General features: G+C 34.4%; 19 protein-coding genes and 2 long non-coding RNA genes across 29 annotated transcripts in view; 10 read left to right on the top strand and 11 right to left on the bottom strand.

The window, feature by feature from the left end:
• Nucleotides 1-5,864, bottom strand: part of LOC130634164 (SH2 domain-containing adapter protein B-like) — a 9,016-nt gene extending 3,152 nt beyond the window's left edge. Inside the window, exons 1-2 of the mRNA XM_057444600.1 lie at nucleotides 5,503-5,864; nucleotides 1-516 (exon numbers count right to left, since the gene is read on the bottom strand). The exon at nucleotides 1-516 is cut by the window's left edge and continues 26 nt beyond it. Coding sequence (XP_057300583.1) covers nucleotides 1-516; nucleotides 5,503-5,721 — 735 coding nt within the window. The 5' untranslated portion in view covers nucleotides 5,722-5,864. The remainder of the gene's footprint in view (nucleotides 517-5,502) is intronic.
• A 3,161-nt stretch (nucleotides 5,865-9,025) lies between these two features.
• Nucleotides 9,026-10,556, bottom strand: LOC130634196 (3-galactosyl-N-acetylglucosaminide 4-alpha-L-fucosyltransferase FUT3-like). Its single transcript, XM_057444603.1, has one exon. The coding sequence runs from the start codon at nucleotides 10,274-10,276 to the stop codon at nucleotides 9,116-9,118; it is 1,161 nt and encodes a 386-aa protein (XP_057300586.1). The 5' UTR covers nucleotides 10,277-10,556; the 3' UTR covers nucleotides 9,026-9,115.
• Nucleotides 10,557-11,343: 787 nt separating this feature from the next.
• LOC130634132 (hemicentin-1-like) lies at nucleotides 11,344-45,989 on the bottom strand. The gene is made up of 36 exons (XM_057444598.1): nucleotides 45,506-45,989; nucleotides 42,799-42,886; nucleotides 42,191-42,245; nucleotides 39,156-39,488; nucleotides 36,824-37,147; nucleotides 35,851-36,024; nucleotides 35,345-35,509; nucleotides 29,627-29,953; nucleotides 29,205-29,534; nucleotides 28,054-28,380; nucleotides 27,517-27,846; nucleotides 27,081-27,413; nucleotides 26,618-26,944; nucleotides 26,043-26,366; nucleotides 25,552-25,860; nucleotides 24,784-25,110; nucleotides 24,479-24,612; nucleotides 23,875-24,103; nucleotides 22,599-22,740; nucleotides 21,925-22,133; nucleotides 21,157-21,489; nucleotides 20,308-20,643; nucleotides 19,790-19,944; nucleotides 19,437-19,602; nucleotides 18,843-18,989; nucleotides 18,034-18,228; nucleotides 17,218-17,541; nucleotides 16,599-16,904; nucleotides 16,016-16,206; nucleotides 14,996-15,116; nucleotides 14,378-14,473; nucleotides 13,677-13,826; nucleotides 12,980-13,195; nucleotides 12,420-12,634; nucleotides 11,814-11,964; nucleotides 11,344-11,521 (listed from the first exon to the last, which is right to left on the bottom strand). Coding segments are annotated over exons 1-36 (8,004 nt in total). The 5' UTR covers nucleotides 45,508-45,989; the 3' UTR covers nucleotides 11,344-11,408.
• Nucleotides 45,990-46,877: 888 nt separating this feature from the next.
• On the bottom strand, nucleotides 46,878-49,422 carry LOC130634073 (pygopus homolog 1-like). Its single transcript, XM_057444595.1, has 3 exons — nucleotides 49,299-49,422; nucleotides 48,895-49,205; nucleotides 46,878-47,607 (listed from the first exon to the last, which is right to left on the bottom strand). Exons 1-3 carry the CDS (start codon nucleotides 49,330-49,332, stop codon nucleotides 47,341-47,343), a joined length of 612 nt encoding a protein of 203 aa, XP_057300578.1. The 5' UTR covers nucleotides 49,333-49,422; the 3' UTR covers nucleotides 46,878-47,340.
• Nucleotides 49,423-56,576: 7,154 nt separating this feature from the next.
• On the top strand, nucleotides 56,577-61,143 carry LOC130634121 (uncharacterized). Its single transcript, XR_008982140.1, has 2 exons — nucleotides 56,577-56,693; nucleotides 60,702-61,143. It is a non-coding gene; the product is annotated as an uncharacterized LOC130634121 (long non-coding RNA).
• Nucleotides 61,144-62,821: 1,678 nt separating this feature from the next.
• LOC130634041 (uncharacterized) lies at nucleotides 62,822-68,160 on the top strand. Its single transcript, XM_057444593.1, has 13 exons — nucleotides 62,822-63,111; nucleotides 63,293-63,545; nucleotides 63,697-63,753; nucleotides 63,828-63,887; nucleotides 63,963-64,097; nucleotides 64,279-64,430; nucleotides 64,504-64,916; nucleotides 64,989-65,118; nucleotides 65,201-65,286; nucleotides 65,368-65,682; nucleotides 65,836-66,064; nucleotides 66,206-66,394; nucleotides 67,183-68,160. The coding sequence occupies exons 1-12, from the start codon at nucleotides 62,865-62,867 to the stop codon at nucleotides 66,379-66,381; spliced, it is 2,253 nt and encodes a 750-aa protein (XP_057300576.1). The 5' UTR covers nucleotides 62,822-62,864; the 3' UTR covers nucleotides 66,382-66,394; nucleotides 67,183-68,160.
• LOC130634089 (uncharacterized) lies at nucleotides 65,278-68,548 on the bottom strand. The gene is made up of 5 exons (XM_057444596.1): nucleotides 68,101-68,548; nucleotides 67,649-67,871; nucleotides 67,429-67,506; nucleotides 67,028-67,345; nucleotides 65,278-66,938 (listed from the first exon to the last, which is right to left on the bottom strand). The coding sequence occupies exons 1-4, from the start codon at nucleotides 68,202-68,204 to the stop codon at nucleotides 67,154-67,156; spliced, it is 597 nt and encodes a 198-aa protein (XP_057300579.1). The 5' UTR covers nucleotides 68,205-68,548; the 3' UTR covers nucleotides 65,278-66,938; nucleotides 67,028-67,153.
• Nucleotides 66,441-67,142, bottom strand: LOC130644246 (P2X purinoceptor 7-like). The gene is made up of 2 exons (XM_057449815.1): nucleotides 67,125-67,142; nucleotides 66,441-66,938 (listed from the first exon to the last, which is right to left on the bottom strand). The coding sequence occupies exons 1-2, from the start codon at nucleotides 67,140-67,142 to the stop codon at nucleotides 66,441-66,443; spliced, it is 516 nt and encodes a 171-aa protein (XP_057305798.1).
• A 2,381-nt stretch (nucleotides 68,549-70,929) lies between the features above and the next one.
• On the top strand, nucleotides 70,930-72,982 carry LOC130634105 (uncharacterized). The gene is made up of 2 exons (XM_057444597.1): nucleotides 70,930-71,747; nucleotides 71,826-72,982. The coding sequence occupies exons 1-2, from the start codon at nucleotides 71,452-71,454 to the stop codon at nucleotides 71,938-71,940; spliced, it is 411 nt and encodes a 136-aa protein (XP_057300580.1). The 5' UTR covers nucleotides 70,930-71,451; the 3' UTR covers nucleotides 71,941-72,982.
• A 435-nt stretch (nucleotides 72,983-73,417) lies between these two features.
• Nucleotides 73,418-86,119, bottom strand: LOC130634057 (sorting nexin-2-like). Its single transcript, XM_057444594.1, has 15 exons — nucleotides 85,836-86,119; nucleotides 81,128-81,200; nucleotides 80,243-80,286; nucleotides 80,015-80,156; nucleotides 79,278-79,356; nucleotides 78,197-78,272; nucleotides 77,992-78,105; nucleotides 76,834-76,927; nucleotides 76,612-76,659; nucleotides 76,424-76,512; nucleotides 75,724-75,792; nucleotides 75,406-75,549; nucleotides 74,709-74,789; nucleotides 74,354-74,425; nucleotides 73,418-73,994 (listed from the first exon to the last, which is right to left on the bottom strand). The coding sequence occupies exons 1-15, from the start codon at nucleotides 86,064-86,066 to the stop codon at nucleotides 73,944-73,946; spliced, it is 1,407 nt and encodes a 468-aa protein (XP_057300577.1). The 5' UTR covers nucleotides 86,067-86,119; the 3' UTR covers nucleotides 73,418-73,943.
• A 1,008-nt stretch (nucleotides 86,120-87,127) lies between these two features.
• LOC130634005 (osteoclast-stimulating factor 1-like) lies at nucleotides 87,128-100,404 on the top strand. 3 transcript variants are annotated; one of them, XM_057444592.1, is made up of 12 exons: nucleotides 87,128-87,173; nucleotides 94,068-94,122; nucleotides 94,617-94,663; nucleotides 94,941-94,991; nucleotides 95,289-95,355; nucleotides 95,687-95,740; nucleotides 96,033-96,070; nucleotides 96,476-96,545; nucleotides 97,042-97,091; nucleotides 97,314-97,392; nucleotides 97,706-97,798; nucleotides 99,203-100,404. In XM_057444592.1, exons 2-12 carry the CDS (start codon nucleotides 94,077-94,079, stop codon nucleotides 99,250-99,252), a joined length of 645 nt encoding a protein of 214 aa, XP_057300575.1. In that variant the 5' UTR covers nucleotides 87,128-87,173; nucleotides 94,068-94,076; the 3' UTR covers nucleotides 99,253-100,404. The 3 variants fall into 3 exon arrangements, with proteins under 3 accessions (XP_057300575.1, XP_057300573.1, XP_057300574.1); XM_057444590.1 differs by lacking the exon at nucleotides 87,128-87,173 and adding an exon at nucleotides 87,417-87,449; XM_057444591.1 differs by lacking the exon at nucleotides 87,128-87,173 and adding an exon at nucleotides 87,555-87,890.
• A 7,373-nt stretch (nucleotides 100,405-107,777) lies between these two features.
• On the top strand, nucleotides 107,778-124,476 carry LOC130633989 (proline-serine-threonine phosphatase-interacting protein 1-like). The gene is made up of 15 exons (XM_057444589.1): nucleotides 107,778-107,879; nucleotides 108,256-108,356; nucleotides 115,575-115,649; nucleotides 115,988-116,022; nucleotides 116,814-116,920; nucleotides 117,302-117,364; nucleotides 118,281-118,376; nucleotides 119,077-119,122; nucleotides 119,262-119,341; nucleotides 119,816-119,914; nucleotides 120,549-120,645; nucleotides 121,162-121,323; nucleotides 121,889-122,025; nucleotides 122,910-123,005; nucleotides 123,724-124,476. Exons 1-14 carry the CDS (start codon nucleotides 107,850-107,852, stop codon nucleotides 123,003-123,005), a joined length of 1,224 nt encoding a protein of 407 aa, XP_057300572.1. The 5' UTR covers nucleotides 107,778-107,849; the 3' UTR covers nucleotides 123,724-124,476.
• Nucleotides 124,477-126,097: 1,621 nt separating this feature from the next.
• On the top strand, nucleotides 126,098-126,967 carry LOC130633962 (actophorin-like). The gene has a single exon (XM_057444588.1). The coding sequence runs from the start codon at nucleotides 126,223-126,225 to the stop codon at nucleotides 126,640-126,642; it is 420 nt and encodes a 139-aa protein (XP_057300571.1). The 5' UTR covers nucleotides 126,098-126,222; the 3' UTR covers nucleotides 126,643-126,967.
• Nucleotides 126,968-132,680: 5,713 nt separating this feature from the next.
• On the top strand, nucleotides 132,681-137,723 carry LOC130633936 (uncharacterized). 2 transcript variants are annotated; one of them, XM_057444587.1, is made up of 2 exons: nucleotides 132,681-133,144; nucleotides 134,744-137,723. In XM_057444587.1, the coding sequence occupies exon 2, from the start codon at nucleotides 136,383-136,385 to the stop codon at nucleotides 137,316-137,318; it is 936 nt and encodes a 311-aa protein (XP_057300570.1). In that variant the 5' UTR covers nucleotides 132,681-133,144; nucleotides 134,744-136,382; the 3' UTR covers nucleotides 137,319-137,723. The 2 variants fall into 2 exon arrangements, with proteins under 2 accessions (XP_057300570.1, XP_057300569.1); XM_057444586.1 differs by having other exon boundaries at nucleotides 132,684-133,191.
• A 16,850-nt stretch (nucleotides 137,724-154,573) lies between these two features.
• LOC130644162 (uncharacterized) lies at nucleotides 154,574-166,885 on the top strand. Its single transcript, XM_057449696.1, has 12 exons — nucleotides 154,574-154,623; nucleotides 154,677-154,809; nucleotides 159,478-159,554; nucleotides 161,774-161,982; nucleotides 162,121-162,185; nucleotides 162,577-162,651; nucleotides 163,475-163,547; nucleotides 163,901-164,085; nucleotides 164,469-164,516; nucleotides 165,750-165,855; nucleotides 166,321-166,368; nucleotides 166,751-166,885. Exons 1-12 carry the CDS (start codon nucleotides 154,574-154,576, stop codon nucleotides 166,831-166,833), a joined length of 1,152 nt encoding a protein of 383 aa, XP_057305679.1. The 3' UTR covers nucleotides 166,834-166,885.
• LOC130633978 (uncharacterized) lies at nucleotides 156,500-158,678 on the bottom strand. Its single transcript, XR_008982137.1, has 2 exons — nucleotides 158,193-158,678; nucleotides 156,500-156,631 (listed from the first exon to the last, which is right to left on the bottom strand). It is a non-coding gene; the product is annotated as an uncharacterized LOC130633978 (long non-coding RNA).
• A 19,748-nt stretch (nucleotides 166,886-186,633) lies between the features above and the next one.
• On the bottom strand, nucleotides 186,634-188,532 carry LOC130633919 (60S ribosomal protein L36-like). Its single transcript, XM_057444585.1, has 4 exons — nucleotides 188,463-188,532; nucleotides 187,497-187,587; nucleotides 187,160-187,294; nucleotides 186,634-186,739 (listed from the first exon to the last, which is right to left on the bottom strand). Exons 2-4 carry the CDS (start codon nucleotides 187,581-187,583, stop codon nucleotides 186,656-186,658), a joined length of 306 nt encoding a protein of 101 aa, XP_057300568.1. The 5' UTR covers nucleotides 187,584-187,587; nucleotides 188,463-188,532; the 3' UTR covers nucleotides 186,634-186,655.
• A 178-nt stretch (nucleotides 188,533-188,710) lies between these two features.
• Nucleotides 188,711-203,539, top strand: LOC130633839 (poly(A) RNA polymerase GLD2-like). The gene is made up of 16 exons (XM_057444580.1): nucleotides 188,711-188,836; nucleotides 194,762-194,991; nucleotides 195,580-195,738; nucleotides 196,068-196,182; nucleotides 196,263-196,357; nucleotides 196,666-196,729; nucleotides 196,872-196,938; nucleotides 197,994-198,030; nucleotides 198,276-198,315; nucleotides 199,093-199,221; nucleotides 199,632-199,678; nucleotides 200,183-200,256; nucleotides 201,012-201,080; nucleotides 202,221-202,312; nucleotides 202,718-202,797; nucleotides 203,141-203,539. The coding sequence occupies exons 2-16, from the start codon at nucleotides 194,785-194,787 to the stop codon at nucleotides 203,186-203,188; spliced, it is 1,323 nt and encodes a 440-aa protein (XP_057300563.1). The 5' UTR covers nucleotides 188,711-188,836; nucleotides 194,762-194,784; the 3' UTR covers nucleotides 203,189-203,539.
• Nucleotides 192,302-251,888, top strand: LOC130633887 (uncharacterized). The gene is made up of 2 exons (XM_057444583.1): nucleotides 192,302-193,420; nucleotides 250,746-251,888. The coding sequence occupies exon 1, from the start codon at nucleotides 192,437-192,439 to the stop codon at nucleotides 193,049-193,051; it is 615 nt and encodes a 204-aa protein (XP_057300566.1). The 5' UTR covers nucleotides 192,302-192,436; the 3' UTR covers nucleotides 193,052-193,420; nucleotides 250,746-251,888.
• LOC130633755 (uncharacterized) lies at nucleotides 204,615-235,509 on the bottom strand. Of its 2 annotated transcripts, none has more exons than XM_057444573.1 (34): nucleotides 234,999-235,509; nucleotides 233,957-234,260; nucleotides 233,322-233,440; nucleotides 232,300-232,488; nucleotides 230,741-230,878; nucleotides 229,452-229,481; nucleotides 228,708-228,929; nucleotides 227,409-227,537; nucleotides 223,001-223,042; nucleotides 222,820-222,867; nucleotides 221,846-221,893; nucleotides 219,864-220,187; nucleotides 219,344-219,595; nucleotides 219,077-219,124; nucleotides 218,511-218,774; nucleotides 218,220-218,387; nucleotides 217,786-217,995; nucleotides 216,771-217,004; nucleotides 216,282-216,440; nucleotides 215,391-215,561; nucleotides 214,624-214,794; nucleotides 214,142-214,248; nucleotides 213,118-213,182; nucleotides 212,688-212,839; nucleotides 211,923-212,219; nucleotides 210,803-211,090; nucleotides 209,377-209,664; nucleotides 208,294-208,763; nucleotides 207,814-207,923; nucleotides 207,061-207,217; nucleotides 206,786-206,852; nucleotides 206,208-206,479; nucleotides 205,744-205,912; nucleotides 204,615-205,519 (listed from the first exon to the last, which is right to left on the bottom strand). In XM_057444573.1, the coding sequence occupies exons 1-34, from the start codon at nucleotides 235,369-235,371 to the stop codon at nucleotides 205,167-205,169; spliced, it is 6,438 nt and encodes a 2,145-aa protein (XP_057300556.1). In that variant the 5' UTR covers nucleotides 235,372-235,509; the 3' UTR covers nucleotides 204,615-205,166. The 2 variants fall into 2 exon arrangements, with proteins under 2 accessions (XP_057300556.1, XP_057300557.1); XM_057444574.1 differs by lacking the exon at nucleotides 234,999-235,509 and adding an exon at nucleotides 234,731-234,966.
• Nucleotides 235,283-286,471, bottom strand: LOC130633709 (uncharacterized). 5 transcript variants are annotated; one of them, XR_008982134.1, is made up of 36 exons: nucleotides 286,338-286,471; nucleotides 278,754-279,092; nucleotides 277,676-277,988; nucleotides 277,256-277,374; nucleotides 273,197-273,391; nucleotides 272,205-272,342; nucleotides 271,857-271,886; nucleotides 265,947-266,156; nucleotides 265,397-265,537; nucleotides 264,583-264,819; nucleotides 261,073-261,207; nucleotides 260,937-260,987; nucleotides 258,673-259,002; nucleotides 257,536-258,069; nucleotides 256,311-256,574; nucleotides 253,964-254,131; nucleotides 253,412-253,615; nucleotides 252,950-253,183; nucleotides 252,623-252,781; nucleotides 249,977-250,147; nucleotides 249,105-249,275; nucleotides 248,870-248,976; nucleotides 248,720-248,784; nucleotides 248,468-248,619; nucleotides 247,758-248,054; nucleotides 246,882-247,169; nucleotides 245,222-245,515; nucleotides 244,388-244,860; nucleotides 244,181-244,287; nucleotides 242,158-242,314; nucleotides 241,440-241,506; nucleotides 240,997-241,268; nucleotides 240,609-240,777; nucleotides 239,727-240,352; nucleotides 235,434-235,509; nucleotides 235,283-235,346 (listed from the first exon to the last, which is right to left on the bottom strand). XR_008982134.1 is itself a non-coding variant. In XM_057444570.1 (34 exons), exons 1-34 carry the CDS (start codon nucleotides 286,432-286,434, stop codon nucleotides 239,742-239,744), a joined length of 7,299 nt encoding a protein of 2,432 aa, XP_057300553.1. In that variant the 5' UTR covers nucleotides 286,435-286,471; the 3' UTR covers nucleotides 238,648-239,741. The 5 variants fall into 5 exon arrangements, 3 of the variants coding, with proteins under 3 accessions (XP_057300553.1, XP_057300555.1, XP_057300554.1); XR_008982135.1 differs by lacking the exon at nucleotides 235,283-235,346 and adding an exon at nucleotides 236,283-236,343 and having other exon boundaries at nucleotides 235,439-235,509; XM_057444570.1 differs by lacking the exons at nucleotides 235,283-235,346; nucleotides 235,434-235,509 and having other exon boundaries at nucleotides 238,648-240,352.
• Nucleotides 286,472-288,358: the final 1,887 nt, after the last annotated feature.

Below are 288,358 nucleotides of genomic sequence, written 5' to 3'. Positions count from 1 at the left end.
AGCAATTTCTTGTTCAGGCACATCATACAAATCGTCATCATCATCGTCATTCTTATTTTTATTTGTTGTTGTCTTTGTTTTTTTGTCATACGGGTCAGCATATGTGTCATCATATTCCATAGTATTCTTCGTCGGACTTTCTACTGTACTTTTTTTTAACTTCGAATCCCATGGGTCACTATAGTCATCACGTGGTCCTGCCTTTTTTACAGGTGCAGTAGGCAGGCTGGGCTTGCTGCTGGCTGTTTTATTCAAACTGTTTGTATTTACAGCATTTTTGCGCGTGTCCCATGGATCATCATACGTATCAGTCGGTTTCTTATTATTAACATTTCTATTCACTGGTTCGTAAGGCTCAGAATATTCTTCATCTTCTATTGATTCTTGTTTTTTCTGTTGACCAGTAAATCTTGCATCAAAAGGGTCTTCATATTCAGTTTGAACATTTTTTTGACTTGTATCATTTTTCTTGAAACTTTTCGAATCCCATGGGTCCTGGTAGTCATCACGCTTTACCTAAAAAAAATTTGTTGAGTGAAATGAAGAAAACAAACCAAGAGAAAGTAAAAGTTATTTTTTAACCTTATATAGCGGGTAATAAATGACGTATCAAATTACACTATAGTCATCACATAATAAATGACGTATCAAATTTATTACCTTGTCTGAATACATAAACATATTGCACTATTATTATTATTATTATTATTACAATTATTTACTCAGGATAGCTTCTTCAGTTTTTATTATGTCATCAATGAGGGTCCTGTGAAGGGGGTTTTTAGTGCATTTAAATCTCCCATTTAAGCTACGGAAGGCATGCAAGCACAACAGTGGCTCAACTAGACACCTGTCTATGATATCAATCCTATTCTCATGCTGAACACTTTATAGTCTCTCGCATGACTTAACCAGGGTTTGAACCCAAGACCTTCCACACTGGAGGCGAATGCTCTACAAGACTACCACTCACACGGACCACACTGAATATCTGGTGCATACGTTATGGTCTTTGTGTGAACCTTACTGAATTTAGTCCTTACGGCCATGACCTTTATTTTTTTAAACAAGCAATAATTTTGCTCTGTTTGAGTTATGCAAGCTTAAAGAGAACCTGAGGTATAAAATGATATATTACTTACATTATAGAGGTCAAAAAGTTAGTTAATAAGTTTTTTTTAAAAATTTTAAAAAGCTTTTTTTGTTTTAATACATCCACATTTAAAAAATTTCAGATTAATTATGCTGCATAAATTACGATGCCATACTTAAGTAAACAGAATTTTTGACATTTATGGGACTGAATAGGGTTAACAGTGCTATTTTGACATAAACGACAAGTTTATTTAAAAAGTTACATCTCACGAGGTTACAGCTTGTTGGCAGCTTCCTTTCTTTTATTATATCACTTCATGGTGTGGTAAAAATTTTTTGGTAGAAAGGGGAAAGGGGTTTTTGCCAGTACCTCTAAAAACGTTTTGGGGATAAATTAAATGTTATTTTTACATACTTTAGAAACCTAATATTGAAGAAAAAATAAGTAAAAAATACTTTACACTGTGTTGTGAAATTGTGTTGGTTGCTAACATTTTTCTTTCCTTATATTTCTAGATCTTTATAGTTGTGTTTTTAAGTTTAGTAAAACCATCATACTGGTCAACTTCTCTCTCCAATTTTATATCAATTTATTGAACTTAATTATGAGCAAGGCACTGAGGTCTTAGAGATTAAATGTGGATCCAAATTCGCCAAAAGCAGCAAAGGATTGGAAACATGGGAAAGAGATTTATGATAATTTCATTGGTAAGTGTGGTGCAAAAGCACCCGATAAGTTTAGATCAATTGTCAATGTTATATCATCAGATATTTTTTTAGTATAGAGTGTAAGTAATACTTATGATGAAGTAATTGATACTTGAATAAACTGTACGTAAAAACGCCCAATATATACTAGCTAGTTACTAATTAGCAACTTACAAAAAAAATATAGGAGAATCGCTTGATGAACACTTGGAAGGATTGTAGAAGCTTGGTAAACTTTGTGAATTAGTTGCCGTTTCTGCAGAAATGTACTGCTGTGAAATCATTAGAGACTCTTTTAACAATGAAATAACATCTACAACTGTTCAGCACGAATGTTGAATTCAGTCTTTTCACGTTGGCAACACAAAGAAGTAACTAAAGGTCAGTTTTCTATATATAAACAGTGTGGAAAATGGTATTAAATTATAGCTTAATATTCAATCTTCGTTTTGACATATTATTTTACATCTGGAAAAAAATGTTATAGATATTTCCAAGAAATTTGAAGTGTTTTGTTTTGTTTTTTGTGTTGTTCTTTTTTGGTGCTTTGTTATTTCTTAGAAATGGCTGAAAATGACAAAGCAGATCCTAGGAAAAGGTTTGTATTATATTTTGATACTTATTTTTTAAACTACTAAAGCAATTTAGTAACAACATGTGTTGGACAAAATAACATGACATCCTGTTCTTGCAAGAGTTATTGGTTGCTAACTCGTTTACCAACAAGCCAGGTTTAAGAGAACAAGGTAGTAACTGGGACTTGATTTTCTGGAATTTTAAACTCCATTGAACAACCAATATTTAAAATGAAAGATGAAAGGTCCCTATGTGCTCGCTTAAAAAAACTATTGAAGGATTATGCCAGAAAGAGATTGATGGAGGAAAAAGCATCTGGCATTGCTCCTGATGTGACTGAGCTGGATACGCTACTTGAAGGAGTGACAACTTTGAAAAATGACAGTGAGCTACAAGCAAAACAAATAGTTGCCGCACAAAAGAAAACTGTAGAGAAAGACTTGAAGTCTGCTCAAGAAACTTGCCAAAAATTTATGGAACATTGGAGTGAGACCAGGAAGCGTTCCCCTGAGACCAGTCCAGATGAAACACCTGAAAGAAAGCAGAATAGTGGATCAGAAACAGTTACTCATTTGAGAGAAAAATCTGCAGCCGAGATACGAAAATATGAAATTAGGTTGAGGCAGGAGGAACTTCAGTGGCAAAGGGAAAGAGAGTGTAGTAATGATATATAGAAATGAACAGTTTATGCTGCAAAGTCAACAGCAAAATTAGGCAATTATTAATGCTTATTGCAAAAAATGCTGAGAAACTTTCATGAGCATTATATATTTCAAAATAGTAGATTTTTACAGTTTTACAGTTGTCAGTATATAACAATGCAATCAATCTCTGTAGAATTTACCAATAGGATTGAGTCCAACCATTTTTTTTTTAAATGTTAAATTTGAATTGATTCAAAACATCTCCAAAACCCACTCCACACACACTCTACTTATACTTATGTTGTATACTCTTTCTTGTGCTGTTAGATTTGCTGTGTTAAAAGGAGTCTGTAAATGCCTACAGAGAGGATATGTAGGGTCTCCATAGCAGTACATTTCAGTTTTAATAAAAAAAAATATTGGTTGGGCTAATTTATAAGGCCAGAGAGAGCTAACATTGCACTGTCGTGCCCTCTACCTTTCGATTAGCCCATACAAGTGTGCTATCATCCCATTAGGTGTGGATACTGATTGGTATTTCAAAGCATTGGTATTTCAACCAAAACAAAGAGCTCTCTGGTATCGTCCAGGCCAACAGCAAGCTTTTAAAGTGTCATCTATGAATCCCCATACACAATTTAACGCTGCCCCTGTTTCTAAACAGCATCTGCATTGGCTCGCAGGTTGTAAGGTCTTAGCCAAACTTGGTTTAATGTATCAAGTAAGTATCGTTCACATGATCAACACATAATTGAAAATCATACACAACTGGGGAACCGGTCTTCCAAATCTTGGTATTAAGTCTGCCAACCTACTTGGATAACACCAACGATGCAGGAGAATACACAGTGCTTCAGTTCTATTAGAATGATATCGTTATAGTTGTGGCAAGTTATTTTGTCTGGAATTTGCAAGACATTTTTCAAACAGATTAAGTCTCTTTTTCGAAATCGGAATTCTGTATAGCATTCTGTATCTGGAAAACTGTCGAGATCGAATAAGTTGTAGTCATAATGTCTGTTATCTGGGTTAACTGAACGATTTACAGTGTATAGAAGCAAAAATTCTTCTTCGGATACAATGCAGTTATCAAAAGCCAAAAGCAGTAGATCTCTAACTTTTCTAAAGCCAGACATTTTGATCAAGTACTTTCATTTTCTATTTTGCTTATTTTTTATCCCCCATTATGTTTTGTCTTCGCGAGTAACTTCAATAAATGGAAGTCATGGTTTAAGACAATGCGTCAAAAAAATTTGGTTGTGTTGTCTTCGTGGTGGCTGTGTTGTCTTAGCGTAAACTCCCGTAAATTTTCCTTAGTAAGCCCTTCTGGCTCTAACAAATGCGTGGCAGACAGAAAGGTCTAAAGCCTGCTAAAAAATGGTCTTTTTTAGCCCATTTCTTTCTACGGAAACATTGTGAGGCTTAAAACGATTATCTAGTGTGTAGATGGACATTTTCTGATTGACATATATTCATATCAAAGTTAAAGGCAAAAGAATTTAGAAGTCTGTAACTTAAAAACATTGTGGCAATAGTATTATTTAGTAATAAGTGACCAACAATTTTAATAAAATAACAATATATTTCGACTTTTAAAATCATCATTAGGTTAAATCTAAAATAGTAGTAAAATCATTTAATGTTTGCAAAACTAATAAACGCTTATTCTATAGCTAGCTAGCTAGACCTTTTTGTTTACATTTTTCGCAGTAAGTTCTTATGAAATAATAGTAAAATCAGGTAATACAGATTAAAACAAAAGTATCTGCTTTTAAAAGTGGTGTGGTCTATGAAATTTGTCATCCGCGATGTAATTCGCGCTATGTTGGTCAATCAAGTCGGCATCTTATCACCCGCATAAAGGAGCATTCAAGAGTTTTGAGTCTGCTGGGATTACATTTTAATAGCTGCGAACGATACTATCAATGGAAACAGTTAAAATTTTATCAACCTCGAAGTCTCAACAACACTTACTGATTGTGAATTTTTTTAAATGGCAATAAACCACCGTTGAATACAAAAGACGAGTTTAAAAGTCACACTCTTTTGATAAAATTTTAATATCTTTTAAATATTTCCTTAGTTTAGAGACTGTATGATGTAGATACTTTTGTTTTAATCTGTATTACCTGATTTTACTATTATTTCGAAAGAACGTACCGCTAAAAATGTAAACAAAAAGGTCTAGCTAACTAGCTGTAGAATAAGCGTTTATTAATTTTGCAGCACTGCATTTTTTATTGGGTTATAAAAGAATGGGTAAAACTTAATTTTTAGATATATAGAGAATTCCTGGTTACATAGCCGCCAGCTAGCATAACTAAGTTGACATATGATTACATGCATTTAGTCAGTTACGGAATCTATGGGAAGATTTTCTATGGCCAGTGAGATGAGTAAGGCCCCTGAAAAGTCTTTCTCTCTTTATATTTTATCATTTAAAAGTGAGAAATAAAAATAGCTAGCTAGTTACACTTACAGCAGCATGTGGTAGTTTTGTTCCAATTTTCGGAGAGTTTGGTCTAGGAGGTGGGTAGTTTGGCATTATTCCTCTGGCTACACCAGGAGGCTCAGTTGGGCAAGCCACTGAGGGATCTTGATACCCATCTGAGTCGTCCGAATCATCCTCTTGAGTTTGTACCTTTGGTGTTTTCTTCTTAGCTTTTAACCCGAAAAATTTGCCAAAGTTAGCGGCCATGTTGTTTGTTTTCTTCCGTAAATGACCGGCCTGTTTTATGTTCTGTAAAATATGTCATGTTGAAAGCTCGTACGTTCATGACGCAGAGGAGCGGCACCCACACAAGTCTTATGACTATCGCACAAATTCTTTGAGTAATCCTGCTAGCAAGAGCATAAAAATAAAAAATAAAAACTAAACTATATTTTAATTCTTAGTCATAACCACTGTATTTTGTTTTGCGTTCTTTTTATTGTCAATATTTATAAAAAAATATCTAAAAATATCATAGTCATAAAAAAACTATATGACTATGAAAAAATCTAACAAGTTAGCTGCAGATTGAGATTTATTGGGTGTTTATCCAACGCGAACTGACCTGGTTAATAAGGCTGGATCGGCTAACCGAGATCTCACTCTAATAAATCTTTAATAAAATAATAAATATTTATGAAAAGCAAGCCAGTCAGATCTCGGTTCAATTTGACGGAATCCCGCTCAGAGCGAGCCCGCCTACACGGGGTTTTTTTATTCTCACATGATCAATTCTGCGTTAGTGTTTTCATTTTTAAGAGTCAGCCCGCCCAACAAGCCAAGCCGGCTAGCAAGTGGGCCGGCTTGATTTAGTTATCCCGCTCCACACAGTAGAATCCCTCTAACTCGGATCCTCTTTTGAGAGTGACAGGAAATCCGTCCGACTTTTAACGAATGACCGAGATTCTGAAGTCTCGATAACTCGGACTTTTTTAAAGAGCACGACTTATCAGAAAATCTTTTTCAAAGATTTAAAGAGAAAAAGGTGAAAATAGTCCGTCTTTCAGTTTGAGTGCACAAAGAAAGATGCTAATTAATCAATTTCTTTATTATCTAGTAAACGTGAAATAGAAAACACATAATACAACTTTAATAACTTTCAATATTTTGTATTTTTCCACGATCGCACCTGATTGTAATTTTCGTTTCTCTCCGCTCACCATGTTCGATGTTTTAATGTGAATTTTCAAGTAAAATTAGTAAGAATTCTATTTCAAATTCGATTTTTTTTCAGTACGTTTAGAAAGTCCGAGTTACATTAGTTTTTTGCTGTAGAGACCGGAGAAAATGATTCGACTTAGGCGGATGTTATCCAGGGTACCAGTAACGCGGAGTATGCTTTCACGATTCAGATGGTAAACCCGAAGGATAGATGCAAGAAGTTTAACCGACTAAACAAATGTCCAAGTTATCTAGGGTCCACCAAGTTAGAGGGATTCTGCAACCTCGTCCCTAGGGTCTTGTGTCCCCTGAGCCGTAATAACGGCGTGGCCAACAACTTTTCGCCGCTATCAACTTCATCAACAAGGCAAAATGCCCTGGGAACGAGCGAGGTTGAGGGATTCTACTGTAACCAACTTCTCGACGCTATCCCCATCGCTGTTTAGTACTTAAAATCCTTGAAGAAAAAAGATACTAATTAAAACCTAATAATTGGGAGCGAAGTTGAAAGATTTCTAACAAACCTTGTTCCCAGGCTCTGTTGCTGCGTTCATTATTTAGTAACAAGGTACTGATGCTGCAAATGTAGGTAGCGCCAAAAACATTCAGCATAATCATTACACGGTTTACTGACTTTATGCAACCTCGTCTCCTTCTTTTTCTCTCTACATGCATGACTTGAAAATCAAAAAAGACTGGGCAGGATTTTGTTATTCTAATCTTGTTTTGGGTTACAAAAAGAAGACAGTAAAAATTTATAAGATATGATAACGCAAATAATATTATGTGTCTTACTGATGATGTCATTCAGTGAACAAGGTAGAAAGTTATGCTTTTTTCTTCTAAGCCATTATTGTACTTGCAATTTTGAAAAAAAATATAAAGCAAGGGGAATCCCTTATGTTCCTATTTTGTTCCTTCTGAAAGCTTAACAACGTTCGCCAGTTAATATCAAACGGTGGTCATGCTTTCCGCGCCTTCTCGCTGGTCGCAACCCTATTTTTTCAGACATAACATATTGCGACTTTAATTTTCAATAAATAATCTGGTATAAATATAACCAAACTCTGAAGAAAAGTAAATGCTGGCGCCCAGTCCTTAGCTTAAGTTCGAAATTCGTGAAATACTACCTTATTTTCGGCAGTTTATTCTTGCCTAAGGGTCTCTTGGCCCCCGAGTCGCTATTGCGTATCCAAAGAAGCAAAACGCCCTGTGAATAAAGTTGCTACTCCATTGTTTTTATCAATAATGCCAAAAGCAATGCATAAATTTGGTTTTTATCGTTGAAGTGTTCTTCCTACAGGCCTCTTCCTCTGTGGCATCAAGTTACACTTGCCAGTAATAACACCCGAAGTATAATCCGATACGTGATGATACTTCTCCGTGTTAACAAAGTATAATTCACTGGCCTGGCATGAAGTCAACTTTTTTCTGTACTTTTTCTTTCTCACTCATCACTTCCGCCTTTTAATCTCAGGAAGGCGAAAAGCCTTGGGAACGACGTTTGTCAATAGCACCAAACGGATCGGAATCATTTGGATTTTAGGCAGCCGACTGAATAAACCAGCTTTACGACATTATAGCCTTGCCTCGTTTTTGATAGAAAGTTCTGCCTCTTTTCTACTTAAAAAACGCCTTGTTTCTGCTTAAGAACTTGCAGTTAGAAAGAATATGGACCTTAAGTTTCTGTTTTTTAGTCCCAGTTGGTAAAGAAAAGATAAAAGAGTACGGAATCTACATGCATGGTTCACATAATCCATTTGCTCCTGGAGGTGCGTTGTATTTGTTTATTTAGAATAATAATTCAAATTGTATGTGGCTAACCTCACTAAGAGATATAATCTGTCAATAACCACTCAGGCCATTCTACAGTGATTAAAGCTTTCACTTGAGCTAAAGAACGTAGTGTTTGAATTTTCTACTTAATTAGGCAACGATGGAATTGAACCCACGATATTTTGGACATGAGTCAAGCAATCGGCGAACTGAACTAGCGATTACCTATAAGAATACTACCTCATTTACCATTTCATGTCTGTCTTAAATAAATTCTAAATAAAACAAGGGGGAGTGACTGTAGTTATTATCATAAGATACTGTCCAGGTACTGTCCAGGTACTGTCCAGGTACTGTCCAGATATCTTCAATGATCATGCACATCAACTGGAAGTGCTTATCTGTCAAAATTACTGCGTAATTGTAAATTTGTATAATTCTTGTTTTTTTGTTTCAGCTCCTGGACTTGGTCCAGTTGCGCAGTATCGTCATGGCGGATTTCATAGAAAAATTAACAAAAGAATATAACAGACAATTTTATAGAATTTTTTTACTTTTAATACAAGTGGTAAATACTTCACATGCATGGAATGCAATTATATGCTTCTTGGAAGGGTAGATTTGCTCCTTTGCTATCCTTATAAATGCTTCCGACTCAAAAAGTTCATCTTTGCAGCCATTTTTTAAAAAACATCTCGTTGCCATAACAATCGCTTGGCTGAAACACTGATGATAAAGAATTACTTTTTGTTGGAATCGCTTTTTGTTGTATTTTTTGACATAGATTGCAGACGAAATAATTGCAGCCTTGCTGAAATTTTAAAACCTCCCAGTGTTCTTTCCATCTGAAATATTCATTGTATTTCTTATCGTCTGAGTTAACCTTTAAAATATACGCCGCCAACTCCCTGACATTGTTAAATCTCATCGCATCTATGTAGGAACCAGGTATAGCTAAATCAGGGTTAGAATAGTTAGCCCCTCCTAAAACTATAGGCACCAGGTTTCTACGCAAACTGTTTTCCCAATACTTTTCAGTGATATAGTCTTTACAAAGGTTGTTTTCAGCAGCGAAATAAAATTTGTATTTATTCAATTCTCCCGTGCAGTTCCCGGAGATGCAATTTAACCGGTTACGAAAATGTTTTTTGCATATTCCACCAACTGCGACGTGTATACCATATAAAGCGAGTTTACGCACCAAATCGTCACGTAATTTATTGCAGTTGCTAACCATCCACGCGACCAGTTTTGTTTTACCAATAGCGTAGTTAATTTTAGTTGTATTTCCAACTTTTCTAAAATTTATACGTCTGTGATAACGATAGGGCATGTGGATTTCTGATTTAAGCTTGTATGATATCGAAAGATTGAAAAAGTCATCTAGAGGTTTCACGGAGGGCGTAAGAAGCGGGTTCTCCAAATTAAAATACGCCCATAATTGACCATGTTTTCTTTGACTATGCAATTTTACTAAAGTTTTCACGCAAGGCATATTTCTTCCATGAAAAATAACAACATCACTCACTGGATACATATTTTGTTCATATGTTATTTTACATCCTCTGAAATAGCAGCCACAAGATTCAGTGTAATTGGAAAACTCCCACGCAAAAATCCATGGCTTTTTACCAAAAAATGAGGTGTAGAACAATATTAGTTTTTCGGAGTGGTTAGTTTGCGCATGCGTAAAAGTTGTCTGAAAATGTTCTGTTCTTGAACAAGATGGACGAATGAAATAGTGGTACAGAGAACGTCGATTAAAAATGACATAAAACACTGCAACTAATATCACAAAATATGCCATCTTTTTTCTGGTCTGCATTTTGTACTATAATTGGTCCCGCGGATTTATACTGAGCGATATCCAGTAAATTGTTAAGAACCGCTGATAATAAATAGTTTTGCGTCCAGGCTAAATGCTCACAAATATTGCAAATTTTTAGCATTGTCGGTATTACATATATACAGCGTAATTAAAATATGTAATAAATAAATAAATAAATGTTCCAGCACAGGATTTGACTGCGTTACAATTCTTAACGTTTCAAATAATATCTATATCGATGTTTTGAAAATACCAAACCATCAATTTAAGGTAACTTAACTTTTTTATTTGAATTTATTATAAATGTATACTTATACATATGTATATATTAATATATACATGTATAAATTAAATGCTTATAAATAATAATTAGCCAGCGCATACATGCTCTTCACCGTTCATGTTTTTAAGAAAAATCGGTATTCATTGGTTTAAATGTATGCTCTTACTCGGCAACCTCGTCCCCAGGGTTACTTACGTTCTTGCATTACACGAGAGCCGTTGCATTCACTTAGTCAATAGTTCGCGAAACAATTCATTATGGTGTGTATATTTTGCGAATTGGCATTCTCATAGACTAAAGTTGTAGCACAAATTTTTGCTCTTTCTTGTCAAATTAAGAAAAAAAGATCTACAATCACTTTAACCTTCATCTGGCCATGTCATATTGCAGTTTCAGGGGTAGTGGGAAAGGGGGAGTTCAACAGGTTGTAAGGACAGGGTGTGGTCCAGCGTACGTTTAAAGGGAAGGTTGCGAGGTATTTTTATGTCAATAAAATGATATTTCTGTTACATTTCATGATCTCACACTTTCCTTAACGCTAAACGCTATAACAGATGAGACAACCTTTGTCTCTAGGGTTCTTCCTGTCATGAACCACGAGACAAAAAAAAGTCTCGGAAATATGACAACAGTGTGAAGATCTGAAACGACTAAATTAAAATTGAGGAGCTGTAAAATGAATAATCAACCTCTTTCCCAGAGCGTTTAAACTTTGACGTTAACGTGGTAACGGCTTTTTCCAAAAAGGTCCGGGGACAAGGGTGAAAGAGAAAAAATAGTATAAAGTAAGAAAATTTCTGCTAATAAAATTATATGTACATTTGACATGTATAATACAGAATGTTATCATGGTTGATATTCAACACAGCTAGAGCAACACAATGTCTTATATGTTTCCATTCTGCAAAACCCAAGTTTCTTCATAAGCGGACAATACTGGAACCTGTTAGAACATTCGTCTGAAAAATAAAATGTGTAAAAAGAGACTTCAAAATATATTGATGCTTGTCTGTTTATAGATGATTGTATTAGTTCATTCGTTTTTCCCTTTCAATGAAACAAAAAGGCGGTTTTTCGTCTACCGGTTTATTTAAAAATCCAAAATGGCGATTTTAAAGCGGGATACAATACTATGAAAGTTACCTGGGGCGAGTATCTTGCTTTCTCCTCCAACTTTTATCACAAAAACTGAAATGGTGAACTGTCAAGCAAAAATCGGTGCGATAAAAGATTGTTAAGAAGGTTTCTTACCTTTACTGCATGGGTACACGTTGCATTTTCGCATAGCCGTTGGTTTATTTTTCACCGGACAATTTTTAGGATCGACCATCACTCTTGAGTTGGAGTAAACACAAAATGGCGTTCTTTCTTGCATACCATCCTTTCCACAAGTTTGCGAACACTAAATGGAACCAGGTTTATTGTGCGAAAATAAATCTTAGCTGTATCAGTTTTAAATCTAAGAAATAATTTTATAAGCTTTGAAGGGCCTAGGCGAACTTAAAAAAATAGTTGGGCTTTCTTTTGGATTTTGTCCGAACAGCACGAAAAAGTGTTTTTGTCAGCCGGTTCAGGGTGTGCGGCTCGAATACAACTGAACCGAAATTAAATTTCTATAAGTTCAATTCAGTTTAAAACAGTCCCGTTAAACATAACCTCCATTTTTCATGCAGTGCCATTCCAAACTTAAAGGAAAAAGTTTAATATTTTTTCATCAAGCTTCAAATAGCAAATATATACATCACTCATTTGTGTTGCAAACTTTATAAAAACACGATCTGTGAGTGAAATAGAAATAAATTAAACATGTACAACGCCATATCAGTATTAATACTTTAAACAATAAATAAATCAAACCTTTGACCAATCTCCTACGCTCCACGATGTTCTGCATTTCGGCGTAAAACATTTTTTACTCAAGGGTGGTTTCAAAGCATGATCACAATTTGTTTTGTTTACTTCTTTGCCATTAAAGGAAATACATAAAACCGAACGTGTTTGTGTTCCATAGTTCGAACCAACACAGGGTTTATCACACGCATTGTACGCTATCACTTTCCACACTCCAGTATCTAAGACGATGATCAAATTCCACAAAATATCTTATTTATGCTGATTCTCACATGTGCGTAGATATTCATGTAATAATTCCTTGCAAGAGGCAGGAGCTGAGATTGTACCCAAAGAGACAATTAAAATCCGCGTCAAGAAATGTCAAAAACGCCTCCCACCCTTGAGTTCTCTAGATTGCCGGGTTCCGGTCTACTTTAAACAGAAAAGAAGGTAAAGGACATGAGCTTGCATTTAAGCTCATGTATCAGATAATGTTTCCTGTAAAAGCGAAAACTTTGAAGTCCTCGTAGCTTGTTGAAGTTCCTCTTGTCACATTCAGAAAACTAAAATTTTTAAAAACTTACACGGCGCTTCGGGAAACGGGTAAACATACAGCTCCACCACGGCATGGTCTTGTCCAACAGTGTTCCCCACTTTACAAGTGTATTTTCCACTATGTCTCAGCTTGATGCTTTTGACAAAAATTTCAGCGACGCGAACACGCCCTCCTGTTTTTGTATTTCGTTTCGCGCTTGTCGTTTGTGAAAATTCCGTTGGAAGATTCTCAGATGCATCAAGACCTTTGAAATATACATACATTTAAATAAAATATAAACAAACAAGCGAAGGTTTGTTTTACGCTAACTTCCCGTACTGGCTTTGCAACTGTGGTGATGAATGACCCGATCCATGTAGAAACGCTTCAGCACTCAAGAGAACGGACTATTATCATTACCAAAGTGATAAGTTCAAACTTACCACCTTGTGTAGATAAACTTCTGTTAATTTTTCTCTTGGAAAGAGAAGTAAATATTATTTCCTCATAAAATAATAAAAACCTAACCGACGCAAATGGAATGGGATAAGGTCAGTTAAAAACATCCAGTATTATGTCAATTATCCCAAATTGTCTGCTGAAAATGCTGAGAAAGTTTGCATACAAACGCTGAGACGAAAAAAAATTCTAGCGCACAAGTCCAAATAATAACTGGCGCGAACTGCAGGTAGATAAGTGCTTAATGAAAGCCTGCTTTAACGGAGTCCAAGCTAAATTTTTTTTACCTTTTTGCGTTAGGTTGGATACTGTGTCTACATTATCAGCCAGTTCGAGATTATGCAGAAACTGATTCGAAAGACGAGTTGATAATCGCTGAAATGAGATATTCGGCAATGGGTGACCAGCACCGTAACAAATGAGATGAAGCCTTTGTCCTGCAATAAAGTGGTTTAATATTAGAATTCACCATGCATACATTTTTATCCAACAATTTTACGCAACCTGAAGAAGCTGACCAAAAAACTAACAGATGTAATGTAGAGGGTATTTAAGTGGATAAAACGTCCGGACAAAAAGAAAGTCATATATACTTTTAAAGTTTTATGTTATCTAAAGTGAAGTGTCCAGGAATGTCACTTTTTGAATACTGTGAACTCTCATTCAAAACTTGTCAACACCGTTTAAAGTCTTAAACCTCTTAATTTTAGTGCATGATTGCTATTTTTCATTGCGTTCCCGCAAAAACAATTCGAGATAAAATACATCTAAAATATAACTACGCGAGCGTTCATTAGATTCTCTTTCATAATTTTGAGTATTATTTTGGCAAAACGAGAATATTCTTAGTGTTTACATAAGCCTCAAAATAGTATGTGGTGCGCTTAATTCCTTGGTGTGCTTTAACTGGAAGAAAAGGGCCTAACAAAAATATGGGTCACGTCTTGTCTAACTTTGATTATATCACGTGACTACAACACTAACATACCTTCGATGACATGAATTTGCATCGCTCCATTTTTCTCGTTCACGACGAAATCACCTTTTCTCCGTTTCGGTATGTCAGTCACAATTTTGGCACCCTCTAAATATTAAAAATTAGTAGACATAAAACTCACTCATGCGCTAATTCGAAAGTTGTGAGTTCGAACATCCGATATTCAAAAAAACTTCTCAAAAAGGGCTTCCTACCGTAAATACTTGATAATTCCCACAGGGGCTCATATTTTCGATATTCAAAAATTACCCAAACAGAAAACGTTTCTTAACATGAAAAAAATTGGACGGAATGGTTGTAAATGACCATTACCGATTGCATGAGACAGTTACTTGCATAAAAAATGTCAGCGTTACCTTAGAAAAAGTTTTCTTAGAACAAGTATTGCACTAAACTGACGTTAACCCCCTTGGGCTCTTATTCCTAGCAGGGGTGGGGAGGAGGTGGGTGGAGCATATTTCAAAAAAAATATTTTTTTTTAGGTCGAGGACTCCTTTAAAGAAGGGAGTTATGTAAAGGAAAAGCTTAATCAAGTATTTCTGTACATATTCTCTCTACCTACTTAACTTGTATTTGTACAAACAGAAACCTTATGTGTGTAGACCGTACCAATGACAGACACATTTGTACTTGCTACATCTTCTCCTAACATATTCTTCGCACGACAAATATATCTTCCCGCCATGTTTTTGGTGAAGTTTCGAAGTATGAGGACGTTGCTTGATCCAGCCTAAAAGATAGTTTGATGTATTTATAAATAAAGATGAGTATTTGGGATTAAAGGAAAATTTCTGACGTTGTGAAAAACTTTTTTTGGTTTCTACGAAATAAAAAACATGTGTCGAATTTAAACTTTTGAATGTAAGCACTCTTTTGGGTATTAAGACAAAACAGTTATCTTGAATCCTTTCCCGTAACGAGATTGTATCAAAAAATATACACAAACAATTACTATCTGGTTTGTTCAAAGTTTGCAGCGAAATATTTAGCCGCTAAAGGTAGGCACTATTCTACAATTCGGCTAAGGGAATTTTTCGAGCGAAATTAAAACAGATACATTTTGCTGGCTAATTCGCCGTCCAATTCGCTGCGCGGAAATCCGCTCTAATGCTGACAAGCGCGTGAAATTACGATATGTTGACTAAACTCCATTGCTGGTACTAACTCACACTTTTTAAGGCAGCGCTGTCTTTTTTTGCATTATATAGGCAACATCCAGTTTGAAGTTTGGTTGGTGACGTTAGCTTAAGATGACACTTCCGAAAGTTGTTTAAATACTTAAAATCCTTGAAACACAAAGAACGAAAATCAAACATTAATTGCTCTAGTATGCGGAAGTAAATCTGTTGAATAAAGACACTGGTATAAGGATTAGGATAACATCATCGGCGCATAAATGAGTTCTGAAATGAGCGAACAGAAGTTCGAAGGGAACTCCATTGATGGTACTAATTCACATTTTGCAAGGCAGCGCTGTCTTTTTTGCAAAATATAGGGAATCTCCAGTTTAAATTTGTTTTCAGTCAAAGCAACTTACCTTAAGATGCCACTTCAAAAGTTGTTTAAATACTTAACGATGCAGAATTAATCAATTTAAACCAAGTTAGCAAGCAATCCTAACTAACCTACCTTTACTGCCACAAGTTGTGTGTCATCATATTTACTCCAGAACAGTTCAGGTTTCGGATTACCACTCGCGTTGCATGATATTCGTAAAGTTGAACCGACATGAAGTGTGATAGATGAACCAACACGTATCTTGATGACGTCACTCTTGTCACTGTTTATTGTGGAGTTACCTTCCATTAGGTTGGGAGGAACTGCGAAAAAAGTGGTACATAGCTCAGTAAATCCTGTTTTATGATAGTAACATACCTATTTTGCTCCGTCTTGTCCTTTCGACTACTTGTTGACAAGTATACTAATTTATTTACCATTTTTTATTTTTTATTGTCCCTTCTGGCTTGCTCCCAAAAAATCGAACATATTCGTCGAAAATGAAGTTAAACAAAGTTTAGAAGCAGTGAAAGTTTAAAATATATAAAAAATAGTTTTCTTTTCAGTAAAAAGTGTATTGTTATAAGAGAAATGTCTACATCCCATATTCTTCTAATATATTGAATATTTACTTGCTATAGGAGTAGTTCCACTGTGTTTACGAAGCATGTTATACGTGAAAGATAAGGTATTCTGAAACAACATCATCACTTACCTCCGATAGTGACTTCCATTAGAGCGGTAGTTGCACCCAAAACGTTGTCAGCCATACACACATAGGTTCCCGCATCTTGATACGTAACAAATTCAACCTCTAACACATTTCTGTTGATCGCTGTTCTCACTAAATCGTGGTCTTTCAACCACGTAATTTTTGGAGTTGGTGAGCCAGTTACATGACACAGTAATCTGATGTGAGATTTTAATGGGACGATAAGCTTTCCGTCGCCATTGGATACGGCGTGTGTTTTGCCAGTTTCGCTGGATCGAAAATGCGGAAATATGGCAGCCGTGGGCTTTTCTACAATGATATTATTCAAGCTTTTATTTTTAGTATTACTTCCAGTTTCATTTTTTCACAAAATATTTTTTTTACAAAAATTTAACGTTTATTGTAAAAATAAAAGTCTCAATTTAATTACATTTAAAAGATTTCAAAATACGCAAAAAAATGGCGAAGAAATTCATGTCCATAAACATACGAGATATAGCTGGCAAATATCGTAACAAACTCTCCTAATGCAGATCATAAATAAACAATGAAGTTTGTTTTTCAACCAACATTTCTATATACGAATGACAGCATTCTGTAAACAATGAAATATTTAACCTACCTGCCACAAGTAAGTATGTTGATCTATTCATCTCGCCTACTTTGTTCGTAGCCGTGCATGTGTAACGTCCTGAATCCGAAATCCGGACATTGTTCATCCGGAAATGGCTATCGAACGTGACGTAAATTCGCGGGTCAATAACAAACGAGCTATTCGCTTTCGACCATTTCAAAACTGGATCAGGCGCGCCCGCTACAGGACAAGTGATGATGATTGACATTCCCTTGACAGTTATGATGCTTCCACCGACAGTTGCGTATAAAATTTGTTTCGAGTATTTCGTACGAGTGATATTTTCATTCCTCGACAGGATTCGAGGTGGTACTAGTAAGAATCAAATAAGAAAAGCAAATCGGTTATTTTTTTTTTATTTATTATTTTTTTTTGTACAATCAAGTATGACTAATAAAATTCGAGATGAAAAGCCATTTTATTCAATGTGTGTGCAAAAAGATGAATCTCAATCTTGCTCTGAATAGTCGTTCATAAAAATCCAAAAAGTTCTCACTGGTTATCATAGCGAAGTTTGATTCGCACAGAATGATGAAACCTATTAGGACGACAATGTTTGCACAGAGATCCGTTTTGAGAACCCTTGCGCTATCCAACATTGTTTTTTTGCAAGAAACACAACTTCAACTCTTGAGATATACATCATATTCTAATAAATATTGGTGTTGATATTACACAGATATTTAATAAAATGCAGCCGTTCTAATCCATGTTTTAAACATAATAAATTTTCCTTGTTAACATAAAAAATTTTTATCCCATATTATTTTAAAAAAACAAAAGAAAAAAATCATCCAAACATACCCATTACACTTAAAGTTGTTTTTGCGACAGCTTCCCCAAAGATATTCCTTGCTTGACACGAATATATCCCAGCATCACTTGCCACAACTCTCTTCACATACAATAACGATGAGATAAGTGAGTCATATTTGTCTTTGTTTTCCAGATCAATGGGGAAATCGTTGAAATACCAACTAATGTTCGGATGAGGGTGACCTAGAGAAAAACAAAGTAAACAGTCTGTGCAAAATCATACGAAGAAATTTGCAGCGTGGTAGGTATCAAACAGATATTCACGAGGTTTACGAAGTTCAATGGTTATCTTACGTCAAATCTCACTGGAGTTTTTTTCTTACATAAAAATGCGAACAATTTGAAGTACTATGTGATTTTTAAAATTGGATATCACATATTTATGGGTTTTATTGACGTACTACGAGTCGATTTCTTGTAAAACAAGGCTGTATGAGCCATCTTAATTTTAAGAAAGAAGGAATAGCTCCATAACAAATAACCATATATCAAGCGCACCACCAGGCTGGTTTTTTTGGGCCCGAAATAAAACCCTCATTCTAAAAAACATAGAGTAAAAATCGACTGCAATATTCAAAAACATATTCGTACCAAGATTAAGATTTTCACCTTTTTGAGTATTCTCTCACGATCAAAGTTTTTAAGGACGTAAAAATGTGCATTTAAGTTTTGTCCTTAAACTTTTCCATTAGTACACTTAAAAAAAGCGTTTAATATCTCTAGCCTATCCATCGTTCACCCTAATTCTTTAATTTTTCATTTCTAATAAGTGTGTCTAATCCTTGAGTTTTTCTTACCTTGTATTTTACATTGAAAAACAGCTGTACTTTTAATACGTAAGAGAGACTTCTTCACACCAACCGGAATCACTAATTCTGAATCAGCTCGAACTGATATCAAAGGTGATAAATTTCGACTAACTGCTTTTATGGTTGGTGCATAACCTAAGAAAAAGAAAGATTCTTAGACATTTGAACAGATAAATTAATATTCTTTTCATTTCAAAATACCGTTTCCATTTTCTATATACAAGGAAATGCACTCAAAGCGTAACGTAACGCATGCTCAGAGATTTTTTTAGTTATTTTTAGTCCAGATGTGCTTTTGGTTATGCTTTTTTTAAAAACATATTTTATAATAATTCCTTTTTTCGATTTTGAAACTTTTGAAGCCCTAAAAGTCAGCGATATGTAACATTCAAATCAAGAAGAATTGAGAGATGCTTGTAATGTTAATTTCATTGATGCGAAGACATTCCCACATGACATATATACAATTGTAAATGGAGACTCACGTGTCGGCGCACATTTAAGTCAAACATTCTTGAGGTCCCGCACTCATAACTTACAATCACAAAACTGTATTTAAAATAAGAACAGCATTGTACATACCCACATATAACATGGTGTCTTCTTTTAAAGTTTTTGCAAACGTTTCTGCGGCACATGTATACCTCCCTTCTGCTGTCAATTTCACATTATTAAGCGTTAAAATATGAGTCAATGGATCATAGTCGATATTTCTACGTAACGGTGAGCCATCTTTAAGCCATGTCACCTATGTTAGAACCATGTATTTTAAAAAACAGTAGTTTTAAATTAAAGGGCGATTAAAAAAAGTACTTGATATTTTTATGAAAGAAAGAAGTATGAATTTAAGAACACAATTTCACTTAGTTGTGTTCTTCTTGAAAATGCCAGCTTTTTAATGTAGCAACAACATCTGTTTACTGCTAGACATTTACCTTTGGTGGTGGAAATCCAGACACAGGACAATCCAGTAAGACTCGTGTATTTCGCAGAACGTGCAGTTCACTTCCAACGATAGCAACTATTTCTCTTGCATGCTTCTTCACAATATATTTCTGATCAGAGACAATTAGTGTTGGGGGTGTATGATCTAAATAAATAAGTGTTTTTATCTGTGCTGTCAGAAACAAGATGCGGCCACCATTCTTCTGTTATTGTGACCACACCTTGATGTTGAAATAATATAATGAATTTCTTAACTCGCATTAAACTTAAAGGTCAACAAAATTTAAAATCTTAAATTTTATAGCAATTGCCAACTACGTATTCAAAAAGATCATATATTATCCATTGAACAATAAGAAGAAAAAAATATTAATGTGTACATCTTTCTGCTTCCATGATGTGAAAAGATCAAAACATTCTTACCATGAGTTTACAACTTTCGTAAAATCATTCACTAATATTGTAAAAGACACATGGACAGATTCATTAAAACTACATATAAACCTACCTATCACAGATATGTATGATAACTGTGTGTCTGCACCAAAAACATTGGTTGCGTTACATCTATATCCACCTTCAAATTCCTTTGATATATTGGATACAATGATATGATGTCCGTCAAGAGCAAAATGGACATTTGGATGCTCTTCCAGCCATGTACCTGCTATTCTATCATGTGACCAAACTATGGTTGGTTTTGGTGAACCCACAGACGGACAAGTGATTGTTAATCTTGAGCCTGATAATATGTTGGCGATGTTACCGATAGTAATGTTCGCAGACATTACCTTTGCAGTCACTACTTCAAACTTTTGTACCAAAATCTTGGGCGGTAATGGTTCTGAAAGGTGATGTGTTAACTTTTAAGGGAAAACAAAAAACATGGTATTTTTTTAACCCTTTTTGTTGCCTTTATAATCACAAAATGGGGGTTGATACTTCTATACAGTCATATTTCGATATCTTAAATTTTTAAAAATGTAGAGAAAAGAGATTAAAATACGGAATATACGTCTTCGTTTGTGTAAAACAATGTTTAAGAAACAAATATTTTAAGATATTAATAATTTACCCTTTTTCATAATAATTAATTTTATCTCTGATGTTGTTAGGGTTGAAAACATGGTAAGTGTAAATAATCAATACTTGTTTGAAATTATTTCCAATTAAAAAATGTAAAACTTTATTCACAAAATATTGAATTAGAAAACTTTTTAGCATTATGAATACCTTATCTAATTGAGGAGCAATTTCTATTCCGAATAGTAAAAGCACTATTAACTCTTGTTTGCGAAAAGAAGCTCAAGATGTCAATTACAGCATATATTAAGAGTTGATTGATATGTACAATTACCTTCGACTGTTATAACAGTATCAGCTTGTTGACTACCAGCCATATTTGTTGCGGTACAGCGAAACAAACTACTCTGATGTATTTCATATATCAATGTTGTTGCATTGTTTTTCAGTACTGCAATACCACTGTTAGCTAGGACTTCATCATCTTTTTCCCAAATAACAACAGGAAATGGAAAACCCGAAACAGGACACTTTATATAAGCAAGAGTATTTGGGTATGTTATCACAGACTGTCCACTAGTTATTTGTAGAACGCCTTTGCCAGTAACACTGTTGAAACTGTATTTTGGTTTGTCTGTTGCTGGAAGAAATGCTGGCTTCACAGGATCTATAAACAGCAATCACGGTTTTCAATAACCTATTTCCAATTTGTGCAAGAAACAAATTGGAAAGGCTTAGCTGTTAATGTGGTTATCGTGAAAATGTGGTTTACACATAATGCTGTCCCCACCCTACCAGTTTTTTGGGTTCAGATTGCTGACAATAAAAATGTCTTTGCTTCAGGATTGAAATTAATTTTGGGAAGGAACACCTATTTTTAGTATATTTTTTATCTTTAATTTATATTTTAGATCATTATTTAGAATATGACGAGGAAGATGTACATGTTAAATTTTTGCTGTATTCCATGATGCACATTATTATCCATGGTGAAGATTGCAAGTGCCATTTGGAGGAAAGCTACATAAGAAGTAAAATTTTATACAAAGCAAGAAAAGATTTGTAGTATGAATATGCAGAAGTTATGGAAATTTCTTCTCACCATATAATATTAATGTTGTGTTTAGCTCATCAAACCCAGCTTCATTTTCTGCATGACAAGTGTAAACACCTCCGCACGATTCTACTTTGCTTGCTGAAGTAATAATCAATGATCCAAGATCATCTATTGCATATTTATTGTTCAGTTCTACAGGAATTCCATCTTTTCGAAATGAAATTTTCGGGCGAGGAATACCAATTGCTGGACATCTAAAAGTTACAAAATGAAATTAACTTGGCAATTAGGTATTGTACTTTTTTTTTGGAGCAATGAAACAGCATTTGTCTTTATGCAGGAGACATTGTTATGTTTGACCAATGATACAAAACAAATATTTTAGCTAGTTTTTCTTCTTTTAGACTTCTTCCCTCTAAATTCCCTCAAAATGCCAGTTTGGAAAGTAAATTAAGCCTACTTGTGAACAATCTTTAAGATATTACGATGTTTTGTGTTTACAGAAAGCTTTCAAAAACAACTGCTAAGAATTAAAGAAATATTATATCAGCAGTCTCTTCTTTACTCAATTTTATCAAATTATCATTTAACAAAATGAGACTTTTAAATGCTCTAAGTTGTAGTCTTCTTCTCTCTGCTTATTTTAAAAACTTTAAATGAAATAAAGACACAAATAAAAATTAAGCTTAGTTTGAAATTTAACGAACAAAAAGTTATACCTTATGCAAACTATGGTACCGCTGATTGTTTTTAAATCATCACCAATAAATACTTCGACTTTAGTGGAACCATCCATGTGGGATAAGAATTCTGTTTTATTTCCTCTCACTAAATCCCTCTGTATTACAGGCTTGCTTGGAACTAAGTAGAAACAAAACACAAATTTACAAGCAATGTAGCTACAATATGTAAAATATGTATATAAACTATGCAGAAAGATGACTAAAACTATTACAATGTTGCAGAATGGGTGTTTAATAAATTCAAATGAAAAAGTGAACAAGTAGGCATTCATTTGGCACTCATTAAAAAAGCTGAATTTTATTATGTTACGAAAGGTAGATTTCCATACGAATGCATTTTCGGCTCGAGTGTAGAAAGCTTGGGAGCATTTTTCTCTTGAGCTTGAACTTAATGGATATCAATTTCCCGCTTGAGAGAAAAGATGTTCAGAATAAAATGGCTATCGTAAACAGAAAAAACCTTTTAAAAATAATAACAAAATTGTTTATATGGCAGCAAATTAAAAGAAGACTGAACAGGAAACAACAACTAAGAAAGATGAGAGAAATTTTTCATGAAAAAGGGGAAAGTTATAATTTATTGTTAGTTTATGAATTTAACTACCAATGCCCCCCAAAAAGCAGCTGATTTTTGTGGTTGTTAGGAAGATTTGAAAAGAATTTATGAACCCATAACTTTTGTTCACAAATTCAATACTAACAGGTGTCTCTGCTCTACTTAATACCAAACACTTTCCTGAAAGGTTTGTTATTTTGTGAATAAAGAAGTGCAGAAGAAATTGTTGTTTTTTCTAATATTCTTCTTGAATAAAATGAATTGTGCAATTGTTTACATTTCCTTGAATTTCATTGGTTAAAAAGCTCGAGAGGAAAACATGTGCTGAAAAAGTTGAATGAGTTCAACTTTTTTAGAAAAGCTCGGGAGAATCTTTTTACGTGGAGTCAGCTGTCATTCTACTTTATTGCGCATGCTTGAGGGAAAAGCTCTTGAGCTTTTTCTGCTTGAGCGAAAAATGCAGTCGTATGGAAACCTACCTTAAAATAATTGTACAGCACCTGTATAAAAAGGTAAAGCTTAATAAAGTTAAGTTAGGAAATAGGCAGTACATCAACTCTTGAAAATTTGGGAGAAAACACAATAAACAGCAGAAATAATTTCGAATATCTACACCAAACAAAAAACTGTTAGCTGTTAATATTGCATTTCAATAAAAACAAAATAAAAACAAAAAATACAAGCGAAAAATCTTACGAATAATGTTAATTAATGAACTTTCCGTTACGGTTCCAAATCTGTTACTAGCAGCACAAACGTACATCCCATTAGACCTGATATCGGTAGTGTCAACAACAAGAGAATGGTGTGTATTTATAAGTTCAACACCATCTTTTTTCCACTTCATTGTTGGTTTTGGTACCCCGTCTGCAATGCAAAGAAGCTTTAGTTTTGCTCCAGATAATATTTTATAGTCATTACCAACCTAGATGTGTTAAATATTGGTATAAACTTAACAGAGTCATACACATTTTCACCTAATATTTAGGTTGTCTATGTCAAATTCCACTACAAAATTAAAAAATCTCCAACCACTTTGTATTTCCACAAATCAGACTAATGTGCAGGATTGTGGAAAATACTGAACTTAGAGCTAAAAATGCAATATATGCAAAAGTTGCAATGTCCGCAACAGAAGAAGTAGTAATAGAAAACTGTAATGAAACGAAAAATCCTAAATGAGGTTACGGTTGCTTGATTGAATTTTTATGCTATCTGGCGTTTCTTGTTTCACAGACTCAAAACATTACTATGCTGTTTCTAAAGTTTAAACTAATAATACCACAAATACCACAAATACCTCTGCTGAAATGGCTTCATCCTGCACATTTTTTGTTGTTCGATTTCTGTATATAATAACTTCAGTTGGTCGTCCAAGCATCCCAGCTTGTGTTGCGCCTTGTTTGGAAGACACAATTACAGGTTTCTTTGGCACTAAAGATAAGTTATTTATAAAATCTTTATTTTTCTAATTATTATATCTCAATCTTGATAAAACAACTGGATAGCATATAGATTTTAATTTTACAAAAAAATCTTGTTTCAGATTTTCCAAGTTCGTTCTGCCAGAAGAAAATAAGAAACAAAATTGAAGAAGTATTTCACCGTAAACCCCCAGTTTTAATGTTGCAAAATATTCCTTTCCATCAGTGTTCACAACACCACATTTATATATTCCAGAATTTATCCATGATACAACCTGAATAGTTAATGTATGTTTGCGTCTTTTAAAGTATAAATTTTGGCTTTTTCTCAATGGTACTCCATTATGGCTCCATTGTACCTCTGGTAGTGGGGAGCCTGAGACTAGGCAATTAAGGTCAACACTACTTCCTTGCAGCACATGAACACTTCCTCCAACATCAAATTCAGATTTTGATGCTGTTGACATAATGTTTTGTGTAGGATTCTTCACTTGAATTTTCCTTTCAGCTAAAAAAATAAAACTGGTATCAACTGAATACAATAACTGATTACTTTATATTGTGTTACCTAATATCCACCACAGCAGTTTTATAGAAAATGTAGATAGCTAACCAGCTATCTGAAAGAAACCTGTCATCATAGAATATTTTGACTGAATCTAAAAGTTGCTTTTATAGTAAACTTAACCTTTTTGCAGTGTCATTTGAATCAATCTTTGTACTGTCAGGATTAAATAACACTTTAAAATTTGTTTTTCATGATTGTTGACATTTTAGCGAAAAAAGCAATATTGGTCTACACTGTTGTCATTGTTAAGAGCACTAATCCAATTGTTAAGAGCACTACCCATATTTTCACAAAAATATCATCAGCAAGGAATCACTGTTTCTGACAGTAAAGTATAATTGGATCTTATTGTTGGGTCAATATATACTTTTAATGGTTTACCTTGTATTTGAATGAAGGAGGTGATTTCTGTTTTCCCCATTTCTCCTGTAACTTGACAAGTTACATTATGCATTCCAATTTTAAGGTTTTCTTTAATAATAAAGTACTTGTCACCATTTGTAATGATTCGTCCATTTTGTAACCAATCAATCCTAATTACCCCTTCCCTGATTGGACATTTAAATTTTATTTTATTTCCATGCAATGTTGTCAGTTTTGTCCCAACGGTAACTTCAATTTCTTTTGGTTCATTTGTTAAAATTTGAATGTCTTGTCCTACAGATTTTTCCAACAACTCTTCAACTGGTACTACAAATAAAGATAATAAACATATATAAAGTAAAAAGTAAATAAATTCCACATTGTGTTATGCAAAATTTGTTCTACCGAAAAATGATATTTGTTGTTGATGTACGATTTTAAAATATAAATTGCCAAATAAACAGTAAAAGGCCTAACAAAATATGCTAAAAATATACAATATAACATACTTAATACACTGATATGAAGAGAGCCAAATTTCCATTTTCTGGTATCATCACTAAAACATGTATATGATCCAGAATCCTTTACCTTCAATGACGAAATAAATACAGTTCCATTAGTGTAATATCTTGTCCCTTGGAAGAACAATCCTCCTTTCTCCCATATTATATCAACTTTCCCATATTTGCCAACTGGACATATCAGGAGTATTGAATTTCCTGCGACTGTTGTAATGTTGGTTCCTACTTCTACGCTAATCGTTCTTTGTTTTGCCTTGATGATTTTTATGTTCTTTATGACGGGTTTATAACCAATCGGAAGATACTTCCCTAAACAGAATTTTAGAGACAAAGGTATTCATGCACATTAATAGCATTTTGGGATATTTTTCTTTGGCAATTCAAGCAAACCAACTTAATGCTTTTTGTTTCTTAACTGTGATAATGGAGAAGAAGCACATAATATGTTCTTCTACATTAAAATTGATAAATCAAGCAGGTTACAGCCTGTAATTGATTTATGAAAACATTCTGGTTAATAGAGGCAAAAAGATATGCCAAAAAATGTTTCCTTTCCTTACCAACAACATCAATGTTACTTATCGCAGAATCTACACCAATGCTGTTCACAGAAAAACATTTAAATTTTCCACTGTGCCACCAGTTTGCAAGTTTAATAGCAATACTTCCATTTTTGAAATTCTTCACGCCACTGACTAGTGACAAATCCTTCTCGTTAAATTTCCAGGTGACGTGAGGCTTTGGTACGCCATTGACAAAACAGTCAATTTGTATAGATTTACCCAAATTAACCGTAAGAATATCACCAACATGAGCATGTAACATAGCAGACGTTGGAAGAGTATGAAGTTCACGCTGTGATTTTCTGATCACTGGACTTTTCATTTCTAACAAAGAATTTCAATTTTTTTAAATTAAAAAAAGGGAAATTGTGTTTAAAAACTAAAATACAAGGGAAAAAAACTAACCAAGCCAAGCCAAGCCAAATCTATGAAAGCAAAAGAACAAAATTAAATAAATTACCAATGAACTGTAAATGGGAACTAGCTTCAGTAATCTGACCATTTTGCTCTCCATGACATGTATACATTCCTGTATATTTTTCACTCATCTTTTGAATAAGTAAAGCATCTGTTCCTTTTTCTTGTACAAAACTGCCATCATTTTTTTCAATCTCCTTTGAATTGACAAGCCATGAGATCTTTGCAGGTGGCACAGCAATATGTGGACATTTTATCTTTATAGTCACACCTTTTATTGCACGGGCGTTGTTACCAATTGTAATTACTGCAACAGTTGTAGGATCAACAGCTTCAACAGATCCAGAGACACTGTGAATTTGTAATTTCTGAAATTCTATAGAAAAAATATTATTTTTGATAGTCCTTATAAAAAATCAAAATTAAAATCAAAATATGCTTCATATGATTAAAAAATTGCTGTATTAGGTAAAACATACTTATCACTTCGATATTTGTTACAAGTCGTGAAATTCCTAATTGGGTCTGCATAACACATGTGTACTGCCCTCTTGATGATAAATCCACATTACTAAGATATAACTTTTCACCTTTTGGTACCAAAACACGACTTGGAATTATGGGCTGGTTATCTTTCAACCAAGTAAGTTGAGGCCGCAAACTCCCTCGTGCAGGGCATCTTATTTCAACTGATTGGCCAGAAATGACTTTTATATCCTGACCGCTAGTTACATGAAACTCATCACCAGTTATTCCTTCTGTTCCAATGTTTCCATGCTGCTGTGATTTACCACCTTTTGTATGACCAGCTAAATAAGACTGACATTTCAAAACAAAACAATTTCAAATAACGTTTTCTAATGCGAAAGAAACTTGTTTCATTTATTCTTAACAAGTGTGTACTACAAAAAAGCAACATAAATTGATATTTAAATGATAGACATGGAGAGAAAGACACTTTCATTCTGGCCCATAAATATAACTGAAATTTAAAACAAATAAAAGTTTCAAATTACCTATTATTTTTATTTGTGATATCATTTTATCATATCCATATTGACTATATGCCCGACAGCCATAAATCCCTTCATCAAAGAACTGTAGACCATTAATAATCAACTCATACCCATTATTTAAGTTGATACGAGTGTCGTAGTGAAGCTGCTTGCCATTGACAGTCCATTCATAATATGATTGTTCTGTTCCTTCAGCAGGACAGAGGATACGTAATGTTTTGCCAAGTGTTGTTGTCAGGTTTGTTCCTATCTCTATGTCCACCAGTGGGGAAGCGTCAAGAGACTTTTCCACTTTTTGTTTGCTTGTAATTAGAGGAGCTCCCTTAGCTGGTGATAAAACGAACAAAATATAAAAGCTAAACAACAGCAATTACTTTTAAGGTAAATGTAAATTAGTGTTAATAAAATGATTAACCTGAAAAGAAAGTCTACATCAGTTTGAACACAAGATCTTAATCATTTTAAACATGGTCATAACAATCTGCTGTTGGAAATAAATTTTGTGATTAATCACAAACTACAAGCTTACCTACAAAATTTCATTGCAAACCCATATGCAGATGTTACAGAGACCTGAAGCCAGCAAATGAGTCATATGTTATGAATTCACTTTTATAATATCTATGTATTAATAAAGGCCCAATATTAACGACAAATAGTATTTTTGGTTCCTGTGTCAATTTTTGCTAAAAACGTTATTTTTAATTTTGGACCAGTTTAGAAAATTAATATTCAACAATTTGATTAAACTGAATATGCATTCTTTATCCAAGAAGCCATTTTACATTTAAGAAAACATTAGTTCACGTCCATCATCTTTGCAGCACTCGGGAAGATAATGTGTAGGGTTATTTATATTAACATAGTATTATATTATTAGTTTTGGGCAAAAATATTATGCATGTAAAAAGAACATAATTATGTTGTCACCATTGTGTGCAACATTGACATATAGTGTGTATTACCAGTCACATCTTTCTGTATACTAGTATCAGATTTAGGTCTGCGTTAATACACAATACTTTTATGAGGAATGCTTACACCAAACAAACAGTCCTGTAATTATGTCAATTAATCAAACAAGCTGAATCTAATAAAAGTTCAATTTTTTTATCAGTTCTCAAATTTACATATTATAATAAAAAACTTACGCAAAATCTTTATCTCTGATGAACTCATTACCACACCAGCTCCATTAGTTGCAAAACATGAGTACATACCAGAGCTCCACTCATCAGCGTTTTTTAATGTTAGTGTCCTTTTCTCATTGTTTTGAATTATTTTTTCAGTGTCTGTTACCATATTTTTACCATGCTTCCACAACAACTTTGCAATGGGGTAACCAGTAGTTGGACAAGTAATCACAATGTCTCGTCCACCTGTCGTTTTTAGTTTATCACCAATTGTAATATCAACTAGAGTTCCCTTCTCAGCAATCTTTAAAAACGACTTTCCAACTTCAATTGATGGAGCACTTGGAACTGTAATATAAAATATAGTACCAGTCAAAGACTTAAATATCTAGACTTTAAAACTCAAAAAAAGAGGGTATGTTTTGTATTCACATACGTACCAATCATTCTCACATCTGACCATGCTCTCGCCTCCCCAACTACATTATTAGCTTTGCATTTATAATCACCAACATGCTTTCTCTGAAAATGTAGTATCAAAAGAGTATTTCCAGTTTGAATAATAGAGTCATCCGAGACTGGTTTTCGATTAAGTTCCCAGGATATCTCAGGTTTTGGTAAGCCAGAGGTACTGCATATTAACTTCAATGGTGCACCTTCAATAATTTGAACAGTTTCCCCTATTCTAATAGAAACCAACCCAGCTGTAGAAATTATTTTTGTAGTTCTGCTACGTCTACCAGCTGAAATTCTTGGTGAGCGTGATCCTAAAATATAAGATTGACTGCACAACATGATACTTTTCCCTTTAGACGAGATATTAACTAATTAAAGTAATAACAAATCATAGCTGTGGAGGAGCTTGAGTTATACCAGTGATATTGTTTAATGGTTACATTGGAGAACATTGTTAATTGTTAATCGTCGTGTTAATGATATTAATAGTGGTGTTATTGAGAGTTAATTAATTGTTTGTTTTCACTTGGATTATTTGACTGGAGAAATTGTTTTCTGTTCAAGGTAACTAACATTTAGTACTAATTTTCATGGTAGCAGAGAAAAATGGCAACGTCGGTGTCATACAATAAAGCTCCTCCTCTGCTATCCCAAAGTAAGAACTATGAGGATTGGAAGAAATTAATTGGAATTTGGACGGAGCTTACAACACTAGATAAAAAGAAACAAGGACCGTCCCTTGTACTTACTCTTGATGGGAAATCACAGGAAGCTGCATTGGAACTTCCATCTGAACAAATATCATCTGAAGACGGAGTTAAGAATATCTTAAAGAGGCTCGATAAGATATATGCAAAGGATAAACTGACAGAAAAATTTGATGCAATTGAAAAATTTGAGACTTATAAACGAACAAAAGAGAAGAAGATTCGAGATTTCTTAACAGAGTTTGAAAAGAGGTACTATAAGATAAAGGCTTACATCAATTACCCAGATGACCTGCTAGCCTATAGATTATTAAAGGCTGCTAATCTTGACAGTTCTCATGAAAGACTCATAAAAGCAACAATAACAAACTTAGTTTATGATGATGTGAGACAGAAATTGATAAAAGTATTTGCCGAAGAATCAATTGATGGTGACTTAGACAGTAGTATGTCCTCCATCAAAATCAAAGCAGAACCATCGTTTTATGCTAATGAAGCATACCCAGACGAGTGTCAACAATCATCATCAGATGAAGAAGGGATATATTACACCAAACGTAATCTAAATCAAAGATTTGCATCATCATCAAGATACAACAAAAAAGGGAATACATGGCGCCAAGATAAACATGCTTCTCGACCCAAAGCAGATGGCACAAGAAAACCTACTAAAAACCCACTTGACAGGAATGGTCGTGTATCTCGATGTGCGATATGCGAAAGTGTTTTTCATTGGCAACAAGACTGTCCGGAAAAGCAAAATGATACATACATGGTTCATGAAATCGTCCTTCTCAACGAAAGCGATAAACCAGGTCAACTCAAACATCTAGTATCAGAAACATGGAATTGTGGCCTACTCGATTGCGGTGCCAGTAAAACCGTTTGTGGGGATGTTTGGTTAGATCAATACATAAGCTCTCTATCTGATGAAGAAAAGAGGGAAGTAAAACATCACCATAGCAAAAGTTTATATCGCTTCGGAGACGGTGAACAAGTCCAAGCTTGTGGAAGAGCATCTATTCCTGCTATCATTGGCAACACAAAGGTAAAAATAAATACAGATGTGATACCAAAAGTCCTACCCCTGTTACTATCAAAATCGTTTATGAAAAGGGCCGATATGATTCTTGACTTCCAGAGTGACACTGCAAAAGCATTGGGAGAAACTGTTCACTTGGCCACAACCTCAAGTGGACATTATACCATTCCTTTGACTCGACCGCGTCAAGTAATTGCATCAATCGACAAACCTTATGAATGCAATTTTGTTTTTATCTCAAGGGAAGACAACAACATGACTGTAATCGCTGAAAAACTTCACCGACAGTTTGCTCACCCATCTCTCAATCAACTCATGTCATTGATCAATAAGGCAGGACCACCATGGAACAACAATAAAGAATTGATATCAGAAGTAAAAAGAATTGATAAAGAATGTAAAACATGCCAAATCTACCGACGACCACCACCTCGCCCTGTAGTAGGATTACCCATGGGATCTAAGTTCCTTGAAACCGTTGCGATGGATCTAAAATTCTACGACAAGAAAATCATCCTTCACCTAATCGATCTCTGTACTCGCCTATCTGCTGCAACAATAATAAAGGACAAAAACCCGACCACTGTTATTGAAGCAATACTAAAGACATGGATATCTGTTTATGGCTCGTGTGATAAATTTTTAGTCGACAATGGCGGTGAATTTGCTAACGAAGAGCTCATCAATCTAGCAGAACAATTTGGCATCACAATTAAGACAACTGCCGCGGAATCCCCTTGGTCAAATGGTATTGTTGAGAGACACAACCAAACACTATCCAACATGCTAGACAAGGTGCTCAATGATACAAGTTGCAGCTTGAATATTGCTCTTTATTGGTGTGTAAATGCAAAGAATTCACTACATAATGCACACGGTTTTACACCATATCAGTTAGCAATTGGAACGAATCCACGTCTACCATCACTAATGGATGACAAACCACCAGCCTTGTCAGGAAAACCAGCAACGCAGTTAATGAGAGAGAATCTGGAAGCCCTTCACAAGGCTCGAGAAGCATTTATTGCAAGTGAGCACTCAGAAAGAATCAGAAGGGCACTATCTCACAACATTAGATCTTCAGGAGAAACCAAATATCTTACAGGTGATAATGTTTACTATAAACGGAACGATAGCAACGAATGGAAAGGTCCTGGCACTGTGCTTGGTCAGGACGGCCAACAAATTTTGATCAAACATGGAAGCTATTACGTTCGGGTCCATCCTTGTCGTGTAAAATTGGTACATGACGGCGGCTGTGGTTCATCAGAAAAAACAACAGAGGCAGGGGACAACACCTTCACTGAGGAACAACCACCTAGATTCCAAGAATCAGAATCAGAATCAGGATCTGGCAATGAAAATGAAGATCATTCGTCTGAAAAATCAGAAAATGAAGATCAATCGTCTGAAAAATCAGAGCCTTTAAACAATGATGCACCAGCTCATCAGACACAGCCAATTTCTGCTGAAGCACATAGCATGCTGCCGAGGGAGAAGCCGAGATTAAGACCGAATCTTTGTCTAAAGTATAAGGACAAAGGTGGGGAATGGAAAAAGGCTAAAATCATATCAAGAGCAGGGAAAGTTGGAGGCAAGCATGATGGCTGGTTTAATGTAGAAACAGAAACTGGTATGAAGAGAGCGGTAAACTTTGCAAACATCAAGGATATTGAAATCAATGATGACCCTTCAGAAGTCACTCTGATCACCAACAGCAGTGAAGTACTGTCAGCAAAGTCAAAAGAACTACAGTCATGGATTAACAATTCAGTCTACATCGAGATACCTAATGAAGGACAAGAAACTATGAGTCTACGATGGGTTGTAACACCAAAGATTATTGATGGCCAACCTTCAGTTAAGGCACGACTTGTGGCACGTGGTTTTGAAGAAGTCCAAAATTTTAAAACAGATAGTCCAACGTGCTCTAAGGAAGGATTGAGATTAGCATTGACGATAATTTCATCCAAAAATTGGATGTTGAATTCTCTGGACATCAAAACAGCATTCCTTCAAGGAAAGAAGATTGACAGAGAAGTCATTGTTCTGCCGCCGAAGGAGGCTAATACCAAAAACCTTTGGAAGTTGTCAAAAACGGTGTATGGTCTTGCTGACGCAAGTCGTAGCTGGTACCTAAAACTGCGAAGTGAATTAATTCAACTCGGTGGAAAGCCTATTGAACTAGATCAAGGAATATTCATCTGGTCTTCAAATACATTGATTTTCGGAATATTGGTATGTTTCGTTGATGACGTGATTTGGGCAGGAAGTTCTACCTTCGTTAATGTGGTATCAAAGTTGAAGAGTATCTTCAAGACCAGTAGTGAACATATGCGACACTTCAAATATATTGGTATTGACCTCGATCAAAATGAAGATGGAACAATCACCATCAAACAAGCCGATTATATCAATGAGCTAGAGCCAATCACTCTCAGTATGGAGAGAATAAAATGCTCTAAGGATGAACCAATCAATGAAGTTGAAAGATCTAAAATGAGACAATCAATTGGGAAGCTCAATTGGTTGGCATGTATGTCAAGACCAGAAATTAGCTTCACCGTAAGCGATGTGTCATCAAGAGTAACAACAGCTACTCTAGCTGATATTAAACTCATCAATAAGACGATAAAGTTCTTGAAATCTCAAGATTGCCACATTACTGTGCCAAAACTTACCTTGAATAACCTAAGCATCAAGGTTTTCACTGATGCCAGCTTCAACAATCTCGAAGGAGGTCAAAGTCAAGGTGGTCATATCGCCTTCTTAACTGATGGTTCAGGAAAATCATCACCAATTTCCTGGAGCTCAAATAAAGTTCGTCGTGTAGTACGTTCAACTCTTTCAGCGGAGTCACTAGCTTCCGTAGATGGAGCTGACACAGCATTCTTCTTGGCTAAAATGATTGAAGAGTCTTTAGCCGAAAAACCTGAAGTTGTATGTTTAACTGATAGTAGATCACTCTTCGAATGTGCTGGTTCAACCAAGACAGTATCAGACAAACGACTCCGAGTGGAAATAAATGCCTTAAGGCAGATGATCAACAACGATGAAGTCACCCTACGATGGATCGATGGAAAACATCAAATAGCCGATGTGCTGACAAAGAAAGGGGCATCTCCTTTTTCCCTGATGGAAGTTCTCAAGTCAGGGGATTTAACATCGGTCATTGATGGTGAAAAATAGACATTTCACCATTGTTTGTGTTAAAAAAAAAAAAAAAAAAAAAAAAAAAAAAAAAAAAAAAAAAAAAAAAAAAAAAAAAAAAAAAAATTGCAAATTTGTGTTATAATTGCTCATAGAAATTTGTTATTGAAAAGACGTTGATTTTCGTTGATAGACATCTCGTTGATAGATTGTTGTAAAAGGGACATTGAGATTGACATTCATTTTCGGGAGATAGCTAACCATGAGACTATGGCCTGATACTGTGAATGCAATTGATACGAATTTACAATCAACGAAAAGAAGAAAAGAAGGGAGATTGATACTTTTCCCTTTAGACGAGATATTAACTAATTAAAGTAATAACAAATCATAGCTGTGGAGGAGCTTGAGTTATACCAGTGATATTGTTTAATGGTTACATTGGAGAACATTGTTAATTGTTAATCGTCGTGTTAATGATATTAATAGTGGTGTTATTGAGAGTTAATTAATTGTTTGTTTTCACTTGGATTATTTGACTGGAGAAATTGTTTTCTGTTCAAGGTAACTAACATTTAGTACTAATTTTCACAACATTCTGTTATGTTTTTGCTTTTAAGATGGTTAAGAATGTCCAGAAAATCAACCGAGCTATGTAACCATTTTTACGAGAGTTCACAAGTAGGATTTACAGGGAAAAAAGAGATATACATATTTTGATTTCACTAATTAAGTATTTTGTATCAACTACTATTCTTTTTGAAAAAGAAAAAGTAAAGTTAAAAAATAATAATGATAATAACCTCTAGGTATCACTTTAATTTTTGATGAAGCACTTGCACTTCCAATAGTATTTTCAACTGTACATGTGAAAATATCAGAGTGTTGTACTTCTATATTCTTAATTACCAGTTGGTTTCGATATTTCTCTACATGGATGTTACTTGATGGTAATGCCAGCGTCATACCTTAATAAACAACATTATACACATCTTTGATAAATCTTTGATCTGTTTCTATGTTAGTTTATACAATTTGAACTTGTCAAAGTTCACACATCAATGTTTACGGCAGACTTAGAACTTAGGACATTAGGTTATTTGGTTGATTCAAAATTTTTAGGCTGTGCTAATTGTTGTTAATGTCAGCATGACTTAACGCCGCTTAGCACACATATGTATATGGAAGCAGAGTATTGGCAAGTTGATGCTCTTTGCCAACTTCAAAAAATGACCAAAAATTTATGTTTTGTCAAATATCTTGTCACCAATTATGAAATAAAGTCTAAAATTCCAGAATAAATGCATACCATTTCGTTGCCAGGCTGATTTCCCAGGTGGCATCGCAGTGTAAGGGCAAGCAATTTTAACCATTAATCCTGCTTTGATGACAGCAAACTCTCCAATTTGTACATGTGCAACTGAATTACCACGTATGTATCGAACAGAGTCATTTCTAGAGTCAATGACAGGTGAACGTTTACCTAAAAAATTTTGAGTTTCAATATGTTTGCATAGATATTTACATTTGCAAGCGCTGATTAAAAAAATCATTGGCATTTTATAACATTAATAAAACTTTCTCTGCATTTCTTATTATATTTTTACTCCTAATGCTATGTTAGCAATATTAAAATTTTGAACATTGTTTTAAAAAAAAAATATTACTTAAAAATACTGCTAATTTTAATTTAAATAAAAGAGGAAAAATAGAATAAAAACTAGCTAAAATGACTTTTACATCCTCCTTTATTATACCAGTGTATTGTTGCTGCCACTTATTAGTATTTTTAGGCTGACATACATAAAGTGCATGAACACAACACGAAAACAAACCTAAGAAGTATCAACAAGGCATCAAGTATTTATAAAGAAGATTTAATAAAAAAATTATAAAACTAAAAAAATTTAATGTGTTTTGATTGTGAATACTCTTTTAGCTTACATGCCATTTTGAGGCAAATATAGATGCAAGCATATACTTTTTCTGCTTTTATTATTAAAAAATTTTATTTGCTTAATAACAATTTTTGTGGTAAAGAGAAAAACCTTGAACAAGCTGGTTACTTTCATGTTTTCATTAAAGGAACCATATCACTGAATTTTTTAATTTATATGTTACAAGGGATAAAAAGTTACAAAATTCGGTCTTTTGAAATTAAAAAAACTTTTTCGTTCCATCAAACTTTTTATATTACATAATAATTCGCTTTTATTATTTACATAATCACGTTAGTTGCAATCAATAAAGATATACAATTATTAACAAACAGGAAAGCTTACCTAATATTGTCAATACTGTTTGTTGTTGGTCACCTTTTTCTATTCCACCATTCACAACACAAGTATAAGATCCAGCATCATCAATAGAGACTGTACCAAGCTTTAAAACTGTTGTATCTCTTACAAGTGTTTGAAATTTTTCAGATGACAAATCAGATTTCCATTCAATCTGAATTTTCTTCTTTGATTTAACATTACAATAAATAAAGACTTCTGTTCCTTCGTAGAGTGTTGCATCTACCCCTACACTGATGTTAGCAAGGGTTTCTGATATTTTGAAGATTTTTTTCAGTCTTTCTGAAAAAATTGTTGGTTGCCAAGCCTCTAAACAAAAACAAACTTTATTAAAATTATTTAAGTTAAGGATATTTGGTTCTTCGTTAAATCCAAAGTCTAAAGCAGCAACAGCCATGTTATTCCTGAATAGTTTTGCTGTACAGTTTTAATCTTTCATCAGTTGGCTATACCAAAAAAATAAACTAGGGAATTTTTTTGCCCAGCCAGATGGTCAGCTTACACCACCAGAACTGCCCCCTTTAACCCAGTCTTAAGGACTTCATGAGCCTTTATGCAGAACGCAGCTGGTACATTTTATTCGGTCTGCACATTGTTCATTCACTGTAGTAAGTTTTGAGTAAAGTTTACAGTTTTTGAGAAATTTTAGACTTGTGGAAGAAAGGGAAAACTTCAATGATAATCCCACATGCAATTTATTAAACTTTTCACAATTCACTTTTCAATATTCACATCAGATTTAGGATGCATCTACAAAAGTATTGTGAACAGTATATTATGCGGTTAATGCTGTCCTGGTTTACAATTAAAAGGTTTGTCCAATATGGACAAACTTTAGACAAATAATTTGTTATTATTTTCAAAATTTCGAATGTATAAAAACTTCACAAAAAGAAATTCATTTTGTTAAGACCTGAGTAAAAATAGGGTTTTTTTAAGACTAGGACACACGTAGCAAAAACATAAAGTGCTTTTTCAGGTGCTGCATTGGCTAACATTCTAGGGTTTTCAGATGTTCACCATTGATAGTACTCTTAAATCATTTTGTATGTGAGTACACAAGCTATTAAAAGCATATCTTTAATTCTATTGACTCATTTCAATATTATGAACAAAATGGAGCTAAACACAGTTTACCTCATGTTAATTGCAGTTCCCAATACTTAATAGTTGCTATGCAGATGCATCATTAAGGGTACACAAGGTTGTCTTGCTCACCCAAGGCATCTTTGTCTCAACAAACCAAATCAAAGCTATGTGTCATAACTTGAAGCAACTTTCTTGTTGTTGATACTTTAGAGTAGGGGACTAAAGGTTTGGGTATAGTCTGTCCATATTAGGAGGTTCTAAGTTAGCCAATCAACAATCCAGGGGCCCCATAAATAGGAGGGAGTTCCTCTGATTTAGCTTCTCGCCAGTAGTAGCAATAACTTGCTTAACTGAAATAACTTTCCCACCCACCCACCCATATGTTTGGTTAATTTTATTTTATTTTTCTATTTATGTGAGACACCTGCATCATCGCCACACTATGTTGGAACGATAACGGATTATCTAAAATCGAACTGGTTCATCGAGGCTACATAACGTCGTTGAGCGTAAAGAAATGTCCAATTGCTTTAGCTACACGTTTTCCTTGAATTGCAGCAGTTTCGCTTAGTACGACCAAGAAGGTTTTAGTCCAGTGGTGGAAGCAATTGGCAACTTTACTCAATTATGTCAATGTGTTAAATTTAACTGGTGGGGATACTGGGCTGCCCTGGGCAGCCACAAAGTGTAGAGATGTGCGTGTACCCCTGGAAGAGTATGGTGAATTAAGTACAGGTGCGAGGAGATGAACGATGGTGCACCACGCGAGCAGGACAGATGACTGGGGAAATAACAGCAGGGGAATGCGGCGCTGACAGTCAGAGGTGGTGCACCAAGAGGTTAATAACAGGTGTGAAATGCAAAAGAAGCTAGAGCTCATAAAGAGTAGGTTCTTGTGAGGTATGATAGAGGAAATGGAATCACAGGAGAGGAGCTCCGGATGTGTTTGAGAGATTAGTTAAGCCAGAAAACACTACTAGGAGAAGAGCTCCGGATGTAGTGGAGAAGAGCAAATACTACTAGGAGAAGAGCTCTGGATGTAGTGGAGAAGAGCGAATTTATTGGGAACACGCACGTTAGCTTGAGACAATATCTTCTCTTCAGCCTAGCATCCTCACCTGATTCTGCCAAATTATCCTCAGTTTATTCTTACAAAATTAAAATAAATTTTCTACTCCAAGTTTGTGTTTTTATTGGGAACTACAGCAATTAAAAGAATATATATTACCTATCATCCGAACATATGCAACACTTTCTGCTCTGCCATGCGCATTAAACACCATACATTTGTATTCTCCAGTGTGATCATTATCAATTTTGTGTAATGTTAACACTGAAACACCTTTTGGTTCAGTAATATCAATATTTTTTAACTGGACATGATCAACAACATTGTCATTAAAAAACCATGTAGCTCTTGGATAAGGAACACCTTTAAACGGGCAACTTATTATCACATGAGAACCAACAATACCAGATATGCGATCACCAACTGTTATTTTGGTTGTTTCGTTAGTGGATATCCAGAAGTTCTTATTGCCAGACAATATAACTGGAAAGCCTAAATAATAAATACTAACTTTAACCAATGATTATGACATATTTGAAGCAATGAAATAAAAGTTAGAATAAGCAAAATAATTTGAAAAGAAGTGTAGGCAGCAAAATAGGGAGTTTTTTTTATTAAAAACTCACTGGGGTTCAAAAAGGTCTCTATATTTCTCACAAATTATTTACTCAGACAAGGTACATATATATATATACATAGCTAATGAAAGAGATGCCATCGAAAATACATTAAGCCTTTATCAGTAGGATGGTGGAAAAGCAGGGCCAGATTTGGTTATGATGTATTGATGTAAATACACTAGTTAAAAAAATAGGCTCAAAAAAGTTAAAGTATATCTTTGTAAGCTTCTTTTCTAAATTGTATGCCTGAAAAAATCGGGATAACTCCTGAGTGCACCTCCTATGGCATATAAAAGTTATTTACAGATTCCTTGCCTTTTCGCACTTGAGTTCAACGGTCTTGTTTCTGTTGTTAAATACAAATCGACACTACCTAGCCCTGCAAAATATTTGATTCTCCATGTTGGTGCTGGTTTCACTATTTACACTAGGTCTGTTGGTGTGAGCTACCCATCTAGCTAGGCAAAATATTCTCTGGTGTATTTCTTTGGTAAAGCCAATGATGTAAAATTCAAACTGTACAGCAGAATGATTAGGACTAACATTTAGGTGAGCAGCGTGTAGACTTTATAACAGAGTGGCTTTAGTGACTGTAGTAAAGAGGAGAGTATTCTTCATGAAGCTTCATACTTATTGTGGCAAACTTTTAAACTCAATTGGTATTGCTTGTTTATATTAGTTTGCAATATTCTTATATCAAATTTTATATCTTTGGATTTTGTTGTTAAGTTGTGATGGATATTCAAAAAGACATGTAGCTATTTATATAAGTGTTGGTAGCTATATATTTGCTACAGTGCAGTCTAAATGTAAGCTTCTGCATACGCGTAGTACACCCTTTCCTGCAAGTCGAAAGCCCGTTTTTGTTTTGTTTATCACAATCACTTTAATGATCTTTGCAAGTCATTTTACAAAAGCTTTACAATAAATACAGTCATTATTTTATCATAACTGTAAGTTTCGTTGTTAAAACTTATTGAAAATAAAATCCCCTGAGGTATTAGTGCAAAGTAATAAAATTTGATGATTTGTTAATTACACAAAAGCTTGCAACAAATCTCAAACAAAACAAGTTATTAAAATGTGTTTTAATTAGTGTGTTTTATTATTATCTTCAGTGTAGCATACACTGCCCAGGCTTTAAATTTTGATAGCATTTTTGTTTTACTTTAAAATTTCAGACAGGCTTGGTGAACCATGCAGCCAAGATACAGTGTGCGGAAATCTTTTTTATTCAGAATAATTGTCTTCTAACAGCTTTCAATGCAGCAGGGGACACTAACAAAAAATCTTTTAAAAAAACAAAAGGCTATTGTTAAGAGAATATGAATGAACAAAAAAACTTTGCACACCGTTTTAACAGGGTTAATCAAATGTTCATTTAAAAACAGAAGCTGATGAAAAAACAACGAGATTGTAGAAAGTTGGGACTCGTAGAAGCGAATTATTTTCTTGTTTATGATACATTTTTTAAAAGAAATTTCTGCTGACTCAGCAATTTTGATGTTAGGTTAAAATCAATTATTATATATTAAGGCCTATATTTTAGGAAATAGTAAAAAAATGGCATAAATATAACACTGAGTAAATAAGTCAGCTATTTGGACCTAAAAAAGGTTACTGCCGCATAAGAGAAAATATCCTTTAAAAAAATTATGCTTTTGTTTAATTATATACTTCATAGTTTATTTTTTTATTTTAAATTGCTGTTGTTTATGAATACTATATCTCTTGCAGGTTGTTGTTACTTAAACAATAAGTTTCCCTGATCAATTCATCTTTTCGTGATGTAATTATGACAGAATATACTTGTTTATGCATGTTAAGCATATACAGCTTACATTAAAGCTACATGCAGAAGCCTACAAAATGACTGTACTGTACCAATACTCTATGCAACTTTTTAAAAAACAATTTCCAGTACTCATTTTAAAGGTTTTTTGGCCAATTTCACCTAACTTGAAAAATTTAAATTAGGGCTATTATTCGTCCTCTGTTAGAACATGAAAATTCTGGTTTAAATGTTAGACAAAGGTAACCGCACAATATTTCAATTTGTGTTTTTTAAATATATCTTTAAGACGTTTAACTTTAATATTGTGACATATATTGCTAGGGATATTTTACGAGCAATAATTAGCAAAATTATATGTTTCACGCTCGTAAATATAATATGATTTTTTGTGTACAATATTGCATTATGGTTTATAGAAAAATTTAAAAAAATGAAATCTTGAATCAGTTTTAACAACGTACCGATTTACAGTGAAATGACAATAAGATGGATATAAGTTGAAAGCTACATTACATAACCTTTTCTTTGTTCCAGAAAACATTCAGAACATTCTGTATGCATTTTCACATGGTGTCAAAATCTTAAACACATGAATATGACACAAATGAAACATCCTCTTGTGATAAAGCTGATCAAGCATAGCCTAATGGTTGGAAAAATGAGGTGGACGGCGGCTTGAAGAATGTGCATACCTGTGCATTATCCCTGACTGTAATTAAAGTACTTTGGCTAGCTGGGGAGTTTTATAAAAAGTTGCCTATTGATAAAAAAAAGATTACCTTCAATGTCTCTTCCATATCTTCCGTGTAGAACTTTAACCTTTTTATCTAAAACCTAGAAAACATGTTAACCTGAAGCACCACGTGTTTGTGTTTATAAAAATGATGTCGTGTAAAATAACACGAAAGGGAATAAGGGCGCGCGCTGCTTTTTCGGTTACGGTGCAACACTCACGCCCCACTGGTCTACTTGGACAAACTTTGACAAATATGAAAAGCAATCCAGCTCATCATTTCAGCGCGCTCTTGGTGTAGTGTAGGAGCATCACCCCACTGATTGATGATTGAATTATATCATAAAAGAAAATTATTTGCGCCGTTTAAGAAGTACTAAGACAAGACACTCACGCGGGACTATAAAAAAGCACACGCTTCAACGTCCCAATTTTAGAAGACATAAGATTTTCCCTGGGAACAAGGTTTGTATCTTATATTATTTCATCTTCAGACAGCCAATCAAATTCGTCATGTGACCGTTCATGTCTTGTTCTGATTCCGTCCCAATACAAAAAACCTAACGAGACTTGGGGAAGAAGTTGATCCCGGTAGAACAGTCCGTTATAATACTTCAGTAAAACAGTAAGGAGAAAGCAGGAAAAACAGCTTACCTGCTTAATATTTTTACTGTCAGCAAATGTTACGTCTTTAGAACAAACAAATGAGATGAAACAGCCAAATAACCAAAGCGCTTTGCACCTAAATTTTAAAATATGTGTAATAATCCCTTTCTATAACTTTTTTGTTAAATTAGGTTTACTGAATGAACATTCAACATTAAATTTTGGAAGAGACTCAATGCTTCTTAAGTTTTTGTATTTTGCAGATTCAAGTGTTAATTTTTGCTTTCTAACTAACTACATAGGACGACATATTTAGGTGTCTGCTTTCAAAGTTAGTAGGCTCGCGCGCTAATCGAAATTAAACTTCTGTTTTTGTCACGTGTGTCGTCGTACAAAACATACATGACAATTAAAAAAAAAGACTCAGAAACTCGTGTTTTTTTTATATTCTCTGTTGCTCTTTTCTTTTCTTCTCACTTCAGAGTGGATGTTAATTAATGTTGTTTCGTTTATTGAAGGCTTTGGTTCTTATTTTGAAAAAAGCGCGCAAACGGGTTTCTACGCGATGCAATATTTTGATTTTAAATAGAGAGTAATGGTCATATGCATTCTTGTTAGGTAGATAAGGTTAACAGCAGGCCGCCGAAAAAAAGCAAATTGTTGAATTTTCATCGTGGTAAAAGAAAAGAGTAGTTAAAACATTAATTTCAATGCCTTTCGTCTCATTTAAAAATCTTCATTTCATAGATAGCTAATTCACCCTACATGAAAGAACATTTTCTGCCAACCAGAATTATCGTGTGCCTACAAAACTCTACAAACATTTTCAAATATCTTGACACAATTTTCTGTCAGAATACAGCGCGTTACTGGCATTGTCAACATCGTTCCCAGCACCTGTTGTCTCCTTTTTCTATTTTGGGACGGCAATGCTTCGATGCATCGCCTTTTCGGACGGTAAAAATATACGAGGTCTTCGCGCTGAGGTCGAGGTTGTGGCATAGTTAATTATTGTTCACTAAAATCTGCCATCTTTAAATTTAAATTGCCAAGATTTCAGATTTTTACTTCTTAAAGAAAGCTTCTATTAAAACTGCAGAGTCAACACGGGACAGGAACTTTGTCTCTTTTAATCAAGGTTTGTTTTGACTACTGTTCGATCATTATATGGAAAAGTCAACATGACTTTATAATCAGGTTATAAAAAGATACACTAAAGCTTAGAGAGGAATTAATGGTTCTTAACCGAACAAAATCTGAATTGAGTGTGTTTTGTTTTCACTTTAAAATATCTTACTATAACCACATAAAAATAAACATCTTTCTAAGTATTATAATACAAAATGTCAAAACAAACCTATTTTTTGCTTATTTTTAATGTAACACTTTGCACTGATTAAACTTGCTTACTTGCCTGGCAATGCTCCTTCGCTCTCTTTCTATGTTGGTTATATATACTGTATATATATTACATTCTTTCTGCATCTCGAGTATTATATCGTAAACATGCCTTTTTGGCATGAATTGAAAAAATCATCCCACCTCTGTAGAAGGCGGGAATAATTAATGGCGATAGCCTTGAGTTTCAATACAACTTTGTCTCACATAATTTCTGAGCTTGGGTATTAAGGTTGCTTGTTTCATACAACAGATATAGAGCAAAGTTATCATTAGTTGCGATTTTCTCACGGTTACGGTCAAACAAATCTAACAAACTCATAATTTACGAAATGTTTTTATTGGAAGGGGCAGTACGTGTCAATAAACATTAATTCAAACAGTGATTGAACTCAATATGTTAAGCCATCAATGATATCATACGAATAGACAATATTGACTTAGTGTTAAAATTCCATGCATGACTAATATTACCTGACCTTAAAACACGAAGTTGCAATAAAAATGATGTGAACAAAATATAAGAAAACAAAAAATAAGTTGGTAGTGTGTGAAAAAATCCACAAGTTTGCCGGTCCTCAGATTTCGCCCGTTGTACATATATTCCGTATCGGTATTTCGTATCGGTAACTCGAATCGGTATTTCGTATCTTTTTGTTTTGCATGAAGTAATTTTAAATTTTAAACCATTTTAAACATATTGAGTATTATTATAGAGACAAGCAAAGCAATTGTTGTTGCTTTGTCATAAGCTTTTGCTGTTAAAAATCTCACAAAATCCTTGACTGAGGTAATTTTGCAAGTTGGTAAAACAAAGTAAATTTGCAGGATTTTGGTGTAGCTTTTCTGTAAAAATTTAATCTTTTTGTCAAAACAATAAAGCGGAAACTATTATTATTCGCGGGCTTTAGAACATTCTTGTCACCAGATCTTTTTGGGATAAACCACGAAAGTAGATTTACCTCAAAGAGCTCTGGGGACGAGAATGGCTTAAGAGCGTAATCCAGGTTTTGTGTTTTGCGAAAGTTTATGATGTTAAAGTAGTGAGTTGGAAAGCGAGTGAATTGAAAGGCGAGTGAATTGGAAAGCGAGTGAATTGGAAAGCAAGTTTATGCATCCATTTTAAACTGTCTTCACAACGCACTCCATCCTTGTTATAATTTTTGTATGCGCATGTGTTCCTCTCAAGTCTCTATAGCCAAACGTATAAAAGTCAGATTACACTGCCGCCATAGTTATATGTGCTATGAACTTTTAAAAAAATACTTTTTAATACACAAATAACTTTACAGTTGCAAGACGGTAAAATATAAAACTTTGAAGTTTGTTTTTCCATGACACTTCAAAAACTACTTACATTGCGGCACCAAAAATCTTTTTACTATGTCAGTCTGGGTGATACATAAAATCAATAATTCTCTAAGCAATGTTAATATACAACTTTTCACTCCACAAATTTAACCAAACGTCAGCTATGAAAAACGAACGTGGTGGATTCTTTGTCCACTTTGCTTTAAGAAAAAACCGCCATAACTGTGTTTAAAAACAAACGCATCTCACTTAAACAATAACTAATATAAACTAGCGGAAATAAATTTGTCCTCTTTTTAAGTTTGTTCGATAACAAATAAAAGTTGAGCTGTTTATAAGATGTTTTATTAAAACACAACGAGAAGTGATGTGTAAACAAAAAACTCATCGAAATACAACTGTGCCAGTAAAAAAGATCGCAACGATGATCTTGTTAAAAAAAACTTCTGGATGGTACTTTCATCATTTTTGATCATTCTCGTCCCCAGAGCTCTGTCAGATGAACCTTGAAAATACTTTTTTCTACTTGAGGTTTATCTCAAAGAGCTGTAGGGACGAGAATGGATTTAAATCTTACAAAGATATATAACAGACTCTTTTTGGCTGTGTTTTAAGCTTTTTTATTTATTTTTTATCCCTCTAGGATTAAGTTTATTTAGGTAACGCGGCATTAAACAAACAAAAAATATAACATAAAAATTTAAAATCTTTACCTTTTCGCAATTCACAAACTCTCACCCGAGAATTGTTTTTCAGATGTTAAAGGCGCTAGAGCTTACTTGATGATTTTACGCCGCCAGCCTCATGTCAAAAAAGCCTGAGGACCAGGTGGTTGTATACTCAGAACATGTTTATTTACAAGATTGCACGGAGATAGCTGTAGCCACGAGTCTAATATTAACATCGTTTTTATCGACAACTTAGAACACCGCATTCTGCAAACTAGTCTTTTTAGATTTTTTACATTGAAACAAACCAATGTAAAAGAACCTAAAGAGCCATGGGGACAAGGTTGTGCATTATGCAAAACAAGTAAACTAAACGCCCATCTAAATAGAACAAAACAAGGGGCGTAGTTTTCGTTGGTAGGTGGATCTGGGAACAGCATAGAAACTACGCTCCCTTCAAAGTGTTTAATTCGCCCAGCAGCGATACAACTTATGACCATAAGGTTTTAGGTTCGAGTCTCCACTTCGGCGCACTTTATATGTCGTGTTGTCAACTCTTTGGTACCTCTACTGACCGCGAACCGGCTTGTATGGCAGGCAAGCAAGTTAGGTGGATGGTATACGTATTTCTGGCGGTAATGTAACATAGTGGCAGTCATCCAGTGGTAATTGTAAATGTTGCGCAAATTTTTTTTTTATACCATAACTCAAATGTCCTGCTTACTTTCTACGCCTTCGTCCCGTCCGACTATCGTAGGAGTAGAAAAGTCATGGGGACGCGGTTGAATGGTAGTGGTGCGAACTCGTGATTCGAATGTTTTCCGTAAAAACTTTAACGAATTGCATAATCACAACAAACATTTTTCCCCCGCAAAAAGATTTTTCCCTTAAGGTAGTTGAAAATGGTAGGAGGTAGCAATTTTAAAAGATATAAAAGTTTTCATCTTTACGATTTGCTATTTGAGATATTTCGTGTTGTAAAATGTCGAAGTTCTGCTAAATAGGAGCTTTTTACTAGCAAGTTTAAAGCTTGTTGGAGTTAACCTCCATTATCTTCGCTAATATTTAAAATTTAATATATACATATGATGTTGTCGAACAATGTTCATCTGTTTGGTCTTTCCGTAGCAGAACAGAAGGATCCATGCTGGACTTATAGGCTGTTTTATTAGCCACGAAGGAGTTCGTTCATATTGCGTGTTCTCCATTGTAGCTACGAAATGCCTCCAAAACTTTTAATTTTCACCAAAGGTACAGACTTGGTTGCGATACATTTATCACATACCCATTCTGCGTTTTCTTCGTTTGTTAAAAGTTGGTATGCGATGTCAGTCATCCCAGTACACATGCGATGATACCAAAATTCACACCCGGCTTCGCATAAAATCGCATCGTCCGCGTCACTAACTTCTTTGGTGCATATGCCGCATGGATACAAAATCGGGATATGTTCAGAGTCGCTATCTTCAGATTTCGTTTTCTAGAAAATAAAACAGGTTTTAATTTCAAGGCTGTGGTCACACTGTGAATGATATTGCTATATCATTCAGTGTTAAAAAGTAGTAAAAACGGTATTATAATATACCGTCACATTATTCTAGATTCTAAATCAATTAGACTGATGTAATTTCTGATATAGAGCTACAGCATCAATTAAGATTTTATTTATCGAGGTAATAAAAGTACAGTGGCAAAGGCCATCATTTCCATATCAGCCTTGAAGTTGCAACAAAGTTGCGAAGTATACAAACTTTACAAGATTTTAACTTTATATTTTTATAAAAAAGACTTTGCAGTTTTTGTATGAGATATTTTGTAGGTTTCTTGCTTATCAATCCCTAACCCTCTAACAAATTTTCAGCACGATATGGTAGGTCTTGACCCTCTATGTTTACTGCTATTGTGGACAAAAGAAAAACAGAGTCAAAACGGTCAACTCTCTGCAGCCAGCAGGCGCAAAGCTGCTACTTTTGCGCACATGTAGGCTAGGCAGAAAGCGTTTAAAATTTGCTGGTGATATTTTCTAGCACGTTAGCACAACAAAAAAAATCCACGTCGGGGCCCACGCGGGTCAAAAAATTTGGGGAAAAAGGTCGTGCTTACATCAGCAACAATCAGGAAGTTTTAACAGTGTGGATTCTAAGCCCAATGTCAACATTGACAAGTGAATTTTGACAAGAATGAAATGTGCGACTGCAATAAAAAACCTGAAACATTAATCGTCCTATTACATTATATTTTGCTAATGATTGTAGACTGCTCGTTCTGTCACTGGTTGGTTGCTGGTTCTCTCCTCATTCTCCACAAACTGTTGGTTATCTCTGTAGTCAATACATTCGTCTCTTGTCTTTTGAGCGCAATAAAGTATATTTCTCTCACTGATTTTGTTTGACCTTACTAGCGCTGATTTTTGCTACAAAACATTTTACCCCATTATTTTCCCTCATTCTTCAGAACCAACAGAGTGTTGCTAATGTCATACAGAACACAGGGTTGATAGTGGGACAAAGCCTCTCCTAAAACGATTCTGTTGTTAAAACCTAGTTATATCTACGTTTTTTTACAGGCTTGCAAAGTTACTCAAAGGGAGTTGACGAAATTTCGCCTGACTTTTCTATCCCAAATTTATATTTTGGATATGTATTGTGAAGATAGGCACCGAAAAACTACCTATCTGTAAATGACAATTATTTGATACAACGATAATTACTCACAAGGAGTGAAAATGAAAAATTAATAACGAAAAGTTCGGAAACAAAATTTCAACCTTTTTGACATTTCGTTTCTTTTCCTTCACGTTTTTATATTTCTTGTTTGTATCTCCTTTGTTGGTTTTGTCTCGTTTGTTTCTCCCATTACTATCCTTCTTTTTGTCATGCTCTTTACTTTTGTCTCGATTACCCGGTTTTTCTGCTGCACGCTGCTTGTTTCTGCTAGATTTACCTTCCCTCTCCCTTGGTGCTTCTGGTGATGGATCTTGCGCGATAGTTCTTGATTTCTTGCGCATTTTAACAACCTCAGAGGGGGAGAGTAAATCGACTCCTCCCTCCTTTAGTTTTTCGTTTTCATCAAAATTTCCTAATAGAAACAAACTTTGCTTTCAATAAAAAAATTATCAGGAACATCAATAAAAACAACAACAACAACAACAATAATGAGAACAAATTATACCTCTTTTGCGAGTTTTTCCTTTCTTTGGTGGCATTGTTAAATTTATTTATTTATTTTTAGGTCTATAAAAATAAAAACAGTGTGCATGTTATATCCTGTCTAAAACACCTAGAATGAAAAAAATATCAAAATGTGAGTTCTCTTAGAAAGTCTATAATAACTTGCAGTACAAATACCAGTGGACAATTTATCCTTACTTAGTACCATTTTTTAAATATCAGTTTGCATCGTCTAAGCTGTACATTCTTTACTGGACACACACCCAAAGTAAAAAAAAAGAACTCAAAAGCGTGAAATCACTGAATATGCTTTGCTGTAAGCTGGATAGTAGAGAAAGATCTAATCTTTTAGATCCAAACAATAACGTTTGTGGAAATAATTTATCCGATAACAGGACTGTCCCCAACTATACCCGGTAAACAATCAATTCGAAGACTAAGAAAAATCGGTACCATATGTCAAGCATAATAAAATAAATGTACTCTTTTCCAGGTAAACAATCAATTTGAAGATTTAGAAAAATCGGTACCAACCATAATAAAATAAATGTACTCTTTTCAAGGGAAACAATCAATTTGAGGACTTGGTACCACATGTCAAGCATAATAAAATAAAATGTGCTATTTTCTTATTTTCCTAGCCTACACTTTTTTATTAAGCCAAACAATTTTTCATTTTATCTTTAAATTGCTGAAGGCGAAATTTTGATTTCAGCCTCATATTCGCTAAGAAGAATTGTTAAATTTATAATATATATATATATTTTTTTCACTTTATTATTATTCATTGGGCAAGAAAAGAACAGATTGAAAAACATTTTTCGGGTTTCCTGTCAAATTCTTTTTATAGATTAACCAGATGTATAAGGCAGTTGTACCCCTTAGTAACTTGGTTAGTTATAAAAAAAATGTACATTAAAAGAAGCTTCAAAGTAAATAAAAGTTATTTTAAATATGCACCTGATCAAATTGTGCAATACATGTACAGGATCAAAACATTGCCAGTGTGATATCAACAAAAGTACACAGTCATTACACAGAGCCTGATAAATGTTTTTTTGTCAGTAATATGTAAAAAGTGTTTGCTGTTGCCATCTAAAAGTAAGATCAATCTTGAAACATCCTGCAACCCACACAAAGATAAAGATCTTGAAACAAGTTTTTAAGGTTCATTATCTCAAACGTATTGCCTATTAGGGAGTTTATCAGTTGTAACCATCTTATTCACAAAATAATTCATCTAAGTTGGTTGATCAATAAAGTATTTATATAGAGCTCCTAAAATGAAAGTAAATAACCACAACTTGACCTCGATAAATAACAATGTTTTTCCAACTTGAAGAGGTAATAACAAAATAGGTACCACTGATAAACTATTGGTAACTAAAATGTCTTCATCTTACATATATACCGCTATAACTATAGAGTTGTGTTTTACAAGAATACAGAACAAAATGAATGACATTATTACAAGGCTGTTGTAAGGCACAAAGAAAGATATTAAATTTTGCATATAACCAATAATTATACATCAATATGACGTATCTTCAAATAATATTGTCGTCGTGCAGCTCAATACTTGGATTTGTTGGTATATTCTTACATGCATTAGGGATATACTTACTGACGAAACCAAATACACTGCCATCGAATCAAAAACTATATCTCATAAACATAAGTGCTGCTGAAATTGCTATCCAGATATTTCAGACAGTTATGCTGAATGTGATGAAATACCCACAAATATACAATGAGTTGACAACGTTTCAATATTATTTTAACTGCTTGGTGTGGATTTGCATACTCAACTTGTTAACAATTGATCGGTTTCTAGCCATATTTCTAAACATAAAATATAATCTTTACTTAACTAAAAAGAATACAAGCAGAGCAATTAAGACCACTTGGTTTTTTGGAGGAGCCGCCTATATCACAGCAGTTGTCGTACAGAAGGTGTTAAATTACAATTCCTTAAAGTTTCTACATCAACTATTGGCTCCAATTTTTATGATATTAACAATAATAATATTCTCCATAACATATATTTATATATATATTAAGCTGCTAAAAATTAACAAATATGTGGGGCGAAGCAAAAACAGTGAAAACAATAATGGAAACAGTAATCAGATTAATTGTAATCAAAGAAATCGGCGACACTGTATTCCATTCCTGATGGTCTTCACATTCATTATTTTTATAATTATTCCAGAAGCTACTGTCATCGCATTGTTTTATGTGTATAATTTTGATAAATATGCTAGCGATTGGTTTCCTTTAATATTAATAACTCATTCCTTAGGATTTATCACTGATGCGGCTGTTTACATTTTTTTACATCCATCCAATAGAAAGAGATTCCTGCATCTTATACCATGTAGAAAGAAGAACAACATCAATCAAAATAATGACAGAATATTTCATTTAAATGTAAACCGACAAAGGTAACAATGCCATTAACAGACGGATATAAAAATGTTGGGATAATATAATTTATCGCTTAAAAACATCTGATTAAATGTACAGAATCAAAACTTTAGCTTGTTATTGATTTTTTATTTTAATTATCATTATGCAATCTTGTGTAAAACACAACAAGAGTTTAATAATTCCACAAATGGTTAATGTGAGGGCTGTTTGCAACTCAGAGGAAATATAACATAATAAGGAAAAAACCTTTCGCTTAATAGCTCACCATAAGATTTAAGGGGGGCATTACAAAAAATTTTGCACCAAATGAGTAAAGAGTAAAGCTTCAGTACCTTTCTTCACACAACATTTAAAAAAAAAGATGAAAATACCATTCTTTAGTTTTACCATATTCTAAACTGAATCAACCCTGATATACGACCTAAACTAATTTTTAACTATAATCAGTGCTTCATAAAAGCAACAATATTTTTCATACAGATTGTATGTCATCTATGTTTGAAAGCAAACTTTAAAGCATTTCTAATGACAGATACAAACCTAAGATGAAAGTAAACAAACACCAAAAACTGTGACTGTGTTTTTCTGACTTAGTAAGTTTCCCCTAGGGTGGTTGCAAGATAAAATATGGTGCTTTACTACTACCATTAAGCAGACCATTTTGTGAGAATTTGGGTAGGTGGCATACACACAGTTTTGTATGCTTCTCACAAAACAATATTCGCATTCTAATTTTAGTATTACTTTTTAGCCTACTGCACAATAACATTTTTTCTATAAGAACCAGTAATATCTGACCTATAGCTGACTGTTTTTCAAGACTTTTTTATCCTGATTTGTTCTTATTTTATTCTCAACAGTAAGAACACAATTTTGTAATTTAGCCTTTTGTCTTTACATTTGGATGTTTCTTAAATTCCCAAAAATCTGTTTGAAAAACAAATATGATATTTTATTCTATCTTTATTTTACTCATGAACAATTGAGCCAAAGGAGAAAGGTTGCAAGCAATGGTGGGTCAGTCGGTAGATGGTTTAACTCATGCCTGGACCTACAGTTGTGAGCTTTAAACACTCAAAAACAGTATTTGTGGTACCTGGAAACAATTGACAGGGTATATAAACAAATATATCAATCATATATAAACCACTATTAACAGTTTAAGGCAGATCATTATGCTGTTGTTTATTTCTTTATAGTATAAATTACTGGGTATAACATTCTCCCGGTCGGAATGTCGCATGGTACAACTTTCGGTTGAGGGAAAATACGGACATTTCACAGTCAAACTCTCACAGAAGAAGCTTCGATTAAACAAGAACTACAAGTATCTAAATTAAACTAAAGCTAAACTAGCAAAAACTCCTTAAACTACACAGTATTTCATGTTTGAAGTTAGAAAATAAAGATTCTGTAAAAAATTCAGCCTCTATTTTGAAGAGGTGACTGTGTGAACAGCATGTTTTCCTTCAAACCATAATGGCTACTCTGAAAAATAAGGCTCCGTAATTGGTTTAAAAGTATCATGTTAAATTTGCCTGGGATAATAAGTGTGTGTGTCAATTTATCTCTGGTTGTTAGTTTTTTATAAAATCCATAGTTAAAAAAACTTCCCTTGTATTCATTTCTTATGTTTTTTTAGTTAAAAATTCTGTGGTGTAATGGTAAGATTCTTGTGGAGAAATTCTGTAAGAGATCCAGGTTTGATTCCTGGTGCACACTTTTATAAGACTCCTGCCATATTATACCAAGTCCAAGTGTTCCAATTCAATGACAAAAGTTAAAATTTATCTAAGTGCAATGATTTCTTTAGCATGCCACTTTGGTTTACTCAGAAATAATCTGCAAAAGTGTATCCCAAGGACCACTTCATGTTACCAGATATTGCTAAAAACGTCTCACATTTCAAGAAAGCAAAAAATAATATTTAGTTAATAAATTTTGTGTGGCAGAGCATGAAACAGGCAATATATATAACATTAATTGTTTTTGTTTTTGTTTTCCAGAAATAATATTTTGATTTTACCAATAAAATGCTTGATTTATTTTGCCAGTAGTTAATTCCTATTTATCTTGCCAGTAGAAACTTACGGTAAAAAGTACTTCTATATATATATATATATATATATACTGTTAGTAGTTACTATCAGAGGGACAAATAACCCTATTATACTCCCAACAAAGTTACTGCAGGTGGAATAAATGCTTATACAACTTATGCTCCAACTTTGAAAATGGCAAAAGACTTGGGGCCTTAGTAGTTTGCCATTGTATGCTGTATAAAATTATATCCACTTTGAAATCAAAAAACTGTGTGTAAAGTCTTAGGAGATAACATGATTGTATTTAAACAACAGTTTTGAAAGGATTATTGCATGGCATAGTGATAGACATTTTAAACACTGCATTTAGGTTTTTCCTGACTGAACAACAAAAAGGAGCAGGCACTGCAAAAAAATATTAGCAGCTAACAAGAAAATGTTACTTTTTTTTTTACTCTAGCATAGCTAAATAGCTATAGACCTTTTTGAATGTTTACATTTTTGGCAGTAAGTCCTTGTTGCTCTAACATTTACGTGGTAGGCAAAATGATGCGGGAGGCGAACCCAATGGGAGTGTGCTTGGACCACTTATCTTCATCATCCTCCTTGGAGATATAGACTGAAATGTGAGTGACAGTATTGATCAGTCATTTGCTGATGATACAAGGGTTGTCAAGAGCATCAACTCTCTCAGGAACATGGGCAAGTTGCAAAGTGACCTTCAAAAAATTTATGAATGGGCAGAAGATGCAAACATGAAATTTAATGGTCTAAAGTTTGAGGTCATGCGTTATGGCACGAACGACAAATTGCACATTGTATCTTTCCCCCTCTGGATCCATCATCACAGAGCGTGAAGGACTAAAAGATGTTGGTGTTACATTATCCACCAACTGCTCCTTTCATTCCCACATATTGAAAGTAGTAAATGACAGTAAAAACATGATGTCTTGGATTTTAAGAACTTTTTACACCAGAATGAAGGACCACCTTATGACCATGAGGAAATCTCTGGTTCTTCCTCTATTAGAGTACTGTTCATTCCTATGGAGTCCACATAAAGTTGGAGAGATACAGATGATAGAGATGATAGAGGCATTGCTATGGTCCTATATACGAAAAATCCTAAACTTGACCAATTATAACTACTGGGAAGCATTAAAGGAACTGAAATTGTCATATTGAAGAAGAACTACTTTGTTCATCACTAACATACTGCCAAGCAGTGAGCGGGATTCGATCTGCGGTCCCCAGAACTGGGAGCCGCAGACAAACCCACCACACTACGTGCGGCAATATGTTAGTGATAAACTCAGATAGTTTATCCGGATGGTGTATACATATAGGTGAATATTTATCATAGCACATCCGTATTTCATTCTCAACAGAGAATGGTTGAAATTGAAACTGAAATTGTATTGATTGGAGCATAGAAGGGAAAGGTATCAAATAATTTATATTTGGAAAACCATGGAACAGTTGGTACCAAATGTCAATCTGAAAATCCAAAGCTATCTTCATACTCACTTCCGTGTGGTCCATACAGTAGGGTGGCAGAGTTCAGTTTACCAATCCTTGGTACAAAGCTCTTTAATATTCTCCCCAAATCTATCCGTAATTTGTCTGGTTGCACACTGGACCTCTTTAAAAACAGCCTTGATAAATATCTATTCCAGATACCAGATGAACCACAACTAGTAATCACGTTAAGACGGGCTGATTCAAATTCGATTACACATATGCACACATTGGTGTAAAGTGGATGTTCAATCCAATGGAGGACTGGCACACAACTGCTAATCCTGAAGACTTTCTTCGAAAGCCTACAATAAGGTACAACAACAAGGTGGAAAGGCCTTTTTTAGCCTGTTTTGTTTTTGGATGGAAACATTGTTAAGGCTTTAAACTAGACTATTAGGAACTCCCGAAAAAATGTGTTAGGCCCTGTTAGCGGGATATCGCCGCTAAGGGGAGAGGGGGTCTGAAGTTTGAAAAAAAAAATTTGTTCGTGGCCTGAAAATTCTTCGTCCTTCGCAAGCTTAATTCCTCTTGTCATCAATTCAGATAACTTTTATCTACAAAACATGCTTCTGAGCCTTCCAAGATTTATCCAAATGTGTGTATCACGGACGGAAATTCGCTAAAAGAGGGAGGGAGGGGGTCCGAATCTTAGCGGTGATATCCCGCTAATGGGGCTCGAAAAGAATTTTCGAAGGTCCCTTCAAGTGTAGATGGATAACTTCTGATTGACATATATTGATATAAATTTGTAATGATACCTTTGTGCATAAAACAGACTGAAAAGGACCTTCATTCACCTAGTGCCCGCACTTTTCTGCCTGCCACGCATTTATTAAAGCGAAAAGGTTTTATTGCGAAAAATGTGTAAACATTAAAGAAGGTCAATACATTGTGCATTTTTCTATCAATATTAACACAATATATAAATAAATGTTTACTTACTATGCTAAATGTTTATTTATCTGAGTATGCCTCCTAAAAAAGCAGCAAACATGCCAAATTTCGAATATTCAATTATCACGATTTTGGGAAACTTGCTTGAGATTATAAGCTAGGTAGCTAGCTATATACACAGAAACAGTTCAGTAATGTGGGTCAAGGCAAGAGCCATACCTCTTTAGAAAGCAACAATTTACAGGCAACAGAATAGACAGCATAATACAAACACAGTATCTTTTCTTTTCTTCAAGTCTGGTCTTCTTGTCTTGTCGCAAGCGATTTGGTTTCTTTGTTTATGATTTCCGTGTTAAAAAAACACGAAATATTGTATTACACCCAGGCTTTTTAAAAAAAGGCATAGGTACAGGGGGGCGGGCGATTTAAAAGGAAGGGGTGGAGATGCAGATAAAGACCTGGTCTTCTTCATATGCACATTCCAGGCGCGAACCAGGTTTTAACTTCAGGTAAACTCAGTACTTATTTTTATAGGGAGAATTAAAAAAGAGATAAATTCTTTTTGCCCGGGTATTTCCCAGCATAAAATTTAAACAATTCGTCTTTTTTTACAAGATACATACTTTTAGCCTGGATATTTCTCAACTTTGAATAAGATGTATCCGTGACATTTAAATATTCCTTTTCAAAGAACTTTTTATAGTCCAGGGGCGGATCTAGGAATTTTTTTTGGTTAGGCAAAATTTCATAGATTTTTTGGCAAAGTAATGTCAAGGGTTGTGGTGTTGTACGAGGTAAATCGGCCGTTTTGTGTTTTTGCTGTAAAAGGAACTAAAATTTTCCCAAAAGTAAGGTTTTTAGTTATTAAGAATCCTTCTAGATTAGAAACGAAAGTTTCTTTATAGCCAAACAAATAACAGTAACCCCCGTAGTTTTACCACTTTATCCTTGTTAAAACATGCGGATGGAAAATGCGTCCGGTTAGCAAATTCGATTTAAAACAGGGTTAGCGTTTCCATAATTTCTTTGAATCACATACTGGTATTAAGTATCTTAGCATCTTTTTTCGTTTTACGCACATAATACGAGAACAAGTAATAAGTTGGGGATTTGCTTCATTTCAAAACATGCAATAAGTCTAATAACTAACAATACAACAAAAAATTACATTACAAGACAATTTTAGGAATAGATAGTCAACAGTAGTGCAACGTAGAAATATTGTTTGGAAAATTATAGTCTGTGTTAAGAACCTGCAAATGCACAAAGAAAACCAGCATATAAAAGAATGAAAGATTTCCAGTTAGACTTACAGTGTAAGATCGCAACATATAATAAACGTGTACAAAAAGTATATAGTAATCACCTCTTCATGAAGTTAATACAGTTTAGCATTAGGGTTACTGGTGTAGTTTTGCACCAATTTCTATTAAGCATTAATTTTAATGCTATGAAATTCCCACAAGAGAAAGGCAGTTTATTAAGCCAGAAAAGAGTTAGAAATTAGAAAAATAACATCAAAACATTTAACATGTCTCATATTATTTACCCTTACATGTCCCTGTCAACTATGTTTAAAAAATATTTTAATACTGTAAAATCTTTAAGAAAGTTTTAGTAACTATAAGCCAATTATGAAGATTCTCATATAAAAAGCAACATATATACAAATCCTACTCATACCCATAAGTTGACATGACATTTTGTTAGTTTACAGTCTGTAACAGAACGTTTTTTAACATGCAATTCTTGTTTCGATCTGTATATGTTTTACGTGAAAATCATTTCTATGATTTACTTGAATATTCACAAGTTATTTTGATTGATTTTTTTCACCAACTTTGTGGATTATACCAGATATATATCCATTGTTTACAGTTTTCCAATATTATAAGGATTCAGAACAAATCTTCTGTGTTATTTACTTGAATATTCATCATAAGTACCAGGGTGACATCAAAATACAAGTTATTTTGATTGATTTTTTTCACCTTCTTAGTTCCTCTTATGAAACACAACTTTGTGAATTATACCAGATATATATCTATTGTTTACAGTTTTCCAATATTATAAGGATTCAGAACAAATCTTCTGTGTTATTTACTTGAATATTCATCATAGGTACCAGGGTGACATCAAAATACAAGTTATTTTGATTGATTTTTTTCACCTTCTTAGTTCCTCTTATGAAACACAACTTTGTGGATTATACCAGATATATATCCATTGTTTACAGTTTTCCAATATTATAAGGATTAACAAATCTGTGTTCTTTTAATTGATGGTGATTTTCGTTGTTAGAAGAATATTCATCTTAGGTACCAGGGTGACATCAAAATATCTTATCCTAAAACAAAATTATATACGTTGTATTGCTCAGCAAGATGAGAATAAGAAATATTATAAAACAAACTTGGACTATTCTTAGATTAGGTATTGCTTCATTCTTTTGTTTTTAGCAATTTTATTACAATTAAAAGTAACATGGGAAAGTCAAAGAGATCTTCTCGTGTTCTTAAAAGTTTTAAAATGAGCAGTGGGATGTTGCATATAAAATGCACTGTTTAAAAGTTCCCACAAAGTCAAAGTTCTTAGGGACAATCACAATAAAAAAGTATATGCTAAGCGTATAAATTTGGCGGTGGGACGAGGTAGAATCCTTTGCCGTTTAATTATATCTCATACTGTATACATCGATTTCTTAGAGAACAGAAAGTATTAATAACTTTTAGTGTCTACCTGCTTAGCAGGGACACATGGCCGAGTGCTTATGGTTTCAAGGACTGACAACATTCAAAGATTACCTTTTCTGATTTGATGTTTAGGGGAGGGAAAGGGGATCTGCAGATCTATTAACATTTAGCTTGGACTTTTGCGTTCATGAAAGAGCTGTCCCTTAGTTATCTTACAAGAATGTATTCTCTCCCTAACAGAAACAAAGATACACAGTTGCATAAACGGCTACACAAAGCCTACACGAAGCCAGTGACCCTTAAGACGTTAAAGAAAAAAAACTAACAAAATTCCAACTAATACACATACAGGTAGCTAGTAATACTCTATACCGAATTTAACATACACATCAAAACATCTCTCGACCGCCAAGGCAGTGTTGACATAAATTGCCTCAGTTAGCTATCTCGTTTAGCATTGGGCTTTTATGTTTATAAACAATGCATTTGATCAAGGCCAAGTTAAAACCTTTTGTTTTGATAAGAAAAAGATTTAAATTACACGTTTTGTAAGAACATCTGGTGGTTTACCACTTTTAAGAATAGTTCTTGACACAAAAGTGCCTAAAATTCAGGAGCAGCTAAAACTAAAATATTTCAAGTATTACTGAATTTATTGTCTCTTGCAGAGGAAGATAAAGGTTTGGTTTGAGACAACAACACGGCACACGTGGCCAAAATACTTCTCTCCAGCATTTCCAATCCTTTCAATATCTGAAAAGGTTTCCAAATTCAAAACTTCTTTATTTAACTTAGGTGGCATACAATTGCTTTAATATTCTAGACATTTGAAGTGCTCCCTGCAATTGGACCTGATCCAGGTAAACCATGTTGAAAAAGAAACATCCACTCCATGTAACCGTACCCGTGGTCGTTTTAGGCGTTTAAACTTTAAAACCCACGGACGTTTTAGGCGTTTTTTCTTCACATTCCAGAATTTCATTCATTGGAACTTGAAAACCCGCGGACGTTTTAGGCGTTTTTTCTTCCATCTGTGATTTTCATTCATTCGGAACTTTAAAACCCGCGGACGTTTTAGGCGAATAGACATTTTGCCTAAGATCGCCCCGGGTTTGCTTATTTGAGTAAAATAAAACACGCACGCCGCGCATCGTCATAGTCGAAATCGGCGGATGCCAAAAATAAATTGATAAAAATAATTTAGTTTTTTTTATAGATTATTCTATCTATAGAGAATTTTTTTTCTAGTTCACAAAACTAGGCTTAGGCAATTGCCTAGGCTGCCTAACCCTAGATCCGCCCCTGTAGTCACTTGCTGTGTTTAAACTTACGGTTAGAATACCGCCTCACTTCTTATAAAGAATGAAAAATTGTAGTTTTCTCGTTTTTAGTGTAAAAAAAGAATCTGCGAGAAAGGGTTTGCTAGCCAAAAGGATGTAACAAATTTATATCAAGGGAAAGGATTATCTGCCGAAAAAATGTAAAACGTGTATCTCGTCCCCCGGGACAGAGTGTGTCCTAATATAAAGAACCTAACAAATCCTGGGGACGCAGTTTTAAAACACCAGTACTCCATCTTTAAATTCATAACAGATAAATTTTATAACAACTAGCAGGGCTATTGTCAAAGCTGCTCACTATCTCGTTCCCGGAGCTTTTTTCGCTTTCTAATATGTGGCTGAGATTAAAAACTGCTTGCTCTAAGGCGAGCCAACTAAAGAAGGAAGTTGTGGTTGCCTTATTGTCAGAAGCTAGCCGCGAATAGATTACCTGACACTGAAAATGGATTTCACCTAATTCCAGAAACATCTCTCCATATTTTAGGTAATGATAATACGCTTATTTCGACGTTCGAATTACCACCAATGTCAACTCCAACTCACAAGCGAACATTCCAGTAGCAGCAATATATAGGAATCACGAGAGCGAAAAGAAGAGGAAATATAACGACCGCGTCATCAACCTTGAACATGGCTCATTCACTCCACTTGTTTTTTCCATTAATGGAGGTATGAGTCAAGAAGGTACCATATTTCACAAACATCTCGCTGAAAAGATTGCTAACAAGACGGGACAAAAGTATGAACGAATAATGTCATGGATAAGATGTAAATTAAGTTTTGTAATAATGCGTTCTGCTTTGTTGTGTCTGAGGGGTAGTCGTTCTGTGAAGGTTAACGTGGAGCCAGCTGATGACTTCAGCTTCGCATGTGACGAAGCCAGGCTTTGACATTCTGTTTTAGTTATTATATTGTTTTTTATATTGTTTGTTGTTTCAATATTTATTTTTGTTGTTTGTTTGTTCTAATCGCTGGCACACATTAGGCATCAAGTCCCCAACAGTCCTCTCTTTTTCGTTCTCGCAGTTATCTCCTTCTCGAATCTTTTTTTAGTCTACATCATCTTCACGAAAAATTTTTAACTCGTTTTTATATAATATATAAATAATTTTATTACTTTTATTTATTACTGTACATTAATAATAATAATAATTTTTTACTGTGGGATTCTAATGCAAAAAAATGATAATACGTATCTCTGGCGGTATGGTAAAATAGTTACAGTCGAAGGGGAGGAAGAGCCAGCCTTTAGTAAGGACGTTAAAACTTCCTGTACTGACTTAATTACCTATCGTACACAGTATATTAAATTGAGGCAATACAAATTTTATTTTCGTATGATCTATACTAGTCGGAACTGCGATCTCCATCTTGGGCTATATCTGGTATTTGTAAGAAACGCCGCTTGATCAACCTCGTCCCCAGGACTATTTGCTTCTCAACGGCGCTGCGCTTTCTGATAGTTCTAGCGAAATAGCCCTGGACCAGGCTGGTCACCGTATCGCATCTGATTGGCCCATGGCGTTACCCTAATTATGCAACGCTTTTAGCTGGCGTCAGCAAAAATCCTAAAAGTGATACATAAACAAATATGGCACCGGAAGATGTGGCGTCGTTGTTGTTGGTGGTTTTAAATCCTTAAAAAGCATTATTTTTCCTTTTTAATCTCATTTCCTCCACCTTTTTTTAAAGATGTCTTAGCTAAAGTAAGAATTTCTTTCAAATATACGATATTTTTTGTTAAAAAGTAGTCGGTGTTGTTGCTAGCCAGCTAGGGTAATGCATTCATAAATATGGCTCGAGAGAGAAGTGAAGTGTTGCAGGTGCTCTTCTTGTTAATCTCTCGTTGCAGAAGATGTTGCCATCTACGCCTAAAAAAGTTTATAAAGGTGGCAAAGGAGTGTGTCGAATTTGTGCTGAAGAAACATCAGCACATCACTTGACCAGAATTTTTTCAAAAAGTGGAAAGGAAAAATCCTTACATCACAAAATATTCAGAACATGTGGATTAAACGTTTCCGAGTTTGAACTATTGCCTACAACAATTTGTTCAAAGTGTGACAGGTTTATCAATAAAATGTTTGACTTCCAGAATAATGTACAACAACAACAAATCCATTTACAACAGCAAACAACAGTAAAAAGATGTGCAGTTTTTTCACCAAACCAGCAGTCAAAACCAAAAAAAATCAACATTAAAAATGAAAATTATCCTGTCCAAAAAAACTGTTTCCAGTCAAAAAAATCTCTACAATTTACGCCATTACTAAACATAACAAATGAAACAGACATAAAGTCAAACACAAAAATACTTCCTAAAGAACTTGGCAAAACAAAACAACCTCAAAACGACTTCATTGCTGAAGATCAAGAAAAGAAAATTATTACTGCATTACAAACAAGGACAATTGATATTATCATAACTACCATAAAAAATAATTGCCCTAAATTAAAGATAATTAACTCCTATATATACGGAGGTGTGGCACTCGAGGCCCAAAATATGCTGATATCAGCAGCAAAAATCTGAAAATCATAAGGCAAAACCACATTTTTTTTAAAATTACCCAGGGCTAAGTGTAGTTTTGATGGCTTTGGCCAGCACTGAAGCGTGCGATAGTTCATGTCAAACTGCTAGGGTTTCAACATGGCTAGCTCCTCAAAAGCACCAAAGATTGTTAGGGGAAGCAAGTATAGAGTTTACCTTGGAACTGGAGAGAAGGCAAAGGAGTGCTACGAGAACTTAATACGTCTAAAAGAAGAGTTAAAGTTTTTATACAACCAAGATTTCTTCACTTGGGTTCATGAAGTTTTGAGGGCACACCACAATAAAGATTCCAGAAACAGTATTATGTTACTAAACTCTTCAAAGAGAATGGTGCATACTCCATGCAGTAAGAAAATAATTGCAAACTGTGATCTAACTTTAATCAGATTGTCAGACTGCCTAGCCAGCTAAGTTTAGTTAGTATAAAAGTAAAAAGAAACATCAGATATCTTATGAAAATAGTTATTGACATGATGGCTTCTAGCTAGGTATAGAAAGTTACATAAAATTTTATTTTATTTATTTAGGTGAAGTTGTAGTACTAAAAAAGAAAAGACAATCATCAAGTAGCTCGTCTAAAGATTCATCGACTTCTTTTACTTCACCTCTCTCATGCTTACTTTCACCAACATATGATAGCAGCAGTAACACAAAGTCTTCAATAACTGGTCCTAATGATACACCACGTGTTGTTATTGTTAGCTCAAAAAAGGCTAAAACTGAAATGGAGATTGAATGTACTAAAAAAGATTCAAATTTCCCATCGATGGAAATATTAAAGTATATACAGCAAATTTGTAAATTAGAGTAGCTGGCTGATTTGTTTCTGGAAAGCATGATATATATATAGCTATATGTGATTTCAAAGCTTTACTGTTTGCAGGTGCAAGTCTTTTGCCAATGTTTTCATACATATTTTATTTTTCACTAGGCCTTTAAACCAATCAACACCACATTTAGAACCAAAGCATTCTATCTGTTTTAAAAGGTACACATTAATTTTAATTATGTTTGTCCTTACTAATTGAATGCTTTCTTAGAAGCTTTATTTTATTAAATTAGATCTGCAAAGCCAACTAAAATAAATTTTAATGATGACCAAGATATTGGAAATGATACAAGGTATATATAGATTGTTTATGGGTTAATAAGGTATATACATAATCATTTGTGTATTTATATATATTTTACTTGTAGCCACGATGATGTTTCAGCCTTGGATGTGACATTGGATGATGTTGAAGAATTAATTGCCCAAGAAACAGAAGGGCAGGAAGACATTGGAGATGATGAAATTGAATATCCTGACTTGGCATCAGATCCATATATTAGGTAAATATTTAAATTAAGTTATGGCTATAGGGCTGGTGTATCTCAATTGGTAGAGAAAACGCTTAGCGTTAATTGAGGGTTCGAATCCCTCCCAGTCCCTTCTATACTGTATATTTATTTAAAAAAATATGAATTGTGCAAATGTTTGTCAAGTGTTTTGCCAACAGTATTGGTGTTCTAGGTGTAATTATGGAAGTTTGGATGACGAATTTCAAAAAATTGACGATCCTAAATGCATTGCATCAACCAGACAGTTAGAATACTTGTTAGGGGATACCTGTCATGAAAAAGACTGTAATGCACAAATTGTTAACATAGAGAGCTTTTATATAGGTATGAACAGATCCTCTCTATATGTTTTATTGCTAAATAAATAGCAAACTTAACATATTCACATTATGTTCAGGATATACTATCAAGTTAACTTGGAAATGTCTAAAAGGTCACAAAGACTTTTGGTATTCATCTCCCATATATGGTTCAGGGTTCGTTATTAATTATATTGTCGAAAGTGCTTTAGTATTGTCAGGTGGTCAAATAAATCAATTTTCAAGATTTTGCAAATTTGTCCAACTTGGAAAACCTAATATTTCAACCTTTTATAAAAATCAAAAATTATATGTAAGTCCAGCAGTGCAACAGACTTATGATGATATAGAACATGACATTATTGAAAGCATGTCCCATCAAGACGAAGTTATCATTTGTGGTGACTGCCAGCTAGATTCCCCTGGTTGGTCTGCTACCAAGGGTACCTATACCTTCATGGATCATCAATCTAAAAAATTAGTTATGATGCAATTTGGTGACAAAAGAGAGGTAGTAAGATATTTGCTATTTTGATTGCATGAGTAATTCAAAACACTTGTAAACTAAAAAAAATATTGATAGGTCAATCTTCAGTCCACGAAGTTAGAAGTACACTTATTTATGAAAGGTATGAAATACTTAATCAGCAAAAAGGATCTCAGAATTGATGAAATATGCACTGATGCTCATGCAACTATAAAGTGCTTGATGAGTAAGTCAGGATTTTTAAATATATATATATTTTTAAACTTTTTTTCTAGCAGTTCTCAACATTCTATTGAATTAACTTGTAGAAAAAGAACCAATATTGAAAGCAACACATCACAGTTTAGATGTATGGCATAAGGCAGGAAAAATAACAAAAAAAATCTCTCAGGAGGTATATAACATAACTTTTTTATACCCATCAGAAATATATTATACAAACTACAATAGTGTACAAATATAATATGAACTATAGGTCTCCAAGAAAAAACAACTGCAGCCACTTATTAATCCTTGGTTGGCACCCATAAGGAATCACTTTTGGTATTGTTGCTCACACTGTGAAGAGGATGAATTAAAAATGCGAGTTCTTTGGATGCGTTTACTTAAGCATATAACTGGTGACCATTTACAATGCGAACACGAACCTATGGAAGAACCTACTGAAGGAAAAACTTGGTTAGATCCAACAGGACCATCTATGGAAATTATTCGAAAGCATGTCATGAAAAGTTCTTGGCTAAAAAGCTTTACATATTACACCAAAAATCGACACACAGGTCTTTTAGAGGTAAACATTGTGAAAGGAGTTACTAACACTGATATATTTTGTTATAAAAAGTTACTGTAATATATTTTATGTTACATGTTGTATATGTAATAAATTAAAAAAATACGCTATGTGGACAGGAGTTTTCTTACTAAGATTTGTACTTTTATTTAGGCATTTCATAACTTAGTGTTAGCCTACTGTCCAAAGCGCATTGGGTACAAAAATGATGCTTACATCACCAGACATCAATTAGCATATTTGGACTTTAACGGTCATTTAAATCGAGGACAGCTTCAAAAAAAAGATGGTTCACTTGTTTATGTCCGCAGATATGGAAAGAGGACAAAGCAATGGTTTTTAGTAGCAGTACCTAAACCAAAGGACTATATCTATATACGAAGTATGTTCTAAGTTCAACTAACGTTTATTATCTTTACAATAGTTATACAATAATAAAATTATGTAAAACTAAAACATATGGTAAAATATATGTATATATAAAAAAGGAATAAAAATGTATATCTATATATGTGCATTATAGGACTCATGGCAGAAATACTATGGAGACGTCATGTTGACAGGGGAAATGTTAATCGCGTAGAGATTGGACGAGAATGTACTAAAGCATTACGTCAAAATATTGCTGCAACAACTGCTCCTCCCATGGAATTATTACTTGAAAAACATCAAGCAAGAGAAGAAATGAAACTCCAATAACTCTTATCTGTTGGTATGTAGTGTAGTTTTTCTGCCTATATTTTTCATTATTTTATATTTTATCGTAAAGCCTCATACCTATCCATAAAACCTCTGTAAATTCCATCTACAGAAGGAAAACGTTCTCTGATTTTTCGTAAAATGCAAGAGGGTATGACTTTTCTATTACCACTACCTAAGTGTCCCCAAAACCACATTATGTACTGCCGATAGGCAGTGTATCGCCAGCAAGCATTTTCTTCAGGATCAAATGGGTACTGAAGCCAATCACTGTTTCCACGCATTGCAAGGTCTAGAACCCTGTCATCAAGAATAAGATGCCTGAATTCAGCATTTTCATGGTTCTTTATATTATTTTGGCAGCAAACTTGATCCCTTTCTTCTTCCATTTCTATACATTGGCCACATACACACCAGCCTGGGGTGTCCTCTGTCCTTCTCCTATTACCATGGCCCTCAATGTCAGATTTCACTAATTTCCAAGTGCTCGGTGATTTTTCTGCCATATCAGCTAATATTTCTCTTAACTGTTCGCTTTGAAGACTTTCACAATACTTCTGAAATTAAATGCCAATATAAATTTAATATATATACTAATAATGGATGTGGATAAGGTTAAAGTATATAATTAAAAAAAAATACATACAACACATTCATCCTTTGTGTCTGCTGATCTTTTTGATAATAAATCACCAACATCAGCTGGTCTAATATATTTTCGTTTTCTACTGGATGTGACCTACCATATTCCATATACACATATAAATACTTATTAACACTTTTTTATATTTTGTTTTATAGGTATTATACACAGAAATGTGCTGGTACTTACTATTTCGTTTTTATTTTTACATTTTGTTATGTCACAAGCACAAAACTGATCATCACAATTGCTGCCATTATTTCTGCAAGGACATCGGATACAACGACCTTTGCACTTACAGGAAATATTTTCCACTGCATCCTATATATATATATATTGAAAATGTTACTACATTAGTCTTATAATTTAAGTTTTTTATTGCAAGCTATAATGTATATACTGACTTCTGGTTCTGTTGATCCATTACTAGTTGTATCATTGTAACTATTCCCATCTACTAAATTTGAACTAACTACAGCAGCCTAAAAGCAAAGCCATACCATAATCACATTGATAATTTTTATGCTATATAATGTAAGTGCTTTGTAATTTAGTCTTCAAGTGTATACGTACTTTTACCAAAATGGGTAGCAAGGTAAACAATTATTGTTTAAAATTTTTCACCTGCTCTCTGAAGTTTTTGCATTTACATGGATCACATAGGCAAAATCCAACTGTGCATTTTACCCCAATTTTACGACAGTCACACCTTTTTTGGCAGGAACCTTTGCAACTACATTTTGTTTCAATAACTGGGGCGCCACCAATTATGGCATTGATCTCACTTGACAAATCTTGATCAGCATAGTCAGTTACGGAGTTGTTTGACGACTTTGGATTTCTGTAACTATAAATTATACAATAAACTATAAATAATCATTTTTGTTTAGCTAAATATAAGCTGCCAATATGTTAACTACCTAGCTATGTAACTAGTTTTATGTATGTCATAGCTAACTAAATTTATTATTGGTATATATATATTTTTTATATTACATTTGACTAGTGATGTATTGTATTAAAATTGGCTCTACCTACATCTAGCTAGCTATAAATACTGTTTTAGCTATAGCTACCTTCTTGTTGTTGTGGGCCTGGATAACATCCTTCTTGCAAACAAATTACCAATGGGTATATCATCCTCGTCATCATTATCTTGCATGTTTGGTATATCCCACATAATAGCAAGTTTTTATTCAAATATGTATATATACAGACTAGGGTAGCCTTGGTTAAACTCCCTGTTCAAGAACAACGTCAAACCACGTCAAAGTTGTCCCTTTTTGAACCTTTCAGCGTTTCTAATTTATTAAGTACAAAATGTTATGTACCCAAGCGAAACAGGTGTTTTCTATATCAATGCGACCTAAACATCCTGTACATAAAGTCTCAAAAAGTGGTAATATCGTTCACTCTTTGCGTATTCCGTTATTACGCGAATAAATCGTATTTTGCTATTTCCAAGCCCCTAGACGAAGATTTGAGCTCGATACATATAGGAGTTAATTATCTTTAATTGATGCCATTAAGCAACTTGCTACAGATGAAATAAGCACTGCATGCAAAAACTTATGCAAGAAAAGTGGTGGCTCTGTCTTGTTTGAAAAGAATTGTGACGAAATGATGTTTTTTAAAGAAAGCAATTTATGGTCAGAAGTCACACAATATAATCCATTTTTAATAGACATATTGACGGCTGTAGCAGGCAGAAAACATATTGAGCATGATCTACAGATAAAATTGTGTTTTATTTACTCAATTTTAATGCAGCACAGATGGCATGAATTGTCCTTAATGCAAAGAATAAATACAGTACTTGTTATTGAAGGTGGCTGCAGCAAACAGGTAAAAAATACATGTTTATTGATTAAATAACATAAGTCGTACAAATCTTAAAAATCAGTTAAAAAATGTGACAAACAATACAAAAAAACTTCACACCATGGTTAAATTCCTCTCAAATACACATCCGTTGGTTAGTTATAAAAATTGTTAAATAGTTGTTTAATAAAATTATTATGCTTTATATTCTATATTTTTATTGCAAATTTGTTTTAGTTACAAAAAAGACTCAACAAAGTTGGCTATTGTTTATCTCCTTCATCAAGGGATACGTTGTTGAAATTAATTGGAGGTAATTTTATGTCAAGTGCAGTACAGATTGTCAAAAGTGGTTTTACGCTACGTGTGGAACGACTGACAACTGGGATTTGAAAGTTTTAGTTAATTTGAGAAAATCAATCAACAATGAAGACCTTCATCTTCTTGCTTCAAATCTTATAGAAAACAGAATCACATTCAACCACCTCCCTAATGACCACCCCAAGGAAAATTTAAGAACAATTTCCCGTTGTAGGTTCATTCCAAGTAGAGAAGAATGGGAAGAATATACAAAAACATCGGCAATAATCGTTGGAAGGATAATGGCAGATTTTTTTACACAATTTTAATTTTTCAAGAAAGTGTTACCAGAACATATTAATCATGAATACAGTGAAGAAATGAAGAAAAAATCAAAAATTATTAGCATGCCAATCATCAATGCTAATGAAAATAACTATCAAGATTGTGTTGTTGCCCTGAGGACATTTGAATGTTGGATAGCTGAAATATATCATAAAGCAGGTTTGCTTCAAGATAAGCCTGATGTGGATGATACAATCCACATTCCAGAAGGTCCTGCAATGCCTGGACAAACCTATGGTCATGTCGTTCATACAGAGAATGATCCAATGAGGGATATGAAGATTCCCTTCTCTGGAGATCAGCTAACTCGTGTCCGTTTTGCCGGAGCCAAAGATTTGATATCTGGTGCACACACACTGACTGATCGATTAGAACTTTGTTTGTGGTGAGTGATACTGATTAAAAAGTCGAGAAGATGGATGTTGTTTATGATCAACATACTGATCCTCACCCAAAATTCTTTCAAACAATCTGTATGCATAGGCACAATATTTTAACTTTAAATAAATAATTGTCATAGGGCAGTTTTGTTTTTTGTGCTTTAACTCTGTTGCGATAGGTAGTAATATATCCTCATATCCTGCTAAACCTTTGCAATTACTTATTCTTATTTCTCTTTTTTAAAAAATGCTTTTACGATTTGGATTTGCAGTAACCACTTTGCAATTTTCTATTTTCAAAGCTTTTTTTAAATTACGTAATTTCGTTGGTGAAGCAGTTGCAGTCAAAGCTAACATGATACTGTGAGGGAAGAATGCTTGTAAAACTGATAAGTTTTGAAATTCTGTACGAAATTCTTCACTCCTAGATATATCATACAGTAATTCATCAATTTTTTAGCTTAACTGTATTATGGTGATAAATTTATATTATTCAATTATTATAGCTATACATATACATATATTTTGTTTGTGAAACTTTTTCAAATGGATATATAATATATATTAGTTTGTTTATATATATTTAGTTGCTATATTTAAGGCATATTATTTTTATAATAGCTATGTATGCAGATTTTTGTTATGTTATGTTATACAAAGAAAACTAGCTAGCTAGCTATACTCACCATAATTCCACACAATGCGCCTCGTCTATCACACAAGCCACAACATTTTCCTCATAAATTTTTGATTGTAATATCTTCCTTCCCTGTCTGATAACAGTGACTCTGGATGTGCAAATAAAATTTTACATTTGCCTGCAACAATGCTTTTTGAAATTTTAAAAACAGAATTTGATGCATCATTCAAATCTTCCTCAAACAAGGGTTCGTATCTCTGGCTATTAGCTTGGTCTTCGAGTTGTAAAAAACCACATTCAATGCCTACTTTACTTAAATTTACTAACTGATCTTAAAGGTTCCCTCCGACCTTTTAATGATGCTACCTAATTAAGTTCTATTCATATAAGTATTTAAGAAAATAACATTCGTTTTTTACAGAAAAGTTTAGTACAGCAAATAATTGTAAATAAACTTTCAAATTTTGAGCTACCTCACTTCATGCGGCTTTATCATGCTCCCGCTTCTTCTCGAACTTTGAAATTCATAATGGCTGCATAATTGACGTCACAAGGACCAAAGAATTATAGGATGCCTCACGGTGATATATTCTACTGACTAATTCGTGTTTACAATGCCTTGTTGATATGTTTCGAAGTATTAAATATTTATGAGATATAGAAGATTCATTAGCGCTAGAAAAAATTTTTGTTGTTTGCTTAATGCAGAATTATTTGTTTTCTTTTAAAAGCAACCCTTTTGTTAAGTACTGTAATCTTCGGATGAGTCGGAATCAAAATGTTCTAACGTTGTACTTGGCTTCCAGTTTAAACCTAAACGTAGGGGGGATTTATCGGACTCATCGTGGGTGACATATTACAGTGATAGCGATGGGGAAATAGCAGAATTAAGGATTAACCTTGACGCTACGTCGTGGTGTAAATGCAACAATTGCCGTCAAATGAGCACTGAAACTGAATGTTTTTGCTGTCACGAACTGGAATCAAGACATATATATATATATATATATATATATATATATAACCTACAAGGTGTGTACTTTTTAGCGGGATATACGAAACATTATATGCTGATTATTAAGTTATTAAAACTATATTCTTTAGAAATAAACTGTATAGTCAATCACGAAGATTTCGAGCCGATTGTTTTAAGGAAAGGAAATCTCTGGACTGCTTTGGTTGGAATGTATGATAGAGAATCGTCATATCTTCCTCCAAGAAATGACGTTCCCAATAAGTAAGTAGATGTTGTTCTAGTCAAAACACGCTGTTTATAGAAATATGGGTTATAAGAACATAAGTTTGATATTTTTAGAACATATTGCTATGCTGCTTACCGACAGTTCACGTGGTGGGTTCACAACAGACTTGGCAAATCTGTGCGAAGGGTCATCCCGTCATGTGCAGTGACAAAAATTCGTGATGCTTAACCAGAGCCGGACGGGGTACACAGGATATATGGAAGGGCGTGTAGTTCCTGAAAATGAGTTAACATGGGTTTTCCATGATGCAAAAAATGTTTTTTAAAAAATAAAAAAAAATAAAAAAATAATATGAACAAATTACATAAAAAAAAAGTAAAACAAAATTATGTCATTCGTGAGTATTTAATTGAGTTTTCAAAAATTTCCTCTCTACAGGGCAGGGGTAATGAAGGCTGGTTTTCTTCCCGGACGGCAATTACAGATGCCTTTCACCTACCAATTATATTTACCCATAAAATCACGTGACTTAGTCTTCTTTAGCAACAAGACAGCACATTTTTTCCCTTTCCTTTTTCACCTCGCTAATAATCTCTCGTGGTTTGTTATCAATCACTAACCAAATCTGTTAAGCATGGCCAACAAACAAATCGATAAAGAAATATATAGATGTAGCCCTTTCGTTATAAACAGACCCTTTAAAATGACCGACCGCTTACGTCAGGTCGGGTTGTTCTGATTCTATCACGGATCAATTTCACTACCCGAGCAGAAGGCGGTATAAGAAACAAGGCCTGTGTGTCGCCCTTGTTTCTTAGGTCATCCCTTCACCCACACAACATCCTTTCTCTACATACGATACTTCGAATCCTCCACTGGAGAGTAGGGACACCCAATCAAAAAACATGTTTACAATATGAAAAAGAAAATATTTTTAAAGCTAATTAGAATTGTGATAGCGGAACAACTTCTTAATAATTAATTTCATAAAGAAATCTCGCTTCGTCGTCTTCATGCTGCAAGACGGTGTGGTTTTGGCTCTTGTGACGTCAGGAGGTATCCTGATGTTTTTTTCAAGATTTTGAAGCGTGTTTTTAATGCTGCAATAATGGCGGTCGAAGCACAAGGTTTTATAAAAACATGGAATAAGTAAATCGTGTTTATGTTTTTATTTTGCAAGTAAATCATTAAATAATACTTTTTTCTATAATGTTTTAACGGTTTCTTTCGGTTAAGATGAACTTGTTATAACGTCGGAGGCAACCTTTAAATAATTGATGTTAAAGGAGAGACAACAAGTACAATATTGCCTGCCTTTCGTTCTGGAACAAAGTCGGGTAAAAGTTGATAAATTACGATTTACCAAACCCAGTAGGCAAAACAGCTATAACGTGGTGTCCTTCTCCTAAATACTCGAAACATTGAACTTGTTTTGGTTTCAAAATAAACGAGGGCAACTTTTCATACTTTTCGAAAACATTATTCAGCCGCTTGAAAACACGTACCACATCTTCCCAGCCCATCGCCAAAATCGTAAATATGCAGAATTTGCATAAATTAAAAATGAACCAGAATCTGGTTCATTTGATGTCCACGTGACCAGCCTGTGCCAGCGCCTTTTCGACGCCACGGTAAAAGGTGCTGGGGTCGAGCTTGCCGCTTGATATCCTAATCTCAATTATCGACAAGTAAAAAAACACGTTAATAACAGAAGACAATTTCTTCCTCAACTTCTAATATAGTTGCGAATTGACAATGTTGGAAAAATATTTATACAGGAAATTTAATTCTATATTATTCGTAAATATATTTATTTAAATCATAGTTAAAACTTGAGTATTTATTTTTTATGAGTTCCCATTTCTTAATCGTTTAGAACCGTAAGCATTACCGCAGCGAGAACTAAGGCATGGTTGTTATTGTTACAATATGAACGGGTTACAATATGAACGGACTAGGGAAGGCTAAAAACACTCACAAAGTATCAATTTATAGTGTAAATGTGTGTAAGAATATCAACTACAAAATATTTCAAAGCTAACAATATACAAAAAAAAAGAAAAAGAATTTTTTTTTTAGAAAAAATAAAAATACAACGCAAACAAAATAACATCATACACCCCTTGTAAAAAACAATCATTTTGAATCAACATTTACGGAACGGGGCAAAAACAACTGGACACCTCCGTAAAATTCGAATCAAGAGAAAATGGTTCTACTCAAAACATCGATTAACAAATTTCTTTCGCAACGGGTCCAAATCCTTCCCATAACGTCACAAACTAAAAAACATAAAAACACAAATTATTTTAACTTTACCTAAATTGCAATTGGTTGACGTATATGCTTATGTCCACTATGTTTACGTTAAAATGGCGCGTTTTAAAGATAAATATCATCTCGCGATGTGTTGCAGTACTAATACTGTCAAAATTGTGAAACATTAAGCAACATTCGCTTTGGACAACGTTATATAGCGATAGGGAATAACACCTTTATGACACACTTGCTTGGTATAATACCCGTCCGGTTTTACGCTTACAAAAATAAGCCTAATTTCACGTCAAGTCTTATGTAAAAAAACAAACAAAAAAACGAACAATGGTCTACGTATTTAGCACCAAAACATCGAGTTAAATACCTGTTGTTGAACGTCCAACAACGATTCCAGATATGTTATAATTAATTCTTTGAAATCTTTTATTCGCATTGTCTAAGAGAGAAAGTTTCATAATTTATTTCTTTATGAAAAACACTCATCGAAAACAACAAGTTTTAACGACATGCAGGACCTGAATGAACTTTACTTTTCTTCTCTTGATATTTTGCGATTATATATTCTTTTCGGTTTTTCAAGCACATCTGGAGCCGGGAGTGGCGTTAGATCAGACTCGCATATTGACTCAAAATATTTGCTAATTTTATTTGACTTTTCTCTCTGCTTCCCCGACTTTTTCTTATCTAAGAGACACTGTGTAAAGATAACAAGTTCTCACCTCAAATCTAGCCATCTCGATTTTAATGGATTTAGATATACTATCGAAATCTTCTTCTCCTTTCTCAACACGACGCTCCCACTAAAAATATGATAAGTAACAAAATTATAGAGAATATATTAGTACCTAGAAGTTCAACAAAACTAAAAAACACGACAAAAATTACGACAGAAACTGTAATGACGGCGGATAACCGCAAGAACAACGACGATGAAATAAATAACAATGACGATTTGAGTTGAAAAGACCGTTAGGGTTAAGTTTAGAACCATCAACAATTTCCTTTTAAACATGTCATTCTACAATTTTTTTTCCATCTGAAACATTTCCTAGCTTTTCGTATAAAAATATTGTAGAATTTATTATTTTTTATGATACGAGGAGAAATGGGATTTTGAATTTATTTAAACTGTTTGTCAAAAAAAAAAACAAGAAAACTGAGAAAATGCACACACATCTGAAATATTCAAAATTAGGATGTTGTATTAATTTTTTTAGTGTTTAAAAAATCGATAAGAAGTTTAAGGAGTTTAAGGGAGATTAAAGGAGTTTAGAGGAAAGAGGGCACTCTGTGAGACCCAACGCAAATCGTTTAAAGGCAGTCAAAGGAATAATAGATAGACACTATAGGACAACAATCAAAGCATGAGAATAGCAACAACCACAAATGTGTTAAATCAATCAATCTAATCATTACCTCCTTAACTTCCTCTTGTGCAGGACCAACTTTATCAGCTTTACCTGCTATTTCAAATTTAGCTAAAGCCTCGCGCTTCTTGTTCAATGTGGTTTGAGCACTTTGCCAGTTACCCCAAACTTTGTTTCTTTGATTGAAAACAGCCTGAAAAAGTGAAAATGGTTATTTCAGGCGTTACATTTGTGTTTTTTGCATCGTATTTGTGTGTTCTAAAAATTGTTTGCATTCGCTTGATTTGAGAATTGCATTTGGGTGTTCTTAACATTGATTGCAGGTGTTTCAACATTGTATTCAGGTAAGATATTTTTAAAAGCATACCTTGACAGCAGCAAGCATCCCAATGTATTCCTTCAAACATTCAGACAGTCCGAAAAAGTCAGTGGCAGACTAAAACAGTCAGTGAAAAGTTGCACATCAATCAACAAGGTAAAAAGTGTACAATTTTTTAATTTTACATAAGTGGACTCAATCCAGACTAAGTTAAGACTGTCCCTTTTTATGCGTTTTAACAACAAAACTAATATGGAAAGGATCATCTCATTCTTATCCTCAGAGCTCTTTGAGATATTTTAGGAGAAGAAACCTTCGCGAATAAAAACTTTTGCGAATTTAGTCTAATTCGCGAAAGTTTATGTTTGCGAAAACTTTTGAAGAGGCGGCTCATTCGCGAAATTTTATATACGCAAAAAAAATTTTTTCTTAGCTCACAATTGAGCAGTTTCAATTTGCCTGTCAATATTGATAGTACCTAAATTACGAGAAATTTCTAAGGAAATTTCTTGTAATTTAGAAAAATTGATTTTTCCGCAAATCTTGAAAAATATGGATTCTTGAAAGTTTATGTTCGCGAAAAATTTAAATCGCTAAATGCAAAATAAAGTTTCAAGGTTTATCTTAAAAAACTCCGTGGACAAGATTGGGACTGTCACATCTCCTCTAATGTAAAGATTCTCTTTTTTCAATAAATGTGATGAAGAGATGGGGTACAATGGACGGGCGTGAAACAAAATTAACCAACCTGCTCTCCTTGAATATGTTCTATCTTCTCCTCAACTTCAGCAAGTTGTGTTAGTGCTTTCGACAAACCGGAATGCTCCTCCGCACTGCCTATCAATGTCGAGAATTTAAAAAATTACTTGGTTGCTGCTATTCAATGTGGTACAATAAGTTGCAAAAAAAAAATAAAAAAAAATAAAGATGTCCTACTCAGTAACGAACAACTTTTGGCAAATGCAGCAGTATTCACAGAAACCTCTAAATAAAAAATGAAAATAGTTTTAAAAATACAGGCAAGCAAGTGAAAAAGTGCACTAAGCAGACACGGCTCTGAAAAATGTGTTCACCAATTCAGCCATGTTACATTAAGCATGCATTTTTACTGGCAAACTTCTTTAGTAGTATAAATTGTTTTCTGTTTAAAAAACTCACCCTTTCTTAGTGTTACTAACATCTCTGTTGCTGTATGCAATTTCTTTAATTGATTATCTAATGCTTCAACTTGATTCTGTTTTTCTTCAAACCACTGATGTTGACAAAAACAGGAACGAATAAAATCAAGAAAAAAACGTTACAGGCCTAATACGTTTTCTTACATATGAATATGAGAATTAGGAGTATTATATGAAACTATATGAGAGAAAAAAAATAGTGATAGGTTAACAAATATTACATAAGACTAGCTGTATGCCTGTTGGAAACCAGCAGAGAATTTACCCATTGGAAAAGCAGAGAATTTCACTCATAAAAAATCATGGTCATCCACCTGTCACTTCTTACAGTTTTCATCTTTAGCTCATAGACAGACAAACAGTAAGTATTATAATACAGATTTTTAAAAGTTGCTGGAAAAATACTGACAATGAAAGTTTTTACGTTTGGTTTCATACACCCTTTTGGATTTGCTTATTTTTATCATGGTCAAAATTATAAATATAAAAGTCAGTGAAATACTTAGTGTTCGATCCTTTGTTATATCTAATTTTTCAGTTGTTCATAAAACGTTGCAAAAAGATCACACTGGAAAAAAGCATGTCTCCAATTGACTGCATTTTTCACTATAGCGAAAAAAAGCTCACAAATTTTATTGTTAGCACATGCACAATTTAAAAAAATTACAGATTTTGCCCAAGTGCGCACATGTTACTAAAAAATTATACGCTTTTAAGCTATAGCAGGTAATGTGGTCAAATGAAGATGAAGCTTTAAGTTGACCTGGTAAATTTGTATCTCATTTATGTGTGTATGTTACATGAATGAATTAAAAACTACAAATTTAAAAAAGTTCCCAAAACATTACTTTAATTTTACTAATGGCTTTTGAACTGATATCTGAATATAACACCATTTTCACTGTTTGTCCTAACTAGAAAAAATTTTAATGCTGTAAACGCAGTTTTCTGTACTCAAAATATGAAATTCATTATACCATGTCACATATTGCAACTGACTAATAATTAGCTGTTGATGTGAATGTGGAAAAGAACTTTTTAAGAAAAAGAAAAGGTTTTTACTGTTTTACTTAAAATTATAAAACTTTAAGTGTCTTTTATAATGATCTACCATTACGTTTAAATAAATTTATCTTACTGAATCGGTCTCAACTATTTTGGATGTCATCTTTGACATAGCTTCTCCAATACCTTTGGCAAGACGTGATAGCCCACCTTTACTCAAAGCTGATGTATTTTTCGCCCTTGGAAGCTAAAAAACAAGAGAATATTTCGTGAATGCATGGTTTGAATTTAAGACAAATTAAGGGGGAAAGAAGGTCTTTTGTTAAGCACAAGTTTACCTCATCCGCCTCTAAAAATTCTTTAAAATCAGAATCTTCACAAAGATCTTTGTGTCGAGCCAGTCTGTTTACGTATCTTAATGAAAAAGAGATGTTTTATAAGACTATTACACAAGTCAGCAGACATGGAAACACAAAGTGTGTTTAAAGGTTTTACAAAGTTTTGCATGTTACATTGTCGTACAGTCTTTTTCAGGAATATTTGAGTAGGGGTGCGATAATTCCGGTCATTCATTTCGATCCTTTGATTACCTTTTTCTTTTTCCTACAACCAGTCTATTTCAGGAGAGTAAATATAAAAATGACAGTATAGTCATGCATCGTGTCTGGGGTTTACAATTTAAAACGTCCCCCACTTTTCCACTGCAAAATGAATGCGCCACAAAAATAACCTCTGAGCCTGTAACACATGCGTAACATTCTTTGCATGTGCGTTTTACACCGCACAATTTACTTGATTTACACGTGAAATGTGACCAATTTTTAAGAAATGGGATAAAAGCTGAGCCATTAACTGCTCCCCCAGTTCCACAAAATGTCTGGCTAGGCTGATGATTTCTAAACCTGGTACTTTGAATTTCTTTTTCTAATAATTTGTTTAACTAACTATGAAAGGGTTGTATTGATGATTTTTTAGTTACGTATTTCTTTATCTAGGTTAGGATTAGCTAGGATGTACAGGTTTTCTTTGAATAGGCTTTCATTGGTAATTTTTTCACGAACAGAACAAAAACAATTAATATGCTTCTTAGGAAAGTAAAATCACTAAGATTTTGAAAGTAACAATATTACAGTTGTCAGGTTTAAAAACGTTATTTGAAGCACTGGTATGGTTGTCATTTGCAGAAAAAAAAAATGTGAAAGATAAAAAAATCTTTCACAACGGAATATTATTTTGAGTAACAGTAATAGCGTTACGTTATTGTTGTAGAAATCTGGTAAAAAGAAACATCATAATGTACCCATATACAAAAGAAAAATATAATAGTATAAATAAACTAATTTACAGCAGACACAAAATTCAGGCTGTCACAAATCTAGCTTAAAGTATAAATAAAACAATGTCCACATCACAACATACTTTTCTAATGCGTGTTTTCTTTTTTCAACGAAGTCTGTTGATGACTGATTTTCTTTTGATCCTTTAACTTTTACCATGCCTGAAATAAAGGGAAAAAATTGTTATATTGTGTAGCAGATTTTGACACCATACTAAAATCTCACTTACCATATTTCCTTCTAATTTTTAAAGTATTTAAGGATTCTACAGGCATTTAATTTTTAAAATAGTAAGGTTTTAAATAATAAGTAACTGTTGCAGTTATGCTAGTTTTTTTTCTTCATTTCTCAAGAGTAACTCTTTATGTATAGATTGCAAAAATTTAATCAGCATCACAGTTAATCCTCTCCCCACAATTTCAAAATTCATTTATTTTTAAACTGTACAAAGGCGTTATGTTCAAGTCTTCATCTACCCCCTTTATGAATCCTTTTATTACTTACAATCATTTAATACTTACAATCATTACAAATTGGATATCTTATCTTTCAGAAAAGTTTAATCTACCTGTCACTGTTTAATACTTGAATTTCTAACCAGGTTACAAAAACAACATTGAATTTTCCAAAATCTTGTATCACTAAGGTTTTTTTTAAAGAATTAATTTTTGCAAACAGTTGTGTTAGTATATTTCATTAAAAGAAATAATTAGGAGTGCAATGTTTTTTCTTATGAAAATCACTTCTCATAAGGTAATGTAAAATCATATCAGCAACTTTGAATTTTGTCTGATTATGATAAAAAAATCGCTGACTTACCTACAACAGACTTGTCAGGGGGTGGAGGAACGATTCTGCCAAGGAGAAGATGCTTCTCATTAAGTCTTTCTGAAAGCCCAAGAAAATCGCTAAATCTTCTCTTCACAGAAAACTCGGAAGATTTAAATGAAGGCATGGATGTCTGAAAAAGGTTTCACTTGTTATTATTAATGGGTAACGACGATGCAGAAAACAAACATAGGAATATAATAGCACAAAACTTCTTACCTGTGTGGTAACTAGATAGCTCATGTATGCACTCATGCCATCACCTAAAATGAAATTAAAACCCGCATATTTAAACTTTATACAGTGTGAATCATGAATCAATTTTGCTCATATAATATTGACTTGGCTAAAAGAATTCATTAATTAAACTTTGTAATAACTTGTGGGAAAAAAGTGTAACTCAAACTACGGAAAATTGAATGGTGACTGAAGATGACAACAGTGATGAAAATCATTACTTATAATAATTTTTGGTTATTGTTAAAAAACCATACCAGCACTTAAAATAATGTTTACAAACCTGAGGATCTTAGGATCATTATTTTTTAAATCCTCACAATTATACTTTCCTAACAAATGTGATGATCATGCACCCCGGTAATGACACATATTCTCTTAACAATACTCGAAGGATTAAATTTTTTATAACACTTAAATTAAACCGTATTCGTGCTCTTAAAATTTTTTACAACCCCCCCCCCCCCCCCCCGCGCGATAAGGAGTCCCTAAAAGGCCCAGCAGGAATAGGGTTAAAGTGCTAAAAGAGAACTTTGAAGTAGAAAAATGGCATCTAATTACATAAATTTCAGGGTTTTCTGCAATGATTTAATTTAACCAAAAGTGTAACTGTTTTTATAGTTGAAGCAAGAAAGAGGTAGTTGAAACGTAAAAATATGATACTTTATTTCTCTCTAAGAGCTTTTTAAGGTTAAACTAAACTATCTACTGTTTTCTACTATTCATAAAGCAACAGGCTAAGCAATTGATTTTTGAAGCAATTAGAAGCACATTTTTTTGAGTCAGAAAATATTTAGAAAAGAAGTAACTATTCTGCTGCCAAAGGGATTAACCAAGATCATATGAAACATCAAATATAACACCAACCTATTTTAATTGGATCAGAGATTTTAATGTTGATATCAAATGTATCACCACTTTCTTCTTCCTCAATTTCTTCCTAAAGATACAATCAATAACATATTCATTAACCATTTACTATTATATACTATACCATAACATTACAAAGTTAACTGTGAATTAATCTGGGATTTACAGGAGACTTTTTCCGTGTACATCTGAGCACATTTTTATTTGCTTGTTTCCAAAGCATTTCAGAAAATTTTGTGTGTATTACCAACCCCTTATAATCAGCCCAAAGCTGGTATTCAGGATCAATCCAGCTTTTTTGAATCCTTGGATGATCATCAAAAATACAAAAATACTTTTTACCAGGAGACAAAAAACATAGAAACTTCTCAATGAACAGCTTTTTTCAAAATAAAGCTTCCAAATTTTCTACCTAACGAAATGCTTTTGTAAACATTGGCAAGTCATCTATACAAACAGAGGTTTTTGTAAACCAGGTATCATGACCATCTGTTGATTCAGGCATTGGATTTCCCAAAAAGGATAGTGAGATTTTTTCTCTTGGCAGCACATGCGATTCCTTATCAGAGTTTTTTGTTTATTTCGGATCAGCTAAATAACTTTGTAGAATTTACCATGCTAAATCAGATGTTAGGATTGCCGGAATTGGCTTCCTTTAAGTTGATAAACACTAGAAGTAATCAACCAAAGCATTAATGCTACAAATGTTCATAATGCATGAAAAATGTTGTTTTGTGAGAGTTATACCACACTTATATTGTAACCAATGACGAGAGCGCTGACTCACCCAAAATTCCAGAAATCTCCCAGATTTTTCTCAGAACTTACCCAAATTATTTCCAAACTGCAAAACAGCGCTTTCAATTTCGTTGAATCAGCCACAAAAAAGGCAACCCTTGAAGTATTAAAAAATTGTGCAACTTTATTAACTGTTATATTTAAAAACTCTACACCAAAAAACTTTCTTTACAAAGTTTGTTTGTGATGTCATCACAGTATATATGGAGCTAAACTGCAAGTTTTGCTCATGTTAATAGTCCAATGCATACTGAAGGTGTTGTACTCATTCCAATAGAAATACATTGTTATCTATAAATTTTGTGTTATTATTCTGGAATCTAAAGGAATTAAGTGTCATTATTTTTCCTGTGAAAGTTCTTTCGGCTCAATCCCCTGCTGTGAATAAACTGTTTGTGAATAAACTGTTAATGAATACTCCTGTCACTAGGACAGGGATGTTTAGCTCTCACAATTCTTGTTTTGATAGACAAAGTAATTTTGTTCTTCTGAAATTAGTAAGTCCCTGTAGGGTTTCAATGCATGATGCTTTACTTAACCAAAAAGTATGTCTTTTTTTAATTTTTATAATGTATGCAGGTTTTTTAGGGAGAATTTTTTTACTATTTTAAGATTCAGCACCCTCATAACCAATACTGATTGTGCATTTCTTAATAAGATTTATGAAAGGCAAACTCAGATAGATGTGCGTATTTTACATAGGTACCCTAAAAAATATTAAAAGATATAACTTGTCTATTATTTCCAGAAGGGGCCATTGCTTAGGTGGGGAGTTCTAATTTAATTCTCATTTTGACAACTCCCTCCAAAATTTAACAGCAATGTCCACAAATTCCCTCACATGGCTTATTAAATCGCCACCAAGGGGCGATTGGTGACCTTTCCCCAGTGAGTGCTTAATTATAACCATTTAACTATAGCACCATGAGTTTAGTTCAAACCAGTATACCAGCACAGGATTCCTGGACTGCAAAAACCAAAATAAATATATAAAATATAAATTTGGCGATTCGGTTTGACGTCATAACAATTTATTTGGAGGTGAAACGTTTCCGTATTTTAGGTGAAGAGAGTGAAAGCTAGAGCTAAACACATTTTGGAGTTTTAAGAACAATGTTAGGAAGTTTGAGCAAAGATAATATTTTTGAGTATAATATAGATAGCTAAGCATCATTTCCAGACAGATTTTTATTGTGGTTACCTTTCCGTTAGCTAATTATTCTTCCATTTTCTCATTTTTTAGGATTCTTCTGCTCAGACTAGGTTTGTTTTCACCCAGCAAAATTTTAAAAATGGCGGATATAACACAAATCTAATTTGTCAATTAAGCAAAATGTGAATAATCACTACTGCAACAAAGCTGAACCAAATCGCTGAATATATTGATTGTTGAAGATATTATTTCGGTTTGTCTGTTCAGTATTCATATTACTGTGGAAAGTTTATCATTTCTTGAACATGATAGTTTAGTAGGCGACGTTTCAGGAGATCCTTCTCCTATCATCGGGCAAAGTAAAATAACTAAGACAACTCATGACAGAAGAAACAAACCTTCTATTAAAAGGAATGAATTTCTGCATGACACCAGCTTCAATTCCAAAGAAAGAAATAGTTGCGAAAATGGAAGAGGCAATTAAAGATCTACCAAAAGAAGAGGCAGACACAGTAAGAGCTAAAGTAAGCCTCATGCAACAGAAAAGCAAAACACCAAAGGACAATTTGCAAAAATCTGAAAGACTGTCATTGAAGAATCTAAAGAAGGACAAAGATATCATAATCCTACCGGCAGACAAGGGGAGAACAATGGTTATCATGAATAAACCTGACTACATCAACAAGTGCAACGAACACATCAACAACGGGCCTTACAAACTTCTCAAGAAAGATCCCACAGAAGTCATCAAACGAGAAGCGAGGAACATCTTAATGGAGTTGAAGAGAAAATAACACATCGACGATAAGCAGCATTACCGACTGAAACCTTGTGACGGACCACCACAGCGATTTTACGGACTACCAAAAATTCATAAACAGGGAAATCCAATTCGACCAATAGTCTCCTGCACTGGAACACCGTTATACAACCTATCAAAATTTGTTGCTTCCATCCTCAGCAAATTCACAACAAGTGACCACAGCAAAAACTCAAAAGATATTTCGGAATACATCAGAGAAATAAAGATAGCAGACGACGAATGCAAGGTATCATTTGATGTCACATCACTCTACACAAATGTTCCCATAAAAGACACCTTAAACATCATTAAAGACCTAATCGAAAACGATGCTGCATTCGGTGAAAAGACAAAGATTCCAGTACCGGATTCTCTGCATTTGGTCGAACTTGTTCTAACCAAAACATGGTATCTGTTTAATAAGAACTTCTAAACTCAAACAGACGGAGTTGACATGGGAGGCCCTGCATCATCAGTAGTCACAGAAAAATGCATGCAAGCACACGAGACAACAGCATTAGTCACATCAGACAGACGTCCAAATTGCCATAATCAAAGGATCTCATCTAGAAGAGTTCCATGAACACATCAGCGGCCTACATCGACAAATCAAATTCACTGTTGAGCTTGAACACGATGGAAGTATCACTTTCCTGGACACTTTGGTCAAACGCAAGAATGGTTCCATTTCAGTTTCAGTGTATCGTAAACCAACACACACTGACCAGATTCGAAGTTAAGGTACTGAGTACCTTAACTTCGAATCAAACCATCAGAAATCTTGCAAAGAAAGTGTCATATCTTCATTATTGAATCGTGCCAACAGCGTAGTCAGTGACAAACAGGAGAGGAAAATAGAAATTCGACATGTAAGAAATGCATTAATCGCAAATGGATACAGTCATAAAGTCATCACGCAAGTAGAAAATAAAATGAAGAGAAGATGCAACGGAGACAACAAGGAAACATCAGAGGAATTTATCGCATCAGCATTCCTACCTTCGTACCAGGTACCAGCGAGATCCTTCGTCAAGTTTCGAGGCAACACAAGATTAAATGCATTCTTAACTCTAAAGACACCCTAAGAAGCACTTTGTTCAAACCAAAAGACAAAATAAACCTGGAAGAACAAAGCAATGTTGTTTACGAAATCCCAAGCAAAGATTGTGATGCAGTGTATATAGGCGAAACAAAAAGAAAGTTTAAGCAAGGAGTACAAGAACATATGCGCGCAGTGAGAAACAAAGATGTGAAGAAAAACGAAATTGCGGACCACAGCTGGAGCAGAAGTCATCAGTTTAATTGGGATGAGAAGAAAATCATTGAGAGAGAATCCAGAACAACTGCCAGGAAGATTAAAGAAACCATCAACAGTATCGAGCATAACAAACACATAAACAGCATCTCGTATCAACTTCCTGAGATTTGGTTACCAGCCCTACAGAAGAAGAAGTTACCTACATCTTTGTCGGAAAATGTTAATTACCGTAAATAACTGTAATTATCAGCTCGTTTCTGATTGGTTAATTTTTATGAATTTTGATCCTCTGCATTATATAAATACATGCGCAACATCATTTTACTTTGCCCGATGATGGGAGAAGGATCTCCAGAAACGTCGCCTACTAAACTATCATGTTCAAGAAATGATAAACTCTCCACAGTAATATTGATTGTTGCAACAAAAAAACCAAGCACAGAGATCAATGGCAAATGGCCTAACAGTCCTCCTACAGCTACAAGGAGGTTTTCTCTACAACCAGCACAATTTTACAAACCGGCTTTATATTTCTAAATCGAAATCTGGATGAGGTGCCAGTTCTTACCTGATTTCCTTACCCTTACCAGATTTTGGCGCAGAATTTTAAAATAATAAACCAATCAAATGTCACATTTTCGTTCAAAAGATAAGATATAGGTGAACAGCGTTTTTCGTTACAAAGTTAACTCACATTTGTTCTACTTGAGGTATTTTCAGGCTCTTCTTGCTTTTCTTCATGAGTGGGTGGGTCTGATTCTGTTACAAGCACAGGTCTTGATTCGGGTAGGGATTCTTCTTCTTTTTTGTCACTGTCTAATGATATTTCAGTAGTATTGTCTTCGCCAAATAGTTTGTCTTCTACTGGTTGAGGAGAGGTTTGTTGGTTTTCACCAAAAATATCTTGGTCCTGATCATCCGCCATGTTGAAATCGAATGCTCCGTCCGTCCGTCAAGCGTCACGTGATAGATTGGGGAGGGCTCCCTTCATGTAAGACGACACAGACTCCTAGCCTGCTAGGCAAAATGAAAATGCCCAGCTCTCCCCGTGATATAAACTTATTATAGATTTCCCTTCCATATCTGCAATGAAAAATAAAAAATCATGGAATGCACCTACATGGACATTTAAAGCTATTAAGTTCTGGTTAGCATCTTCCCGCAAACTTCGTAAAACGCAGGCAGAATGATCATGCTTACCACATCGTCCCCAGGGTCCCTTTTCACTTTTTTATATTGGGTAAAATTCTGTTGAAAATTGTTAGAAAAAAGGGGTATGTTATGGTTACGTAGTAACCCCTAATTGCACAAATTTTGCTAAGAATTTTTTCATCGAGGCTTACATACACAGAGTTATTAGTGGTGTTTGAAATGTCTTTTTTGCATCCCTTAAATGCGATAACATAGGATGAGCTCCCTTCTCTTCCCACAACTCTCAAGCGTATTCCATTCAGAGTACGCAAAAAGGACAATATCGTTTCCAGCGCCTGAAAATTTTATCCTTATATGATATGGAAAAACGCTAAAGCCCTGGGATCGAGGTTAAGTCAAACCTTGATCGGGAAGTCTATTTAATCAAAGGAGACGCTGATAACAACATAATCAAAATGGGGCATAAAAAATGGAAAAAAGATAATAAAATTATTAACAAGAAATGTAAAAAGTTGACAGACAACATTATTTGAAATTACGAGTAAAAGTTTTTTTTGTCTGCAACTGTTTATGCATATAATTTCTTTCCCATAATTTACGACGCCGTCAACCTCGTCCCAAGGGCTTATCCAACGTAAAATTCCTGAAAAGATAGACACAACACACGAGGTTGACGATGGCGCGCAGTACAAAACCATAAGGGTCGAGGGCTAGGGGCTTCCGTATTCATTCCCACGGACTATCCGGTAATTAGCAGGTAAACAACCGAAAGGTTGAGCATGAAACAAACGAAGATTAGAAAAGAAAAGGTGTCAAATTGTTTCCGTGTAGACAGAATAAGTCATTTTCACTAGCTGACTAAATCACCAGCTAGCTACAGGTGTTTTTTTTCATATCCCCTTTTTAACTTCCTGATTTTTCATGCCTGGAAATGACAACAGAATATAATTTTACTGAATTAAATCTGAACGTAGTAGTTGCTTTCTATATAAAAGCTAGATAGCTAGTGGGTAAATCATGTGAGTTTTAAAATGACAGTACAATGCCATGTCAGAAACAAATCAATTCGAGCTTTGTAGCCCAGAAGGTGTGTTTTCAAGTTTAACATTTCCATGGCATTTTGACTTTGCAGGAGCCCATGCCAATGTTTTTGAAGGTAAGTGGGCCACATTTACCAGTAGGCTTCGGTTTGCTTTGCTCAAACAGGTTAACTTTTTCTTTACCTCTTCAAAATAAGAAACATTTTAATTAGCAAAAACTTTGCACAGATTGATTGACAAGGCTGATATATTGATGTCTCTTGTACTTATTAAGTGCATCCGTTTTAGTATGGTAATGGTCAAAGTTAATACCCTTTATATAGCAGCTGCTAAGTTGTGAGGATGAATCGGTAGGTTGGTTTCTTGAAACGATTTTTAATTGCCATGAGAACAGTACAATAGTGTCATAGAACAAAAAATAATAAGCTGCAACCATTTTTTCTGGTGATCATCCAAGAATTTCAAATGGCATATTTTGGTTTGTGATGCTTTCTTGATAATGTTGGCTCTTTGATTTCCAGCTTGGTTGCTCTTATCTCAAAAGATTCAAAAAACAAGTTAGTCTTGCCTTATTTAAACAGTAAGATCTGCAAATCTTTGACAATTCACAGCACTTGTTGTTTCTCTTTGCAATGTTTTTGTAAGCTATTAGTTGGACTTTACAATCTATGGCTCAGAGTTCAAAAAAATAATAAAATGATGCTATTTGTGACACCCAATAATGTAAGCGCAAAAGGCGGTTAGAAAAGCCTGAGATGGATGTTCACCCTGTGACATTTTATCATGCGTATCATGCGTGACACGAACGATCTGTGATACTATCGTGACCATCGCAATAGAAAAAATGTTAACGATCAGCTTCGCGATAGTCGCAATGTATAAAAAATAACAATGATATCGCGATCGTCACTATTCATTGTGATTGTCGCTAGGGATCGTGAATAACATTAAAAATAATAAACAATAGATGTGTATAGCTAATCTTGTGTCTTTGTTTTTGTTTTTTTAAATTTAAAAATTCTTTTGCATCCTGTATTTTTATTAGAAATTGGATTTTAGAAATAAGGTGACTCAAACTTAATTACTTGTTCTACTCGCAAAGTAGATTGTAGTTTACGGTCTGTTGGTTGGCGAAAAAAAAAAAATTTTATCGAGAATGTATAGATAGTCGGAACAACAAAAAAATAAAAAAGAACAAAGGAGGAGGGTGCTACAACAAGCATATTTTTCTATGTATGTTTTGCTTGTATTAGCGAATGTTAAAGTAGTGAATGTCCGATTTAATGAAAGTTCATGGAAAATAAGAATGTATGGTTGGAACAACAACAAAAACATAATAAAAAAAATAACAACGGAGGAGGGTGTTACTACAACCGTTTTCTATGTATTTTTGCATAACGCACACAGTTTATATTTTTTAGTTGCGAAGGAAAAATACTAATAATTTGTCTCACTAAAAAAATGTAACTAGTACTCAAGGTGAAAAGATAAAAATACTTGCCTGTTAAAAAACTTGTTTTCAAAAGTTATGTAGCAAGTTTTTTTGGTATTGTTTTAAAAGCTGTACAGCAAGAATTATTCTTGTGCTGTTTCGAAAGTTATACAGAATATACCTGCGTTGTTTTGAAAGATATACAGCAGATTATACTTAGGCTGTTTCGAAATTGATACAGCAAGTTATCCCATTTAAAATAATAAAACATAAAATTTATTTTAATAAAAAAGTTAATGTTTTTTGCGCAGTTTTATAAGAAAATTAATATTTAAGTGCAAAAAAGTTTCACGAACTATAGTTTAGTTGACAATAGTATTTCGCAACATTAAAATGATTTGTTTATTTCATAACGGAGGAGGGTGTTATGACATGCGTATTTTGCGTTGTTTTAATTAATTTTCTAAAATCATTGAAAAAGATTTAATGATATTAATTATTTTTCCTAAATATTGACTAAGAAATTTAAGATTTTAGCAAGCAGCGTAATTTTAAACATATATTAATCATAACGAAGTTGTAACATGCGTATTTTGCGTTGTTTTAATTATTTTTCTAAAATCATTGAAGAAGATTTAATGATATTAATTATTTTTCCTAAATATTGACTAATAAATTTAAGATTTTAGCAAGCAGCGTAATTTTAAACATATATTAATCATAACGAAGGAGGGTATTATGACATTCATAATCTTTTTTTCACGAGATAGGATAAGAAAATGTTTGTTTATTGATATTTTTTATTTTTTTTATCGTGAAAGTTAGGGTTGGGCGGGCCCGTAGAACAACTAAATAAGTTTAAGTCTAAACAAGAAAAAAGCTTACGACAACAAAAATATTTTTGATTTAAAAAAAAAAAAAAAACCAATTATTCCTATTTATATAATTGCACTATTCTCTCATGATATTAATTACTTGATTTTTATAATGTTTAAAGATGTATCATTACGATTGTGAAATGGATCGCGAAAGTCGACCGCTCGATGGATTTTTTCTTGCCGCCACAACATTGTAAATCGTGCGCGACGCACATGATACGTGATCCATGATGTTAGGTGTCCTGATTCCAGTACTGTATATTAGTAAAATATCAAAACTATAAAACACATGTGTACGCACTTAAAGCTAGTGAGAAAAAAGAAATAAGAAATAAATGGAAAGCGCAAAGTACATCCACTAAACCAAACCGCTTTAATAAACAAAAACAAAAAAGCAAGCAAAAAAATGAGAAAAAGTCCAAACACAGCTCCACCTAATCTACCTAAATAATATACATGTAAAAAATATATAAATAAGTTACAAAAACCGAATTTTAAACATTCTTTAAACTTTAGACTAGATTCAACTTTGCGTACTTCAGCTGGCAAAGCATTAAAAAGCTTCATAACGGAAAAATAAACTGACTTTCTTCCAAACTCAGTTTTCACTGGTGGAAGTTTTAACAAAAAATTGTTATTGCATGTTTCTTTTTCATCATTTTAAAATAATTGCAAAAGTTTTCACACAGATCCTTTTTAATACACTTTCCCACAAAAATGCATGCGTGTTGCTTCTTAACTAAATCAATAAGGGGGTTGTCAGTATTTTCAGGTGTTGCATAATCACGACGTATGATTTTCTTTGCACGATTATCGATCGATGTTAAACGTTCAGCTTGTGTTTTTGGTATGACAATTGATAATATACTGCACTGAACTTGTATATTGCAGTGGCAGATTTAATGTCGAGTTGTGAAGTAGTCTGTTAAGTAAATGTGATCTACTAGTTGCTTACTTGTAACATTTTTGAAATAATTTCCCAGTGTTAAAGTTGTGGCGTCTACCTGTACCAAACACCATAGCCTCAGTCTTTCCTTTCTTAAAGTTAAGTACAAGTTCATTATCTTTAAACCACAATCCCAAACTGTTTAAATCAGACGTTGGTTGAGTTTCAAAAATTTTAATACTCGTACGTACAGGACAGTATCATCAGCATACTTTATAATGCTTGTAAAACGAATGTAATCTTCAATATCATTTGCAAAAATAACAAACAATAAAGGTCCCAGGATCGAGCCCTGGGGAACGCTACACGTAACCTTATTTATATCAGACAAAACGTTGTTATACTTAACCAACTGAGTTCTGTTAAAAAGATAATCAGATACTTTATTTTTGATTCCATACAAGGATAGTTTAAGAAGTAACTTAGCATGAAATAGAGTGTCAAACGCTTTGCCAAAATCGATAAAAATACACCCAGTAAGCATTTTATTATCAGCATTTCTTTTAATGTCATCACAAAGTAATGTAACTGCTAGTTCAAATGACTTTTTGCTCAAAAACCAAATTGAATTTTTGACAATAAATTGTGTTAAGTCAAATACATATATATAAGTAGGTTGAACAACTTTTTTAAGGTTACTGTAAAGGAAACAATTTTTTTTTTAGGTTTTTTGCAAAAAATTCATGACATACAGAAAAAAAAATTCTCTTTCCAATGACATATTTTATATTCTATGAAAATATTTGGAACATCCCTTTTTTCTGGAAAAAGCCTTTTTAGAGGTGTTATATCCTTCACACCTTTTAAAAAATATGTGCAAAATGAGTTGAGCATATTTTTTGTAAACATTATGCATAATATGGAACTCCCGTATAAAAATATGCATAATAATATTTTTTAGATAGTTTACTTTCACTATCGAATTAAAAAAAATCAAAGTTAAGGAATATGCATATGAGCTGTCTCTTGTAAACCTGACTTCTATCTATTAATAATTTTGAACGCTTGCACGCATATTTAGCATAAAGAAAAAGTTCGCACTTCTATCATCTTTCTGCATACTCAGTTCACACATTTTTATAACACCTACGAAAATCTTTAAAAACAAATATCTTGTTAGTAAATTTTCGCATACATGCCTTTACGTTTGTGGTCTCTTTTTCCGAAAGCTTCCTATTGGCTCATTGAAATTTTCGGTAATGAAAAGCTGAACAAATTATGTACAAAACGTTCCCGGATTTTTTTGTATAAATTACTGATTAGCGAATTATGACGACAGAAAGAAAAAAATATGCATTTTTTTGAATGATTATATATAATTACAAATAATTTCATAACAACGTTATTAGAAAAAAAAAAACGGGAACCTTTTTGAATTTAATTTATGCTGGATATAATGGTGCGAAAACGAGAAGTCTGCGAGTGTGTGTTTATTTCATTATATTTTCTTTTTGGAAAATTACCATCTCACGAAAATAACACCATCAAAAAAGTCTTTCATCAAGCATTCAGAAACAAAAAAAACATAAAAAAATATAACAGTATTGATAAATTATAAGGGTTTTTCTGAGACTACTCATCAAGTGAGTTTTTTCCTTTACAGTAACCTTAATCACAACCAGACGCCTGGCAATGTGTTTGACTCTTATAAAACCGAAAATAACAATGGAAATAGATGAATTTGCATATTAGTGCAAAAAACCACATCTGTGGTTCAGTTTTTCTAACACAAAACAGTGTAGGTAAAATATGCAATAATTACCCTGGAAAATATAGGGTGTAAAATCATTGGGATTGAAAGAGTTAATCAGTCTCAATATTATTAGGTAAATCAACAGGTGTGCAACACACTACACGCACCTCAAAGGCATGTATTTTTTTCATCATTGATAGGCCACAAAATACAAAATAACTGATCTTTTAGAAAAAATTCTTTATCCACTTCGCAAAAAGCAATTTTGCGTGTTTTTGTTGACAAAAGTTTATATATGTGAAATCTAATTGTTTATGTGCATCTACAAAATTTGCTTAATTAGTGTATAAAAAAATCGTATATATGATATACGATATGATATATATGAAAACCCATTTAGCTTCAGTTTATTATAGCTATCAATGTGCCATAAAAAATCTGGACTAGATATTGAGTATATTCTTCATTGTAATTTTTTCTTTTTCTGTGCACCACTCATTTCGTAATCTATTTCCCTGAAAATTTTCATGACTGCATTTCAGTTGACAGAAAGCCCAATTTTTTCTAAAATAGCCCAAATCTTCCTGTATCCTGAAATTAACAGCCTTTTATCACAGCACCCTAAACTTCAAAGAGGAAAGACATGATGAAAAAAGATTAAATAATATGCTTTTGACAAAAGGGAGAAAGGGATTCAGGGAATGTCCCTCCATCTGTGAATTTTGAGCAAAGCAAAAAAAAAACAATTTTTTTTTCAAAAAAAATAGGCGATTGGAAAGCATTCTAAGTACTGTCCAGTTGTGTATTCATTTATCTCAACATTTTTAAAATGTAGTAAAATTTAAAAAAAAAACAATTAAATTTAGATGTTTGTGATGTCTGACAACAGACATTTCACTTGTGGATTAACACTGCAAATGTTTTTCTTCAAAATACTGAACTTTAGACCTATTGTTTTTTACCCAAAATCTACTATATAAATAAAGCATACTCTTATAAAAGAAAAAGCATGTAGGTGTACACTATTCTAAGCTTCCCTGCCCAAGCGCAACAACCTTATCCCCAGGACCCATTTTCACGTTATCTCTAATTTAAAAAAGAGCGCTGTTCTCTTCGTTTTACTTTTTTTTAGCAACTCGACGTCTTAAAAATCTAAGGAGAACCTAAGGTTTAAAATGAATATTTTGGTTAACAAGCCTTTAAATTTTTTAAAAAGCTTTTTTTATTCTCAAGATATTCACATTTAAAGAATTTTAGATTTAATTATGCTAAATTATCATTTCATATTTATGTAGTAGCAAATTTTGACATTTTTTGTCATCAATAATTTTAGACCTGATAAGGGATGTGCATTCAAACTTTATCAATACATAGATATAATAAAGTTTCTGTGTCCTATGCTGGCTCTGGTATTCTGCTGATGAAGGCTGTGAGGGTCGAAATACCAAATAAGCATGGATTATAATGAGTCCTTTTGCCGACAAGGTGGCTCAGTGGATAAAAGCTTGTGGTGCATCAAATGTTACGATCCCAGGTTCGAGTCCCTGGGCTGCCGAGGCAAAGGGAATCGTGAGAATCCGCCAACTTTGTTCTGGTATTCTGTATACATATATGCACTCATTATTGCTCTACATTGTTGGTTTTTATATGTGGTGTATATTCATTCATTCATTCATTCATTCATTACTAGCACTTTCATAACCCATACAATATTATGGTTCTGTACACAAGGCATTAATATTGAGAGTTGGAATTTCTAATTTTTATAATATCACTTATTTTTAGTTATATAAAATGTCTGCTCCTCATCGTCCACCACCACCTCCACCTTCCAGACCTGGTAATTTTATTCTATTTTTTTGTTTATAACTATTTTGTTATTTGGCTAATATTTCTACAGGATATCAACATAAAATGCTGTTTACCATATGTGTCAGATGCTGTGTAAAAAGGGGTTAAAATCTTAAAATAATTGTGTATAAGAAATAGAATATCTTGGGTCAAAATATATTCAGTGTCCTGGCCTAATAAAACTTCAATTCGATTGGGCTGCAAAAAGGATTTAATGTTGTTACAAATGATTTATTTTTCCTTTTTCTTATATCATTAAATTTTGATCAATGTCACAAACATGTGATGATTACATCGATTGCAGGAAAGATAAACAACCTGATTCTTTTTTTTTTTTTTTTTGAAATATTTTTCGTCATGCTGACTCTTTAATAAACATGCAAGAATATGCAACAATTACACCTTGAGATTGTAAAAAGTTACAACTTCAATTTGTTGTCATAAAATAGTTGTAAAAGTTGTTATACAAATATTTATATTTAGGTCATGTTCAAGTCGTAAAAGCTGTTTATCCATATGCCGCCCAGCGTGTAAGTTTTTTGCCACTTCTGTTGATGTAACCAGTTTATTTTAATTTTTTTGCCTGTAAACAGAAGCACATTTTTATTAATTTTACAAGTGGCTATTTCTTTCCAATTACACGTATATTATACGTATCTTAAAAAACTTTTTACATAAGAAGGTAAGGTTGTGTGGAAAAAAACATTCCTGCAGAATACTTAAAATTGGAAACACAACAATTATCCAATGTATTTCCCTTATTCTTTCACTTATGGTACGAAATTGTGATGTATATTTTTTTCTTAGGGTGATGAGCTCTCCTTCGAGGAAGGAGATCTTTTATACATACTTGATAAGGTAACAAATATTTCCTGTAAGTTGACTTATACCATAAATTGTGCCGCTGACTGACGGTGATTAGATTCACTTGCATAACTATTTTTTGGATTGCAAGAAGCGCATTTAGTAAACAGTAACAGAACTATCTAGGATGTAAATTTTCAAACGATCATGGCACTATTTTTAAGCAATTTTTTCACTCGTTTGTTGGGCTAATTCTCTCCTTATATCGAAAATTAGTGAAAAAATAGTAGGTTGTGGTTTTTATGTAATTTGTGATTCACTTATTTAATTAAACTCCATATACTTTTATAGTCAGATACAACAGGTTGGTGGAAAGCAAGAGTTGGTAACAAGACAGGTCTCATTCCAAGCAACTATGGTAAGTGATTATTATGTATGGTAAAGATTCGAAGATTGCTTTCCAACAGTAGAAAAGCCTGGGAAAATTTATTAAACACGAAGTACAATACATTGAGTCCCCAAATGATTTTTTAAGTATTCATTGTTTTACAATTTCACAAATCTTATCCCTGTTTTTGTATGAACAGGGACGAAATCAATGGTTACTTTTCCTTAATGATAAATTTTCTACCCTCTCACTTTTAAAGACACTATTCTCTTTTCTTATAATGGAACACATTCTCTTACTTGCAATAGTGGCATGTTTACTATATAATGTTCTCTTTAGTGTGACCATGTTTTTGTTATAGTTGCTGATAATACAGAAACCATTGATAATCCGTTGCATGAAGCTGCTAAGAGAGGTATTATAACTGAATTTTACAAATCTAATTGGCGATAGATTTATATGTATAAATAATAATTGTTACAAATCACGAAATTGTGTGTTTTGCGTGTATTAGTTTTGTAAATTTGGTCGAACACCATAATTGGTGAGAGTCATAGAAAAAGTGTTTTGCATGTTATCAAGAACTTAGTCTTAATTACTTTTTGATAAGAAGCAGGAATGTAAAAAAACGTTTTTCGCTCTTCATTTTTATATTAGGACGTTTTGTATCTATTTTTACCTGCTTTGTTTTATTTATTTTCTTTTAGGAAACGTTAACTTCTTAAATGAATGTCTTAACAATAAAGTAGGTATTTTTATGTGAATAAATTTGATTGTTACTTATGATATTATCTATCCAATTACAGGCAGTATAATTTTTAGGCACATTTCTTTTAAGTAGATCATAAAATAACACTTTCTAAGTTTGATCGGGTTGAACTGAGCTTAATTAAAGATCAAGTTAAGCCTATTTTAGTTGAAATTTTAGACACACCAAGATAAGCCTAAGTGAGTCATGATGCATGACTAAACTAGTGCTGCATGCCACCCCCTGGGTTACCAAAAAGCTTCATTTTATACATTCGGACTCATGTGCTCCTTTTTAATAGGTTTAGCACAATTGATTCTGTTCACAAAACACTTTGCTTATGAATGCGACATACATGCTGTGGTTGATGTTATACTACTTCCTATCTATTTTTTTTCTCAGGTTTCTGTAAACAGTCTAGACAAATCTGGATCTACAGCACTTCATTGGGCTGCGTCTGGCGGACATACAGGTAATTTTCTGGCTAAAAGACACCTATGTGGATACTGCTGAAAAGAAGCGCACGTCAAAAGGCTTCAATCATGAATACTCCAAAAAATATTTTTGCTTTTAGAATTTCTTTTTCTATCTATAACAATCTTTTCTAATGTTGTTTTACTACCTGTGCTTATAAATTTATTTTTTGGTCTGAAAACTAAATTTTACCAATACTTAAAAATTTATTTTTGTTGTCATTACTGGTGACATAAAAAACCTCTGAAAGGTTGCAAAATTTAACTCAAAAGGATCTTAAAAGTTGTTGAAATTGTTATAAAAATCGGATTTATTGTTTTATGTACGAATACGACCCAGTTCAAGACTGCTGTATGTTCAAATCTAGCCATGAAAGCAGACATTCTTTCGTTCTAGTTCATTAATATAAAAAGATTTAAGTAATTTTAAAGTTGCTAGCTTCGTAATTACTTAAATCTTTCTATCCTGTGGAACAAATTATTATTTTTTTTTAGAATGCGCAATAATCCTTCTCAACGTACAAAATACTTCTTTAAATGTCCAGGTAATAAACATCCCTGTACTTAGTACCGTAAGACAGTGTGAACGTGAAGCTGTGTACGTAATCTACTTGTCGTCATTTTCGCTTCAGATATTAACATTTCCATTCTCTTTTTCGTAAGATTTTTGTGTTTTCATTGCAATCAGTATTTATTAATTTTTCTTAGTGTTTTCTCTTGTTCGTTTGTTTGTTTGTTTGTTTGTTTATATGTTTATTTATTTATAGAACAAACTTGGTGATACTGCTTTACACAACGCAGCATGGAAAGGTCATGTTGACATTGTCCGAGCGCTACTTGAGAAAGGTTGGATGTTATTTGTTTTTTCCAAGATTATTTGAGTTTACTTTTTATTTTTGGCGATAAATAATTAGTTCTATTGCCTTTGTTTTTTAAAGAGAAAATATATTGCGCGCATTAGGTAAAAACCAGACCTACTGGCCTCGAAGTTTAAACAGAGCGTATATATGTGGAAAATTTATTAGACATAACAAATATTTAAATATTTTGTTATGCCTAGTAAATTTTACACATAATTATCTGGCATATTTTGATTATTAATAATGAGCGTATATATATTTTCCATGTATTTAGGGATTTTGTGTTATAACTTTTACAGGAGCGGTGAAAAACATCAAAAATAACGATAAAAAGACTCCATACGATTTGGGACGAAAAGCAGAAGTAAAAGCTTTATTGAAAGAATCATCCGGTAAGATTCTTTCTCCACCACTTCATTTAACTTTGTTGACATTTTAACCAGTTGGATTTTCTGATCAGTTGCTATTCTTATTTATTGCTTCAGTGTACGAAAAAGGATAACATTGCAGTTTAAAAAGCTTAATTTATCATTTTTTCATGCCTCTGTTAAGGCCGGTTTCCATACAACTGTATTTTGCGCCCAGTCGTAAAAAGCGCCGTGACTTTTGATCTACGCATGCGCATTATCAGAATAATGCCGCTGACCTCGCGCTTTTGCATGCGCTGGGGCGATTTAAAAAAAGTTGAACAGGCTCTACTTTTTGCGAGCTACATTTTGCGCTTCAGCTAACAGCCAATCAAAAGGTAGCAATCTACATGAATTACGAAATAATTTTTAATTAGATCATTTCAATATGGCTAGCAACATCTCGCTTCTGTGTTAAATTTTTGTCAAAGCCAAATGAATGTAGAGAATCAGAATATATATCAATCAAGTGAAGTAGATGATGGAGGCACAAAGAAACAACATTGTAAACAAACTTATAAAGACTACTCGTGATCTGACGACATTAAATCCATAAGCAAAACGTTGTATAGTCGTTTGATTCTTCTTTCTATGGAAAGTCGTCTCATCCACATGTTTTTCTTACGTATTTTACAACGTTGTTTATTTCTACGCCATAAAAATGTTGCTAGGACTATTCTCAAATTTTGCAGCAACAAATATCGTCTGTTTACATCAGCCATGTTTTGCAAAAAACACGTGAGCAAAAATCGCTAAATGGAAATGGTTCGGTGTATGTGATAAAAGTCGCGGCGCATTTTACGACTGGGCGCAAAATGTAGCTGTATGGAAACCAGCCTTTACACGCTTTTTTATAAGAATATCAAAATTTAAACCAGGTCATTTTTCTTATTTCTCTATTGTTCTAAAATATAGACCTATTGTTTTCACCCTCAAATTATTATTATAAATAATGAAATTATTTACCCAGGCTAGCCTCTTCAGTTTCTATTGGTACTGCTATCAACGAAGGTCATGTGAAGGGGGTCCTACTGCATTTAAAGCTTTTATTTGAGTTACGAAAGTCGTGCAAGCACAGCAATCGCTCAACTACACAACTGCCTTAGATATCAATCCTATTCTCATGCTAAACGCTAAGCATTAACACTCTTTTGTCTCTGGCATGAATCGGTCGAGGTGAAACACCCAAGACCTCCCGCACTGGAAGCGAACGCTACACCACAAGTCAACTAGTCGAATAAACCCAGTCTGATAATTTTATGAAGCATATTCTTATAAAAGAAAGTGTGTAGTAGAAACGCTTGGACTGCCCAACAGCGTTAACGTGTAGGTCTGCGTAAATGCGCCCTCCTTCTCAGTTGCTATGTAGTTTGTTTCTTTTCACCTTAGTGTCGAATGCTGGAGAGTATGGTGTTGACGACGAGGAAGATGATGAATAAAAAAAACAATAGAACTAGAAGAACTCTCCAAAAAAGTTAACTAAATTCATTCATGAAAAAAAATTAGGAAAATGATTTAAATAAAGAGTCAGTGATGTACTTCTGGCCTTAAAACGTTCCGTTTTAGGGTTTCACGATGAAGTATTTTGTAAGTAGACTGTGTTCCGTTAAACACATGTCTACTCTCTCCGCCACAGTGTTTGTGGAGTGTTTCTTTCTATAATTTATTATTTTTTTTAATTAATTTTTGCATTTTCCTATTTGTATATATGTTTTACTTTTTGTTTATATACGCATGCTCAATTCGCATTTCATTAAGCTGTACGTTGTGTTATTGCTGACTTCCCTCCAAGGCAAGCTTACTTTAGATTTTTATGAAGCGCTTTGTGCGTGACAATTTATTTTAAATCAACAACTTTATATGCATAATTAAACCCCCTAATTTTACGCCCGCCTTTTACTAGTGCTATTTCTTAAATGTTCACAACTAAACTCTATTATAAGACTTTTTTTATTGCGTTGCAAAAACGAACGCCCTAGGGCGTAACAGAAGACCTTGCAGAGCTTACACAACTTGCACTTACGCAGTATCTCCTGGTAAACATTTTTGTAAATTTGTTGTTCCTCATACTGCGGTTTACACCGCATATTAATTTAAGAAACCTTATGAAAGGTCTTGCTCAATTTTTTAAGGGCTGGGGACGAGGTGTGGACAGGTTTTTCGATTAAGTTAAACATATATTTTATTTTTAATGAGTTTTACAGGGTTGTGGCACCTGTATCCTTTATTTCTAGCCACTGTCCCCCCTTGATCGTCATGTCTATAGTACTTTTGCAGAGCTGGTAATTTTTTTAACGTTGGGTTTTAGGGTATACTTTCGGTCATCGTCACATTACTTTGTAATGTTTGTTCCTTTCGTTAGATTTAGTTTTTTTTTAATATTTGAATTTTTGGCGATCTAGAACGAAATTTGTTAGAAGTAAATATCAGCAGATATATACATATATTTCACGTTTTCTACCAAATGTATTTTTTCTGGATTTTAAAATTTAATCCGGTTAGAGAAATGATCGGAACTTATTGGATTAAGTCTTTTTGGAAAAATGTCCTGTAAAATTCCTTTTAGAAGAATATTATTCATTTTGTGTTGATTTTTTCAGTTTTTTACTACGCATACTTTTTACTTGCGCTTTGCAACCTTGTCCTCAACTCTTTTTATCTTTCTCACATTCTGCGAGATTAAGATTCCTGGGCAAGTATGCACTTGATTTTCCTCGATTGCCCGGAAAACTGTTAATTTACCCTTTCTTTTACGTGTTTAAATTTCTTGGTAATATTCTTAAAAGTATCCTTAAAAGACCTCAGTTACCCATTTTTGTTCCCTACCTTAAAGGATTCTCGAAACGAGAATGCTAAGTTGCCAACATAATGGCGATATCAAATTATTAATTTTTTTTATCCTTATTACAAGCTCGTGAGCTTGTATTAAAACGCAAATTTGTCCTACAAGAATGGAAATTTTTGCCTCTCTCTCTGAGCACCGACACGGGAGTAGTCGTGTGTTCGAATCTCATCTTGGTCACTATTTTTACTTTTTTTTTCTTTTCACTATCTTACCTGCGAGGGTGTGTTTCCAACTCGTAACTAACTAACAAAATGGTCAATCACAACGTCACAGATTTAAACTTCGTAACTAAACTCTCTAAGTACTTGGAATTCATCTAAATGACATTTCAGGCCAAAATTGGTATTATTTTCGACAAAATTTGGCACAGTTAACAAAAAAATTATGATTGTGACATCATAATTTGGATTTTTCTCGCCTAAATGTCATTTTAGGCCAAAATTTGTCTGAAAATTAAAACTACTTTATTTTCGACAAAGTTAAAAAAAAAGTATGCCGAACATGATGGTGCCATCAAAGTTTTGCTTAATGTCATTTTAGGCCAAAGTTGGTCCGAAAATTAAAACTGCTTTATTTTCGACAAAATATAGCACAGTTGACAAAAAAGTATGCTGAACATGATGGTGACATCAAAATTTTGATTTTTATCACCTAAATGTCATTATAGGCCAAAATTGGTCCAAAAATTAAAATTACTTTATTTTCAACAAAATTTGGCACAGTTAACAAAAAAAGTATGCTGAACATGATAGTGACATCAAAATGTTAATTTTTTGTCAACTAAATGCCGTTTAAGACCATAAACGTTTCAATCGCGCAACTTTCAACCATGAATGATAGGCTGTATTTTTTGTTAGCAGAAATTGTAGAATTGGGTTGCATTTTCGATGTTTTATACTTGTGCATTTTTAATAGCGAGATTGCTTAAGCACCTCCTGCATCTTGTATATTGTTTAAAAAGATAAGTGTTGAAAAGATGTATTTAACTAACTGGTAAAGTAAAGGTGTTTCCACCAAAGTTTTCCAAAGTGAATGTAGGCAGAGTTAAGGTCTCCCCAAATGCCTGGAAAGTAGTCTGCAAAAAATAAAATTTCCACAAAAATACGTAAGAGAAAAACGAAGACGCTACACCTTATATAATTAATGACAAGAGCGAAATTCTTTTCGCTACGCTAATGACACGCCAACATAGTGAAATATGATTTCGGAAACACTCCGAAAAACGTAAATTTTTCGATTCCCTTCCTCTTATTTGTCTCCGCGTCATAAGCGTACAGGAGTGACAGTTCTGGTAATATACTTTTTTAACTAAAGCCATTTCCTTTTTTAAACAATTAACATCGTATATTATTTTTCTTTATTTTTCTTTTTCTCACTGAGTGACTTTCTTATACCCGGTCCTTTTTTTTGAGGGGGGGGGGGGGGGGGGGGATTACTGAATTTCGAAAATTTTAGGTGCAGCCTGTGGTCTTTCTTCTTTCTGTCAGTCAGTTAACTCCAGGCTGACCCAACGAAAATTAAAATTTCGAGGAATTTTTCGTTCAAGAAGATCTCGTAACAGAAATCACAATTTGATAGACAGCTTTTTATAAACTTTCTTCGCGAGGTTGTTTACGTGTATCATACGTCTTGTTACAAGCTCGTGAGCTTGTATTAAAACGCAAATGTGTTCTACAAGAATGGAAATTTTTGCCTCTCTGAGCACCGACACGGGAGTCGTCGTGTGTTCGAATCTCATCTTGGTAACTATTTTTACTTTTTTTTTCTTTTTACTAACTCGTAGCTAACTATGTCCGAAATAATCAATTGCAACGTCACAGATTTAAATTTCGTACCTAAACTCTCTAAGTACTTGGAAGTCATCTAAATGACGTTTCAGGCCAAATTTGGTATTTGTTTTCGACAAAACTTGGCACAGTTAACAAAAAAAGTATGTATGCTGAACATAATAGTGACACCATAATTTTGATTTTTGTCACCTAACGTCATTTTAGGCCAAATTGGTCCAACAATTAAAACTATTTTAGACAAAACTTGGCAAAGTTAACAAAAAAAGTATGCCGAACATGGTGACATTAAAATTTTGATTTTTTGTCACCTAAATGTCATTTTAGGCCAAAATTGGTTCGAAAATTAAAATACTTTATTTTCGACAAAAATTGGCACAGTTAACAAAAAAAGTATGCTGAATATGATAGTGACATCAAAATTTTGATTTTTGTCACCTAAATGGAGTTTAAGCTCATAAACGTTTCAATCGCGCGACTTTCAACCATGAATGATAGGCTGTATTTTTTATTAGCAGAAATTGTAAAATTGGGTTGCATTGTGGATGTTTCATAGTTGTGCATTTTCAATAGCGAGATAGTTTATGCAGCGCCTGCATATTGTTTATTTTTTAAAAAGATAAGATTAGTGTTCACAAGCTTTATTTAACTAACTGGTAAAGTAAAGGTGTTTCCACCAAAGTTTTCAAAAGTGAATATAGGCAGAATTAAGGTCTCCCCAAATGCCTGGAAAGTAGTCTGCGAAAAATAAAATTTCCACAACAATACGTAAGAGAAAAACGAAGACGCTCCACCATATATAAATAATTACGAGAACGAAATTCTTTTTGTAGCGAAAAGAATTTCTCGTTCTCGCTTTCTTCTTTCTGTCAGTCGGTTTACCCCAGACTGACCCAACGAAAATTGAAATTTCGAGGAATTTTCCGTTCAAGAAGATCTCACAAATCAATTTCGAAAAATAACTGCGTAGTCCACAAGAAATGTTATCGCCCATCTGAATAGCAAAATATGTCGTGTCTAACTTCGTAACAGAAATCACAATTTAATAGACAGCTTTTTGTAAACTTTATTCGCGAGGTTGTTTACGTATATCATACGTCTTGTTTGCGTTTGTCCCTAAAAATAATAATAATAAACTAATCTGTTTTTTTTTCTTTTAATAACAAATTGTTTGCAATGAGACAAAAATTCCTAGACAATTGTTTTTTGAAAAACACCCCAAAAATTCATGTATAATTTTCTTGCTGCTAAATCAACGCAGAAAACTTTAGCCTTGCCGAATTTGTGGAGAATTGATAAAGTAAAGAGTTTGGCTTTAAACATCCGCTAAGGCGGACTTTTCTAGAGGGACTTATAGGAAAATCTTATAACAAAACCTCTCCAAAGAGTACACTCCATAAATCAGGCATTTTTTCATGTCCTGCACGAGTGTTTAAAGCATAATAGTAGACCTCTATAAAGTTTTTACATTTTTATTTCTTTCCTGAACATTTATTTACATCAAGCGATTTAACCTCATCAACAGGCGGGTTAGGCTTTTACATTTGGACGGCCTGAGACCTTCAGGTCGTCCACCTGTAAAAGCCTAACAAGTTCTAGGCGAGGTTGCAAGCGATTGTTCTTGTAAACAAGCAGGAACTTCTTTTTATCCACTTCTCGACTTCTTCTTGACTGATCAGAAATATAATATTTACATGATACTTCTAAACTATGTAATGTAACAGTTTTGACAAGCCATATAGAGTTAAAATTTCGCATAATTAGCTCAACTTTTGGGACAAATATCTCGATAACAGATAAGACTTTTTAAAAAAATAAAAAGATTTCTTGAGAGCTTTCAAAGATCTTTCATATGAGCTCAACTTGATTTTTAGCGGGTGAAGCAGATCTGATATTATGACGTTTACAAAATTTGGTCATTCTCGACCCCTGAGCTCTTTGTGATAAGCCTAGGTTTTATTCTCAAAGAGATCTGGGGATAAGAATGGCATTTGGCCCAATATGTAGGACTCAAACTAGACAAACGCAGCATATCTTTGATGCAAAAATACCATATTTTTTTATAACTAAATTTTGTGATTAACAGTGTCAAAAGCTTTTTTATGGTCAATGAGCACAGCACAAACAAAGTTTTGTTGGTCGAGCTCAGTAAGAATAAAATCAGAGACATCGACTACTGCAGTTTCTGTGGAAAAGTGTTTTCGAAATCTGGACTGTTTGTTATTGCTCAGAAATAAAATTGGAAAGTTGCTCATGCACAAAATTTTCAAAAAAATTCATAGAAATTTGAATAATGGAAATATAGGGTGACAATTTGATAAATAAATACTTAAAACTGACCAACATGCTTTTAGCAATCGCGAATTAATTCCGTCTTAGCCTGTAGCTTTATTAAGTTTTGTAAACTAATTACAATAGTGTCTGCGAACAGATGGATTAACATTAGTAGTGCCAGAAGAAATCTTTAAGGCTAGTTTTGCTCCAACACTGATAAAAATTAATTTAATGTATATAAAAATCTCATTAATTTATCAATGAACCATGCCTCGACACATTTTTTACGAGCTTAAAATGGGCCCGCTGTACCACTTTGAAAAAGTAATGTTCCCGTGAGTATCGATAACAATTTTGTGTTTCTGACATTCAAAATGATAGAGATACTACTTCACGAGCAAAATTAGAACCGTGTTACACCCACACGAATTCCCAACTTACCAATATATATGCAAATCTCAGAGATAAATGCTAGCAGTTTCAGAAAACTTTGCAAACTTTTGTAAGAAAGCGTTGTGGCAAAAGTATCAATCTCCCAGAGCATTTTGCCTTCGGCTCAGGGGGCCACAATACCCTGGGGACAAGGTTGCGAAAGTACGTCTCGGCAACCTCGTCCCAAAAGCTCTTTTACGTTTATGCTTAGGGTTTTCTTAATATAAATTCATAAATAATACTTTTAGGGAAGTTTTAGTCTTTTATTCAAATCTTAAAAACTAAACATTTTTTGAGTGCGCAGTGGTGTTGTTTAATGGGCAGCGTTTATTATCGGTTGTAGCCTTCATTACAAGGGCGGTGTCTATTATTAAAGGGCGGAGTTTTAGAACAAAAACGTATACATTTGCTTCGTGACATATTATAAATTTAGACAGTACTTTGAACTTTGTGTAGTTTCGATTTGATTTAGTGCACCTTTCATTTCGTAGTTTCGTCAATTCAACAAAAAAAAATAGTGTTAAGTTAGTTTCGTTTCGAAACAAAAAGTTGATAACGACGACATGTTGACAGTAATTAGCTCGATTTAAAAACACAATCCTTGCGCAAACCGGATCACTGGCAAATGCGCTGCGCTTTCGGTGACCTTTTTCGCAAGATATGTCTGCAAGATGAAGTAGTGACGTGAAATGACGTGAAAGTATGGAGAAGACATGCAGTTTCTTTCTGGACCTACTCACCTTATCAATATTTTCCAAATGACGCATCCTATATTATAAATTATATTGCAACCTAAATGCTAAAATAACTCGTTAACGAAATTTAAGTTTAGCTACTTTTCACCCCTCACGTCTCTGCCTCTCTCTTCCTCTCTCTTCCTCTCTCTTTCCTCTTTTCCCTCTTTTCCCTCTTTTCTCTCTCTTCCTTTTTTCTCCTCTTCACAGTTCACACAGCAAACTGCCGTCATGCTATCTCAATTTCAGTCAAAATTAGAAAACTTCTATCAAAACTATCCTTCCTGGCGTCAATGTTTTCCTTGGTTTCATAAAAGATGTTCAAAGCAATTACAGATATAGTTGCATCTGTTTACAAGTTCCGTGTAGATAAGTTTCAATGTAACACCTGCTGTTTATATTCCCTAGATCTTGTACAGCCAAAATAATGTAAGTGAGAAGCCCATGGACCAGCCTATTCAAAACTTAAGCATCTTAAAAAAAACCATTTATGCTACCGCAAGGTGTTCATACTTGCTTTCAATGATATGTGCCTCATTTTCACACACACCACGTCCAACAATGCATATATTTATATTTTTATGACGAGAAAGCAATCTAGCCTAATCTATAGACTACATATCATAGTTTCTGAGCTACTTGCCATCAGTACATTACGACATTCCTAAAGAATGGCTAAATCATCAAAAATTTATTTCCATATTTCTAATCGCTGTCAGAATGATGGTAAGCATTATTTCCAACCAGTAGGATTAAGTTTTTAAATTAGTCTGTCCCTGATTATATTTTGCACTTGCAACCGTTTTCCAGAAGGTTGCTAAAAATAACAGAAAATGCTTAAATGAGTGCATCACTGAAGTGATTTCCTGTTTTTCGCCAAATTTTCACATCTAAAAGCGACACTAAATTTGTAAAAAATGTGTGTGCTTCCACCTTTAACTCCATACAGGAAGAAATATTTTTAATTGCCTCTTTATAATAATTTGAGATAACGTTAATACACATGTTTAGTATGAAAGTATGAACACCTTAATACACATGTTTTTTTATTGTCATTGACAACTGCAGCTTTAATTTTTTTGTATTGATCATAATGCTGCCTTGTGCACCAAGACTTTCATCAAGAAAAAACTGTAGCTTTGCCATGGTCCAAGTAAACTCTTGAATATGACAAATAGATTTAAGAGGGCTGTGAAGATACTGCTGGAAAGATTAACTTAACCAGCAAACTGGTGTGTCATATGCACAGGATATGTGGCATGTTTCCATTTTCTAATGAAACCAACCAGTTTAGCTTTCTGTTTTGGCTGGGAATCTGTGTGTGAAAGGGATTGAACATGACTGAACATAGACACCATAATTTTTTAACACAACAAGTATTACTTGGGTTTTATGATATATCCAACATGTTCCTGTTGGTTTTGTGGGCTTTGGGTGTAACTTCGTTCTAAGCTTCAGTTAGTAGGGGCAGTCGTTTTGACTAATACTAATTGTACTATTGGCTAAGCATTTCATCAATACTTGCAAATGCTGTATTTTTGAACGCATTATAATTGCAAGCCCAAAACGATCTCCCACCTTTTGCAAACTTTGCAACCCAAACAGGTGACATCATTTTCAGTTAAATCAAATTCAAATGAGCAACCAAACTCTTACTCCTACTTTTGATTTGGTTTTGAAACTGGCCTTGTTGTCCTTAATAATTTTTGTCAAAGCCATTCACACAAGCGAAAGAGCATATGTAGTGGATTTGTTAACACTCAAATATTTTTATTATATTATTTGTGGATAAATAATAAAAAAAATGAACTTAAAAAAAAAGTTTATCAGTTCTTAGATCTCTTTTGAAGTTCCAATAGAAATATTAAAGAATGGATCATAATATTATGTTTAACCCCTGCACTATGTATATTTTAGAAAAAATACAGTGTCCGATTTGAACATTATATTTGGTGGGTAGTAACATGGTCTACAGATTTGCTGATCATTTCTGGGTATGTTGTCTTTGTTTATCTTCGTTTTTTAATTAAAAAAAAATATTTTTTTGTCCATTCTTTATATTAGAGTGCTGTATACACTCGAATTAATCTTCTACATTTGGTTTAAGTAAAATATTTGAGAAAATAGAGTCAGGGGACACTCGTGAAGGATGTATAAGATGACTGAAAAGAAGTTCTTGTTCCACTGGCTAGCACCTGACTTTAGCTTTTGCTTTTGTACAATGTTTTTATACGAATACACACATCCCTAGGTTTTTAAAGGACTGCGTATAAAAAGTTGGCTGACTTAAGTCCATGAAAACCTTTTTCTCTGAAATTAAAAAATTATAACCTTTTGCATTATCTAAATTGTATTTTTGATAATATATAGAATACCGACTTTAATGGGACATCAGGTTATGAAACGTTAATAACACGCTTAAAAGATGGCAAGAAGTTATGTGATGTCTTTATAGACTTCTTACGTGCAAGGTAACTCATTGTTTTTTGTTTTAAGTACACCATAAAATTGATCAGCAAAATTAGTATAGAAACAACTTGGCGTAACATTGCTAACACTTACACAGCTTCCAGTTAAGTCCCGATAACCCTAAAATTTCACCAATGGTTGTCATTATTATCATAGAGAAGCAATACGGTTTGCGTAATCTTTTTTATAATTTCTGAATTTTCACTCCAGTGGACAACAATAGGAGGCTCAAATGTGAGAAGAGATTAAGCATCAAATAAGCCAGGCTCTTTTAAATTTTAATAAGAAAATTTAGCACATAGAAGTTTTACACATATAGTACTGCTTAAATTTAACTTTACATGTACACAATAGTTATTACCTTACCTTGTGCAGAAAATAGACTTATAAAAAAGACATAAGCGAGTCGACAAATCCGATTTATTTAACAAAAGCTTTTGGCTGTAACTTCGGCCATCTTCTGTCATAATACAAAGTTGTTAACATATAACACGTAATTTATAGAAACTGTAACGTAAAATGACTTCCTAATATGGACAAATACAAACTTTAGTAGGCTCATGTAAACTTACCAAAACACATTGGTATATTTATTGTTATATTGATACTGAATCATCAAAAAAAATTATATAAAATGTATATAACAAGGCTAAGTTTTGCTTGTTTCACATACTGATGTTAAAAATTGTTGTATTTCAATCTGAGATGATGAGAAAATGTCCCATCGAATAGTTTAAAAATCCCTATATATTGTTTTAAAATAATGAGAAAAGGACTCTACGCCTAAAAATCACTGTTTTTTTAGAAAACAATCATGCAAAGCTTAAAAAATGCTTATTTCCCTCATAAATGACCCTATCAAACTTAGAAACCACTGTATTTTGTTATAATATAACAAAATACGGTGTCCCTATAAGGTTGTTACGCGTTGTTGTAAAACTTGCGTACATTGTAAAGTTACATTCAAGCAATACTGTTACTCGTCAAAATAACCTAAAAAGGGAACCCTAAAAACATCTCTAAAATAGTGTAACATTTGGACCAAAATTATTGATTCCATCTAAAAATGATTTTCTATCTTGACATGCATTTTTCTCCTTTGCAAGTATTTTATTTGGAATGACTCAATTGAATCCAAAAGTATATGTTAATTGTTAATTCGATATTAAGGAGGCAGGGGGCTAAACCTTTTGATATTTACATACAGGTTATAGAGGTGTGCAGATTGCAGGTGTGCAGGTTACAGGTTATAGAGGTGTGCATGGAGGCTATGGATTTGGGAGCAGAAATAAGGAAGGGGAGAGATTGCTTGAGTTTGGAATGGCAACGGACATGGTGGTTTGCAACACATCATTCAGTAAGAGACAGAGTAGGCTGATAACATATGAGTCAGGTGGTTGTAAGACACAGATAGATTACTCCCTGGTTAGAAAGTCAGACAAGAAAGTGGTGAAGGACGTGAAAGTTATATTGGCGGAAGAATGTGTTTCCCAGCATAGGTTGCTGGTTTGTGATATTATCTTGAAGAGTGTTAAAGAAGCCAAGGGAAAGTACAGGCCCCGTCGAAAAGTCTGGAAGCTGAAGGAAGAGGTTGTAGCAAGACAATTTAGTGCAAAAGTTCAGCAGTTAGCCTACAATAGTCAATGTGATAGTGACAATGTTGAAAGTACTTGGACTACTTTGAAGAACTGTCTTCTAGAAGCTTCTGATGTTACCTGTGGGTGGACGAAAGGACCAGCTAGACATAGACAGACCTGGTGGTGGAATAATGAGGTTGACCAGTGTACTAGAAATTAAAAAAAAAGGTTGCGAAGCATTGCGCAAGTTGCAAGCAAAATTAAACTATCCAATACTTTGTCCCTAGCGCTTCTTGTTTCTTTGGCGCTAACATCTTCCGAAATACATCAAAATTGAATATCATATAGAAGAACCCTGGGGACGAGGTAGGAAATGAACGCTCAGCGGAACAATTCGATGCTCAAAATAGAATAGACTGCGCGAGTATTTGATGTGCGTGGGATATTCTTTTCAAAATGTGCGAGAAAATTAGATTACGCGAAACTAACAAAAACGAATAACGCGTGTTAAAATTTTGTACCCCCTTTTCCCACAGAATGGTAAAAGTAAAGAGCGCAATACAAAATTACACTTTTAGCAGTATTCCGAAAGATATGTGATACATCGAGTTGTACAACCCGCAGAAGTTGGTCCTAACGTTAACGATTTCGTAAATGACCTCACAACAAAACAGTATTTTTTTCACGTAAAAATACCGGCAGTAGAAGCCACAGAATCTGCTGGAACGAATTTCGAAAACTCACGGGAAACAATTAAAACAAAAACAAACAAATCAAAACAGTTTTTTAACTTTATCAAGATTTATTAAATAGCTTCAAATTTGGGCAGAAAAACAATAACGGATTCGCCTTCTTTTCACCACACGCATTAGAAGATTACATCACTTACTCCCATTGTACACAATCTAAAAGAAAAAGAAAACATTTTCATATAGTGAAGCTTCCAGTGCCTTTAAGGGATGGCCAAGTCAATGGAATTGAAAGCACTGTTTTTCATCTTATAAATAATTAAGGCTAATTCGGAAAAGTATAAAAGAAAAAAACTAAACAATTTGGCAACTTTACTAATTTTATACGCAAAGTTCCAACCATACCAACAGTTTCCAAATCTGACAAAATCATTTTAGAAGTGTTTATTTTTTCAGAATTTGATTGATGCAAGGCCGAGGGAAATTAAATAAGTTTATTGTCCTAGACCCATTTAAAAACATATGCTTCTCATCATTCGGTTTTTTTTCAACCAACATTAATGTAATCACCCAGAGGAAATTATAATGTCTCTTGTGTGTGTTTTAGAAGCTGAGTACACAAATACACAAATATTACAAGTGCTGAACTTTGGCAATCATATTTTGCAATCAGACCCTTTTAAAAACTATGCTGAACCATGTCAATTATTAAATTCAGCACTAATAGAAAAGCACCTTGGATAGGATTCTTTGTTGGGCGAATAAAATGACTGACAAATGGTTTATCGTGAATGAAATAGTAATTTTTACACAAATAATTTAAAAAATAATGAACTTTGTTATGTGGGTTGTTCTCAAACACACGTGGGTGGTGGACAAAAAACTGTGATGTAATTTCTCTTGGTCTATTATTCCTGAGAATATTCTAAAATAAGAGGGTGTCAATAAGCTGCAAACAGCCACATATATAAGGGCGAGTTCGGGCAACTTTTCCAATTAAATTAGTGATTGTCTTCCAAAACCGCCCGCACTTTTCCGAACTTGGCTGGAGCATTTTCAAAATTCAATTCCTTGTAACATACCTTGTGGACGATAGTTGGAAAAAGATGCTTTAAGAGAAAGAAGTTAATAAAAATTATTTATCAAGTAAATTTTATCAAAAACCATCAAAAACAGTTCTTTTAAGAACTTTACTACCACATAGTTTACTTTATGGTCTATGCAGGTTTTTTCGGGTGAATACTTCAATTTTTTTGCAAAACGCTAAACTTGCCCAAAAACGCCTGCACGTTATACGGCGTATACAGCTTATCAGCACCCTTGTTCTAAAATTACAAGCAGTTTCGAAGATGCCCACGCCGTTTAGAGGACGTGGTGCGGCTTGGGCATCCTTGAAGTTCTGTTTAATGACAGTTTTAATGTTTTAATGTCGTTTTAAACCTTGTTCTCAGGGAGGGTGTACGGAAAACTAATTCCTATTGACAATTACATTGCTGTTGGTTTGATAGCAAAAGTGGATATTTTTTTAATTACTGTAACAGGTTACTTATATAATAAATAAAAAATGATAAAAAACGGTTGGTCAGCTCACTCTAGCGCCCAGAGCTATTTGTTTTGTCTGCGCCCTAGCTACAGGTTTTCCTATATCTGGCTATCAGTTAGGTAGTAATACAGCTTCTCCATATGTATTCTACAAATTACTTTCAATTCTTTTATACAAAACTGAGCTCTAGCTAGCTACCTTTCGTGTGATTAAGCCTTACCTTGATTTGGATAAAACCAATTAAAATTGATAATATTGTATTCTTACATTTTCTTAGAAACAATAAAATAAAACACAGCTCGGCGCGTTATAATTGTACAAATTACTTCAATTTTTCTTTAGGAAAGGGTACCTTACACAGGAGCTTTCCAATCCAACTAAAATCTCCAGAAAAAGCACAGCAACAAAAAAGCTTAAAATACACAAGAAAAGTCGATTAGAAACAGGACTAGCAATAAATTTTTTCAAAAGAAGAAAACCGTTTTAATACTATTATGTTTCATTTAAATACAACTATAATAGTATTAGAAGCAAAATTGCAAAGTAATTAATTAATTATTTATACCATAATTAGCTATAATACAAAGAAATAAGGCATATTTTGGGTCTGTAAAATATACGTGTCTAAAATGCCGACTACCGTTTCTTGTTCACGGCATATTCCTCTTTGTGTGTTCAAGTTCGGCGGACGTATAATCCGGACCAAAAGACGGGGGGGGGGGGGTCAAAATCCGGGGGTGGGGGGGTACGAGCCGTACTTATTGCATTTTTTACTAAACTTATACTTTAACCCCTCGGTCCAAACTTATTTGTTTTATTAGAAAAAAAAATACCCTAGCTTTATGTGCAAAAATATCAGTCCTATTTCTTTACGCTGATTTTATATGATTTTTTTTCTATCGAAATTTTGAGAATCTCAATAATTCTCTTGGTATACCTCGCGTGTAGCAAACGTGCTCCACAATTTCGCTTCGCTCGCAAAGCTCAATTGCTTCGCAATAAAGGAAAAGAGGAAACTTTGGAAAGAGTGGGAGTCAGGTGGTAGTAAAAATATTTACTTAGAAGCTAAGCGTCGCGCTCGTACAGCAGTGTATAAGGCAAAATCAGAAGCAGAGAGAAACAGATTTGCAGATGTGTTAAGAAGGGAAGACCAGCACAATGAGGTATTCAAGATAGCAAAGCAAATGAAGAAGACTAATCAAGATATTGTAGGTAAGAAGTGTATACGTAATGATGAAGGTGTTTTGGCTAGCACAGAGGAGGAGAAAACGGTAGCTTGGAAGAATCATTATCAGAGGTTGCTTAACACTGAGTTTGATTGGGACGAGGATAATTTGTCTAATGATGATGTTGTAGAAGGGCCAGCTATGCAGATCAAGACAGAATGGGTAGTGGAGGCTATTAGGAAATTGCAGATTGGCAAGGCTGCAGGAGTATCAGGTATTGTTGCAGAGATGGTAAAAGCATCTGGATATATTGGAGTTGAGCTTATTACAAGTCTTGCTAACCAGATTATAAAGGATGGTGCTATTCCGAGTGAGTGGCAGTCGAGTGTAATAGTGAATTGTTTCAAGGGCAAGGGTGATGCATTAGAAAGGGGTAACTATAGAGGTTTGAAGTTGGTTGATGAAGTAATGAAAGTTATTGAAAGAGTGATTGATAAGTTACTTAGAGAAAGAATTGATATAGATAAGATGCAATTTGGTTTTGTTCCAGGGCGTGGCACTACAGATGCAATATTTTTACTCAGACAGCTTCAGGAAAAGTATTTAGGAAAGAGAAAGAATCTCTATTTTGCCTTTGTAGATTTAGAGAAAGCTTTTGATAGAGTGCCACGTAAAGTTTTTTGGTGGGCTATGAGAAAATTAGGTGTGGATGAGTGGCTAGTTACGATGGTACAGTCTATGTACAGCAATGCTAGAAGTCGTGTCAGGATTACCGGTTCACTTAGTGATGAATTTAGTGTAAATGTTGGTGTACATCAGGGTTCTGTACTTAGTCCTTTGTTGTTTATTCTAGTCTTAGAAGCACTGTCGATGGAGTTCAGAACAGGTTGTCCATGGGAGTTGTTGTATGCAGATGATTTGGTTCTCATAGCAGAGTCGATGGAAGAATTAGTTAAAAAGTTTGAGAAGTGGAAGAAAGGACTAGAAGAGAAAGGGCTAAAGGTAAACACAGCAAAGTCTAAAGTCATGATTAGTAGCATTGCAGCCAAGTGTGACCTTGTAGTTGGAAAGTGGCCTTGTGGAGTTCGCAGGAAAAGGGTTGGTAGTAACTCAATTTTTTGTCAGACTTGCAAGCATTGGGTACATAAGAAGTCCAGTAGTATTAGTGGAAGGTTAAGAGCTGACATACAGTTTGTATGCAAGCGTTGCAAAGGTGAGATTATAGAGAATGAAGTATTTCCAGCTTTAATGATGTACAACAGTGGCTCGTTAGAGATAGTTGAAACTTCTGTTACTTAGGTGATATGTTGGGCAGTGAAGGGGGTGTTGGAAGAAGTGTTACTTGCAGGATAGGTTCTGCTTGGAAAAAGTTCAGAGAGTTACTTCCTTTGTTGACTAGCAGAGTCCTGTCAATTGAGGTAAAAGGTAGGTTGTATGAGGCCTGTGTAAGAAGTGTTATGTTGTACGGTAGTGAGACATGGGCAGTGAAGCAGGAAGATCTTGACCGTTTAGAAAGGAATGATATTAGAATGGTTAGGTGGATGTGTAATGCCAGTCTGAGAGACAGAAAGAGTTCAGATGAGCTAAGAAGCAGGCTAAGTCTCCGTAGAATTAAAGATGTTATCCAGATAAGAAGATTAAACTGGCTGGGGCACTTGGAAAGAATGGAGGAGGATAATTGGGTAAGAAAGTGTAGAGACTTGATAGTTCCTGGGGAAAAGCCCAGAGGCAGACCGAGAAAGACTTGGCAGGAGGTTATAAGGACAGACTTGATACAGAGGAAGTTGAATTTAGATCTAACACAGTCTAGATCAGATTGGAAGAGGGTCATTAATATACCCCGTCCAACCCATGCTAGCATGGAAAACGGACTTTAAGCCGTGAATGATGATGATGATGATGATAGGTCATGTCGCGCAAGATTGATCTTGCCAAAAAATACCGATTTTTCGTCTGTACGTCTGACTGTGTGATTGCAGGAATAAATGATGCTGAGAGTAGTACTTTAAAGTTTAGGGGGGTAAAATCTGAATGTACAATTGATGCTTAGCATACTATTTTCAACTTTTGAGGCATCCCATCTTATGTTTTCAAAACATTTTAGTAAAGGCTTAACACTATTGGTAGCTGTCAACTTCCTCCTAAAATTTTATCAACATTTTCTAAACAGGAAATGGTTTTTCGATGTCTCTTTTTACCTCAAACCAAGAAATTCTTAATTGTCTGTGTGAACTTATCATTTTAGAGTAAAAATTGAAGAAGATTATGGCAAGAGCTTAATCAGACTGGGACAGTCTGCTGGCACAAATGATGAAGCAGGGTAAGAAGAAGGTGTAAAATGAAATGTTTCAATTTTTCTTCTGTTGTGCCTCAATATATAATTTGCAGAATATGGGTTATTTTTAGAAGTTTTTTGTCCTGTCGTATTTTTATCTCTATCGCCATCATCAAGGTTAACGTCTGTTTTCTGTACTAGCATGGGATAGACAGAGAATGACTTTCTTCCAATTTGATCTAGAATGTGTTCTAAATAATCTAAATCCTAATTTCTCTGAAGCAAGTCTGTCCTTATTAGCACACTCCGTCTACCTCTGGGCTTAACCCCAGAAACTATAAAGTCTCTAATTTTTCTTAACCAATTATCCTCCTGTTTTTTAGCACTCTTAAAAATTCATGGAATGCTGTTACAAAGGGTACGTTTTAACTACAAATTTTATTTGTGTGATCAGTCTTTGGTTGATGTAAATCAATTATTTTCTTCACTACTTAATAGATTTGTCTTAAAATTTTGGTAAAATTACTTTACAATAAACATTTTAAGTACAGTATTCAGGAGCACCTGCGTTTACACGAAACATAGATAAACAAGGAAAACTGCAAGTAAGATAACGATTATTGCTTTACCCTTGATGACCTAATTGTAGGGAAGAGCAACGTGAAATTTCATAAAAATTTTACCACCCATATAAAGCTTATATGAAGGTGGGGGCTTTTTTTGCCAGAAATTTTTTTTAGGGCGAACACTTATTGGAACTTATTTATTAAGTATTATTTTGCTTCATAGAAAAATGACCAACCTCACTCCTCAATTAAAAATAAAGTTGTTTAGAGTGTTAGATTGATAAGGAGCTTGTTATTCTAAAATAAAAATTAAAATCAAAACATTTTCTTTCTAAAAGTCACTATTTCTAAAAACATTATTTTTACACTGCTTTTTAAAAGTTTAATCAATACCTGTTAACTTTCACACAACAAATTTGTGAATATCATCAGCAATACATAAAAAACATTATTATGACTTGTGTACTTCATGCCTATGAGCTACCCCAGAAAATGAAAATTAACTTGATAAACATGTAAATCTCTGAAACATGGGATGCATGCATGTGGTTAGTTGGACATTTGTGAAGCTGAAAATTATTAATTATTTGTTTTTGAATTTGTACACTTTTCAGTACATGCAATTATCTTTTTTCTCATACAGAGGCTGAGAGTATTGGAACTGTGCATTGTGAAATGGCGAAGAAACTCAATGAAATGATTGACCGAACTTCAAAATTTAGAGAACAACAAAAGAATGACAGATCGAAAGTATGTTTTAATTGGGTGATTCACAAAGTGTACCCTAAAGCTCTACCTTCCTGCCCTAAACATCAAAATTTAAAAAGCCTTGTCAAAACCTTAAATCACAATCACTCACACCAGGCTTTTTTAGCAAGATTTTGGCATGCGAAAATCAAACAGCATACCTGAGGTTTTAAGGTGTGCTTTTAGATGTGCTACATTAGTCAGCTTCTTTTAAATTTGGGAATTTTCTTAACCGATTCGCATGTATGTGGGGGTTATATTGATTATATGACAATTATGTTGACACTCTTTTTCATACAAAAATATTTATACATGGCCCTTTTATACTTGTGTATTAATGCCCTTATTGTCAATAAAATTTTCGTATATGGTTTCATATTGTAGACAGATGACAAAATGAGAAAACTCCAGAGAGACAAAAAAAATGCATATGATACAATGTTAAAGGTATTAAGGATTTTTTATCAATTAAAGCTGCTTTTAAACTTCTTAACCCATACTATGTGAAATATAAGTATGTGAATAACATGCACGCAAAGTGACCACTCCTCCTTATATTCCTTAAATAACCTTAGAAAAAGCAAATATCCTTAAAAGAACTTAACTATACTTAAAAAAATTAAAATTTTAGCTATTTTCCTTATATTCTCCTTATTTAATTTTTTTTTTCTGATTGTAACTTTTTTGGAAATGTGTTCATGGATTGTTTATCACCAGTGAAATAAGACATAATATGTCTCTGTTACCTAAAATCCTATATTTTCCGGGCATAATTTATTATATATTTGTATAATATGTATAATTTTCTTATCATAGAACATAGTATGTAACATTAAAGATGGAGAACTAAAATTGGTTTCTCCTTAATTTTTTCTCCTTTATTTTTTTATATTTTTATTCTTGTTCGCAGCAAAATATCCTTAAGAAATGTCAATTTGTTTCCTTAATTCTCCTTAATATCCTTACTTTTGTTCTCATCTTATTAGTGGTCAGCCTGACAAGTTTAAAATCCTATTGTTTGTGTGAAAAATGTCCCCAAGAGTTTATTTTTAAAAAATTCTTACTTTTGCTTATTCACACATTGCCAAGATATTTTATTTCTTTAAAGAATTAGAAATTTTTTGTTCTCTGTGTGCGATGTGGGTGCGCCTGAACAGGGTGGCCGCTAAAGTTTCCTAAATGATATAAAAGTATGATAAACCCGAAATAACCTAAAATTGGAACCCAAAATATTGATTTCTTTTAAAATATCTTAAAGATTTTAATTCACGGTACGCTTTTTTTTTAAAGTATTTATTTTTTATGATTATTCCATTAGTACCTTATTTTAACCTTGTTTTAAGCATAACTTATAATTTTGTAGAATAAAAGGACATACGAATTACGAAGTAAAGAATCACAACAGTGCAATGATGCACTGGATAGCAAAGCAACCTATACACCTAGAGAAGAAGAAAAAGTAAAGACATGTTTGTGGACCATGCTCTTTTTTTTATTATTATGTTGGTCACTGTAAAAATGTTTTTTCACTATTTTGAATTTTTTTTTAGTTTGACATTCTAAACATTTCATAAACTTCAATAAAATTATGCTCAATAACACCAATTAAATGTTTTAGAACTAGTTGATGACATCATAATTTAACATAATTAGCAAAACTTTAAAGACGTATTATCGATAACCGATAAAGATTTTTCAAAAAAATAAGATTCCTAGATAAGTTTCGAAGGTCTTTCATAAAAGCTCAACTTGTTTTTTCGCCAGAGGTAAACTATGTGCTAAGTATTTTTGTGCTTTAATATTAGTATTTATTTCAAACAAAGACTTTTTTGTTAGATTGTAGGTTAGCCAGATTTAAGCCTCAGCTTATAACATTCTTAATTTTCACCCTGGCCAGGTTACTTAAATTTCATATGGCCATCCTAAATTTTGACCACATTTCTAGATTTTCTTTGAAAAGCGTTTTTGCCATTTTCTCATGCATAAAAACATTTTAGTTGATTGTTATGAATTATTAGATTTTTTCAAACACTAGATTTTTATTTGACGAAAATATAATGAAGATCTAATCATGTTAATGACTTTACGAGAAATAGAATGGAAATGGAAAATTGAAATTGGAATTTTAAATGATTGACATGTTACTTTTTTGTTTTTAGCTTAAAAAAAATCAATTCAAAGCCAAAACGCAAGCTGAAAATGCAGGTTAAATCTCCTTCCTTAATCTAGCACTGATGCCTGCTGTTATTCTGTTTTGATTTCAGTTTTTCTTTGAAGTTTTCTTTGAAGTTTTCTTTATTAGTTACTTAAAAGAGGATTTTTTACACACCAATTCATTTTATAGACTCGATTTATCAAAGTAGTGTAAAAAATTTGGAAGATGCACGAAATAAATGGCAGCTTGATATGGAAGATACTTGCGAGGTAATTGTAACTAGATATTTTGTCCAAAAACTTTTTTGTTGTTGTATGTTCTGTACAACAACAACAACTACAAAATAAATAATGCTTACTAATGCTTATTAATAACTTCAAATACGAGCTCATCACAAGCATGAACAGAGATTCAGAATCATACTGACTTTGTGTGTATGTGTCTACTAGTAAACTGAGAGGTAAAGCCTATCTGACCCACAGTCAGTCGTCCAAGACTGTATCGAGCTATAACATAACATCGTTAGTAATGCTCAACATGTCTTTAGTAGCCTGTTATGATCACTGTTTTTATGCTCAATATGTATTCCGAGTTAAGTTTCATTTTACGAGATTTGTTCCCCTTTAAGAAAATGAATGAAGTGCCTGTAAACTGAAAACTGAACTTACGTAGTACCTATTGGAACTGAAGGAAGATTCTAGCACCAATTATTCTTCTTTAAATCTTGTGTTCTTTTGTTTCAGTTATTTCAGAGATTTGAAGTCAATCGTATTCAATTTTTACGAAACGAGATGTGGGTATATACGAATCTTGAGTCATTACAAGCTGTTGATATTGACCATGTAAGTATGTTACTGAAATTATTTATTTACTATTTACGTATATTTTATTGATACCTTAGACTTTTGGCAGGACAATTTCGGAAGATAAAGATATTTAAAAAAAAAACTTTTTAGTTCCTAAAGCAAAATTTTTAACAGTATTGTCAGGTGTTTTTTGAAATTATATTTTCAAAAGCACGTGTCTTTACAAACGATATCTGAAAGAATTTTTAGTTTGACTTAATTTTCACAAATTTGACTGAATACCTGTGACAATTACGCTGAAAAATGTAGATGTAAGAAACAAATACACAACCTCGTCTCCACTCGTTCTTCTTTTTCACATTGAGGGTGGCGACGAATGATGTTTAAATACAAGTTCTAAGCAATGTTTGTGCTTATGTAATCGTGCTCCGATTAACTACCTACCCTCATTGTTCATAAATCTCATCATAATTAAATTTTAGACAGACAAAAATTTAAAGAAGTTATATGTGCTTCGCAAAGCTGGTTTTCCACCTAGATATGTTCTTATAGCCTAATAATGTTCATAGTTCAGAATACGCCTTTTTAATGGGTTTGATTGTATTTTGATTTTTCACTCAGAATAAAAATTGTATTTTGATTACGCACTGTGTTTTCGTTAACTTTTCAGAAATCCGAAGATTGTCGTAAAGTTATTGAAAAATGCGATGAAAATGCAGATATTCAACAGTTTGTAAATATAAAACAGACAGGTTCCGAGCGACCAGGTATAATATTGTGAAAAAAAATGTATTTATATGTGTTTCATTCTTACTTTACATTTATTACATACATTTATACATTATACATACATACTTTATTTTTATATTTTTAATATACACTAAAACTTTACAGGTAAATTTTGTTTGTTCGTTTATTTATCTTGAGGAATAATGGACTAAAACGTTTTACTTCTCGAGAGTGTATTTAAGTTACTGATAGTTTTTATTCTGAAAATCCAAAATTTTTCGCACTATTCAAATATATCTTTTTTCTGCAGAAAAGAGCTTTTCATGGAAGTATAACTAAGCGTCTTAATTTTAGGACTTCACACAATTATTTTTTTTATTTTTTTTTTTTGAAGGGGAGCCTTCACCCTGATCGGATTTCAGGGAAAAATCGCATCCCCTGGACAAGTTTTTCCTATGTTAACAATGATTACCTTAAAAAAATCAAGGAAATGGCACAAGGCTGCGACAACCCTGTTTAAACCTAATTTTAACTGTTATAACTACTTTTTTTAGCTCCTATCTTATATGAAAGCTATGCACACCACAGCCCAACAGGAATAAGTGCAAGTCAATCATCTCATCAACTCCACGTGATGGGGAGGAATGTCATGCCTCCACGATCCACTTCTGGTCCACTAGTCTCAGTTCCTCGGCAACCTTCTGTCAAAGAAGATGGTGATTTTTTCTCTTTGTTTTTTTTTCATTTTTATTGTAACAGACACATGTAAAGAGAAGAAACAAGAAATGCTTGTTAACTATTATGTCTGCAAGTGTAAGATCGGTCACTACAACATGTCAGCAAGCGAGCGACATAATAATTTACTTTCATCGTGTCATGTCGTCGCATTATAAGAGTTATCTCAAGTTAATTTGCCAAAGTGGAAAGGTGACCTAATTTGAAAATTTGATTATCCCAATGGACGAATAGTGTGAAAAATGCCTACTCAACGCATGTAACCATGTTTTAAGCTTAGTTTCCTACACTTCCAAAACTGATTAATGTACAAAACATTACACTGGCACATTTACTTAAACGCTCAATTTGGGAAAACTTGTCTCGATCTTAATCAAGGACCAGATAGCCATTACATCCAAGCCACTCCCAATCAACAAGGTTGACACATGTAACAAACTAATGTATATCTCATCTAGTTTTATAGTCAACTTTACACATTTCTAAGAATAACATGCAAACAACACTTTTGCATGTATCTTGATTGATCTTGCATTTTTTTTGTAGCGTACGCATCTATATCAGAAGTGCGCACTGCACGTGATGGTGTTGCGAGAAGTGGTAAAGGATTCTATCGAGTTTTATATGAATACGAAGCACAAGGACCGAAAGAGTTGTGTCTAAAGCCTGGAGACTTGATAGAGGTATGACGCATGTTTTTTTGAAAAACAACTTAGAGCGGAAGTCCACTTTGATCGTAAAGCGCGGCGCGTTTCATGGTCGAGCAGCACTGTGTCAGTAAATGTGCATTCAAACTTAAAATGGCAGCGGTTACAGCAAGTATGTTAATCTCAATCATGGAAAAATTTCATGGAATGATATCATGGAAGACACTGTAGAACTTTCATTCCCTCCGAAGCTATCAGTAATTACACAAATCTTAAACAATTTTCAACAGTTTGGTTAAAAGCGCTTCCTAAACACATCGCAATATCAATCGCGCGCCTTCAGCCGACATGCTTTAAGCGCAAAGTGGACTTTAGTCAGCGTACGAGTTGCGTCGAAATTAGTTAATTGAAATAAAGTTGAAAAATCTTTACAACTTATTGCTGTGCCCTTTTATTTGACGGAAATTTAATAATGTCCAACCCAGCATTACTTACTGTGTCAGAAATTCACAGACCACTTATTAGCTATAAAATGTTGCTCTGGCCAGCTTCTAGGTAACAACCACAGATATTAGTTATTGTAAAAAGTTGAATATATATATATATATATATATATATATATATATATATATATATATATATATATATATATATATATATATATATATATATATATATATAATATATATATATATATATATATATATATATATATATGTATATTCAACTTAATATAATAACCATAATTATTGTTTGACAATAGTGCTTCAGTTAAACTTCGAGTAGGACAAATTTATTAGTCGTTAAAATTTATATGTCAGAAGTGAGAAAAATTTATCCGATAGTTTATCCAATAAATAAGAAACATCTTTCTTTTTTACTCTCCTCTCCTCTTATTTGTTTGTTTATTGATTTTACAGGTGCTAGAGATCGAAGATGATTTGTGGGCGCTTGGGCGGTTGAGCGGAAAAAAGGGCGCTTTTCCTTTGTCTTTTACCGAACCTTGGCAGCACTAGGTGATTTTTAGTAATATAGTATTTTTGGATTTTGTTTTTGTTCTACGTAATGATTTATATTTTTATATTATTTTGTATTTGCATATAATTAGTAATTCACGAATAATTTTATTGACGAAGTCAGTTTATATCAAACATTTCATCACTGTTGGTCACCTGTCACATTTCATCACTGCTGTCACCTGTCAAACAAACAAACCAATTTTTAGAAACGTAAAAGAGTTTCGTGAAAATCTGAAGACGAATAATAGGCAGGTGTGATATCTGCGAACAAGTTTGATTTAAGCGGATTTTCATATAACACGGTCTAATTGCAAGTCATGACTAAGCGAGGCAAATATTACAGCCTCGCCTACCTTTGACAAAAAATATGTAGCGGGTAAATATGTAAATATGTAACTACGTAACTACTCCGAAGAATTCTTAATGCTAGATAATTTTTAAGTGAAAACATTTTCTATTAGCTTAAAATTATTTACTGAAAGCGTGTTTGACATTGGGTTATCTACACCTTCTATCATGCCCTTAATTTTCATCTGATTTTTACTAATTTTCTAACCTTTGGAGTAACGCTTTCGACTGTTTTGACTTTAAATTGTTTACATAAACAGTTTCACTTTGCGTAAAGCAAAAATGAAATCTCTTCGATTTTTATTGAAAGTTTGTTTTTGGGTCCAATGAAGTCAAAACTCACTTCTGTCTGAACTTTTTTTTACAGTAATAAAATTTCACTACGCATGTGTAATGTAAACAGACTGAAACGAAACTGAGCAAGCGCGCAAACAGTTATTATACGGCCGGCGTATAAAAAAGCTGCGGCCCGACAATATGCTCCGCTGCGATGTTATGAGTGCAGTGAGTACACGGATACAATTACAGCTTAAGATTTCGCTTCAGTTGGAACGAGCCTTTCATATAAACGGCGCCAAATACGCACGATATATATAAATGTGTAACTATACATAAAATGTATAACATACAAACATAATGCACAATATTTTATACTTTTGACGTTTATATTTGTTTTTACTTATGAGTGTGAATTTATATCTATACTTAATTATTAGCACTTGTTTAATTGGCGTGCTCTCCTACATCCTTCTCACGATACATCTTGATGTTTTGGATTCTTTTCCAGCATTTTATGCCCAGCAACTGAGTTTGAATTTGTGTTACACAACCAGGGTGCCTATTCTGTCAGTAATTTCAGGAAGTTTAAAAATATTGTCTGGAAATAGTCGCGATTTTTACCTGTTCTATCAATAAGTTTGTATAACTTACTTTTTCATAACCTATGATTTGTCAGAATGTCTGTGCCCAAAATAGTTGAAAATGATGTTCAGTGAACACCGCAAAATACTAATAGATTTGCAATTTTATATGTAGTATATTTTATAGCTTGTAAATATTGAATTATTTACGTTAATAGCATAGACCTTTTGAGGAATACAAGCACTAACAAACTGGAATATTTCGTGCTTCACCGTTTTTACTTATAGAGCTGTTTGTTGCTGTTTTGTTTCTACGAAGACCTCCCCCTGTTTTAAAATAATTGCAGAAGTTTTTTATCATCTCAAAATTGAGAAAAAGTCGCTTCACGCGCATGCGCAATTGTAGTAGCAACATCGTCACCAGAGTGTGTCTGCATTTTTGTGGCAAAATTGTTTGAAAGTAAATCACAGAAGCAAGACGGAGGTGCTGAGGAATCTTCACATACATTTGCAAAACTCTCTAAGATGGGGTCGTTGGAAGCTGCGAAGGGCTAGGTGAAGCATTAAGGTCATCAAGCAACTCTACCTTCAGACTTTTAACACTATTTGGACTACCGTACGTTGTGCGCTTTTTTAAGGGAGGCTAAACTCTTATTTATTTTGTCTTTTTCCAACGAAGTGTGTGTTTGGTTTTGGGTGTGTGTAAATGGGATTGGCGGCTTACATGAAAGATCAACAGGTTCAACGCACCCAGTAAGTACGTGCACTGGGAGAAGTAAGAACGCAGCGCTGCATGCAAAATCGCTTGATTTACCCTAAAAAAGACATGCTGAGTGGTCATACTACATTCTTGACCCCAGAGCTTTTTGAGATCAACTCAAGAGTATGTTCGAGGTTTTAATCTCAAAGAGCTCTGGGAATAGATAGGTCATACGATGTATTGGTTAGTCCGCTGTCACAAACTTTGCCTTTTTAATATAAGAGAAGACAGCGAAAATTTATTATGTCGTTTTGGACTAAATTTAGCGTTAGGAATATAAAGCATTGGTACGGTGGCCCACAAGTGTCACGGCAAACAAAAAACCCCTAGGCAAAACAAGAAAGCTCTCGGCAAAATACAATTCGTCGTCTTCTCTCATATCAAAAATACAAAAAACCCTGAAGCAGAAGGGTATTGATGTTGCATGTTATGGATTTTTTCGAGTACAATCAACCTTCTCAAAACAACAAGATATTTAATAGGGAGAAAAAAGTTAAACCTCCTCTCTACCACTTACGCTTGGGGCAAAAAAGTTACGACTATCACTACCGACAATGATTTGATAGTTCAGACACCATTTTTTTAATTTGTTTGTGCTAAGTTGATACCTACCAGACACAGAAAAGAATGTCGTCCCAACAATGCAAAACATTATTAGGCATTGGGGTGAGGTTGTCGTTCATGCTTGTGACTTTTTTAAAAAATTTTGTTCCGTATTTTATTACGCCGGTACTCCGAATACGTTTGCCTTATATGGTTCGAACTAAGTCGACATGCATGGTTCTCATTAGAATTGGCAAAAACCATGCTAAAAAAAGTTCTAAAATTGCTAAAAATTCGTAAGCAACTAAGTTAATAGCATAACTAAAAAATTTTTGAATATTACTAAAATATATATGACAAAGTACACATTTAATTTAGTTCTGAAGTTACAAAGTGATCTTTGCATACAGAAACCAGATGTTTTTGTCATTCCCTTCGCCCTAGAGATTATTATGCTCTTGATCAATATAAGGGGGTCTTTTTCCACAAATAAGCTTAACGGTGGAGAATCTAAGTTGTAAGGCTCATTAATTTTCTTTATTTATTGAAAAACAAAACCATGCAAATATGGCCAAAGAGGGTGGTTTCTGAATTACGTCATTGTTCCGTTGAACGCAGTTCAAGTCGCCGAACCGTCCTATCTTCTCCCTCTCTTCAAGTTAACGTTGAAGCCACCGGGCAGTGAATATTAAATACCAAAAATATGTCTTCTGGAGTTTCTGTGAGCGCAGAGGCTGTTGATATGTACAACAAGTTTAGAACAGCTAAGAAGTATAGGTATTTAATTTTCAAATTCGATGACAAATACAAGAGTGTTGTTGTTGACAAAATGGCAGAAGAGGGCGCCACTCACGAAGACTTTCTACGTGATGTTCCAAAGAACAGAGTTAGTTACATATTCTATGACGTAGATTATAGTTTGGGAGCCGATGGTAATCGTAGAGAAACGCTGTTGATTTCGTTCTCTGATGACAACCATGCACCTGGAAAAGAAAAAATGCTTATATCTGGCACTCTGAATGAAGTCAAAGCGAAATGTAAGGAATTCAAAAAGAACACATCAATAAACGACTATGATGAACTAACAGAAGCAAATATTCTTAGCATTATACAGTCGAAGTAAATCATAAACTGAGATCTTTTTCAACTTAATACTATAATGCTAGTTTAAGCGGCGATAAAACTTTTCAACCTTTATTTTAGAAAATTTCTTTCCTATTAAAACAAAATTTTTAAACTATAAAAAGACGTAGAACATGATTTTAGCTACAAAAGCTGTATTATCAGTGCTTTTTTTACAAAAAAAATGATCTTTCTGCAATTTTTTAATTATGGAGTTTGTCATGAAGTAGTTTATCTATTGTTATAACACCTGTAATTTCTGCATGTACATTGATTCTAATATACATACTTTCACTGAAATATCCGTTACTAAGTTATATTCGTTATAGTGTGTCTTTTCTGCCTTCATTGATAGATAAATTTCAGCGTGACATTATTTGTTTACTTTTTAGCGGTAAGATCTAGAATTTGGTGAAGAAAGGTCTTCTGTGGATTTCTTGAGGTTTTAAACTTTAGAGTTGATGCCTTCTGATTTATTTAAATTATTTAAAGTCTAATGGACTGATTACTTGCATCCACCCCCTCCTATTTTTTCCTGTCGTGCAAATGCCAGAGCTGAAATAACTCACCACTGAAAATGTAAACAATAAAATTTGTCTATAAAAATATTTCCTTTTGAAATTGAAAATGTTTCAGCATGTTTACATAGGAAAAACATTTAAACTAATAGTGACGACATCATAAAATATTCCCCTACTGAAGAAATATTTACCATACAAACTGCCACATAATGCACCATAAAATTTATTGATTCTAATAAATATGATAAAAAACTAATAAAAAACTTGACGAAGTAGAAACTTTGTAAGTAACTCTTCATAGCAACTAGAAAATATGCGCCTTACTTATAAAAATGCAATTTGAGACCTGACCAAATTCTAAATTGCTTGAAAAAAATTGTCCTCTTTTCTTAAAATTAATTATTTGAAATTTTTCAGAACAAATAAAAAGGCATGGGCTTACATATTTCATTGCAAAATCATCATTCAATATTTCTTAGTTGTGATACTTGATGCAACCCATTCTTAAATAGCAACATGCAGCAAGACACCAGCCACACCTGTTATCACATGGTTTTCCACTTTCAGCAACTTTCCAAGTATTGTTACCACATGCGTGGAAAGTTATCAATGTTATTACTACCAATTTCGCGAAAATTGGGTATACCTCAATTCATTTTTCTTTTTCTATTTTTCGATTACAAAGGACTGATTTTATGTGTGGATTTTAACTTTGACAGTCTCTATTCTCTACATAAAAGCCTTAGGTAACAGTACAAAAATTAAGAAAAAAATATACAAAAAGTCCTGGAGCTTGAAGATTTTCCCCATTATAGCAGCACACAGGCAAACCAGGGTTCAAATAAACTGAAAAATCCTGTAATTTAAATAAGACCTGGAAAACTAAGGAATATGTAGGGGTCATCAAATATCCCGAAATTTCAAAATTAAAATCTCAATTATGATATAATGCAGCATTTTTAAATTCACATGTAGTATTCTAAATGGAGTAAAAACTCAATCTGTATTGATGTAGAAATTAATCAATAACAACCAAGTGGTTCAATATTAGTTCAGAAATTAAAATATCAGCTTTTTAGTGTCTTATTTTTTAGATGCTAGAACTTGTGGTTAATTTTTGCTACTGTCAGGTGCGGATCCAGGGTTAGTCAGATAAGTCGCGTGACTAAGTGTAAATTTGACGAAAAATGTTAGCCAAGCGAAGATGTCGACGATCAAGGCGTTGCAAACGGAGGGCGTTAAAAATTGTAATTTTTTTACGGCGAAAAGCCATGGTTCACAGCCCTCTCCAATTCGCCTATAGCGATGTTGACGTCAAAGTTGTGACGTCGCTACCATATAGACTGAGAGGGTTGCAAATTATAGCTTACAGATTTTGACTGATTCATTTTGACTAATCAGTCACTCAGTCAGTCAAAAATCAAATAGCTATGGCCCGCAACCCTCCCCATCTCACCTAAGGGGCCTGTGACGTCAAAATCGTGACGTAATTTTCACACTCTATGCGTAGTCCAACAATATGTGGCCCGCAGCCGGCGAAGGAAATTTAGGTTCCGTTTTGCGTGGTTACTGATAACCTGTTAGGCTATAGTTTTAACTCCCATCCGTCAGGATTAGTCAAAGACTCACGCCTTTTGGCTTGGATTCTTTCCGTACTATTATTGATTATGGCTGCAGCAGATATGTTGGCGCGGGTGCTTACTGATTTAAAGTGTGATAATTTTGAATCTGTTCGTAAAATGCAAAAAGAACTTTTAGAAAGTGTTTATTCTCGAGCATTTTTGTTGTCTGGGGATATTTATCCCTTGGTTGGTAAAAGTCTTCATCGGAATTCAGGTCCAGATATATACCTTCCATCTGGAGGCGAGGTGTGAGGATAAAGGAATTATTGTTTTAAGGTGAGAAGTATGTTTTTTACTCTCCAACACACCTTGCATTTATCTAAAGGTTTTCAGTATATCTGCTACGAAAAGCTAGTTGGGGAGAGCTTTATACAACAGACTATTAAATTAAAACCAAATACAAAAAGATTTAATTAGCTAATAGCTAGGGCTAATACACCTTTACGATAATTCGGAAAAAATAACACTCCATCGCAGCTTATTTTGCAATCAGAGGAGGTAAACATTACACTTTTATAAGAGTTTATTAAGGAGAAAACACTATTTTTCGTGATAACTTTTCTTGCCACGTTTTGTTTTTAATGAAAAGTACACATAAGTTGTATCTTATTATTATTAACGTTTCCTAAAAATTTGAAAGAAATTGATACGACGGAAGTTAAAAAACTGGAGAAAACACGCTTTCGTCTCTAACAAACTCTCATAAAAACACGAGTTTTACCTCCTTTTTTTCGATATTGTAAAACGATGGAGAGCCGTAGGAACGCATGTACAATTGAATTGTCATAAAGGTGTATTGTTTTTGTAATATGAGCTTTGAACAGAATTTTCAGCATTGCGGAGGAATTCTTTCTCAATTAATATTTGTGTTGTTATTAGAAGCAAGAACTTGACATCTGGATAAGTAAGGTTGGTGATGAAAATAAACAACTCTTCGAATGACTATTAAGAAACAAGTTTGTTGAGTAAAAGGTCATGGTAAAATATTTTATTTTTAGATCCAATCCATCAGGAGACTGTCTATACAGCTCAGCATCGTTGGTATAGGCATAGGTGATAATTCTCTTGTTGATGTTTTGAGAATCTTGACATCCATAGAACTTTTCTTGCATCCTTCCTTTTATTCCAATCATCCTTGTTTTCAATTTGCTTTTAAAAACCAAAAGGCAAATATTTTTATATCTTAGAAAAGTTTATTCAGATTTTCCCTTTCCCATATTGTTTGTGATATGACTCTTTCTCCTGAGGAGGCAGTTAAAGCAGAAGCAATCAACAACTGTACCCCCAAGACATGGTTTCCTTTTCTATCAATACTTGCCTTGTCAACAGTAATAAAGAGAAAAATTAACACATTTTACCCACAATTCGGTTTGTTACAGTTTGTTACAACTTTCTTTACACAGTGTATATTGCCACACCCATCTATTTTACCTGATGAAGATCAGTTAAAAATTTTATTTTGTTATGAAGATATTGTTAAGTCTGGTGTAGACTTCAAGCCAAATCATTACGTTCCCCTTTTTCCAGGTTGCAACTTTCTTAACTGAAAGTTGCATTTTCCTATTTCAGCATGCAAAAAGCAGTAAAAAGCCCTTCTTAATTCTTCTTTCAAAGTTCAAACGAAACTTGAGTTTAGCCCTATGAATAAACAAATATATCTGAACAAATACATGGGTTGAGGTGTGTTTGTATCATATCACATGTATGTATATTTCATCTTCATTATCCTGATCTTTCCATATTCTTATTTTTTTGTTATTATTGTGTTTTATTTTGCTGTCCATGGCTGGTGTGATCATTTGATTCACCTAGTCATGCTGATGAAGCCTGATATTGGCAGAAACAGCAGGAGTTTATAAATAATGAAATATATTCACAATTGTCTCACTTTATTGTAGTTAATCCCTGTTAATTTTAGTGGTTTTATCTATCTAAAATAAGACGTGTAAGACGGAGATTTGATTCTTATAAAAGATGTTCTTAGGAGATTTTGTTATAGCTTAGCGTTTCTTTTGGTCAATTTTATTAATAACTAGATAAATCGGAAGACAATTTTTCGGCGATTTTTGTACCCGCAAAGCTTAAAATTTAGCCCCCAGCTGCTAAATTCAAGACTCAGTCTTGACTAAGTCTTGAAAAAGTCTGGATCCGCCCCTGACTGTATTTTTATTTCCTAAAGCTTTTTGTTATTTCTTTCTAAACAAGAATACAATAGACCTTTCCCGAATTTCCTAATTATGCCAAACTCAATTAAAGAGGTCGATCCTAAAAATGATTCTTATCCCTATGTTCCTTAGCAAAAGGTAGAACAAATTACCTAATTTCGTAAATTTGTCTGTTCGTTAAGTGCCACAATTGCGAGCTGAAAGTTACGGTCAAACCCTTCATATAGCGGAGCTTACTAAGAATAGCCTCGTTTTCAAAATAATGATAATTATTGATAATGATATTTAATATTCTATCTCAATATCCTTATTTGAAGGGCACAGAACCATTATAAAATTTTGGATGACGTCATAATTATTATAATTTATGAAATTCGGGAAAGGTGTATTTTACCACATTTTAAATCAACGGATCTTTCTAAAAGGGGTGCTTAAATTAGTTGAAGTTAGTGCTGTACTAATATGAAAGAGGCAAAAACCTTTAAACAAACAAAGAACAAATTCAATTTATTAAAACTGAAGCTTTTCGTACTTTCTATGTACCTTTAGTTTATTTTACTGAAGTGTAAAAAGTCCTGCATAAATATTCTTTAATAATAATAATTTCCAAGTTTCAGAACTTAGACATTTTGAAAGAGGGCGATAAGATTTTTTGAAGAAAATTGCAAATTAAGGCCAAACAGTAAATATATATAGGTAAACTAGCACTTTTTGGGTAGTTGAAAAGTTGGGTAGTTGCAAAATGAGAAAATGAGGAGTTGCTATCTTTACGATTGCCGAGTTATTTTTCCGAACATTTATTTTATTTGCTGTTATTTAAGGTCGTGTTTTTACTTGACTAATTTCCACATTAAACAATGATATTAAGTATCATTGTTTAATGTGAAAATACCACAAATATTCATGAAATCTTATCTCGTGCCATTCTGAAGGGATTTCATATTGACCCGCTGTTGAGATAAAAAAAACAACGAAAAATACATATACGAAAATTGTGCTCTCCAGTCCCAAGTATTAGAAAACAACAAAACAAAATATCAAAGTGAAAAGCAGCCTTTAGGCTTGACCTAACTATCCATAGCTCTTGTGGGTAATTTACGCTGTATAAAACCTGGTAAAACTGGGAACGGTTAGAAATTGTAGAGCCCCCATAAAAAGCCAAAATATGGCATTGTTTTACTCGACACCCCAGTCCAGTTTGTGGATTAAAGTAGATGTAACTAACAGCTGACATGATGATAAAAAGGTAAAAATGTATTTACAGTGCACCATTGTTTTTTTATTTTTCCCTGTCTCTTCACTGGCTAGGCTAACTACAGCTAAATGGCGGCTTGTCAGCCTAGTTAGCTAACTGGCTTGTCAGCTAGCTAGTTACACTTGTTTTATTTTTTAAAATATAGTTGCAGTGACTATTCCTCTGTTGTCTGTTGTTATTTTCTTCTTGTTGCGTTACGTTATTGCGAAGCAATTGAGCTTTGCGAGCGAAGCGAGCGAAGCGAAATTGTGGAGCACGTTTGCTACACGCGAGGTATACCAAGAGAATTATTGAGATTCTCAAAATTTCGATAGAAAAAAAATCATATAAAATCAGCGTAAAGAAATAGGACTGATATTTTTGCACATAAAGCTAGGGTATTTTTTTTTCTAATAAAACAAATAAGTTTGGACCGAGGGGTTAAAGTATAAGTTTAGTAAAAAATGCAATAGGTACGGCTCGTACCCCCCCACCCCCGGATTTTGACCCCCCCCCCGTCTTTTGGTCCGGATTATACGTCCGCCGAACTTGAACACACAAAGAGGAATATGCCGTGAACAAGAAACGGTAGTCGGCATTTTAGACACGTATATTTTACAGACCCAAAATATGCCTTATTTCTTTGTATTATAGCTAATTATGGTATAAATAATTAATTAATTACTTTGCAATTTTGCTTCTAATACTATTATAGTTGTATTTTAATGAAATATAATAGTATTAAAACGGTTTTCTTCTTTTGAAAAAATTTATTGCTAGTCCTGTTTCTAATCGACTTTACTTGTGTATTTTAAGCTTTTTTGTTGCTGTGCTTTTTCTGGAGATTTTAGTTGGATTGGAAAGCTCCTGTGTAAGGTACCCTTTCCTAAAGAAAAATTGAAGTAATTTGTACAATTATAACGCGCCGAGCTGTGTTTTATTTTATTGTTTCTAAGAAGATGTAAAAATACAATATTATCAATTTTAATTGGTTTTATCCAAATCAAGGTAAGGCTTAATCACACGAAAGGTAGCTAGCTAGCTAGAGCTCAGTTTTGTATAAAAGAATTGAAAGTAATTTGTAGAATACATATGGAGAAGCTGTATTACTACCTAACTGATAGCCAGATATAGGAAAACCTGTAGCTAGGGCGCAGACAAAACAAATAGCTCTGGGCGCTAGAGTGAGCTGACCAACCGTTTTTTATCATTTTTTATTTATTATATATATAAGTAACCTGTTACAGTAATTAAAAAAATATCCACTTTTGCTATCAAACCAACAGCAATGTAATTGTCAATAGGAATTAGTTTTCCCTGCACCCTCCCTGAGAACAAGGTTTAAAACGACATTAAAACATTAAAACTGTCATTAAACAGAACTCTAAGGATGCCCAAGCACCACGTCCTCTAAACGGCGTGGGCATCTTCGAAACTGCTTGTAATTTTAGAACAAGGGTGCTGATAAGCTGCATACGCCGTGCAGGCGTTTTTGGGCAAGTTTAGCGTTTTGCAAAAAAATTGAAGTATTCACCCGAAAAAACCTGCATAGACCATAAAGTAAACTATGTGGTAGTAAAGTTCTTAAAAGAACTGTTTTTGATGGTTTTTGATAAAATTTACTTGATAAATAACTTTTAATTTTTATTAACTTCTTTCTCTTAAAGCATCTTTTTCCAACTATCGTTCACAAGGTATGTTACAAGGAATTGAATTTTGAAAATGCTCCAGGCAAGTTCGGGAAAGTGCGGGCGGTTTTGGAAGACAATCACTAATTTAATTGGAAAAGTTGCCCGAACTTGCCCTTATATATGTGGCTGTTTGCAGCTTATTGACACCCTCTTATTTTAGAATATTCTTAGGAATAATAGACCAAGAGAAATTACATCACAGTTTTTTGTCCACCGCCCACGTGTGTTTGAGAACAACCCACATAACAAAGTTTATTATTTTTTAAATTATTTGTGTAAAAATTACTATTTCATTCACGATAAACCATTTGTCAGTCATTTTATTCGCCCAACAAAGAATCCTATCCAAGGTGCTTTTCTATTAGTGCTGAATTTAATAATTGACATGGTTCAGCATAGTTTTTAAAAGGGTCTGATTGCAAAATATGATTGCCAAAGTTCAGCACTTGTAATATTTGTGTATTTGTGTACTCAGCTTCTAAAACACACACAAGAGACATTATAATTTCCTCTGGGTGATTACATTAATGTTGGTTGAAAAAAAACTGAATGATGAGAAGCATATGTTTTTAAATGGGTCTAGGACAATAAACTTATTTAATTTCCCCTGGCCTTGCATCAATCAAATTCTGAAAAAATAAACACTTCTAAAATGATTTTGTCAGATTTGGAAACTGTTGGTATGGTTGGAACTTTGTGTATAAAATTAGAAAAGTTGCCAAATTGTTTAGTTTTTTTCTTTTATACTTTTCCGAATTAGCCTTAATTATTTATAAGATGAAAAACAGTGCTTTTAATTCCATTGACTTGGCCATCCCTTAAAGGCACTGGAAGCTTCACTATATGAAAATGTTTTCTTTTTCTTTTAGATTGTGTACAATGGGAGTGAGTGATGTAATCTTCTAATGCGTGTGGTGAAAAGAAGGCGAATCCGTTATTGTTTTTCTGCCCAAATTTGAAGCTATTTAATAAATCTTGATAAAGTTAAAAAACTGTTTTGATTTGTTTGTTTTTGTTTTAATTGTTTCCCGTGAGTTTTCGAAATTCGTTCCAGCAGATTCTGTGGCTTCTACTGCCGGTATTTTTACGTGAAAAAAATACTGTTTTGTTGTGAGGTCATTTACGAAATCGTTACGTTAGGACCAACTTCTGCGGGTTGTACAACTCGATGTATCACATATCTTTCGGAATACTGCTAAAAGTGTAATTTTGTATTGCGCTCTTTACTTTTACCATTCTGTGGGAAAAGGCGGTACAAAATTTTAACACGCGTTATTCGTTTTTGTTAGTTTCGCGTAATCTAATTTTCTCGCACATTTTGAAAAGAATATCCCACGCACATCAAATACTCGCGCAGTCTATTCGCAAAAAAAACTGTTTTTGAGCAACGAATTGTTCCGCAGAGCGTTCATTTTCCTACCTCGTCCCCAGGGTTCTTCTATATGATATTCAATTTTGATGTATTTCGGAAGATGTTAGCGCCAAAGAAACAAGAAGCGCTAGGGACAAAGTATTGGATAGTTTAATTTTGCTTGCAACTTGCGAAATGCTTCGCAACCTTTTTTTTAATTTCTAGTGAAAAATTTGTCCCTAAACTAGTTCCGCTTCAAGTGCCAAGACTGCGCTGTGTGGAATTTAGCAAAACCGGTGACGGCATTTTGAACGAATCAAATATCATTTTTACGGAACATTCGGCAGCCGGCTTTTCATAAAAACAAAAATGGTAGGTATGGTAGGTGTAACTCTCGTCGCTGAACTACCCAACTACCCAACTTTTTAACGGAAGATGCTTTATCCAAAATGCGATTCCGTGGTTTTAAATTTAAATTATTATTATTAGAATTACGTCATTCAAATATGACGTATTGTTGCGTAATACCGAAATGCATTGGGGTGCGCATTTAGCAGGAGTTCGCGGAAAAGTCCTGGACGCACACGCACGTGTTTTTGAGATTTTGTATACCGTTGAAGTTTTCAACTAAAATAAAACCTTTCGAACTGTAATTATCGTTCAATAATCGAAATAAATAATTAGGTTTAAGGCCTCGTGTTGCAGAGAAATTTGGTTGTGGAAAGACCAAAAGTTATAGGATCAACATATTTAAGTAAAAAATTCCAACCTCTCCCAAAACCAAAACCAAAAAAATCGGCGTTTTCGGGAAGAGTCGGTTAGGCTGATGAAAAAAAGTTTTCATCCATAATCAACATTGTCTCTAAAAAAGAAGAAAATCATGCGACGTCAGCTAGAGTAGGGAGGTAATATAATCAGGTTTTAGGTTTTCGACGGTCAAATCCCTATTAAAAAACGCTGCTTTTAGACCCCCTAAAAAATCTGTGACGTCACAGATTTCATCATGCCTCAAATAAGTAAAACACGTGACATCATGACGGCACACGACAAAAACTGCTGACAAACGCGCATGCGCAAATCTGTTTGAATAGGGAAATTCCCTACTAAAATTGCGACCGATGTTAGTTAAAGTCTGAATCTACTTATAATAAAGAGAAATGAGTTGGTTCAAGAATGCAATTAGTAAATTATATAGCGCTGTCTCAGCGCCGGTAGCAGCAACTCGCGACGCTCTTGCCGATCGCCTGAAGAGTGTACGAGACACTGTTACTTCTTATTATAACAGAGCAAGGGAACAAATTGCTGGAAGGACGACGCTGCACGATGAAATCGAGAGAGAGAGAGAAGCGCGAGAGGACTTTTGGTGGTGGGCTCTAGATCGCATACCACATACAAGCGCGACGACCTTTTATGGGACTCTAGAAAATACAGCTAAAAATGATTTTAAGAAAGACCTTTTTAAGCTGAGGAATAATAGCGTGTTTGGCAAGATCATGGAAAACGTTCGCAAGCACCGTGACATCAAACTGGTGACAACGGACTTTAATTTACCTCTACGAAATGCAGCTCTCAATGGTCACATCGAGATGTTTAAACTGTGCAAAGAGTTGGGTGCGACAGACTTTAATTGGGCCATGAGACTTGCAGCTGAAAATGGTCACAGCGAGATTGTTAAGCTGTGCAAAGAGTGGGGTGCGACAGACTTTAATTGGACTCTACAAAATGCAGCTGAAAATTGTCACATCGAGATTGTTAAACTGTGCAAAGAATGGGGTGCGACGAACTTTAATTGGGCCATGAGACTTGCAGCTGGAAATGGTCACATCGGGATTGTTAAACTGTGCAAAGAATGGGGTGCGACGAAGTTTAATTGGGCCATGAACCTTGCAGCTGAAAATGGTCACAGCGAGATTGTTGTATTGCTGCGTGGTTTTGATGTCATTCATGATGAATTGCTGCGGCATCATCACAAGCGTAATTTTTATACAAAACTATGGAATGAGGTAATGCCAGTGGCGTGGCATCCGGATCGATATTGGAATTGGTGTGTAGATGAGGAAGAAAAGCGCGAGATATCTAAATTATGGAAGTAATATCCAGTATTTTGATCCTGGTTGAGGTTTAAAAAATCTATAATAAAGAGATGCCTTTCCTATCTGCAGAACAATTTGATGCCTTGAAATCAGAACACGAGAGCATTATGAAGTGGGGTGATGTTCAAAATTGAGTATGTTGAAGAGATCAAGATCAAAAAAAGGTGATGCAACTGTCATCACATTGATCGATTGTGATGGTGAACGATTTCGAGCATGGGCAACGAGTGTACTGAGAGAAGCTTTGATAGGTCGAACATGTTCATCAAATCACTGGGAAAGAAACAATATACGAAGAATCCTGGTCAATTTTACTATGATTACGACCTTGTGGAAGTGGAAGACTAAAAATTAATCTTTTGTGACTGGAGACAGTCACAAAAATAAAAGCCTGGTTGTGCTCAGCTACATAAACAAATGGACAAACTGCGACAGGAAGCTAAAGCCTTAGGTCTCAAAGGGTACTCCACGTTGAAGCGAATAGACCTCTTTGAAGCCATATGCAAAGTCAAGTATAAGGATGCGTCGACACAAACGGACGGACCGTACTGCGAGCCTTGTGTTAAAATTGCATGGCAGAAAAATCTAGCTCAATATTTGAGGGATCTCGCTCAGCGACGTGTCGTACATGATGGCGACTTGCTCATAGATCAAGATACGGGAGAAGTAATCGTCTAGTATGTTAACCAACATATTAGATCGCCTAGCGGCTCAGCACTCTGTAAGCAGGTGGAGACTCTAAGTAGCGCTGGCATACTGCGCAGATTGAAGTTTTTTCAAAATTTCATCTTTGGCTTCTTGCCTGCCTTGCGCCAGTAACTCTGCGCGTTCATTCTCGTTGATGGATTTCACAGCCTTTTTCGTTCGTTGTCGGATCTGCTCCTTGAGTATCATGTAGCGCTGTTTTTCCTGCATGATCCATGTAAACTCGTAGTCTGAAATTGTACCATCTTGGATCGCCCTGGAAATCTTATCGTATACAGTGTCTAGCTTCGACTCTGCCAGGAGTTTGATGCATTCGTGCTTGTGCACCTTGTGCTCTAGTCGCTTCGAGGCATTCTTGAGACCTACCTGGCCCATTCCCACTGCAAGAGCCGCGGCTTCAAGACCAATTGCTATGGGGGCTCCAAATCCGGTTGCAAGCGTGGCAATACCTGCTGCGGAGGTGATGACTGTAACAGCAATCATGCCATGATCAGCATACCGAAGCCCCATTCCCCAAAGCTTGAACTTTTTGTATAGTTTTTCTCTCTCCTTGATCTCAGCACGCAGGTACTGCTCAATTTCTTCGATCTTCTTGAGCCTGTAGACCTGACTTTCTTCCGCCAGGCGATCAGGCTCATGCTCAGGCGCACTTGGCGGCAAAGTTGGGTAAAGCTTCATTGTATCAGTCATTAATTCTATGAGTAAATGCATCGTAATTCCGACGAACGAAACATTTTTTTCATGATGATACTCGTCTGTCAGCATAAACTCCAGTCTGTCTGTTGAGCCTTTCAAAGGAAGGTAGATTGGGGTGTCAAAACTCCATGTAAGCATGTCTCCCCACGCGTTTAACTCTTTCGTGGGAAGCAAAGCAAGAATTTTTGATTTCTTTCCATCCAGTAGGCAATCATCTTCATTCAGCTGGGGGCAAACGAGTCTCAACCGCTGGTATACATCAGTTTTGTAGTAGCTGTCATAGTCGCCTTTGGTAAAATACTTTTTTGCAGGGTCGTAGGGTAGCCCCATAAGCTCCTGCAGTTTTCGATGGATTACCACAGTATACCCGTCACTAACCCTAAGCCTACAGAGTCCATTTTTCAGGACAAACAGCTTAATCTTGTCCTGTTCTTGATTGTTGACGATGGCCGCGATATCCTCGATCTTGTACAGACCGTTCATTATTTCAATTCGGGTAACAGTCTGATCAGGTCCTACTTTGCGTATTGTAAAATCGTTGTTACTGTAGAGGTTCAGCCATACGGGCCTGATACTTATCGATTTCAGGGCAATTCTCGTGTCCTGCCCTAGGTAATCGTCAAAAATCGTAGGCTTCTCTATATCCGTGACATACAGCTGTCTCATGTTTATTCTTAAAGAAACATGAACATTTATAGCTATAACCACAAGGCAAAATACAAGTCCAATAGAGGAGAATGGCCCCTCGGTGTAATTAATCTAGAACATCAAGACCTCTACGTTTCTACAGAATCACACATTCCTGTGACCTTCTCGATGTTCACGAAATACCCTATAAAAGTCCCCACTAACCTGTTGAACGACCCGGTTAGTGTAAATTGGACCGGTCAAGCCCTTGGCTACTGGAATATACAAGTTAATTTCGCCTGTCATTGCGCTAGTACCGCCCTAGGTATATCCGCCAAACACTTGAATGGCTCCGTGCCTCTCATCAACAGTATCTTTAAATTCCACGTCTATTACCACATGCGGCGTATCCTAGCGAGAATGAAGGTACCCATACCATACGATGACGGCTTTTCCCAATACGAGAACCCCTACTCTACATCTGGATATGCCCAGATTTGTCGTGAATATGGTGCCGACCCTAATGCTCAATACAAGTTTAAAGCTCTCATGTCCTCGCTCACAAATGGTAGATGGTGGTCGCAAGTAGATGGTGATTGGGCCAAGTTTATCATGCCTACGAGCCAAGGCCTGACATCGGAAGGTCTGTCGAAGCTTAGCGAGAGTATTCGTGTTTACGTGATTTTACTACTAGGGTCCCAAGCTGATGCCAAGGCATCCCTTATAGGTTCGGATGCTGACAATTTTACAGCGAGACAGATACTACTACAGAAATTCGAAGCCATGGTACAACGTGAGGAGAACGTAGGCCACGATATCACTGAGTTTCAAAAGGTGCTTCAATATGCCAGGACCCCCGTGAATTTTGCCGTGATGCACCACGTGTACATGCTACCATCCGATATGAACCTGCGTATTGGTAAAATTGTGGGGTATAACAACAACATCTTGATCGCGCCGGCGAGTGCGATGATTGGCATAAGGCTAGACCTAAACAACAAGCCCACACAGCCTCGGGGTTTAAAACGAGTAAGGTCACCACCTGGGCTATCGAGGTCCCTAACCGGGGGGTCTGAAAAGATACCTCAGTCAGATCTAGGAGATGGAAACCTTCACGAGGACACCAAGGCCACCTTGGTTACTGCGGGGGTGGGTCTCATCTTAGCATATCTATGGATTAAAAAATAGGTGCTCATGCTGAGACGGGCTTGCTCTTGCTGAGCCGCTAGGCGATCGCCCTTCTGCTGACACGGCCGCAAGGCGATCTAATATGTTTTTTGTCAACATACTAGATCATCTACGATTTTTTGGAACTATGTGGCAAAGCGCGTAGCTCCGCGCTGCCACCCTTCCCAACATATACCACAACAAGAGCAGCAGCGGCAGCGATCGCCATGTATAGATGCTTGCCTACATATTCGACAACTCTCGCAGCCACTCTGAAAAAGAACGAGACAACCGTGCCAATAATCCCTGGTAGCGCCGCACCTGCTTTACCTGCTAAGTATTTCAAAAATTTTCCAAGCCTTTCCAGCTGTTTTTGTATGAAACCCTTCCCTGCGGCACTTCCTCCTGCACCTGTTGCGGAACCACCACCACCTGTAACTGCGAGTACGATGGTAGAAATCAGTAGACCAACAGCCGCCACGATGCTAGCTATAGTAATCCCTTGCTCCTTGAATAAGATTCTAAGCTTTTCAGCCAGAGATTTATCGCCTTCTGCGATTTTCATCAGCGTTTCCTTAATTGCTTGCAGTTGGCTCTGAGTGTCAGATGATAGTAAACCGTGTGCTTCTCGTACTGCTTCCTTTTGATCTTGGAGTCGTTCTAGCTCTTCCCTAGCCTTTGCAATGTCTTCGTTCCAGATAGTTTGCTGCTCTTCGGATGCCCCATGTTTCTTCGTCTCAAGCCTTTTCACCTTGGCTTCTGCTTTGGCGATCTCGCTGTCGTAGAAGATCATCTTGTTTTTCAAGTGCCTTAGGTTACCCTTTAGCGTTTGAAGCTCGAGGTTGAGCCCTCTTCTTTCACGCTCTGTGAAGCCAAAAGGAGTCTCTTCAATCAGGCTCTCCGTTTCATCAAGGACGTTCTCGAGCAGCGGCATCATTTCGATATCATCGGCCTTCTGTTGCTGAGCCGCTAGGCGATCAACATGAACAATCTCATTAAGGAGTTTCTGAGCCATTGCTTTACTGCCTTTGTTTGGTGTAGTATAGTCGGTAAACCCCAATTCTCGCAAGCGATTTGTACCTAGCCTCCTCTTTATCTCGGCAACGCTCCTCAATTCACCATTCCTTTTAGTGATCTCTATGCCATCTAAAAGAAGCTGGTTTCCTTGTGCCTCAAACTCGTTATAAAATCTCGCGATTGGCTGCCCCAGCTCCTCACCAAGGTGTTCGTAAAGATCGTCGACCTTTGATTTTAGTAGCTCTTCCCTCTGCCTTGTCGTAAGGTCGCCTCGTGCTGAGCCGGATTGACCCTGATCTTGCTCCTGACCTGGCGCCAGGCGATCTGGTGTTAGCGTGGAGAAATTGGCATCAGGCCTACTGAAATCCTCGTCTGAAATTTTTTCCTCTGGCGTAAAGTCGTCTCCTTCGTATATTGGATTAATCGGCATTTATTTGAAACGAATATCAGCTAATAATAAAGCATGAGTAACATATTCGGAACTAAGCTCGATCCCTACGCGGAGATTAAAACAATGATGGCTATGAAAGGGAAGAAGCAGCGTGTAAAAGTAAATCATGTGCCTAGTACGATTAATCAGAACGAGGACTTGTATGTTGACATTCCCAACATGGGGCAGAACGATGTAATTTTTCCAGGCAGTATCAAACTACTTTTCAATCTGGAACTTAGGGGAACAAACACGAAGCGCAATATCGTCAGCAACATAGGCAAAGCCTAGGTGATAGATCTACGTATCACCCTGAACGGTAACGAGGTACAGAATATAAGCGATTTCAGCACCCTGGCGGTCTACCGGGATCTCTGGCTAACAAAATTTGATCGGGAAAACAACTTGATCCTAGAGGGGATCAACCCCAATGATGGTACAATCCGCGCCTTACAGGTCAAAGCGACTGATTATGTCGGCACGGATGAGGAAAAAGCGATCGTCGCAGCTTACGGCAACACCTTTTGCATCCCTATCGGTAAAATGTTTGAACTCACGAGGGATCTGCCCTTTTACCAGCCAGGGCTACACGATAGGCTGCAATTCGTTATCCATTTTGCATCATATGGTGATGTTATCAAAGATGGTGGTACGGCAGCTGTTGGAAGCACGGCAGCTAAACCCGCAGACAGTGCGTACAAGATCACTAATATCGCACTAGAGTTTGACAAGGTTAATAACGAGAGTCTCGCGAGCGCTATGATGTCACAGTATAGTCGTTTGGCGCTACCCTATGAAAGGGTACTCCGTAGCAAAGTTGTCACGATAAAAAAGGCTGATACCAGCTACAATTTGCAAATTGATACTCCAGCAAAAAGTTTAAAAGGCGTCTTATTATTGTTCGTAGATCCTGGAAAAGTGAAGGCTTACTCGGGTGCTAACGAGGTCTTCTACAACCCAAAGATTGAAAAAATCTCGATCACTGTCGAGGGTGAGCCTAATCAGCTCTACACGCACGCGATGCTCTTGAAAGATCACCTCGAGCAGATCGTAAACTTATTCGGTAGCCACGATTCAAAGGTGACGATTGGGCAGTTCTTCACAGAGAGATACGCCCTGTTTGTTGATTTCCGAGCATCACCTGATCATAGTCTCCATGGTTCCGGAAGCCGTTACAGAGATTGTCAGACGGTATAACATTGCATATGACAAAGAAAGCAGACGGAACAACGGGGGATATTAAATGCTACGTTTTCCTACTTCAAGATGCTCAGCTGAACATCTTAGATGGGCGTTTTCACAGTGTCGAATATTAAACGAGAATCCTAAAATAAAGATGGCAAGCATATTAGTACCCGCGGGTGTGGCTATAATCAATGCCCTCGCGTTCTCGGGGGGCAACTATTTGATCAGTAAGCTGTCAGGCCATGGTGAGGCCGAGCGTAAAAGGCACGACAAGGCGATTGAACAACTTCAAGCAGCTCAGCAACAGTGGGTAAGAGATCGGCAGGCAAAGATCGATTGGTATAACCATCAACGAGAGCTGAAAAGGCAAGCTGGAGAGAGCTTGAAGGAGCTCGATGAAGGTATGAGAGACTATTACATCGCAACGATCGAGAAGGCTCCTAAGTTATCCGACTTCTACACGCCCAGCAAGCAGCAACAAGACGGTGAGCTAACGTTCATCGTAGGATCCTTAGCCCTCCTTGGTTTTGCAGTGTACAAGTTCGCCTAGACGGTGGGCGTAAAATGTTTTCGACATGTCAAATATTAAAATAAACATGTCGAAACATATCATTACTCCAGAAGAAGCGGAAAAATTAGGCAGTATTTACTATACCCCTGAAAATTTATGGACTGGTCGGAAGGCTGTTAAATTGCTCGCTGGGCACAGTGGACTACCTAAAAAGAAAGTCGTACACTGGCTATCTCGTCAGTTGCTCTGGCTTAGACATATTCGAAGACCTAAAAGGATTGATTACCCGCATTTTACAATCACAAGGCCTAATGAAATGCACCAATTTGATTTGCTCTACATGCCTCATGATCACCTGTATGGCTCGAAATACAAATATATCCTCACAGGGATCGATGTAGCCTCGCGCTACAAGGTAGCTAGACCATTGAGAACGAAGAAAGCCAGCGAAGTCGCTGACATGATCAAGGACATTTACGCTGGAGGCAAAGGAGGACCTTTACGCTATCCGAAGATCTTCCAGTGTGACAACGGTAGTGAGTTCAAGTCAGATGTGACGAAGCTGCTAGAGGGCAAAGGGGTCGAGATTAAGCGCGCAACTACCAAGTACCACCATACGTTCACAGCCTTTGTCGTGTCCTATAACAAGGTGCTCGCTGAGAGACTGTTCAAACCTCAGGATGCGCAAGAGTTGGTCACTGATGAGACTAGTACCACATGGGTCAAACATCTGTACACTATCGTGAAAGGCATGAACAATACCAAAACTGCCATGATCGGCATGAAACCCAACAAGGCAATCAAGCTAGATGAAGTATCGCCTAGCGGCTCCGCAGGAGCACCACTTACGAAAGATCGCCTGGAGCAAGAAAAACCGTTACCTGAGGACGGTCTTTACTTGTACCCGCTACAACCGGGAGAAGAGCATGGTGATGCTAAAAGACGTGCAACGGACGCTTGGTGGAGCAAAAAGACGTATAGACTCGATCGTATTGTGACTGGTACACGTCTCCTGTACTATTTAAAAGACGGGCCTGATCGAAGCTTCGTCTCTGAAGAACTCATGCTAATACCAGAGGATGTTGAAGTACCTCCAGAGTATGTAATGGAATGTTAAATTGCACGAGCCATTAGTGCTCAGTTACCACTTGTGGGTGTAATTTTTTGTGGCAGTTAACGTTAATGTGTGGTTCACGTTAATACCTACCCGAGCCCTTTAATCATCGTCGGAGTCATCGCTGATGGATGAAGGCGGGTATAATCATCAGGATGTAGGGTATAGAATGGATAGCCATAGACGATTCCCTTGATAACATTTGGCTCGCTATCAAGATCTTTGATATCAACTAGGCGCCTATCATCGATTTTAATGTTGAGTATGTCGCCAATTTTCTTTAGGTCTGCTAGATCCGAGAGCCTTAAGTCCTTTTCCCTGATAATCTCGTAGCAGAGCATGCCCCACTTGTTCACCTCAGCGGAAACAATATACAAATCCCGATCCTCAATATCAACCTGGAGATCCTCATCTATATATTTCGTCGGGATTGTCGCCCATGGTTTTTCGCCCGAGACTACTCTGTCTAAAAGCTCGTCATCATCCGGATATACAAACCCCTCGTAGTATGATCCATTTCTAAATTTAAAATTCTCCAAACACTGTGAACAATAACCGGTAGTGGAACCTGCATTGATACAGCATCGCAGAACCGGTACCGTCACATCGTAAGACTTTGTAAATTGCTGACTCTGTACGTACTTTTGCATTTTTCTTTGACATTTATCTTTTAACATACAGCCGAAGTGGTCAAGCAGCGTCTATCAGGTTTTTTTTGTGGTTTTTGTAATCTATCGCCTGGCGGCTCCGCAGGAGCATCAAGGTTACAAAAAAGTTGAGTCTCGCTAGTCTTCGAGCGCAGGCACTCCCAGGTCATACAAATCGTCGCGAGTAAGATCGATGAGTCGAAAGTGGCATTGATACCGTTCTACGTGTCCTTCTTCTTCGAATCGATTGAACGCGTGTATCCCGTTAGGATTATCGATGACCACAATCTCTTCACAGTTTGGATAGTTGTCCCTAAGCCATCTCCTTTTGGTGGAGATTTTCCGTCTTTGAACACGTGCACAGTAGTAGGGAAGACGATGGCACTGATCATCGTCTGGTGCAGTATGCTTGCGGTAAATCATGATCGCGTTGTCTTTTCGAGGATCTTGCGCACGTGGAACATGTCGCTGTCGTAGCCCTGTGATTACTTGCGCTTGTACCGCAAGTTGTCTATCTTTTTCTTCAAGATCTTCGTCAAGGATCGCAATGGCTACGTCTTTTTCATCGATAGCTTACCGTTGCTCTCGTACTTCATCTTGCAGCTTTTCTATACCTTTTCGCGCTAGCCACTTGGTAAGCTCGATGGCTTTAGGTTTTCTAGAACGGTCTGCAATCTCAAGAGCTCCACCTAGTGTCACAAACATATCGTGAGGATTAGCATGTTTTGGTTCTTGAAAGGTTTGCTTTAAAAGCAACCCTTTTATATCACGACGGGGCATTGTTTTTACGTCTCTGTAAGTCGTCGCAATGTTATGGATCCCTAAAAATCTACCAAGATCAGCACGCTTGAAGCGCGGCTGCGAGTCCTCGTCATACAAGGTTTCGATCGCTCCAGCAGGCACGGCGTTGCACAGCTCAGGTTGAGAAGACATCTTTCTTATATATCAAGAGTCTAACCAACAATCTTGTAACTTCTAGGATGCTCCAGTCTTACGTACAAGCAAGCATGCTTGGACTTCTTGAGCTGAGCCTTAATAATGGAAATTTCTTCCCTACTTGGAATTACATCGTTCTCTTCATGAATGAGCTCAAACTCCTTCCGATTCTTCGGATACCAGACAAAAAGCTGTTTCATTTGATCCCTTACTGTTATCGGAATCTTCTTATATCTTTGTGTTAGTAGCCAGAGACTGTGCTCGCGATGTCTACCCGAAACAGCTAGTTCTATCAACGCACCACGAGTTTTATCGAGACTCTCGTCGGCTATCATATCGTCAACGATAAACAACGTCTCTTCACCCGCCAGCAATGACAGTTTTTGGATCCATTCGAACAGCTGCTCCTTGGGATCTATCAGAAACACGTAGTCATCCCTCCATAGCGAGGATCTCTCGAGATAGGTCTTGTTCCAGCGTAGTGTAGGGCAGAGAATGACAATGTTGTCGAAATGCTGCCTATACTCATTTTCAAGCAAATCCAGGACACGCTGCGTTTTGCCACAGCTTGTCGGTCCGGTAAAGATTGCTGTATACGGCTCCTTGACAATGTCCATTTTATTCTGAGGGTATTCTTTGTGTTTGCCTTGGGCAGACATAAACCTTGTAGGCGCTTACCGAGAGATATATCGATGGCCCTTCGTTTGGTTATCCGCAACCCAGAGGGGTTGCATGTTAGTGTAGTACAGTCTTGCTATTTGTAATTCATCGCTGGGGTATTCTCTATTTTCTCTATACCTAAGTAGAATTTTGTGGTCAAACTGCCACTGCCCTCGGTTTCTCCAATTCATCCCATCTCTGAATTGAGCTTGAATGTGCTTCATGAATGTAACGATGTCGCACCCCAGGTACTCGGTAGAGGCGATCTCCGTATCATACCTTAGAGCATTGTGAATCCTAGTTTTAATAAGTTCATACATATACCCAACGAAATCACATTCCTTGCAATGTCGTCTCCGCCTTTCATAAGGGCACTTTGTGCGCTCTTTTGACGCCTTGTTAATATCAAGGCAACCAATACACATTTTCGTTCGTTGCCCGTTCCCTTTATCTCTAAACTTATCTAGTGCTAAAGAGCGCTTGCAATTTGAACATTTCTTATACTCTTCCATATTTAACTCGTATTTACCCCGAGGGGTAAATACGAATGTGGTCAACTATTTTGGAGGCATCATGGAACGCTTATACCACCCTTGTTTTATCGCGTAATCGTCGAATAATATCGCTCCTGTCATATAGCCAGCGAGCTTCAAGCCGTCCTCCATGTCCATCTTGACCCCCGGTCTAGAAACTCCCAGAGCCTTTTTCGCGCCTAGCGCTAAGACAATAGTATAGGATACTAGTCTGACAGATTCCCACAAGGAATCGACGACTTCTTTCTGGTACTCTTTGCTGCTCATTTATTATAGGTTTATCGCATCTTGAAAATGTCAATTTGGGGTTTCGAAGGTTCTCGCGTGTGCTGCTGAGACGCACCTGTGGAGACGGTTTCAGCAGGCTTCTTTCGAGCGCTGCCACGTATGTAATAGACTGCCACGCAACCGGTAAGTACGGCAGCGAGACCTCCAGCGACATAGAGATATGCACTGAACTTGTGAGGACTTGCGACAAGTTCCTGACCCTCTTGTGAAGTACTTTTGCCTAAGTTCTTCTGTAAGTCAGCCTTGTTCCTGCGATTCCATTCAGCAAGTCTCTTGCCAGCAGCAACACGACCCTCATTCTTCTTGGTTATGACTTGGTTAGATTCGCTCATTTATTTAGACTTGCCCCTTGGAAAAATAGTAGACGAAAAGAGGTTTTTATCCGAAGTGTTCAGATTGGGGGTAGAGGTGACTGTTGATAAAATTTTGTAAAGGGCTTTACAAAATTTCCTTGTAGTGACGAATCAGTGAATTTTCGACTTTTCTAGTAGGGCCAAGTTTTGCTCAAAATTATCCCATACCTTCACCAAAGACCTACAGACCATCGTGTAAAATAACGATGGTCTCTCTTCAAACCTTATAACAGCCTGAAGGTAATGGCGCCTGCCGCGTTTGTGGAACGAGCTAAGCAAAACCGGAAAAAGACTGATTCCACTCTCCACAAGTACGTGGGAAATAACGAGCCTACATAGCCTCCCGTTCCCATCTTCGAATGGATGGGTATTAATCAAGTCCATAAACAACCTCACCGCGTTCCATATCAGATCGTCAGTCTCTGTAGAGTAGTATCGATCCAGGGCGTCTATCACTAACCTTGGGATTGCAGAAACAGGGGCAAATTCGTGAAAACCAGCGAATGCCTTAGTCGTCCTGTATTTCCCTGTCAGCACGGGTTTGCCGCCCCTGTGTTTTTCCCCGCGCATCATGATTTCATGGATAGTTTGGATTTTGTCAGGTGTGAGACGTGCGCAGCACTGCATCCATTTTAGAGCGCGCATAAAGTTTATCATCTGCCTTTTGAAACTTTTCGTCTTTTCGTCAAGATGTGCGTCTTCAGGATCCTGCATCAGCTTCCAGGCATCAGATGATGAAAAGTTGGAGTCTACCTCCCCTTCGAATGTGTAGGTTCCGTACGCGAACAGGGCTTCCCACCCTTTTAGAAATTCCTCTACGTATGCGTGGTTTTTTCGCTTTCGCGAGAGTTCTGGTAGCCTTGCAGTTTTATTTAGAACATTTCGGTACTCGTCTTCGTCTACCATCCAATACTGCATTTTCAATTTTTTGTTAAATATCTGACTGCTCCCCATCTTCTTCTTGCTGTTCATCATCTCGCTTTTTATCTGTCTTGGACACATGCTGGCAGGCATGGTTAAATGTATGAGCAACAACCAATATTGGCGCTAGAAATTTTTCAAAGGCAGAGTACACAAGTCCCCCCAAATCTGCCATGGAGTCCTTGATAATCGGGTCTTCCTCGATGTCCTTTTTCAGACCCTCCGCACTGTCGAGTTGAACAACATTACCTATGACCTTCGCGTACATGTCAATCGCATGTGGGGAGAGTGCCTTGGCGGTCTTTTCTCCTTTCTCGTGAATTTCATGTTGAACATAGTCGGCATACGCTTTTTCGATCACCTCATCTGGTGCCTTGTCAGCAAAGCTTTCGGTACATTTTTTGGGCAAGAGATGTTGTTTGCCTTTGCGTATAGCATCCTTCAAGGCTTGACGTTTGTCGATAGGTTTTTCACGATGTTGAAAGGCTTCCGTGTCTGCAACATCAAATATAGCTGTAATCTCACTCATCTTTATTAGAAGCGTTCTATAACGCAAAAAGCAGAGTACGATCAAGACGTACGGAAGGATTATTGCTATAGTGAGGGCTATGTCGTTAATCATTTTTATTTTTCAACGTGACCTACAACTCTAGCGGTACTGTGTGGATGCCATCATCGAGTACCTTTAGTATAAAACGCCGAGAGGCCCAGCTTGTTTTGTTCGTACGTAACCATCCCCTGGTTGCGCACCCGGAAACCTACGTTTTTCGCAGTGTCAATATAGCCATTCAACGCGTTCTTATACCTCTCCCATGTCATAGCGTTATGCTTCTTCGACATGCCTTTACAGGAGAATTTTGTGCCCTCTTTCCCTTCCACAAAGTAACACTTGGTTGTGGCAGCGATCATTCTAAAACCGATAAATTCCGGTTTGAATATCCCTCCTGTTCGACTCGAGTACTTATCAGTGACGAGCCAGTTTTTCACGTCTTTGTCGTACTCGTCAAGCAGTTCAGGGCGAACGACATCACGTAACTCTTCCCCAGAGATGGAAAAATACGCGCTGTCTGTATCCATGTAAATATATTCAAAATCTTGACGATCCACGTACTTATCCAAAAAATTGTAATAGAAATCAAGCATGCGCAATTTGGCCAGCTGGTACACCGCAATACCGCACTGGTACGCTCTGTCGATATGCACCTTTTTCTTTCCTTCTCGGATCTAGTAAGCATCACCTATCTCTTCAAGATCTTCAAGATACGGCGATCTCATCGCTGCATCGACCTTCTTTTTATCTCTGGTAAACGTAGTATTAGCGTGCCTCGCTTGGTCCTCGATCGTTTTCCCATAGAACGCGTTCCCTTTCTGTTTGGCTGTATCTCCCGCAATACGCTTGTCTGGGTCTTTATCGGCTTGTCGTCGTGCATCGGCAATTTCTTCCGGAAACCACGCAAACGGTTTACCTCGTTCATACTCGATGAACTGGTGAAACGCTGTCACCTTCAGGCCCTGGTCAAGGTACTTCTCGAGCAAGGTTGTGAGCAACAAGATCTTTTCAGCTTTCATCAACCCTAGAAGCTTACGCGTACCTGGAATACGTTTGCGCCCTGTTGCTTTTAGGTACTCGTGCATGTGCTCGGGGATTTGATCGTCGGGTATCTCCTTGACCACAAATAGCGGAGCCATCTCGCTGAATTTGTCATACAGCTCCAGAGGGACCTCGATGTCGACCTGCGCAAAACCAAAGAGGGATCCATTTTGCATACCTTCTATCAACAGTCTGATGTTGTGCTCAGTCGTGGGTGGGTTGATCTTGATCAGCTTCTCCTTTCCACAAGGAAAGTAAAATATCAACGTACTCGGGTACAGCATGTTCGCGTCATATCCAAGAATGGTTTTGCACTTTTTACTGTTTCGACCATAGATGTGAGATCTGATACCCGTCACGTCTCTCTCGTGGTACCTACAGAACACGATGGCAGGCCCTCCCATCATGCCTGTTTGAAGCAGTTCATACGCCTCATTCTTCGTGCACTCAGTGCAAGCTTTTTGCACCTTTTTGCACGCCTTGCAAGACCGTTGGTAGCAGTCTACCTTACACTTGTGCTTGCATGGTTCTCCTGGCGCGTATAGCTCTAGCTTTGGATTCAATCGTAGAGACTTGTTCAAGACGTAGCGCATCGATACGCCTGGAATGCTTACCGCGTCTTTCAAAATGTCTATCTTGTCGTCGTAGTACTGTCGCCTTGTCTTCTCCACGGCTTCGATGAAAGGTTCCACGTCGGCTAGATTGTACTCGCGCAACCAGTCCATCATGGTGACGCAGCCTCGCTTGTAAAACTCTGCACGGAATATTTCGTGCTCTTCAGGAGAGAGGGCGTTTTTCCCACTAAGACTGCTATAGAAGTGTTCGTACGCCACGGGTCCGACGTGGGTTAGCTTGTCATAGCTCGTCAGCCACTCGTATGGGAACACCAGCTTTTCGAGCTTGCAATCCAGAGACTTGCACCATCGGTCGTAGCTCATACCGGGAGCTATAAAATTTTTGATATCGAGAAATTTGAACCTCGAGGTCGTGAGGAACATGTAGTCGTTGTCTTTCTTCGCCACGTTGATCTTTTCGCTATCGTCTCTGACAATTTGATCGACAAAGTACCGCTTGATCATGTTCAGGTCATACTTGCCACTGTTGAAGCCGATCACGGCCACTTGGTTTACCCACTCGTTCCATGCCTTCTGAGTCTTGTCTGGAAGCATGTCAAAATCATCGGATCTCGGGTACATTCTCTCCACCTCTTTCACGATGATGGCGTGTCTCTTTTCGAGCTGCTCCACAAATCGTTCAACCAAGATCTTGGGATCATCGTGCTCCAGGAACGTTGGATCCCAGTTCAGACTATCGTGAATGGCGACGCTGACCGGTACATGCTCCGAGATGTATGTTAGATCGGATGTTTGCCGCTGATTCAGAGAGAGCATGAGGGCCTCGAAATCAAACACGATGTAGTGAGGGTAGGGTCGAAATTTTTTCTTGAAGTACCTCTTGGCTTTGGGTGGGCTCTCACACTCCCACACTGTCACGAGGTTGTAGCCAAGTTTTCGGATGCCTTCCTCCTTAGACTTGGTGGCCGTATATCGATATTTATTCGTGTTTGTTCCTTGGCAGGGGCATCCGTGCCACTTGCAGCCGTGGTACTCATAGACTGTCCTGGTCTGAGGTTCATAGCCGTCTACAAGGTAGACCTCATTTTCTTTCTCCCCGTAGCGAATCACGCGTTCTCCTCCATGCCCACAGAGTGCGTGATGGATGTGTCTTCCAGTTTCCCTCGACATGTGCTCAATCCATTTACAAGCGTCATAGCTGAAGCCCTCACCGTAAAAGACCTTCTCTGACTTGCTAGGCATGCGCTTGACCTTCTCGCCTTTGCAGATGATAGTCGGCTTTTTCCCCTCGCACTCATTCTTTTTGTGCCTTGTTAGGTTTTCAGCTCTGGTGAATCGCTGTTTGCAGGCTTCGCATTCCCAGTGTTGCGTTAAAACATCTATCTTTTTAATGTAGAAACAGTGCCCATCCAGCATGCCGAGGTTGATCGTGTCTAAATCTTTTTTGTTTTGATTCTGACCGTACACGAGTCTCCATGGCGCTTTCTCAGAGTTGGTCTTGGGTTCAAAGACCCTGATGTTAATCTTGAAACGCTTCGCTATCCCCTCAAAGTCAACGAGCTTCGTAGCACGTACTTCTTCCCTCTTTAGTTTGGGATTGTCGTAGTACTCGCGTGCTAGTGTGAGAGCTGGCCGAGTAATGTACTTTTCTTTTTGCTTCTTATCTTCACGTGAGTGTACGACCAGGCATCTCCAGACACACAAATTGTCGGTTCTTTCATCCTCCTTGTTAAAGCTGTAGATGCACCTTTTCCCCCGCAACCAGTCTGGTAAAGGTCCACAACCTAACAAGGGCTCCCTCGTAGAGATGATCTTGATCTGCACATGCTGGAAGACTATTTTCCCTTCGCACGATCCTGGGGTCTCGATTGTTCTTTCTGGTGGCAAGTACGCCTTCCCCCAAAACTCGTTATCTCCTAGATCTTATCGCTGCATTTCACATTTTTCGATAAAGGCTTCGATGTCAGCTAGGCTCGTAAGCGATCCTTCGCTTCCCTTGCTCTTGTGATACGGAGCCGTACCACCTCCTGCTTCGTAGATGGTGCAAGCAAAACTGTAGACTACCTTGACTCTCATGTCTATGTAGGGCGTAATTTTTCGCATGATGACCTCCGCCAGTGGCTGATTAAGGTTCTTGTTGAATCGCCATGTCTTGACGCGATTTCCGTCTTCCAACATCTGTGTGTCATTTTCATCAAAAATGTGCTGAATGTCTTCAACGCCTTCGGATCGGTTTTTCTCTTGTGGGAACATGTGCTTGATGTCTTCGACTCCTCTGTATTCGTCTTGTATGTCTCCAGCATCGTAAAAGTCCTCTCCCGCTTCAGTTTCGATTTCGTCGTGCAGCGTCGTCCTTCCAGCAATTTGTTCCCTTGCTCTGTTATAATAAGAAGTAACAGTGTCTCGTACACTCTTCAGGCGATCGGCAAGAGCGTCGCGAGTTGCTGCTACTGGCGCTGAGACAGCGCTATATAATTTACTAATTGCATTCTTGAACCAACTCATTTCTCTTTATTATAAGTAGATTCAGACTTTAACATCGGTCGCAATTTGAGTAGGGAATTTCCCTATTCAAACAGATTTGCGCATGCGCGTTTGTCAGCAGTTTTTGTCGTGTGCCGTCATGATGTCACGTGACTTTGTTTACTCATTTGAGGCATGATGTCACGTGTTTTACTCATTTGAGGCATGATGAAATCTGTGACGTCACAGATTTTTTAGGGGTGTAAAAGCAGCGTTTTTTTAATAGAGGTTTGACCGTCGAAAACCTAAAACCTGATTATATTACCTCCCTACTCTAGCTACGTCTGTGGTTGAAGAGTTCCCTCAATACGATCCATCTGTCATTTGTGATGTATCAACGGAGCAGGAGCAGTTTAATGACACTGCTGCTCAATTACCAATAAAATCTGGGTAAATCGGGGATCTGGGTAATAAGTGCGTCTAAAGGAAGCCATATTTAATGCCGAAGTATTTTAAAGAAGAGTTAATTTTAAAATTTTAAACCACGGAATGGCATTTCGGATAAAGCATCTTCCCTTTTTAACTACCCATGTACTTTTACTCGTTTTAAGTGTAGTGGCTGCAATGCTAAATATTATGGCAAAATTAAGTGCCACTTTTAGGTCTACATGTGTGAACATTCGCTTGATGAGTAAAAAATTTTCTGATCAGCCTGTAGCTAGTGAAATTACTTCCGTTCTTGATCATTCTTCGCACTGTGTCAATACTCCTTCCTTTGACGATTTTTACAATTTTAGAGTGTGATTCTCACCTTAAAAGAGAGCCTTTTACTTAGAATGCCGTCAGTTTATAAGCGTAAGCCTGGCTCTCGAGCTTACCGCACGCAGTACAGCCAAGAAATGCTAGAGGCCGCTTAAAGGAGGTTAGAAATGGTTAAAGTGTGTTCGCTGCATCAAAAGAATTTAAAATACCGTATGGTACATTATACAATTATTCTAAAGAAAATCCAATTCACGAAACAGGACGACCGGGAAGAAAACCTGCCTTATCTGAAGAAGAGGAGAACACTTTAGTTGAGTTGATTAGTCACCTTACGTCTTGGAAGTTTCCGATTGATACTTTCAACTTAAAACAGATAGTACACTCATACTTCATGAAAAAGAACATTACAGTGAAGCAATTTAAGGATAACTGGCCTGGTAAAGATTGGTTGGCGGCTTTTATAAAACGTCACAACCTGACCAAACGGGTCTCCGACAACGTCAAACCAGCACGAGCGGAAATTACACGTGAAGTAATTATAGATTTCTTCAATAATTTGGAAGAACTCTATGACGAAAATCTTACACCAGACTGCCTATTCAACTATGATGAAACCAATCTACAGACGAACCACACAACAAAGCTGTCATTGTACCCAGAGGTTTGAGACGGGTTGAGCGGAAAATTGACCATTCAAAATCTGCTGTCACTATCATGTTCACTTGTTCCGCAGACGGAACTCTCTTGCCTCCCTTTGTCGTTTACAAATCGCATCGTCCAGTTTGAAACAACCGGTTGCTGGCCCGTCACGAAATACTGATATAATAGAGGGCGACGAGTTTTCAGAAGAAGAGGAAGAGGACGTGTGCAAAATTTGTCACCATGTTGATCCGCAATCCGACGACGATAGCTCCAATGACGAAGAAGTTCAATGGCAAGGTTGCGATCATTGTATCACGCAAAGTGTTTAGGGAAAGTTTCTGCTACGCGACATTGTAATTGTGAAAGTAGGTAAGTTGTTGTGATATGTATATATCTTTATAATATACAATCGTATAAATATATAGAATACAAAATGCGTAAATATTTCGCACAATATTTACAACTTTTTTTCGTCCGTTCTATCCTCTTTTTCTTCGACTATCCTCGCTATCACCAATGAAAGAGATGTCCTGTTGTATTGGTCCATCTTTCTTGCTCCTTTATTTCCATTTACCTTAGAAAACAGGTAATATAATTGACAAAATCGCCTGCTGCAAAACTAAATGATTCAGTTACTACATATTGCGTAAAACAAAAAATAGAGAACTGGGAATGAATTGTGCACTCGGCTACCGGCAAAATATCACATTGTTTTTAAAACTCCAAAATGTGTCTAGCTCTGCACTCTCTTCACCTAAAATACGGAAACGTTTCACCTCCAAACTAGAAATTAAAAAAAAGGTTGCGAAGCATTTCGCAAGTTGCAAGCAAAATTAAACTATCCAATACTTTGTCCCTAGCGCTTCTTGTTTCTTTGGCGCTAACATCTTCCGAAATACATCAAAATTGAATATCATCTAGAAGAACCCTGGGGACGAGGTAGGAAAATGAACGCTCTGCGGAACAATTCGTTGCTCAAAAACAGTTTTTTTTGCGAATAGACTGCGCGAGTATTTGATGTGCGTGGGATATTCTTTTCAAAATGTGCGAGAAAATTAGATTACGCGAAACTAACAAAAACGAATAACGCGTGTTAAAATTTTGTACCGCCTTTTCCCACAGAATGGTAAAAGTAAAGAGCGCAATACAAAATTACACTTTTAGCAGTATTCCGAAAGATATGTGATACATCGAGTTGTACAACCCGCAGAAGTTGGTCCTAACGTAACGATTTCGTAAATGACCTCACAACAAAACAGTATTTTTTTCACGTAAAAATACCGGCAGTAGAAGCCACAGAATCTGCTGGAACGAATTTCGAAAACTCACGGGAAACAATTAAAACAAAAACAAACAAATCAAAACAGTTTTTTAACTTTATCAAGATTTATTAAATAGCTTCAAATTTGGGCAGAAAAACAATAACGGATTCGCCTTCTTTTCACCACACGCATTAGAAGATTACATCACTCACTCCCATTGTACACAATCTAAAAGAAAAAGAAAACATTTTCATATAGTGAAGCTTCCAGTGCCTTTAAGGGATGGCCAAGTCAATGGAATTGAAAGCACTGTTTTTCATCTTATAAATAATTAAGGCTAATTCGGAAAAGTATAAAAGAAAAAAACTAAACAATTTGGCAACTTTACTAATTTTATACGCAAAGTTCCAACCATACCAACAGTTTCCAAATCTGACAAAATCATTTTAGAAGTGTTTATTTTTTCAGAATTTGATTGATGCAAGGCCAAGGGAAATTAAATAAGTTTATTGTCCTAGACCCATTTAAAAACATATGCTTCTCATCATCATGTTTTTTTTCAACCAACATTAATGTAATCACCCAGAGGAAATTATAATGTCTCTTGTGTGTGTTTTAGAAGCTGAGTACACAAATACACAAATATTACAAGTGCTGAACTTTGGCAATCATATTTTGCAATCAGACCCTTTTAAAAACTATGCTGAACCATGTCAATTATTAAATTCAGCACTAATAGAAAAGCACCTTGGATAGGATTATTTGTTGGGCGAATAAAATGACTGACAAATGGTTTATCGTGAACGAAATAGTAATTTTTACACAAATAATTTAAAAAATAATGAACTTTGTTATGTGGGTTGTTCTCAAACACACATGGGCGGTGGACAAAAAACTGTGATGTAATTTCTCTTGGTCTATTATTCCTGAGAATATTCTAAAATAAGAGGGTGTCAATAAGCTGCAAACAGCCACATATATAAAGGCAAGTTCGGGCAACTTTTCCAATTAAATTAGTGATTGTCTTCCAAAACCGCCCGCACTTTCCCGAACTTGCCTGGAGCATTTTCAAAATTCAATTCCTTGTAACATACTTTGTGGACGATAGTTGGAAAAAGATGCTTTAAGAGAAAAAAATTAATAAAAATTAAAAGTTATTTATCAAGTAAATTTTATCAAAAACCATCAAAAACAGTTCTTTTAAGAACTTTACTACCACATAGTTTACTTTATGGTCTATGCAGGTTTTTTCGGGTGAATACTTCAATTTTTTTGCAAAACGCTAAACTTGCCCAAAAACGCCTGCACGTTATACAGCGTATGCAGCTTATCAGCACCCTTGTTCTAAAATTACAAGCAGTTTCGAAGATGCCCACGCCGTTTAGAGGCTGCGGTGCGGCTTGGGCATCCTTGAAGTTCTGTTTAATGACAGTTTTAATGTTTTTATGTCGTTTTAAACCTTGTTCTCAGGGAGGGTGTACGGAAAACTAATTCCTATTGACAATTACATTGCTGTTGGTTTGATAGCAAAAGTAGATATTTTTTAATTACTGTAACAGGTTACTTATATAATAAATAAAAAATGATAAAAAACGGTTGGTCAGCTCACTCTAGCGCCCAGAGCTATTTGTTTTGTCTGCGCCCTAGCTACAGGTTTTCCTATATCTGGCTATCAGTTAGGTAGTAATACAGCTTCTCCATATGTATTCTACAAATTACTTTCAATTCTTTTATACAAAACTGAGCTCTAGCTAGCTAGCTAGCTACCTTTCGTGTGATTAAGCCTTACCTTGATTTGGATAAAACCAATTAAAATTGATAATATTGTATTCTTACATCTTCTTAGAAACAATAAAATAAAACACAGCTCGGCGCGTTATAATTGTACAAATTACTTCAATTTTTCTTTAGGAAAGGGTACCTTACACAGGAGCTTTCCAATCCAACTAAAATCTCCAGAAAAAGCACAGCAACAATAAAGCTTAAAATACACAAGCAAAGTCGATTAGAAACAGGACTAGCAATAAATTTTTTCAAAAGAAGAAAACCGTTTTAATACTATTATATTTCATTAAAATACAACTATAATAGTATTAGAAGCAAAATTGCAAAGTAATTAATTAATTATTTATACCATAATTAGCTATAATACAAAGAAATAAGGCATATTTTGGGTCTGTAAAATATACGTGTCTAAAATGCCGACTACCGTTTCTTGTTCACGGCATATTCCTCTTTGTGTGTTCAAGTTCGGCGGACGTATAATCCGGACCAAAAGACGGGGGAGGGTCAAAATCCGGGGGTGGGGGGGTACGAGCCGTACTTAATGCATTTTTTACTAAACTTATACTTTAACTCCTCGGTCCAAACTTATTTGTTTTATTAGAAAAAAAAATACCCTAGCTTTATGTGCAAAAATATCAGTCCTATTTCTTTACGCTGATTTTATATGATTTTTTTTCTATCGAAATTTTGAGAATCTCAATAATTCTCTTGGTGTACCTCGCGTGTAGCAAACGTGCTCCACAATTTCGCTTCGCTCGCAAAGCTCAATTGCTTCGCAAAAAATTGTTATGACGTCAAACCGAATCGCCGAATAAAACCTTGTAGTTTTATACCAAGCTTGGGACCTGATCATGGGGTGCAATATGCCCCCGAAAAGCTTGTGAAGAAGTACACGGATTTGTCAAAAACTGTTTTTTCCTGATGTTTATAACAATCACAGTTTCCATTTTATGTTATAGATCAGTGTAGTATTGCTCATGTATATGTATACTTTAAATTTTGAAACATATGCACACAGGGCAGAAAAACAGGACCACATAGGAAAGCATTGGATAATTACTTAAATTTAATTTTTTAGAAATTCAAAAAAAAAAATGAAATTATTTTTTAAACTATATTCTCTTCTCATTTTAATATACAAGTTTTAGCGTGATTCTTTTGTAATGGTAATCTCTTCTTGGTCATATTTTTTTCCCTGTGTGTATGCATGTACATATCAATTTTCAAAACTTTTTTTTCATGGAAATTTACCTATAGAATAATATTACTTTCTACTTTCTTTGTCATAGATGGGACTACTAGATGACATAAAAAATTTAATCAACTTTCAACATCAAGAAAAAATTGGACCTAAGGAACTTCCAAGGTTGATAATTTATCCAATCCCTGATTTTGTCATGCCCTGCATTAAAAAACTTCCTGCATAATTAAATCAGCATGCTTGAAGCCATGTAATGGTGGCCAAAAACTGCCACACGAAAAAACTCTATTTAATTGTGTTTTTAATTAATTTATTTATAAATTTATTTAATTTCTGTTTTTTGTTTTTTATTAACTTTTATTTTACTTCTATATGCTTTCAATTTAATTGATTTTTAATTTGCTTTTTCTATTTAAATTTATTTCACTTTGCATAAAAATCCACAGCTTTATCTTGTTTTTATTTTATTTTAGTTTTAATTTAATTTTAATTTAGACTTGTTTTTCATTTAATTTATTTAATTTGAAAAATTAAATTTAAAATCTGGCTTGGTCGAGAGCTGCCATAGTATACCATAATGCAATTCGAACATCTGGCTTATATTTGTCATAAGGACATGTAGTGTGAGACATCTTGTTGCTTTATTGTCATTGGCAGGTACACTTGGTTTCTATATTGTCATAAGCTCCTGTATTGGACACGGACGTAACTTCATGCTTAGTCCCTTACCTTACTTAGAGGCTATTTCAAGAGTGGCGTGGTTTGCATTAAGGGGCTGTACAAAAGAATAGTCTAAATAAAGTGTTGGTAATATATTTTACATATACAACAACACACAATACAAACATTTTACCACTGTAGTTTTTCTATAACGTATTTGTAAGCTTCTCTGATTTCCTTTGCTTCTTTCTCCTGTTCTTTCTTCAGTGGTCATCAAGACCTGATTGCATCCATGACTCTTAAATTTAAGCAATGTCATCTTACAAAAATAATGTTTAAAGATGTTAAGTGATGGAGTGTTTCATGTTTTTTTAATATTTTCAATCGTAAGCTTTTTGTAGTAGGACATAGAACAAAATAAATAAATCCTTAAATACTTTTGCTCCTTTCCTTGTACGTCACTCGTTAGTCTTTGCACTACAATTTCTTGCCTATCCAAAATTTCTTTACTTTAATTGCAAATCTTGTCCTTTCCAGCTGACGTGGTCGGTTTTGTTCTCATTGCAGCAACAGCTTTTCGGAAAGGTTTAACATCAGTCATTCGAAATAAAAGAAGCATAAAAATTGTCATAATATAGTAGAAATCGGTGTTTTGGAAAGAGGATTTTAAGCCGGGGGCAAACCACTCCAACATGCAATTTTTGTGATGTTGGATGAAATGTTAGACTGGTTTGAGTCACTTTAAAGTTTTGTAAAAATTTGAAAATTTTAAAAAAGAAGAAAAAAATCGTGTTGGTTGATGTCGGATGAAGTTTGATCGCCATCAAACATTTCATTTAACATTTTCGGCAAGATTTGGTGTTACTTTTCATCCAACATATAAAAAATCCTGCAAATTCCTAGCGTTGAAAAGTTAACCACAGTTAGCAGCGTCCTTTATAGTAATATGCTTCCCATCTATGGCACCTAAAGCATGAGGATAGTTCCATCTGGTCTTAAACTTCGAAATTTCAAGCCACTCTTTCTTGGATGATGACGGGTGAAGAAATTTTAGGAACAATTTTTCCACCAAAGCCTTGCAACACCCTTTTATTATATAGAATCTGCATTCAAAGAAATTTGAACTGAAAGTGAAGTGATTGATACTCCTGTCGCAAGAAAACGAAGAGTAAGGGCAAGTCTATCTTTAGCCATGATTTTTCTGTGGCCACCACAGTTGCTCATCTCGCCCATTCTAAATGTTTGACCAATGAAATCCTTACATGTTCTAATGAAAAAGTGGGAATCTGAACCTTTATTCACCAAACAACCTGCTGCATACCCAAACTACGCATTTCAATACTTTGTCATAAATAGATTTACCTGGATTGTTTCTTCTTTTTGTTATAAATAAATGAATTAAAAACGCAATTAAAGAGAGTTTTTTCGTGTGGCAGTTCTCAGCCACCATAAGGTATAGCTATAAAACCTACATAACATTGTGAAGGACATGCCAAATTTCCTAAGAATTTATTTTATTTTTGCACAGATAAGCAGTCTAACGAAATTCGTGATAGGTCCCATATATCACCAGCTAAAACTTATTACTTGTTAGCATCGAATTGGGTGATTTTGAAATATAAAAGCCTAAAGATTAAAAAAAGGCAAAAAAACTCAATTTATTTTAAAATGGATGTAACTAGACTTATGATTTATTATTAATGTGAAACATTTGTATTTTAAAGAGATGTGGAGGAAGATTTAAGGAAGGGCAGGAAACCAAGATTACCCACAACAGGAAAAAATGCATATCCATTAATTGAGGACACAGATCACCCTAGAGTGGATATGGATTTAAATCATATGTTTCAAGAGATTGATAAAATGTTTAAAGGTTTTATGGGTAGTCAACCAAGCCTTGAATTTCATTTCGACACAAACATGCCACTGGATGGTAAGTGCCATTAATTTTTGTGAAAAAATATTTTTTCTCCTCATTTCACAAATTGTTACAATATGTTCATTGCAGAACTGTGATTAGGTGTCACAAATTGTGTGTGCTGTATCCTTTTTTCTATTTATGACGATATAGGTGGACATGAGGAGCAAAAAACATTACGAGAAAAGATGCTTGATGGTGAGCAAGATAAAACTTTGGTAAAAACTCTATTTTTTAATATTATTTTTTAAACAAGTAAATGTCTTATAAACAATGGATATTTATATGAATATTTTAACTAAAAAATGAAACATAAGTGGAGGGAAATGGAAAATGGTACAACTTGAAAATTTTTCTGACTTTTTATAACACAGATTGACAGTGCTAATTGTCTTAGATAAGATAGATGGGTCAACTTCTAAGTGATTGCAGCACTACAGTACTTTTTAACATGCCCAAAATGTACTTTTTTAACATGCTACCATCCATCTTGTTATCAAGATTGAGCGTTTAATAGTCAGCATTGAGAACATGGGAGTTGGTGAAGAGAGTGCCATAATGAGATGTTTAATTTTTAGTACAGGTTGGAATAATTTTTGTTGTTTTTAGGAAATGCAACCGTTCAATCAGGAGAGAACTCAAGATATGAATCAGCCGTTACTTAGCTTCCATCCGTTTGCCATGGTAAAAAAATATGTTTTTGTGTGTTCGGAATAAATGTGACGATTTTAGGAAATTTGATAACAAGCTATAATTATCCATAGCTATTTAGTGATATTCTTTGAAAAAACAACAGAACTATCGCTACTTAGCATTATTATTTAAATTGTGCTAATTTAGCGCCATTAATAAATAATCACAGGAAATTCCTTAGTGATAATTAACAATATATATTCCCATTGCTTAGCAATGCAAAATTATCGATAGCTTGTTATCAAATTCCCTGGAATCGCCACAAATATATAAAATGTCACAGTAGTTTTGTGTCACTTTCCTATGCTGATAATAACAATAAAAAAAATAGTAACAAAAAATATAGTCCTGGATACAAAAAAATATATAAAAGAAAAATATTTTTGGTAATATTTAGTTTTAAAATAATTTTCTGCTTTCAGTTTGCACCATATTTAGTTTGAAAGTATGGAGGTACTTGTTTGACAGGTTGTGATTATTCCGTTGGTTTCTTAAACCTAAAATTAAAACAAACATTTTGTTTACAAAACGTACTAGTTATTGCACAAATTTGAGGCTGTGTCAATAATTTTTCTAATACATATTTATTATTATGTTGTGCGTAATCACGTTTTTATTTAACGCTCATTATAATGCCATGTTAATTTTTCTTACCCTACGATATATATTATGATATTAAAATTGTCAGCTTTATTACATAATTGATGTATTTTTTTGGATAAAGCAAATATTTTTTTAGACAGTTCTCACTTTCTGTTATTACTCCGAACAAATCATTTTTCTCCTTAATGATTGTGTTATTTTTATATTTCAGTTTCGTGATTTTTTCAATCCACATTTTGGATTCCAAAATATTGATCGAGAAAATGGACCGATTGAAGACCAAGGTGAGCATAGTTTTGGTTCCAATATTTAGTTATCAAGGTTTTTTTCAGAAAAAAAGTCCAAATAACTCCAGACATGCTCAAGGAAATGATGACCTGAAAATTGCTGACACCAACTTCAACAAAAATATCTTAAAAAGCTGTTCTTTTCACGCTTTTAAGTCAGGAATATCGGAATTTCGTTTGAAAAATTTGGTTGGCAACCCTGTCACGAATTAAGGAATTTTTGGTTATTTTTTGCAGATTGTTGTAAAATTATTATGTAGCATATTTGACAGCTACTTATTGATCAAAATCCACAACAGGCGCAAAAAAGTACCAGTAAAGCATAAATGGGGTTTAATGGTTTTTTCCAGATTTAGATGACGCAGTTCGTAAAGGGGATCACTCCCTTGATGATATATTTAAATCTGACCCTCCTTCGCAAAGCAGATCTTTGCTGGGGAACTTTAATGACAGTGATTTCATTCCCAAGCATGGTGGAGAAATATCCTCAGCATTTAAATATTCAACAATTCGGAAAAAAATAAACTCAGATGGTGTACGTACAGATTTTTGTCTTTTTTATTATGTGGTTACTATCTTTTGCAACCAAATAAAACTTCAACTGTGCTATAAGGCTGAGAGGTGTTGGTAGACTAATTCTTGTTATAGATAAAATGTGGTAAAAATTGTCAGGATAAGTTTTTTACCACCATAGTAAAAATTTATAGTATTTGCCCTGCGCAGAAGTTGTTTATGTTTTGTTTCTAAGCAACTCATTTCAACTGATAATTTTCGTGACTTGTTACACCGCTGCATTAAAGTGTTTTTTTATTAAGAATTAAACCTAGTGAATTTAAACAACAAGGGAATCTTCGCCTTTTGCAAACTAACTATGTAAAGAGTAAAATTGTTCCTAAAAGAAAACACTTTTCCTTACAGTCTATTGAAACACGTGCATCGAAACGAGATTCGGATGGAAACGAGGAGGTAATTCTTTATCTTTCTACTTCTTTTTTTTTTTTTATTATCCAACTGGTACTAACTGGTATCAAGTAAACGAATTATGCGATTTTGTCAATTTCGCGAAAATTAATTCCCGCGAAAATTATTTGCGAAAGTTCTTAAAAGACGGTAAAAACACAATGTCACTGTTTGTGCTGTATTTGAAATGTTTGACTCCTTTTAAATGTCAGCGTTAGTCCTGATTAACCAGTTGATTTAAAAGTACCCAGCTCCTCTATTCAAACAGTACTTTTAAGGCTGCAGGAAAAATCATAAAATTTATTTTCCGCAGCGACAGGTAAATGTGTGCATGCGCAGCATCTTTACGACCTTCACTTCCATGTACTATGTGGAAGCCGTAGCAGTAACCATGAATAGGGCAAAACCAAAAAAACATGAATAAAAATTTAACGCCACAACTGGATAATAATTTTTTAAATATTTTAAAGTCTTAGGTGCCTCGTCATGTACTTAGGATGTGCGTTTGTTGTTAATGTCGAACTTTCGAACGTGTTTCATTTGCCGCCGAAAATGTGATATTTTACGCTCGTATTTTGGTAGATGCTAACGGCGTATAGCCAGTGGCTTTTCAGATAGTGTTTCGTTTTCATGAATGAAGTTAACCCCAGCTAAATGTCTTACAACGCTGTAAGCATCGTTATCAAGACTGTGTCAAGAAATAACGAATTGATATAAGTACCAACTACCAGTGCAAGTTTATTTAAATTAATTAAAAAAGAAACCTGCCATGTTTGGGATTCTTCTGTTGTCGACATCATCCATGAATTAAGCAAGGGTTAAAAAAAGAATACTTTTTTGTGTTTTCGCGCTTTTTGCAGTTCTGTAAAATTATGTGTTCAATTAGTGTTGGTTATGATGAAATACGTTACGGCGTACAAGCATTTACAACGCAGTTAAAACACAAAAAAAGGCCACGGAAAATACTCCGGTACACGAAGTTTTTTTGCAAAAACTAAACAAATATTATTTGGAAGTTCCGTACTAATTTTTAATGTAGTGATGAAAATAAACATGCGATAACTGAAACAAATTCTAAATTGTAATGTGTCAGACTTATTTCCATGAAACTACAATCCTGGTAATACATAGTTTCTGAATTTCTAAGTAACAGATATACGCTTTATCCTTGATTGAGAAAAACGTAGTTTTCCGTGCATTTTCAAGTTTTACCATGATCTAACTTACGAACTATTTCAGGTTGTGGTCACACGCTCTCTTGGACAACAAACTCACACTGTCGTAAAGAAAAAGAATAATAAAGGTGAAGAAGAAGAGACTGAAAATTTTATAAACATGGAGCAAGGTATTCGTTCAATAATTGCCTCCATTATTTAGTTAATGGCTGTTTTATTTGTTCACTGATTCTTCGTTGCATTAATTCATTTATTTATTTATTTATTCATTCACCGGCACACTTTTTTTTCTGGCACAAATATGTAAATTTTTTTCTACAGATAAGCTTGCCAGCACTGATCTCCTTTTCGTAAAGAAAATAACTGTGATCAAATTAATAGTCGTTTGCTCAGACCACTTGAAAAAATTTAACATAAAGAATTTTTCAATAATTAAATTCAAACAAGAAAATTAATTGCCTGATTTGCAAGCATTATTTCAAATATAGAATTATCCTTCACTCTATATTTAATAATTCATTTCCCAATTTTTTTTCTTTACTTATCATGACATCAATTCTTTTATTCATTCATTCAAGCACCCATTCATTTATATCTGCAAGAATTACGTTTTACATTAGTACTCAAATTTTTAGATGAGCTGAATAAATTTGAAGAAAAATGGAATGAAAATAAAAAACAGGGTAAGCATAATAATTTCCTTATTAAGGCATGACTTACACCAATCGGATCTTATTATTATTACTATAATTTACCCAGGATAATCTTTTTAGTTCCTCGTAAAACTGTTATCAATGAGGGTCCTGCGACGGGGGTCCTAGTGTATTTAAAAGTGCTATTTGAGCTACGGGCGTGAAAGCACAACAGCTACTTAACTAGACAACCGCCTAAGATATTGAGCGTTTAGCAGAAAAGATATATTCACACTTTTATAATAGTCTCTGGCATGAATCGGGCGGGGTTTGAACCAAGAACCTTTCGCGTTGGAGGACGCTCTACCAAAGGCCACCTGTCGGTTCATACCGTAATTTATTATTCAGGATTTTTTTCTATCTTTAATTATAGAACTGCACGATCAAATGCTAATGCCGAATTTGAACAAAAATTGGAACGATTATTTTTCATCTTGGTGGAAACCAAAATTGTAACCTTATAATTGTATATTATAATTTTTGTGTGAAATAAAATCTTCTATTTTAACTGTTGTTTGTTTTATGTGCGAATTCAAGGTTGGTTTTCAGTAAAACGGCGTTACAGAAGTCGCACGACGAACTTCAATGAAACTAAAAAGAAAGTTACACGACAAAAAGACTCTTACACAACAATCTTTGTTGTTTAGCAACACGTGTTGTAGAAATGGAACAAATTCTAACTCAGAACTTGGACTGGAAACAGACAACAGGAAGTACAAGTAAATCAGCACATTAGCTGTTCAAGTGCTGTAAAGATAAGGAATGAGCACGAGTTAAACCCACAACTTCTCGCTTCTCGGGCGATTTCTCTGCCGACAAAACTGTCGCTCGTGTTGAAACGAACGAACAACAGTTGTGCAACAAACTTCATTTTGCTATCCTTTAAATTATACTTGAGAGAGGATGTGCATCAAATTAGGACAGTTACGGTAATCATGCAGTGATTAATCTAACCTTGTTCCGAGGACTTGTTGGGCTCTTTATGTTTGGACGGCTTGTTCAGGTCGTCCAAATGTAAAAGTATAACAAGTCATGGGGACGGGGTTGTGCGCGGACTGGGGCAGGCCGAGGAGTGCAATGTAAAGTGAGAGATTAGGGAGAAAGACTTGCTACAGACTGAGCTCTTATTTAAGTTTGATAATCAGATAATCAATGTGCTGCCAATAGTTAAGAGTGGAGGGATTCTTGATGTGTCTCATTGCGTTCGTGTCACAACAGTTTTTTCGCATTTTTAAGTCGTGCAGGAAAAACCTAATACAAATACTGGGTTCAATGGTGCTTCCCTACGCTCTATATTGTAGTAAAGGGGGGCGTGTCAACGTTTTAACAATGTTCAACTGCGTAGTGGCTGAAAATTAGGTCTTGCGTGTAATAAAAGGCAGCAATATTTTCAGGGATATTATAAATGTATTACTAAAACCTTTGTACACACTATTGGGCAACCGACGGTAAACATAGGACCAAAGGACGTCAGCAAGATATCTAGTGTGAGTTGCGCTAGTATAGAGGCTAATGGCACCTTTTCCCGGCAATTGTTGCCCAAATTCTTAAAAAGGAAATGCTTTAATTCGAAATATAATCTCACCTTAGATTAAATTCCAACATTTGTAAAAGCGGATTTTAATCAAACTGTTTTTGAGCGTATTTTGAAGGCGGTAACTCGATATGGGCACGCGCAGTTGTCATTCTACAGCGTGCGATCGGAAAGAGATCCAACAACGTGTTTTATTTGCCGTCGAAAATGTGTTATTTTACGCTCGTACTTTGGTAGATGGTAACGGCGTGTAAAGACTTTTCAGATAATGTTTCGTTTTCATGAATGAAGTTAAGCCCAGCTAAATGTCTTACAACGCTTTAAGCATCGTTATCAAAACTGTGTCAAGAAAGAACAAATTGATAAAAGTACCAACTACCGGTGCAAATTTTTTTGAATTAATTAAAAAAGAGACCTGCCATGTTTGGGATTTTTCTATTGTCGACATCATCCATGAATTAAGCAAGGGTTAAAAAATGAATACTTCTTTGTGTTTTCGCACTTTTTGCAGTTCTGTAAAGTTATGTGTTCAATTAGTGTTGGTTATGGTGAAATACGTTACAGCGTACAAGCATTTACAACGCAGTTAAAACACAAAAAAAGGCCACGGAAAATACTCAGGTACACGAAGTTTTTTTTCAAAAACTAAACAAATATTATTTGGAAGTTCCGTACTAATTTTTAATGTACTGATGAAAATAAACATGCGATAACTGAAACAAATTCTAAATTGTAATGTGTCAGACTTATGTCCATGAAACTACAATCCTGGTAATACATAGTTTCTGAATTTCTAAGTAACAAAAATACGCTTTATCCTGGATTGAGAAAAACGTAGTTTTCCGTGCATTTCCAAGTTTTAACATGGTCTAACTTACGAACTATTTCAGGTTGTGGTCACACGCTCTCTTGGAGAACAAACTCACACTGTCGTAAAGAAAAAGAATAATAAAGGTGAAGAAGAAGAGACTGAAAATTTTATAAACATGGAGCAAGGTATTCGTTCAACAATTGCCTCCATTATTTAGTTAATGGCTTCGTTACATTAATTCATTTATTTATTCATTCACCGGCACACTTTTCCTGGCAAAAATATGTAAATTTCTTAGTAGTAGTAAGGAGTGAATATACCCAGTTTTTATAAATACAGTCGTCGACCAAGGGAAATCCCCTAATTGTACTGCCAGTAACCAACACAAAATACATTAAATACTAACACATAATCATATGAAATGATATATATATTAAATACCAACACATAATAATATATATGACGTCATGAGCAATAGTATATATATTATCTATGCTGACATCAACAAAATTAGAATATGAGTAAAGGGGAATTCCAAAACTGCCGGTTACCGGAGTTATATCAAATAAATGACTGAATATTGCGACGAATGCGAGATTGAACTTGATAAGTACGATCGCTGTAAATGTGGTAGAAGGCTAACGGTGGACACTGTGATTGTAAAAATTCCTTAGTTGGGCACTGGTTATTAAAATAAAAGGATGTTCAAATTCTATAACGACTCCGTAGATAACAAGAATTTTTACAGCAAACCAAGGGTACTTGATATTAACGATGTTCAAATTGAGAAAATCGTACTCAGCGACCCTATTAAAGCCAATAAGGGTAAAGATGCTAGATATGTTATAGGCTATAAACATGGTAGCAAGATATCATCGCTATTGATTCGAACACCAAAGAGGTCTATATAGCCATGGTGCATCCAGATATATTGATGGCTCGTCACTCACAATGTCATTCGATATGAATAACCATCCAGAATGGCTGGAGAAATATCAGATCATCCTAGCCAGGATCGAAAAACTATATGGAAATGAATTCTCAACCTCGTCAGTAAAAAACGATTGGTGTCTGAACAGGGAATGGGAAGGTAGGGTGACAACTGATTTTTATAATCAATCAGTTCCGCTGAAGCAGCCCTGTAAATGCAGATGTATTTTAAAAATATCCAGCATTTACAAGCAAGGCTCCAAGCATTATCTGCAGGTCTTGCTTGAAGAGTGCAAATACAGGTACCGGCCTGTAACCTTAAGGATTAGACATCTTATTGATTCAGATGACGACGACCAAGAACCAACCGTTGTAGTATAGTAAAAACTCGATAGATTTTTGGATATTAATGTTAAACATGAACGATTTGAAAAGAGAAGCGAGAGAGCTGGGAATCCGTGGCTACTTTCATGAAGAAGGGTGAAATTATAGCCGGAATTAACAAGATAAGATATAGAGATATTGCAACGCAAACCCTTGGGCCTCATTGTAAATCATGCCTAGAAATTACATATATGAAAATACTCGATGAGTACATCAGAGGCCTCGAGACAAAACAAAAGCGAACCATTATATATGAAGGTGACCTAATGATAGATGCTACTACCGGTGAAGTAATTGGTACCATCTAATGTATTGTTAATATACATTAGATTATGAATACGCTGGTGGTTCGCCTAGGTAGCGCTGACATACTGCGCAAATTGAAGTTTTTTGAGCAGTTCATCTTTCGCCTCTTCACGCCCTTTCGCGATAAGCTGCTGTCTCTCCCGTTCATTAATAGAGTCGACAATTTTGCGTGTTTTTTGTGGAGGTTGCTCCTTCAGCAGCATGTACTTCTGTTTCTCCTGCATGATTAAGCTGAACTCATGGTAATACCGTTCTCCACAGCTTTAGAGATCAAGTCAACGATAGAGTTCAATTTGGTCTCTGCCAGTAGTCTGATGCCCTCATGCTTCTTACTCTTGACACCTAGCCTCTTCCCCGCATTCCGTAGACCCGCTTGTCTCAACCCTACGGCTATACTGATGCCACCCATGGCCACGGCTAGTGGTACACCGATACCACTGAGCATGCTATCAATGCCAACACCCGTAGTAATGACACTCACGGCCAGCAGACCATGATCGGTGTATCTAACCCACGTACCGTGCATTTTGAATTTTTTGGCGAGCTTGTCCCGCTCTTTAATCTCGGTACGCAGGTATTGCTCCACTTCTTCTATTTTCTTCAGTCTATATACTTGACTTTCATCAGCCTCCCCCTCCATAGGTGCAGAAGGTAAGCTCGGATAAAGCTTTGTAATATCTGTCATATTTATTCTATCATTAATTGGATGGTTATACCCATGAATAAAACGTTTTTATCGTGGTGATGTTCATCAGTCAACATAAAATCGAGGCGATCCGTTGAGCCCTTAAAAGGGAGGTATATAGGAGTGTCAAAATTCCAAGTCAACATGTCTCCCCAAGCACCTACCTCCTTGGTAGATAGGATGGTTAATATCTTGGATTTTTTACCATCCAGCCAGCAATTATCCTCATCGAGTTGGTGACAAGTGAGTCTAAGCCTCTGGTAGACATCGGTCTTGTATAAGTTATCATGATGGCCCTCGGTAAACATTGACTTGGTATCAAAATTATATCCCATAAGATCCATCAGTGTTTTATCGACTATCGCAACATACCCCTTACTAACTCTGACTTTACATACTCTGTTCCTGAGTACAAAAAGTTTGATCCTTCCTCCTGCATGCTCGTTGACTATGACAGCGAGATCCTCGATCCTATATAGACCCTTCTCGATCGTGATGAGGGTTTCAATCAATCCCCGACGGTAAAATCTCCATCATTGGTCGATCCGGGCGTCGCTTTGTAAATCTTGATATCGTTCTTTTTTTCGAAAAGGTTCAGCCACGTAGCTCGGATACTAATTTTTTTAGCGCTATTCTGGTGCCTTCACTCAGATATTCATCAAATATCGTAGCGTTCTCTATATCTGTGACATGCAGTTGCTTCATCTTTCTTTAAAGAAAGAATGATTATATATTCGTACAACCCATGGGCAAAGTATGCTCCTAATCATGGGAGGTATCTGGAGCAGTTAAAGAGCTCGGATCTCATAGTGCAGGATATAGTAATAGACGCGAAGGGGTCCTCATTCAAAGTAAAATTCCCTGATATTTTCGTATTCTACGTGTTCCATAGTAACCCCCCGGTTGATGAATGGAGGACTCATCCATTTAGCATTTGGTCGACACAATTGAATTTTGCGGTATTTTGCGCTACATCGGCTTGTGGGATATCAATGCAGCACTTTAATTCTCCTTTACCGCTCGTGCGCGCCGTTTACCGATTCCATATATACTTCCAAATTCGGAAGATCCTCGAAGAGCTAGAGGTTCCTTTACCAGGCTCTTTCCGCTTTAATCTTTTGAATAACCCTTTTAATAATCAAAAGCTCCAGCAATTAGCACGTGAATTTGGAGTATCTCCAAATGAGCAAGAATGGAAAAATGAAAGTATTTTTAGCTCCTGGCAGGCCAAACGAAAAGACTTCCCCGGCAGTGGGCTTTCGTATTTTGATGATGGATCCTGGATGTAACGACATACAGAACATCTACGATGGAGATCTACGATGGAGATCATTGCCTATACTTTATTTGTACAGAATATTTGATATTAGAATATATAGAGACGATGACGATAAACACGTGTCTTATGAATATCACACTGGACTAGGTGGGTAGAAAAGTCACGGTCTTACACGTATCGGGATAGAGCGCCTCCCCCAATCCGTAAGGTACTATGCCTACCTCATACTCGAGAGTTAAGCGAGCGCCCGTTCGAGCATCATTGGGAATGATAGCTCAGCGATCGATGCCCAAAGGCTCTATTTAACGACATTTAAGGATATTATTAAAAGGCCCAGCAACACAGGTACGGAGATCAGTGAATTCCAGAATGTCCTTAAGTATGCGAGGTCAAAGGTAGATTATAGTATTGCATATGGTGTCTACATGATCCCTAGTGATATGAATATTCATATCGGGAATATAGCGAATTTCACGAATAAGATATTAATCAGTCAGGATCATTATAAGATTGGCATTAATCCAGCTATCAACGCTCTTCATGCTGTTGTACCAAGGAAGCACCAACGTCAGCCTTCCTAGGGATCAAGGCATCATCCACTAGCTCCATTGTCAGCAATAGCTCACGATGAAACCAAGGCCATTATTATCACGGTGGGGGTAGGATTGATCCTCACTTATATATGGTTGAAGAGATAGATGTAATAATTGCCTGATAAGCCACTGGCTTACCAGAACGTTCAACACTTTACGATCTCTTCCCATCCTTACTCCTCCTGTTACCAACATACGCAACAAAAATACCTATAGCACCCGCTATGGCCATGTACAAGTGTCTTGCAACAAACTCCACAACCTTGGCAGCTACCCTAAAAAATAATGAAACGATCGTACCAATGATGCCTGGCAGAGCAGCTCCCGCTTTGCCTGCCAAATATTTGAGGAACCGTCCTAGTCTCGCAATCTGCTTTTGAACGAAACCTTTGCTACCACCACCTCCTCCAGCACCTGCTGCTGCCCTACTACCTCCTGTGAGTGCTAGGACCAAAGTCGACACGAGCAAGACAATGGCGCTCACGATGCTTGCTATAGTTATCCCTTGCTCTTTGAAGAGAATGGTCAATTTTTCTCGTAGGGATGTGTCATCCCCAGCTTTTTTCATAAGTGTATTTTTAATTGCCTTGAGTTGGGTAATGATTCTAGAGAGACCATGTTCTTCTATTACCGCCTTTCGATCTTTCTTTAGCTTTTCACGATCTTCCTTGGCCTTATCGAGGTCCTCATCCCAGATATTTTGTTACTCCTCTGATACGTCAGACCCAGCCTTCTTCGCCTCAAGGCTCTTGATTTTGTCATCTGCCTTGGAAAGCTCGTCATCGTAGTAGATCATCTTACTTTTCACGTTATTCAAGTCGTCCTGGAGCGTTCTAGCATAGAAATGAAGATCTCTTCTTTCACGCTCTGTGATATCCCCGCCAAAGGAAGTATTCTCCATGAGGCTCTTCGCATCATCTAGAACATTCTCTAGTAGCGACAGCATCTCGATGTCGCCTGGCTTATCCTCGATGATATCAATATCAGTTTTTGAGTTCTCATCTTACTGCCTTTGTTGGGTGTAACATAGTTGGGGAATCCTATGGCTTGCAAGCGCCCCGTACCTAGCCTCCTCCGAATCTCGGCAACACTCCTGAGCTCACCATTCCTTTTTGTAAGCTCCACATCGTCATACAGAAGATGGTTTCCGTCTCCTTTAAACTTATTGTAGTATCTCGCACTCGGCTCTCCCAGCTCCTCACTAAGAGCTTCATATAGGCTATCAACCTTCGACCTTTTCAGCCTTTCCCTTGCCGTCGTGGTGTTTTTCGCAGTCGCTTCTATCCCACTCGCCTGGGGCGTAGTGCTTATTCCGGAAATATCCTCGGGTCGAAGGATCTCGCTACTAAACTCCTCAGGCTTGTCTTGAATATCTGTTTCTTCTGTGAAATCATATCCTAGATTATCAGCCATTTATTTCAATCCACAATTGCCTAATAACAAATGAGTACTTTCGGAAGACTAAATCCTTATCAGGAAGTCAAGACTATGCTCGCTGTCAAAGGCAAGAGGCAGCGGGTTAAGGTAAGCCACGTACCGTCCACGATTGGCCAGAATGAGGATCTCTATGTGGAAATACCAAACATGGGCGAGACGATGTTATATTTCCTGGGAGTATCCGGCTACTATTTGATATGGAACTGACCGGCACGAATACCAAGCGTACTATTGTTAGCAACATCGGAAAAGCCCTTGTGAGGGACCTTCGTATTACTTTGAATGGGAATGAGGTCCAGCATATTGCGGATTATAATGTATTCAGTGTCTACCGTGATCTCTGGATTTCTAAATTTAATAGGGAGAACAATCTGATTTTGGAGGGAATCAATCCTAACGATGGAACAATTCGCGCTTTACAGGTAAAAGCGTCTGGCCATGCTGGAACCGACGAGGAAAAAGCAATAGCGGCAGCCTATGGAAACACCTTTTACATCCCCCTCGGAAAAATTTTCGAATTGACGAGGGATCTCCTTTTTTATCAACATGGACTCCACGATAGGCTACAGTTCGTTCTACATTTCGCTTCATGCGATCAAGTCATTAAGGATGCCGGTACACCAGCCGTGGGCTCAACCGCAACCAAGGCAGCTGATGCTACATACAAAATCTCTAACATTTCGCTCGAGTTTGAAAAATTAGTAAATGAGGATTTGGCGAGCGTTATGATGTCGCGATACAGCCGCCTCGCCCTACCATACAAAAGAATACTAAGGTCGAAGGTTGTGACTATGAAGAAAAGTGATACATCCTACAATCTCCAAGTCGATCAACCTTCTAAATCCTTGGTTGGTATATTACTATTATTTGTCGATCCTGGAGTATCCAAGGCTTATGTGGGTGTCAATGAGCAATTTTACAACCCCAAGATCGAGTAGATCTCTGTCACGGTGGAAGGTGAGCCCAATGAGCTGTATTCACATGCTATGCTCCCTCGGGATCATTTGCAGCAGATTGTTGAAGTATTTGGGTGCCATGATAGTGAAGTGACCATAGGTCAACTTTTCACCCAGCGCTATGCACTATGCATTGATTTCAGGGCAACACCTGATCGGGGCCTACATGGTAGTGAGCGGCCTCTGCAAAGGTTATCGGACGGTATAACCCTGCACATGTCGAAAAAAGCGGATGGCAATGGAGATATTAGGTGCTATGTATTTCTTATCCAAGACGCGCAATTAAACATCCTGGGTGGCAGGTTCCACAGTGTCGAATATTAGTGCAGCAAAATTTTTGTAGGTCTTGGGTCTACAAAATAAATGGCAACCATAGCAATCATGGCAGCAGGTGCAGCGATTAACGCATTGGCCTTTAGTGTCTCAAATTACTTATTCTCAAAACTTAGTGGGCATGGAGAGGAGGAACGACGAAGGCACGATCTAGCCGTCGAGAAATTACAAGCTGCTCAAGCTCAGTGGGTACGCGATAGACAAGCGAAGTTTGATACTTACAACAAGAGACGGGAGGAACAAAGGCAAGCTGGGGAGAGTCTTAAAGAGCTCGACGAGGGTATACGACAATATTTTATAGTGACCATAGAAAAGGCACCTAAATTGTCAGACTTCTATACACCTTCAAAGCAGCAAAAAGACGGTGAACTCACGTTCATTCTTGGCTCCTTAGGACTTATGGGTTTTGCAGCGTACAAATGGATGTAATCGTTTTTGACATCTAATAAACAGGATGTCAAAAGCAAAGCATATCGTTACTCAGGAAGAAGCGGAAAAAGCTAAGCAGCATCTACTATCAACCAGAAAATCTCTGGACTGGACGAAAAGCCATCAAACTGCTCGCTGAAAACTCTGGCCTCTCAAAAAAGAAAATTATACATTGGCTAAGTCGCCAGCTCCTATGGCTCAGACATATTCGAGGGCCAAAACGTATTAACTACCCGCATTTTACCATCACGAAACCGAACGAAATGCATCAGTTTGATCTCTTGTACATGCCACATGACAAGCTGTATGGTAATACGTACAAGTATATTTTAACAGGTATTGACGTGGCTTCAAGGTATAAGGTCGCGAGACCCCTCAGAACCAAGAAAGCCAGCGAAGTCGCTGATATGCTCAAGGATATTTATAAAGCAGGACCTCTCAAATATCCGAGTATATTTCAATGCGATAACGGCTCGGAGTTCAAGCCGGATGTGACAAAGCTGTTGGATAGCCAAGAAACCGAGATTAAACGGGTTACCACCAAATACCATCATACATTCACGGCATTTGTCCAAAGCCACAACAAGGTACTCGCCGAAAGGCTATTTAAACCCGAGGATGCGCAAGAGCTGGTCACTGATGAAACTAGTACCACATGGGTTAAACACTTGTACACCATCGTCAAGAGTTTGAATAACACCAAGACGGCTATGATTAACATGAAACCGTCAAAGGCCATTAAACTCGATGACGTACCACTCGCGAAAAATGAGAAGCACCCGGAGGAAAACCTATTACCAGGAGGCGGCCTTTTTCTCTATCTCCTAGAGCCGGGAGAAAAGTATGGAGATGCAAAAAGACGCGCGACAGATACTTGGTGGAGCAAAAAGACGCACAGAATCGACCAAATAGTGACAGGTACACGCCTCCTATATTATTTGGCAGATGGGCCTGATCGAAGTTTTGTGGCGGAAGAATTAATGTTGATTCCAGAGGATGTTGAACTACCCCCTGATCATGTGAAAGAATGGTAAATTTCTTGATATTTTGTGGCTCACATGAGCTACAAAAACCATATACACATTATGACATATCGATATTATTCAACCCTTCGAATATCTGGTAAACTAAAATGATTTCGCCATGAATTCACTGCCCCAAGATTATCATCCTTTTACCTATTCCATGTGTGGACTGCATTGGGATCGTCACATATTGGATGTCTCTCGATCATATTAGGATACATATCCCGTAGTGTGCGGAGTTGATCATTTAAAGATCTACGTTGGCAACGAATTATATAGTGGGGGTGTTGGCCTTTTTTTCACATTCATTAGGGTTATTTTTATCAATAACACAGAGTACATTATCGTATGGATAACCATTAGAAACATACCGATCACGCAATTTCCAATGTTCGGAGATCTGGCTGGTTCTCATGCTTTCTCGGGTCATCGTTAAGCATCGCCAGGGCTTGACGATATTCTTCTATTTTATTTTGTAATTTTTTGATACCCTTCATCGCAAGCAATTTCATAATCTCAAGAGCCCTCGGTTTTCTAGATCTATGTACAATCTCCAATGCATCCAAGGTCACGAAAGCATCGTCTCCGCTTACTTCCTTGGACCATGCGTTAGACGCATGGTCTGTGATCTCATGACGAGGCGTGGTTTTTACATCTCTGTAAGTTGCTCTTATATCAACAATTCCCAAGAACCTCCCCAGATCAGCACGCTTGAACATGGGCTGACCCTTATTGTTTAATAATATCTCAATAGCTCCAGCAGGTAATGTGTTTAACGTGAGTGACATTTTTATTTAACTAATGCTTCCAACCAGGGTCACAATCAGTGGGACGGTTATGAAAAAATACATGGTGTTCCTCTGATACCTTACCCTCTCCAGTGCATCCCTTAGCTCTTCGTCAAGAGCCTCCAGACTTCGCTCAAATGTGGTATGCGATCCATCTCATTGTAACAAGCCTTCAGCTTTTTTTCTAATGTTCTGATATATGACGTATTTATTCTAATACACTCCAGGCTCTGGGGTGTTCCAACCTAGTATAAAAACAGGCATGTTTGGATTTTTTCAACCGATTCTTTATAGGCTCCCAATCGTTAATTATGGTTGTTTCTTCATCCATCAGCTTCATATCACTCCTTCCGTGCGGGTACCAGAGGAAAAACTGCTTCTTTTGTCGTCTTAAATTCTTTGGCAGTGCCGAATAACTCTGACTCAAGAGCCATAGTGAGTGCCTTCGATGTCTACCAGATATTTCCAACTCGAGCAGGGGCTGACGTCACTTATCCAGGCTCTCGTCCGCGATCAAATCGTCAACTACGAAGAGCGTGTTTTCACCAGCCAACAGCGACGACAATTTTTCAATCCATTCGAACAAATTATCTCGTGGTTCTACTAGAAATACATAGGGGTCCCTCCAGAGGCAGGACCTCTCCAAGTAAGTGGTGTTCCATCGGAGAGTAGGGCAGAGTATAACGATATTATGGAATTGTCCCCTGTACTCGTGCTCAAGCAGGTCCAGAACTCTTTGAGTTTTACCGCACGAGTTGGGACCTGTAAATATCGCTGTATGGGGTTCTTTAACAATATCTAGCATGTTTGTTGTATGCCATGGGCAGACAACAAAACCTTGAACTTTTTTTTATTTTGGAGGCATCATGGAACGCTTATACCAGCCTTGTTTAATCGCCTAGTCATCGAATAAGATAGCTCCCGTCATATATCCAGCGACCTTAAGCCCATCCTCCAGATCCATCTTGGCGCCTGGTCTTGAAACCTCTAGCGCCTTTTTTGCACCTAGTGATAGCAGAATAGTATATGATACTAATCTCACAAATTCCCATAAAGAATCTACAACCTCTTTCTGATATTCTTTGCTGCTAATTATATTATACCCTATCGCAAGTGAAAAATATCAATAGCAGGCTTAGGCTCCTGCCTCACGCCTGGTTGCTGAACCGCTGGTGCGGGCTGGTGGGTACTCGCGGATTTTTTACGGATAAAATATATGAGACCTCCGATACAGACGATTATTGCAATAATACCTCCACCATGTATAAATCCACTGCTTGACTGTACAGAACTGGTTTTGACTGGATGTTGTACAACACCCTCTTGTTGTTTAAGATCTTCCTTCCTCTTTTTCATCAGTGCTGCTAGTCTATGACTCTGTGCGACTCTCCCGGGGTGCTTTAATGGTTTTGTAATGACCCTCTCTTTTTGCGGTTGTTCAGTGCTCATTTCTTATAATCCGCGAGACTTATAAATCACTTCCCTTTTATAGAAAGATGGAGGGATAGACCCTGTTCCTCAAGGATCTCTATAGTCTCTTTTATCCCCGTGGTTATAGCCTCAGGGGTATTTAAATCTCTCTCAAAGTATCTCAGGAACTCCCTAAATGTTATGGGTTCTTTCTTGGGTGGAGCTATTCCGAGCTTCCTCTGTTGGCGGTTCCATTCGGCTAGTCTCTTACCTGCCGCAACCCTTCCCGGGTTTTTTTTGTTTACTTCAACAATTTTTTCAATGGTCTCGGTTTGTTGTTTTTGCTGGTTTATAATAATACATGCGCTACTCATCTTTTTGTTGATCCTCATCAATCTCTCTCTTCTCTTTAGGGGACTTTGAGAGCTGGGTATGATTAATGGTATGTGCCGCAACGAGCAAGGGCGCTAAAAATTTCCCGAATGCTGTATAGACGAGGATTCCAAGCTCGGTCATAGATTCGCGGATGATCAAATCATTTTCTAGATCCTTACGGAGAGCATCGACATCATCGATGGGTACAAAATTGCTTATGGTTTTGCTATATAATCCAAACGCATGACTACTGATGGCTCTCGCTGTGGTTTCCCCTTTTTCCTGGATTTCCTTTTCGACTACCTCGGCGTATATTTTCTCGATAACCTCGGGCGATGCTTTGTCCAGCCTCAGTACACTTTTTTCCTAAGAGGTGTGGCTTGGTTTTGCTTATCTATAGGTTGCTCAGGCGCTTCTGCTGGTGTATCAACTTCATCGAAAATAGCGGCTAGATTAGACATCTTTATTAATAGCTTTCTATACCCACGAAAGCAGAACACGATCAAGACGTACGGCAGGAGTACAGCGAGACATTTCTCGCATAGCATGTTTTTCTAAAACAAAACCCTCGTAAGGGAACCCTCTTGGTGTTTTGTTGTTGTTGTTTAAACCCAGAGGGTTTTTGATTCTGCGAGTATACCACTCAGAGCCTTTGGTTTTCCATATCCGAGGTGTTTTTCAGTGCTGTCCTGCTTTGCAGGCTTAGCGTACTTGCTCTTTATACTCTATACAGAATGTCGTGCTTGTACTACGCATTAACGAAACCCACCTTTTCAAGTGAGCACTTTCAGAGGCCGCCTTCAGGTAAGGCATGGTCTCGCCCGCCCATCGCTATCCTTCAGCCAGGTCTAAGCCTGCTACCACAATGTTACAATATATCAAGCTTCGTATATAGCTATTCAGTATCACCTTGAGTTTTACCTGAGTGAAAATTCACGCATCACCGGTTAGGTCGTTTACGCATCATGTAGAAAACCTCTTGACCATTCAGAAATGTTTAACATTTCTGAATGGATGAGGCAAATGAGTTTGTTCTTGTTTTTACCGATTTATACTGAAGAGGAGATTTATCTACAACCTTTCTTTTGATTCTCCGCGATCCACATTGGTTGCATGTTGGTGTAGTGGAGCCTCGCGAGTTGCACTTCTTCGCCTGGATATACCCCTTTCTCTCTATATTTAATGGGGATTTTATGATCCATTTGCCACTGCCCCTTATTGTTCCAGCTCATACCGTCTCTGAATTGATCTTGGATGTGACCAATGAATGTGCAGATACCGCACCCTAGGTACTCGGTAGAGGCTATCTCCGTGTCATACCTTAGGGCATCGTTAATCCTAACTAGAATTTTTTTATGCATATAAGCATGAAAATCACAATTCTTGCAGTGTGATCTCTCTTTTTTATGCGGGCATTTGGTACGTTCCCGTGACTTCTTCTTACTATCGAGGCATTTGTTACACCATTTTGTCCATTCGCCAACCCGTTGGATCTTAAAATTATCCAAAGAACAAGGTTTTTTACATTGTGTGCAGCATTTAGTCTCCTCCATTTTTTTTGTTGTTGTATATACTATCATTATATACAAATGGGACAATAGTCATCCTTTATAAATCTAAAGGCTTTGTATGAACACCATCCTCTAGCACTACCCTTTTATCGTAAAACGCTGATAGACCCAGCTTATGTTGCTGATATGTGATCATCCCCTGGTTATATACGCGGAAGCCCACATTTTTAGCGGTATCTAGCTGGCCTTTCAGTGCTCCCATGTACCTTGACCATGTCACTTCGTTCTGCTTTTTCAACATGCCCTTGCACGAGAATTTCGTGCCGTATTTACCTTCGACTAAATAGCACTTGGCTGTGAGCGCTATCATTCTGGATCGATGAATTCTTCTTTGAACAAACCTCCGGTGCGGCTCGAATGCTTGTCGGTAACAAGCCAATTAGGCACTGCCTCATCGTACTGCTTGATTAATTCAGGACGAACAACATCACGTAGGTTATCTCCAGAGATTGCAAAATACGCGCTATCCGTATCCATGTAAATATACTCAAAATCTCGGCGATCTACGTATTTGTCGAGAAAATTATAGTATAATTCGAGCATCCGCAATTTAGCCAATTGATACACAAGGATTCCACATTGATACGCCCTATTTATGGAAATGCCTTGTTTAAGCCGCCTTACTTCGTACGCGTCTCCAATTTTTTCAAGATCCTCCAAGTAAGGGCTTCTCATTGCTGCATCTACTACCTTTTCATCCTTTGTAAATGTGGTATTGTTATGTCTCGCCAGGTCTTCTATCATTTTGCCATAGAAGCCATTACCTTTCAATTTTGCGGTATCGCCCGCAATACGTTTATCAGGGTTCTTATCAGCTTGGCGCCGCGCATCCGCTATTTCTTCCGGGAACCAAGCGAATGGTTTACCACGTGAGTGCTTGAGTATTTGATAAAAAGCCGTAATCTTCAACCCATGTTCCAGGTACCATTTAAGCAGGTCCGTACAAAGCAGGAACTTCTCAGCTTTCATCACTCCCAACAGCTTTTTAGTGCCCGGTATACGTTTTAGCTCTGTCTTGTTTAAATAATCATGCATATGCTGACGGATTTAATTGTCAGGGATCTCTCTAACCACAAATAACGGGGACATCTCGCTGAATTTGTCGTACAACTCAGTAGGCACTTCAATATCAACTTGGGCAAACCCGAATAGCGATCCATCTAGAATGCTCTTCATTAGAACATCTAATTCTCCAACAGGGTCTGCTATTTTGATCTGCTTCTCCTTACCACATGGGAAGTCCTGCAGCAGGGTGCTTGGGTAGAGCATATTGGCGTCATACCCGAGTATAGTCTTGCACTTTTTTGGCTCAGTATAAATATGTGAGCGAATACCCGTCACATGATACCTGCAAAATACGATCACGGGACCACCTAACATGCCCGTTTGGAGGAGTTCATAGGCCTCGTTCTTTGCACACTGCGTACAATCTTTTTGAACCTGTTTACAAACCTCGCATCGGGCTTTGGTGCAACGAGCCTCACATTTATGCTTACAGAACTCCCCTGGGGCATAAAGATTTATATCATGGTTCAACCGCAGAGACTTGTTCAGAACGTAGCGCATCGACACACCCGGACTTCAAAATGTCAATCTCATCCTTGTAGTATGTATTGCGGGTCTTGTCGACGACCTCGATAAATGGGACTACTTCGGCCATATTGTATTCAACCAACCAATCAAGCATCGTTACGCACCCCCTCTTAAAAAACTCATCTCTGAAAATTTGGTGGTCTTCGGGTGATAGGGTGTTTTTACCACTGAGAGTGCTATAAAATGCCTCATGATCGACTGGACCCACATGGTTCAACTTTTCGTAGCTTGTTAACCACTCGTATGGAAACACTAATTTTTTGAGATTGCAATCCAGCGATTTGCACCATTTTTCATAACTCAGGCCTGGTGCGAGAAAATTCTTAATATCGATAAATTTGAACTTTGAAGTGGTTAGAAACATGTAATCGTTGTCTTTTTTCGCCACTTTGATATTATCATCATCCGCAATTCATTCGACAAATAACCGCTTTATCATGTTGATATCGTACTTGCCACTATTGAAACCTATCACCGTCACTTGATTTACCCATTCGTGCCAAGCATTTTGAGTTTGCTCCGGGAGCATATCGAAATCATCCGGCTTGGGATATATACGTTTGACTTCTTGGACAATACGGATCTGTCTCTGCTCTAGTTGCTCAACAAATTTTTGCACAAGCACCTTTGGATCTTCATTCATGATGAAGGTAGAATGTTCTTGTAGGCTATCGTGTATTGCTACGCTGACGGATATATGCTCGGAGATATATGTCAAATCAAACGTTTGCTGCTGGTTCAATGATGCAAGGAGAGCCTCGAAATCAAAAACGAGGAAATGGGGATATGCTCGAAATTCTTTCTTGAATACCCTCTTAACCTTGGGAGGATTTTTACACTCCCATGCAGTGACAAGATTGTACCCCAGCCCCCGAATGTGGTCTTCTTTAAATTTGGTACAATTGAAATTATTTTTATCGGCATTGGTTCGCTGTGGTTGACATGGGCATCCATGCCATTTACAGCCGTGGTATTTGTACACTGTCTTTATCTGGGAATCATATATGGCCTCAATCCATTGACAACCCGCGTAACTGAAATCCTTACCGGGATAGAATACCTTTTCCGAGCTACTCTGCATCCGTTCGATCTTTTCACCTCTGCAAATAATCTTGGTCTTGATACCTTCACATTCATTCTGTTTATGTCGTGTGAGGTTCTTCGATCTGTTGAGTCTTTGTGTACAAACCTCGCATTCATAATGCTGCGTTAGGACCTCCATTTTCTTGATATAAAAACAGTGACCACCTAACATACCAATGTTGATTGTGTCCCACCCCTTTTTGTATTGGCCTTGTCCATATACGAGACGCCATGGGGCCTTATCGTTGTTATTTTTTGGTTCAAATACCCTTATGTTAATCTTGAATCCTTTAGCAATACCCTCCACATCCACGAGCCTCGTGGCACGTACCTCTTCCCTCTTTAATTTAGGTTCGTCATAGTATTCACGAGCTAATTTTAAGGCCGTTTTTGTGAGGAACTCTGTCCCTCTTTATACATCCGCTCATCCGCTCTCTCCCTTACAGCTAAGCATCTCCAAAAGCATAGATTGTCCGTTCTAGCATCTTCCCGTCCATGGCATAGATACATCTTTTTCCGCGCAGCCAATCAGGTAGGGGTCCACATCCAAGTAGGGGTTCCCTCGTAGAAATTATTTTGATCTGAACGTGCTTGAATATTATTTTACCTTCATATGCACCTGGTGTTTCAATAGTTCTATCGGGTGGCAAGTAGGCTTTCGTCCAAAACTCCGCATCTTCCAGATCCAGGCGTTTTATCTCACATTCATCCATGAAAGCCTCGATTTTGGACATACTTGATATTGACTTTGAGCTCTTTGTCTTGTGGTAATTGGCCACATCGCCACCGCCTCGGTAAATCTCACAACTAAAGCTGTATATTACCTTCACGCGCATATCCACGTGTGATGTTATTTTTACCACGATGGCCTCTGTCAATGGCTGATTAAGATTTTTGCTAAATCGCCATGCTTTGATTCGATTTCCTTCTTCAAACATTTCACCGTCATCATCCTCCTTCGCTTCTTCTTCAACTTCATCCTTCAACGTATTTTTTGTACCGTTGTAGAGTGAAAGGATACGATTTTTTATCGACTTAAAGGCTTCATGTACCGGTTTCTTAATACCCTCCGGTACATACGATAATAGCTAGTCCGACCATTCTCGCAGCTTGCTCTTAACTACAGGACGTGTCCTTTTCATCTCCTGACGTTCAAACATGTTTATTGCCTCGAGCATGGGTAAGTGTGGCTCGATCTTACTAATAAGGTCGGGATCTGGCCATCTCTTGTTGCTCAAAGATATCCATAGCTTGTGGTGAAAATGGGGTAGGAGCGAGTCCTGGAGCAGTTTCTAATAAACCAACGAGGTCTGCCTTACGTAACTTTGAATAACCCTGATTTCCTCGGGTTTTTTGCAATGATGTGTAATTGTTTTACAGTATATGAATTCATATTTATTTTCTACAGAGCTCAACCAAAACATTATGGACATCATTTGAATAATTAGGGAATTTCCCTTACTCATATTTATATACTATTGCGCATGCGTTGATGACGTCATATATATTATTATGTGTTGGTATTAATATTTAGGGAATTTCCCTGGTCGTCGACTGTATTTATAAAAATTGCGTATATTCACTCCTTACTAATACTCTTCGCTCTATATTGTAGTAAAGGAGGGCGCGTCAACGTTTTAGCAATGTTCAACTGCGTAATGGCAGAAAATTAGGGCTTGTGTATAATAAAAGGCAGCAGTATTTTCAGGGAAATTATAAATGTATTACTAAAACCTTTGTACACACTATTGGGCAACCGACGGTAAACATAGGACCAAAGGACGTCAGCAAGATATCTAGTGTGAGTTGCGCTAGCATAGAGGCTAATGGCACCTTTTCCCGGCAATTGTTGTCCATTGAAGGAAATGCTTTAATTCAAAATATAATCTCACCTTAGATTACATTCGAACATTTGGAAGAGCGGATTTTAATCAAACTATTTTTGAGCGTATTTTGAAGGCGGTAACTCGATATGGGCACGCGCAGTTGTCATTCTACAGCGTGCGATCGGAAAGAGATCCAACAAGTTCTTTTGTTAACAGCTAATTATATTCTTACCAAGAAACCGCTGTCGGTTTAAAATCACACTTATCAAGGAACATTCATTCGTACGCGTTTCGGCCAGGAATAGAATAATGAGAGGCTAGGATACCGATCTGGATATCAATGGAAAAAATAATTACTGTATCCAGTTGCATCAGTAGCATGTGCATGTATATTCTGTATTAGGGGTGGATAAATAAAATGAAATAATTTAATTCAAATCAAATCAAATTGTTCATGAAAATAATTAGAACATGGTGTGTCAATGGAGGAAAAAAACTAGTGAAGAAAGGCGAGTGTGGGTACTAAATTTAGCTCGCGCGATTAAATTGATACGCGCGCAGATTAAGTTTTTCAAGGAAATAAACATTTTTGTGGGCAGGTCTGCTGCTAAATTACATGCCCACGTGCTTTACCTGCATGAAGTTTCCTAGTACTTTTGTGTGGCTTAATATTTTGTGTTTTTATTGCTTTACTTTAAAAACCTTGTTTTTAAATTTGGAAAATACTTTGACAGGAAGAAACTTTCAACAGGAGTTCCCTGGATAATTACAGCATTGTTTTCAACATCTACACTTTGTAGATTCTTTTTCCCTATTTTTTATACATTCTATTTTCAAGTGCTGCCCTCTGTCAAATGACCATATAATTATACACAAGTCCCCTAAAACAAGAAGAGCAATAACACAGCTTTCTAACATTAAGAAATATTTTTATTCCTTCTTCTTCTGCCTCATTTGTTTCTGTATTTTAACAAGATTATCTCGCTTCTGCTTTCCACGAATGTGAGTTCCAAGCTAAACAATATAAATAATAAAAATTATAAACAGCAATCAAATTAGTCTTTCTAACTCACGCCAGCACAAAGCAATTGCTGGAGTGTCTTGTTAACAAAACAGCAATTACCATATCATACCAGCAAAACATTTGAATTAAAAGGGTCAAATTAGCAACAATGATGTCACTAGTGATAATGCGTTTTAAGGATTTTTTTAATAAACATCTGAATTTTTTTTAATTCTTAGGGTTTTATGATCAATAAATAACTTCTTTACACAAAAAGCAGTCAGAAATACATAACTGTCCTCATTATGGTATCAGAAGAACGAAAGTATTTGTAATCATCACCCTGCTACAACATTTAAAAACAGAGTTCTTAGTGGTTTTATGATCTGCTAGGCCTGAATAAACCAAATTTATATTCATAATTCACTTACCCTCTTTTTAACAAATTTCAATGCACGTTTATCTTTGTTAATTTTTATCAACTCAAGAACACGTTTCTCGTAAGGTGCAAAACCACAGACTTCTTGAACTACATCACGAATGAATTTGACTCGTTTGTTTAAATGCTGGAAAAGAAGTTAAGTAAACTAATGAAAAATAATAAATAAATCAATCAATTAAAATTTGCTTGCAATAAAGGACTTCTTTACACAAAAAAGCAGTCAGATATACATAACTGTCTTCATTATGGTATCAGAAGAACGAAAGTATTTGTAATCATCACGCTGCGACAACATTTAAAAAACGCTTGAAAAACAATGAACTTACTCCTTTCCTTCTGGACACTTTTGGCTTCAGGGTATTTTTTGTTACTTTGTGGCCTTTATTGAGGCCTACTGACATTTCACCCACCATTTTGCTAAAAAACAAACAATTATTTTTAAAAAACTGGACAGGTCAGAGAATATTTTTATGAAATAAGTTGTAGCCATGCATGCTCTCCATCACAGATCCTTTTTGTTAATTTGAGTCAATTTTCCTAATGTCGTGTTTGCTAGCAGAAAATGCATTGTGTCCTAAAAAACCTGCACATGGCCTTGACAAAAAAACTTAATGACAGATATACTGTGATAGTATCATCAGCAAACTTTGTGAAAAGTTTGTTGGCATACAGTTCTCAAAAACTGTCTTACAAAATTGTTCTGCAAATAAATATATAGTTAATAAAGTCACACAATTCTGTAATAATTCAAATGTTGCCTTTTTTTGTGGTGGAGTTAACGAAATTTAAAGTGTTTGCATTTTGGTAATAGTTTTGTGCAAGTTCAGGAGTGGCATGAACCCTTGAGTATATAAACAAGCGTTTTCAGTGAGTCTGGCACCCTTGTGATGGAGGTATAAATCACACGACTAGGACGTTTCAGTCAATTTCTTTTTAGCTTGACTATGTGCAAACACCATTCTGTTCACAGAAAATTTTGCGAAGGTTTTTGAAATATTATATATGTAATAAGGACAGTATACACTAGTGAGTAAAAAAACAAAACAATTCTGTAGTTTCCTCATTTATATAGCATGAACAAAACAATTATAAAATGTGGTGTACTGATCTTTTTTTCACAAGACTATTGACATACAGTATGGTCTACTTATATACCCACAACTCAGTGGTCTATTCGTAATTAAACAAAATAACAGTAAAAAAACTAAATATAGTGTTAACTTATTGACATTGATGGATTGATGAAGTTCAACATATTATAATTCTGCAGATATGAAAGGATAAAAACTTACCTGAACAGGAGGGATACGAGCCGAAAAGACCAAAACAAATGTATTTCTGCGAAAAGAAATGACCGTGTATTTTACTGACTATTACTGTTGTTAAGATACTTTAACGGTGCCTAGTACTTTAAGATAATATTCAAAAAAGATATTTTTGAACATTGTAATTAATAAATTTAACTTCAAATATATACAAAATTGTATTATATTTAATCCATAAAAAATATGTCTTTATAAATAACACTGTCAGGCAAATTAACAGCTCACTCGCGGTCAATTAAATAGGAAATGGCGAATCTTGTCCTAAAATATTCTGTAGCTGTGGGGCTGTTGTTAACCAGCTAACATGCGCAACATGGTATAATATAGTGATTGATTAAAAGGTATTTAGTTATTCTTTAATATCACTTATTATTTCTTTTAAACTAAGTTCTATCGTTAATCTGTTGAACAATAGACATTTTTTATGGTTGCTCGGATTTAGATGGTGGCTAAGCTATTAGTCTGTATTTATATAATAATCAGTCAATTTATATAGCTAGCTAATTCAGTCAATTATTTTTATTAGTTATAGCTAGCTAGCATTCAGTCAAATATTTTTTATGTATATTAAATCAACTGGCGTATGGAAACTTTTATGGCCAAGAAGTTAGGTAGTTGGAGTGAAGTAGTTGGTGAGTTAGCAAGTTGCTACTATTGGCGCTGACTGATTGAAGATCCCGCTCTCCATCTGTAAATCTGTAGACATGTAGCAAGCTACATATTTAAAAAGCTCACTTCAATTCTGAATTATGAATATACTTTTTTTCTGACTTTTTTTGTTCAGCTATATTTGGCTTCAAACCTCTTGAAAATCTGTAACGCAAAATGTGCCATAGTTCTTCAAGCTAAACCGTTTTCTTTTTTTAGACTTAAACAACACTTAAAAACAGTTAAAACATCGAATCAGATAAGGTTTTACACATCACCACATTTTCTCATCCTTTATATTTTTGAGAATCAAAAATATGAAAATCCAACCTTGTCCTCATGATGTCTTGGCCCCTGAGCTGTTATTACAGAGTTAAAGTTCATGAAAAAGGCAAAATGTCCTGGGAACAAGGTTGATAAAAAAACAGAAAAGTACTGCTTTGCTTTTTTTCTCGTTAAAAGTGCCATAATTAAATGTGAAATTATTATTATTCCTGGGCCTTTTCTGAGACCATCTTGTGCAAAAAATGTTTTAGGAAAAAGTCTTCTTCAATCTCGGTTTTGAGTCCTAAATCTCATGATAACACCTCGTCTTGTTTTAAAAAACCAATCAGAATACTTTCAATGTGCCCTGAGCTGATTTTTGTGCTGCGTTGTAAATCATGGGGATTCCCAAAAACAAATTATGTTGCTAGTTTTTCTGGAATCCTGTATATATATATATATATATATATATATATATACAATTTAATTTTAATTGCAATTTCACGCAACACGTGTTAAAAATATAAAAATTGTAGGCTCTATGGAAAGCTAGCTAGCCAAGTAAGGAATGTGAGTCCAGGTCCTTATTTATTCTGTTTTGTTTTGCTTATCGAGTGTTAATTCATGATAATTCATGACAAAAATGGCGGAAAACACAAACGAAAACATTTGTGCCTGATCATTCTGAAGAATGACCAAAAATTCCATCCCAAAAACAAAAAGTCAAAATCTTAAGTTTTAACCCTAATAAATTTTTAATTGGTAAAACATTACCCAAGAGTTTTATATTTCGAATCTACATTCTAATGTGAAACATTGGTAAAAATTTCAGCAAAAAAGGTAAGCGGAGCTCAAGATAATAATTGTTTTTTTTAAAAAAATGCGCTTCTGCAAAGAGTATATACCTTGTAAACACAAAAATCAAGGCTGGTACAAGTGAATATGTCTAAAACAATGCATCAAAGATAAATAAAAAGTCCCAAGAAATTATTCCTCTTCAGCATCCAGTTTTTTTTAAAAAAATTTATATGAATACGGTGGGACATGGTAGGACAGATGTCAGGTGTAAGCATCGTCAGACTGTTACCCAGCTATCACATCACAAGGTGGCTAGTGTTGGTACTCTGAGAGGTAGAGCAGATGAACGTAGATTTGTTGTTATGTGTTGTGTTCAGGGAGTCAGATGGGGAGGAGCTTCAGTGTGATTTGTGGAAGGTAGAAGGGCAAGGTATAAACTTTTTTGGATTGGTAATAGTGATGGATATGGAGGAGTTGGCATATTCGTTGCAGAGAAGTGGGTGGAAAAGGTAATAGATGTTATGCTTGTTATAGTCGTATTATAGTGATAAAGTTTTTGATAGGTAATAGGATTGGCACTTTTCTGTCAGTTTATGCTCCACAGTGTGGACTCAGCGAGGAAGATAAAGATAAGTTTTATGATGAGTTAATAGCAGTCACATCAAAGTTTTGAGACACTGAACTTGTCATGGTGGGCAACGACTTCATTGGTCATGTTCGGATGTCATCTGAAGGTTATAGAGGTGTGCATGGAGGCTAAGGATTTGGGAGCAGAAATAAGGAAGGGGAGAGATTGCTTGAGTTTGGAATGGCAACGGACATGGTGGTTTGCAACACACCATTCAGTAAGAGACAGAGTAGGCTGAGTCAGGTGGCTGTAAGACACAGATAGATTACTTCCTGGCTAGAAAGTCAGACAAGAAAATGGTGAAGGACCTGAAAGTTATATCGGGAGAAAAGTGTGTTTCCCAGCATAGGTTGCTGGTTTGTGATATTATCTTGAAGAGTGTTAAAGAAGCCAAGGAAAAGTACAGGCTCCGTCGTAAAGTCTGGAAGCTGAAGGAACAGATTGTAGCAAGACAATTTAGTGCAAAAGTTCAGCAGTTAGCCCACAATGGTCAGTGTGATAGTGACAATGTTGAAATTGCATGGACTACTTTGAAGAATTGTCTTCTAGAAGCTTCTGATGATACCTGTGGGTGGATGAAAGGACCAGCTAGACATAGGCAGACCGGGTGGTGGAATAATAAGGTTGACCAGTGTATAAAAGAAAAGAGGAAACTTTGTTTCAAGAGCAAGAGTGATGTATTAGAAAGAGGTTTGGAGTTGATTGATCAAGTGATGAAAGTTATTGAAAGAGTGATTGATAAGTTACTAAGAGAAAGAATTGATATAGATAAGATGCAATTTGGTTTTGTTCCAGGGCGTGGCACTACATACAGTACAGTCTGAATGTAATCTACCGTGTACACGCTGATATCACACCTTTGCGTGGAGGACGGCAGTCGTTTGTCTTTTGTTATAATTAAATCCCTTAAGGGTTTTGTGAGTTTATATTTGCGTGTTAAAAAACAATGCGCTCATGAAGAAATATCGGAGCAATTATATTTCTTGTAATAGCGAGATACATTGTGTAAATGTATTGATAAGCTATCACCGTAAGTATTAGCGTGAAGTAATTAAATAATAAAAATATTTCGCGAAGTTTTATAATACATTGCGCCAGAATGTATTGTTGATTTAATTACTTAAAAAGATTCCAGCGCGTTTAATTTAAAAAACATACGAGAAGCATTGTTCACAACTATTAAATGCCGCTTTTCGTTTTTAAACTTTTAAAATGCGATCTGAAAAAACATTTCTATCGCCGCTATTCGTTTTTAAACTTTTAAAATGCGATTTAAGAAAACAATTATATAGCCGCTTTTTGTTTTTAAACTTTTAAAATGCCATCTAAAAAAAACATTTCTATCGCCGCTTATCATTTATAAACTTTTAAAATGCAATCTAAAAAAACATTTCTATCGCCGTTTTTCGTTTATAAACTTTTAGAAAAACTCTTAATTACTGCAATTAAAAATTGAGATTATGTTCAGACTGTACTGTATGCTATATTTTTACTCAGACAGTTTCAGGAAAAGTATTTAGGAAAGAGAAAGAATCTCTATTTTGCCTTTGTAGATTTAGAGAAAGCTTTTGATAGAGTGCCACGTAATGTTATTTTGTGGGCTATGAAAAAATTAGGTGAGGATGAGTGGCTAGTTACAATGGTACAGTCTATGTACAGCAATGCTAGAAGTCGTGTCAGGATTAACGATTCACTTAGTGATGAATTTAGTGTAAATGTTGGTGTACATCAAGCTTCTGTAATTAGTCCTTTGTTGTTTGTTCTAGTCTTAGAAGCGCTGTCGCTGGAGTTCAGAACAGGTTGTCCATGGGAGTTATTGTATGCAGATGATTTGGTTCTCATAGCAGAGTCGATGGAAGAATTAGTTAAAAAGTTTGAGAAGTGGAAGAAAGGACTAGAAGAGAAAGGGCTAAGGGTGAACACAGCAAAGTCTAAAGTCATGATTAGTAGCATTGCAGCCAAGTGTAACCTTGTAGTTGGAAAGTGGCCTTGTGGAGTTTGCAATAAAGGGGTTGGTAGTAACTCAATTATTTGTCAGACTTGCAAGCATTGGGTACATAAGAAGTGCAGTAGTATTGGTGGAAGGTTAAGAGCTGACATTCAGTTTCTATGCAAGCATTGCAAAGGTGAGATTATAGAGAATGAAGTATTTCCAGCTTCAATGATGTACAACAGTGGCTCGTTGGAGTTAGTTGAGAACTTCTGTTACTTAAGGTGATATGTTATGCAGTGAAGGGGGTGTTGGAAGAAGTGTTACTTGCGGGATAGGTTCTGCTTGGAAAAAAGTTCAGAGTTACTTCCTTTGTTGACTAGCAGAGTCTTGTCAATTGAGTTATAAGGTAGGTTATATGAGGCCTGTGTAAGAAGTGTTATGTTGTACAATAGTGAGACATGGGCAGTGAAGCAGGAAGATCTTATCTGTTTAGAAAGGAATGATATGAGAATGGTTAGGTGGATGTGTAACGCCAGTTTGAGAGACAGAAAGAGTTCAGATGAGTTAAGAAGCAGGCTAAGTCTCCGTAGAATTAAAGATGTTATCCAGATAAGAAGATTGGATTGGCTGGGGCACTTGGAAAGAATGGAGGGGGTAATTGGGTAAGAAAGTGTAGAGACTTGATAGTTCCTGGGGCAAAGCCCAGAGGCAGACTTGGTAGGAGGTTATAAGGACAGACTTGATACAGAGAAAGGTGAGTTTAGATCTAACACAGTCTAGATCAGATTGGAAGAGGGTCATTAATATACCTCGTCCAGTTCATGCTAGCATGGAAAACGGACGTTAAGCCGAGAATGATGATGGTGATGATGAATACTAGTGTTGTTCTTAGTCTCTAACCGAAAAATTAAATAATTTTTCAAAAGTGAAGTATTACTTTTCTAGAATGTTGTAGTATATACATTAAAAAATACCCTAGTATAAATATTATTCTTTAAAACCCAAATTTAGTCCTAAAATGCCAAATTATTTCAACCTACAGTCACTGCTATTCGCATACGGTAAATTTTACATTATTGAGTGATATCTCCATTGCGAGATAGATATAAACATTGAAAGTTGGTGTGGTGTGTATGCAAGAACCTCTGAGAACAAAGTAAACAACCTCTGTTTTGTTCTTGAAGTTATATTATATTAGCGTCCGTGTAGTTATAGAAATGTAATTAAATTAAATTACTATTTAAATGAAATTAACTATAACTTATTCAGATCCTAAGATGACCCATAAAGATTCAGTTTGCTTTTTTATTGTCAAAAAAGCATTGTGTTGTATTAAAATGTTGATCAAGTAAAGTTATCCAATAAAATAATAAGGAGAATCATTCAACAAAATGAATAAAGTAATTAATGATTTTAAACTGTGAAGGCTACATTTGGGAAAAAATAGGTTGCTTAAAATTAATGTTCATTAAAATTTTGTAGTAACAGAAAAAAGAAATGATTAGCTATATCCCTTGCTATATATTAAGGGGAATGACAAAGCTAGGAGTCCTTTATTAAAGCTTTTTATAAATATTTTGTGGTTTGTAGCATTACTTTTTCCCTGTAACATCACAAAATTAAACGTGTTCATCAATAACCATGGTGATTACTTTTGTTTTCAAATGTGATAGGCAACCACTATAGTAAAAAAAATCAAGACATTCAGAATTCTGAAAGATTTTGATAAGTTTTTAAATAAATAAATACTACAACTTATAACGTAAGCTTTATAGCAGCTCCATAATGAGGCAAGAAGATTTTGAGGTTTTGTACAAAATATTTTCTACATTAAGTCCAATAGAAACAAGTGAAAAGAGTAAAACATGTATATATTTAAAATAAAATTTGACAAAGCTTTTACTCATTTTTCACACACTCAAATCTGTAACTTTGCTTTGAATTTTAAAAGTTATTAAAATAATGCAAAATGCGTATTTGAACATTGTATTTCAGTATTGTGAATAAACACTGGTGTTATGGCTTACAATGGAAGAAAATTTTTTGAAAAGGAAACTATTGAGGAGAAAACTCGCAAGTATACTCGTCCATATCCAATTGTGACATCACAACTACGCACCTTGCAACAAAGTTTGTTTGCACCTCCAGTCTTAAGAAGTCCTATTCATATGCAAGTTCCAAATCAAATTATACCAGTATCTTTTCATATGCGAGGGCCAATGCAAGTAAGTGTCACACATATGCATATTTGCATAAGTTATTTTTAGTGAACTTTTCGTTGCTGCCAAACACACTTTTTTATTGGTAAACTTTTTTTTCTTTACGCACAGAGGGTTCATAGCATCTTAACAGTTAGGATCCCTGGCTAATTTATTTTGTTTGTGAGGTCAGGGAAACTTGGGGATTTCAATAAATGAAATATTTTTCTAATTCAATCTCAAACAATTATATAACTAGTATCCTTAAGGCCTTATGGTTAGGGAAAATAGTATCTATTTAAGGTAAAACAGTCAGAGTAATTTATAAAGTGTTTTTAAATAACCACCAGATTTGTTAACATGCATATATATATAAATGCATAATTTTTGTTTATTTTTAACAAAAAAAATGTTATCGTTTGTTTACACATGCATTGTGTACGCAACGAGTACCTTAATTTTATTAAGAACAATCTACAAACGATTGATAAGGTCAATTTTTATAAGTATATAGTTTGTATATAGTACCTTATAAACATCCAGACGATTTACATGCTTAACTCTTTACTCCAACATTTCACTCTCTCTCAAATATTTTTGTTTGTTTTTGGTTAGGTGGTTCCTCAACAACAAAGTAATGTGTTCAGTAGAAAAAGACGGCAAGACAATACACAAATAACTTTTTCAGGAAGTAATAGCTCTCCAAATAAACGACGGAAACCCTTACCAACAGAAGTTAATCAATCACGTAAAACAAATGTAAATTTTGAACAGGTAATTTGTTGTTTTGTAGAACGTTGACATATTTCAGACTTTTGCAAAACTTAGGTGTGTAATGTTTGAACATTGTAAAAATTGAAATTTTATTGCTGTATAATTATGTACTTCTGATGTACTTTTTAAACCTTTATGGTTCTGGGTTTCCTTAAATTGTCTAAAATAGTATAAATATAGCAAGTTTCCTTTGCTGCCCTTAACAGAGATGTTTTCGAGAGGCCTTTCCAAAGTTGTCACTTTTTTATGCAAAATGATTGGGTTTGTTGTTGCTTTATTTGAAAAATTGGAGCAATTTTTGTTATTACACATAACCTTTTCTTTTATAGCTCACAGAAGAGATAATAAATTATTCTGAAACACACAAACAGTCTGATAAAATGCTTCAAAAGAAATTGCATTTACGCTCTGCTTTGTTGACTCTTATCAGAAAAAACTACCCGAGTAGGTCATAGTTTGAAGGTACTATTCTAAAATTGTACTTGCACTCAGAAATTGCTCAACATAACAACCTTTATCATTAGCTGCAAGTTTGCATCTTGTTGGTTCGTCTTGCAATGGCTTTGCAACTGATTCATCTGATGCAGATTTCTGTGTGATGTTTACTCAAGAGAGAAAGGTACGGTCTAGATTGTTGCTTTTTTGTCTGCAATGTTTTTGTTAAGAAAAACTAAATTTTTTTTTGAGCATCACGTTGTTTTTTATTTCTTCATAAGTAATATATCCTTTGTGCAACTAGTTATTTGTCATATCAATAATTTTATCTGATAAAACTGCATTATTGCACAACTTTCAATCTGTCAGGGAATTTTTTTTCATGAGAAAAAATTATTTTTTTTGTAATTTTCCTAAACTGATTATATTTTATGTTTGTTAATCATTTGTTTAAATTTTGATAATTAAATTCTGTTGTTTTGGACATTTTAGGTAGACCAGAGATATGAAGCATGTATGTATCTTCAACATATTCAAAGAGCATTCCGTACAATATGTAAGTTTATTGGAATTCTCGTTTGGATAACAGTTTCAAAATTGGGGAGAGCAAAGCAAACGATGGTGTAGTTTTAGATTAGCAAACAATGTTATTTTTTCAGATGCAATGAACCCCTTGTTACTAAGTTTTTTAATTTCAGCTTCTATCAAGCATATTCAGCTAATACGAGCAACAGTGCCCATTCTGAAGTTTGAGGATTCTATCAGGTAATTGTAAATTTTCTAACACATGGAACATATTTCCAATGAGTACTGTCAAATGTTGCTGTCCATGCCACCAAAACTGGATTTCCTTTATTTTTTCTATTTTTTCTATTTTTTCTTATACTTACAGCTGTTTTTATTTCTAGCATCATTGTTATCCTCCTTATTGCAAATTTTTAACCTATTTTTCTGCTGTAAACATCAATTTTATTGGAAAAATGCTATTGTAGAAAAAAATACCCTCAACCTTTAAATTCAACCTTCAAATTTGGCTAAACCTAGAAAATGTTAATATCCAGATTTTCTGGAGAAAAATCATAGCTTTAAAGTAGGAATCTTTCAAAAAACAGTTTTTATTTGTGATACACTGTCCTGTATTGTGTGTTTGTAGCTTCCTTACCTTTCCATAAATGGTTAAAGGAGAACTAACTAAAAAACTTACATATATATATTTTTGTAATAAAACATTCTTACATATCCCGAAAACAACATGGCACTAATTTTTTTCATTTTCAAATTTTGTCCCCCCCAAAACGATAATTACGTTAATGGTCGCAGTCATTATCAAACAAAAGCCAACTTGGTTTGTATATATATTTGTTATTTGTGACGTTACACGGTGTACATAGATTAACAGTTCTTGTGAAGGTACTCGCTTCTTGGTCTTCCCAGAGTGATTAAGATTTACGCAAGGTTTGACACGTCTTTTTAAGTTTCTTTTAACTATACACCATAGCTATATTTCAGGATTAAGGTGGAACCTGCATCTCAATGTTGCAAGATCTGAGTTGCCAAACACAGTTTACAGTGATTGGCATCCAATTGTTCAGCAATGAACAGTTTTTTCAATTTTAAAGATTGTTTTCATTTTAATCACCAACTAACATTAAAGTTTTGTTATCATATAATTCATATTCAGTATTTAAGTAAAATTGTTTATACTTTGCATGCTTAATTTTGTCAAAGTTAAGTTAATTCTTGTGTTTTTTTTTGTATATTTCATATTGTAAACAAACTTTCGCAGTTTACTGCATTATATAATTTGCTTTCAATTTCAGTGGATGCGAGTGTGACTTGAATATAAACAATCCAACAGTAAGTAAATTTTTAGCACAGAGTTTTCAACAACCTGGAAGACTTAAAATACTTCGTAAATGGGGTTGTGTTTTAAATTGGGTAAATAATTTGTAATTATTAATAAATTTTTTGTCACCCTTGGTCTTCACTTGCACTAATTTTGTTTCTGTTATATAAGCATTATGGTGGAACAGTTTTTATGTTGACTGACAGTCTCTTAGTGCATTGTCAATTACTCACCTTTATACTTTTAATTTTCATAGGGAATAAGAAATACTCACTTGATGAGAACATACTCCAAAGGTATAGACATCTTTCAACCATATTATTCACTGCTAAATCTTAAACATAATATTTGTGGAAGTATAATTTGTTTCTATAAAAAAATTAAAGTTCTTCATAGTTTTTAATATCGTTTTGTAATCTGTCCATCTTAAAGAACTGATCGTGCTTATGTTTTTGTTCAAGATGGTAGTCCATCTGATTAAATTTCTAAATTTCAATTTAAAGAAGTTTTTAGTTTGCAGAAGGTGCCTTAATGGTAATTATACTAATTTTTGCGTTGCAAATATTTGTTGACCAAAAAAAATTTTCATGTGTATTAATTTTCAGGAGTTTTTTTTTTGCAGAAATAATTGCGGTTAATAATAATCGCAAATAATGTGGAAATGTTATGAAATGAATCTGTGGACAATTAGACAGCTGTGTATTAGAAATTATTTTTTGGACTTTTATATTTGACATTTGTTTTCCCCGGCGCATAGATTTGAGAAGGAAACAAAATCAAAGTAAAATTACAGATTTTCAAACCTCAAAGGAAAGAAAATTAATGCTGGAAATTTTATTGTACTTTGGTAAAATATTATGCCAGAGTGCCAGGTGCCACTCTAGCGTAATATTTCACAAAAATTCCCAGGTATTAATTTTCGCTATGTCAAGAATATTTCACACATACTTAATTTCGTGATTTTGACGAAAAGCTGGAAAAAGTGCCAAAATTAATAGCTGCAAAAATTTGAGTATATACCATCAAGGTTTATGGAAGACCTCACGTTTTCTTATAAAAATTTTGCTTTTTAGTTGACGATCGTGTTCGACCAATGGTAATGATAGTTAAAAGGTGGGCAAAAGCTCGAGATATTAATGATGCTAGTGCTGGCACACTATCCAGCTATTCAATCGTTTTGATGGTCTTAAATTATCTTCAAAGTGAGTTTTTTTGGTAAACTTTCGCTGTCTTTACAGTTTGATTATGTCTTGTTTTGAAAAATCATCAAATGCAGGAAGAATGATTTGCAATATGTTTAGGTTAATCATAATTTTGCTTTTTGTATATTTGGATGTAAAAATTCTTTTTAAAAATCCAACGGTCATTGTTTCAAACTTTCACATTAAATATGCTATATGCTTATTGTATATTTAAAAGAAATAATGATAATAAAAGTGATTATTATTCCTAGTGGTTTGTCCTTTTATGTTATCTTTCAAGTTATTCAGAATTTCACTTTAAAATTTAGGTAAAACGCAGGGAATACTAGATAAAATTTGCCTCTTAAGTCAGACAAATCATTTCCACAATCTTGCTAACCATACGTTCACAGTTTGATCTATTTTTTTAGGTGGCTGCGATCCTCCAGTTTTAAATTCTTTACAAACGCTCTATCCGGTAAAGTCACTTGTGTTTTCTGTTTTTATCTGTTCTATCTGTTTTTATAACACCAAAGAAGATTAGCACTTAAAAGTTAAGGGCTACATGTTTTTTTATGAGCATAGCGCTTACAAGCATATTTAGGCTTGTATCAGGGAATTCTATGAGTATATGTTAAGCGTATGTTGAATCCTTCTGATGTATGTTTTTGTTATTACCATTTAAATTAGACACAGACTTTTCTAACTCCTTATACACAATAAGACTATTAACACCACTATACTCTCCGAACTTGCCCTGTGTAATTATAACTTTAGTTTTGTCGTTGATTTTTAAAAGTAAAAATGTAACTATTTCATCTTATCCCATAAGACAACAGTTGTGTTTTGATAATTTTACAATAAGCATAACCTGACCATACTCTAAACCGGATTGTCTTACGCAGAAGCATATCGCAGCCTGATTTTAAATTTTCACTTGCTTATAAAAAAACATTGTTAATTGTTTTTTTTTTATACATAGGATTTTTTTAATCCAACTAAAAATGTGGATGAACTTCCAATGTTTGAACCAGCAGATTTGATACAATGTAACAGGTACTCTCATCTTCACCAAGTAATTATTCTCAGCGTTTTGTGATATTTAGGCTAACCACATATTTCTTTAAATCGCCGGACATTTCTAATACATCACCGGACATCCAAATCACTTGAAATTTGTGCAAACCACCAGATTCCAGGTGCTTGCTACCCTGTAAAGCAGGCATTACTACAAGTTGTACAAACGTCCGGTTACTTCCAGAAACGTCTGGTGATTTGCACACGCGTCTGTTGATTCCGGTGATTTGAACAAATATCCGGTGATTTGAACAAATATCCGGTGATTTGAACAAATATCTGGTGATTTGAACAAATGTGTTTTGGCAAATGTTCCGGATTTGCGGAAATTTTCTGGTAAGCACAAATGTTAGTTGATTTGCACAAACGTCTGTGCAATTCACCAGACATGCAAATCACTGGAGATTTTTACAAATCACCACCAGATATTGCGTAAAAGTGTGAAATACGACCAGCTTTGTCCCGATAGTGGTGTCACATGGCATGCACAAAATGATGACCATTCATTTTTTTCAAGTTCAAACTTTTTATTTATTTATGTAAAATGTTTTTTTAAGAAGTGCTGCATTTTCATTTTAACGCCAGTAATGCCCTGGAAAATCTTAAGAAAATAGCTATTTTAATTGAAATTCCTGGAAGGTAACAATTTGTTTTCTAAATTTCTAGATTTAGAGTTAAGTGTGAGCATTAAGGAAAACATTTGTAATTAAGATGCAAAATATCTGCTAATTTAGATCTCGGAATAAACAAAGTGTTGGCGAGCTGTTAAAAGGATTCTTCAATTACTACACAAATATTTTTGAGTGAGTAATATTTTTTTAATAATATTTTGTCAGTATACGTATCTTTCTACCTCGTATCTTTTGTAAGTATATGTATCTGTCTATCTCATATCTGCGTGTAAGTATACTTATCTATCTACCTCATATCTGCGTGTAAGTATACGTATCTGTCTACCTCATATCTGCGTGTAAGTATACGTATCTGTCTACCTCATATCTTCGTGTAAGTATACGTATCTGTCTACCTTATATCTACGTGTAAGTACATGTATCTGTCTACCTCATATCTTCGTGTAAGTATACGTATCTGTCTACCTTATATCTACTTGTAAATATACGTATCTGTCTTTCTTATATCTTCGTGTAAGTATATGTATCTCTCTACCTTATATCTACGTGTAAGTATACGTATCTGTCTTTCTTATATCTACGTGTAAGTACATGTATCTGTCTACCTCATATCTTCGTGTAAGTATACGTATCTGTCTACCTTATATCTACTTGTAAATATACGTATCTGTCTTTCTTATATCTTCGTGTAAGTATATGTATCTCTCTACCTTATATCTACGTGTAAATATACGTATCTGTCTACCTCATATCTACGTGTAAGTACATGTATCTGTCTACCTCATATCTTCGTGTAAGTATACGTATCTGTCTACCTTATATCTACTTGTAAATATACGTATCTGTCTTTCTTATATCTACGTGTAAGTATACGTATCTGTCTACCTCATATCTACTTGTAAGTACATGTATCTGTCTACCTCATATCTACGTGTAAGTACATGTATCTGTCTACCTCATATCTTCGTGTAAGTATACGTATCTGTCTACCTTATATCTACTTGTAAATATACGTATCTGTCTTTCTTATATCTACGTGTAAGTATACGTATCTGTCTACCTCATATCTACGTGTAAGTATACGTATCTGTCTACCTTATATCTACGTGTAAGTACATGTATCTGTCTACCTCATATCTTCGTGTAAGTATACGTATCTGTCTTTCTTATATCTTCGTGTAAGTATATGTATCTGTCTTTCTTATATCTACGTGTAAGTATACGTATCTGTCTACCTCATATCTACGTGTAAGTACATGTATCTGTCTACCTTATATCTACGTGTAAGTACAAATCATTTATTTGTTTTAGTTACGAAACCACAATTATGAGTGTTCGGTTGGGACGTAAGTTACCGAGGTCGTCGCTTCCAGCCTGGAGAGGAAAATGGATATGTATAGAAGGTGAGTATGCTGTTTTAAACATTGATAAGATAAGAAATAAGATTGTTTGTTTGTTTAGAATTAAAGCGTAACTTATATTGTAGAATTAACTCTTTCAGACATACACCATTGCATGCAAAAACTTTGTTAGACACATGCTAGCCCGTTTTCAGATTGTTTAAATGTTTATTGACTTTAAATTTGGCCCTCCTGGCTTTTTTACGGTAGCCGAAGGTGTTGTTGTTCCTATTCTACGACATATCAAAGGCGATAAAAAATGTCGGTTTATCTTGTATGATAATCTTTTTTAATTTGATACCTTTTGTAACAACGTAAAGTTCGTCTCTTTACCATTTTTTCATCATGTCTCACAACCGCATTTGCGTTTTGTAGCTACTTGTAGAGTAAATATAACTTTTTTTCTAGAACCATTTGATTTAACAAATACTGCACGAGCTGTTCGAAACTATACGTATTATTCGCAAATTATAGACGAGTTTAAGCGGGTATGTTGTTGTGTTTTTTATGTTGTGTTCCAGCCTCTGAAGTTGTTTTCTTCTTTTTTTTTACAATCTATACGATGGTCTTTGTAAGAGTTGACCAGGTGTGGTCTTACCTGACTAGCTGTAGGATGTCAGTCAGACGGCTCTTAAGTTGCAACTGAGTGATAATGCTTGTGTAGTACAAGTATTGTTATTTCGTTCCTAATTATTTCTTTAGTACTGAACAAAATAGCGATACCCAAAATGTGTATGACGACTAAATCCCCGTGGGTTTTTCCACAGAACTATAACGATGGCGGTAAATAATTTTTCTTTCAAAATATTTATAATATTATTAATATTTTAGGCACACAACCGAATGAGTGTAAAAATGTCCTTGGATAATATTTTGTGACAACTGCACTGAACAGAAATTTGTGAAAGACAACATTGAAAGAATGGGTAAAGAGGGTAGAAAATAACTTCAAGAGTTAGCCTGCCGTGAAGTTTATCACCAGTGCTGCTACGCTCTATTGTTATAGTGTGCTATATGCCTGTGTATATATGTCGATACTGGAGTTGAGTTTTTGTTTCGTGTATCATTCACTGGGAGATAAAAAGAGAAGATTTAAATTGGACCAATAATAACCTTAGAAAACAAATCAAACACAGTGAAGGGTGATGTTTGTAAATTTTACAGTTGTAAATTTTGTTGTATTTTTAAATTTTATATTATTTTAAAACAATAAATCAAATATTAAAGCAATTCGTGTTTGTTTCTACACGAAGAAATTCGTGAAAGTGGAAATAGTAATTATTCTTTATTACGGAAAATTTGGCGAAAAATATTTTGCGTTTATTGCAAAAATTAAATTTACGATGCGAAGATTAATTAAATGTTCCGAAATACTTTTTCGCGAAAGTTTTTAGTTAAAGGTTGATCCAAAGTAGGTCACCTTTTACTTTTTTGGGTTGGTCCAGGGTACGTTACTTCATACCTTGTTAATTAAAGCTGGGTCCAAAGTAGGTTAATTAACACTTTGTTGTTGCATTTTGCGAAGGATTACAGTTTCAATTTGCGGAATCATTTTTTCGACTACCGAAGGTTCGGAAATTTTAGTAGAAGTAAAGAGAGATTGAGAAAAGGGATGCACGTGTACATATTTTTGTGATAACAAATTGTTCAAATCAAGGATATAGATCGAAAAATTGACAGGCAACGTCCTTTTTATTTTTTAAAAAAAATCGCTAAATTTTTTTTCGTTTTACAAGTTGTATTCGTTCTTTAACAAAAAATTCGATTTGTTGTCATTTTTTCAATAAAAATTGGAATCCGTTTTAACGGCTAAGGGACTACCAGACCCTGGGGACTAGGTTGAATTTATGCCTCTTCTGCTACGCGTATTATTCTAGCTGCTATTTGTTTGGTATCTGGATTCAGATTATTTTTTGCCAACTACCACTCTGACATGTTAAGTTACCATTTTGTATCTGGAGATTAGGCTCTAAGAAAAGGTGTAAAATTAATGTAAAATTAGTTGAGAGTGAAGTTAAAACAGAGAAGACGGTGTAAAGAAAGGGATTCATACAATTTATTTATGTCAATGTGGATGCGAACGACCATTTTATTTCTACTGTTTTCCCAGTGTTTACGAAACCTTGAGCCAACGCTATAGAGTAATAATTTTTCATCAAACAACTCAACTTCGTTCCCCGGTCACTTTGTCCTTCTGGTTGGCTTGACGCCACGAATCTCGTCAAAAGATGCAAAAGATGCTGGTAACGAAGATGTATTTTCCACAACATCTGTTTTGTCAACCATTTATTTTTTTTCAGGGACATTTATGAATAGTGTCAATATAATCTTTTTAAGTGAAGTAAAAAAAATTACAAATAAACTTCATAAATGTGATTTAGGTAATGTGTAAAAAAAGTGATATAAAAACAACAGCAACAAAATCATAATACATATTTACAGATTCTTTCTTGCTCTCACATAAATTTTTTTTATGAATGACTGCAACCTACGCATGTTTATTTACAGAGGGGATATAAAAAAGAAGATCTATATTAAACGGGTTTAGTGAAGCAAGTTTCCTTAAATACGAGTACTTCAAGAAGACATTTGTCCCGCTACAACTTTGGGTTCTACCACTAAAGAGAGCTGTATGTATTCTTACTTTTTTTTAAGAAGTGCTATATTAAAAATGGATTGCAGTAGACCCTTTTTATTTAGAAATTTTCGTCTTCTCGGTCATATTGTATGACTTTCAAGCTTATTTTCTCCTTTTTTTCTTCACATTTCTTGACCTAGAACACACAAGTTTGAGATAGAAATAGTTCCCAAAACAGCCAAAGTCGACTTCGCTTAAAACTATAACAAGACTTTTTATTTAGTCACTTAGTGTCGTTGTGTCCACGTCACTTTCAACGTCCGGTATTGAATCAGGTTCTCCGCTACAAGTATCACTTCTTGCAAAGCTCTCAGGATGCTCTGCTACTATATCACTTCCATCTTCACTTGCTCTATCACCTCTTGCAGAACTTTTAGGATGTCTTAATGCTGTTCTACATTGGCGTGGTTGTATCCTTAAACTACTTGAACCACGATCAAAATACAATTTGACGCGTTCAGCGTCAATACGGGACGATAATGTGTTGATGTTCTTATGAAACTGTTCATAGAACGTTTTGATACAACATTGTAAGTCACATATGGCTTCCTCTTCATCTGCTTCCTTGGTGGCTATAAGAAATAGACACGTTTAATATCAAAACAAAAAAAGTTGGATTATCAGGGACTTCTTATGCCGAACCGAGAGCCACATTTACTGTTTATAGATATGACGTTAGTCGAATACAATTTTGCGCGAGGCTTTCGCATTGATTTTTGCATTTCACAATGAAATGGTGAGAATTAAACTTGAATGCTGATTTTCAAAAGAACATTAGTTTTTGTTTCTTACGTACCTCTCTCCACCGGTTTTACTTTTATTCTGCTTTTCTTCTTGCATAGCTGTGAGGCCACAAACCCTAACAACAGCGTCAGACACAACAAAACAGAGAGGACGGTTATTCCTGTTCTCAACACAGTAGATTCTGCATCAAATAACGATACTTCTTTAGCTGCAGTTTGAGGCTAAATTGAAACAAAAATGATCGTCTGTTAAAAAAAAATTTAAATTAAGGTAGAGGCTTGTTACTCCCTGCTCTTAGTAATAGTAACATTGAGGATGGAGGGAGATTTATTTTGACCTATTTTTAGAGTCGTCAAATTTACACGCGGCAGTGATTGATAGATTGTAGTGAAAATGTTATAAAAAATGGTTAATGGTAGTTCCTTGCGTATTTTCTTCTGCAAAACTGACTGAACTCTTAAAAATACACGGTCAAAAATTCAGGATTAAACGTACTGAACCACAATGCGTAAATACCTTTAACTTCTGGGTGAACATTTCCAATACTTCTAAAATATTCCCCTCGTTTGTCTTAACATAATCTAAAACCTCTTGGTCAACATTCGCTAATCCTCCACTGAGAACAACACCAAACGAACGCGGATATTTAATCAAATTAGCCACATGAAGTAGCGGGTCGTCAAGGATGTCTCGATTACTCCCGGCTGTGTACGCATCGATAAGTATACCAAAAACATGGTCGTTGTGCAACGCTTGTGTCAACTCAGATACACTTGTGTAAGTTTTTTCTAAAGAGAAACAAAAGGAATTAATTTTTAAGGAGATTTATCTTCAGCGTCTTATCGTGAATGGTGAAGCGAATAAATGTATTAACTTGATGTTCTGTTATTTCATAGCAAATCAAACATTAATTAATTTTGATTAGACCACCTGTAACTATTCACCCACCCTCACAACACCCACCCTCACAACACCCACCCTCACAACACCCTCACATTTTTACACAATGTTTAACGGGAATTAGTACTTAAATAAAACAAGGTTAAAGACTTTCAATCTCTTGAAAAAAAAATTAATTCTAAACCAATTCTTACCTTTATCAATTTGACCATTTTTTAATATTGCCAGCCGCTCTTCAAAAGAGCCAGAGAGTGCAGCTACCTAAAAACGTAAATACAAAAGATGAAGTTTAAAAATAAAGTCACGTGGTTAATTACAAAATTGTTGTAAAAGTCACGTGGTTAAATACGAAATTTTGTAAACATAAGTCACGTAGTTAAATACAAAGTTGTTGTAAACATAAGTCACGTGGTTAAATACAAAGTTGTTGTAAACATAAGTCCTTGTTTTTCCACTTTTCTCGTCATACCTTCACGCCGTACATCGATTTTGTTTTTGTCGTCTGAACGGCGGTAAATGCCGTCGTCAACGCTCCAAGGAGTAAAGATGACATCACCAAACTCGTGAAAATCCAAATAACAGCAAAACATCGTGACGCTTTTCCTATTGGTACAAAATCACCGTACCTAGAAATGATGATTAAAAAAAATTAATTTTGAGAACTATTCGACTTCAAATATTGCAATATATATCATCTCAAATCTTAAAAGATAAACGTTAAGCAAGCTGAACTCCATTGATATTTTTTAATTATTCGTCCAGGAAGGAGGGGAGCCAGTTGGTTTTGTTTGGAACTTTATACCATTTTAAGTTCAGCAAAAAAGGGATCTTTTTTAGTATTTTTTAAAGTTTTGATGACGTCATTGTGCATCGAAAATTCTAATGGAAAAATTGATTATTTACAATCACTAATACTTGTCCAATCAAAAGGGAAAAATGTTGATCCACGACAATCGAAACCTAAAATGGGTAGTTTTCCTATAGATCGAAAGCTATAGAAATTATTACCAAAAATCAGTAGAGGTAATCCAAGAAAAACGGAACTAAGATAGGATAATCCCGAAAAAATTAGAAGCTGTGGAAAGTAATCCCTAAAATTACAACTATGGAGAGGTGATCCCCAAAAATCAGAAGTTAAATATGCTAGAATCTAAAGAATAGAAAACTATTTTTGGTTTAAAAGTTTTTAGTTCTTCAATTTTGTCAATAAACACTCACTCACCCTAAAGTTGTCTGTGTAATGTACGCCCAGTACCACCCTTGGCGTAAGCCAATCAAATTTTTTAAAGATGGTGAAAAGGTGGCTTCTGGTTTTTGAATGAAATATATTTCCTAGAAATACGCGGAAAAGTGTTAAGAACAGAGTTCAAAGATTATCGCCTCTTAAAAAATTTAACATTTCAATGCTCCAAAAAGAATATTAGGTTTACGTTATTCCGCAAAGGAAATCTTGAAGGTGAACTAAGTTGGGCAGTTGATCAGTCATCTTTGACACCTTAAAAAACTACCTTTTTACAATCCTTTTGTTTTCAATTTATATCTAAATTTCTTTCTGCGTATATTTGTTTCAGGGTATGTACATATAAACAGAAATAAGCTACACAAGATGACTTGAATTCAGCTGCGAGAGAATCGACATTCGACCTTCAGTCCTAAAATTCCTTTAAAATTACACAAAGCTATAAAAAAACCTTAAACTTACCAGAAACCACACCAAGGCGCCGGATATAAGAGTGAAGAAAAAATTGAGCATAAATATTGGCCACGTGGCCAGCACATCACCAATCATCTTTTTTACGTGACTTGATGCATCTAAGTTCTTGATAATAAAAACAGCACCCGGGTAGGAGAGCAGTGGAACATACTTGGAATTCAGCGAATCGTTTTTCGCAGGATTTACTGACAAGGGAAATGATAAATCAGTAAATTCATCTACATCCTCGGTCACACGATCCCCATTAGGTTTAAAAGAGAAACCAAATTTTCCATTATAAATGAAATCAACAACTGTTTCTTTGGACATTCTATGGTTGCACTTGCCACAAGCAGCTTTGATCATATCTGGAAGGATGTTATAAAACACTCCATCTAGGTGGTTTTTGTCACTTCGCTGTGTGTATGGTGGATTGACATAGAAGTTACTATGGACAGTAGCTGGACATTTGCAAGTTTCTATAGAAAGAAATTTTTTTTATTGTATTACAAATTTAAACCACAAGCTCAAGAAACACTTTCCTTGAAGCTATTCCTGTTGGGCTAATTAGGGGCTCCTTAATGTTGGGTTCGTTGATTCGCCCTCCCCTTGTAATTTCTAAAGTTATTGTTCATTGCCCAGACCAATGACAAGACATTTCGGCCAGTTACGTCATAAAATTTTCGGAAACGGATAAAAAATAGCTTAAATTTGAGATTCGTAAAATATTTGTGTAGTTGCTTAGTATATTGTCACATTAATGTGACAAGTCCTGTAGAATTAACAATTAAAATTCACGACTCTGAATTAACCGTTGAAATTCTTAGCTTTAAATCAGTTATCTCCAATCCACATATAACAAGTAACCGCAGCGGTTCTAACACTCAAACTAAGGCAACAGACAAATATATTTCTTAAAAAAATAAAATAAAATAACCATCAAAAAATCCGTATAGGGGGATACAGCGAATATTGGTCTATACGACGCCCTAATTAAATTTGTTGTTACCACCGCCGAATTTTCGTTGCATTTTAAACACTCTCACCCACAGGTGTGAGTGAAAAAAAGAAAACGAAAAACAAAATAATCACCTGCAATAACAAGAGAAGGAACACCATCTCCCGCACCATTCACACCATAAACTTTAATCACATATTTAGAATTTGGTGACAAAAACTTCAAATTGTACGTTTGAAATGAGGGTACCAATGTTACTTCTTTAATATCAGGTTTCTCTACAGCAACCCTCCCTCTTTCTATCATATAGTATTGAATTCTATAAGCGTCAATTACTTCTGAGCTTATATGATCCCATTTGACAGCTAAACTATCGTGAAGTTTAAAGTAGACGAATAGGTTGCCTGGAGGAATCCTTGGAGCTAAAAGAAAGTTTTACCATTAATGTTTTGCCATTTTTAAAAAAAGATTTTAATGTATTTAAGCTTTTTTGTCACTTTCTAAGTGATTTTTAATTATAAATATAAATTAAAGGTTTTGAAGCACAATCAAATAAAACATTTTTGTCTAGTATATCTGAGAATAGGATTGATATCTTAGGCGGTTGTCTAGTTGAGCGATTGCTGTGCTTCCACGACTTTCGTAGCTCAAAATGGAGCTTTAAATGCACTAAGACCCCCTTCGCAGGAACCTCGTTGATAGTGGTACCAATAGGAACTGAAGAAGCTATCCTGCATAATGATAGTAATAATAGTAATAACTAGTTTATAAAGACCCGTGGAAAAATCCACTTAGGCAATAGGACATTGAAAAAGTTGGTTGTTTAAGACGTCTTGCTGAAGTCAGCATTGGAAATCCAAAAAAAAATTGGAGAAATTTAGTTTATTCGTTGCCTGTAACGTGTAGAAGTTGAAACGCTGATCAAAATAATGTATAGGATCATATCTTTTCTACGAACGACTAAGGACATATAAGGGTTTAAAAATTTTGCTGACGTCAGCAATGGCCCGGTAAAACGCGAAAAAAATTTTCAGAAATTTATATCCCTGTTACCTTCATCGTATAGACCTTTAAACGATGATCAAGAAAATGTAGAGGATTATGTACTTTTTACAAACGGTTGCGGAGATATTAAGGTTTGACGTCATCAACCCGTCCATTCCGAAACGGATTTGGTGACCCAGGTTTAGGAAACTTACTTAAAAACCTGATCTTGATCTTAAAAACCTTGACTCTGAAAGTCAAGGTTTTTAAGATCCAGAAGACACACGCTATATTACTGAGAAATGTCTGCATGAGACCTGGAGTGAACCTAAACCGGTTTGCGTGATTAAAAATGTTTCATTTTTTATCATTCTAACCGAAGTAAAACTCAATTTTTATGGCTTTTAACTTCCGTCAAAAAAACAGCAGTGAAACCGGTGCAAGGTTTCCACTTCACTATATGGAAATCTGTTTTTTGTAATTACAAGTTTTATAAAAATCGAAGAAGAAAAAGTAAAATCTTCACCTGGTTCGTGGAAGGAGAATCGTCGAACATTCATCAAGTATTTTTCTTACCTGACAATTTCGATGTGACTCCAGTTGCTTCACATGGTCCTTCTCCAACTGCATTAAAAGCACACACATCAATAACATATGTAGTGACTGGATGTAAGCCATTTAATATAATGTGCGGTGGAGAGAAAGGTGAAATTGCCTTGTTAGTGTTGTATCCATCATTAAAATACACATTGTATCCAAGTGGATCGCCATTCATATCATCCATATCAACACCAGACCATTGCACATATATTGATGTTGCATCAATTGCAAAACCAGTCAAAGATGTCGGTGGTGCAGATGGGGCTGAACAGAGAATAAATTGATTTATTAAATGATTAAAAAACAGATTAGGAAGTTCCTATAAGTTTCTTAAAATAAATTTCCTATTGTTTCGTATGCTGACTTGAAGGAATCAAAATCGTTTTTTGGCGGAATGGGAGTGATACATGATATATTGTCTACCTAAGGGCTACCATAGTTGTCCAAGGGAGAGAAAAATTTTAAAATTAACTGTGTAGATCATTTGAAGACGGTGATCCGAGCAACTTAAATTTTTTAAAATTATGACGTGGCGTGTTCAACTTTTTCAACAATGTGTGGTATAATTAATTTAAAAAAATAAATAAAAAGTTAATAACAGTTTAATCTCAAGACAATTTTGCAAAATCGAGTTTACTTTTCTTTCGAGAGCCCAAAGATGTTTTCACTCCTGTTTCAAGTGACTCTGGGTGTCTTAAAAACGAAACAAAAACTCATGTAGTACAGGTAGGTAGATTTCAATTAGGTTTGTTAAAGCGATTAAACCATTACAAAAATCCATACTGCAATTTAAATTTTACAGATATTGTCATAATGATGTAAAATTATCAAAAATAATCAAAGTAATTACTTTGTCCTGTGTGCTTGTAATACATCAAGCTTTTATACACATTTAACATTAGGAATTTAGATTTCTGGGTAAACTTTCCTTCATTTCCATGATCGAACTATATTTTGAGTTTCTGCAGCATTTTAATCAATACAAACCTAAGTTTGATATTGCCCAAGGTGAAGAATTATTATTCCATTTATGAAACCTACTCAATTAAAAACCGACTGTTTTTTCAAACATTAAAAATAGACTAAATTACAATACCTGCTTCTAAAGTTTTAACACCCATCAGATTAGATGCCACTCCATTACCTGCAGCAGTAAATGCCAACAATCTGATGACATACACTGTACCAGGTTTTAATCCAGTTATTTCAGCCCAATATAAAACAGAGCCATACACTTCATACGGGTCCGAAGGTTTAAACTTTTCACGATAAAACAACAGGTAACCCTGAATGTTTCCATTTTGTAATGTTATATCAACTTCACTCCACGATACATTAAAAGATGTTGGATAAGTAGATACAACATGTATGTTGGATGGTGGACCAGTTGGAACTGAAATAAATAAAAATATTTTGTACGGATGTAAAACAGTTGTTATGGATGAGGTAAAATATTTAAGGGACATTGGTCAACGTAAGTTAAATGGTTTCGTGGGTAAAAACAACAACAAAATCTACAAATTATCAGATGGCTACCCATCCATTTTCAAGGTAAAACGTATAAGGATATTTTTTTGAAAAATTAAATTAATAGCAGTTATACACTTAAAATAAGCATAACAATTATTATAAATGCATACTCAAAGCAGCAAAAAACATGTACGATTTGAGTGTATATAGATTAATTGTTTCGTTTATCTTGAATGTATAATTACTGTTAATTTAACTCATTTCATGAAATTGCAGGTTCAACAAATAATGCACGGAAAAACATTTAAAATGTTATTGCATTTTTTATCTGTCTATTTATCCATAAAATTGTATTGCAAGTAAAGCCGCTAGCGAGTGTCATGGCACATACCAGAATCAGTGAGAATTGAAGAAGGACTACCATCCACAATTGGTAGCTTACCAATCGCCTTTTCATTCTGTAAACTATCTTGTAGATATACAAGTTGGTAAGAATCGAATTGATGGAAATTGATTGAAAAAGACGCTAGGATACTTCCACGCCTGAAATTAACAGTAAAAAAATCTCAAAAACGTTTCTCAGACATTTTTAACTAAACAGAAAATAATCAACAAATTGAAAGTCACTATATAATATATAATTAAATATATAATCAATGCTAAAAGTGGATTTCTATTTCGCAGGCGACTTCCGAGACTAAATACCCTGGTGCCGGTACCCAAGATCCGATACCTTCCGATATATTCTTAACTACTACTTAACGTCATCTCATTGGCCTGGGTAAATTTTCAAAATAAATCCAAAAAGTAAATATACACACCTAACGTCGGAAAGTTTGATACTAGATACAACATCACCAAATGTATCTTCGTACATGAATTTAGTCTACAAGACACAATGAGATCACAACACAGGTAACAAACAGATAACATGCAACTTTATCTTACTTTTTGTGCGATAACGCTGCTTACTTGAAATGTGAAAAACATAAGAACATTATTGGCATTTTTAGAGTGACTGAGCACAATACTTCTAGAAAAAATAGACGAATATTATAATGCAAAACAGGCTATAAAAAAGTGCATATAGCACAACCTGCAACTTTTGACTAAAGTTTGTAGACAAATGTGTTTTTTAATGTTCGATAAATATGGCCGAAATCATTAAATAGTCAATTGTCTACAGCCTGCATATTTAGACGTAGTGGGATCCGTTAGAATCAGCTAATCGCACATTATAGCATTCCTGCATTATGAAATAATTCACGTCGGAGCCAAAGAGGCTTGGAAAATCAAGGGAAAAGTGACCATGTTGATGTCACTACCATTTAGCGCATTTTAAAAGTCTGAAACTAACCCAACAACCTAAGATATTTGACATCGGCAATTGAACTATGGAAAGTTCAAAATTCACCTGCTCTAAACATTGACAAGTTTAAAATGCGGGAATGTAAGTTAAAGTTCGAGAGTCACTACTTTTTTTCTACGAATACTTTAACCAAGATTGTATGTCTAGGTATGGTACGTTTAACTATGCTACTATTGATTTTTTTGAGGCTCAAGTTGCAATAACAGCACGCACTAACAATCACGTTTGTTATATTCATGCAAGCTTGTTAAATTTTACTTTCTGATGTCAAAGATAGACTATGCATCTTAACCTACTTGGTTAGTTTAGAATAAATAGTACTAATTATGACTATACCAATATATATTCATGCTTGCAAGCCTTTTACAATTCTGGTATTCCATAAAGGGTCGGGGTTATTTTGAATTTTGAAAAATGGCCAAAAACCCTTTATTTCAAGTAAGAAGGTTGAAACAATGGGAGAAATATCTTCCTACCTCTGATAATATGGCATTCTCAAAATCGCGCCATTGCGAACCTTGTTTATCTCCTAATGCCGGTGTATACTTCAAATCAAATTTGCAGGTCACGTTAATATAGGTTGCTAAAAGAAGAAACTCATTTCATAATCGAGGTGTTTGTAGCCATTAAACCAGGACATAACATGACTAGACAAAAAGCAAATAAAAGTTTCATCATCGTTGTGCTAATTTAGCAGAAGAGCCCTTTACGTGGTGAAACATAGGCTATAATGTTTCTCTCATATACCCGAGCGTGCAAAAATCTTTTATCTAAATAGCCGTTTATTCAAAAGATGCATTTAGTTAAAAATCAGTTTGCATAAAGATAAGTGACTACTTAAAAGAAACACCTTAACAAATAAGAAAGGAGGCGTTTGCAGAAACATTTGAATCAATACATAATTTTCTTGGAAATATGACACAATGTTTAGTTGATATATCAAAAAGTATACACATACCAGGACACGGGCTTTGGTTACAAGGCACAGTATGATTCCATGCTCCTTGACATGGTTTTCCTCCATACATTGGTGCAGGACTGGTGCAGTATCTTCTTTTAACACGCACACCACTATTACAAGGTTTTGTGCAACCGGAATATGAAGACCAACTACCCCACTCTCCATTTACTAACAAGGGACAATAATTAAGTTAAATGACTTTAATAATTTTATTATTGAGTTATTCTTAATTAAACACCTAAGAAATAGATTTAAAGAAATTTTCTTTGAAATTTATCCATTCCTCATCTCACCTCATCGAAGGCTGTTTCCGCGGTGTTAAATAGACAAGTACAGAACAAAAAAGAAAATTTTCTGCTGGTAACTTTCACTTCATATTGCGCACATTGTGACACAGAAAATAAGCACACAAACTGGGAAATTCTCACTAAATAAAAAAATCTGATCCGCCTGCCTTTTCCGTCCAGAATGCAAAGAAATAGTTGAACTTCCTTCTACGGAAAGGAACGGAAAATAAAATTTTCCACTAACATGGTGTGAACAATTTAAGTACGCAGGCTCAATAGCTTTTCTGTTTCGTTATGCAGGATTAAAGCTATTTTGTGGAAAATAGCCTTAATAATTTCAAAGATTTCAGGCATTTCACTTTAATTTTTAGTTTTTTTTTTAACAAAACACTTTTTTTGCAAGTTATTTAACACCCTGTACCATGATGTTTCACTAACATTTATTTTACATAAAAACCATATCACGAAAATACCTACTTGGACATTTTCGGGCAGCACAAGATTGTTGCTCAGTATATGCACCCGCACAGGTAAATCCGCCATCTTTTGGGGACGGATGCGTACAACTTCTATTCCTGACTCGATGTCCTAAACCGCAGGATGCGTAGCAGTTGGACCATTGTGTCCACTGTGTGAAACCACCATGCACTAAATGTTTTAAAGAACAAATTAAAATGAAATAAAAACAATGATTATATGTATTAAATTCTTAAATCATTTTTTAAGATTAAAATCGTAGAGAAACGACTTTGTAGGTGGCTACAATCTTTTTCTGTTTATTAAAACCTATTTTGGATAAAGATATATATATTTATATTATTAAAAATACAATTTATTTAAATTGCCACATGGAATTATCTTGTCCTATTCGTTTGCAAAAAATGCAGGATTATTTGAAAACCTAATGGTCAGAGCCTCAGGGGAGTCAACCTCACCAAATTCTTACACATGCCTAAAATTTACCGTAAACTGTCTAAAATAAAGAGTCAGTTGTTGTAATCCTTATTTTTAGTTCATTATATTCACGAAATTTACAATAAATAAAGTATTTCCCTGTACAAGCATAATAATAACATCAAAACCAAACTTTACAGCTTATTAGTACAGCTCGAATATTATTTGACGAGGAAAAAACCATTAAAAATATATATCTGTATCATTCAAAGAATGAAGAATTAACATAAAATTGTTACTACCCCATGAAAATGTTTTCTTGTGCCTTCATGAAATATAGAGAAAATTAAACCTGTATTTCCATGTATACATATTTATGTCCCATGAAATCATATCACATTATTTCGAAACCAATTAATTTTAGAATACTGCAAATAATTTGTTTACAGTTTATTTACAAAAACAAGAACTGACCTGGACATAAAACGTCAGTATTGCAAGATTCTGTTTCAAACCTATTCGATGCACAATGATTCTCGGAAGTCAAGGCACAAAATCTTTTTCTTGATCGAACTCCATTACAACTCTGTGAACATTCACTCCAAGGTAACCATGTTGTTGTATCGACACTATCTGGAAAAATAGTAGAGTAAATTTTGGACAATAACTTTTGAAACTCCTGAACCAAAAAATAAATGCTATAAAGAGACAGGTCGCACAAAACAATTGCACAAAACATAACTACATGCTTTCACATCAATAAAAAATCACCAAGTAACTTGTGTCCATTGGGATTTTTTTTGCCTGTGCTTTTCTTCAAAAATATAAAAATTAGTCCAAATTGATGACGCTCATACCTTAAAACTTGAAAGGTAGACAACAAGAGGAAAAATTCAGGACATTTACATTTACTGAACTTTAATATATAAAAAAAAAAAAAACAACGTGTGTATAATTTTTTACCACTTCCGATGCATTTGCATAATCGTAGGTATCTTTTACTTGGTGGCACAGCATCACAATCCATTTCTTTCGGCATCTTCTGATATCCAACACATTGTTTGGTATCGAGATCATAAAAAGGTGCATACATATTCTGCCATGTTCTTTGAGAAACATTCTTGCTACAATGATATCCAAAACTCTCAAACAATACAGTGCTTTCACCTGTTACCAGAAAGTGGTCACATCTTTTTCCTAAAGCAAATATACAAAAGTGAGTTAAAATATTCCTAACTTTTTTTATCAGTTTCTCACTGATGCTTACAAGAAAATAAGAAAACCTAAAAATCCATTTTGGTTTTGAAAATTTCTCGTAGAAAAACAAATACTAATTATATTTGTTTTCTTTCATGCCTCATATAACAAAACATTTAAGGCACAGATGATACCATACATTGTATTAGCTTCAAACCCATATCGTATTTTGATATATATACCTTATTACTTTAAATAAACCCTCAAGAACTTGTTTAAATATATGACCCTCTTTAATATGATTCTTGCCTTCCTTTAGACATACCTTTTTCAAATGGGTGGTAATTAGGGAAATGATATGAAATAAATAAATAAAAGAAGGAAGGAAACAGTCATTCCTTATCATGCTTCAGTATCACTGATGGTGGTGATGATGATGGTGATGGCGTTGGTGATGTGATGGCGTTGGTGATGGTGATGGCGTTGGTGATGGTGATGGTGATGATGATGATGATGATGATGATGATGATGATGATGATGATGATAATGATGATGATGATGATGATGATGATGATGATGATGATGATGATGATGATGATGATGAGATACTATGTGACAATTTCGTATTCAATTAGCAATAGAAAAAAAATTAGTGAACGCCCACCTCTATAAAACAGTGGTAGGATACTAGCGCCTTTGAAATGAAACCAGATCAAGCGTGCTAGAAGACACATAATGAAAAGATCTCTACATAACAATTTTTCCCTAATTCATCACTCACCTATTAAAAGGCATGACTCTGTACAGCTTTTTCCTGTTGATGGAATATAATGTTCAGAGCAGTCTCCTGAACCTTTACAAGTTTTTATGGCATCCTTCTTACCAACACAACTACCCTGAGCTTCATTTATACAGTGTCTGAATCGGGTCTGTGTACCATTGCCACAGAGAACATCGCAAGGTTGCCAATCAGACCACCTTGACCAATGCGCTAGAAAAAATAAATTTGGAGAGTAGTTCAAATGGAGGCACTCTTCTAATCCTTCTTATATTCATCAAAAAGAATTTCGAGTGTTACTTGAAATTCAATCTAAAACCCTCATGAACGTATTATTTAAGGTTTTTTGCAAGTAAGACAATTTCCACAAACCTGTAGGAAAAAACCGAAAAAATATGTGTGATTTATCCCCGCTGTTTTAATGTGATTTTCGATACCTGGGGGATTACTTGACAGGTGTAAAGAATACAGACAATTTTTCCCAAGTTTCAATTTTTTGTTATCAAAGACAAAGCACATTCTCATGTTTTCAGTTCCAAGTTCCACATTGAATGTTGCAAAACTGTAGTTCAAAACCATGCATTCTGAACCAGTTGATGCAGAACCTTAAAGGAAAATGATAGAGAGATGTAAGAAAGTTCTCAAGGTTTAGTTCTTATGCAAAATTAAAACAAAGCAAAACAATAATAACTAATAACTAATAACTCCAAATAGAAAAGCAAAATTACCTGTTACAATCTCAGATCCAAGGCTAATAACATTCCAAATTTTGTTTTCGTTCTTCCAATCATATACACCACTTAAGGTTAAACATAATTTTTCCCCAGCTTCAGTATTCATTAGCAGGTGTCCGGTTATGTTACTGTATGAGAATCTAGGAAGGTTAACATATTCCCAACTAATTGGTTCCATTTTCGCATATGCTTTAACACCACAGTGGTAGCTAATATTGTCCTTTACCATAGATATGTATTGATTAGAAAATGATGTACCTAACGTTTAGGAAAAAAATATAAAAATACAGAAAGAAAAAATACAACAAAGTTAGTAAGAGCCTTGTACTGATGCTGTACTGTCAACACAAACAGTAACGACTACAAAAAAATGCAGATCACCACCCCTCCTTTTCAGTCATAATATGTTTGAAAAACCCGGTCCGAATAGGGTTAAAATAAGTACTTTATTCTTAATAATAAAGTTCCGATATGAAACATTCAATGCATATAATATATGGAGTTTCAAGTCTCTAGAATGAGCAATATTAAAAATATGTTTAATTTAACAAACTTGTTACCTCTTGGTAGGGGAAAAAAACTAGATGTTGGTGCAGTACTGCCTTCTGCTAAATTAATAAAAAAAACACAACAGGAGTTAGTAAGACATTTTTTTTTCTCTTGTACTAAAAAACCTGTTAAAAACCATTAAATAAAGTTATCACTTGTTTTATTATAATTTAAATTATCGAAAAGTAATGTGCAGTTAGATAAATAAGTCATTCTAGAAACTATAACAGGAGAACCTTTTTTTAATTTTTTTGGGTAAGGATTCCAAAGTTGCTTACCATTTGTTGCTAACATTGAATTATTTGTTGAAAAAAAGAATGTTGTAGCAGAAGATGTTGTCGTGGATTCTGTGGTTATTGGTGTTGTTATTGGTTTCCTAGTGGTTGTTAATTCCTTAGTGGTTGTTGATTCATTAGAGGTTGTTGATTCCTTTGTGGTTGTTAATTCCTTTGTGGTTGTTGATTCATAAGAGGTTGTTGATTCCTTAGTGGTTGTTGTTGTTGTTGATTCCGTAGTGGTTGTTGTTGGAACTGAAAAACAGAGCAAAACTTCATAAAACAACAATCAGTCACTTGTTACATTAATTTAGAAACGTAATTTAAAACCAATAAAGAAATCGCTTTCCTTGGTTTTCATTTCGCCTTGATTGTTACAAAGAAAAGGTTTTACTTTCACTTTAAAAGTCATGGCTAGATTGATTGAATATATCTTCTATATGAAGTGCCAACTGTTTAAATCATACTTTCTCAAGGTACTACATAGCCATCAAACTAAATACTGGTCATGGAATAAACTTACTAGGTCGTTGGCACAAGACTTTTAGCTTAGTATCACATGGTACTTGTTTCTTTCCACATCTTGTGATACTACTACAATTCGAAATAGGTGGGTCAGGAAATTGTTCTGCAACTTCAAAAAATGATGCATTTTTACTGCCTAATAACCACACACTTCCATTATATTTTAAATCTATCCATATTTCACTATTTTTGATAACGTAATATGGGAATGTTTCATTCAATAGCACACCACCCTTGGATAAACAAGTTGAAGATGCTTCTTTGAAGGAAAAAAGGGACCCCGTCATCAAATACTCAATTTGGTTGTATCTTTGCCAGTTATCTAAAAATATAGAGCATGAATACTATTTTAAGGTTTGCTTTTACTATTTAAACTTTGTGCATCTTGAGCTTGCCAACATTGCAAGATACTAAAAAACTGGACTTCACTCTAATCCCCAGAACGCCTTTTGAGGACATTACAGTTGAAAAATGATTTTTCTTTAAACGTCCGCACATAAGGTGCCCATGATTGTTTGTAGATACACCATGCATGGAAAATAAGCTAGAGTACATTTTGTACTGCAGGGATAGCTACTAGCTTCTGAATATTCTAGATTTTAATTAAACAACACATATTATGTTAAGACATTTTCATTGGCGCGTACTTAATTAAGGTGAACGCAAAATTAGATTTAAGATAATGTATAAACAAATATTGAATTTACTTAATTCTTCCCACATTTTTATTAGTCCCGTTTTTCTAGTAAAAATTGCCGTCTCGGGGCAGGTTGAAAAACAATCCTTCCACCCTAATAATGCTCTCATGTGAGATTGCTCATCAAATTTGTACCATACCTGCATAGTGCAAAGTCAAAAAACAACAAAATCATTGATGATGACATGATTGTTGACGTCAGCAGAAAGGATTGTACATATTAGAATATGAAACTAAACTCGTGAAAGTTGCATTTTTATTATACAGAACAGATTTGTGTTAAACCTATTCTTGTTTTGATATTATTTATACATCAAAATTCGGTGACCTTTTAAAACTTGTTGAATTTTCATGCATTAAAAATATAATCCCGTCTTAATACGACATTGGATTTACAGTAGATGCCACGCTTATGTCAGCAATGGGGATCCTGCAACAAACAAGATCACACGACAAGAGTATCAAATTAAAAAATAGTGAATATTTGCCAGAACTGGAGAACAGTAAACAAAAAACATGCTAAAACAGTAAAAAGAAATCGGTTAAAGGTTTTAATTTGTTACATATTTTGCATGCGAAATATATCTATCGTACATAAGTTAAAATTAAATGGCCAGGGCACAAAGTTTGGAATGATCTTGCTTGTAATCTAGCTATGCATGTTATATTTTATGAATTAAAAGCTTCAACATTAGGAAAAATGAAAATAATAATGATTCTAATGTTTCATTTGCCTTTAAAAACGTTATACAATCAATTATACAATCATAGTTTTGTTACCTGTTACGGCAAAACTATTCGCCACTTAATGGCAGAATGTGTGAGCACTATCACATCTCACTGATAAACCCGTGAACGGTCTTTATTATCCTTCCGATGTCCAGGGTCATAGATTTCTATGATCCTGGACTGTTTATACTGTTTATACTTATACTTATCCTGTTTCTACTCCATCGTTTTGTAATTTTACTAGTACAGGTAGTGAGAGTAATGATTTTAAATTAACTCTGAAGGAGAACTTGCTTATCAACCGAGACAAACCTTGTCTCAATAGAACTATTACATCACTACCTTCAGAATTTTTCTAGCGTATAATTTCTTATTGTTAACGGTTTATACTTTTTGTATAAATCAATGAACTTCTAGAAAATATAATTATTTGTGATCATGGTGTGCGGAAGCGGCCGAAAATTCGTACAAAATGTTTTTAAATAAATGGGCTTGCCATCATATGTTATAATCTCTGCGTTTACATCAACTACAATTAAGTTCTACTTCCTAACCTGGCATGCGTGGTTTTGAACTTGATATACGTGCTGCAGCCTCTGCATCTAAACATGTTTAAATCATACTTTCAAACCTGGATTTACAGTAGATGCTACGCTTATGTCAGCAATGGGGATCCTGCAACAAACAAGATCACACGACAACAGTATCAAACTAAAAAATGGTGAATATTTGCCAGAACTGGAGAACAGTAAACAACAAACAAGCCAAAACAGTAAAAATAAATCAGTTAAAGGTTTTAATTTGTTACATATTTTGCATGCGAAATATATCTATCGTACATAAGTTAAAATTAAATGGCCAGGGCACAAAGTTTGGAATGATCTTGCTTGTAATCTAGCTATGCATGTTATATTTTATGAATTAAAAGCTTCAACATTAGGAAAAATGAAAATAATAATGATTCTAATGTTTCATTTGCCTTTAAAAACGTTATACAATCAATTATACAATCATAGTTTTGTTACCTGTTACGGCAAAACTATTCGCCACTTAATGGCAGAATGTGTGAGCACTATCACATCTCACTGATAAACCCGTGAACGGTCTTTATTATCCTTCCGATGTCCAGGGTCATAGATTTCTATGATCCTGGACTGTTTATACTGTTTATACTTATACTTATCCTGTTTCTACTCCATCGTTTTGTAATTTTACTAGTACAGGTAGTGAGAGTAATGATTTTAAATTAACTCTGAAGGAGAACTTGCTTATCAACCGAGACAAACCTTGTCTCAATAGAACTATTACATCACTACCTTCAGAATTTTTCTAGCGTATAATTTCTTATTGTTAACGGTTTATACTTTTTGTATAAATCTATGAACTTCTAGAAAATATAATTATTTGTGATCATGGTGTGCGGAAGCGGCCGAAAATTCGTACAAAATGTTTTTAAATAAATGGGCTTGCCATCATATGTTATAATCTCTGCGTTTACATCAACTACAATTAAGTTCTACTTCCTAACCTGGCATGCGTGATTTTGGACTTGATATACGTGCTGCAGCCTCTGCATCTAAACATGCAACATTATTAAAATCAAAAGAACAGCTTCCCTTTTATAAAACATTAGAAAAATAAAAATAATGATGATTTGTGTATTTCATGTGTCTTAAAAAACGTTATACAATGAAGTTCTATTTCCTCACCTAATATTTCTTTAGATGCTTCAATTGCTCCAGACCCCGCATCTAAATATGCAACATTGTTATAATCGAAAGTACAATAATGTCTAAACAATTTAGTCATTGCTCATCAACTGCAATCATATGTAACAACTGTAAAATCAGTTTAAACGAACACCCCGCTTATTTTTATAACATTGCGAAAAATTTGGCATCATTTAATATACAAGGATAGCCCACTCTGTTTGCTTTTAACGGTATTCTAAAGACAAGGCCTAAAACTCTGATCTTAGTCGAAACAATTATAAATCAGCTCTTGCTATCTATTGCAGAAGTGACCCTGCAGCAAATAGCAAAATAGCAAGAGCCGATTTAACCCAACTCGCATATAAAGGGGATTTTAATTGACACTATTTTTTATTAATTAATGCATGGGCGTCAATAAAGCATAAAACATAAAAAAAAGGGAATACAACAAGAGCAAGTTGAATCTGAAAAGTTTTGGTTTTTTTAGAAATGAAAACAAAGTCAAACACACGTGAAATAAAAATGACAGACTATATTTACAGATTCTTAACAAACAATGCTTAAGTCAAGAATGAGGATTGTTCAACAAACAATACGTAGTGCCACAGGATCTTATAAAAAATACCCACTATATGGGATCCATACTTTTAGGTCAAACATAATTGATCAAAATAGAAACAAAACATTTCCCAATGCCTACTTATTCTAGGAATAAAAACTTTATAGTCAAATTATAGTAAACGTTTCTCACTTTTTTTTTCATCACGCATGCATAACTTTAAAACAATGTTTATGGATTTACTTTTAAAATGTACCTTTACTTGTAAACACAACTTATCAAGTTCTAAGAACAGAACTTCAAGAAAAAGTAATTTAGTGCAATAAGTAGATACTAAAGCAATTACTTTTATGGGTAAAAGCTTAATGTGAAAGTTTTAAATGCTTTGTTAGAAACTTAAACCTGTAAAGTTTTAAAATTACAGAAAATTAAGGAAAACAATGTAATAGATTCAATTTTATTAAATTCCACCTTTTCATATAAAATAAAACAATACAAAAAAGAAGAGGATCTGAAAGGTTGAACATCAAGTTGAAGAGTTATTTTGCTGAAGCATTATGGCATTGTTTTTTAAGAAAATCTATCACAGCGTTACAAGACGTTTTAGGGACTAAATTTGGCACCGTGAATGGAGCTTCAGGTAAATACAAATGACACTTCGCTATGACACAGAAATAGCTTTCTCATAAAATATTCCTAAACTAAGGGTAGGCGTGACAAAAGTCTTTGAATACAAAGATGTGGACAAATAATTTTTTCTGAGTTTAACCAGCCAACTTAGTCTTTTCTAATACAGAATACAGTTTAGAACAAAACTAATGTCATTTGCCAGTGGAAGCACCTTTAAAAAATGAAAAGTTAAACAACTTTTTATGAAAAAAAAAGATGTTTAAAAACCCATTGGTTTTGGAAATTAAAAAATACCCACTTATAAACATAGAAAATTAAGGTCTATGTTCTGAATTTTTGACAGTAGTTCGTTAATATTTTAACAATGCTGGGTGCGAGTGCTTATGCATGGAGAAATATGGTAAATAAAATATGACTACGACAAAGTATTTCCCAGCAATTTTCTTGAGGGTATTTATTATAATACTATTTTTGTGACTTATTTACATGAAATCAAACGGTTTTCTCTTGTTTTCTATTGTTTGTGAAATTTAAAAGTAGACAAAAAATTGCAATATACATGATTAAGAAATAGGTTAAAGAAACACTTAAAAACATTCTTTGAAAAAATATTTCATTGTGTGCCATTGCTTTACCAAAGTTTCTTAGAGAAAATTAGATTCTAAAGTTTTATCACAAAAGAAACTGCTTTTCATTTAAAAAAGTAAACCTTATTTTTCTAAAAAACAAAATCTTTCATCGTTTAATATAAAAAGCTTGACAACAAGAAAATAGGTCAACCAATAAGGAAAAATAAAAAGTTGCCGAATGATTGGCTTTACCATTTCCACGTGATAGAATACAATGCTTTGATTTTTTCTTTTAAAATTGTCATCCAGAAATAAGTTATTTTTACCAGCATCACGAAGAAAATGCCACGTAAAATATTTTTTCTATTCAGTCAGAATGGAACTTACTCAGTTAATAATTATTTTGCTGTTCAAGATTACTACTTAAATTGAAAATCTTGGAAATTTTTAATGAAACGCATGTCAAAGATACAATAACATTTTACACGAGTTTTACATGTTAATATTCACAAAAACAAGATTAGAAACAAAAATTAAAAAAATTCGTCCCCAAAAGGAAAAGTTTTTTAATCGATTATTATCGCACTTATGATCAATATAATAACTTCCGTTCAAGCGAATTTAATTACTTCATGTTAAGAGGCAGGCAAAGATACATGAGAGAACGATGTGGGAAGTATGTGACACGCATCTGGAATCTTGCATGAGCTAACGACTAGTAAAATAATAAAACTGGAGGACATAAAAATAACTGTTTTTCAAGTTGCCCACTTTTGAGCCTAAATGGTATAAGCATTTCAGCTTATCACATAAAAATCACACCATATAAATCTCACCACTTGAGTACTAAAACAGTATCTCAGTTTTGCTTTTATAGTCTATTATAAATGTATTTAAAAAGTTATTTTCGTACTTCTCTGTTGTACTTTTTTGATTCTACACTGTGATAATTATTACACTAGAGTAGTTTTCAAAAACGATTTCACTTTATATCAGCCGCTTTGAGAAAACAATTACCGTAAACCGAAAATCAGACATTTTAGCGGATGCAGGAAAGTTTAGTGTAAACAAAGAAATGTATGCTGGGACTAAACTAACTGAAAATACGAAATGTTTTGGTTTTATTATTTTCAACAACTAGCAAAGCAACATATGAAAAAGATTATTCAGGTTAAGTACACGAGTTCAACCTTGTAAACAATCATCGCGCTAGTAAATTGACAACAACAAAAACTACATTATTTGCGACGTTTCGGGTGTTAAACTTGCATATATTTAGGAGAACTTTGTACGTTTTTGATTGCTTGAAAATGGGTGTGTGAAACACCCGAAACGTTCGCAAATAATGTAGTTTTTCTTGTGAACAATGTTTTTATGAAACATTAATACACACAACCCTTTTCACTTATTTTAGCTAGTTAAAAATCTTATTAACAATAAAAATTCTAGCTGTACTTAAACCCAAACAAGCATTGTAAACAAGCTACCATTGTATTTGGTATTGGTGAAATCGACTGAACACAAAATAATGATAAGAAGAAGAAATGATTTATTTATAAACAAGACGTATAAGCTGTCTATCACATTGTTATTTCTGTTACGAAGTTAGACAAGACATTTGCTATTCAGATAGGCAATAAATTTGTTTTAAACACTAAGCAGTTACTTTTAAAAATTGATTTGCAAGATCTTCTTAAACAGAAAATTCCTCCGATTTCCAATGGGTCAGTCTAGGTAAACTGACTGAAAGAAAGAAGAAAGAACACAAGCCCCAACTAAATTTGTAAAACCACCCCCCCCCCCCCCCCCAAAAAAAAAAAAAAGAAAAAAAGAACGGGGTATAAGAGAATCACTTAGATCGTTCGAAAAAGGAAATAGTTAAAGAGGAAATAGTAGTTATAGCAAACTTCGTTAAAAAGAATCCTGTGCACTTATGGCGCGGAGACAAAATCGGAAAACAAAAATCGGAAAATTTACGTTCAGTTGGCGTGTCATTAGCGTAGCGAAAAGAATTCCATTCTCGTCATTATTTACAGTATAATTTGCCTTTTGCTTACATTTTAACCAAACTTTGTAAAATCGATGTACTTAATACTCCCGTTTCGGTGCTCAGAGAGGCAAAAATTTCAATTCACACATTTGCGTTTTAATACAAGCTCACGAGCTTGTAAAAATAATAGGTTTCCGTACTGCAACATGGAACTTCTGTTTTTAATACTTATTATTTCTCTAATGCTTCGTACTTCAATAGTCATGGTAGTAAATAGAGCAGCAAAAAGGATCCCATTTTAAATTCTGCCAGCTCAACAGAGATTCATAAAGAAAAAAAAAATTTCCTCTTGGGGTGTTGTATGCAGCGTTAAGAAGGTTTTTGTTTTTTCCTTTCCATAGTTCAAACCTCTAATTTAAAAACTTCCAAATTGAAACAAAACTTTAAATCCTTTTATAAAAATACCTTTCGTATGTAATTTTACTATAAAAGCTGGCATTATTATATCACTACCAAAGATGTTTTGAGAAAAGTTAGAGTTAATATATCAAAGAGACTACACAAGATCAAGCATTACAACCTTAAGTACAAAACTGTATCAGAACTACAAGATTGATTCCATTTTGTTTTCTTCATTTTTTCTAGTCTGTATCTTACCTCGCAACGATTTGACACAAAGAAAGGGCATCAGCCTTAAACAATCGCCTGTCTCCCATTTGTCTTTATGCATGTAGACACATTCTGTAAATGCTTCTGTGTGATAGTTCTTGTAAATAAAATCATTTCCTAAAAAAACATTTTGAAACAACTATGTACATGTGCAGTACATTTACGATTTTTTTGTTTTACATAGGTTCCTGCAAGGCCAAAGCCGCTACTAGGCAGAAAGCTAAATAAAGAGGAAGATGACGTTTGACATTACACTTAAAAGCCTAGAGAATACATTCGAAAAGAAACCAACTACGTGGTAGAGAGATTCATACACAAGCAGTGAGGAAAAAAAAATTGACAATTAAAATTTGTGAAAATTAGCAACCTAATCCGCCGAAGGATGAGAGTTGGACGAGAGCTAGGATAATCACAATCATGATTAATTATCAGCCCTAATTGGAAAAAGATTTTTAGGTATTTAAATCGCCCTAAACGATGTCTTAAGGGCCTGTTTGATAAAAGAACTTAACTTTTTCAGTTTAATATTGTTAATACAGTAGAATAAAGTGAAGCACAAATCAACCTTTAGGCTACGTACTTTCCAAAAATCTTTGGAATAGTATACAAAGTTTTTTCAGCGTTTTGTTGTTTTACAAGAATATTTATTGAAACACCTTGAAGTTCTTTTAATACAATAACTATAACCAAAAACGAATCCTCTAAGACCAATGTTTTTTTAAATTTCTCTTGCTGAAAAAAGCCTATTTCCATCAGCATTTTTTAACAATCGCATGTTGATAAGTCTAGCAAAGACCAGTGTAAAAACGTTCCAATTTAAAAAAGGTCTTCAGTATATTTGTTTGTTATTTTTTGCACACATTGACGTGATGTTCATTATTATAATTTAGTATCCTAAACAAAATGCTGTTGCTGCATCAAAAATAAATTGTATTGAGTTCCCCTTTAACGCTCTCGCTGCCGTTTATTTTTTCTTGACAAGTCATTGAAGGTAAAGCAGAGCAGTGAATAAAAATAAGTTGGTTGAGAGGCAGTTTACACGCTTTACGCACAAACATAAGACAGTAAAAACGTTATATTTATGTTGCAGGATTCTGATCCAGGAGAAGTTATTAAATTATTTACATTTCCAAAAACACAAAATTAGTTATTAAAAAAGCTTAATTTAATTTTAAATTGTGAACAAATTAAGTGAAATCCATTATGGTTTTGGTAATTCTGTTACTCCAAATACATAATTGCCACAATAAATTGACAAAGAACAAAATAACTGAAGCAATAACTCACCGTCCACCCAGATATATTCAGAATGTTTTGAACTGTAAATTCCACCCAGCCAGTAATCTGTTCTACCATACATTACGTAAATTGCATTATTCTCTTCTTCACTTAAAATAGAAGCTAAATGTGAATCCCTTTTCTGACAGGTACTTTTTGCATTATCCCATGACATACTTGAATTAATTTTCATAAAGCATCGATGACTCATCACCAATTCACAATTACCACCTGCAAAAGTTTAAACAGCTATTAATAACAGACCAGTTACAGTACAGTAGCCAGACTACAAGGAGAGGGACCATTTTTCCCTTTTTAAAGTGAAATCTCCCCATCTCGCAAAGCATGGCTGAATTCATTCTCGTAAGGATTAAGCTATTATCAGTATGTCAGGAGAGGTTATTGTTTTAACCAACAGGCTAACCATTGAGCAGCATTTAAATCCGGAATCCTGATCTACCACTAAGTCACTACTGCTTTCATGTTACCATAGCAGAAATTAAAAATACAAAATAAAATAAAATATCTTAGACCAGGAAATATTATTGTATGGGAACGTTGATTTATGTTGAAAAATGTAAATTTAATACAAGCATAGTGATAAATAAATTGTAAAAAAATTTTAGGAACAGATTTGAACTCTGAAATAGTTCTGATCAATCATTGAAAATTAGACATTGTCCTGACATTTTTTAACAATAATTTTAAAATTCCTTAAAATCCCTATTCCTAAATAAACTAAACTTATTATACCTGTGTTTGAAGGATCGTCTTTCCATGGATCTAAACGTAACATCAACATTAGAAAACTTTTATTAAAGAGCATTGACTTATTTTCGCCCTAATTTTTAAAGGACTACATAGCGTTTAAATATATTTTTAAATTTTAACTACAAAAAAAAATTATACCAGAGTTCCCACAAGCGTTCCCTGGAAATTCTCTTTAAAAGGACTTAGAATTTGTTGTATAAAAACAGTTTTAAAATGCATAATTCAAATTTTAGGTGAAAATTTGTCAACAATTTAATTTGGTGATTGACTAAAGTAAGATTTCTTGCATAGATTAAATTCTGTGAATCAAAAACTCGAGCAATAATTGGGCCCAAAATCCATTTAGTGTGTTTGCTGAATATCACTGATTTGCCTCTGATATTTTCCGAATTTTACAATATTTTTTTTCTAATACTGCTAAACTAGCAAAATCCAAATCTTACTAAAATCCAACCGTATTAGTCAAGATTGGTTGCGTTTTTTCGGATATTCTAATCTTCTAGATTAGAAAAACAGGAAAGCACTGTGTCGATTGGTTGTTTTTAATTTCTAAGAGAATTGATTAGCATTGTGGGTTGCAACAATTTAGTTTGCTAGAAGGTCAAACAATTTGAATTTACTATGGACCTAATCGGCAAATTTTGACAAAATGGAAATACAGTATTTTCGCACAACACTCTTGTAGAAAAAAAAATAAATTTTATTAAAATTGATGTGAAGTTGTTAGGGTCAAGTTTGGTTCAATATATTAGTAAAAAGTCACCATATCAAAGAGATTGTTATGAGAATGATCAAATATGTTAATAGACTGAATTAGCTGAACATGTAAACAAACTGAGATTTCTTCCTAAAACCCAACTAAGTCACCATAACTACTTAAGATTGTTTTGATTGAACATAATTACAGAACAGATTTTGATAAGCTTAGATGATAATAGTAAAAATTACACTTTACAACCAGCAATACAACCAGTTTTTTTGGACATACAAACCAGTAAAACCATATTTAAAACCATACTTATGTCTAAAGGTTCGTTTTAAAAGAAATAAAGCAAATGTGTTCTCGCTTTACCTATTGCAAAAATACCATTATATTAACTGACAGCCAACCCACGAAGACATTTTTTTTACCCATTTTGGTTTTGCTCCTGGGAAAAGTATTGAAAAAATAACTTCTCACTTCTGTTTTTAAGACATGATAGATAACTGATGCATATAAAATTGATATTTGCAAACTGTAAAAAAAATATTTCTTTTTAGAGAACATATACCTGGAGTGAATTCACACAGATTCACATCAGCAATTGCATCACATTTACTTTCCTCCCATTTATCTGAATTTTTTAGTTGAACACATTGTTTAATTTTAATTTCCTTAAGACCAGAATATGTTGATGAAAGATCAGTTCCTAGAAATAAAAAAAATTGTAATAAAATAAACAAACATTAAGTAACATAATTTGTATATGGCTATAAATTTCACTTGTAAATAGCGCAAAAAACACAACAATATTAGCTAGAATATATATCACTGATACCAAACTGAAAAAAAATCCTAACAGGACAGAATGAATACAGCTAGCTTGATTTTGACCACCAAGATTTATGCATAGCTAAAAAACATAATAAAATATTAACCCGAACTTACAAAAACATAAAAATTATGAATAAAACTAAATATAAGAGGACAAAATCCTTTTTTAAATATTACACATTTTATTAATGAATTTTTTAAGAATAACTCAAAAACCATATATTCTTGGGCTCCATTGTGGGTTTTTTGTCCAAAATAGTGCTATTATAACATTTTTCAAAATAATCCGAAAATGTTGTTTTCGAGCATTTATTAATAAGTAACTTTGTGCAAAAAAATAAAATAAAAAAAGGAGCGGAAAAGCTATGACGTACGGATCGTGTGTGACCGAAAAGCAGAAAAAGGATTAAAAAACCCCACATAAATAACTACCACTACTCACAATGTCTTGCAAAAATTAGAACTTAATATTGTACTTTTAAAGGAAATGTGATATAGGTTTATATTCAAAATGCCATATGAAATACAGATTTCTAGTAATTCAACCCCGTTTTTTTTGCCAGCCTAGCGTCAAGATTTAAAGGAGATAACAAAACTTCTCTACCATTTTGACACACAAACAAACAGGAAGAGAGAAATCCATGCGTTCCCTTCCAATCTTAAGAGACAACTAAAAACAGAGGCAGTGAAAATGAGTTTAAGTTGACAAATAGTTAAACAAGCGAAATTTCAATGAACCTACCTGGACCGGACCAAAAACTGGTATTATCTTAGGGCATGTTGACATTTTTGGATTGTTTTGACAATCCTGAGAAATGCCCTAAACACTTTATTTTTTCCAATTGTTTTGGCTGATTTTGTGTAACCAATAATAATGATACAATCCCGATAAATGCTGTCAACACTATTAAACTGTTTTGGCTAATTTTGCGCATAAAACTGCCATTTTTGGAGCTGACTTTGTTACATTTGAGGGTCTAAATTTTCGCTATCATTGTGCAAAAATCAGAAAAAATTCCTGTGAAAACCTTGTAACGGACAGATGCTCGGACAGACAGACACAGGTCATTTTATAGAATCTCACTCGTACCGGGTGGATTTAAAAAGTAGTTTAAGTAGGTTTATAATACATCTTCTTTGTTATAATAATCCTAGATCACAGTCTTTCTAATCAATTATTTTCACGTTAGTACATATTGCTGACGTTACATGTTATTGACCTGCCTACTTAGATTAAAAGTAAGTTAGGTTATATAAAATTTTAATATTCCAGCAGACTTGATTACTTTAACTTACCGTCAAGCCATTGGTAATTTTCTGCATTTAGTGAATATTGTAACCCTAGCCAAAATGTCTTTGGAGCATACATTTCCTCAATGTATTTGGCTTTTTCCTTGCTTTTTATAGTAAGGAGTTGCATGCCTCTATTAGAGCATATTCTATTACTTGCACTCCACGATGCACCTGGTAGCTCCAAAAAAAGTTCTAAATTAAAAAAAAAGAAAGTAAACTTTAAAAAATACAAAAAACATTTTTTAATAAGTTTCTTTTTTAAATAAGTCTTATCTTTGAATTAGTCCCATTTTCGAATAAGTCCCATGCCTGAATAAGTCCTATCTTCGAATAAGTCCAATCCTTTAATAAAACCATCTTTGAAAATGCCCTCATGCAATTTTCTTTGAATTTTAAATATATTTTGTGTTCATTTTTTCAGATATGTAACACAAACACACTATTATTTTGAATTCAAATTAAAAGACATCAGAAGGCACTTTTGTTGTTGTTGATACCAAAAAGCGATGTTAAATAGTTGCAACAGATTGATAGTAAGAAAAATTTCTATTAAATTGAAGAGTATGAGACCTTTTTTAATCTGTAGACCTGTACATATTTAGCAAAGTATAACCTTTTTTAATTTTACTTTCTACATATTTTTTTCAGTCTACATCTTCAACTTTTGTTTTCTGGCAAGATTGCTTTTTATCATCTTCAGTCAGATGCAACAAACTTTTTCTTTTTAAAGACTCACATTTTTAAATTCATATTTTTAAACAACACTTGAAGTAGAGTATAGTAAACCCTCCGTGGCAGTCAATAACGGTTAAAACAGCAAATTAAATTACTTTGGCTTTATAATTTCTTTAAATAAAATAAAAAACAAAAATAAATATGACAGAGCATACCAAGGTTCGTATTAGGAAGAATGTTACCTCTTGATAATGTTTTTTTCGATAATTTTTAATTCCTTTTGTCATAGTTTCACGAATTATACAAACCCTTTATTAAAGAAATGCTATCTATGTTTTGAACATTCTTACCAGCTACATTTTGACAAACAAAAGGTTTTTTAATTAAATTTGCATTATCGCTGTTTATTTTTTCTTCCAACCACTTGCCATTGGCACCCATGTAAGAAATATAGTTGGTCTTGTTATCCCTAAAAAACGCACAAGAAAACAAAACACCAGTTTGCAAAACTAAATCACAGCAATGCGTATCTAAACACGCTTGTCATTCTTTAAAGTAAAATTTAAAAAGAATCATTAATCAATTTTTGAAAAAATTAAAGTTGCCAAGATATTTTACAAAAGAATTTAGAAGTATGGTAAAATACCCGAACTCTGGCGAATGCCAAAAGTTCCTGAAGCTTGAATAAAATAAGCAATTTAAGGAGATTTAAAGTTCTGAACTACTGCTGCTTTTGGAGGAGAATTAAGAAGTATTAGCGTATTAACCCTGCTAAACTGCTCCACAATAGATAAGCAATAAACCAGGCACAATTTGCTCTGATATGTATTGCTTTTAAGTGCTGGTTAGCAATTTTCCTTTGTCTTTTCTATAATATTTTTAATGAGATATTCAATCAAACCTGTAGCAATTTTTTTATCAATAAAAACAACTTTTATTTTAATAAACTATTGAGCCCAATATACTAAACTACAAAATGCAATACCTTTGTGTTTGGTCAACCGTACTGAGATAATTACTAAAATTTCTAGATCTTTCACCATCAACCTGCTTTAAAGTGTGATTATTAATTACAGAGCGATGAAGTCCAATCCATGCTTCTTGAAATTTGAGTAGTGAATTAATGAAGTTATTTTCACACGGAGACCTGATCACCGAAAGATCTGCACCCATTGCACCACAAATAACCCTGCTGTATGTCCATGTCATTGGATAGGGTATGGCTTTGTATTTTAAACCTCCCCTAATCTGCCAATTTGCTTTCTCCATAACATCAACGTAAAGGGTATCTAAGGTTAAAAACTGATGTTCAAATAATGTTGCATACATTAATTATTTGGTTGGACTGATAAAAATATACAAAAAAAAATTATAATTTTTTGTATATTTTACAGCATGTGCATGGAAAGGGAATTAGGCTATCAACAATAGCTATCCAATTAGGAGAATTCATATAGTCTTTCAAACAAATCAATTTACTACTAAGTTAAAATAAAGTAAAATACCGTTCAATAAAAAGCAGATCGTAAAAAATAGATCGTAAAGAAACAGATTGAGAAAAGCAGATCGTAAAAAATAGATCGTAAAGAAACAGATTGAGAAAAGCAGATCGTAAAAAAGTATATTGTGAGAAGGAGGCTAAGAAAAGCAGATTGTGAAAAGCGAAAAGTAAAAAACAGAACATGAAAACAAAGATTATGAAAAGAGATTATGAAAAAAAACTGAAGTCCTATAAGCAGCATTTAGTGCAAGCACTTACTAAATAAAAATATTCCACCAAAAAAGACTCTTCCAACTAGCTCCTTGCAGCATTTCCAAAAGATCGTAAGAAAGACCCAACTCCCTCCCTTCTTCCTCCAGCGTTTATTAGATGAAAGTATAGATGCTAATTTAAGAAGAGATACCCCATCAGTACCTGTTTAGTATGTAGAAGATTTACCATTTCTGTTTATCACCATGTGAAAAAAATTTGGGCATTACATAGATATTAGACAGGCCATGACCCCAATTAAGACAATAAGTATAACCTGATTTTTTTTTACACATGAAATTCTTCTCCGTAAAGCAAGATTCGGCATATGTAGCTTTTCTTGTGATAGACATATATCCACATTGCATGAAATCACTATTTAAAGTAGGTCCATCAACAAAAATTCTATCAAGCCACTGCCAATTACCATCTACACCAACCCAAAAATCTGTTTTGTCAACAAATTTCTCAACCACTGTATCCTTTTCATTCACTGTCTCATACACTACCAGTTGAGAATTTAGCAGTGCGCACAAAGAAGAGGCATTGCTCCAGGAAAGTGGTGATTCGACATAGAAGTACCAATTCTCCTCAATTAAATGCCAACCATACTCTTGTACAGAACCTAAAAAAAATTGTATTACATGCATGTCAAGGAGACGATATCAACATGGTAAGTTTCTAGTTGGTAAGATAAATAACAGAAGTTCACCTTTTGCTACAATGGTTATCAGGTTTAACAAAAGCAAGAAAAAACCCAATTTTTTATTGAGTTTAAATGTCTTCATCTAAACAAAAAACAATCAAATACGTAATTATAATTCAGATTTGATAAAAAGTTAAAGGTGATCACACAAGACACACAAGACACACAAAAAAATCATCAATCAAAAAACAAATGAAAAAAAAATTTAACAATTTTTTTAAAAAACTTTTTTACTTTTTTGTCATTTAAGATTTATGACTTTTTCGGAGGAATTAAATGAATAAATAAATAATCTGAATTTAACGAAAATTATTACATCATATTCACAGTTTGTATATATCTTCATGCGAAGAAAATGCATATTATGTAAACTCTATTACTTTAACAATTAATATGCATTATCTACTTCTGAATGGGGTAACTTTATTTTCTCAGAGGTCAACTATTCTGTACAAAATTATAACTCTCAGTAAAGCAAAAACCATTAAGTGAAAAGAATAAACTTTCTTTAAAAGTACATTACAAAACACATTTCTCCTTTAAATAATATTAACATTGTTTACTTGACTTTCGTCAATGTTTCAAAGTGTGAATTTAGTCAAGTTAACTTAACAAAAAAAACTAAATTTACATAGCCACTTTTTATGGGAATTTAAAAATTTAAATTAAACAATTCACTTGTTACTTGATCCTGTTTCGAAACAGTAAAATTCTGATAAATTGGATAATATATTTTTTCCTCAGGTCATGAGTTTTTAAGTTGGAATTTTAATACAAGGATAACCACAAACTAAAACTGAATGTTTCTTTATTTTACTGTAACCATAGCAACAAATAAATATTTTGAAAACTTACAGTTTCGATCATTGTACTGTTTTCATGAATTCATTTTGTTGCTGTACTCGTAAAACATACACTAAACATAGATTGAATGGATTTGACCAGCAATTTTACATTCAATTAATAAAAAGAGCAAAAAATGCTTGCAGATTTTTGATAGCTCAAAAATTACATATAAAGTATGTTCTTCAACCTCTTTACATATTTAAGACAAAATCAATTTTTTTTTTTTAAGTGAACTTTCTGCATATTCTCTTTCAATAGTGTGCAACTGTGTCTGTGATTGAAAAAATCAAACCAGATCAAAATTTAAGTTTCCAGACTGGAACTACAAAAAGTTCTTTGTTAATCAGCTATTTAAAAATTACGTCATTACAAAGATTGATGTTATTAATATTATTAAAGGGACTACAAAATGGGTTATTAAACTTTTACTTTAAGCCAGGCAATTAAAATTACAAGCAAACAAGATCTACAATCATCTGAAATATCACAGTGGACAACCTACTATAATTAAATACAACATGAAAGTTCCGTACTTGCAATAGACGTTCATAATCTATTCAATATACGCAATTGGCTTCTTCAAGCCTTCTGATGAAATAAACTTAAACATTTTTGAACTAGTTGGGTAGTCATGTTCTTTGAAATTTTGTGTAGAAACATACAAGATTATCGCACATTAAGGCCAGTCAAGGAAACAAAACTGACTTTAGAATCTTTATTACCTTACTATACTATTACCCTCTTAAAGGTAATAGTATGAAGCCCAATAAAGTCCCTTGTGTTGTTTTTGCTTCCTCATCAAAACAAACTTTCGATTTTACTAATATGTAATAGATTTTGCAGACGTAGAACATTTATTGGCTTTATTTATTAGGTCCTTTAAAATTAGTAAGTAAATTGCATTGCACTTATAAGTTTAAAGTCAACTAACTGGAAACAACCTAAAATAGTGCCTAATGTTGTGCATTGAAAAGAACCCTGCTTTGATCTTGAAACTTAAGATATAAATACCTGAAAATGTAACTGTAACGTATATATATATATATGTCCTACAGGCATCGTGACTTATATATACCAGATTAAAAGGGTTAAACTGGAACCTTAATAAATAATAGTTTTTAGGATGCTTGGCAAAACGTATATACGATTTTACAAAATATTAACAACCATTGATTTTTTGTAATAAAATGAAAAAATCTTCAACCTCTATCAAATTACTTGACACTTTGGCATTCGAATAAGCAATTGTTCCAATGTGAAGTGAAAAGGCTAATCTTTAGCACTTTACTGACACAATTTTTTTCTCATTATGTTGGTAAGTTACACAATTTATACTGGTATTCATATCATATCATTTCACAACCTTTCTTGCTGCAAGATAATTATCATTAGGATCTATTTATTTTTCTCAAGTGCACAAACTCCTGGTAAATCATTATGTTTAGAATTGTGTTTTTTGTATACAACATGTCTTACCATAACAACGTTTTTCAGACCAAAAGAAATTGTACAACTTTTTTCATGACTTTGAGATTTCTTTGACTTGCGGCCACCCTTGTGAAAGCGTTTTTAGGGAAAGAGTTTCGAATCTTTAGCTGAATAACACATTTTAAAATATTAAAACATTTAAGTTAAACATATTTAGTTGGTGTTATTAAACCTCTTAATTTTTTAAATTAGGAAGAGGACATCCTAGATCTTGTATCTATTAAAACTCATTTATTTTTTAACGGTATTACAAGATTACATATATTTTAAAGGTTGTAGGTTAAAGTATGACAAAAGGTAAAAAAATATTGAAACAACAAGTCTTTTTCCTCAAATTGAAAAAAGTTGCGTAAACAAGAAAGAGGAATATAGATAAAAATATACTTTTGAATTTTTTTCCATAAGTTTTTGACATCTCTTTGATGTTGATGATAAAGTATTTTATTGTTTATTAACAAATGCGGTATGCTCCATAAAATCAATAGAATATTGTTTTTGTAGAGTTTTCAATTTCTAGATTTAGATGACACTGATGCAAATTTCATGTAACAGTATATATTTCCTGTTTTTCAAGAAGAATAATATAATAATTACTTCTATTGAATAGAATTTTTTAAACCAAACCTATGATCAAATTGAAAGATATGCAAGTAGTCTCCAAATCAAAAAAAATGTGTCGTACAGCATTAATGTTTTCATCTCTACGACATTTTCTTGCAACCAAAAAATATTGCACGACAAGTCTTTCCAATGTGTTGTCAGATTGTAGTATGACAGCCACACATCAAATTTTATTGGAAATCAACATAAAAAACACAGCTACTACAGAGGAAGTTTAAGAAATTATAACAAACTGCATTCACTCTATTATTCCTGCATTGCTCTTATATTCGAGATATTGTATTTACAAAGATATATAATGCAATTTATACATATACAAAGTATTTATGTCCACGTTATGCAGAACGTGTCATGTGCTTTAAGTAAAACTTTTGTGCCTTAACGAAGAGGTAGCGGAAGATTTGAGATTTGTTGCTTTTAAAAAAATGTTTTATCATATCCTTTTCTGATTTAGGAAATAAACAAAGACTGTTCCAAAAATTCTAAAAATCAACATTGAATTTTAAAATAGAAATGTGTTTTCTATAATATAATATTAATTAATCTATAATATTAATTACCACACCGAATCAAAAGTAACCATTTGATAATAAGGATACAGTACAGTATTTGAAATTCCTATTTCTTAAAAATGAAGCCACAAATTTGAGTAGACATTAAATACACAATGGCCTTAATTAAGATCATTCTGAGCATCCGTTTTTTTCTTCTGCGAAAAACAAGAGATCTGCCATCAGACATGTTAATAATAAGTTTTAACAAAAGTAACCTATCTCTCTGAGAAGTGGTATGAACAGATCTTCAACTTTACTTTTCAACATCAACATTTCAAAATATGTCCTCTGTGAAATTTAACAGGTGGTAAATTAACAATTAAATAATGCAGGTGTTTATTTTATTATCAATAAATTTTACTTTAGGTTATATTTAAAACATGGATTTTATCCCGAAGGGGATTTTGTTTAGTAGATCAATTCTGAGAGAAAGTGCATAAACCCATTTAAAAGAGGTTGATGTACGAACATTAAAATAAACCAGTGGGCATGGAATTAAGTTTCTAAGTTCAAATAAGCATTTTTTGACATTTACTTTTCTTTACGATTTTATGTTTTAATTTTTAAGAAGTGTATATTTGTTTAGTCAATTTTTAAAATTTATTTTAAAAGTATATAATTCAGTGCAAAAGATGCATAAAGCTAACAATAGATAATAACATTATTATTTACTTAATATATTTTTTACGTTTTAAATCTATATTATTTTTATAAATCACTCTGTAAGTTTATATACAGTTATTAATTTCCATTACATCAAGACACATTTAGATCAGCCATTAGTACTCACATTACATAGCATGAATTACACTTCAGTTTGTTCAAAATTGTCTTCTCTTTTAATTGTGTTTGGTGTTTCTTTTATATCTTTGGAGATATCAATATCTTGTAAGACGTCTTCGATATTTTGTGGGATGTCTTCAATATTTTGTGGGATGTCTTCAATGTTTTGTGGGATGTATTCAATGTTTTGTGGGATGTCTTCAATATTTTGTGGGATGTCTTCAATATTTTGTAGACTGTCTGCTATGTCTTGTGGGACATTTGCAATGTCTTGTGGAATGTCTTCAATATTTTGCGACATATCTTCAATATGCTGTGGAAGGCCCTCTATATCATGCGACACATCTTCAATATCTTGTACACTAACTGTTTGAATACTTGTCAATGGCTGATCATTACCTTTAAGGAAAACAAATGAAGATGGTGTGCTTCGAGAATTTCGCGACAATCTGGAATAACGTGAATTATGTTTTTTGTGGTTTCTTAAGCTGCTGGATCCACGATCCTTGAAGAGTTTAAGTCTTTCTGTATCGATACGTTCTGATAATTTGGTAATTTTAGAACTAAAGTCTGTGTGAAATTCATCTATCAGTTTTTGAACAGCAGCAATGTTTTCTGTTCTAGGTGGCTCCACTATAATTAAAGAATAATCACAAAAGAGTGGAAGGTATAAATCTTTTTCTAAAGTCCAAAAGCATTAATAATAAATAATCTTTGTTTTTCAGTATATATGTTATAACTTTGTGATCAATTTTACTAAACAAGAAATATGATAAAAATACATGAAAGGGTAGCAAAGACAAGGAATTCATGCTGACGTTAGCAAAATTATAATATTTTGACTTTAACAAAACTGTCTAGATCAAATTATATGTACAAAAAGACTTACCATTATCTGGCTTTACAACAACAGACTTTTTCTTCACACAGCAAATCCACCATATTGCATAGCCAAAAATGCAGAAAAGCAATAACAAGACAGCAAGTATTTTCAACATGCTTCTTAATGATTCAGATGATGGATCAAACACAGATTTTTCTTCTCCCGGTTCTTTAGGCTAAATTTCAAAATCAAGTTAAAAAAAATTTAGAACAACTAAGGTGCATCAACTATATGCTTTTAACGACTGCTTAAAAATTAATTTGGATATGTAACAAAGTGCAATGTTAAAGATATAAAAAAACTTTTTAACATGATAATAAAACTTTGTTCTAAGTAATGTTTGGATCATTTCAATAATAATTAAAAAATAATAATAAAGGTTTATGTTTTACACCTCCATCTTCTCAGTGAAATTCTCTAAAATGTCAAGTATTCTTCCTTGGTTTGAATTAACATAATCTGCAACATTTTTCTTTACATTTGCAAGAGAGCCACTCAAGACAACACCAAATGTTCTGGGATACTCAATCAAGCTGGCTGCAATAAAAGCAGGATCATTTAATTCATCCTTGTAATACCCTGCTGTGTATGCGTCGACAAGAATACCTTCAACTTTTTCGGATTTTAGTGCTTTTGCTAACTCGGCTACTCTTGTATATTTACTACCTAAAAATATAATAAGAATTGAAATTAATAAAAAGGTTTTTATTATTATTTCTATCAGCTGATAAACTAGTTCCCATGACTTCAATAAACAAGCCATTGAAGCTTTAAAGTAAACTTGTTAACCAACTCCTTTCCAAAGTTTCTTATACCAAAACTTACAACAAAACTCACCTTTATCAATTTTACCATTCCTCAAAATTGCCAATCGTTCTTCAAATGAACCAGAAAGAACAGCAACCTAAAAAAATATTAATATTAAAATATACCACAATCTATATAATAATAAGAAGCTATATAAGAAGGTAATCAAATCTTAAAAAAAAATTGACGCTATATAAATCAGCGTTTCAACGTCTACACTATATAAGCAACAGATAAAAAAAATCTCAAAAAATTGTGTATTAACAGGTCCTTGATGACGTCATCAAATTGAAAGTGTTATTTCTCATTTTCAATGTTTATCTGCCCAAATCGATTTTTATATAGGTTAAGTACAATAATAATAAAAGTTTTAACAAGCTATATAGCTCAAAATTTCTTCAAAAGTTTAATTTTCAACTTAATGTAAAGAATAACGTAAAATGTTTAAAAACGTAAAATCTTTTTTCAACATTCTTTACCATTTTCTCACATTTATAACCGTATTTTGTTCAAAATGGTGCTAAATTGCTAAAGATACATGAATAAGAATACATGAAATAACAAAAGTTTTTGTAAACATGCAGACAAACATGACAAATTTTACCACACAGTTTTTTGTAAGGTTTTTTTATACTAGGCTCAGTTACCAAGATCAATCTTTTAAAAAATGTTTTTAGCAAATTTTCACTTATCCCTCAGCAATTTCGTTACTTATAAAAGTTGTGTATTTCTAGAAAAATGATCTTACCTTTAAGCCATATATTGATGTTGTTTTTGATGTTTGGACAGCTGTGAAAGCAGTTGTCAATGCACCCAATAATAAGGAAGTCATAACAAGGCTTATGAATATCCATATTACAGCTAATAATCTTGAAGCTTTTCCTTTGGCAACAAAATCTCCATATCTTAAAAAGAAAGCATTGGCATGTATATTATCAGATTATATACTGACATTTACGCCTGAATTCTATAACTGTTCCTGTAACAAAAAAAACAACAAATATAGTTTACCGTTTTCTAATAAATTATTACATACTAGTTCAAACCGCCTGTAAAAAAATCTACTTTTATTTTGAAAAAAATGTTTACAAAAATAAATAACGTAATCCTATCTTTATATGATGCTACAACTGTTCCTGTAACAAAAAACCAACAACAATTACTTTTATGCAAAGCTTAAGAATATAGTTTAACATTTTCTAATAAATTATTACATACTGGTTCAAATCTACTTGTAGGTCTCAGGTGGCTTTTAGTTACCCACATAGGAGATAACATCAATTATTTTATTTGTTTTAATGTTACTTGGCCTTAAACTTATAAGTGCTTTGCACTGGACTCACTAATTACAATTAAGGTTACTGTAAAAGAAAAAACCCTTATAATTTATCAATACTTTTTTAGTTTTCCTTATTTTTTTTTGTTTGTTTGTTTCCAAATGCTTGATAAAAGACTTATTTGATGGTGTTATTTTTGTAAGTTGTTAATTTTCCAAAAAGAAAATATAATGAAATAAACACACACCATATTTTTTTTACTGTAAGTTTAAAAATGGTTTCTTCTTCTGAATGCGTGGTTGCAGACATCTCGTTTTTGCACCTTTATATTTAGCATAAATTAAATTCAAAAAGGTTCCCGGGTTTTTTTTTCTAATAACGTTGTAATAACATTATTTGTAATTATATATAATCATTAAAAAAAATGCATATTTTTTTCTTTCTGTTGTCATAATTCGCTAATCAGTAATTTCTACAAAAAAATCCAGGAACCTTTTGTGCATAATTTATTTAGCTTTCCATTACTGAAAATTTCAATGAGACAATAGAAAGCTTTACCACAAACGTAAAAGCATGTATGCAAAAATTTACTAACGACATATTTGTTTTTAAAGATATTTGTATGTGTTATGAATGTGTGAACTTAGTATGCAGAAAGATGATAGAAGTGCAAACTTTTTATTTATGCTAAAAATGCGTGTACACGTTCAGAATTATTAATAAACAGAAGTCAGGGTTACAACAGACAGCTCGTATGCAAACTCCTTAACTTTGATTTTTTTAATGATTTTTTATATGACAATATTCATTTATATATCGATGGTGAAAGTAAATTATCTAAAAAATAATTATTATGCATATTTTTATACGGGAATTCCATATCATGCATAGTGTTTACAAAAAATATGCTAAACTCATTTTGCACATATCAAAAGGAAAAAAAGAGTGTTTCAAATATTTTCATGGAATATAAAATTTGTCATTCGAAAGAGAATTTTTTTTTTATATGTTATGCATTTTTTGCAAAAAACCTCCAAAAAATTTGTTTCCTTTAAAGTAACCGTAAGATATCGATGTCAAACTAAAATGAGCTAACTTTTGGCTGTGTTAGCCAACAAGTACATAAACTAGTACATAAAACATTTTCCTTGAAAAAGTCACACACAAACACACACATCCTGAAGTAGCTCTATTTTATGAGATTTTTTAACACTACACATCTTGCAAAATATCAGTTTATTATAGTTGAACTACTGGATGTTTTTACATAAATTTAAGGAATTATTCTGAGTGTTTATATTCGAATTTTGAAATCTACAAACTAGTTTACAGTGCATTCGATGTATTTAGATTCGAAAAGAATTATTTCACCTATTAAAAATTTCATTTATTCAAAAATCCTGTCTGTAAAGAAACATTTATTTGTTTTTCACCCCTGTGCTGAAATAAGAAAATGGGCAAAAGGAAATGAACTTTAAAATAAACACAACTTACCCCAAAGTAGTTTGAGTTATGTATGCCCAGTACCATGCTTGGCGCCATCCAATTAAATATTTCATTGATGTTGAAAAATCAGTTGTACTTTCATTGAAGTATATTTCCTTTAAAATAAACAATCAAATCTTTACTAAAAAGAATCAAAAAGCAAAAAATTAAAAAAAAACACTAAAAACATGATAAATAAAAGCTAAAAAGACATACTAAAAACCATAAAACTGTCCCTGATATAATGATGAAGAAGAAGTTGAACATGAAGATTGGCCAAGTGTGAAGAAGTTCATAGATCATTTTTTTGACATGAGTGGAAACATCAACATCCTTAATGATCAAAACGGCACCTGGGTATGATATAATTGGCACATATCTTGCATTTAAGGTGTCGTTTTTAGATGGATTGGAAGAAAGAGGAAAAGTTAACTCTGTATATTCATCAATGTCTTCTACCATTCGATCAATATTCGACTTTCGTGAAAATCCTGATTTTCCATTAAACAATAAGTCTATAATTGTCCCTGGATGGTTTGACCGATGAGGACATAATCCACATGCAAAGGTGACCATATCTTGAATAATGTTAGGAAAAACACCAGTAAGTTTATCATCAGATGTGTACGTAACGTAAGGTGGCATTGAGAGATAGTTTGCATGAACATGAGGAGGACATTTACATGTTTCTAAACATAATGAAGCTTCATTTGAATACCTAAGTTATGTTACGAATTGGAAGATTGGTGCTCACTTATAAAAAAGAAAATTAAACTTATCGAAGGAAATCTAGTTTTCAATACTTTGTATTATCAATATTTTATCAGAAATGCACCTTTTTCACTAATTATTTCAAATGTGTCAAAAGAGCATGGGTAACCTTAAAAGTTATTGTACACCTTAGGCCTAGTAAAACGTTCAAAACTTTATTCCAGCTGATTTACTCAAACAAAATTTTACTGCATACTAATAGTTAGAATTATTCTAGCATAATCCAAATGTCACGCTTAATGCATAAACATCTTGTCACACACTAAAGACTGATTTTACCTCCAACAATAACTGCTGGAACTCCATTCCCAATAATATTAACACCAGAAACTTTGATCATGTATTTCGAATTGGAGGACAAAAATTTTAGCTTGTAAGTTAAAAAAGAAGGTACTACTACAATTTCCTTTATTTCAGCCTTCTGTAAAGGCTTTCCACCTCTCTCAATCATGTAATATTGAATGTGATATGCATCCACTATCTCACTGCTTGTATTTATTGAATTCCATTTTATCCACAAAGTGTTATGAAGCGTTCTATAAACCATAAGGTTGAGTGGAGGGACTCTTGGGGCTAAAACAGTAAGAAAAATTGTACCTAATTATTTGAATAATAGTTTACCTAACAAAGGGTTATTTGTTTTAGTGGCTTTTAAGCCTTTTAAACATGCTCAACCAATCGTTTTTATTTATTTTAGCTCTATAAACCTTCCAAGAAGGCCTTCCAATTATTTTCCAAATTGATCAGAATGTTTAGAAGGAAAAGTTCACGCCATGTTTCTGTCTATTTTTTTAACCTCTCAACCTTCTCAAAAGCTGTCAAATTTAATTCATTTGTATAATTCACGTAAATTATGCAGGCTTTGCATAGCAACAGCATAGTTTAAGTAAATTTGTTTGGGATAAGTAAACAAGTGCGCAAAGTATAGAAATATGGAGGGCAAAATCTAATAATGTTTTTTGAAGAAATACCTAGCATCGTTGACGTTCACAAGAGGTTTTTATTATACTATAGAAGAAACAACATGTCTTATTTAACACCTTTTTTTTCATTTGTTTACATTTTCTGCATAATTATATTATAATGTGGATGCATGCATAATAATATAGCCCTGCCCACAAACTCCCTACATGGTTTTAGTAAAGTTAGCCAACGATATAAGCCTTTCTTGCTTTTTTGAATAAACAATTGAATATACAATTGACTTGGATTTGACTTGGAATGTTTGGAAGGGTAAGTAGGTTCAGAATAGCTGAAATAAATACACTCTAAAAAGTCTTATTTGAATTGAAGCCAATCCATAAAATATTTGTATTTTATTTTATTAACTGTCATTAAAGGCCAATAACTGGAAGCTACACTGTTTTCATAAAAATTTCTAAGGATTTTTTTTTACCAAGATTAGGAGCTGAATGCTCCAAATGCTCTATTTACCATTTCTTTAGTAATCAGGATCAGTCAGAATCAAATCTGGATAAACTCCTAAAGGAACAGTTCACTGGGAGCATTAAGAGCACTCAGAATTAATGATTAAACTTGCTGTGGTCAATGCTATCCTGCTCCAAAAAAACATCTTTTTGATCCCAGTTTTGTTTGTTGATAAACCTTTGCAGTAAAAAAAAACATTTTAAATAATTTGTATTAATTAAAAAGAACGGGGGCCTCAACCTAATTATGTTAAAAATATAAACTAGATTAGATACCTTGCAGAATAGATTAAGTAAAATCTACTTTGATTTCATAATTTTGCAAGAAACCTAAGCATACGTCTTTAAACGTTGCAAAATATTTTGAAGCATTTGGAGCAATTAAAACCACATGGATTTAAACCCTCTTAATAAATTTCAAAAACAGCTAATTTTTTTACTCCTGGTAGTGTAAATTAAAGCCTTTGAGTTTAAAAATTTAACATACAATATGAATTTTAGCAAAGCAATACCTGACAATTTCGTTGTGACTTCAGTTGCTTCACATGGTCCTTCTCCAACTGCATTGAAAGCACACACATCAATAACATATGTAGTGACTGGATGTAAGCCATTTAATATAACGTGCGGTGGAGAGAAAGGTGAAATTGCCTTTTTAGTGTTGTATCCATCATTAAAATACACATTGTATCCAAGTGGATCGCCATTCATATCATCCATATCAACACCAGACCATTGCACATATATTGATGTTGCATCAATTGCAAAACCAGTCAAAGATGTCGGTGGTGCAGATGGAGCTGAACAGAGAGATATTAATGCATGATTTTTAGAGATTTCCAAATTGGCCTTCCAAATCCCTCACATATGTATCACTGAAACTTACTGACACTAAAATTTAGCACTCTTATTTCTCCTGATTCTAGAAACACTGTGATGTATGACAAAAACAGAACAAGAAACAATACAGTGTTTAAATCTTTAATATATATTTATACATTGCTACCAATTTGTTAACGAACATTTTCCTTTGCTTGGACAAAACACAATTACTTTTTAAAAAATATCCACCATGATAGGCAAATCTACCAAAAAATGTTATAAAATATAATTTGCCACACACAACATTTAATTCTTAAAAACAAACAAACAAATAAATAGTGTGTAAAACTGTTAAAAACGAATTTTGTCAGATCAACAAAACTTCCACTTTGAAGTAATTTTAACGATACATATATTACATATAAACAAAGTAAAACTTACATAAGTTAAAACTAGTTAAAACTGGTAAAATACGCTTACCAAAAAAGACTAAGTCATCATTTACATACAGGAAGAACAATTCTCAATAAATAAAACATTTCTTGTAAGCACCTATATTAATTTACCTGTTTCCATCGTTTTAACACCCATCAGATTAGATGCCACTCCATTACCTGCAGCAGTAAATGCTAACAGCCTAAAGACATACACTGTACCAGGTTTTAATCCAGTTATTTCAGCCCAATACCCAACAGAGCCATACACTTCATACGGGTCTGAAGGTTTAAACTTTTCACGATAAAACAAAAGGTAACCCTGAATGTTTCCATTTTGTAATGTGATATCAACTTCACTCCACGATACATTTAAAGATGTTGGAAAAGTAGATACAACATGTATGTTGGATGGTGGACCAGTTGGAACTAAATGTTATGATTACTTTTTTAAAACACTATTGATACGAAAAAATTGTCAGCATATCATAAAGTACGTAGTTGGAATGATTTATCATAAAAGAGGCTATTCCCTTTTGAAACTGATTAGATTACCCCACCTGTGCTATTTGTACCTAAGTTGGTTAGAGCAAGGATTGAACAAGACCTTTGCAATTACAAGGCAAATTCCTTAATGACTAAGCAGACAGCTCCAAGATCTAAACTCGTATCCATCATGTTCTTTTTCTTAACTAAAGCCCCAGCTTAAACAATCCTGCTTTTTTATTGATAATTACGAATTTGTAACTTATAATTTAATATAAACACACACATATATATATATATAAATATAAAAAATAAAATACAACACAGTTCTTATCAACACTGAAACACAAACTAACCTGATCCAGTGACAAATGATGAGGGACTGTTAAGAACTACAGGAAGTTTTGCAATTGAGCTTTCATTCTGTATACTATCTTGCAAGTAAACCAGTTGATAGGAATCAAAAAAAGAGAAAAAAGCTGTGAAAGATGCCAGGATACTGCCCCGTCTAACAAATAAACAATTTACATAAAAAATATCTTAAAATATGTAAAACAAAACTATTTTAAAGCCAAAAGGAGTTGATTCAACGTTTGTTCTTACATTACCTTGCATCATTTAATATTACTCCAGTGACTGCATTTTCAAAACCTTCACTGAAAGAATCCAATATCTAAAAATAAAATATCTAACAATATCAAACAGACAACTCTACACCTTTCAATAAGAAAACATAATAACAGATGAGAAAAATCAACCTGTTCATATATCATTGTTTCAAGTTGATTCCACCGTTCTCCAGAAACGAATTCTAAGTTTGGATGATAGGGTACGTCGAATTTGCAAGTAACATTGACATAAGCAGCTAAAATGTTGCGATTAAAATGACAAATATACAAAAAATGATACAGCTATAACTTCATTTAAATAAGGGCTAACTTAATAGAAAGGAAAACATATTTTGTTATGTGTACAGGTTTTCAAAATTTATACCTGGACAAAGTCTTTGGTTACAAGGCATAGTCTGATTCCATGCTCCATGACATTGTCTTCCTCCATACATTGGTGCAGGACTAGTGCAGTATCTTCTTTTTACACGCACACCACCATTACAAGGTTTCGTGCAACCTGAATATGAAGACCAACCACTCCACTCTCCATTTACTAAACATCAAATTAGTTAAAAATTTAAAATTAATGTATTGTATTGATTGTAAACATAGACAATTCTGCATTAAATTATTATGTTAAAAAAAATTTATTTTAAAGTTATTCTAACTACCCTAAAAGTAACATGTTATAGTAAACATTTTTTTCACTCTGTTTGTTTTTGTGCACATAGCTTCCTCACCCTTTCAAATCCCATTATAGGCTATTATTCCACCACAAAAGGTTCCCAAAATCTGAGCTCTCTTGCATTTATGAAAGCGGCTTTGAGCTGTATTTACAGGATCCATATAAAGGCTGATAAAATAAAACAGATCCTGAAAATGTAATCATGACTTTTCATAATATTTAAAAGGGTTAACTACAAACATGGAATTAAGAAATTTCCTACAGCGAAAAACACCAGAAAAATGCATTTGCAAATTCTTCAGTAAAAATTGTTTTTATTTGAAGTTAACTGCTGAATCTTTTAGAATAATTGGACAAATAAAAAAAACAAGGCATTATAATAATGCTTGCTGTTTGTAAGCCAACCAAGGTAATTGGAAGCGGGGCTGGCAAATTCCTATGGTTGTTTCCAACAGTTTTATTTCTGTAAATATTTTCACAGGCTTACCAGTAGTTTTGGATAAGCATGAAATTAAAAGAGTTTCGTAATGGAAAATTATTACACAAAAAATCAAATAAGGAAGATTTACTTGGGCATTTCTTATAACCACATCGCCTTGATTCAACACTTGCACCAATACAATCGAATCCACCAAATCTTGGAGTTGGATTTGTACATGTTCTGTTTCTTGTTTGCATACTTTCTCCACAGGTTGCTGAGCATTGAGACCACTGCGTCCAAGCAGTATATTGACCATGCACTGACAAAAAAGGTAATAAATTACACAGTTAGAACTATTTTAGCAAATTAAATTGCATTATTTTTTCACATGGTTTGTTAACGTCGATCATAAATGTAAACAATAAACCAATATTTTGCTACATCAATTTTTAAGGGAAAAAGTTCATGTGCACTCCTATTAATATAGGAGATACAACAATATGTTGCAAAACCCAATTTTAGCATATGTTATGATAAATGTGTTACAATTACAAAAGGGATATCAGGGGTATTGTATTTGTACAATGATTAAGATTTCGGATTACATCCAAGATCTTATTAAAACGGGCAGTCTTTTTCTTCTCCTCCTCCTTCTTCTTTAACCATTTTTTTTAACCGATTGCCCCCGCAACCAGTGCTTTTCCAGCTGTGTGCGTATCTTGATGTTCGTTAAATTGGAAAAAGAATGAAGACTGCTTTGTGAATTTGATCACAAATATTGTCATAGACTGTTATTTTAACATTATTTGATGAGCTATGCTAAATACTCCTTTAAATTTCCATTTCCAGTTATGTTTTTAACAAGGCAGATTTTACTCAACTAGAATTGGCTGGGGCACTTAGAAAGAATGGAGGAGGATAATTGGGTAAGAAAGTGTAGAGACTTGATAGTTCCTGTGGCAGAGCCCAGAGGCAGACCAAGAAAGACTTGGCAGGAGGTTATAAGGACAGACTTGATACAGAGGAAGTTGAGTTTAGATCTAACACAGTCTAGATCAGATTGGAAGAGGGTCATTAATATACCCCGTCCAACCCATGCTAGCATGGAAAACGGACGTTAAGCCGAGAATGATGATGAGACCGAGCTAAAGAGGTTAAGGTACAAGTCGTTTCTTTCGAGGTAACAAGTTCAAGGACGCGATATTTGTTATACTCCGGCTTCTTCATCAAGCTGCAAATTGTTGGGTTAGTTTAGTATAATTATTCTGTAAATATGCAAATCTGAAACAAACTAATTACAAGATTATAGCTAGCTAACATAGATTTCAAGGCAGCATTTTCCTGAAGCCAGCTAGCTGTAGCTAGCCTTATTTATTCTTATTATTTTAAGGCTTGGTATATTATTATTTATTTTTATGTTGGGGTTGTGACTATCTTCTAGCTAAATGTAGCTAAATGCAGTTTGGCTAGCTACAACAAAATTCTTAATCAATATTTCTAAATGCAGTTAGTAGGTAGCAACAACTTTTATTAGTGTCACGAAAACTTACTCCACAAAATAGAATTGCTGAGTGATTTTTTTAGCTGGACGGGATAACGATAAAAAAGGTTGGCCAACTGTTTTTGCTATAACAGGGTAGCAAAGAGTGATAAACTGTGTTTTTATTTCAGCTAAAGTTGTGAAAAGTTATTTTTTGAAAAATATATTACACTGGAAAGACCATAATGTTGTTTGCTTATTTTTTTTTATATTTTGTAACTCAATTGATGACATATTATACTAAAGCGCTTCACCTGAATGTGCGGCACAGTTTACACTTCTTATTAATCGCTCTTCCAGGCGTTCAAGGCCAGGTAACACAGTTACTTGTGGCTTAACCCAGCATTTCGACTCTGGGTTCCCCGGCTAGTCTAAATATTATTACCACATAACGGCGTTTTGGATTTAGTCTCTATTGCTAATTCTAAACCAATAAACGTAGTCTTAACCTTTTTTGTTTCTTTCACCTTCTTCAATTTCTTTTTTCGTTTTTAAACTTGTAGGTTTCAACTTTATGGTCAAATCTTAGATATCTTAAACTTGATAAAGATTTTAGTCATGTCACAGGTATAATAAAACATTTCCAAATACCGTTACACCACAATCAATAATATGTAATAAATTGAATTCTAAAACGTCTTCCTTATTTATGTGCAGTATAGTGCAGTATTGTTCAAGTATTAATTTTCACAAATCAATTTTTGTATATTTCACCACAAGACACATTTTGCAAGTTCAAGAAAATACCACGGGATAATAACTTATTAATTTTAAATAACGAAACAACATTGTAGAGGTTCTGTACAAAACAGGCTACTGGCGACCTAGGTATAGGGAACAAAATTACACACAAACAAGAATCCGAAATCTTTTAGCCTGCAAGGGTTTTTCATTTTCTCTTCCTTTCCATGAGTCACTACTTTTCTACTTTTTCGACTTTTTAGTTGGCGAAAAATGTCATTAAACATACTAAAACAGCTGTTTTAGTGCTTATTATTTTTAAACAACATAGCTATCATATATTGCATTGAAGGAACATTAAACATGTGTGTTGTTTCCTCTTAACCTTCTGTAAAATGTGTTTGTTAGTGAAACAAGATGTTTTAGTAAGGTTGACAGGTTCAGAAGTGAATAATTCACCCTCAATGTTATACAAAACATATGGATTATGAATGCATCCAAATCAATTTAACATATTGTGACTATTTACAGCAAACAATATATAAAATGGTTTAGAATAGAACAAACACACACCAGGACAAATGATGTCAACATTGCAATCTTCAACTTCGTATCTATTGTTGGAAAAAGTTGAAAAACCACCAATAGAGCAGTATCTTCTTCTGTTGCGTGTTCCACGGCAAGATGATGAACATTCACTCCAAGGTGACCATGTGGTCATAAAGAGATTATCTATATTGTTCACAATGTCAATTAAAATCAAAACAAAATAAACTGAGAAGATAATAATTCAAATGAAGGTAAAAATTTATTTTTCTGGGTAAACCTCAAATGAATTCATTGTCAAACTTTATAACCCTAAGGGGCTAATAGAATAAAAAATAATTATTTATGTTTTACCTTCTGCAAAACAATGACACAGTCGCAGATATGTTGACTGAGGCGGCTCAGCATTGCAATTTATTTGCTTTGGCATGTTTTTGTAGCCAACACATTCTTTTGTTTCGCTATTGAAATAGGGAGAATAGGTATTATTCCAGTTGTCTTTAGCTGTGTCATTTGAGCATTGAAAGCCAACTACTTTAAATGGTGCAATACTCTCACCAGTCTGCATAAGGGGGTCGCAACTTTGCCCTAGATATTATAAAATTCTTGGTATATATGATGAATCTGACACTAGCCGAATTAGGACGTTAAAGCAGGTAAAGAATATTTTTTTTATTAGGTGCTTGAGATACTGTATATGAAAACAATTATATTAAAACTCAAACATCTAAGACATTCCTATGACATTATTAACCTGCCATTACTAGCTTCCTAAATTTGTAAGAAAAAAAAAATTAAAAAACACTGATTTCATACCAAATGAGTTACAGTAGTCTCTACAGCTCCCTCCAACAAGAGCAAACTTTCTGCAGTCACCTTTTCCCAAACAATGACTTTTTTGGATTGAGTGACCTTGACAATTTCCATGCCCTGTATTTATGCAGCGCCTTGACCGTGATTGGCTACCATTTCCACATACAACATCACAAGGCAACCAGTCAGTCCATTTTGTCCAGTGTGCTACAGAAAGAAATAATGTTATGTTTTTCCTATGAAATAAACATGGCCTAAGTTCAATGTAGTAGGCTGTTTCACAAAAGTAACAAATCAATTTGCGAAAAATAGAAATTAAAAATAACGAATTAAATGTATTTAGTTTTGAAGCAATTAAATATTTGTTGATAAATAAAAAAAGATGCGAATGTGATTTTTTGACAAGTGTATTTCTCTCTAATTTCCAACAACTAAGCATTTTCGGTATTAAAAACAAGACAGTTAAGATTGAGAGAGATTTTAGTTGAGACACACTTGATTATACAAATAAAAAAATCGTGAAACAGTAAAATATAATATGGAAATAAAACTAACAAGGTAAATTAAGTGAAACTTTTGAAACGGATGTGCAATCAGAAGTAATATGCATGCCACCATTGACAAAATCAATACAAAATATATCATCAACTGTCTTAAGGTGAAGATTAAACTGTCCATTGACATAGTTAAAAATCATGCATTCACTTCCGTTTGCACTGGAACCTGAAAAAAAAACGTAACTATAGAACGATAGTATGCTAATGTGAAAGTAATAATTAAAGTAATACAGTAGTTAATAATAATTCTTCAAGAACATTATAAGGGCTTCTCTCAAATTATTTTTCAGCAATGATCTTGCCAGAAGGCTTAACAATTTAAAATTAGCTAAAAAAACACAATGTAAGCAAAAGAACCCTTGTGCTTTAACTCTTGAGAGTAGACCATATATATTTAAAAAACGTAAATGCAAGACAAACAAAAAAACAGAATAGCTAAAGAGCTGTGAAACAACTTTATCAAAATCATTGTTTCAATGTCTTCAAAAGAAGGCAAAACAATGAATAATGGCATTAACCATGAATATAAAAATTAAATCAAAATCATTGGTTTTAAGGGCCATGTTAAAAAAGTTGGGAAATGTGAAGAATTTTTCAAGCAGGACAGAAAGCTGCAGATCAACAACAACAACAGACTTTTAATGAATAGAAAATGTGTTTAAAACAGAAATCAAAACATTACATGCCTCTGAGAGAAAATGATTCAAAACTTAATTAAAAAATAAAACTTATTATTAAAAAACATTTCAAAAGGATAATATGGTAAAAAATGAACATGATAAAGAAAAAGGTATATATAAGACAAGTATTGTATAATAATCTAGCTAGATGATAATATATTTTTTTCTGTCATAAATACTAAACAATTTTGGTGTTTTCTTTCCTTACTTTTATTCGCCACTTATTAACAATTTGGTCTTTAAAAAATTTGTTGCTAAAAAAATGCTATACGCAAAGCATCGCCTAAACCCACCATTATAACAAATCACATTTTTGTTACACACAATAAATCACTACACTCCCCTGTAAATGGGTGAGTATAATAATTAGGAGCAAAAACATGCAAACATGGAAAACCACTGGAATTTACCTGTTTACAAAAAGGGGTGACGCCTTTCACAACTCTTAGCTTGAATTTCGAAAGACAACAGGTAGTACAATATAGACAACAATATCTGGTATTTAACTAAAGAATAATTGTGTCCCACACTTTGTTTTCTTTATTCCATTTCCTTCCCCATTTCCAGATTTTATCAATAATTCAAAAATAAACAATAGCAAAATTTTTAAAAAAATATTTTTTAGAATCAAGAGCACTGACTTGGTAAATTTTTGCAACTGCTGCAACTTTTTTTGTTCACTGTATCACCTTCCTGTATTTATACAAGAAATAAAATTAAATAGACATCCTTGGGGCTTAAATTAATTAAGTGACTCTTAACCAAATAAAAAGTGGCACGTTTGATTGGTTTGATTGGTGTTTAAAAACAAGTAATTGGGCGATATTATTTTCAATCTAAATTGTATTTCAATGCTATGGTTCTGAAAAGATTTGCTTAAAAAGATTTTAAATCTGTTGTTATAACAGAAAAGACTAGCATACATAATGAAGGATAGTTAGAGGCGAAAATATTCATAACGTTTTAGAGAGTTCAGAACATGAATCTTGCACTATGCTTGAAAAGTTTTAAAATGCAGCATTGGGGGTATTTTATTATGTTTGTGCAATTTAAATTATAGTAGTTTGCAGAATACATTTACAAGCCATGGCTCCCTTATCCTGTTCAGAGTGCAGTAGAGAAACAAATGGCAAAAATAAATCGTAAAGACCCAATATTGCAGCTAAGTGTCAGGAACAGTTTCTGAAGGATTTCACCGTTAAAGTAGATTCATTTTACTCTTTTTGCTCCCACTGCACCTTTTCTTGACCTGGCGTATTTAAACAACACTCTTTATACTCCAGATGCACCAAGGCTATTTAAATAGTTTTCAGAATGATGCAAAAAGAACCTTAAGTTCAGAAATTTAGCATGAATAGTTTGGCCTCTTAGATTTTTAGGGAGTGTTGTTACAATAAACAAACTGCATCCTATCAAATATGACAACTTACTAAGGACCCCAATTTTAATTTACATGGCTACTATTATTGAAATGTGTTACTGTGACTGTCCATTTAGATCACTCCGTACTGGTATCAAAAATGACGCTGCTCTTTTGCTAAAAAGAGATGTGGTTTGGGGATTGCACTAAACTAAACTTTTCAAACTAAAAGCACATAAACTACAGGTTAAAAATTGCATATACATTTATTTCCTGTATGTATATAATATATATAATAGACATACCAACAACTGTACCAGCACCATTAGAAACAGCATTTACAACTTCTTGTTCGTCCATCCAGTTATTAACACCGTCCAATTTCATACAAAATGATTTGTTGTTGTTACCATGGATGACGAGAGAGCCTGTTGTGTTTTCAAAGCTAAACTTTGGAAAAGTTGTGTAGATCGAACCAAATGGTTGGTGAGGTTGCAAATTTTCAATTGTCCAGTGAAATACTTCATTGTTTTTTATCGTAGATATATACTTCCTGAAAAAAGACTGACCTAAAGTAATAGATTAACAATTTATTTAACGGCATAACAATATTAACCTTTACAGAACCATGACAAAATTTTTATTGAATGACAAAATAACATGTATTATTTATTCAGCCACATACTTTATTAATAATCAATTTTTAAAAAAAGAAGTCCTGTTTTTTAAAATGTTATGCTAAGTTAAAAAACATTTTTTCAATCCAAGCCAAGAAAAAAACAATTCTTCTCTCTTTATACTTGTAATTATTTATGTGTATTTATTATTACTTAGTGTTGTTTATAATTTTAGCATTTTATTTAATTTTCACTATTTCTTTTATTACAAAATATGGTTAAACCTTTTTAGAGTGCAAAAAAGTCAACATTTTAACATATTCACATTCAAGTCTAAATGGTATATTTAGTAAATATTAACGCATCTAAACATCGCAAAAAAGTTTGTGTCAATAATGACATTATCTATATTATAATACCAAAATCTGTCAAGCAAAATGGTTCCGCAAGTAGCAAGACGTGTGTAATGCGGTATATAAAAGACAGTATTACGTGGATTTTTTCCACAGGTCATCAACTAGTTATTATTATTAATAAGTTGATGATATTTCAAGGTATAGTGAAATCAATAAAACACACTTTTTTCAATCTTTTCTAAAAACAAGTTGTTCTTACTATGATTATTCTCTGAATGCTGCAGTGGTTACTTAAAATAAATAAAAGTATCAGAAAATCAAAGCAAACTTAAAAACCTTTTTCTAAACCAACTAAAACCTATTCGTATTTCTCTTCAGATTATTACGAAAACAGAGGTTTAAGATGTAAATTCATCAACAGTTATTATGTGATGTACACTTCTTTAATATTAGAGAAGAACTATATAATATTGCAAATTCAAAAGATAGATAAGATCTTTAGAAAGTGAAATCCAAAATTTAAAGTTCGATACAAGAGGTGGTTGTAGGTGACATACCAATAAATGTTGATACACCAGTGGTAGACACCGTCTTTGATACACCAGTGGTTGTAGGTGTGGACATGTCATTGACCGTGGTTAATACACTGGTGGTTGTGGTGGACGCATCAGTAGTTGTGGTGGGCACATCAGTGGTTGTGGTGGGCACATCAGTGGTTGTGGTGGGCACATCAGTGGTTGTGGTGGGCACATCAGTGGTTGTGGTGGGCACATCAGTGGTTGTGGTGGGCACATCAGTGGTTGTGGTGGGCACATCAGTGGTTGTGGTGGGCACATCAGTGGTTGTGGTGGGCACATCAGTGGTTGTGGTGGGCACATCAGTGGTTGTAGTGGCCGCACCAGTGGTTGTGGTGGACGCACCAGTGGTTGTGGTGGACGCACCAGTGGTTGTGGTGAACGCATCAGTGGTTGTGGTGGATGCATCAGTGGTTGTGATGGAGGCGTCAGTGGTTGTGGTGAAAGTGTCAGTGGTTGTGGTTGTGGTAGATGCACCAGTGGTTGCTTGATTTTTGTTAGCTAATGCTGGGAGCACTAAAAATTGTATAACAGGAAAATATCATTTTTTAATTTTTAGAGGATGTCATTCAACAGGGGCATTCTAAAAATGGTGTGCTTAAAAAACTTTGTATCTCTTTTCTTTTGCCGTTAGAATAGATATTTTCGACATAATATCTGCATCGTCATTAATATCACCATTGCTAATAATATTAAAAGCTAGTACAGTATTATTTTTAGACAATGTAGTTAAGACAAAGAAAGTTGCTAGTTAACTTACTGCATTTGTGCACAAAATATATTCACATCGCTAATAATTAACTTAATTAAATCAAGTGTAATAAAAATGGGCCCTTGCAAACAAAGGTTAACCAACAAATCGCCTAATACTTCACATAAACAGGAGAACTGACAGATGTGTTATTTTTTAAACAAGTGAAACAAAAAATATGTATGATATAGACATCACGTAATTGCAAATTTGCAAATGTGTACTGTATTGGTAATGTTTTCTTTCCCGTTTTTTTAGCAAACATCTGTAAATAATTTAGGCCAGGTTAAGCATTGCAAATTATGTACACCTGTTGGACTTCTTTACACTAATATCATGCTTGATGAGAACACAACAATTCTACTTACGATTTCTTTCGCATATGGCTTTTATTTCATCGTCACAAGATTGCTGTTTCCACCCACATGTATGCAAATAACCACATGAATATGTATCATAATAAAATTCAGCCCATTTTGGAGACACCTTTTTGTTGTCTATGTACCATTTGTTTCCATTAAATTTCAGATCAACCCAAAATTTGGATTCATACTTCACAAAGTGTTTTGCTGCAGTTGTATCTTTGATTAACCAACCGCCAAGTGCTGTGCAATACGAAACTGATTCGTTAAATGTAACGTTTTCACTTAAGATATAATACTCTTTGTTTTCGTAGCTAATCCAATACTCAGCTTCATCTAAGGAGATAATAGACACAATTTATAACAAATTCATTTAAAATTCATCTTCAAAGCAACATTCATTTAGATAGACTTAACATTTTAGCTAAGTCATTTTTTTGTGTTGCTTATATTGTGCAATGTTGTTTTATGTTGTTTTGTCTTCCCTATGTTATTTCTGTGTTTCAGTTGTAGTCCCATCGTGTCACATACCTTGATTGTGTAGAGTTGGCAATATTTTGTTTATGTACTTACTAATTAAAAGTGTTATATAATGTAGTTTACTGCATGTATATTATATTTATCTTAATTAACCACAGTGAAAGTTCTGCAGCATTCAGATAATAATTGTAGTAAGAAAAATCCACTTAGGCAAAAAGCCATTAAAAAATAAGTTGCTTTAGATGTTTTGCTGACGTAAGCAATGCATATACAAAAAAATGTTCTTAAAATATTACACAAAATGTCAAATGTCAAATCTCACACAAAATAAAAAAAGAACAGCTTACAAGGTGTAAAACGTTACAACAACGACACTCACAACATCAACAACACAAAAAATTTTCTGTTTTAGTATGATAATCTGTACTGCCCTTTACCAACAATTTTGAACCAAAATGTCAAAAAATCAATAAGCAAAGAATAAATTAGATTAAAAAAAATATCATTATTATGGAAACATTGAATACGGTTCGTAAACAAAAGTTTACAAAAAATATAAAACAGATTGGTTTTTGAGAAACACATCTAAATCAACAAAAATAATTTCATTCAGCATGTTGTATATATATTGCCATTACCCATTAATCTTCCACAAAATGGTTATAAACACACATCAAAATTAAGAAAAATCAGTCATTTCAGTGTATACAGTCCTTGTCCATTAGATTACAAAATATGAAAAACAAAAACAGTTTCAGTCAGAACATTATATAAGTATTTTTTTATCGTCAGCAAACATTTATCCCTACAAAAATTTTTGTAAAATTCTCAAGAAAACAAAACCGTGAAAGCATGGAATTTTCTTCCGGCAAAAAGACATCACATACAGTTAGTTCTCCCCAACAATAGTTTATATTACGAAATATAAAAACATCAGCTTGTACAACAGCTTACAGTGAAGTCCGATTCTACAAAATTTGTTCTTTCAGTATATATTGCATGTGGTCTATTTCCACAAAAATTTCCACAAAATTTCAAAAAACAACATTCTGCAACACAAACAAACTGACTTAACCATACATCCCCTCATATTTTTTTTAACCCAAAGTCATAAACCCCTTGTAAAGTTCATAGGTAATGTGAAAAAAATTATACTCAATGGCATAACAATGAGTCACGCCATCTTAAAAGTCCAAAAAAGATTTTGTAGCTAGCTTGTTAAATTATAATTCGTGTTAAAAAAAAAGAGATATGTTAGAGCTAGCTAAGGTTGGGATCAATAACAAAAACGTAAAAAATTATTAAGGATTATCCTGCTCACGACAAGCAACCAATAAAGATATCAGGATTTAAAATGTGTCCATGTCTCAATTCTAAAATGAGTTGTTCCAGCTTTGGGGAATTGGGACAATTTTGATCAAATGGCGCCTAGTTGGCTATACAGATGTCAGTTATTTTCACCTGTTTCTATGTTAGTCTCAAATATAACCCACTTATTTTGAAAGTTCTACTTTTCTCTATTTAATGTTAGAAAAAGAATGAGTTATGAATCTTGAGTTACCCAAAGAGGTGATTTGGAAGTGATGTGACAAACATTGATATGACAAGAAGACAACATTTCCATTAAAACCAGGTTGGCTTATATATAACTATGAAATAAATTTAACCAGTAAAATAAAACTGTTCGTGGATCATAAGCTTCCACTTGAACTTTATGTTAATAAATAAATAAATAAATAAAAAACTAAAAAACAGAGACTAACAGTACTGCATAAAATGATAAAACCTACATGGTGTCAATGGTGTCTCTTCTTTTCTAACTGGAACAGATATGACCCTATCTAAAGATAGCAAAATTATTTAGGTTTATAAATAGAAAGTTTAAAAATGTAAAAGTAAACAAACTATCGATAATGTCTCGCTTACCCACAAATCTCTTCATGCAAATAAAACTATTCGCATTGTCACACTCATCACCTTGCCATACACCAGTTGAACTATTAACAGCAATACAATCTTCATCAGGGGGATTTTCCCACTGCGTAAATTGCAAGCTATTACCTAAAACAGTGACAAAATATTCACACAAATCCCTGTTTGCAAGTATTTTTGTATTTTTGTATTTTTAACTCTAAATAATTCCAATTTTTCATGTAGAAGTGGCAAAAAAGGCTTTAAAATATCAATAGTATCAAAATATAATACATCCACGTTTTTATACTTTTGATATATTAACTGTATGTCTTCGAAATTGAAAAAAAAGAGAAAAATTGTGTGACTGAAATGCATAATGGTGGAGATATAGCTATATAAAGTTTTAATGATATTTTAACTTTTGTGTATTTAGCATATTAAGTGACTTTTTCCTCAAATAAAACAAGGTCAAATTTTATGGAAAAAAATTTGCTAGCATGATAAAACAATTTTTCGTTGTGTGTCGACACTGTCAACAATGGGTAAGGAAGGTAAGGGATCTTCTATATTCTTGTTGAAAATTGCTATGCCTGGATTAAGTACCATAATTGGAATTAAGAAATAAAGTCATTCCAGCAGGTCCAGGGGAAATGTTTCAGCAAAAATGTGTCAAAATGATAGTTTCTGCTTCATTTTTACCTTGCCTTTTGCCCAAATTTAGTCGGTGAAAATGAGAAATGGTTTGTGAAAGACAAAATTAAGTACTATTAAGTGCTATTGGTTTCTTTAAAAAAAATGGTTATCCATGTGAAAGAAATTATCAGGATAAGGAGGCAGCATTGATATTTTTGAAATATGTGCAAAGTAATTGGCAGGACGTTGCATCATAGGGGGCAATATTCTCTAGTATTTTTCAATTTTTTAATTTTAATAATTTTTTTTTATTTACTACCTAATGTTTATATTAATATATTATGTCTCATGCATATCAATCATGGATGAACCATTACATTGCTCTCATGTACACAAAGACACGCCAAATTCTGAGAAATAGGATAACAGCTAAGTCATTAACTGCTCCACCAGTTTTTAAAAAAATGTGGCTAGCTGAACAATTTTGATTTTCAAACTTGGTAATGCAAATTTGTTTTTCTAATAATTCGTTTTTTCATTGAGATTAACACAGAACATTTTGTAGTTTCAGAATTAAAAAATAATTTTAAATAGAATAATGCCAACAAGATATTGCCTGTTTTACTTGTAAGTGAAATTATGCAGGCTTGTTTCATCCGTGCCTCATCTGCATTCTTCTTCAAACCAGTTAAAGATCGCAAGGCTAGGTATAAGCTGTAATCTACAGTTATCAAATTTGAAGAGACCGTGCTGATGATATCTTATATCTAATTCTATGTAATTCTTTATTTGTGTCAGGAGTCAATAGATTAGCTAGAATGTACACATTGACTTTAAATAGACTTCAGTTGGTTAATTTCTGCATAATAAACAAAAACGCTTATTATACTTTGTGTGCATGATCATTACGCTTTTTAGAAAAGTATAATTGCCAAAATTTTTAAAGTTATAATCTTACAATCGTCAGGTTTGAAAACATTATTTAAAGTGCTTTAATTAATGATTTTCATGACCCATCTTTACCATTGTAATTATTAGCCACCCTTCAACTTTCCGTAATTTAATATACATATAAATATTGTTTGTCTCACAAGTAGTCCCAAAGTATAATTAATGACTCAACTAACAACTTTTTTATGTATGCATTGAAATTCCTGACCGTTAACATTGCTGGAATTTGTACCACACTCCTTGCCCATACCAAAACAGCAGACCGTTGTGTGGTGTACAGGGGCAAAAGAATTTTGTCACTTCACTTTTTTAAATATTCATAATTTCTAATTTAAGGATCATTTGCGCAAACAAAATTATTAACGCATGGGGTGCGCGATGTATCATGTGGGTTTTTTTAGGGTGATGGTAATCTTCTAGTTGTGAGTTCTGTCATTTGGTAGTTATGAGGTGCCGAGTTAGTGATTTGCCTCATTTTACGGTAATTGATTTCCGGAAAAATAACTTTGCTTTTCGTGGACCAGAGCGTGAAGTCTACACCCCTGGATTTTCTTATAAACGATTAAATATTAAAATTTACAGACTGACAGGTAACATTTTTATATACACAAAAACAAAAAATAAATAGGAAAAATACAATTCTTGATCTTCTCGATAAGAATTTTTAAACTTGGTTAAAACGTATTTGTCCATCGCAATAATGCATGATTTGGAAAGAAACAAAGTTCAACATTTAAATTCAGTATAAATCATGCGTAAGTTATTTGCGCCACAAGTCAAATTTTTAAACATGTCATATAGCTATAACATGGCAGATAAATATTTTGAATTATTTATTATTAAATTTATAACTCAAAGATAATCGCTTTGTACTACTTGCAGGGTTTCTGATCACTATGGTGCGTAAGGTGAAATTGACCTTGACCCTTGCCAAAGGGGAATTGTAGCCATATTGAATTTTCGAAGAGACAAATTGTGTATGATTTAATTTAAAGAAGAGTTTTAATTTAGAACTTGATGTGCAGAGATCCTATTTTTTAGAAAAATTTACAGAAATAACTTTATTCTTTCAAGTTCGTAAAAATGATTCAGTACTGTGAAAAAAGCAACTCGAAAGTCACCCAACTCAAGACAAAAATATCTCATATACCCTTTTTTATTGAAAAACCTGATGTCTTTATAGACCCTGGGTTATTGTGCAGTTGTGTTGTTAATCAAGTTGAGTTGTTTTATTTCTTTTAAAATAAAGATATTAAGATCCCAAGATCACAAAATACAATGCTAGTTTACCTGGCACGTTTGTTCAAAACAGACTTATATATAGTACTTTATTCTAAGAAAATTTAGGAAAACCAGGACACTTTAAAAGGAATAACAGACTTGTATAGGTACTTTATTCTAAGAGAATTTAGGGAAACCAGGACAGCTTAGAAGGAATAACATACTTATTTATAGTACTTTAACCTAAGAAAATTTAGGAAAACCATGACACCTTAAAAGGAACAGGTACATGGTGTTATTTAAATATATAGGAAAAAGCTGTAATGTGACATTTCCAATGACCTTAGGAGTTTCATTATCAAGGGCAAAATAAAAATATCATTTTGGTCTCTTGTTTAATTGTTTACAATGATTTCAGGCAAAATAAAGTTTATTATAGTGTTGATCCAAAAGATCTAAAAAGAACAAATGAAATTTCATTTAGCCCTCAAAATATTCCTTCACCTGAAATGAAACTATTGTGCATGTGTTATGCATGTCCATCAAGTTACTGCGCACAAACTAATGATGCATCTGCAGTTCACACAATACCCATATGAAAAACTCTGTGTAAACATAACAAAATCTCCCTACAGTTTGAAATCTTAATTTTGGTAAATCTCTTGTCGGATCCCTGTAAAGGCCATCTTAGTTTTAAAATTTGAATTTTAAACTTACCATCAATCCATTTCCAAGTCCCATTGGACTGATAAGCTCCAATCCAAGATAAATTAGAATAAGGATAGAGACTTTTAATAGCATCGGTTTCAGCAGCATTTTTGATTGAAACTAACTCCATTATATTATCCACACATGAAACCTTAGCCTCACTCCATGTCTTTTGGTTTTCATTTACCAAGTAACAATTGTTATCTCTCAATGTCCTAGGGTACCAACAATTGTTATCATCAACACCTAAAATAATAATAACCAGCTGTATGCTTGTATAACAAAACACCAGCTTTGTTTTTAAGTTTGACAAAAAATTTTGATTAAGTATTTTTTGTCTGCTACCTTCATAGACCTACCTATCCCCTTCCCTTTCACCTGACGTTGAATATCACACTTAAACATAAATAGCCAAGTTTATGTTTCTAGAGGTATGACAACAGAAAGATGTCAAATTTAATTTTGCAAAGCAAACAACAACCAAAAAAACATGACACATTGTTTTCACTATGCACAAGACCTAGTAGCCTAGGTTTCTTTTTTGGATTTTAGTACATAAAGGTTTTTATGTGGTTTCCTATGAATTTAGAGGTAATCTATCAATTCTTTATTTTTAGTTAAAATATTATGTATTTAACAAACAAACTATAAATAAATACAAATTGTGATGCAATCTTTTAAAATGTGGAGGAAGAAGTGTGATATGAGGGCAGTACATAATCTTTTAATGGAGAGAAATACGCTGCACTAGTAAAGGTTAACTTTTGAGTTCTTAGCACTTGTACATAAATTGTTTTTTATAAAAAAAACGCAAAGATCATACCTGGAATCCATTTCTTACAAACGAACTTGAGATTTAATGAACAAGACATAATGTCCCATTTTCCTGTTGTACTATTCATGACACTACAACCAGTATTTTTAGTAACAACACTTTTATAATTTGTGTAGCTCCATGTATTACCTTTAAAAAACGTTTAACTCAAATCAAATTAAAGTTTGCAATAACTTTTAATTTAAACAAAATACTTTACAACATTTTTAACTTCTTATCTAATCTGCTTTTGTAAAAGTGAAGTTTCTTTTTTCAAGAAAGTAAAAAATGCACTCACTATTGTATTATTAGCCTCTAGTTGTTATGAATGAAGGCAGATTTTTACAGGATCAAGCATTTTTACAATAAAAATTATATAACTATTACCATCAAAAAAAAAATTATTTTGTTAACATTAAGATACTGTCTTTGTTAGGAATATATTCACCTTTTCTATCACACACCGAAGTATTGAAGTGCTAATACAGGCCAGTTATTAGACAGACAGACACACACAGTGTATTACTATTAAGTAGTGTATTACTATATAGATACATACCATCAAACCAAGATGTTATTTTACCAATCCAAAATTCTTCTGAAGGAAGCAAGGAAGCAATATAATCATTTTCAACTTCATCACGAATTGATGTTAAAGTGGACTGTCGATGCTCACACCATAATCGTGCATCACGGATAGATTTAGGTACAGAGCCTACAGTATAACAATTTTGTCCATTTTGTATGGATGGAGACATGCAAGGACCATCTAAAATATAAATGTGCAAAAAAATGTTTTGTGATTAAACTTAAACACACTAATATTTTTATGCATCTAAAACTTAGTAAAAGATAAAGAGCACAGTTAGTTAATTTAAACAACACAAACAAATTTGAGTTTACTTTGTGTATTAGTTATCAACAGAAAATATGTTTTGTTGTTAAGAAAGACAAACAACAACGACAAGCAAGAAAAGTGCAACTTGGTGTGTTAAAGTAACTTAACAAACTTAAGGCAGGTCATAATACGTCAACTTTTTTGTGACACAGGAATATATCACAACAAAAAAAATGTCAAAATGACTTAAGTCTTCAATCAATTACATGACAAAATATTACAATAATATGTTGATCTTCTATCTAGGCGATTACTAATAAGAATCACTTGGTGGTGGGGTTTTAATTGTATTGAACCAGTATCATTGGTAATTCGTTGTGTTCAGTCAGAGTGGTGTTCAATAGTGTTGAGTTGAATCAATCACACTAATTTAGCGTTGTGTTATACACAGAAAGAACTATTGCGAAGATAACCTACAGGTTAGTCTTATATATATATTCCTATTTAACAAATGGTAGCAGAGGAATAAAAGTGAAATGTCAAAAAGTTGGGTCCCCCCACCATCATTAGACAAAGAGACGAGTTACAAAGATTGGAAAAAAGAAGTGCAAATATGGCAAGCACTGACAGAATTAAAGGCAGAAAAACAAGGGCCAGCTTTATTCATGGGCTTAAGAGGGAAAGCTAAAGAATCAGTTCTAGAATTAGACATTGAACAGATAAGTGCAGCAACTGGAGTAAAAGCCATTACTAACAGATTGGACAAAATATATTTAAAAGATGGGAATCAAACTGCTTACCTAGCTTATGAAACCTTTGAAAAATTTAAGTGACCGCCTGAGATGAGTATGAATGACTATCTTATAGAGTTTGAACGGTTATACCATAAGATCCAAGGACATAATATGGTACTTCCTGATGGAGTGTTGGCATATAGAGTTCTACAAAGTGCCAACCTTACACCAGAGCAGCAACAGTTAGCAAGAGCAACTTTAAATGAACTACGGTATGATGCAATGATACAGCAGTTAAAGAAAATTTTTGGGGATACGGTGGCCTCATTAGGAACAAATACTGAAGTAAAGATAGAAACAGTTCTTCAGGCAAGTGCAGATACAATTGACCAAAATTACTTCACTCAAAGAGGGGGATATCAACGCTCAAGGTTTAGAAGAGGAAGACCTGCAACTGCTTCAAATCAGAGATATGCAGGAAGAAAAACCAGACCCAACAATAGAAGAATGAATCCATCCGATCAATCTGGAAGTCCATCAAGATGCAATATTTGCCAATCTATATATCACTGGACTTCAAACTGTCCACACTCTTATGAGAACCAGGAACCTGAGGATGTTAGAAAAGAGGACAGTCATTCTAAGGTTACGTTTTTTGCAAAAATCAGAGAAGATGAAATGCAGTCTCTGGTCATCGAAACTCTGTCATGTGCAGTTTTAGACTGTGGTTGCACAAAGACCGTTTGTGGTAATACTTGGTATCAATGTTTTATTGATAATCTTGAAAATGATAGATTGCCCGAAGAGCATCCCAGCCAAATAAGATTTAAATTTGGAGATAGTGAAGCAGTTTGTTCTATGAAAAGAGTGTTCTTACCTGTAATTATTGGCTCAAAAGAAGTTTATCTGGAGACAGAAATTGTCCCAAACGAAATTCCTTTGTTACTGAGTCAAGCTTCCATGAAAAAAGCAGAGGCAGTTTTAGATTTTATCAACGATTCGGTTACAATGTTTGGAGAACACCATCCTTTAAAATTTACCACTACAGGTCATTATTGCATACCTTTGAACAACAACATAATAGAGATGGATGGAAAGAAACATGACCACTTGTTACCCCAGGTTGCCTTTGTTTGTGCAAGTACAAAATCAAGAAAAAGTAAGATTATCAAACTTCATCGTCAATTTTGCCATCCAAGTGCTGAAAAATTAAAATCTCTCATCAAAGCATCTAATTCCTTCTTAAATGACCGAAGTGAAGTTATGAAAGTCATCGATGAAGTATCAAACTCTTGTGAAGTGTGCATCAAATACAGAAAACCAAGACCGCACCCTATTGTTGGCTTACCAATGTCATCAGAATTTAACCAGTGTGTGGCTCTAGATCTTGTGCAACTTTCGCAATCATTATGGTTTATCCATATCATAGATGTTTTTACCAGATTTTCATCAGCAAAATTGACAAAGACGAAAGACAAAGATGTAATAACAGATATTATCTTTGAAATTTGGTTAGCCCGATTTGGTCAACCAAGGAAGTTTCTAGCTGATAATGGTGAAGAATTTGTTAACAAAGTGTATGAAGAAATGTGTGAGCAGTTTAACATAGAGTTTTCAACAACTGCAGCTGAAAGTCCTTGGTCAAATGGACTATGTGAACGACACAATGGTATGATTAAGGAAATGCTAAAAAAAAATTATTGAAGACACAAAATGTACACACAATCGGGCACTATTCTGGGCTATAAGTGCAAAGAATTCTTTATCGAACAACAAGGGATTCTCACCAAATCAACTTGTTTATGGTAAAAATCACGACTATCCCTGCATCCTCACTGATCATTTGCCAGCTATGAATGACACAGTTTCAAGCAAAACCGTGGCCCATAACCTTGCTGTAATGCATGCATCACGAAGAGCCTTTATAGCAGCAGAGTCTTCTGAGCGTATACGAAGAGCATTGAGACATAATGTTCAGTGTTACAATGATGAGCGATATATCAATGGAGATAGAGTTTTTTATAAGAGAAAAGACAGTGAAAAATGGCATGGACCAGGCACTGTAATTGGACAGGAGAATAAGCAAGTCCTTGTAAAACATGGTGGAAGTTATGTTAGAGTACACATGTGTTGCTTGCAGAAGTTGGACCAAGTTTTGCATTCACAAAAACCTTTACAAGACACGAAAAGGAGTACTGAAGTGACAACTACACAAGTGAACAATTGCATTCCGCTTGAACGCGATGATGTTTTTGGTAAATATGTTGGTGCAGATGATTTTGACAGTAACAATACAGAAGAACCAGAAAATGAGAAAACAACAAATTTACAAACAACAAAAGAAACAACATCAGACGGTGCCTCAATGAATGAAACAACAACACACAAGATATCAACAAATGAAATCACAACCAATCGAAATGTTAGCAATTCGTCAACATTCCAAGGAATACCAAAGTTGAAGACAAAAATCATTTACAAGCTAACTCCCGACAGTGAATGGACAAGGGGATTAGTCCACAGCAGAGCAGGAAAAGTGAGCAGAAAAGGAAAAGAAGGCAGACAGTATGGTAGCTGTTTAAATGTCCAAAATGAAGACACAGGTGAAATAAATTGGTTAGATTTAAAAAAGATGTGTGAGTGACTGGCAACCTGTTGTTGAGACAAACGAAACTGAAGAAGTACTATTATCGACTCAAGCAACTGTTACAGATGAGGTCCTAAATGCAAAGTATAAAGAATTAGCCAATTGGGAAGACAACAAAGTTTTCTCCACCATAGAAGATAAGGGTCAATCTCCAATATCCACAAGATGGGTGGTCACAACAAAGAATATAGAGGGATACAAAACAGTTAAAGCTCGTTTGGTCATAAGAGGTTTTGAAGAAGAAGAGGTCAAAAATCTGACTAAGGACTCCCCAACTTTTTCAAAAGAAAGTCTTCGCATTGTACTTACGATGTTAGCAACCTATGAATAGGAATGTCACACCTTAGATGTCAAGACGGCATTTCTTCAAGGCAACCAGATTGACAGAGAGGTTATCATAAAGCCCCCAAAGGAAGCAAATACAACAGGTGTGCTCTGGAAACTAAATAAAGTTGTATACGGCCTTGCTGATGCTTCAAGAGCTTGGTATCTACGTGTGAAGGAAGAGCTAATCGGCTTGGGGTTGAGAATGTCTTTATTTGATGAAGCATTATTTTATTGGATTCAAGATGACTGCTGCCAAGGACTGATTGTAATACATGTTGATGATTTTCTATGGGGAGGATCCCATGATTTTCAAGTGAAGGTCATTTCGCCTATCAGAGAAACTTTTCTCATTGGATCTGAAGATTACTCCAATTTCAAATATGTTGGTGTCAATATACAACAATCTAATGGTTCAATTACCTATGACCAAAAGAACTATGTGGCAGGTATGGAACTGGTCAAGATTCAAAACACAACAGACAGACATCGTCAACTATCACATGAAGAACAATCAAACTTCCGATGTATATGTGGGCAACTAAACTGGATGTCATCGCAATCAAGGCCTGACATTTCATTTGATGTGTGCCAGCTAAGCACAAAACTAAACTGTGCAGTAGTTGATGATGTCATGAGAGCCAATAAAGTGGTAAAGAAGTTGAAATTGGATCCCAACATTTCCTTGAAATTTTGGAAACTTAAGCTTCCATTACAACTGATCTTATATTCTGATGCTTCATTTGGGAACCTTCAAGATGGCAGCTCTCAAAGTGGAATTTTTATTTTCCTGAAAGGTGTTGAGAATCTTATGGCACCTATCACATGGCAGTCTAAAAAGATTAAGAGAGTTGCGCGTAGCACTCTTGCTGCTGAGACACTAGCTCTTGTTAATGGTATTGATACATGCATATGGGTGAAGAATGTGATAAATGAAGTGTTGAATACTAATCTAGAAGGCATCTTATGTCATACAGATAACAAATCATTGTTTGAAGCTGCCCATTCAACAAAATCTTTGGAAGACAAACGGTTAAGGGTTGATATGGCTTCCCTTAGACAGAGTATCAATCAGAAAGAGATTGAATTGAAGTGGATTTCTACCAAACATCAGTTAGCAGACGTGTTAACAAAACAAGGAGCAAATAGCACACTCTTAATGAATGTGCTACAGAGGGGTCATGAAGAATAATAGTGACCAATTAAATGTTGAGTTATGAAAATTTTAATATTGTGTTCAAAAATTAAGTTTTTTTGAGTTTTTATCTTTTAGAATTTTTATGTTTAAATTCCACACAAGTAATCACACGAAGAAAGAGAGATACATGTAGTGATGACTTAACCAAGACTAGTACAGTAGAGGGTTTTGGTGAAAAGCCAGTTTTGCCTCTAGACCACTGTACTAAGCGAGTAGGAGTCGCTATAAATTCCTCTCAACATTCGAATAACCAACTGAACGCCAAACAGAAAGAAAATAGAGGGAGATTATTGATCTTCTATCTAGGCGATTACTAATAAGAATCACTTGGTGGTGGGGTTTTAATTGTATTAAACCAGTATCATTGGTAATTCGTTGTGTTCAGTCAGAGTGGTGTTCAATAGTGTTGAGTTGAATCAATCACACTAATTTAGCGTTGCGTTATACACAGAAAGAACTATTGCGAAGATAACCTACAGGTTAGTCTTATATATATATTCCTATTTAACATAATACACCTAAAAATTACCCCTTAAACAAGACTACACTTGCCTTAATAGCTAACAGTGTTGGAAGCACAAGTTGATTTCTGAAAGAGGTGCTTTTTTTCTCGAAATACCAAAAAAATAGGTATTAAGGGGTTAACTCACCCAATCAACTAAATCAAACTGCTTAAGAGCTTATTGGAAAAATCGATAACCAAATACTCCAATAGAAAACATATTTACCTGTTTTTGATGGGTCAAATTGCCACACATCTAAAAAAAATACCATAAAAAAATTTATTTCCTCTTAATTTGAATAGTCAGTCAAAAATATTTATCAAGTCAGTGGTTTTTACAGTCTTTCCTTTCTCTCCTTGATTTTTTACTCTGTAAAAAATTACAGTAAAGAATGTCTTAAGAAATTCATTAAAAATTCTGTATGATATCCTTATATCTCTGTTTGCATTTTACAACTAAGGCATTGGTATCACCTTGGCATCATCCATACCAGTAAACATTGTGGTACAATCAACTAAAAATTGACTGACTTTCAAAGTATTTTTCAGAACTGAAAACACCTAAAAAACAAACCTTGGAATTTAACTTTGCAAACAAAAGATTCATTTGCACTGCAATTATGCGGTACCCATTCCCCTGTGATATTCATTAAAAGACAGTTTTTTTCAGCACTAATCCTTGTAATTGCATTTGATGAATCTAATGGATCACCTATAAAAAAAAGAAAACATAATATCTCTAACATATGAGAAACTATGACTCAGAAATACTAAATGTTTGCATTGAAAAGTTCTTAAGATGAGTCTTGCGTTGTTACTTAAACTGGTCTGAGGGCATTAGGCCAGAATCCCTAAAATGTAGGCTATAATATTTCAAATACATGCACATTATAATGCACTCTCTGTAATTAGTGACTACTGACTGCTGTGTTTTCAGCTTTAGAAATAACACTAAATGACCATCTTTGAGAAAAGCCAAAAATTTAAACTGTCTGTTAATTTTTTTACGTTTGTGGGCGGGTAGTGGCAACCAATTATTTCAAGATAGGTTGCTAATGACTGCCCTAAAGATGGTAACACAAAATAACAAGTTTTAAAAGTTACTTTAATAATGAAATTACAGAGTTTAATTATTATCCAAACAAAAGAAGTGAAGGAGGCCATCAGAGTAAAAAAAAAAAGGATCTTTTCTAAAAAAACTTTTTTGGTACATAATTAAAACGCTGAACAAGTATTAAAATAATCAAAATATGAATTTTCAAAATGTGAATAGCCAACTATAAAAATACATGTCAACAAAATATTAAAAGCAAGATACTTTCTTAACCGCTGATCAAAACATACATTATTTATGTCAGTGTTTCAATTATGTAGAATAGGGACAACAGGCTAACAAACTTCTCTGAAAAAATTCCTTTCCATAAGGACAAGAATATGTTGAAATTTGGATTTTCAAGCAACAATCTTTTTCTTTCATCTTGGTAGTTTATTGTCCCTCACCTAAGAATTCAAATAACCCACTTTGTAACATTTTTTATTATAGAAAAACATCCCAGAGAAAATTACCATCAATCCACACAAACTTTTTGTCATCTCCAGAATAACTGCCACCAATCCAAAAAGAATTTTTTCCTCTTGACAGATGTTTGTACTCATGCTCATTTTTTATGGTTACCAATTGACGGCCAAATCTTTCACAAAATTTAGCTGAATCTTCCCAAGTTTTATTTTTGCCATAATTATAATATGACATATAGTAAACTATAAAATAGAAAAAGTTAACTTAGTACGCTCAAACAATAACAAGAAATAATCAGAAACATTCTAACATATCTTATCAGAAACATTCTTGTCTGTGGTTGTTTGTTGTTGAAACACAGTTCAAGTGAGTGAAGTGCAGCTTCTGTGATGATCTTTTCCAGGTTTCACCATTCATTCGTTACATGGACCTGTAGCACAACAATTTGGTCCTGTTTAAATCATGCAAACCTTTGCTGTGTTTTCCTTTTATCGAAATGTTTTATAGATTTTTTCTCTTAATTATAGGTGGCTCTGCTTTCAAGAATTTTATTGCTTGGGTTGTCTGCTAAAATAATTATTCCCTTTTGATTTGAAGGATAGCTTAAGCACCATGCAACCCAGTCTACTCTAATAACATCTCTTCGGTAGTATATACAAGGGTAATACTTCTCAATTCACGTTGGCACTTAGCAATTGCTGAATGCGTTGTGTCAAAAGAATGCTCAAGTCAACAAAAACTTGCCAACATGATTTTCATTATGTAGATGCAACTGGAACTTACAATAAATTTCCTCTTGTTTTCTCTGTAAATTTAAGCTTTACATGTGTCGCGGCGCACAATCACAAAAAAAATATAAATTGTAAAACTATTTTACTAGATACACTTGGTATTTCATATTAGCAATTTTTTTTCAATAACCACGAAATTAACACTGTTCTACTTATTGCCGCCATGTTTGTTCACATCGTTTTATAATTCCCTGGGCTTTTTGCTTATGTCAAGATTTCTGGTAAGTGAAAAACGGCCTTAAATTCTAAGAAAGAAAAAAGAAAAGTGTATATTGAAGATAATTTCAAAGATGAGTATAAGTGGATTCTTCAGAAGCCCACAATCTTGTGTTATATTTGTGTTATTAAATGGTGTGAATCCACTGAGTGAACTGGATTGCATAGGTGAAGAGCCATGTCACTAATACAACATACTGAATTTAACAGAGGATACTATAATGACAAAAGTACATTAAGAGTAGCATTGTCCTTGTAATAAATAGTAGGCTATCGTTTAACTGGACCGTAAGCACTTTAAGTCCCAAACAGTCCCTTGTATATCTCGTCAGGGAATCCAGCACACTTTTTAAGGACTACTTTTACAATCTTTACTGATGCTTCTTTTAAACTGCTTGAGGGCATCAAGGACTGGGAAGTTTTTAAACTCTCAGTTCTATTTGAAACCTTTGTACTTATATGATATGTAGTGACTGCTGAGCGAATGCTTTTGTCGCATCAATGGCATTTTCACTTTAAATTTTGACTAATTTAACAAATTTTGACCATAATTGTAATAGTAGTGATAGTCAGTGCTGATCCAATCCATTTTTTGCCCTGTTTTAGTTGGCAGTAGCGCTGTTTGCAGTGAATCCTTTGATGGTTGGCATTGATTAATCATGGTTGTTGTCTAGTGCTTTATCAAGGGTCAGTAGTAACTTGTTCTAAACTTGCTTTTTTTCCTTGATGAGCCACGTGTTCATATTAGCATTTCTTTTCACATCATTTATTGTATCATGATCCAGCTACTTATCACAAGCTTCTGTTAGATTGTATGAACTAATAAGGTCAACTCCAGTATATTCACATTTTTTTATCCTTGCCAATCTTCATTTTCCCAATCTTCATAGACTTCTCACCTCCAAAATCTTAATGCACTTTCTTTATTAGCCTTGCTAACTTAAACACCTCTTTACACTGACCTTCCCTTCTTAACTTCTTAAAGCATCTTCAAATCTTCCTTTTATCTCTGCTTCTGACTTTGCTGTATACAATACTGTACAAGCACAGAGCTTAGGTTCTAAGTAGATGTTTTTACTACCACTTGACTTCCACACTTTTCAAAGGTTCCTTTTTTCCGTTTTTAACTTTGCCAATTACTTTCGCCCTGAAACTGTCTTGCTACAACTTCTTCATTCAGCTTCCAGACTTTCAGATGGAGCTTGCACTTTTCTTAACTTCTTTAACACTCTTAAAGATAATGTCACAAACCAGCATCCTATGCTAGCAAACCCACTTTTCCCCAAATATAACTTATACATTTTTACCACCTTCTTGTCTAACTTCTAACCACAAAGGAGTCTCTTTGTGTCTGACATAGGGCACCATTTTTTTGTCGAAATATGGTTACCAGTACCTCCAGTACTCACAAGAAATACTGTTTTAAATCATTTGTGGCACTGACAGTTAGATAATATTAGCACTCGTCAGGAGGTAAGGTATCAAAGGTACTGATGGTACACATAAAATTTCCTTCCTTTTACAGTGAGAGCACAGTTGCTGCCATTGCAGTCATTTTACAATTTTTGTCACAACACACTACAGTAATTGATGTGAAATGTTTTATCATACATCTGCATAACTATGCGATTCATATAGCAACAAAATTCATTTGTCCAGAAATGTAAACAAACAGGGTGGCCAGAGAAAAAAAAAAAATACATGTGCTTAACAAGCCTCCACGATGATGGCGTCAATAAGTCTCTTAAACATTTGCTGCATGGAATTTATTCCGGCTGGGCATATGGTTGAACAGAATCAATTGATTTGTGCGATGAAAGTTGCTAAATGATGGCTATTTTTGAAAAAAGCAACCACCTACCTAACTTTAGCATTCCAAAAATTCATCCTCTAGTTTTGCTATTGTTTCGTTACAATGGGTTACGGTACAGTAATGTGGTATGGTGTTATATTACACACTGTTAAATTAATTAGTATTGAATGATATATGTTCTCTTTTAATGATTGACTGTATCCTTCAATATTTTCACCCTTAGTAGCTTTCTCTATTGCAAGACAACTGTCTCCAATTTTTTTTCATTGTTGAGTCTTGTTCTGATAATAGCTTCTTCATAACAATTATAACAGTAAACACAGTTCTTAATCAACTTCCTAATATTTGTTATTGTTAATCTCTGTCATCACCATCAAAATTTTCTACAACTACAACTTATTTATCACGCCAGTACCAAGTAGCCCAACGATTCTTATAACATCTTTTTAATTGTCGAAATATTTATTGTTTTGTATATCTGATTACAAATATAGCGTCAATTGGCATATTGTTCAAACTGGTTACTATTACAAAATCTTCCAACTTTGCTTTCCAGTTTATAAACACAACATCTTTGTAGTCCACACAGTACTTCTGTCAACCATTTTCTTTGCGCTTATGAAGTGTTTTTTTTAATATTGCTTTATCCACCTTGCTACTCTGCATGTTATATTTTAAACAAAACAAAATTACCATACAGGCTTTTCATAAAGGCATGTCATAATTTTAAATGAAGGTGCGCTTTGACAAATTCCATAATTTTTTACACTTATCTGATTAATTACAAAGCATATGTCCAACAACACACAAACCACTGCTATTCTAAGAAAATGCATTGCAAACTTGTCTCATTGTTGGACTGACAGCTTGATTGACAAAATAGTATAGCACACACTCAATGGTCACTGGTTCCATATGGCAGCATATACATGTTGATTAGTTTAAGTTAAAAACACTGTTGCTTTCTTACTACTGTTCCATATAATATATAATACTATACCACGAAGACCATATTTACTCTATTATTACCGCCCTTCTAGCATGGGTCGAAAAAATAATCCCACCTTTTTAATTAATCCTGATTCCTGCATCATTCTATGAAATTTGTATCATACTTTAATTTTTCAACATACATAACACATTTATGTTAAAATTTTAATTAAATGTTGTAAAAGTTGCATTTTTTCATTGCAAGGAACAAAGTTGTGCTGTGTTTTTTGATTTTTTTCCTATAAACACAGATGTAAAATACAAAAATGTCCAACATCACATTTAAGATCACTCACATCGTCTAAGTTGACACACAAACATTTTTTCCACAGAATTTGCATTTTCCACGTTGAGTTTCTCCTCTAACCAAGTTCCATTGGCATCCATGTATGAAATGTAGTTTACATAGCTATGACTGTAAAAAAATAGCAACAAAAAATTAGTTTAATTTGTCAAAAATAATAATGTTTTCTCATTCGTAATGCAGTTTTTGTGCTCTGTTTTTCAACAAGCATATAAATGTGATGAATGAAAAAATTAGAATTTTTTGCAGGATTGTTTTTTTTGCAGTAGCCGATAGGAATCTGCAAAAATCACATAATAAAGTATATTATAAAATACTATATGAATGACCCATGAAAAAAATCCACTTATAGGCAGCCATTTCACTAGTAGTAAATTTTACCATGTAAAAACTACAATATTATTATACAAACCTTTCAGATCTATTCGTTTCTTCACTGTAGTTATTATATCTATAATTTTTAAGGATATCTCCATCCACCCAAGTAGGTTCATGATTATTAGAAGCTGACCGATGCAATCCAATCCAAATATCTTCTGTGTCATGATATGATCTTACATATCGATTGGAGCAAGGATTTGTGATAACTACAAGGTCGGCAACCATAGCTTGACAAATCACTCTTGCATAAACCCATGGTACTTTATAAGGAACAAATTTATACCTTGATGAACCAAAGGAGCCATTATTAAATTTTCCCTCGTTAATATCTTTATAAAATGTTTCTAAAATAAGACAAATTAAACTTCAAGATAACTCAGCATTACATTGAAATTATCAGCTTTTGATCAATGTTTATAAAAATTCCATTTAATGTGCACCAAAACATTTTTTGGTTATAGGTTCCTTGCATTGGAAAATCCCAATCATTTTTTATGGTAAATAATAATTGTAAGACATCGGAAGATTGATATCTTCTTTTGGTTTTCAAATGAATTATTAAGATCAATTTCTATTAACAATTAGCTTCAACACCCAGTGTTTAGACATTGGCACCCAATAATTCAAATGCTATAACATGTGGTGTTGCAAAAATATAATATTACATTGGTTAAAAAAAACAAGATGAAAACAATGCAGGAACAAAACGAAAAATAAGTAAGTGTTAGATAAAGCAATCATAAAAGTAACTCTCATAAATTGATCTCACTTTGTCCTATTTTACCCCTTCTGGAACCTTTTGCAGATATTCTAATCCTCCAGTTATAATTTGCAGTTTTAAGGCAGTGCACCAGATCACAATGTTGAGATATTTGCCAAAATTTTAAATTTTAATTTTTGTGATAGTGGTAGGTAGGTAGTGTCTATATAGTATTATTAACAAATTTCAGGTTAAAATTTCATATATAAATTGCAATAATTATCTTCTATTTTTTTTTGCACTTTTTACTTGTGAAGCCATAACTACTGTAAATTATGTAATTCATTTGAAAATGTTAACTCTAAGTACTCTTCTAGAAGAAATAACATTTTTTAAACAAGTACCATACCTTTTAATTTTTGACAGACAAATTCTTGTGGTTCCTGGCAGTTATTGCCAACGTATGTACTGTTTTTAGATAACAACAATCCACAAGAGCTACCAACAGCTTCATCCACTGAACTAGTATGAAGCCAGTTCCAGTGACCTGAACTGTTTTGTGAAGCCCCTATCCACATATCACTGGGAAACTCCTTTAAAATGTCAGATTCTTTATCATCTTGAAAAGTGGCCAAATCTGATCTGTACATTTGACAAAATTTACGTGATTTGTGCCATGGAAGTTGCACTTTAAAATGGAAATACCAATGATGCCCTAGAAGTTTCCATCCAAGTTCGTCATGCGTTTCTAAAACAATCAAGCAAACAAACTTATATGAACTACTATTGGTGGATTTCCACTTGCATGGATTTAATTTCAAAAAGACTAAAATTCTTTAAAGGTATTTAACCTCAAACTTAAAAGTGCAATGCAATTGGCTTCACTAATAGATAGATAGATGTGCATATTTTACATGGCTAGCCTTACAAATATCGAGAGATATACCCTGTCTATTATTTCCAGGAGGGGCCATGGCTTAGATGGAGAGTCCTAGAGTATTTAATGCTCTTTTTGAGCTACGCAGACCCAATTAGGGCCCGCGCTCTACTAGACAACTCCCGGCAACATCCAACTGCCCACATAATGTACCATCTCCCCAATTTCCCTCACATGACTCAGGTTAATCCAGTGCTATGGTAACATTCACTCGCTCATGTTGAATTGCCGTCAAGAGGAATCGAACACCGGTCTCCCGAACAGACTATGAAAGCTATAACCACTAAATGATTTTCTTTGAGGTAAATATTGTTTTAACAGAACAATTTTATAGGTGATGTTTTATAGCCTTGGTTAAAGGAAATTATAAAAAAATTAATCAACTTTACAAGTAAGTCACAAACAGACGCATGAAAGTTTCATATTGCTATATAGATTATGTTACATTATTTAATTAAATTTATACGTTAGATTTTTTGATTTTTAAATTTTCATAAGATGATGCAGTCGAAGCTTAAAATGTTTGACAGACAAATTTGTTACCTACATTTTTGTTATATTTTATCTTTTAAATAAGCAAAAAAATTGTTTGACATGTGCAATAAATCATACACCGAGACAGCTATACTGTGTGTGTGGCACGTGGAAAAGCAACCCCACTAAGCTCATGGAATTCACAGAAAAAATCATGTTTAACTTGTTTATTTTTCTGCTGGACATATTGATTACAAAAAGCTTGAGTAAAATTTTACATCATTCTTTTATTCTCTGCATTTTGCTAATTTCCAACCCAAAAACAGTTAAACGGTATCAATTTATTGATTTTTTATGACGTATAATTACAGTGCAAACAAATTGCTAGGGAAATAAACCATCAAACAGCTACCATATTTGTTTACATTATTGGTACTGTATGCTGACGAATTTCAAGTTACTAAAGATGATACCTTTGTTTCCCGAGACTGTTGTGGAGTGCTCAGCTTTAGGAACTTTGGTCTATGGTGAAAACTATTTTTGCTAATAAATCTTGATAAAGAACAAAATTTTCAAGATTTTAAAATTAGCATGTCACCATATATGGACTCGTTTTAAGAACCTAAAAAGACTGCATTCATGTTGGTCTATATGAACATCTGTTTTGATGTACAACCATACTAAAAACAATAACAAACAGGAGTTCTGAAGTGTAACAATTGCAATGGATATGTCCCAGAGATACAAATAGACCCAGTGGAATGCAGTAAAGCAAGGCTCACAAGAAGACCCTATTGGACAGTAAAACGATATTTTTTGTCCGGCAAACAGGTAAAAAAATCTGTTGACCAACCCTGCAACAAAACTGCCATTTGGAAAACGGCAAAGAAAGGCCTAAGTGAATAGAACTATGCAATATCAAATTTGATCCTTTTATTTTTCTTAGAAAAAACCATGCAAATTATACCAACCATGAGACTGTGAGATTCATAGCAAAACCATGGGTCCCACAGCACTACAGTGAAATAAATTTTTTTAATTGTTTAGTTGTTGTCAATAATTGGAATATGAGTTCTATCGATTGCTCCAGTGATGCCTTCTATATTTTTATTATTTCTGACATTCCATATTAACTATTTTAAACATTCTTTGCACACCCTGCTCTCTTTCCTTTTGCAGCTTTTTTAAAAATTGATACTACACCAACATACTACCTGGCCCTATTTTGATAAAAAAAAGGAAATACACTCTAAAATTTCACACTTACAACACTTTTTAAAAAATTAGTTATATAATCATGGAAATAGGCTGGTTGTTCTAAAACAAAAATTTTCTTCAAATAGATACCTTTACTACATTTTTACGTTCAAATGATTATTTAATGTGAACTGGGAAAGAAACAAAAGAAATTCATGTTTTTTCACATTGGCAATTTTTTGCTTTCACTGTGTTAACCCAACATGACAATCACAACGACATTACTGAATGTTACTGTTGAGATCCAACGCTGTGTGCATATGCGTGTGGTAATTGAGTTGGTTTACTCTCTGTCTAGGGATTGGTAACTAAATTAATAGAGCACTTAACTCTGCTGTAAAAGGCTGTGGGTTTAATCCCATCAGCACGCAACTGTCCAGATAGTTGGTATTATTTTTGTAGCTCAAATGGGAGCTTTAAACATTGTTTTAATAATAAAAACTAGCTGAATTCCCGTGGAAGAATCCACTGAATCTTTCATTAAACTGATGTAAGGGATACCAAACAAGAACATACAACACAGTAATCTGAATTTTCAAAACTCACATTTTAATCTCGACCCGGGCTCTTTGTCTTTTTTATAACGGGGTGGCAAAAAGAGAAAAAAGTCCACTGAAATCCACTGAAACAAAACGTCTCAAAATATAAGCATATGCAACAACAAAAACAAAAAAAATTATTATAAAATAAAAATGGAAAATGTCCAAAAAAATCAAAGGTGTCTAACAACCGTTACGTAAAAAGCGAAATACGCTAAAACTACATACTTGCTTTGCCATTCCAGAATTACACCAGGGAAAAAAAGGATCAAAGAAGATAACAATGCAGTGTTTTCGAATTTAAGAACTGAATATATATTAAATGATCGTAACGTTGTAACAGATGTAAGCATTGATTTGAGTTTAAGTTTTAGGTTTTAGGTTTTTGATAACGACATCAACACTGAATTTCACAGTCTGTAGTGTTAAAAACAGTAACAACAGAAAAATTATTTTTTATAGTTTATGTAAATAAAAAGAAAAGTTTTTATAAGAATACTAGTCCATAAGGCCGTGGAAAAATCCATTAAAGCAGGATAAAAATTTTGATGTTAATGAGATATAAGGGTTTAAAGATTTTGCTGACGTCAGCAATGGCCCAGTGAAAACCAAAAAATATTTTTTAGAAATTTGTATACCTGTTGCCTCTATCGTATAGATCTTGGAAATGTATAGGATTATGTACTTTTGACAAACGGTTGCAAAGATATTAGGGTTTAAAGGTTTTTTGATGACATTATCAACCTGCCCATTCCAAAACGGATTTGGGGACCCAGGTTTGGAAAACTTACCGAAATTGGTCCTAGGTGGTCCCTAGTTACCCACGCGGTGAAAAATCATTGACATCACCACCTCGTTTCCAAGTTATTTGGCCTCAAAGTTTTAGGTGCACTGTAATGGCTTCATTAATTTAATATAGGATATTGACGTTAAAGTAGTGTTATTGACGTCGCGCCTGAACGTCAGAAAATTTAACATATTAGACATGCATTTTTCGGCAACATCAAAGGAAAAGGAACACATCCACTTTGCCTGTTACGGACAGACACAGTCTCTGTATTATTATAGAGATTTTGTTTTAGTTTCAGCCTTGATTTTCTGAACTATTTTGACAAATACTATCCTCGTTATTCTTAATATGTTCTTAGCATGACTATGGCCTGAAAATATATAATGCCTTAATAAAATAAGGCATGCTATATCTAGATAATGGGAATTTCTATTACATGTAAACGGCCCATTGGTTTAAAGAGTTCAGTTTGTTACAAAAGCTGAACTTCTAAACAATTTTGCGCGTCATTCATTTCAAACAAACTATCAAGCTTAGACATATTCTTAAGATTTTCTAAACTTATGACTCATTTTTTCAGAGCATATTCTTGCGAAATATGTGCTTAAAAAATATTTTTTCTGGCTGAAGACACAACAACAAACTTTAGGAAAATTTAGGTCTGAAAAAAAGGCTAAATAATCATTGTACACCCAAATTCATTTATCTACTAAACAACACACTTTATTTCCCTTTCTCCTCAGTAGGTAGCTTGCTAGTGTTCTCTCCATGAAAGTTCAATTAGTGTTTTACTTTGAATACCGAACTTCGCTTCATCACAAAAAAAAACAAATTGAAAATCTATAGCTGGCTACAATTGTCTGATACATTTCCAAGAAAGCTCTCTTTTTGACGTTATATCATTGTACGGTTTCTTCTTTTTTAAAAAAACGTTTCTGACAATAGCATAAACTTTTTATACCCGCTCAAAAACAAAACCACCACTCTTCGACAGCAGTTTTGTTTTTTTACATTTAGATTCGAAATATCATTCGAATTCGATAGTCTTTAAGAAGAAAGCAACCTCGGTCCCAGAACACAAAAATGGAAAATATAGAAGAAACAAATAAGCTTTAATCTAACCTTATGATGAGTAAACATTGTTTAAAATAACATAATAACATACATACAGGATAAAAACTAAACAAAAAACTAAGAACTTTTAAAGAAAATTAGTTTTAATGAAATAAAAAAAAATTTCTTTCTTAACATAATGAAAAACAAACCCCTGATTCGCGTTTTTTCTTAACTAAGTAAATTCTGGCGTAATGCCATGTCGTGAGAAAGTGACCCATACTTTGCGTGTCGTGGACTCACATGGTCATTCACACAAGCGTATTATTATATAGACAAGGGCTTATTAAAAATTTTTACTTAACAAAAATAAATATATAACCTAGCCATATAACACATGAAGCATTAGCATTGCTTATAATTATTTAAAACGAATATGAAATTTACAAACACAAGAAGAAAGCATCGGAAAAGTTTTAATGTAGCTTTTCATTTTTTCTGAAATGGTTCCTGAAAATCAAATTGCCACGCAAAAAACGTCAAACTTGAAAACCTACCACAAACGGTAAATTGACGTTTCTTGTGGCTACTATGGACGCTGCCTGTTAGCTAATCGTATATCAAAAGCAATCTCTGCATATTTACGCTTTCAAATTGTTTTGATTAAATTAATTCCTTGTACATAAATAAATATTATTACTAGAGTGTCCTGCTAACCGGTTTCAGATTTTTATGGAAAATGACGGCAACCAAACCGCGGCGTGGTTGTAGTACTTTCGCTTTCGTTTTCACTAAAAATAATCTCCGAAACCTGATCGGATTATGGGGGATTTTCACGAAGCGAATTGAACGGCGAATTCGACGGCGAATTGTATCTGAGCATGCGCAGTTTTGTTTGTTATGATTTTACATCGAAATATTCGCTTCGCTGAAAAGTAGAAACAGTTCCTACTTTTGCGGCTAAAGGTTTCGCTGCTAGTTTTTGACCAATCAGAACGCGGTTAACTAATGTAAACAATGACTTTGGCGCCTTATTTATTTTGTCGTGAAAATTAAAAACCGAATTCGCCATCAAATTCCCCCTTAAATCAGAACTTTTATCGCAGCTAATTCGCCATTCACAATTCGCCGGTGGAGAAGCCCGCCTTTGTGCGATTTTACTTTGTCATGGTTTTTCATGACCTAGCTAAATTTCATTTTTTTGCTTATTAAGATGAAATTATCGTAGTTTACTGCCTATAAGTCATCCTCCTCAACATCGTCAGTGCATCGTTAGTTCTGCCGAATATAGTTTAAGTCTACGTGCTTTCGAAATTGTACAGAAAGAAATGCGTAATTATTAAATAAAAACGTTAATAACAACAAAGATGGCGCATTATGTAGAAATTTAAGACGATCTTCATTATGCTGCACTGCACGAGCTTTAACTTTCAATAGCATTTTCGTTGCTTGGTGAGTCATGCAGCATGACACGATGTGCGGAAATCTTTTTATTCGAAATATTTTTTTAACAGCGTTCGATGCAGCAGGGGATGCTAACAAAGAATCTTTTGAAAAAACCTATTGTGGCTATTGTTAAAAAATAAGAATGAACAAAAAAAATCCGCCCACCGTTTTAACAGGTTTAACCCAAGGTTCATTTAAAAACAGAAGCTGATAAAAAATAACGAGATTGTCAGAAGTTGGAGCTCGTAGAAGCCGATTTTTTCTTGTTTATGATACATTTTTTAACAGAAATTTCTGCTGACTCAACAATTTTAGTGTTAAGTTAAAGTCATTTTATAGCCTATATTTTCAAATTGTAAAAAAAGGGTATAAATAATACACTGAGTAAGTAATTCAACTGAGAGACAAAACTTTGATTTTAAAATTGGTTTCATTTAAACACTAGGTGGTACTAATGCCTGCATCCACAGAAGAAATTGTAAAGCGTAGGTGCTTCGATTTAGAGAATTCTTGTTTCGCGTGGATTCCGAACTTAAACAGCAAAAAACTTGCTTAAAGATTATTTTATGGACATTCTTGAATTAAACATCGACGGAGGGGCAAGAATGCTGTCTAAAAATGCGAAAATGGTTGTGTCTTTCAGAAAAAATAGAGAAGGCTATGTAGAATATAAATACACTGTACTTATATTACACAAAAGAAAAATTTGACAAATGGACGTTCCTTAAAAATTAAGATTATACAGGAGTTTTATTAGACGTGGAAATCCTCTGTTAATGTCGGTAAAAGGATTAAGAAGGCAGCGTATTTCTTTTCCAAAGACATACCTGATCATAAAAAACTCTTGCGACAGTCTAACAGTCAACCTGACATTCAAATTTATGATAAAAAGATATGGTAATTGGACACCTTCTACCCTATGGTGTTGATTTTGATTTTTCAATCATTAATTTTAACTTTTGAAGAAATATTTTTTTATTTAAATTTGACGCATTAATTGTAGCTCGATCAAGAATAATGACATTTGGAACATACTACATTGTCAATACCCCTAAGAAAATTTTTCTGAATTTTTTCCACACACTTATTTTAGGTGGTTTTACTTGAATCATTGAATATTACTTACTTCCGCATACAACCTCGTTTTCAAATTTATTTGCTTCTCAACCGCGCTGCGCTCTCTGGTAGTTCAAAAAATGCTGGTTCTCATTTGCGTACGTAGCAAATTAGCCTTAATTACGGTTTAAAAATAATTTGCGTGAAAAAGCATCACATTGTTAAAAAATATATCAAATTTCGTATTTTAGATTGGTAAACAGACGCTGAGAATTTTGCTTATTAGCAATTGCAACCTCGTCCCCAGGACAACTTGTATCTTTTCTAACATTGGTCTTGCCGTCCCCAAGATAAAAAAGAGACAACAGGTGCTGGGAACGAGATTGTAGCCATTGATCAGAATTTCAGTTAGTTGCCAAGATAACAGAAGTGTTTACTTACTACTAATATTTTCTGCAACAATAATTGTACTTCCTTGTCTGTTTTCAAATGCCTCAACTGCATCCAGTGAAAATAACATCCATAATAATAGACACATGGCTGAAACGAAATATATGTCTACCAAAAGCTTGATACTTTTTTGCAAACCTAAATTGAGCAAAAACAAACAAAAACAAAACAAAAGTGTATTTAAAGAACACCTACAATTTTTTTATTATTTTTTTTAATTTATACTAATTTATAAATTATGTTTCCACATAAATATTTATAACTTTAAAGCTTAGGGGACACACAAACAAATTTTTAGACAATTGAAACAAAAAAACGTTTTGCTACAATAATTACGAATTGCTGAAAAAAAGAATTCAAATCGATTTGAATTTTTTGTTGTTGTTGTTATTGAAGTAAAAACTTCTCGTGTCCCCCCACCTCAAGTGGAATTTTTGCAACCTTTTGTTTTTAGCGAATCAAATTCGTTCATACAAATCAAAACAAAACAAAACATTTTTTAACATACAATCAAAATAAGATGCCAAAAAATCAAAACGTGCAACCAAAGCAAAAGCTTTTTAATAAAGAAAATCTAGTTTTTTAATTTTTATAAAGATCACAAATCATTCTGGTGATTAACGTCCATTTTGAAATAATCTTCTGAATCTGTTCTTAGCTCTTTAACCAAATTATGGTAACTTTTTTTATCAATTTATCAACAAAGCAACCATGGACTTGTCCAAATAGAGCGCCTTGTTTGTCTTTTCGATATTTCTTCTTCATTAAAAAGAAGTGATATTTCCGTTCTCACCACGTTTTTTTTTTACTTTTATCTTTTTTCGTAGTTACATACAAATTTGTTTCATAAACTAGTACCCATGCGACAGGGGAAAAAATAGTTGAAACAAAATTTTTCTGTTGCTTGCATGAAAAAGTTTCCATGTTCCCGAAGATTTAGGTAAAAAACACACTGATATGTTTTTAGCATATTCTTAGCACAGTTAAGATTGAAAGATGTGGTAATGTAAACTGGCCTATAAATCCGCCTTAGGGTGCTGTTGTTTAAGCAACCTGTTTTAACTGATAGAAAACTAGATTTTGCAAGGAGAAATACTTCAAACGAAACATTCCTTACTTATATGCCACTTAGGATGCAAACAAGTTCAAGACGGAAAGGATATTCTTAACTGTCTGTCTAGTTTTACCTTGAAAATACTTATAGAATATATTCTTATAAAAAACGTGTATACTGTGTTTTATTTTTATCTTTTGCGATGAAACTCTACTTGCTTTGTCTTACAAATTTGTGAATCGAATAAATAGAATCAAAAAACATACCGATGTGTTCACCGTACAACTTCGACATGGAGGAAAAAATCTAGTATTTTGATTCTTTTCATCAGATGATTGAATGGATGTTCAGTGTTGTTAGGAATAATAGAACAACATCAAACATCAATTGACATCAACGAGCAATTCGTAAATTCATCTCATTGTGTTTTTAAATATAAAATATTAAATCTTTTGGTACCGTAGTAACCATAGTACATACATTTATAATGTACGAATATAAATGGATATATACAAGTGTCTTGTAACAAACTCGATCTCAGGTTCTGTAGCGTTTTCTTGATATGAGGATGAAATCTTCCTATCAAAAAATGCCACAGGCCATGGGATCGAGGTTGGACTTGTAACAATCGTTTTATAAGAAACCTGACGTATTGAAACTTCTTAATTTAGTTATTTAGCTTTAAAAGTTCCATTAAATTTTAATAATTTTGTTTAAAAAGTTCCCTTAAATTTAAATTCGAGAAGCAAATCTATTATTTCATAGGCTTTTTTACCTGTGTTCTTCAACCCCATTTCACCCCTTTTAGTGGTAGAATATCTTAATTTTTTAATTCGCGGTCTTCTTGCATAATCCTATTGAATCATTACAATTTACCGTAAATGACGGATTAAGCGCCCAGGGCGCTTAATTAAAAATTTATTCTTGACAGGGGCGCTAATTTGGCAGGGGCGCTTAT

This window comes from Hydractinia symbiolongicarpus, chromosome 1 (assembly GCF_029227915.1).
Source record: "Hydractinia symbiolongicarpus strain clone_291-10 chromosome 1, HSymV2.1, whole genome shotgun sequence".
In the NCBI taxonomy this organism is placed as follows: domain Eukaryota; kingdom Metazoa; phylum Cnidaria; class Hydrozoa; order Anthoathecata; family Hydractiniidae; genus Hydractinia; species Hydractinia symbiolongicarpus.
Note: the sequence above shows the minus strand (reverse complement) of the source record. Positions and strands in the feature narration are given on the sequence as shown.

What these genes read in the sequence shown, in the direction of transcription:
- LOC130634196 (XM_057444603.1), bottom strand. Translation starts at nt 10,276, where the DNA reads ATGCAGACCAGAAAAAAGATGGCATATTTTGTGATATTAGTTGCAGTG.
- LOC130634132 (XM_057444598.1), bottom strand. An exon ending in ATCAGCCTGGCAACGAAATG is followed by an intron (nt 35,510 to 35,850) that starts GTATGCATTTAT and finishes TTGTTTATTAAG; the next exon opens with GTATGACGCTGGCATTACCA. An exon ending in AACATACTTACTTGTGGCAG is followed by an intron (nt 16,905 to 17,217) that starts GTAGGTTAAATA and finishes ATATCATTGTAG; the next exon opens with AAAAGCCCACGGCTGCCATA.
- LOC130634073 (XM_057444595.1), bottom strand. Translation starts at nt 49,332, where the DNA reads ATGCCACCAAAGAAAGGAAAAACTCGCAAAAGAG. An exon ending in AGGAAAAACTCGCAAAAGAG is followed by an intron (nt 49,206 to 49,298) that starts GTATAATTTGTT and finishes TGTTTCTATTAG; the next exon opens with GAAATTTTGATGAAAACGAA. An exon ending in AGAAACGAAATGTCAAAAAG is followed by an intron (nt 47,608 to 48,894) that starts GTTGAAATTTTG and finishes TTTATTTTCTAG; the next exon opens with AAAACGAAATCTGAAGATAG.
- LOC130634041 (XM_057444593.1), top strand. Translation starts at nt 62,865, where the DNA reads ATGGCTAGCTCCTCAAAAGCACCAAAGATTGTTAGGGGAAGCAAGTAT. An exon ending in CAAAAAAAATCTCTCAGGAG is followed by an intron (nt 65,287 to 65,367) that starts GTATATAACATA and finishes TATGAACTATAG; the next exon opens with GTCTCCAAGAAAAAACAACT. An exon ending in GACACACAGGTCTTTTAGAG is followed by an intron (nt 65,683 to 65,835) that starts GTAAACATTGTG and finishes ACTTTTATTTAG; the next exon opens with GCATTTCATAACTTAGTGTT.
- LOC130634089 (XM_057444596.1), bottom strand. Translation starts at nt 68,204, where the DNA reads ATGTGGGATATACCAAACATGCAAGATAATGATGACGAGGATGATATA. An exon ending in GCAAAAACTTCAGAGAGCAG is followed by an intron (nt 67,507 to 67,648) that starts GTGAAAAATTTT and finishes CTTTGCTTTTAG; the next exon opens with GCTGCTGTAGTTAGTTCAAA. An exon ending in ATGGATCAACAGAACCAGAA is followed by an intron (nt 67,346 to 67,428) that starts GTCAGTATATAC and finishes ATATATATATAG; the next exon opens with GATGCAGTGGAAAATATTTC.
- LOC130634105 (XM_057444597.1), top strand. Translation starts at nt 71,452, where the DNA reads ATGAGCACTGAAACTGAATGTTTTTGCTGTCACGAACTGGAATCAAGA. An exon ending in AGAAATGACGTTCCCAATAA is followed by an intron (nt 71,748 to 71,825) that starts GTAAGTAGATGT and finishes TGATATTTTTAG; the next exon opens with AACATATTGCTATGCTGCTT.
- LOC130634057 (XM_057444594.1), bottom strand. Translation starts at nt 86,066, where the DNA reads ATGGCGGATGATCAGGACCAAGATATTTTTGGTGAAAACCAACAAACC. An exon ending in AATTTTTAGAGGCGGATGAG is followed by an intron (nt 78,106 to 78,196) that starts GTAAACTTGTGC and finishes CTTGTTTTTTAG; the next exon opens with CTTCCAAGGGCGAAAAATAC. An exon ending in CACAAGAGGAAGTTAAGGAG is followed by an intron (nt 74,790 to 75,405) that starts GTAATGATTAGA and finishes TCATATTTTTAG; the next exon opens with TGGGAGCGTCGTGTTGAGAA.
- LOC130634005 (XM_057444590.1), top strand. An exon ending in TCTCATTCCAAGCAACTATG is followed by an intron (nt 95,356 to 95,686) that starts GTAAGTGATTAT and finishes TTTTTGTTATAG; the next exon opens with TTGCTGATAATACAGAAACC. An exon ending in TGCGTCTGGCGGACATACAG is followed by an intron (nt 96,546 to 97,041) that starts GTAATTTTCTGG and finishes ATTTTTTTTTAG; the next exon opens with AATGCGCAATAATCCTTCTC.
- LOC130633989 (XM_057444589.1), top strand. Translation starts at nt 107,850, where the DNA reads ATGGTCTACAGATTTGCTGATCATTTCTGG. An exon ending in GATTTGCTGATCATTTCTGG is followed by an intron (nt 107,880 to 108,255) that starts GTATGTTGTCTT and finishes GATAATATATAG; the next exon opens with AATACCGACTTTAATGGGAC. An exon ending in GACAGGTTCCGAGCGACCAG is followed by an intron (nt 120,646 to 121,161) that starts GTATAATATTGT and finishes TACTTTTTTTAG; the next exon opens with CTCCTATCTTATATGAAAGC.
- LOC130633962 (XM_057444588.1), top strand. Translation starts at nt 126,223, where the DNA reads ATGTCTTCTGGAGTTTCTGTGAGCGCAGAGGCTGTTGATATGTACAAC.
- LOC130633936 (XM_057444587.1), top strand. Translation starts at nt 136,383, where the DNA reads ATGAGTTGGTTCAAGAATGCAATTAGTAAATTATATAGCGCTGTCTCA.
- LOC130644162 (XM_057449696.1), top strand. Translation starts at nt 154,574, where the DNA reads ATGCCGTCAGTTTATAAGCGTAAGCCTGGCTCTCGAGCTTACCGCACG. An exon ending in TCTCGAGCTTACCGCACGCA is followed by an intron (nt 154,624 to 154,676) that starts GTACAGCCAAGA and finishes AAATGGTTAAAG; the next exon opens with TGTGTTCGCTGCATCAAAAG. An exon ending in AAAAAATAAACTCAGATGGT is followed by an intron (nt 164,086 to 164,468) that starts GTACGTACAGAT and finishes TTTTCCTTACAG; the next exon opens with TCTATTGAAACACGTGCATC.
- LOC130633919 (XM_057444585.1), bottom strand. Translation starts at nt 187,583, where the DNA reads ATGGTGGGTGAAATGTCAGTAGGCCTCAATAAAGGCCACAAAGTAACA. An exon ending in AAGTGTCCAGAAGGAAAGGA is followed by an intron (nt 187,295 to 187,496) that starts GTAAGTTCATTG and finishes CTTCTTTTCCAG; the next exon opens with CATTTAAACAAACGAGTCAA. An exon ending in TGAAATTTGTTAAAAAGAGG is followed by an intron (nt 186,740 to 187,159) that starts GTAAGTGAATTA and finishes TATATTGTTTAG; the next exon opens with CTTGGAACTCACATTCGTGG.
- LOC130633887 (XM_057444583.1), top strand. Translation starts at nt 192,437, where the DNA reads ATGAAAAAATTAGGTGAGGATGAGTGGCTAGTTACAATGGTACAGTCT.
- LOC130633839 (XM_057444580.1), top strand. Translation starts at nt 194,785, where the DNA reads ATGGCTTACAATGGAAGAAAATTTTTTGAAAAGGAAACTATTGAGGAG. An exon ending in GGTCTTAAATTATCTTCAAA is followed by an intron (nt 199,222 to 199,631) that starts GTGAGTTTTTTT and finishes CTATTTTTTTAG; the next exon opens with GTGGCTGCGATCCTCCAGTT. An exon ending in TACTACACAAATATTTTTGA is followed by an intron (nt 201,081 to 202,220) that starts GTGAGTAATATT and finishes TATTTGTTTTAG; the next exon opens with TTACGAAACCACAATTATGA.
- LOC130633755 (XM_057444573.1), bottom strand. Translation starts at nt 235,371, where the DNA reads ATGCATGTAATACAATTTTTTTTAGGTTCTGTACAAGAGTATGGTTGG. An exon ending in TTGTGTCAAATCGTTGCGAG is followed by an intron (nt 223,043 to 227,408) that starts GTAAGATACAGA and finishes TTGCATATTTAG; the next exon opens with ATGCGGGGTCTGGAGCAATT. An exon ending in ATTACACAGACAACTTTAGG is followed by an intron (nt 207,218 to 207,813) that starts GTGAGTGAGTGT and finishes CATCATTTCTAG; the next exon opens with GTACGGTGATTTTGTACCAA.
- LOC130633709 (XM_057444570.1), bottom strand. Translation starts at nt 286,434, where the DNA reads ATGTGTCTATTATTATGGATGTTATTTTCACTGGATGCAGTTGAGGCA. An exon ending in AGACTACTGTAACTCATTTG is followed by an intron (nt 253,184 to 253,411) that starts GTATGAAATCAG and finishes TATAATATCTAG; the next exon opens with GGCAAAGTTGCGACCCCCTT. An exon ending in GTAATATTAAATGATGCAAG is followed by an intron (nt 248,620 to 248,719) that starts GTAATGTAAGAA and finishes TTTATTTGTTAG; the next exon opens with ACGGGGCAGTATCCTGGCAT.